The 237659-nt window shown below is 45.8% G+C and overlaps 5 protein-coding genes, 2 long non-coding RNA genes and 1 pseudogene across 47 annotated transcripts; 4 read left to right on the top strand and 4 right to left on the bottom strand.

Moving 5' to 3' along the window:
* Positions 1-4228: 4228 nt before the first annotated feature.
* LOC132652986 (uncharacterized) lies at positions 4229-7121 on the bottom strand. 2 transcript variants are annotated; one of them, XR_009590580.1, is made up of 4 exons: positions 6481-7121; positions 6212-6369; positions 5860-5997; positions 4229-4713 (listed from the first exon to the last, which is right to left on the bottom strand). It is a non-coding gene; the product is annotated as an uncharacterized LOC132652986 (long non-coding RNA). The 2 variants fall into 2 exon arrangements; XR_009590579.1 differs by having other exon boundaries at positions 6445-7121.
* A 1596-nt stretch (positions 7122-8717) lies between these two features.
* Epb41 (erythrocyte membrane protein band 4.1) lies at positions 8718-152528 on the top strand. Of its 36 annotated transcripts, none has more exons than XM_060379412.1 (23): positions 8802-8958; positions 69809-70269; positions 73181-73390; positions 76502-76606; positions 78918-78960; positions 83908-83983; positions 85274-85492; positions 93126-93213; positions 96961-97113; positions 100025-100122; positions 100811-100983; positions 108207-108394; positions 111823-111879; positions 112043-112084; positions 113046-113108; positions 117852-118028; positions 120179-120229; positions 121598-121705; positions 139845-139973; positions 147401-147502; positions 149116-149196; positions 151261-151365; positions 151947-152528. In XM_060379412.1, the coding sequence occupies exons 3-22, from the start codon at positions 73337-73339 to the stop codon at positions 151357-151359; spliced, it is 2106 nt and encodes a 701-aa protein (XP_060235395.1). In that variant the 5' UTR covers positions 8802-8958; positions 69809-70269; positions 73181-73336; the 3' UTR covers positions 151360-151365; positions 151947-152528. The 36 variants fall into 36 exon arrangements, with proteins under 36 accessions (XP_060235403.1, XP_060235412.1, XP_060235402.1 ...); XM_060379401.1 differs by lacking the exon at positions 121598-121705 and adding an exon at positions 138246-138695; XM_060379413.1 differs by having other exon boundaries at positions 120179-120214.
* LOC132652987 (small ribosomal subunit protein uS5-like) lies at positions 139982-147392 on the top strand (annotated as a pseudogene).
* Positions 152529-153928: 1400 nt separating the features above from the next.
* Positions 153929-156662, bottom strand: Tmem200b (transmembrane protein 200B). The gene is made up of 2 exons (XM_021658298.2): positions 156577-156662; positions 153929-156120 (listed from the first exon to the last, which is right to left on the bottom strand). The coding sequence occupies exon 2, from the start codon at positions 156098-156100 to the stop codon at positions 155246-155248; it is 855 nt and encodes a 284-aa protein (XP_021513973.1). The 5' UTR covers positions 156101-156120; positions 156577-156662; the 3' UTR covers positions 153929-155245.
* Positions 156663-157955: 1293 nt separating this feature from the next.
* On the top strand, positions 157956-163226 carry LOC132652988 (uncharacterized). The gene is made up of 2 exons (XM_060379438.1): positions 157956-158789; positions 160005-163226. Exon 2 carries the CDS (start codon positions 161382-161384, stop codon positions 161985-161987), a length of 606 nt encoding a protein of 201 aa, XP_060235421.1. The 5' UTR covers positions 157956-158789; positions 160005-161381; the 3' UTR covers positions 161988-163226.
* Positions 163227-164708: 1482 nt separating this feature from the next.
* On the top strand, positions 164709-174338 carry LOC132652989 (uncharacterized). The gene is made up of 3 exons (XR_009590581.1): positions 164709-165445; positions 172090-172176; positions 173918-174338. It is a non-coding gene; the product is annotated as an uncharacterized LOC132652989 (long non-coding RNA).
* A 115-nt stretch (positions 174339-174453) lies between these two features.
* Positions 174454-201743, bottom strand: Srsf4 (serine and arginine rich splicing factor 4). Of its 2 annotated transcripts, none has more exons than XM_021658301.2 (6): positions 201497-201743; positions 183431-183573; positions 182406-182518; positions 178126-178340; positions 176059-176148; positions 174454-175885 (listed from the first exon to the last, which is right to left on the bottom strand). In XM_021658301.2, the coding sequence occupies exons 1-6, from the start codon at positions 201601-201603 to the stop codon at positions 175090-175092; spliced, it is 1464 nt and encodes a 487-aa protein (XP_021513976.1). In that variant the 5' UTR covers positions 201604-201743; the 3' UTR covers positions 174454-175089. The 2 variants fall into 2 exon arrangements, with proteins under 2 accessions (XP_021513976.1, XP_060235422.1); XM_060379439.1 differs by lacking the exon at positions 201497-201743 and adding an exon at positions 187683-187787.
* A 6288-nt stretch (positions 201744-208031) lies between these two features.
* Mecr (mitochondrial trans-2-enoyl-CoA reductase) lies at positions 208032-233695 on the bottom strand. Of its 4 annotated transcripts, none has more exons than XM_021658303.2 (11): positions 233465-233605; positions 232929-232999; positions 221438-221535; positions 220550-220681; positions 218378-218521; positions 215549-215651; positions 214466-214568; positions 213286-213359; positions 210582-210642; positions 210367-210439; positions 208032-208364 (listed from the first exon to the last, which is right to left on the bottom strand). In XM_021658303.2, exons 2-11 carry the CDS (start codon positions 232964-232966, stop codon positions 208207-208209), a joined length of 984 nt encoding a protein of 327 aa, XP_021513978.1. In that variant the 5' UTR covers positions 232967-232999; positions 233465-233605; the 3' UTR covers positions 208032-208206. The 4 variants fall into 4 exon arrangements, with proteins under 4 accessions (XP_021513978.1, XP_060235423.1, XP_021513977.1 ...); XM_060379440.1 differs by having other exon boundaries at positions 233473-233589; XM_021658302.2 differs by lacking the exon at positions 232929-232999 and having other exon boundaries at positions 233465-233695.
* Between the last annotated feature and the right edge of the window lie 3964 nt (positions 233696-237659).

Consider the following 237659-nt stretch of genomic DNA (forward strand, 5'->3'; position numbering starts at 1 on the left):
ACTTATATAGGGAGAAGGCAGGAAAGGGGGAAGGTTAATTTACTGCTGCAGGAGATAGGAAGAGTGCTTTCATGGGTTAAATATTGCACCTGCAAGATACCATAAGGATGTTTTCTTAAGATATCTCACGGATGCTCTAAAACTAACAGATGGATGTCCTCACAGATCTATCACCCATGATTTAGGGTCTTAGATAACTCTTTCACTAAATAGCTTTAGGTCTCCACTAAATGACTTTGCTCACTATTTGGCTTTGGCTTCAGTAAATAGCGTTGGCTCCTGGCATATTTATTATTTATGCAGTGTTCTGCCTGCACGCCAGAAGAGGGCACCAGATCTCACTATAGATGTTTGTAAATCACCATGTGGTTTCTGGAAATTGAACTCAGGACCTCTGGAAGAACAGCCAGTGCTCTTAACCTCTCTCCAGCCCCCAGAGAGTTTTTTTTTTTATGCATATTTATATAACACATTTTTATTGTTTTTCTTTTTTTAGAATTTATTTATTTATTTTTATGTATGCATGTTCTATCTTCATGCACACCTGCATGCCAGAAGAGGGCATCAGATTCCAGAATAGATGGTTTTGAGCCACCATGTGGTTGCTGGGGAATTGAACTCAGGATCTCTTGAAGAGCAGCCAGTGCTCTTAACTGCTGAGCCATCTTTCCAGCCCTAACTAAATATTTTTTTTTTATGACTCTCTATCCTGCTTTTCTTTCTTACAAGTCTAAGCCCACTTAAATGTTTCTATTTGTTTCTACTTTTTATCTCTGTATTTAAGTTTCTAGACAATCTTTCTTTTGGGAACTCCTCTCTTTAGCGTACAGTACCAGTTCAGAAGTTTGGAACTTCGGCTTCTCAGCCACACAGTAGCTCCAGGAAAGTGTTCCTTCCGTGTGGGGTTCCTCCGATCGTGTGTGCTCCCACAGGCCGCAGCATGGGTGCTCCCGTTCCCACCCCCCACCCTAAGCGGGCTCCCTGCTCACAGAGCAATGTGCGGTCTCTAGGAAGCCGTCACTTCCTGCCTTCCACCCAGGACTTTTGGCCTAATGCCTGAATCTAGTGCAAAGCTTCGGTTTCTGCCCCACCTTGGACACCAGCTATAACAGGACTCATTGGACAGAGGCAGGTGGGTCTCTGCGAGTTTGAGGCCAGCCTTGTTTACACAGAGGGTTCCAGGACAAGCAAGGGTGTTACACAGAGAAACCTGTCTGGAAAAAAACAAAACAAAAATATATTATTGATACATTAATATCTATATATAAAAGCTTTTGCTGGGCACTCTTTCTCTCTGTTCCTGTCCATCTATCCATTCATCTCAGCATCCCACTGGTGAATCTCTCACCGCTGATTTCTTCTCCTCGTGTCCCTCCCTCTGCCCGAGAGCTCTGCCTTCCATGGACTGTCCAGCTATTGTCTGTCAGCTCTTTATTATAGCCAATAGGCAGGTGAGAGAGCATAAATATTTACAAAGCATAAGACTGGCAATGGACCATAGAAATAACAATACCAAGATCTGTCTAGTTTTGAGCTATCTGTTGGTACAGGATTAAGAATTCAATATACCGAGGCACAGCTTTACACAGTGTACCCCAACAGTGACGCATGGTAATATTCTCAGCACATGGGAGGTGGAAGCAGGAGGATCAGGAGTTCAAGGCCAGCCTAGGCTATAGGAGATTAAAACAAACAAACAAACAAGTGACTATTATCTCTTGGAATAGTCAGGGTCTGAGGCTTTTAGGTTTTGATTAGGATCTCATAATTAGCTCATGCTGACCTCAAACTTGAGCAATTCTCTTGCCCCAGTCTCTGAAGTGCTAGGTTTAGAGGTGTAAGGCACCATACTTGGCTTTTTTTTTTCTTAATATATTTTTTTTATTATTATTTATACAGTATTCTGCCTGCATGTGTGTCTGTAGACCAGAAGAGGGCACCAGGTCACATTATAGGTGGTTATGAGTCACCATGTGGTTGCTGGGAATTGAACTCAGAACCTTTGGGAAGAGCAGCCAGTGCTCTTAACCTCTGAGCCATCTCTCCAGCCCCATACTTGGCTTTTAAGTTCGTGTATGCATGTGTGTGTGTGTGTGTGTGTGTGGTGTAGATGTCTATGCCTGGGTGGGAGGGTCCACACATATATGGATGCATGTGCACGTGTGTATGATGCGTGCAGGGGCTGGAGGACAGCCTCCACGGACACTCTGTGACATGCGTGTGGCCTCCTTCCCCCACAACAAGTAACCAGTGCAACAACCAAAAAGGTGTGTCCATTTGTTCCGACCACAGAGAGATGACAACAGACTTCTAGTCCTGCAGGGACAGCTCTGTCACTACCTGGGGGGATGGAGCGGATGAGGAGGGCCTCCTGACCTGAAGAAAATAAAATAAAATGGCTGCAGGATAGGGCAGAGCATCCCCAAGAGCTACCTGGCCAGGAGCCGGGAGCTGGGTCCAGGGGAAAGCGCTGCCTCGGGGAGTGGCTGTGAAAGCCAGACCTCCATCCTGCTCTAGCTTCAGAACCCTCCCCCCCCTTGACCAGGGTGGCTGCACATTTCCACGGGCCCAGGAAGGACCTTGGCTTTGGGTTTATAAGATCTGGTGTCCAGTGTTTCCATAAAGCTTGTTAGTATGACACATGGGTTCCCCGCACCTGTGTCAGGCACCCCAAAACCCCTGTGATTCCAGCCACAGGGAAGTCTCTGGCTTTTACCAGTGCAGACATACAGAGAAATCAGAAGTCAAGTTCAGGTGTTGTTCCCTGGGAGCCATCCACCTTGTTGGGTTTTTTTAAATAATTATTTTTACATCTATTACCATTAATATGTGTGCACACTTGTGCCGTGATACACATGTAGAAGTCAGAGGCCAACCTCATGGAGCTGGTTCCCGCCTTCCATCTTTGCCTGAGTTCCAGAGACTAGGCCACCCAGCTTACACAGGCCATTTCACCGGCCCCATGTTGGTTTTTTTTTTTTTTTTTTTTTTTTTTTGAGACGGGTCTCTTTCTTGGACCTATGGCTTGCTGGTCCATTCTTAGTTGTAACAGTAACATCAATAACGGATTAATTTCCATGCATTATGAGCCATGGACGTTAAAGGCTTATATGTATCTTACAGGATCCTTATAATTTTAGAAGCATTCTTCGTTTTTTTAAAGATGTATTTATGTGTGCCCAGCGCCCTCAGAATTCAGAAGAGGGAGTTGGATTTTCTTCAGCTGGAGTTACAGATGGCTGTGAGGCACCAGGTGGGTGCAGAGAATCGAACCCAGGTCCTCTGCAAGAACAAGTGCTCTTAACCACGAAGCATCTCTCCAGCCCAATAAAAATAACTGTTAACAAAACATGTCAGGTCCCAAGCTTACAAGACAAGCACCCCGTTGATCGCCATCTCTCGGCCCTCCCCCCTTTAAATTTAGAATGGAATCTTACTCTGTGGCTCAGGCCGGCCTCACTGTTCTGAGTGCAAAGAAATACAGGTTTGTGCTGTGTTTCCAGCTGCATTCTTTCCTAGGGCGAGGAAGCACAGGGGCTCAGTGTGTAGTTTAGACTGATATTAACTTTATGTCAGCCTCCTGCCTCAGCACCCAGAGACGCTGAGATTGCAGGCACGAGACACTCTGCTTGGCTGTATTTTTTTCCCTCCTTTTTCTTAAAATATATTTACTTTATGTATATGAGTGCTCTATCTGTACATACACCTGCATGGTGGAAGAGGGCATCAGATGCCAGTTATAGATGGCTGCGAGCCACCATATGGCTGCTGGGAATTGAACTCAGGACCTCTGGAAGAGCAGACAGTGCTCTTTACCAAAGAGCCATCTCTCCAGCGCCCCCCATCCTCCTCGTCCTCCTCCTCTTCTTCTTCTTCTTTGAAACACAGTCTCACTGTAGTTCTGTCTGGCCTGGAACTCGCAGGGTAGACCAGGCTGGCTTTGAACTTGCAGCGATCCTCCTGCCTCTGCCCGATGAGTCCTGGGATCACAGGAGTGTGCCACTGTACCTGGCTGCGTTCTTCCTCCCGAACAGGCGCACACAAGCTGCCTCCCCTACAGTCTGGACCTTGCCTAAGCAGCCGTTCCCCCAGCCCGTCTCCTCCGGCCTCTACCTGTCTCATTAGTGTTGTGATGCTGGAAGAAGACCAAACTCAAAGCCTCTCGCTTGCCAGCCCTGTGCTGTCGCTGAGCTAAATCCACCAAGGGCACTTAGGGAGGAGCCTGAGGAGCAGGACAATGATCTTTATTTAGTGACTCTTAGCAAGTTGTGCAATCTGGCTATGCAACCCAGGACAGTCTCTCCTGAAAGCTCCTTCCCCACAACCCCTAATCCTTTTTTTATAGGGGTTATTAATCCCTGGCAGCCCTGATGGCTCCGAGCTGTGCCTCGGGTCCCCTCCGCTCTGTAACACTAGGTGGCGCCAAACACCGCCTTTTCCCTGGATTTTGCAGAGGCGGCAGCTCGGCTCTTTCCCGTCTTCAGCAAACCAGTGCTGCTGTCTTCCAGTCCTGCGCCAGCTGTTTGAAGCGTGTTGTTGATGAGCAGGTCACGTAGCTCCATTTCACTCATGGGAAAGGGTGCCTCTTGGGAATAGGGGACGAGACGCCAGGCATCTCCAGACACCCCAGGACTGCGTCAGCAGGAGGCGGCCTCTTCCTCTGGGCAAAGGTTCTCCTGGCCGGACTGCCGCCAACCCCACACTGCAACAAAACTTTTGGGCAGTGGGGCCTTTCAGAACTGTGGTGGTAGGGGGAGACACACCACTTCCTACTCCTCACCCCCCCCATCCCAACCCAAGGCTGGGGCAAAGGACACTTACATTCTCCTCTATTTATGACATCTCCCACCTGCTCACCTTGGACATTTGTCCTATGACCTCAGTGTGTCCTTCTGAGGAAGAGTTGGCCTCTTCCTTGCCACCCAGTCTCCTTCCTTCAGTGGCTGCCCCCTCCCCCCAGACTATGAGTGGGCCCACTCCCCAGCCATCCCCATATCTGTCTCTCTGAGCCTGGACCTGGCATCCGAGACCTTCTATCCTGGTCTCATGACTTGCTGTTTTAAAGCTGTGCTGTCTTTCCCCCCCTCTCCCCAACCCGTATCCATACTGTTGTCCTATCTTTGAGTCTCTGTGCTGGCTGCCCCTCCCTGGGCGATGTACCTTCCCATCCCTATGTAGTAAATTCATCCTCCAAAATCTGGCTGGAAGGTCACCTCCCCCAGAAAACATTCTTCTTGCTGCAGATGGAGCTGCCCCGCCTGCCTTCCCGGCTCGGCTCTGAGCACACATTTGTTCAGGGCCGTCCTCATAGGAGCCATGAATCACACATGGTGTGTTTTTCCCCACAGAGAGTAACTTAGCATGCTTTCTCTTCTAGTGGCTGGGGTGGGAAAGACGGACAGGCTTGTGAGAGCCATTACACCGTTTGATTCATGAACAGGCTAAGAGGAAACCTGATTCCTGAGAGTGGCAGAGGCAGGATTCCAACTGCGCCTGACTGGAGCGGCCTCGGGCCTGAGCTTCCTCTTTCCCTCCCTGCCTTTGACCTGCTTGTGTTCCTCTTTCTGTCCCTGACCTAGCAGGGGACTGGTCAATATTTCTGTTTATTGAGCTCACGGCTTTAGTTTTGTTTAGTTTTTTTTTCTTTCTTTAAGCCAGGCTTATTGATTATTATTATTATTATTATTATTATTATTATTGGAGGCTCCTCAGCTTCATCTTGAATTCAATGTGTAGCCAAAAATGACCTTGAATTCCTGGTCCTGTCATTCCTTCCTAACTGCAAGGATTTCGGGTTTGCACAGATGTGTACACCACATCTGGCGGGTTTTTAATTAAAAAATAATTTTTTTTTCCTACCTCTCCTTCCTCCCATATGTGTGGGTCAGCGGTCGGTTTGTGGAGGTTGATTTTCTCCTTCTGCCATGTAGGTCCTGGGGAATTTAACTCAGCCTTGGCAGCCGGAGCCTTTGCCAAAAGGCCATCTTGCCAGCCTACCTGGCAGATTAAAATTTTTGTTTATTTATTTAGTGTGAGGGTTTTTTTTTTTTTATTTGTTTTGAGACAGAGTAGCTAAGGCCATGACCTCCTCTTAAGCAATTTTCTTGCTTTAGCCTCCTGAGAGAGTATGACTGCAGATTCAGAACACTGAGGCTATTCGCCCTCTCTCTCTCTCCCTCTCTCTCTCTCTCTCTCAGGAGGAGGGATTAACCTTTTGTTTGCTGGCTTTGTTTTTGAGGCAGGATCTCATGTGCCCCAGGCTGGCCTTGAACAGTCTCCTGTCTCAAATCCCCGAGAGCTGGTGTTGTAGATTTGCCACCAGGCCTGTTTTCCGGGGGGCCAACTCCCAACCAAGTGCTCAAGGAAGTTCTGTTGAAGAAACAGATGTTCTTGTATATTTACAACCACATACCACCCCCACCCCACCCCCACCCGCACCCCCACCTTTCTATTCCCTGGCTACTTTATCACTCAGCTCACGCCCACTTGAAGCTGAGGACGGCTCCCAGGCTCTGACAGGATAAGGAGACTCGAACATTCTCAGAAGGGGAGGGCGGCTGACACCGAGGTTCTTTCTCCTCCCTCTCCGCAGCTTATCAGTCGCTCACAGGCCCCAGGCAAACGGAGCCTTCAGCCTCCCGAGGAGGAAAGCTGTGCCCTGCCTGTCACAGTTATTTCAAGCCTGTGTGACTGTTGCTGTCACTTCAGCTCTCTAGGCTTCAAGCACTTCTGACTGGAAGAATTCAAGGCTATAAAACAAGCAGCTGGACATAAAATACTAGTGATGAGTAAAATTGAGCTGTCTCAGCAGACTGGGAGGCGGAGGGAGGCAGAGGCAGGTGGATCTCTGTGAGTTCGAGGCTAGCCCGGTCTACAAAGCAAATCCAAGAGAGCCAAGGCTAAAAAAAAAAAAAAAAAGTGAGCTGTCCCTTCAGGAGGTCACTGTTCGCAGGAAGTCCTTCAGGTAGGGCCCGAGGAATTACTGAAAGGGCCTTGGTTGTCCATACAGCGCCTCAACAGGAAGCACACACAGATCATAGGGGCAGGACAACACTCCCTAGGTCCAGACAGCCCAGGCCCAGGCAACCTGGTTCTAGAACACAAAGAGTCATTCCCCGTACAGAAACTCACACCCACCCTCCCCCATCCCAACCCCAGCCCCAGTACACGGAGAGCCAGCACAGAAGTTCACAAACACATAGGCACACACACTTACTTATCAGGCAGGGCCAGGCGCTGGCCTTGCTGAGTCACCCACCAGCAGCAAAACCTCACTGAGCGGAGCCATTGGCCCAAGCTAAGAGCTGGAGCCACTTGCAGCCCTTTAGAATAACTCTGTGGGGGTTTTCCTCCCCTCAGCCCTTAGGTTTAGTCGGGGAGAGGAGGCAGTTGGCAGGACAGCCCTTGTTTACTGAGGCCAAATTAAAGAATTCCTAGCTCATGCTCTCTGGCATTCATGAATGAATACACGTGGGAGCAATTAAAAAAATAATACTGCATCCAGGATTGAGTATTTGCATATGTATTTTTCACTCTCACTTAATCAGCACCGTAATCCTTCAAAAGGCTGGAGCGAGTGTTACCCCTAGGTGAAGAGGCTTACCCCCGGGCTCAAACTGAGTTAAGCACAGTCTACGCCCAGCGGTCCCAGGTTCTAGCTCTGACCAGTGGCCAGCACTGCCGTGGACAGGCAGGAGAGAGGAGTTTGTGCCGTTTTAGGAGCCTGGAGGTTTATGTGTGTGGTTTATGTGCCCAGGTTTTTGTGTGTGGTCCGTCCAGCCAGTCCTGAAACGTCCGGATTTCTGGTCAAAGGAGTCCAAGAGGACTTCTCTGGTTACCCCTGAGGGACTCTCCTCCATGACAAATACGCAGGTGGCCAAAACTTAGGAAGTCATTTGCTGTCAGGGATCCTCAGTTTTCCCATTTGTCCGAACAAGAGACTAACTCTCCAGGGCTCCCTGATATAGTGAATATTCCGCGATTTTACGATTCTCTGATTCCCCTGCCTAAAAGGGGGATTATGCTTGTCCTCTGTAGGTGGGAATCCTAGGCAGATTTGGCCTTAATCTCATGTAGAGCTTTTGAAATCCTGGGGTGGTTTTACTTACGATGGGTCCACGCCAGCAACGACACAGCCTGACCTGACCTTGGCGCTCTGTGAGCAAGGGCAGGTCTGAGAGGAGACGAAGAGGAGGGGTCCCGGGCCAGTGACGCGTTAGAGCCCTTCCAGGGTTGATGGGGGCCGATCATTAGGAGAGAGGAAGTCACTGGGAAGAGGGACAGGGTGGGCACGAGAGAACCAGAACTCCAGTTAATGGACACCTTCTTGGGTCCCAGCCTTGGGACTGGGATTTAACAAACGTCACTCGTTCTCGAGAAAACAACCGGGGATTTCTAGCTGCGGGGAAACTCAGGTTCAGAGAAGCGGCCCGCTCAAGGTCACACACCTAAGTAGTGAGACAGGTGATCCAGGTAAGTCCTCGTCAAGGTCACTTTTCTAACTCCCCTAGGAACACCCCCCCACCGCAACCTAGAAGCCTTGGGGCCACGACCACGTGGCAGACGGCTTTATACTTTTTGCAACGTGACGTCAGGGGCCGCACCAGCCAATCCGGGAACTCCGTGCTTCCCCTCCCCTGACCGCTGTGGCTCTCTCGGGAGCTACCCTGGGCTGGTCGTCCCGGCCTGGCCACACCTGCAGCCCCCGCCCCTTCCCGGTTGCGACAGTCGGGCCGCCGGGCTGGGTCCGGCCCCGCCCCTCCATGATTGGCAGCCGCCTGCACCAATTAGAGGACCTCCCGGGGGGAGGGCGGGGCCTCGCGGCCGAGTTGCCCTGTCAGTGCAGGTGGAGGCCCCCGGTGGGGCAAAGTGGCAGGAACCTCTTAAAGGGAGAGAGCCGCGGAGAGCGAGGACGCGGCCCGGCCCGGCCCGGCCAGGTCCCTGCCCTGTGCAGCCCAGGTGAGCCTGGACCGCCTCGGGGGGGTGGCCCCCCAGCGCCCGGGAGGGACAAGATGTAGGACCCAGGAGCCGGCTCCCGAAGGCCCCCGGGGGCGGGCGCTCGGGGGAGCGGCGAGCCGAGGGTCGCGGGGGTGGCTGGAGGTCCCGGGCTGCGTGCTCCGAACTTGAGGTCCCCGGGGGTTCCGGAGTCTCGGAGTTGAGGGCGTGCGGAGTCCTGCCGTGGGTGTCCGCGCCGCGGCGCAGCGCCCCCCCCCACGCCGGCCAGCCCCACCCTGTGCGCCCGGCGGCCCAGAGGGCGGTGGCGGGGGGACCCCGGGAGCCCCGCTCGCGGCCTTACGTAACGGAGTTTCCGGACCCCGGGACCCGCGAGCTGCGGCCCTGGCTCCGCCGGCCGGGGTGGCCCTCGCTCGGGTCGCCTCCCGGACGCACGCGCGCCCTGGCGTCCAGGCTGGGACTTCCTCTGGCCTTAGGTCTCCCGGGTCTCGCTGGGGATCAGGCTCCTACTCTGTGGTCTCGAGGTTCCCCGTCTCGCTCATGTCCCCGGCTGCCCTCTGCGTCTCCCCCAAGAGTTGCCTCGGTCTTCCGCCGGCACTTTGCAGCAGGCCCCACCTCTCTGGGGGAGGAGAGGACCGGACCCCCGCAGCCCAGCAGGCTGGAGGAGGCAGGGACTGGAAGGCGGACCCCAGGCCCAGCCGGGCTGAGGAAGGCGGAGGGAGGGCTCTCCCTCAGGGGTTGTGAAATCCTCGGAGTCCCCCGGGAGGGAATGGCTGCGTTTAAATGACCCTCCGCATTCCTGCAACAGGGCAGAAGATAGCGCCCTGAGAATGGCTGCTTCCGGTGGGCTTTAGCGCAGCTGAGTTTTCCAGGGCTGGTTGCTTGAGTCAGGGTCGGGTCCTCAGCTACTGAAGGGGAGAGGCCAGAGCGCTGTCGCAGAACCCCTCCTCCCTCAGCACTTTAGTAAGTTCTCGTCCTCACGTCCCTACCCGGGTCACAGGTCTGGAGGTGGACACAGGCTGGGGTGGGGAAGGGAGGCCAGAAATACTTGCTTGGGGATGGAGGAAGAAGGGAGGCAGAAACAACAGACGTTATGTTTAAAAGGCGCCTACCGAGGTGACTCCTTGCCCTTAAGACCCTTCTAAGTGGGAGACAGACACCTCAGAAATAACTTTCCACGGCGGCCCGGGGTACCTGCTGCTGTTAGGTGCGCAGAAACAAGGCGTTAGCGCAGTTGTGAGGTGGGAGTTAACTGTGGGAGTCGGGGAGGAGGAGACGGCAGAAGAAAAGGCAAGGGCCCCCGAAGAGAGGGAACCAGAAACTACGGGGAACAGACGGGAAGGGCAGGGTCAGCAGAGCTAGGTTTGAGTCCCAGTCCAGCCCGTTACTGTGTGACCTTACGTAAATCACGTCATCTCTCCCAGCACCCTCCGTCTGGTAATCTAGACCTTATAGGCCTTAGCAGAATCAAATGAAACATTAAGTATTGCAGCGGGCCAGATTGGTGGCTGGTGTGAGAACACGCCAGTGTTGGGGGGTGTTTTGAGAAGAGAATGGAGTTGGGGAGCCCCAAGGTTTCCCTGTGTATATAGGAGATTCATCCTGGGCCTACCAGCTCCCAGCAACACGGGGCTTGGGCGGAGTGGCTGGACGTGTGGGTGGCACCCCGCACCCCACTGTCTCTTGATCAACACATCCTCCTGATCAACACGTCCTCGCACTGTCTAGACCAGGCTGGCTTCCCTCTGTAGGCTCTGGGTGCCAACAGAAGCTCCCGCGACTCCCACCTGCAGGCCAGTGGGGATGAGGCCGGGGCAGAGCCAGCACCCTCTCCGCAGGATGGACCCTGGCCAGGAGCCTGGCTGGCCTGCGTTGAACAGGAATATCCCAGGCTGGCTGGGAAAATGCTGACGTGGGGGCAGGCCTGGCTTTGTGAGCTGGACCCAGGCCTGCTGTTAGGACCTAGGTGCAGGGTGAGAGGGAGGCCAGGGTGGGAGTCAGGAGGCAAGATACAAAGAGAGAGGCCTAGAGGGAACCCTTGGACTGGAGCCAGAAAACCCCGCTTGGTTATATCCTAAGCCTCCTGAGCACCTACTGTGTGCTGTACAGGTTTCCCTGCAACAGAACTGGAGAGGATACTCACCTAGGCCTCCTTGTCAAGGCTGGGGTGGCTGAGGTCTGTTGGGTGTGTGGAGTTGTTTTCGTATAACAGGTGTGTGTGTGTGTGTTCAGAATTTCCCCAGGGCCTAAGGTTTATCCCAGGGCAGGATTCCATTCTTTTACAGTCTGGGGGCCAGGTACTTCTCTTCCTGGATCTCAACTTCCTCTGTCTGTGGGTCTTCTAGCAACCATTGCTACTGTTTCCTGTGCTGGTGACTTTTGACCGTAGAAAATGGTCATACCTCATGGTTGAGAACTTAGTCTCACCCTGTGTGAGGAGATAGGACGGGCTTAGATCAAGGTTGCCCACGGACAGACCATCTCTGTTTTTGTCCTTGTTAGTTGGGGCCATTGCCTATTTGCTGTTCTAAGTTCGTGTGTGGCATTAACTCAGTTAACCTTTAGCACTTGATGAAGCATCACCCCTTTTCACAAGGGCTCACGGGAGGGCAACTTAACCTGACCGAAGCCACCCATGGGGCTATGAAGTGGCTGACTGGGGATTGGAACTTAAGAGCCAACTCCGGAGCTCCATCTTCCCTAAGACAGGAAGCCTGCACTTCCCAGTACCCCCCCCCCCCCACCGAGGTGCTCATTCCGTAGTCCTGTTCTGTAGAAATGACTTCTGGATGGAGCTCTGACCTCTGGGATGTGTAACTGGGGGGCTGAAAACAGGCCGGAGAGAGAGAGAGGGGACACCCGCAGCTCCGGGCCCACTGATGCTTATTCAGTGGGTCCTACCTGCCCAATAACCCAGATGAAGGACCCGGGCATTAACAAGCAATCTTGGATCCATCTATAAAATGTGCATTTGAGTGAACATAGACACCCCTTGATGTCTGGGTGATGGTTAGTGGCTGAGGTCAGTTATAGGAATAGACCAGGGGTCATGGTGCCAATGACCCAGGAGAGGTGGTTTCAGGAGCAGCTTGTGTCCTAAGCTAGCTGCTTGACAATAATAGTTTCATATGAAAGCACTCACAGGCTTGTCTGGGCCGGTGCAGCTAGCACTGCAGAGACCAAGTGGGAGAAATGAAGGAAAAGCTAGAGAACACAATCCGAGTGGACATAAGCTCTGACCGTTTCACTAGGCCTAGATGACTCCACTAGACCCAAATGATGCCACCAAGGACACAGAGGGAGCCCCTTCACCCTCTGTCCTCATCTGTAAAATGGGAACAGTAACAATTTCACCTTCACAATGTTCCCGTGTGACTGTTTCAGAACAAACTGAAACATCAGTAGAGCCGTGAGAAGATGGCGGCTGGTCACTTCTCAGTCCCGAGCTGCGGCTCTGGGTGTGTTCGTGGGGAGGGGCCCTCACTACAGCCCCGTTGAGACGCTGAGTGGTGAGGATATGCTGGGGAAGATCACAGCAGCGCTTGCAGAGTCACCGCAGCGCCCAGGCGTTGTGTCGTGACTTCGCCTCTTATTACCTACCCCAGGCCCAACAGCAGCATCTTTCTCGATAAGATGGGGGGGTCTTACCCATGCTAGGTCCCTCCAAAGCCCTGGTCTGGTCCACAACCCCTATAGTCCTAGTAGCCACAAGTTATGAGCAGACTGCATGCCAAGCCTTGTTCAGAAAGTTTGCCCATGTAAACCCTGAGGCTCCCACCTAGCCCTAAGCGTTGGATCTGAGTGCTGCTCTCTGTGTTACAGGTAAGTAAAAGGAAGCACGGAGAAGCTGGGGAATGGCCCAGATGGCACCAGTGGAAGAGCTCTAAGTGGAGGCAGGATTTAAGCCCAGGTTCTTAAGGTCTCCCTGATGCATGTGTCACAGCAGTGATTGAGTGAATCTACGCTACGGCCTCCACGCCGCCCTGTAGGCTCACACGGGAAAGGCCCTATGTGACTTCAGACTGCATCCCAGTGCTTGGCACCTGGTGCAACTGTGGATACCCAGGGTGGCCTGAGGAGCTCAGGGTGGATTGTCAGGTGGTAGCTGCTTGGGCGGTATCTGGTTGTCAGAGTGCCAGAGGCACACCAGGGGGTGGGGTGTTGAGGGTGGGGGTGTGGGGTGTTGAGGGTGGGGATGTGGGGGTGTGGGGGCATGGGGGGTTGAGTGTGTGGATGGGTGGGGGTGGGGGTGGGGCAGGTTCCCCACTGAGGTCCAGCTGATTAGGACCCCAGAGTTTGTAGTTGTTCTGTGTCTCACTTCTGTCCTTTGCCTCCCTGTGCCAACCTGACGATGGCTCCGCTGTTTCTCTCCGAACGGCTGTGTGACCACAATGCCTACTTCTGGGTGAGTACTGCGTTGACATGACCGGTTATACTGTGCCGTTCTGATGGGTGTGTGTGCCTCTGAGGCCACTGGGAGGCACAAAGGGTCTGGGCGGAAGTGCTGAAGGAAGGTACCCTTTGGAGTTAAGATGTTAACTGTGTCAAGTGTTTTTCTTGAGATGTGACATCAGGGGGAGTGATTTGGGGGCGACTTGACAAAGACCCAAAGCTCTTTAGGGTAGATGGCTTGGGATGGAGCCCTCACCTGGCCACTTGCAAATGGGCTGCTCTTTGTGTCACGTGCTCACTTCTGCAAATTGAGAATGTTGATCCTTCTAGGTGTTTGTATCTGCTCCTATATACAGGCCCCACGGGGGCAAGGGTGTTTGCTCCTTTGTTCTCAGCTATGTCTCTAGCATCAAGGACAGAATGGCATGTGGTAGGTGCCCATATTAGGTGAACATTTCTGAGAAAAAAAAAAAAAAAAAAAAAAGACTTTTGTTGAGGATCTGCTAGGTCCCCAGCCGTGTGCTTTGTGCTGGACTAAATAAACAGTTAGTGGATACTCAGTAGCCACTATCCTTGAGCTCAGAAAATGCAAGATGGATACAAAGTGCGCACTATCTGTGAGGCTCAGAAAACGTAAGCCCAGTATCTCATCACCCCCCGCTGTGAATTTGTTAGAGGCTGTGAAAGTGATCTCTGGGTCCTATGACCTGGGAGGCGTCATCCATCATGCAGATAGGAAAGCTAGGCAACTGGACCTCCTGGGAAGGCCAGGCAGAGCCTTTAGCTGTCCTCTGATGGGAAACTTCCTAAGGGGCAGCTGGGAAGGTTTGGCCTGAAAGTGGGAGGGATGAGGAGGGATTCCACTGTGCTCCCAGTTATGGTCATTTTCCTAGGGGTGTGACCTTGGGCAAATGGTAAACTTCTCTGGACCCTGTGACCTTGCCTGTGACCTACACATCACAGGACCGTCTCCCCAGTCTATGTGGAAAGGAGCATCTAGAAGAAGCCCATCATGGGCCGGTCAGTAATATTTGGCTTCCTCCTGCCCTAGGCTCCTTCTGGAAGAGGGTTCAGGGAAGTATTCATCCTTTCTGCTCCTTACTCCTAGTTTTAACTGTTACTGTCTGAACTAGAATCCAGGGCCAGCACTGGAATATGGACTGGGGTCTGCCTAGTGTGATTTGTGAGTTGGCTCCGTCGCCCTTCTTAGCCTTGGTTGCCTGATTTGTGAAATAGGGTGACAAAAGGGGTCTTCCCATGGAGAGCTGTTTAACTCCAACAGGTAGGTAAGCATTAAGTTAGCTTGGCTTTAGCTGGGGGAAGGGTTCCTGGAGAATTTCGTCCTCCTAGGTGTAGGTGTCCTGAGAGTTCAGGTCACATGTATTACTGCCAGTGATCTTGTTTTCCATATTCTGGTTGTCTGCTGTTTTATCTGAATCCTTTCATTTTAACTTATTTTAAAATCTTTATTTCTAAATTTAAAATTGTATTATTTGTATTTATGTATGAGTGTGAGAGAGAGGGAGACAGAGAGAAAGAGAGGAAAGATTAGGTAGATTGGATGCTTTTGTACCACAGCACACATGGGAAATCAGAGGATACGTTTTGGGAGTTAATTCCCTGTGGATTAAACTAGGGTCCTCGAGCAGGCGCTTCATCCACTGAGCCATCTCTCTCACTGGCCCTGTCTTCTCTCTCTTCCTCCCAGTGAACTTCTGAGCAGTGAGACCCTGTTTTCTACACAAACTCTTTATTTTTACTTTATGTGTCGGTGTTTTGTCTGCATGTATGTCTATGCACAACACGTGTGCCTGCTGCCCTTGGAGGCCAGAAGAGGGTGTCAGATCCTCTGGAACCGGAGTTACAGACTGTTATGAGCCATCACATGGGTGCTGGGAATCAAACCCGGGTCCTCTGCAAGAGCAGCCCATGCTCTTAATGCCTGAGCCATTTCATCCCCCTACAAAAGCAGGGCAGTGTCAGCGTCCTCTCTGTCCAGCTTTGATGCCCAGCTCCAGGATGGTGGGCTCTGCCGCTCTAAGTCCTGAGAGGTGGGATTATAGGAAGCATGAGGTGGCCAGGCAGCAGGGTGGCTTGCGGGTCAGACAGACCTGGCTGTGACCCCAGCACTGATTGCTTACTAGTTGTGTGACCTTAGGCCAGATAGCTTCTTGGAGCCTCAGTTTCCTTATCTGTAAAATGAGGACAATAAAAAAATCTCCTTCCCTCCTAGGGTTCTTGTGAGGATTAAATAACTAGGCACACAATGAGTTCCTAATAAATGGTGGTAATTTTAGGTTGTCATTACTCTAATTATGATTGTGGGCATGGTTCTGGGAATGCAAAGATGTCCGTCTTGGGACACTAGGCCTCAGGTCTGGGAAGGCACTGCTGGGAGCAGGTGGATAACAATCTAACGTGACAGGTTCCAAAAGGTACTGGAAGGGTAGAGGGAGGGAGGTGGCTCCATGGAAGTCAGAATGGGACTCCATTTCCTAGCCACCTGCTTCGTCTGGTGCCCCACTTTGTGCCAGGCCCTATGTTGGCACGGAGCTAGAGCTGACCATGTGTGGGTCCTTTCTGCTGCCCCACCTGGGAAAGATCAGTACCTAATTGGGCTGAAGGGCCCTGAAACCACCGAGCCCAACACTGACTGAGATTGAAGTGAAGTGTGAATAGGTGTTCTTGGACAGAGACTAAGGAAAAGGACATTCCTCCTGGGAGGAACTATATGTGCCAAGATGTGGAGCCAGGGCCAGCACCTGGGGGGATGTCCCTGCAAAGACAGGCTTAGGAAAATGTGAGGCCTGACCCCAGGGCAGCAGGGGACCATCGGGTATTACACAGGGAGAGCAGAGGCAGGGCCACCTGTTTCCGGGAGGAATCCTGGGATACTGGGCTGGGAACTGTGCCATGCAGCACTGAGGGATGTTAGGTCTGTGTAGGAGGCAGGGCCAGGAGAATATGGCGATGGTCTGCAGCGGACGGGCAAGAAACGGCCGAGGTGAGAGCGAGGTCTGGGGTCTGGGGTGACTGGACGCGGTGGATGCTTTGGCTGAGGGCTGCAACTGTGGAGAGACAGCAGGGCTGGGGGAGGAGGCCACTTCTCTGTCTCACCACCTCCCCTCTTCAACTGCTCTGTCTGAGCCGGACATCAAGGCTCCCGGTTTACAGCCAGCGGGACTCCTCCTATCTTGCGATTCCTTTGTGTGACTCTGGCGGGTCTGGCCGGGCAAGACCTGGGGTCAGAGAAACCCTGGGTTCTAGGCCTGTCCACATCACCCCCTTCCTTGCCCTTCTTTTCCTTGAATACGGAGATATAAAGACCTCTTTTGCCTGTCTCTCGGATTCAGTGATGAAGCATGGGCTTGGGTTAGATTCTAGGGACACAAGATCCTAGGGATGCACATGACTCCCCCAGGTTTCTGTCCCTCAGGTGCACAGTGAGCCCAGAACAGCAGGCTTCTTCTAGGAGTCAGAGGAATGGACGGAGAGCCAGGCAATAAGAGTTCTCCTGGTGTGCAGTGGAGGCACCAACCTTTTAGGTGCTGTGCACAGCATGTATGTGAAAGGCCTCAGCCTGTATAATGGGCTCAGGGTGGATAAATGCTGTGGTGTGGCTGGGGCAGAAAGGGAGAGGTAGAGATGGGAGATGAAGCTGGCAAGGGAAGTGGAGGTCACACCACGTGGCGTTTGGGGGCTGACTTCTGACCCCCCCCCACCTCTCTGAACCCCAGCAGCTGTTTGTTGTGCTTCCTGAGGTGGCTTGGGTCTTTTTGACACTGCTCCTTCATTTCTCTGCCTTTCCCCTTCTCGTCCCCACCCCAGGCAACCCTTTCAGAGGCCAACAGTTTGGGTTTTCTGCTAGTCCTGTGAGGCCTTCAGGCACTGTTGCCCTCTCTGTGCCTTAGTTTTCACCTCAGGGGAATGAGGACACACCGGCCTTCCTCAGAGAGCAAGTCAGAGGCCTCAGTGAGGTGATCCCCGAAAACTGGCCCAGTGTCTACACTGTGTAACCACACACAAGAGCCCTATGAGATAATCATGAAACCTCTCCGCCTCCTCATCCCCGCCCATGTTTTCCCCTGCCTGTCCTGGCAGCCACACTAGTCACAAAGGAAGGAAAAGAAGAAACAAGCTTAAGTCTCCAGGAGGGTCCTGGCCCTCTGCCGAGCTGGCTCCCCTCCTGCCCTTTGACCCCCTTGGCCTCAGGCCCAAGGACTCTTAGTCCTGAGGCCTAGGCATCCTCTGTCTACCACCCTAGATGACCCTTCCTGGTTGGAGGCCAAGCCAGCAGTGGTCCGGAAACGCGGACAAACATTTAGGAAAGTTGTAGCTTTCTTTTTCCCTGGAAGTTGACGATCAGGTTCCCTTTCTTTTGGCGTGGAGACATGAGTTAGGCACGAAATGCCTGTGTGTCTGAAGGTCATGGCCAGTACAGACCTGGATCCCTGAGCTTCTGGATCCCCTTCCATGCAGAAACAAGACTGGTGTGGTGGTCAGTGTCCCAGTGTCCTGAACCCCTGAATGCGGATGTGTGCTCTGGCTTCACCTTTTGAGCCTCAGTTTCCCCTGCTGTGGACGGGGCTGGTCTCGCCGTGAGGACGTTGATGGTGAAGAGGAAGGTCCAGTAACTCCTCCAGCATGGCTGCTGCCATCCTAGACTGTAACCTCTGCTCTGTCTGTCTGATGTATGTTCTGACTATGTAGCCCAGGCTTCCCTTCAACCCACAGCAATCCTCCTCGGCTTTAATATGGCTCCTTTTTATTTTGGGGTTAGGTGTGTGCATATCTTGTATGTGTGTGTGTAATATGTATGTATGAGTAGAATATATGTGCGTGCCTGTATGTATGTGTGAAGGCCAGAGGTGGGTGCTGGGTATCCTGTATGACTCTCCACCTTATGCCTTTGAAGCAGGGTCTCTGTGAGTACGAAACTCCCGTTGTTTATCTAGGCTGACAACCAGCAAGCAAGCCCAGTGATCCTCCTGTCTCTGTCCCATGTTAGAAAGTTCTGGAGTTATAGGAGTAATCAGGCCACACCTACCTTATTATGTGAGTGCTGGATATGAACTCAGATCCTCATGATTGGGCAGAGAATGCTCTTAACCCTTGAGCCATCTCTCTGGTCTCTCTTTTTAGAATTTTTGAAATAGAGTCTCGATATATATTCCAGGCTGGTTTGGTACTCTCCACATAGCCCCGGCTATCCTTGAACTCACATTCTCCTGCCTCAACCTCCTGAGTGCTGAAATTACAGGTGTGTGCCACCATGCCTGTCTGATAGGTTTCTTATTGAAGAAACAAAACCTGATAAACCAGTTTCGAAGGCAGAGACTCAGCCTCTTAGCCCTCTCTTTCAGATGGCTGGGATATCATGGCCCTACCCGAAACAGTTTCCTTTCTGCAGCCTGCCCCGATTAGATGCCACTGTGAACACTCTCTGGAAAGGCAGAGAGTAGGGGGAGTCCTGCCCGACCCAGGTCTAGGTCAAAGGAACAGAGACAGACTGTGCATTCCTTGGAACTGACCTCCGGGAGCAAGGATGACGCAGACTTCTGTGGAGGGAGGCCAGAAGGGCCTCAGAGAGAAACTGCAGCAGTGTGGAAGTAGCACCAGCTTTTCCAGCTCTTCCTCTGCCAGGCTTCTGGGATCACCGGCCTCTCTGCTTCTGCTTTGATTTATAAAAGGAGGGTACGGCACAGTCACAGGTTCCTGTTAGGTTTAAAAGCAGAGTCTGGGGGCTAAGGGTATAAGCTCGGTTAGTAGGGTGCTTGCCTGGTGTGCCTGAGGCCTTGGGTTGGATTCCCAGCATCTCCAGCATCATATGAAGCCAGCAGGGCACAGTGACACAAGCCTGTAATCCCAGCACACAGGAGGTGGAGACAGGAGTGGCAGAAGTTCAAGGTTAACTTTAGCTATAAAGTTTGAGGTCAGCCTGGACTGTAGGAGACCTTGTTCAAATCCCAGTCTCAGGGCTGGAGTGATGTAGGGGATAACAGCTCTTGCTGCTCTTGTAGAGGATCTGAGTTCAAAATTCCCAGCACCCACATGGTGGCTCACAACCTTCTGTAACTCTAGTTCCAGGGGATGCAAAGCCCTCTTCTGGCCTCTGTGGGCACAAAGCACACATGCGGAGTACATACACACATCTACATCTAAAAACATGTAACATAGAGCAAAATGAATACATTTAATAATAATAATAATAATAATAATAATAATAATAGTAATAAATCTGAGCCCCTCCACTCACTGGTGTGGGGCCTCCAGCCATTGCTTGCCCTCAGGATTCCCTGTTATCAAGGGGAAAGCAGATTGGCGCCTCCCTATAGATGAACTGGGCACCACAGTGTACGATCTGTGTGAAGCGGCTGATCTAGAGTAATCACCGGGGTGATTACTGCGGGTGTTCTATGGACAGTAGATGCCAGGAGAAGAGGCTAGTCAAAAAATAGCTCATTGAGTTCAGGGAGCAACCCTTGATGGCATTTGTCCACTCATTTACCCAGTTCATATTTAGGATTTCCAGAGACAGAGCAGGGCAAGGAGGAGCAGGGAGAGAGAGGACTGGAGTCAGCCCTGCCCAAGCTGGGTACGGAGATGTCACCTCCACACTTGTAAACTTGGGGGAGTCTATGCCCACCCTGCTGATGGGTCTGTGTCTGCCCTCCTCCCCCAGCTCTGTTAATGAATGACTGGGCATATCAGGCAGATTCTACCCTGGGGCCTTTGCACTAGATGGTCCTGGAACATTAAACCTTCTCTAAATACCTTTCTGTCTTATTTTCTTACCGTAAAATTTTTGCTTCAATGTCTTCTTCTTCTTAAAATCTTATTTAAAATTAGAACAGTGAGGCAGACAGTTAAGAGTGTGTACTTCTCTTGCTGAGGACCCAAATTCAGTTCCCAGCACTCACACCAGGGGACCCGAAACTGCCTTAACTCCAGCTCCAACTGCCTTAACTTGGCCTCTGTGGGCACTGGCCTCCAATGTACATACCACTCCACCATCAATTACAATAATGTAAGTAATCTTTTTGAGACAAGTTTTCTCTGAATAGCCTTCACTGTCCTGGACTCACTTTGTAAACCAGGCTGGCCTCAAACTTGCAGAGATCCCTCTGTCTCTGTCTCCCAAGAGCTGGGATTAAAGGCTTGTACCACAATGCCCACTTAAACACTCTTCTTACTCTGAACGTTGGCACCACTTCATTTCCTTCCTTGCCTGTTTTTCTCTACATCACTTATCACCCTAATCTACTAACTTTCATGGATTATCTACTTATCGTCTGTTTTCCCTCATTGGAATGTAAGGTTGGTGATGTCTGTGGGTTTTGCCTACTCAGTGTTTTATCCCTTGTACCTAGAACAGCATGTATGGCATGTAGTAGGTGCTTACTAAGTGTCTGAGTGTATTGATGCGTAAGTGAAACCTTCTTTCTGTGTAGGTTTCAAAATGTGCTGTGTGTATAGCAGATTGTCGGTAAATGCCACGAGTGTTCATGACCTGAGAAAGTGAGGGCTCATTGCCCTGTCTATCTGCCAGATAATACTTTGGCTGGGTCAATTCCGAGGCCCTTGTGCTTCTGATATTTTCTGCCAGGGCATCAGTTTCAGTTGGAGTGCCCAAGGCTTTTGTTCCTAAGTGTGAGCTATGCAGAATTTCTAGTTGGGGCTGTTTGGCTGTTGGGCCCACAATGGTTATTATGTCATTATTGGTAATTAGCACGTAGGCCCACACGATGGGGTTTTTTGTTTTTTCAGCAGAAATCAGAGCAGACAGCTGCGCTAGTGAGTGGGCACCCAGCTCCCAGTTCTGAGCCAACAACCTCGGGAGAGGAAGATGGGGGTTTCCCAAGCTAGGGACTCGTGGGTCACCAGTATCCTGCAACATTTCTCCCCGCACTCTGATTTCCAGGCCTGGCCTGGCCTCTGCAGTGGCGGCTTTCACACTCTCAGGGTCTCGGCTATGGTGCTTTCAGACGTACATGCTCAGAAGCTCAGGATTCAGCAAGAATGAGTGCAGAGAATGACAACACTGGGTTTAAAAGCAAGAATGTGGGGCTAGTGGTGTAGCTTGGCATGTAGCTTGGAGCCCTTGTTTTGTATCCACGAGGCCCTGGGATGCGTCCCCAGCATTGTAAAAAAGACTGGCATATACTACTGATGGCTTGTGGTTGACAGTGCTTTCTAGTCTCACCACCCCTGTGACTCCAGCTTTAGTGGAGCTGGCATCCTCTTCTGGCCTCCAAAGGCTCCTGTGCGCCCACACACGACACACAAATCTAAAGAAACACAAAGATTAGAGGCCTAGGTCAAGTCCCTTCTTAGCTGTTGACTTGCTGGCCACCTTAGGCACAACAATGCTTCCCACTGGGCCTCTGTGCTCTCATCTGTCAAAGCAGGATAAGGAAGCTTGGCTTCACTAGGAAAGAGACAGGACAGTCTAATGGGCAAGAGGCTGGATAAGTCAGGCATGCAATTACACTCCTTCCTGCTGTGTGGCATTGGATAAACTACCTCTCTGATTTCAGTTCCTAAAGTTAGACAATGTGGTTATTTATGCCCTCTCTGTGGGGTGGGTGTGAACACAGCACCGCAGCTTGTCTGTCTTTGCTGGGATTATGATGGAGCCCATCATGGAGACGACGAGCAGCAGGGCTAGGTGGATGTGGTTTTACTAGCCCAGGGATCACGGGCAAATTTCCCACTCTCCTGAAATTCTGTCTCATCTGTAAATGGGAGGCGGCCCTGCCTTCCTCAGGAGGCTGCTGCTGAGGTTCGGTGACCTCGCACATAGACTCAGGCACTGAGGCTGACACATGCCATCCCCACTTTACAGATAAGGGGGTGGGGAGGTGACACAGCATGTTGGGGGGTGGAGCTCTGGTTGGAAGCCAGGTCTCCTTACCCCAGAACCCCACAATCTTTTTACCTCTTCCTGTGTCACTCTCATATGAAATGATGCTGGTGGCTGTGACTGTACTGACTCATCCTGGTCCTGCTGGTGCCCCCAGACCTGCACAGAAGAGGAGTTCAATGGATGCTCACTTCAGGGAGGCTCTTGCCCGTGACTGGAGGGTTCTTTCCATGTGGTCAAAAACAGATTTCAATTAAAAGTCAAGGTGGATTGTTCCCAGCACTCAGGACCCAGAGGCAGGAGGATCTCTGAGTTTGAGGCCAGACTGGTGATAGAGCAAGTCCCAGGCCAGACAAGGCTATATATAGACACCTTGTCTCAAAAAAAAAAAACAAAACAAAAAACTGACCCCCCTCAAACAAACAAAACAATAGTCCTGAGGCTGGAAAGATGGTTCAGGGGTTGAGACTGCTTACTTAGTGTTCTCGTGGTGAGCCAAAGGACACATCAGGTGGCCTAAAATTGTCTATAGTTCCAGTTAGAGGGGAGCTGACACCCTCTTCTGGTCTCTGTGGGCATCCATGTTCATGTGACATACATAAACTCATGCAGGCAGGCATACATACATACACACACGTACACATACACATAAATATATCTTAAAAATTATTTTCATTTTGCGAGTATGAGTATTTTGCCTGCATGCATGTTTGTACACTATGTGTATGCCTGGTGCCAACAGCAGAGTCCAGAAGGTGTTGGGTCCCCTGGAACTGGAGTTACAGATGGTTTTGAGTTACTACGTGGGTGCTGGGAACTGAGCCCAGGTCTTCAGTAAGAGCAACAAATGCTTTTCATTGCTAAGCCATCCTTCCAGCTCCCTTAAAAAAAATGTAAAAGTCTTACTTAGGGCAAAGTTATAGTATATACCTATAATCCTAGCCCTTGGGAGGTGGAGGTAGGCAGATCACAGTTTGAGGCCAGCAAGACCTTGTCTCAAAACAAAACAAACAAAAAAATCTGCTTTGATCTGCTTTGGCGCAGTGTGGTGCTTGGTAATCTGCAGAATTTCTGCGCACCTCATTTGATCCCTCTGGCCACCCAGTGAGACAGCCTGGTGAATGAGACCACCTCTGCCTGACTGGTGAGGGAGCCAGAGATCCAAGGAGTGTTACAGAATGAATGTTGTGTCTCCACAAAATTCTCAGTGGTGTTTGCAGATGGTAGGTAGGGCTGAAGATCATGAAGGTGGGGCCCTTATGACAGGGTAAGTTCCCATTTGAGAAAGACTATGAGAAAGGCTACTGCCACGTGGGGACAAAACTCCCTTTTTAATGCTTGTTGCTGAGGATTTAACCCAAGGCTGTGAATATGCCCAGCAAGTGCTCTGCCACCAAGAGACACTTTCAGCCCCATTCTTACTGCTTTTAATACCTTATATTTAAGGGTTTTGTTTGTTTGTTTGGTTTTTTATTTTTTGTCTTTGTTTAAGATTCTTCTAAACATTTATCTGTTTATTTACTCATGCTTGCTCCTATGGAGGCCAGAGGACATTCTGTGGGAGTTGGTTCTCAACTTCCACTATGTAGGTTCTGGGGTTCCAACTCAGGACACCAGGTTTGGCTGCAGGCATCTTTACCTCGCCAGCCTCCTCTCTAAGCCTCCTCCAGCTCAGGTATGTCTAGACTTCATAGTTCTGGAATTTAGCTTGTTTTCCAGCTCTGGAGAACAGATGTAGATGGACTTGGACAAAAGCAGTGAATAGAATAGGTAGTGAGGACCAGAAGAGGTTGTTTGAGTTCTGTCACCACAGTGTGGTGATTGCCAATCCTGCAGAAGTGACTTGCCTGGAGCCACACAGTCAGACATCAACAGACTGAAGGCTGTAGCTCATCTGTAGCCTTTCTTACTGTTTCCCTCTCCCTCACTGACACACCAGAGCCATACCATGGAACAGCTTGGAAAGTGAAGTTAGCTAGCTGAATGTTCTCTGGGTGGCTCAGGAACTGTCCTGCCCCTCAGCACTGGAAGCTGTTAGGGCAAGTCAAACAGCCATTTCTGGATACTCAATCAATCCCGTCTGTTCCCTCTGTCCTCTTCTCTATCTTGTTCTTTTCTCACTTGAGTGCTGGGCCAGGCCTATGTTACCAGAGAAGCCCCTGTGTGCGGGCATCATGCGGCCTCTCTCTGTTCCTGGCAAACCTTCTGTCAAGGGAATTCTCTGTTCTTGGGAGAGATATAGTGGGTTAAGCCTGAGTGAGCTGGAGGCTTTGCTGGATCAGGGTCACTGGGCTCATTCTGGCTTTGGGGGAAGAGGATTGGGGAGGGTCATGGGAGGTCAGATCTTGGCTTTTTTTTTTAGATGTCTCGGGGCTACAGTCAGAGGCAGCCCCAACAACCTTTCTGTAGGGTCTTGGACCGACGTGATTTCCCATTCATGTCATTTTAATTGCTTTCCCGAGAGCCATATGAGGATGATGGCATCAGATAGGACTGGTTTCAATTCTGTGGCGGTGGGCAAGGCACCCAACATTCTAAGCTGTGGCTTCTTCACAGGTAACTGATGCCACCACTACTACGACTATTTGTCTAAGTGTAAGAGCGCACACACCTTGATGAAAAATTAAAAAAAAAAAAGAATAATAATAAAAGAAAAAAAAAAAGAGCGCACACACCGCTTTTGACATGTACCTAATACATTCCAAATCCTTCATGAATTTAGCTGTTTCTATTTTTAGATTTGGGGGCCACAGAGGAGTTGAGGCAAGGTCTATATGGCACAGGCTGGCCTTGAACTCACTTTGTCCCCTCAGGCTTACAATCCTCTGTAAGCATGTGCCACTATGTTCCACTGTGTGTGTGTGAGGACATGTGTATTTGCGGTGTCGGGGACCATGCCCTTGTACATGCTAGACAAACATTCTGCCACTAAACTAACTACATCTCTTTGTCACTGTTTTTTCAATACTAAAACATTATGAGTATCATTTTCACTTCACTGAGTTATTGCCCTAGTGCTGTTTTTATATCTTGAGATAAGGTTTCATTAAGTTGCCCAGGCTGGTCTTGAACTCACTTTGTGGCCCAGGGAGAATCTTGAGATTTTGATTCTCGTGCCTTAGCCACCTGAGTAGCTGTGATTGTAGATCTGCACCACCAAAATTCTTACTTAAAAATAATTTATTCTTTCAAGGTCTCTTTCAGCTCAGAGATCCCTAACTTTTCTAGTTGCAGAATTTTTACTTATAAATGTTTTGAGACAGTTCTTACTGTACAGCTTATTACCCTCAAACTCTCAGCCCTGTAGTAAGGGTTGGAAAATGTGGTTTCAAGCTTTGTCTCTGTCATTAGTTATTGTGCTGTGTGACCTTGGGCAAGTGTCTTGCAGTCCTTGAATCCATTAGTCTGCTAAAAAGCTTGGGTTTAAAAAAAAAAAAAAAAAAAAAAAAGCTTGGGTTTGTTGGTCTCTAAAGGCCTAATCAGGTTAACGCTAGGTGAACCTAGAGCCCAGCTTTTCAAACTTGTATGTATGTATGTATGTATGTGTGCAGTGTGGAGGGAAGAGGGCAGCTTGTGGAGATTGTCTTCTTCCACCGTATGGGTCCTGGGGATCAAACTAAGGTCATCAGACCTGGTGGCAGGGTCTGAGCCATCTCATTGCCTCCTCCCCCTTTAACAGAGCTTCTTATTTTTATCTTATCTTATTTTATCTTGTCTATTCTTGAGACAGGGTTTCTCTGTGTAGACTTGGCTGTCCTGGTCTTATTTTTGTAGACCAGGCTGGCCTGGAATTCACATGATCCACCTGCCTTGCCTTCCTTAGCGCTGGGATTACGGGCATGTGCCACCATGCCTGGCTCTAACAGAGCTTCTTAAACTGTGGACTGCAACCCCATCTATGGTCGTGTAATTAAATAGGTGTCGTAAAAAATTTGCCAATGGTAGATTTCTGAACCCTTAACAACCAAAAATCAGCTTCAAAATCAGACGCCTCAGGGATTGGAATGTTTTCGGCATTACCTGCCTCGTTGCATTGTGGGACTTCTAGCCTTGGCTTTGAGCATTTAAACAGGTTCGCTTTGCCCAAGCGATGTCAGTGGGTGCTGCCTGAGACACCTGGGCTGAGACTCGAGCCTTCAGTGTGTGTTACACTGTAGTACTTTGAACTCTCTGTACCAAGTTTTCCCTTCTTACAGAAACATTCTGGTTTAGTTACAGAAAACAAAGGCTTTTACTATGTTCCCACACCAGTCCTCAGCTTATAAAGATCACATCAGTATCTACAGCTGAGGGTGTGGTGGCACTTGCTTGTAATTCCAGGACTCAGGAGGCAGAGGCAAGAGGATCCCCACAAGTTGGAGGCCAGCGTGATCCCCCAAGCTCCTCCAAATCAGTATTTGTTAGGACTGTATTATGTAATACGGTTTGATTTTCAAGATTGCCATTTAAGGGGTGGGAAAAAAAGAAGGCATCAGATTCCCTGGAACTAGAGTTTGTGAGCTGCCCTGTGCGTGCTGGGAACCGAACCCAAGTCCTCTGCCAGAGCAGCAAGTGCTCTTAAACACCGAATCATTTCTCTAGATTTATTTCATTTGTAAAATTATGTGTCTGTGTCTGTGTGTGAGTGTGTGCACATGAGTACGTGCAGGTACCTGCAGAAGAGGGCTTTGGATCCCTGGAGCTGGAGTTACAGGGGGTTGTGAGCCACCTGACACGGGTCCTAGAACCCGAATGCAGGTCTTCTGCAAGAACAGTAAGTTCTCTTAACCACTGAGCCAACTCTCCAGCCCCTTCAGAGATTTTTAAACAAGAAAATTACATTTAGTCAAAGAATTAAAAAGATGAAAGACAAAAGTGTACTTCATCTGCTAGCTTCTTTTGCCCTTGTTTCAGAAATGGTGGGAACAGGTAGCCTTGCATGCTTTAATTAGAAGAAACAACATGCTATGTTTAATGTACCCTTAAAAATAATCACAGGTACAATTTACATAAAGGGATAGTTGTTGAGTATCATTTATGGGAGAAGAAACAGAAACAGCCTAATGTTACCACAGGAGGGTTGAGCAAATTACAGAACATCTCTAGCATTGTTACAAAAATGATTTAAGGTTTGTAATCGCTTGTTAAGTGAAAAGTCATTTCCAAACAATAACTTTCAAAACAAACAAACTAAACAAACCCAACCCAACCATCCCTGCCCAGAACTTAGGGGACGGAGCAGATCTGTGAGTTCTAGGCCAGCCGGGGCTATATAGTGATGTCAACCACCACCACCACCACCACCACAAGCAAAAGTGCTTTAGGTTGAGGGACAGCGAAGACACTCGGTGGGTAAAGTGCTTGCTGTATGAGTATGTGGACTTGAATTTGCTCTCCAGCACCCGTGTAAAAGCTGGGGTATGGCGGGGGTGTGTATGTAATCTCAGTGCTAGGGGCCTGGGGATGGCAGAGGGCAGAGACAAGTGGATCTCAGTGGCTCACTGGCCAGTCAGTCTACGCACAACAGTGAGTTCCAGGTTCAGTGAGAGACTCAACAAAACCAAACAGAGGTGGCAATCAGGGGAAGACATCTGAAGTCAACCTTTGGCCTTCACAGGCACAAACAAGCTTACAGAGCACCACACACACACACACAACAAAAACTCATTAGGCTGGGGTGTGTGAAATTGGTGATACTGAATAATTTTTAACGTAAAAGAGCAGCAATTACCTATTATTTATGTAAGTGAAAACATGTGCATGTATAAATCTGTATGTGTGCCCCCATGTATGAAAAGCTATTCAAAGAGAAAGTTTTATATCAGAACCCTGCAATAGTTACATTTCCAATTGATGACTTTATGGTGCTTTATATTTTTACTTAACTACATTTGTTATTAACTGTTATGTCCTAAAATTCAAGTACTCCTAATTAAAAAAAAAAAAATTCTTCTCTTAGGAAGACATTCCTTCTGTATTAATTGCAATTTCCATCCCCACACAGTTTGCTTGATTTATCGTTTGTGTTGAAAAGGCCTAAAGTAGTTAAGCTTGTAGGCCTCGCTGCTCAGTAGGCTGAGGCAGGAATATTGATTGCTTTGAGTTACAGGCTAAGCTGGGTACAGAGTTAGACCCTATGTCAATGGCAGGACGGTTACCTAGCATGTGCGAGTCCCTAGTTACAAGTGAAATTATTTAATAAATAGTGTGGTGGTGGGGAGGATGAGAGGCTTGTTCTGCCCTCTTTGTGCAGTTAGTGCCAGGGCTGGATTTCTGTTCCATAGCGACTGTTCAGGACATTTTGCTGATATGCCCAGCTTTTCAAAGCCCGCCACAACAGATGAGCCTTCTCCATGAGCCCTGTCACTGGGGCTTGAGGCCAGCTGTGTCCCTAATCCATCCCCGTCCCAGATTTGAGCATGGGTCGGACTCCAGTTGTCCCCCCTCCCTCTTCCTTCCAATCTCATCTCTTCCAGGTCAGCGGTGGCCTCATCTCCTCTTCCCGACTCTCCCCACTGGTGGCCGCCTAATTTCGCTATCTCATTTCACCCTCTTTTATGCAGCTGGTGTTTGTGTTTGCTGGAGCTCAGTTTGGTCTTTTTTTTTTTTTTTTTGGAGCTCAGTTTGTAATGGGGAAGGATTAAGACCCTTTCATGCCTTTTTTTTTTTTTTTTTTTTTTTTTTTTTTTTTTTTTGTCTTAGAGCTCTTGACCGCTCCAGGGGCTAACAGACAGCTAGCGGGGTCTATATTCCCTAGGAAGGAACAGGAGAGCTGTAGTGGGGAGGTAGTGATGGGGCTCAGCTGGCAGATGGGATAGAGACGGTCCTGAGGGACCCTCTCCTCAGCCTTGGAGCATGGCGCCGTCACCACTCAGATGTAAGCATGGAGCCAAGTGTTTCTGCCTAGGAAATTAGCCTCAGAGGTGGTGCCTGGGACCTTTACCCTTGGTACCCAATGGGAGCTTCTGCAGGGTGAGCTGGGACTGGATGTCTGGCTCAGCAGATGGGCCCAGGAGTAAGGATAATTTCTTTGTCTTCTTAGTGGGTGTTATTTATATCCCTAGTCCTCGTTATTGGTTGAGCTCAGCCTTGCTCAGAGAGAAGACACATACCAGGCGATGGTGTACCCTAACAAGAAAATCTCCCATGTACACAAAGCGCTTCAATCTCCAGGCTAAGGATGAAAGGCCAGTGTTGGAACCCATGACTCTGAGATTTTAAAACTCAGACCAACAGATTTTGGTGTGGGGCTGCAGAACTCTTTCCATCTAGGAGTGATTTACACCCGCTTTTTCTGATGTCTTCTGCTAGCCTAAGACCTATGCTTCTTTTCAGGGTGACGGTTACTAAGTACTACAAACACTCCGAACATCCTTGAGGTGCCACTGGCTAGCAAACAGAGCATTTAGCTTTACAAGTCTGACTTTCCTGGATAACACGGTAGTGGAGGAAATAATCTGTCTGGTGATGGATTTTCAATATCCACCCTTCATGCTACCAGATTTCCCTGCCTGAGAGGGAGAGGAAGCCTCTGAGGCCCAGAAGAGTTAGCATTAGAACGTGCCAATCAAGGGCACTGCTGAACCCGAAGGCTCAAAGCAGGGAACCGGGGTATTTAAGAGCAGGCACTCCTTGGCTCCTTGAACTGTTTGAGTCCCTCAATAATAAAACAAGGACAGTCCACTCACTGGTTCAGTAAATATTTAATATGTCAGCATTACTCCGTGTGGTAAACAAAAAGGACAAGATCCTTGTCCTCTCCAGTTTGCAGTCTCCTGGATCCAGGCGGCAACAATCTGAGAGATTCAACCAGTCATCGCTAAATAGGAGGCAGGCAGGCAGGGGTAAACACTATGGAAGGTGCTGTGATTGAAACAGAGGAAGGCTGTGCGATGGGCTGTTTTCGCTAGTCAGTCAGGTAGTCCTCAAGGGGTTTTCTGACTCATGATATTATATAAATGTGCTCAGACCTGATGACAGTTGAGTGCTTCTCTGCCCGCCACATACTTCTGAGTCGATATTTCAGTCTCTCTAACTAGTAGAGAGACTATATATAATATAATTAAGACTTCACTGAGATCTATGTCCTAGGCATTTGTTCTAAGCCCTGTACATATTTTAATCAGTTAATCAGCAGATTACTTGTCGCAGTAACTCTATGAGGGGGACTGTTGTCTTCCCGCCTCTTTTTTTAAGACAGGGTCTCACGTAGCTCAGGCTGGCCTTGGATTTGTGTTACTTCTGCTGTCACTTCCCAAGTGCCAGGGTTCTAGGCATGTGCCACCACTCCCAGCCTTTATTCTATTTTTAAGGGTTCAGAAACCAGGCACAAAGAAGGTCAAACGATTAGGGAGGGCTGAGCCTGAGCACTGAACCTGAGCAGTCTGATTCCAGAGGCCGAGCTGAGACTGCGAAGCGGCTTTGATTTTACACCAGTAGGCCGTCCCGCTGGCATGTGCGGCTCTGATGTCACATTGCTTGGTTTCTGATCCTGGCAGGGCTGAGCCTCTCTGCTTTGGTTTCCTCATCTCTAAAATGAAATAGCAGAACCTGTCTTATCTTCTAAGCGCTTGTTTACAACAGAACCTTCTCTCTGCTCTGTGGGGAGGCAGCCAGTTCAGACGCCAGCCTGGCAGGAGGAAGTAGAAGGGTCAAGCGGCCTCAGCCACTTCTAGAGAGAAATGAACTCGTGTGCACTCCTCAGAGCAACCCTAAATTCATCTGGAGGCCGGATCCCGGAAGCTATACTTTTAAAATAATGTTGTGGATGCAGGGCAGAAAGAGGAGGATCTCAGTGGAAGACAGGAGACAGGTGAAATCTTGGCATGGTCTCAGCAATTAAGATTTCATTTCAGGTCTCACCTAGCCGCCAGGAGAGGTCAAGCCTTCCTGAATGTCAGGGCTGGAAGGGAGCCAAGTGATGGTCAAGCTAGTCGGTGGGTAAACTGAGGCTCGGAGAAGCGGAGTAATTTACCTGAGGTTACTAAAGGCTGCCTGGTCAGCAGCATCTACGTGAATTCCGCCTCCCCTGACGCCCCCAGACCACGGCCTCTTCCCGGGCCCTCTATGGGGAGAAGGTCTTACCTATGTTCCAGGCGCTGGTTGGCCCGTTCTCCACACGCGTGTTGCTAGAGCCCAGAACCGCGGGTCTCAAGCCCCTAGACCGGGTTCAACGTGCGCGTGCGCACGGCAGCCAGCCCCTGTCCGCCGGCCCCCCCCCCACCGCCCTTTTCCTTCCTCTCCCCTCTCCCCGCCACTCCAGGGGAGGGGGAGGCAGGACGCGGGGAGCGAACCGGTCCCCAGCCAATGCCCTGGCGGGCCGCGGGCCCGGCCCCCTCCCTCCCTCCCGCGCGGCCCAATAGGAATTTACTACAATGTTGTGGCGAGCCGCGGGGGAGGGGCGCGGGCGGGCCGCGGGCCGCGCCGGCCTCGTCGCGCGGAGGAGAGGCGGGAGGGCGCGCGCCGGGGCCGCTCGCCCGCTGTCCCCCCCGCTCCCGCCCTCCGCCAGCCGGTTCAGTCAGCCAGCCCGCAGCCCGCCAGCCCGCGAGCTGCCGAGGGCCGGAGCCGCGGACGCCGGCGCCGCCTCCTGCCATTGTTCTCCGGGCTGAAGCTGCGGCCGGCGCGGGAGCCCCGGCCCGGAAGCGCGGGTGAGCCGGGGGGGGGGGGGGCGGCGGGCGGCGCTGGCCCCGAGGGGACGGTCCGGGCGGCCGCGGCGCCGCCGCCGCAGCCTTTGTCTCCAGCCACCCCCCGCCCCTTGCAGGCCCGGGAGCCGGGGCCGGGGGCGGCCGGGGCACGGCGGAGGAGAGCGCGGGGGCCCGCGATGCAAAGTTCGGCTTCGGGAGGCTCCGGGGGCCTCAGCCCGCGCCGGCCTGTCAGTCACCGCGCGGGGGGCGGGTGGGCAGGTGGACAGCGGAGCGGCCGCGGAGCGCAGGGTCCCCCGCGGCGGGGGAGCCGGGCGCCCCGAGAAGTCGGGCGGAATCCGAGGGCGCGGGGCACTTCGCAGCGCTCCCAGGCCTTCCCGCCACAGACCCTGCCGCTCAGGGAGGGAAAAAAAAAATACCCCCAAAATGCAATCACGTCTCAGAGCCCTCCGGATCCCGAGCCTTTGCTCCGTAGTCTTCAGGGGCGCCAGCCAGCCAAGGGTTAAAGCGATCCTCTCAGCTCCCTGACCTCCTTTTTCAGTTCGCGCATCTGTCGGCTTGGAAATCTTTTCCCTGGCTCGCTGGGCTGCCTGTACCTGTGGAGATTCTGGAGCCAGGCTCAGCCTCATCTCATCACCAGGCGGAGCCGAGGGCCCGCGTGGAGGCAGCTTCTGCCCGCCCCGCGCTGGCTTTCTCTGGAGAGAAAGTGATCTCACGGAAAACAAATTGCTGACCCGCTGGTTTGGGGCCGCACGACAGCAATTGCCATCCCGTTGTTCCCTGAACTGTACCCTAACATAAATGACTAGTCCGTGGAGACTTCGGCTTGGTGTGTGTGTGTGTGTGTGTGTGTGTTTCAGAGATGTTGAAGGTTGGCTTTCTTTTTCTTTCTTTTATTTTAATTTTAGTAGTCTGGGTGATTTCACAGTTGCTATTTTGTTCCTTCTGTTTTTTAGGGAAAATTGCAAGAAATGGTTATGTTTGTGTCTTGAGTGTTATTATAGTGGGTTTATACACTCTTGGGATCTACTGTACTATTCCATGCATTGCTCAGTACTGTTTTTTTTTTCTTTCTATTTTTAGTCCTGGAAAAAAAAATAATTTAGTTGGTTTGATCCTTTTAGTGAAGCAGGATATACATATCCTTTACATAATTCTTCTAATCTTAAATTTTGCTCCTTTTTGAAGAAGTTTGCATTCTTTCCTTTTCCTCTCTCTCTCTCTCTCTCTCTGCTTTGTGTTTGTTTCTTTGAGACAGGGCCTCTGTAGCGCTGGCTGTCCTGGAAATCACTAGGTAGACCAGGCTGGCCTCGAATTTAGAGAGATTACCTGCCTTTTCCTCTGGGTGCTGGGATCAAATGTGAGTGACACCGCAGCTGACCCCTTTCCTATTTACCATCACACCTAGCTCAACTTTAACAAATTTGAAAATTGCATATCTGGCGTTCCACCATCTCGTTCTTTAGTTTACGGTTGGTCAGTGTGTATGCTGTCTGTTTTGAAACCGGGTATGCTTGCATAGTTGAGGCTGACTTCAAACTCAATTTTTTTTTGCCCATAGTGGCCTTGAACAGCTGATCCCTTGGCCTCAGCTTCTGAATGCTAGGATTATAGGCAGAGGCCACTACATCTATGAGTTTATAGTCTTAAAATTGATTTATTTTGTGACTATTTTGCCTGTATGTAAGTCTGTGTACCCTGTTTATTCTTGGTGCCTTTGGAGGTCAGAAGAGGGCTGTCAGATCCCTTGGAACTGGAGTTAGAGATGCAATTGTTAGCTATCATGTGGGTACTGGAACTCCTTAAGTTCTCTTTAAGAGCAACAAGTGCTTTTCTTTTCTCCCCGCCCTTTGAGACAGGGTTTCTCTGTGTTATAGTCCTGGCTGTCCTAGACTTGATTTGTAGGCCACACTGGCCTCAAACTCACAAAGATTGGACTGCCTCTGCCTCCTGAGTGGTGGGATTAAAGCAAAGGCTCTCAACAAGTGCCCCTAACTACTCTAGTCCCAGAGTTCATGGTCTGTATTTCAAACAAATTCATACTTGAGAGACAGTGCCCTTAAGATGCTATTTGTTTTCCTTCCATCCTGTTCCTAAGAAAGCTTCAGGGTTAAATTGTTTAGGACACTGTCTAAAAGCCACAAGATCATTGGCTATTCTGCTTTGAAATCAGATAGTGTATGCTTGGGGCCTTTGGAGGTCAGAAGACGGGTGTCATATTGTCATCAGATTCTGCTCTAAAATACACTGCCTGTAAATTTTGTTGGGCTGGGTAGAGTTTTCTGGTTATTTTTTGAATATATAAAATTGATGATTAGGGCTGGAGGGGTGGTTCAGCAGTTAAGAACACTGGCTGTTCTTCCAGAGGACCCAGGTTCAATTCCCGGCACCTACATGGCAGCTCACAACTGTCTGCTCCAGTTCTAGAGGATCTAGCATCCCCCAGACACACACATGCAGGCAAAACACCAATGTATATAAAATAAAAATAAATAAATCTTGAAAAGTAAGATACAGTTGGTGATCGTGACCTGATTTCATGACTTTAAAGCCTCCGTGGCTGTCAGGGCCCATGTGGTTCTAAAATTATGAGTAGCATATGTTTAGACCGCAGTCTGTGTCCTTCTTACCTGCGGAGCAGGCTGGTGCTCACTGTGAGTGTATTTTTCTGAGAGTGCTGGGTTCGGGATTAGCCAAATGCATAGTCAGATGCGGATTCACCACTACTTCTAGAAGGCGCCTTTTTCCTCCAGTTGCTTGGGATGACATCAGTCGCTTTATTTTGTGTGTGAGCTAAATAATCACACTTCCAACTACTCTTTTCTTATGGACAACTTTGCTTTTTCTCTGAGTAAAATCTGCAGAGATGAAATTTTTATAGTCTGGCATGGTAGCACATGCCTGTGATCCCAGCGCTCCGGGAGGCAGAGGCAGGTAGAGTTCTCTGGGTTCTCCAAAGTGAGTCCAGGACAGCCAAGGCTACACAGAGAAACCCTGTCTCAAACAAACAAACAAACAAACAAACAAACAAAACCCAAAACCCAAATGCAAATTTTTACAAAGATTCCCCCATATTACTGATCAGTTACAAACATTGTGAAATAATCCAGAATTACTGGAAGGCTTTGGTGTATTTTGATAGCTTTTAGCCAGAGGGAAAGCCAGATGCCAAACATGTGATATTTTTGTTGTCAGTTGTATTTCATTTATGTTTCTTGATGTGCCGCCTGCGCTCTGCTTTACTCTGTACTCTTTACGAGTGAGTTCATGGTGTGTTTGGTGAAGTGCAGTGCAGCGGATACTCTGGAGAGCACACTGCGTTAGATTAGTAGTTTGGTTGCCTCTGCTGCTGTTTAATGAATGCACAGGGAGAAGAATAGAGGGAAAACTAGCAGCGAGCACTGTTCAGAGTTTGGAGGCATTAGAAAGGGGAACATGAGTGATGACCTCATTTGGAACAATCTTGCTGATGCTTCAAATACCAGTTTTAGGAACGTGTAGTGGGAAAAATCAGATTATGATTAAAGTTTGTTTACACTTATTTTTCTGAATTATTTTCCTTTAAATAAGAATTCAAACACCTTAAAGTGTTTAAAAAAGGTATTTATTACAGAATAAGAAAAATACTCTGACCAGTATAATGAATGCTAAGAATGGCTTGAGAGGATTTTAATGTCTCTTATTTATTAATCGTCATCAATGTCCCCCAAAATAATTGAAAGTAAATATGCAAAAAAAGAAAGAAAGAAAGAAAGAAAGTAAATATGCAGCCTGAATAGAGAAACTGGGAACATGATGTGCAAATATTTCCTTTCTCTTTATAATCAAATTATTTTCTTTAATATCCTTTCATTTTAGAAATTCTAGCATGTTTACTTTATTTTAAATTTATTTTTATTTTATGTGTATGAGTATTTGCCTGCATGTAGGTATGTGTACCACATATGTGTCTGGTGCCCGCAGAAGAGGGCATTGGATCCCCTGGAACTGGAGTAACGGGTTTGTGAGTTGCCATGTGGGTGCTGGGAAGCAAGCCAGAGTCCTTTGTAAGAGCAGTCGGTACTTTTAACCACTGAGCCATTTCTCCAGCCCCTCATTCTCCTGTCTTTTATTTATTAAAATCAGTTCTGTTTCTTCAGTTGTCTCTTCATTATCTCCAAGATAAGTCCATATGGATTAAACTTTGCGTATTGAATTCATATTCTTCACTTTCCATGTCAATGTGTTCTTTGAGTCTCTTTCTTTCCAGTCATTCTTGATTCCCAGGGTGGTCTCTGTTTATAAAAGATTAGAATTGTTTTTTTTCAGCCATGTGACGTGGAGGTTAGGCAGGATTACAGGACTCTTGGCAGAGGGAATTGGAAGGGGAAAGATTGCCAGATGAAATGGCTAAGAACTATGACCGTGAGTTTATATTGATAAGATAGATTGGAAAATAATCAGTTGCTGCTTTATAATTAGTATTCTGTCTACTATGGCCACTCATTTTGTGTGGGCGCTGGGGATCCAAACTCAGGTCCTCACACTTATGGTGGGGGCTTTACCCAGGGTGCCGTATCCCCAGACTTGCAGCCTTTGCTTATTTACCCAATCTGCCGTATGAAACTGATACTCACCAGGAAGAAACTGATACTCACAATGAAGTCATAAGGGTGTGTTTGCGTATATCATTTTATAAAGACATGCTGTTTTAGCTTCTGTGTGAAATGTGTTTTCTGAGCTTATTTATTTATTTGTTGGTTTTCGAGGCAGGGTTTTCCTGTGTGTTTTAATTTGCCGGTTTGAAGTGCCGCATGTGTTCAGGTGAAGGGGATCTCATCTTGTTAAGGTCCTAGGCACATGTTGGAATTCGCCCTCTCCCACCCCCATTGTTTTTGGCCATATGGATACACAGCAGAACTGTCAAGGGCTTCAAGGATTTAAGCCTTCAGATTTGACCTGGCAACCATTTTAGCATGTAAGAGGGACACATGAAGGCAGCCTTAAAGTGAAGGCTTTCTCCTTCATTTTCCCATTTCTTTCCACTACCAGCTTGCTGTTTCTTGCTCATTTTCTCTTAAAAAAAAAAAAAAAAGATTCAGAGAATTGACACTGTTGCTAGCTTACTAGCTACAGATTCTTGCCAGTCCTAATAGTATTATGTAGTTACATAACCCTTTTTTCATGGTGTCATATGATATTGTATATATGTCCTCCCACACATGTGTCTAGAGTATTTCTTTCCATCTGGTATTGGAATGAGCTCTTTGTTAGGTTATTTTTAAATCTTCCAGCTTTCTTGGCCTCCTCAACACTCAAAATAACACAATTGCTCTGGGAGGCGAGAGCATCCACATAGTCTATTAGCAGCTTTTTCAGTGGAAATGGAAGCAGTATTTTATTTTTAAAATCATACCCTGTGTTCCTTACAGGCAAAACATGCATCTTATGTTTCCACAGTCTCCGCTAATTTTGTAAGGTGGAAAAAAGTCAGTTGTTACCAAGTAGATAAAGCTGAAGAAGGTATACTTAGGGCAGGGAAATAACTCTAAAGCTATCTTATTCTCTGAAGGTGTGTTGGTTTTCTTTTGAGCTCTTGCATCATTTGCTTTTTTTTTTTTTTTTTGGCCAGATATGTCATATGATACTGGTACTCACAGTGAGACTGTCAGCTTCTAGAAGGCAAAGGATTATTACTATTGTCCTCCCCCACATGCAGGTATGGTTGAGTGCATTAGCTAACCCTGTAGCATAGGGTGCATTCTGTGATGTGAATGTCAGGATAATTGAGATCTGTGTTAGAATTGTTTCTAGAGTCATATTTCCTTCCTTCCTTCCTTCCTTCCTTCCTTCCTTCCTTCCTTCCTCCCTCCCTCCCTCCCTCCCTCCCTCCCTCCCTCCTTCCTTCCTTCCTTCCTTTCTCTGTTCTTCTGTCTATCTTCTTAGAAAGCAAGTAGGAGAAGTCACAGCACTTTATACTCAAAGTGTTTTGAGAGTCTAAAGAAGAATAAAGTTAGCTAAGTGCAGCACACGGTTATATACCTAAGACAATAACGGTATTCCATAATATCGGCCCACCCAACCCAAAGATTGCCCCAGTTAGATTTAAAGTTTTTAATTTTTAGTGATGTGTAGTATGTTGTGTATGTGTGGGTACATGTATAGAGGTCAGAAGACAATTTTGTGGAGTTAGTTCTCTTCTTTTTCCACCTTTCTGGGTTTCTAGGGATTGAACTCACGTTGCCAGACTTGCGTGTGAGTGCCTTTATCCACTGAGCCTTCTTAGCATCCCTCATTAGATTTTTAAATGTAAACATTTGATCATATCTCCTTCATTTCTTTAATCTAGAACAGTATTTACCCTGCTACTTTGATAAGTCTTGGTGCCAGCTAATTGTAGAATGTTCTTTTCTGAATTTGCCTGATTGTTCCTTTCAGGCTTTGTTTAGTTTGTTCTTCTGTTTGCTTTGTTTCCTATAAACTGGAAATGTATCTCGATAGGTTTGATTAGACATAGGCTAAACGTTCTGCCAAAGGCTTCTGCGTGATGTTGTGTTCCCTGTTTTGAATCGCGTCAGGAAGTTCATAATGTCAGGCTGATCCACAGTAAGTGTTGCTGATTTTGGTCGCCTCGTTAAAGTGGCAACTGGCAGATTCCTGTGTAGTGGTGTACATTTTTAGTATTTTGTGGAGAAACTTCGATATTGTAAATATCCTGTTCCCAATTACCTTTTCCCATTGGCTTAAGCCATTTATGGGTCTTTGGGGGTTGCACATGTTGTTAGCTCTTGAAAATGAACCTGGACGATTTAAATTAGGAAAGAAAAGAAAGATAATGAGTTCCCTTTGCTGTTCTAGTGTGCAGGGTTTCCCCATTTGTGCTAAATCTGATTTCTTGGGCTCCCTCCTCCCCTGCCCATTTGTTCCTAAAATTACGCTTACAGAATTGTATTTTATTTGGAGTGGAACATAACCACTGGGGTTCCTAACAGAGTATGCCAAAGTGTTTTCAAGATGTGGCAAGAGACTGGGCTTCTTGGAAGGATTTTGAGAAGAATGGCATTCTCACTTACTACATATTAATTATCTATGATGAGCAGGGTCCTGTGATTATATGTGATCATAAAAGAATGTAGAAGACATGATCCTGCCCTAAAGGAGTTTAGTGATTTGGTATTAGTGGGAGTAATTAAGCTCATATACAGACATGAAAGCGTGTGTCTGTTGTGGACAGGCACATGCTTGTGTGAACACCCAGGCTTTTCTACTTGGTTCAGCATATCCCCAGCAGTATTTACTGGGGGCCCATTTAGTGTGCCAGGTAAACAATGTCAGTGCTCATTGGTTCCTTACTGTAGTTCAGGCTTTGCTGTACCTTTTGTAGATACGATGATGATTAAAGAATATCAGCTTTGGGTGGAATGCTTTGTTTTAAATTCTAGTTGTCACTTTTTAAGTAGTGGCCATGGGCATGTTAATTCACATCTGTAACATTTTATTCATTCTGTAATATAGGGATATTCTATACTTTTAATGTTGTGATTAAATGCGTTAAATATAGGAAGTTAAACATGAGTGTTTGCTCTTTTTTTTTTTTTTTCCTTTTTGAGGTGCTGGCACATGCTAGGCCGGCGCCCTACTGTGAGCCCCATCCTTAGTCAGCTGTGAAATATTTAGACCCATGCCAACACCGGATGCGTGGCCATCTTGATGATTTTCATAGTTAAGCCTCACCACAGCTCATTGGAGTGTTATTTATCTCACTTCACAGTTTAGATAACAAGTTAAAAGTTTAGTAACTTTTCCAAAATTACACAATTGAAAATTGGCTTCAAGAGGAAAGTCCTTACTGGGGCCCTTTTGCCTGCTCAACATGTTCATGAGCAAGTGGGAGATAGATTTGGATGTATACCTTCTCCTGTCAAAGCTGATGAGTTCTTAATAATTGTTGTCTTGTGAAAGTACTTTTCTAAGCCTGGATTTCATGTATAAAATGAGGTTAACATCCATATTTAAGTAGGTAATACATACATAGTATGTGCCTATCATACAGAGATATTAAATAAATGTTAATTCTCTTTTCCCTTTGATAAAATCTGACCTTGTGGATATGAAGGAGAATATCTTTTTTTTAGTGGCTGGCTGTCCTCTCTCTCTATCCCTTCCTCCCTCCTCTTCCCCCCCCTCTCTCTCTGTCTCTCTTCCTCTTTTTTTCTTCCTTCCTTGCAGAGTCGCATGTACCCCTAGGCTATATAGTTGAGGGTGACTTTGAACTTCTGACTTTCTTGCCTCCATCTCTGAAATGCTGGGATTGCAGGTGTTTGCCATCACTCTAGTCTCTAAAACACACACACACACAGACACACAGACATACATGTTTGCATGTGTGGAGGACAGAGTCAAACTTTGTGGCATCAGTTCTCTTTTCATTTTTATATGGATTGTGGGATTGAACTTGGTTGCCAGGCTTGTATAACACCTTTCTTTATTAACTGAGCCAGCTCATTTTTACATTTTTATTTGTACCCTTTTCTATTGAAATTGGCTATTTGTGTATCTGTATAATTATTGTGTGTAAATATGTAATACAATCATATAAAAATCATTCAGTTTTGTCTAGTTGGTCTTCGGATTTGATTCAGACTTGTACTGTAAAGTTTTTAAGCTTTTGAGTGTTAGTCTGTGCATGGGGATTTGAAAGACCCATTTCACAGCAAGTCTGGCTTTATAGCTTCATTTCTGGGTTGGTAGGACATGGTTATGTGGTTGGTGTCCCCATTGTTGCTCTTATCTTTTGAAGCAGATGTGAAAGTAAACATACACACTTGAAAAGCAGGAAGAGGTTTGTTTTGGGTGTCTTTCAAGGCAGCTTTTACACAAACTACCTGAGTCTTGAATCTTTTTTAAGAAGATCAGTACCATAGTTTTGTAAAGTAAATCTTTTTTAGAAATGCACTTAATGTTCTGAGTGTACATATGTTTATGCGTTTTACACATTTTGTGGAACAGTTATGTTCATCCTTTTATTTGGAACGGAGAACCGACGACTACTTCTCTTCATAATGCCGAGTACCAAACTTGGGGCCTCACTAAGTTTGATGCCTGGCTCTCTGCCCCTGAGCTCTCAGTAATTTTAGAGCCACCCTAATCCTTGGTTCTCTCTTCTGTTCGGTGGAACTTTCACAAGGAAATGTGGAATTTTTTTGGGGGGGGAGTCTTTAGGATATCTGTTCTAGCAGCATTGTACTTGAGCTTAAAAGACAGCATTTAAGATAACCTTCTTCTACTTTGGGTCTTTGTTCCAAAATAGGGAATAACCCATAAATGTTAGCTACAAATCCAGATCTCCTGGACTAATGAAATATTTTATCTTATTTTCTTTTTTTCTTTCCTGAGACAGGGCCTCACTGTGTAGCCCTGATTATCCTGCAACTTACTCTGTAGGCCAGGCTGGCCTCAAAATCTCAGAGATCACCTGCCTCTGCCTTCCCAGAGCTGGATCAAAGGTGCATGCTATCTACCACACTGAGCCAAATATTTTTCTTTGATATTAGGCTACAAAGAAGTTTTTGCATGTGTGTGTGGTGTGTGTACATGTGTATTCATGAGTGTGGGGCAGGTGTGTGTGTGTGTGTGTGTGTGTGTGTGTGTGTGTAGTCCCAAAGCTGACTTTGAATGTCTTCTTTGATCACTCTCTATTTGTTGAGGCAGAGTCTTTCTTTGAATCCAGAGCTAGCCAGTTCTGCATAGTCCAGCTAGCCCCCAAAGGGATTCCTTGTGCCTGCTACCAAAGTGCCCAAAGTATAGGTGGCTGTCACACCTGTGTTGTCTGCCTTTTACAAGGGCTCTAGGGATTTGAACTCAGGTACTCATTCTTGCATGGCTGGCACTTTGTCCACTGAGCCATCTCCCTAGCCCCACAAAGAATTTGTATTGCTTTGTTGAAAAATCTCCCTTCTGCTGCTTCTCCTTTATCCTCTGAGGATGACTCTTTGCTGTACTTTTAATAGTCCTTTGAGGATGCATTTGTTGTTGTCTTGTTTGTTGGGATAGGGTCTTGCTAGGTATCTCTGGCTATCCTGGAACTCTCACTGTATTGACCAGCCTGGCTTCAAAATCAAAGAGGTTGCCTCTGGCTCCAGGGTGCTGGGATTAAAGGCGTGTCCATCATGCCCAGCCAGTATTTTGAGGGCAATGTAATGTTGGAGCGTAACATCTTCAGCAATGTTATGTTTTTATAGAAAGACACAAAACAAAATGAAAGCCCATTTTCTATTGTAGTAAATAAAGAGAATCATCCACTTGGTTTAGAAAGGTTCTGTATGTGGGACAGAGTAATTGGAGATCATAGTAAGGACTATTGTTCTTCAGGGTTCTCCTTCCTCTGGGGAGTTCCTCGCTAACTTCAGGGAGTGCAGCTTTCTCTTTCATTTTCTGTCCCAAAGGAGAGCCTTCTCTTAATACTCTTGCAGTACACAGCTGAGACCAGCCTGGACATTCTGCTACCATTTTATAGGCTTAGACTTTAGAGATTTAATAGAGAAGGGCGTTCATTTCCTAGCATGTTTCTATGTAATGTGTTAGAAGGTACTGGCCACCCCACATCAAGATGTGGTCCTTTCTTGGTCTGCAACATATATCTGTTTTCTGGTGGGGAAACCATCTTCCCCTTCCGTCTCACATACACCCTTTTATCCTGTCTCTCCTCTCCTCCCCTGATGCTCTTGTCTCAACCTTCCACATGCTCTAATTACAGGCCAGTGGTGCCATACCTAACCAAGAGTTTTTTATATTCTGTAAAATAGATCTTTTTCAGACACACAATACAATTCTCTTACATTCTGTGGGCTTGTCTTTTCATTTTTTTTGTTGGGACCACCCCTCACCCTCAGCTACAGATCAAATTCAGAGTCTTAAACATGCTAGACTATCAATTTGCCACTGAGCTACATATCCTGCCAAGTCTATCTGCATATAAGGTCCTTTCTTAACATTTTTGCTGTTTCTTGTCACCTGTCCTTTTTTGTTGGTTTGTTTGCTAGTTTCTCTGTATGGCCAGTCTTTGTGTGCAGGAGCTTTTTTAAAGACCCTAAGGGTTTTCTGTTTTTGTACCACAAACCTTTATCAGTTATCTTTTGCTGTACAATCAATCACTTCCAGCTTAGTCACATACAACTTTTTCATGATCTGTTGTCAGTCATGACACAGCTTTGTGAGACAGCTCATTTCTCCTCTGTGTAGCGCAGGCAAGGCTATCTATTTCAGTGGCTGACCTGAAGCTGGTGCATCCACCATAGCCTGTTCTCATGGCTGGTGCCTCGCCTTGTGACTCCCAACACTAGATAGGCAGCTTCATTACATAGCTGTGATTAATTTTACCATTGGTCACTGGCAATTAACTCAGTCTTCAGCCTTTTTTCTCTCCCAGGAGGTTGAGGGATGAAAATAAAAAGCAGTCTCATCCCAGGCTTTTCCAGGAGCCCTGGCCATCCGTTACTTTTGTAGACTAGAAAAGGCACACACTGCTGGTGACTTCAAGAGTTTCAGGAGCCAGAACAGAGGGCAAATGTGTATTTCTTTTTACATCCCAACACCACATTAGGTAACACATAGCTTTATGGATTTCATTCTCTTAACCTTTCTTAGGTTCTTTCCACTGCAAATTCCTTTAAATGTCATAGGAATATCAGTGTGCTTGACTGGCAGAAAAATATCTCATAGGTTTCAACTCTGATGAATGGGACAAACAAATTAAGATGTTACTTTGGAACTGTCTCTTTATTTCAAGGAACAGTAATCTCTCTCTCTCCTGTTTTTTGACACAGGGTTTCTCTGTGTAGCCTTGGCTGTCCTGAAACTTGCTTTGTAGACCATATCGGGATGGCCTTGAACTCAGAGAGATCCACCTGTCCCTGCCTCCTAGTGCTAGGATTAAAGGCATGGGCCACCACTTGCCCAGCAAGTTGGTGGTTTTTAAAAGAGCTCTATCATGGATCCAAACACAGTGAACAAAAGGCTAGAGATGGAAAATTAGCTATTAAGAATTGAAGTAAGAAATTCTAATGAAGGGGTTTGAGGTCAGTGAAGTATATGAGTTTTAGGCATTTAATGTTTTGCTTTTATTTTTTTTTATTTAGAAAACAGTTTTTATGTTGAGTAATATTAGAATATAATGTATGTTGATAGTTTAGTTGTTTTGTAGGCTCCTTAACTAGATTTAGCATCAAAACTAGAAAATAAGTTTAGGTTCAGTGCTACAAAATCCTGTTGGCTTGTTGGATCAGATTGGCATATAATTAGTCAAGATTTACAAGAACCACTGGAGTTGTGCTGATAAGCACTGCCTAGGGCTGCTGCTAGATCTGTGAGTCAGTGGCCAGCTGTGGCAGGAGAACTGACATTATATGCTGAATAGTTCACCATTGAAGGAGATGTGTTTATTTCTTTAAAGTAGATATTGTGAATGACTCTGAGAATAAAAATGTCACCACACAGATTAGGATTTTTGTTAACTTATAAAATTTTATTCTTTTAATAACGTTTACTGATAGATGTAACATAATTGAAAAGAACCTTAAGGTTTGTCTATTTCAGCTTCTCATTCAAGACATGGATCTTGCTGTATGTTCGTCCACAGTGTGGACATAATTTAGGATAACTAGGCATATTATGACACTTTGGAGTATTTGACATTTTAGATTCTGACTTTTGGTCTGTTGCTGTTCAGTAGATCATATTTTGGAATTTCTAGAGTATAATTAATTGCAACTTGAATAGTATTTAATTGAAACTGAGTTTTTCATTTCTGTAGCAAGCACATTTTGTCTCATGCCTCTACTTCTCTCAATATGTAACTTTAATCAATAAAAAAATAAAAATATGAATATAGGTAATTCATTTAAATCTCACAGGACTGTTCTAAGGTTCATTGGCTTAAAACAGCATGTTTGACTTACTGAATACGTTTATAAAGCAAATAGAGTGTTCACAAATACTTCAGGCATTTATATTTTTAATGTGGAGTAAAACTCAGTGAAAGAGAAGTGATGAAAATACATCAGAGCTGAAAGACCCTGTACATAGAGCAAGCATGCAGAATGAGGCGGGGCTGCATACAGGGACAAGGGAGATGTCTCATTATCAGGAGTGGGAATGGAGCAGCTGCGGGAATGCAGAGGGGAGGCCACATTAATGGGTCAGTGTAACTTGAGATTCGTTGCTTAATTATGAATCTTAAGTAGGCCTCTTTAATCCCTTAAGGATGAATGGCTTTCTTCTTGGTAGAAGCAACTGGGGAATTCTAGTGTTTGAATGCCATTGAAAATAACAGTTACTGTAGATGCAGGCAGAATAGGTTGGGCATCTTAATGGTTAATTTAGGATATTTCATATTAATTTTTGCTAACTAGCTGATTTGTTTCAGTTTGTTAGTTCAAGGAGTAGAATGCATTTTGGTCGGCTCTAAATTAAAACATTGTTTATGTTTTACAAATGGAAATGTGTTTTTCATGTTTTTTTAGACAGTCCCAGATTCCGCATAAGACATACTTGTGGTAATTGTCACATGTACTATTCATACTTTAATAGAAATTGTATTTACTACGTCTCAAATTATGTGGGAATTTTGTTTCTCCAAGAAAATACATCATCAGAAAACAGTACAAATCAATAGTTCTTGGAAAGCTGCTCAGGACAGTACTGTCTGTCTTGTGCTAAGTGGTCAGAAACAGATTATTGACCCTCTAAAGCAGCCAACTGATGGTAGCAAGAATGAGATGTCATTTCTTAATGATTTAAGTTGACAATACCCGTTCATACTGTTTTATTTTTTTTTAATATCCTTATTATGTAACAGTTAATATATTGAAAAGGAAAGAAAACTGGGCATAGGTGCATGCTTATAATCACAGCACTCCAGAGGCTGCTGCGTAAGGACTGGAGTTCAAGACCAGCCTGGGCTGTGGATCTAAGCTTGTTTTAAACCAAGGACATATGGAACATAAGGCATAATTTCGGAAGTGCAGTAACAGAAGAGACCCCCAGAAACCCACATCCAACTTAAGAACTGGGACTTTCCTCAGCACTCAGCCCTACTCCTGTCCCCTCTCTTAATTGCTCTGGTGTTTCCCCATTAGACATAACTGCTGCAAACAAAGCACTATGTATTTTACATTCCTTTTTTTTTTTTTCCCTGAGGCAGTAGGGTCACTGGACTCCAAGACTTTAAAGCCATCATGGGAAATAAATAAATCCATCTTAAAATTGCTATGTATTATTACATAGCAATAAAATATCATAATAAATATTATATCATATATGACATATCATAATAGAACCTTAAAAACGTGTTCTCTAGGTGCCAATGCGATGGATTAGTAACTAAAAATGCTTGCTACCAAGCCTGGGGACCTAAGTAGAGAGACCCAGCCCCAACAAAGTGTTCTCTGACTTCCATATGCTCACCATGGTGCTTACACATGTACATGTGTATGCATTTACACACATACACACAAATAAATGTAAAAAAATGCTGTGTAGCTTTTCTTTAAAAAAAAAAGATTCATTCCTTTTATGTACGTATGTGTATGTCTGCAGAGCATGTTCATGGAGGGGCTCTCAGAGGCCAGAAGTGGTCATCAGATCTCCACAAACAGGCAGTTGTGAGTGGCCTGATAAAGGTGCTGAGCATCAAACCCAGCTCCTCTTGTTCCTCCAGTCCCCTGTATATGACTCTGCCTCTGTGTAATGTCCCCTTATAGACATGCTTGCATATGTGTGCATATGTGTTGCGAGTGTATGTTGGATTTCAAATTTCTCCAAGGTGATACTTAGACTAGTTTTGTCACAGAGTGCATCTTCAATCTTACTAGATCATCTCAAGAATGGTACTATGGGGCCTGGAGAGATGGCTCAGTGGTTAAGAACACTGGCTGCTCTTCCAGAGGTCCTGAGTTCAATTCCCAGCAACCACATGGTGGCTCACAACCATCTATAGTGGGATCTGATGTTCTCTTCTGTCATGCAGGTATACATTGCAGACAGAGCACTCACATACATAAATAAATAATAAAAAGAATGGTATTATATGTGTTAGTACTTTGGTAGTAAGAACAACTCATGCTACGAGCAGTTTAACAAAGCAGCTGGCTTAGAGATGTTATGTGTCCAAGGAACTACGTGAGTAGCAAATGGCTGAAGAAGTTCAGATCTGTGTTTCTTTTGCCTTTATAAGTATGTTTTGGCATTAGAGAAAAAGAGTAACTGGGTGCTTTTTACTGAGAATGTTTGGGTCATAGCTACTGTAGAGAGCAAAATCTATGTGAATATTAATAAGCAAAACACTTTCTTGGAAACATGAAGGCTCTAGTCTTCTAAATTTACACTTTTTGAACCTTAACATATGGCTTCACTTCTGAAGTTCCCAAGATGGATGCTCACATTCAGACAGCCATATGTGCTCTAAGCAAGAAGACCTTAGGGGATGGAATAGGAGGCCAAAGGGCAGCGACTTCCATTTATATCCTATTCACTGCCTCTGTCAGCAAGGACAGCCTTTTAGTTGGCAAGGTTCTGCCCTTAATTATATTAGAATTTTGTTAAGAAAGAAGGGAGTCTTGTCTTGGATAGGCATCTCATATTTTCTGCACAGTTATTGCAAGGCTAAGTGAAGAAATGACTGTTCGGTTTGTTCTGGATGGCATTAGAGTTATTGTGTGAATTATGGTTAGAGTTATGGGAATTATAGTTGTGTTGAACCTGATACTAGATTGAACATGAGGCTGACCCATATGAAATGTTAATTTATTACTGCCCCAGTGCTTAGATGAGACGCAGAGGTTGAGCAGGAGAGCTATCCCAGAGCGCAGTGGTTTGCCGCGCCTTGGGGGAGTGAAGTGTCAGGTTACACCGAGGAGCACAGTAACAGCAGAAGCAAACCGGCAGACTTGCAGGGTGGATGACCACTGTGTGATGTGGCTTGGTCAGGAGTAGGTTATTCAAGAAAAAAAATGCCATAGATGTGACATGAAAGTAGAGGTCCTTACAAAACTAGGAAATAGCTTAAGAATTATTGTTATCTACTTCAGTACCTTGCCTCCTCACGAGGAGAAGCAGGAAAAAGACATCTAGTTCATATGGGAGATCCGAGTTAGGATGTGATGAGAAGAAAAAGAAAACTAAATCCTGAATTCAGTTGGGTCCAACTGAATTATGTCATGAGACCTGTGTTTATATAGCAAAATAGGAATTCCCTTGGGCTGGCAAGATGGTTCAGTGGGTAAAGTTGCTTACCACTAAGACTAACAACCCAAGTTCTGTCTGCTTCCCCAATAGTCAAAGGAGAGAACTAACTGCCTCGTTATCTTCTGACCTACACACATGTAATAAAAATTATTAAAAATTCACTTCTCTGGAGTAGTATCTTTTTCAGTTACCAAAATAGTTTATGCTCATTGTTGTAAATCTGAAAAACACAGAAAGAGAGAAAAATGTCTTTCCACAAGAAGATAATCAGTGCTATCTTTGTGTATTTCTTTTTTTAAAAAATATTTATTTACTATTTATACAACATTCTGCCTGCACACCAGATCTTACTATAGATGGTTATGAGCCACCATGTGGTTGCTGGGAATTGAACTCAGGACCTTTGGAAGAAGAGTGAGTGTTCTTAACCTCTGAGCCATCGCTCCAGCCCCTTTGTGTAGTTCTTCAGTGCAGTATTTGCAAGGGTATGGGGTGCTGGGCACTGTCCTGGGGTGTTTTCATGTTAAGCATGCACTCTGCTACTGGGCTACATTTTTTTGAATGTACATGCTATATCCAGAGTGATGGTGTTGGGTAATGAATTACATTCATTAAGTACATTTGGAAGAAAGGTGTTTCCTAGTGAAGACTGTTAGTCTGGAAGTTTTTCTTGCTTTGTAAATTTGTAATGTGAACCAGGTAGTGGCAGCACCCAGGAGGCAGAGGCAGGCGGATCTCTGTGAGTTTGAGGCCAGCTGGTCTACAGAGCTACTTCTAGGACAGCCAGGGCTACACAGAGAAACCCTGTCTTGAAAAACAAACAGACAAATGATAAATTTCTCTTTTAAAATATTATAGACTTTTGATATGATGATAAATGGGCCAGACAACTAGGGATGTAGGAGGCAAAATAAAAATGCCAAATAACAAAGAGCTCTTGGCACCTGTACAGCCAATATTAATGTTCTTGTTTGTTGCAAAACATAACTGCTATTTTAAGATTATCAATTATTCCTAAAGGAAAATTAAAATTAGTTTAGTTTGAGGTTGCTTTTTCTCAAAGCAAAAAACCAAACCAAACCAAAACAATGAGAATTTGAACTTTCTTTGACCAGTCAGTTGGAGAACGAATTACATTTTAGCTGTCTATAGAGTAGAATCTTACAGATCTTACATAACAGTTGTGTGGTAAGTTTTAGAGTCTTAATACATGGTGGTGAGTGTCGAAAATCCCATCATTTTTGAGACTGGGGCAAAAGGACCCTGATTACTACAGGCTGGGTAATGTTTTCTGCCTCAGAAAACTTAAGAGCAAACCACTAAACCAACCAACCAGACAGAAAACAAAGTTTAAGGTTTTGAGTAACAGTTTCTAAGGAAAGGCTCTCACATCAATGTAACCTATTTTTAATACAACTTCTTCAACTTCCTGAGGCAAAGTCTTCCTCGGTAGCCCTGTTGGCCTGAGCTCACTGTGTAGATCAGGCTGGCCTGGAACTCCTCGAGTTTCTGTTTCTGACTCTTGGAATTAAAAACGTGCCCCGCCACACACCCAGCTAGAAACAGCCTCACTGCACTTATTTATGTAGTGAGCACGCATCGTGCACATGCTTAAGTCGGACGATAGCGTATGGGAGTTCCCTCCTACCGTGTGCATTTTACGGATTGGACTCAGATTGTCAGGATTAGAGGCAAGCACTTTTACCCCACTGAGCCATCTGGCAAGTCCCCTTATTAATACTTACACTTTATACTCTGTGCCTCCCAGTTTTAGAGTTTAAGAAGTTTTTTGCCAACGTTAACAAAACAAAACAAAACAAAACACAAAGGAATATATAGAGAAAGCTCTTCCATATATTAACAAATAAAAATTAATTTAAATAAAAGAAAGCTCTTCGGGGGCTGGAGAGATAGATGGCTCAGAGGATAAGAACACTGATTGCTCTTCCCAAAGGTCCTGAGTTCAATTCCCAGCAACCACATGGTGGCTCACAACCATCTAAACATGAAATCTGGTTCCCTCTTCTGGCGTGCAGGTGTACATGCTAACACACATTGCATAAATAAATAAATAAATCTTAAAAAAAAAAAAAGAAAGCTCTTCTATTAAGCAGCTTCTGTCACTGAATGAAAAGATGAATTAGACACTGCTTTAGTTGGGCCCAGTCTACTGAAGTGATTTCCAACTTTAATTAATAAGTGATAATTTTATAGATTGCTTTGTAAGGTAATATATTTTAGTAGGTCTTCATATAATACTTTTAGAAATTACTGATTAATAAAATTTATGATAGAACTAGTACACATCAGTAAATCTCGTAAGTATGTTTTGATTTTTTTTTAATGATTTACTTATTTATTTTATTTGCATCAGTATATTGCCTTCATGTCTGTGTGAGGGTGTCAGAGCTCCTGGAGCTGGAGTTATAGGCAGTTGTGAGCTGACATTTGGATGCTGGGAATTGAACCTGGGTCCTTTGGAAGAGTAGCCAGTCCTCTTAACTACTGAATCGTCTCTGCAGCCCCTATTTTGATTTTAGTAATCACAGCAGCATCTACATATATTTGAAAAATAGTTTTGTAGTTTGGGCAGTTCTAATCCAAAAATTAAAAAAAATCGGAAATGGGAGCCAGGCATAGTGGCACACGCCTGTAATCCCAGTACTCTGGGAGGCAGAGGCAGGCAGATCTCTGTGAGTTCAAGGCGAGCCTGGTCTACAAAGTGAGTCAGGACAGCCAAGGCTACACAGAGAAATTCTGTCTCAAAAAATCAGAAAACAAACAAACAAGCAAACAACAAAAAAAAAACCCCGAAAAACTGAAATGGTTTAAAATCTAAAATCTGTTGAATCATACACTTTGACAGGACACATGAAAAATCTACCCCAACTACACATGACACAGTACAGTCAAAATGTAGGCACACTAAAAATACTGTATAACATTACCTTTTGGCTGTGAGTACAAAGTTATATGTGAAATTAATTCCATGTTTAGACTTGGGTCCCATCCCAAGGTACTGTCTGTCTGTCTGTCCATTCATCTATCTGCAAATATCCCTACCCTTTCAATCTGAAAACTTACGGCCCTACACATTTTGGATAGTGGGTGCTCAATCAGCTGCAGATATTGAGGCTGCAGGCAGTATTAGTAAACATGGCCTTTCGAGCCCTCGGTTATAAACTGAAAAACCTCTGAGGGTCAGCAATCTTTGTGTGCAGTCAAGTAGATTGGTCACTAGTGTCCCTGGTGGTGCACTGCCACTAGACTTGCAGAGGGGGCGCCAGTGGGTATTGTATATGAGTGAAGGAAGGTTGATTCATACTTGTCTTGGGAAGGGGAAGCCTTCCCTTCCCATCGGAGTTCTTCCTGTACGTTAGACGCTTGACAACTAAGCTGTTGATTGTTTTTCCTTTATGGTCCGATTATTTTGCTAATTAACTGTTCACTGGTTACTGAATGAATATAGATTAGGACTTTACTAATGGCAAGCTGTGGGGAAGCTGGATGATGCTGGACGAGAGTCAGAAGAGCCTGGACAGAAAGGGGATGTGAGACAGGATCTGGGGCATGCATGTGCACACACATGCACACTCAGGCACACACATGGATTTTGTTTGTTTTTTGGTTTTGGCAGTATTGGGGATTGAACTCAGCTTTCCACCTCTGAGCTAAGTCCACAGCCTTGCTGCTTGTTTAACTATCTTTTGAACAACATTTTTAAAGTGTCTACTTTTCTCTTCTCTCTCTCTCTCTCTTTTTTAAACATTTACTAATTTGTTATCTGTGTGTGTGTGCCAGCATGGCACATGGCACCTGTGAAGGTCAGAGAACAACTTGGTGGGAGCCAGTTCTCCTCTTCCACCTGGGGGTTCTAGGAATTAAGCTATCTTACCAGCTCTGGAAGCACTTTTAATTGCCTATAAACAGTGAATTTGCAAAAACAATTTTTTTATAGTAAACTGTTATGAAACATGAGGTTTTGAACTAATTGGAGGAAATTTTTCCTTGACAAATGTGATTTACTTACTAAGGTTTGCTTTGGGCCTGAATTCTTAATTTTACTCAGTCTCAAATGAGTTGTTTCCCTTCTTGCAATTAGATGCATGTGCAATAAGAGAAAGGGATGAATCAACCCAGTAGTGCTATGAGCCAGTTGCAGCTGCTCTGTAAAGTGCCCCCATTAAGTTATTAAAGTCCTTTGAAGGCTTGCATGTGCAAAATATTCCTGATTTGTTAGGAACACACATGGCTGTGTGTGCACACATGTCATTGTTCAGTATACTGCTCTTTATTAGAAAAGTATAGATCCCTGTAGGGCACTAATTATAGCTTTGGCTAGGAAACTGCAGAGAGGCAGATAACAAAGGCAAGGGAAACTAGAGGAGAAAGGGAGCGATCCGGCCTCTGCTGCTTTACACCTCCAGCAGAAACGAGGCATGCTGTGAGTAAACACAGCTGTATGGAAAATTAGTCTTTAAGAACTGAAGTAAGGAACTGCCAGTTTGTTCAGAAGACCGGCACTCTCAAGTGTTCCCTGGAACTAGACAACTGTCAGAGGTCGACTTCTCTCCACGGAAGTTGCTTGACAAGTTATGGTTTTAAGTGATCAGCATTTTTTTCCTTTACAAAGATTATTGATTATTTTATCTGTGTGTGTGTTAGACTGCTTGTATGTCTGTGCAGCATATGCATGCTGTGCCTGTCAGTGTCAGAAGAGAGTGTCCCATCCCCCTGGAGCTGAGTTACAGCTGTGAACTGCCAGGTGGGTGCTGGAAATTGAACCCAGGTCTTCTGCAGGAGCAGCAAGCTCTCTTAACCTCTGAGCATCTCTTTTGTCTTCGAGTCTTAAGATTTTAAAATATCCTCTGTTTTAAAATTTGATGGTTTTGAAAAGCTGCCATATTTGAGAAAACCCTTTGGCATTTAGACAGTGGAATACCGCACAACTACTGAAAAAAAAATGAGGTGAATATTTATGAAAAGATGTTCACTTAAGTAAATAATGACTCAAGTAGAGAGATTCATTCTGACAGGAAAGATTATAGGTTTCCTAGAAAACGTGGCATTCTGGTTAAGCCTTGAAGGAGTTAGCATGCCTGTGAGGGAGATGCAAGGACGATTATCATAAGTACAGGGCAGAAGCAGGGACATCAGGCTCCTTAGGAAAACAAGTAGTTCTTGCGAGGGCCAGTGGCAAGTGAGACTGAGCTAGTCAAGTGAGGGGCACATTGCAGCAGCGAGAAAAGAATTGCAGTCTTAGCTGCACCACTACAAGGTCTTTAGTTTTTGATCTTTTAATACACATTGGTTAACCAGTGAGTAAAGGAGTAACACAGGGGGCTGGAAAGACGGTTCAGTGCGTAACAGTAATTCTCAGCCCCACCCTGGATGGCTCACACCCTCATGGAAATTCCCCTCCAGGGAATCTGAAGCCCTCTTCTGGCCTCTGTCTGTGACTGACACCCCCCCCCATTCACAATGCATGTTGATAAAAATAAAATCTTAATTATGATTATAATTTTTTTTGAGACAGAGTTTTAGTTTGAGCAGGACAACTCTTATAAAGGAAAACATTTAATTGGGGCTGGTTTACAGTTCAGAGTTTTAGTCCATTATCATCCTGACAGGAAGCATGGAGGCATGCAGACAGACATGGTGCTAGAGCAGGAGCTGAAGTTCTGGCTTTGAGTCTGATCTTTTTTGTTTGTTTTGTTTTGTTTTTTCAAGACAGGGTTTCTCTGTGTAGCATTGGCTGTCCTGGACTTGACTTTGTGACCAGGCTGGCCTCCAAGAGATCTGCCTGCCTCTGCCTCCCTGAGTGCTGGGATTAAAGGTGTGCAAGAGCTGAGAGTTCTACATCTTGATCCACAGGCAGCAGGAGACTGTGTCACCAGGTGTAGTTTGAGCATAGGAGACCTCAAAGCCAGCCCCCACAGTGACTCACTTCCTCCAACAAGGCTACACCTCCTGACAGTGCTACTCCCTATGGCCAGACATTCAAACACATGAATCCGTGGGGCCATTCCTATTCAGACCACCACACAGGGCCTCTACATAGCCCCAGCTACCCTGGAATTCCCTGTGTAGATCTGTAGACCAGGCTGGCCTTAAACTCACAGAAATCTTCCTGCCTTTGCCTCCTGAATACTGGGATTAAAGGTGTGTTCATCATGTCTGTCCAAAAATCTTAATTTAATTTTATCTTTTAAAGAAGTAATACAATTTTTTAAATTTAGAATTAAAAAACCTTTTCCCACTGCAGGGAATGGTGTCCATACTAAATAAGTACTCTACCACTGAGTAGCCTAATTCTTTTTTTTTAGCTGAAATAACAATTGTACATATGGGGTACAATGGGGGCCTTCTGTGGTAGTTAGGCACCTGTATACAATGTGTAATGGCAAAATTAAGGTAATTAGCCTTTCTGTTTTCTTATACAAAGTTTATTATGCTGGGAACATGTTGGGTGTGATAATGCACACCTGTAATCCAGCAGGCAGAAGCCAGAGGATTGGAAATTAAGGGCCAGCCTGAGCTACATAGTAAGCATCCAGGAAGGGGAACACTGCTTTAAGGTGGGAACCTTTGAATTCTAGTTCTTTTTAAGATGCACGATAAGTAAGTTGTAGTTCACTGTGCTGATTAAATATTTGTGGCAGGAAGGACTGGGAGCAGCAGCAGGTCATTTGGAGTTGTCTTGCGCCAATGAGAACAGGAAGTAAAAATGTGAACCAGTCATGTGTTGGGGGTGGCAATAGGATTCAGTCACTGGATTTAAATAGTTGGGGACAAAGGGGTAGAAGGCTGCAGGGCTGGGGAGTGGGGTTTTATTCTTCCTCACAGTTCTGAGTGAGACACACAGTCAAATTCTCCTTACTACATATGCTTATAAAGACCTGCACTATGTAGGTCTTTTCTTTTTCTTTTTTGAGACAGAGTTTCTCTGTGCAATAATAGTCCTGGCTGCCCTGAAAGCTATGTAGGTTTTTATTACCTCTGTAAGAAATGGTCATGATTGCTTACTTTTGGATTTCTGCATCTTTTTTTCCTTCTTTACACAGTGTGTAACTAATAGAAAACCATTTCTACTTAACATTTTTATTTTATGTGTATGGATGTTTTGTCTGCATGAGTGTCTGTGTACCATACAGACCTGTGGAGGCCAGAAGAGGGCATCAGATCTCCTGGAATTGAGTTATAGATGGTTGTGAGTCACCATGTGGGTGTTGGGAATTAGACCCATTTCTACTTTAAATTTATTTGCTAAGTTAGGCAAAAAGTCAACTGTGGTGGCATGTCTGTAATCCCAGCACTAAAGACTGTGCTTTAAAGAGGCAGGAGCGGAGCCAAATACGGAGTTTCAGCCAGCTTAGGTTACGGTGTTACCCCTGCCACTCCCCTTACTACACACACCGAAAAAACTGGGAGACTTAGGCATAAAATGAAGGTAAATGGAATGAGGCCAAAATTAATACTTACTGGAATTCCTACGACATTTGTTCTTTTCAGAGAAAGGACCTAGCACTTGAAGTACTCTCCATCTTTGGAGGGTATCCAGTTTGTGAAGAAGCTACATTTAAGTAAGAGTTAATAAGATCAAAATAGTTGTTTTTCTCTAAGCAATGTCTTAAGAAGCTGGAGGCAGGAGTGGAGCTACATACTGAGTTTCAGCCAGCGTAGGTTACCGTGTGGCTGTGAGCTAGAGAGATGGCCCAGAGGTTAAGAGCCCTGGCTGCTCTTCCAGAGGACCCAGGTTCAATTCCCAGCACTCAGGTGGTTTAAAAACTGTAACTCCAGCTGGGTGGAGTTATGCCTGTAGTCCCAGCCCTCAGGGAGGCAGAGGCAGGTGATCTCTGTGAGTTCAAGGCCATCCTGTTCTACAAAGTGAGTCCAGGGCAGCCAAGAATACACAGAGAAATCCTGTCTTGGGGGAAAAAAAAGATAAAAACTGTAACTCCAGTTCCAGAGAATGACACCCTTTTCTGGCACAGATATACATTTGGGCAGAACATCCATATACATAAAGAAAAATAAGTGTATCTTTAAAAAAAAAAGAGGTATTGAGTGGCAGAAATGTTGAATGGAGGAGAAAATGGTATACTAGAGAACATTGATTTAAAAACTTAGCTTTAGATTTTATTTCATGTGTATAAACGTTTTACCTGATGTATGCATGTGTACCACATGTGTGCCTGAAGAGGTCGGAAGAGGGTGTTGGATCCCTGAGAACTGGTTACTGATGGTTGTGAGCCACTGTGTGGGAGTCCTCTGTAGGACCAACCCGTGCTCTTAACTACCGAGCCAGCTGCCTGTGTCATCCTCCCAGCCCTGCGGCTCTGGGGCCTTGACTAGCTCATGTTCCTCCCTGCAGCGAATTGATAAATGGGACAATAGCTGCCTTTTCAGCAGTGAGGTAACCGGTGACCAAGCTACGGAATTCCGTCCTTCCTGTGAGCAGTAGTATGTAACACATTTCTCAGGGATACATAGTTTAACATGACTCTAATGCTTTCACAAAAGAAAAATTAAAAATCAACATGAGTGCAAATTAGTATCATCAGTCAAGTTGAGTCCTCCAGTCCAAATGCAAGAGCGCAATCAATCCTTTTTAGAGCTTTAGTGGAAACTTCGCTTTATTTTTTTCTTCTGTGAGGAAAACACACGGGCCTTCTCTATGTTTCTAAATCAGCACAGGTGTATAGCTTTTTAGCAAAGATGACCATAGTATACAGTTTTTTTTTTTTTGTTTTTGTTTTTGTTTTTGTTTTTTATTTATTGGAATGGGGTTGGGGTTTCTATGGAGACTTTACTGGCCTAGAACTCACCATGTTCAAGTTTCTTGTGCCTGTATTCAACTCTTGAGTACATCTGTAAGAGTAAAGGTTCTGGGTAATATAGTTACTCTGTGTTTAACTTTTTGAAAAATTAACATATATATATAGTTATTAATAATGGCTGTACCTTTATAGTCCTATCAGCATTGAGTATATGAGAGACCAGCCAACCCCATCAGCACTAAGTTTCTGATTGTTTATTTAAGTTATAGCCATCAATTACATTTCTCTAAGAACCAAAGATGTGTTCTCTCTTCCCCCTCCGTTGCTCCCTTTTTCCCAAAACAAAGTTTTACTGTGTTGCCTAGGCTAGCCTCAAACTCCTGGTGATCCTCCCGTCTCAGCCTTCTGGGTTCTGGGCTTAGAAGCATCATCCACCCTTCCTGACTTTTCTTGGTTACTTATGCTTGCATGTCGGGTCAACCTAAGAAACTGTTGCCTACATTAAAGTCATTAGGTTTGTGCTTCTGCTTGCATCTGAGAGGTTGTGCTTGTGTGGAGGGTGGTGAGCGTCTGTGTGTGCAGGTGTTGGGGTGCATATGTGTATCTTCAGGTATCAGCCTTGCCTTTCTACCTTGCTTGAAACAGGGTCTCTTCAGTGCTGCATAATCCAGGCTAGGTGGCAGCAAGAGTCTGGGGCGTCTCCTGCCTCCTCTCCTATTTCCTCTCGCCATCCTCAGATTGCAAACACTTGTGCTCTGGAGTCTGGCTTTTACATGGATTCTGGGGGTTCAAACTAGATTGTCAGGCTTGTATGACAAGTTGTTTGTTTGTTTGTTTTTAACCACGGAGTCGTCTCAAGCTCCTGAGTTTCATATAATGAGTTTTGCCATCTGTATTTAAGGTTTGTTCTATATTCAGGGTTTGGTGCTTTTTGAGTTAATGTCTGTATGGTTTGAAGTAGGATCCAGACTCCTTTTTATAAGTGATTATTAAAAAAAAAATTACGTGCATTGGTGTTTTGCCTACATGTATATCTGTGTGAGTGTTGGGTCCCCTTGATCTGGAATTATGGACAGTGTGAACTGCAAGTGGATGGTAGGAATTTACCTGGGTCCTCTGGAAGAGCTCTCAACCGCCAAGCCGTCTCTCCAGGCCCGGATCCGGACTCCTCTGCATGGAGGAGTCCTGATATTGTGGCAGCAGTTCTCTAAGTTTAGCCGTTCACTAAATGTGTCACACTTTAAATTCTAAGATTCTACTAGAAATGTGTGGATGGGAGATGTCAGTGCCTTCCGTGTGCTGCTACCCTTCGGTTTTCCCCTTTAGTAATAACGTGATTTTCTTTCGTAGATTGAGTTTGTTATTTATTTATACATACATGTCTCTCTGTGTGTATATGTGCTCACGAGTTCGGGTGCCCACAGACTCCAGAAGAGGGCATCTGGTCCCCAGGAGCTAGAGTTACAGGTAGTTGTGAGCTGCCCAGTATGAGTTCTGGATATGAACTCAGGTCCTCTACAAGAGGTCCTCTACAAGTGCGCGGAACTGCTGAGCCATTTCTCCAACCCCAGTAATGTGAAGATATTTTAAAGACAGAGGCTTTTATGGAACATAAATAATCAAAGGCAGATAGTTAGATTCTATTTTTGTATTCTCAGGAGGTGAGGGAGGGGATACAAAGTGAATACATTGACATAAATAAATAGATAAATAAACAAATAAATAAATAAATAGGGGGAAAGAGAGAGAGAAGACCAGCCACACTTGGCTGGTGGATCCCTATGAGTTTGAGGCCAGCCTGGTCTACAAAGAGAGTTCTAGGGCAGCCAAGGCTGTCTCACAGAGAAACCCTGTCTCAGAAAACAAACAGAACAAAACAGAGAGAGAGAGGAAGAAGAGCCAGGTGTGGTAGCTCATGCCTTTAATCCCAGCGCTCAGGAGACAGAAGCAGGCAGATTTCTGTGAGATCAAGACCACTGTGAGATACAGGCGACATTATCTCAAAACAAAAAATCTACTTTACTTTTTATCCAGTATTGAATATTTATATTTTGATATTAATCTGTCCAAGTTGTACTACAAATCTCAATTCTAAAGCAATGTATTTTAAAGAGAAAGTATATTTTTGCCAATACTGTCAGACTTGCTAAATATAGAAAATAGACAAACAAATATACTTTGGGGCAGAATGAATTTACTAGCTAAAACATACATGATAGCTCATTTACTCATGACAACAGTACTCTAAAGAACAACACTTTTTACTAAAAGTGTGGACAAGTTTAACGTACCCAAGTTTCCAGTTTAGAAGAAGCTAACTTGAACTTGAACTCAGGTCTGTCAATTAAAGGCAGAAAAGATTTATTTCAGCTTTATTTATTCGTAGCTTCGTTTATTCATCATTTATTCAGAGCTTTCAGGCCAGTGTGGCAGAGAGGGCACGGCAGAGGCAGAGCCGACCTGCTTACGTCACTGCAGCCAGCACGCAGGGTGGCAGAGGAGAGGAGGGAGAGAAGAGAGAATTTCTGTGGTAGCTGGCTTTTCCTCTCCTCTCTTTTATTCTGTCTAGACCCCAGTCTGTGGGATGGTCCGTCCACATTCAGGACAGATCTTCCCCACTTTGGTTACCTCTGTTTGGACTCATTCTTGAAGACCCACCCAGAGGCGAGCTTTACCAATCTCTCAATCCAACCAAAATACAATAAAAATTAACATCACCGGAGTTGTTTTGTTTGTTTTTCATCTGTCTTTTCTTCTGGCTCACCAACCTTGGTTCAGCCTCCGGTGATCTTTCATAGATTCTATTGTTTTGGTTTCCTTCCATTTCCTATATCCATTCAAAGGGGGGAAAAGAAGTCTCCACTGAATTTGTTGTGGTAATTCCATATTTCAATCTTTTCACAACCCACTATTTTATAGAACGTGAAATGTAAATTCTCGACCGTTCCAGAAGACAGCTTCCGGTAGTCTGTGTCCACTTAGCCTTGAACTTGTTGTCCTCTCTGTTTTCTGCTATCCTGTGTTTTCCTCCTGTGGTTGTGTTTGTCCCACCGGGGCGCTCAAGCTTCTTTCAAGGTGCTTACCCAAGTCATACCCTGCCCTGTCTTCTTTGCCCAGCCCACCTCACTGTTGACTATTTAACTGGGGGTGGGGGGCTGAAGAGATGGTTCAGCAGTTAAGAGCACTGTCTGCTCTTCCAGAGGTCCTGAGTTCAATTCCCGGCAACCACATGGTGGCTCACAACTATCTAGAATGAGATCTGGTGCCCTCTTCTGGCATGCAGGTGTACATGAAGATACAACACTCATATACATAAAATAAATAAATAAATCTTTAAGCAAAAGATTTAACTCGGGCTGTCTTTCAAAATTTTTTTTGGAGATTTTATTTCTAGTTGTGTGTATTTGTGGGTTTGTGCGTGTAGGTGGGGTGCCACAGAAGCAGCCTTGGAGTGTTGTCAGAGCTGATGCTGGAGGACGGTTGTGAGCTACCTCATATAGTTGTTGGTAAATGAACTTGGGTCCTCTGCAAGAATAGAACATAGTTTTAACCATTGTGCCATCTGTCCCGGCCTCTCAAAATTCTTTTACTTTAATTAATTAATTATATGTTTTTTGAGACAGAGTCTGTATAGCCCTGGCTGTACTGAACTCACATTGTAGACCAAGCTGGCCTTGAACTTACAGAGATCCGATAGCCTCCCAGAGTGCTGGGATTACAGGCGTGCACTATCATACCTGGCTTACAAAACTTTGTGTGTGTGTGTGTGTGTGTGTGTGTGTGTGTGTGTGTGATTGGCTCAAGTATTCTCTTACTTTCTGAACATATTATTACATAATTACTTGTTCTAGCCTCACTTTTTTTTTTTTTCAAGATAGGGTTTCTTTTTGCTTTGTCTGTGTTATGTGGAAGAGTTTTATAAGGCTGCAACATCTTCTAGAAATAACAGCATTAAAGACTTAATGTCTCTGTGTGCTCATTTGTTTTTGTTAACTTGACACAGGCTAAGAATCAGCTGGGAAGAGGGAGCCTCACCTGAGAAACTGCCTCCCTCAGACTGTTCTGCTGCATGTGTGTGTGTGTGTGAGGGGGGGTGCGTTTCCTAATGTTTGAAGTGGGCAGATGCAGCCCGCTGTGGGTGGGGTTACCTCTGGCCAGGTGGTCCCTGCTTGCCTGAGGAAGCTGGCTGAGCAAGCCAGTCTCCCAGTTGCCTTGGCTGCCCTTCATGATGGGCTATAACCTGTACGATGCAACAGGCCCCTTTTCAACCTCAAGCTGCTTTTGGTCATGGTGTTTACCAGGACAACAGAGAAGCAAACCAGAAGACTCTGGAAAGAAAGAGACTGGTCATTATATTGACGTGGTTTTCCTGAAGGTCGCTTATCTGATAGCCTCGTCCAAGCACCTTATAATAGAAACTTCAGTAGACGTAGGCGGTATTTGAGGAACTAAAATCAGTTTCATAAAAACCCACAGACTGGAGGCTTTCCAGTAAAGTGACTTAATCGCTCTGTTCTCAGGCTTTACTCTTAATTTGGACACGGTTTTAATGTGGTTGGCTATTTGACTTAGTGAGTGGTAGATTGGTGCATTAGAACAAGAGCTGCTGTAAGCTGCTCGATCACAGGCCTCGAGCAGCAGTGGGAGCTGACTGCTAGTGAACAGCATTGTCAAAGGCAGACTTCAAGACTGGAAGGGAGCCAGCCATTCCACGGACTTCATTCTCATGCTAGGACGTCAGATCTGCACAGCAATTGAAGCTCTTGGTGACGACCAAATCAATAAGGTTTAGTTATGTTCTGTAGATTTTTTTTTAAGTCTAAAAAGAAGCACATAACTCATTTTATAAAGATTTCTACAAAGAATGGCTGAAATAACACATTTTGAGACTTAACAGATGTAAAGGCATTCTAAAGAGAATGGCTTTGAGTGTTTGGGTTTTGTCTCGCTTCTTTCTTAGTTAACAGGCTAGGTATCCTGCTGGGAAAGCCAGAGATTAATGTATGCAGAATGTATGTAGACATTTTTTAAGTATATGCTCAAATTTTACAGAGAAATATGGAACTTTTTTTTTTGGTTCTTAGAAGGAGATGAGTAAGAATCTGTTTATTTAAAAAATAATCTTTGAATGAGTTGATCCAACGGTATTAGTCACCATAGAAATGACTTAAATTAAAATTATGTTGTTGAAAACAGCCTGTTCATGCTGAGTGTCACCCCTGATTCATACAGTATGGCAAATAAATTTTAAAGTGCCCTCTAAACTCAAAATAATTTCAAGAAGAGAAAGGGAGGATTGACTTTTTTATTTTGAAAACCACATTGATGGGTCTCTTATTTTTCTAGAAATGCTGTTTAGTGTCCTTAAGCTGAATTATAATGGAAAGACACTTTCCTGTGGTGTGGGGAGAATTGATTTTACTGGGAAACAAGCTGTTTTCTATCATATTCTTAAAACCTCTATGTATGAACTTTTGGTGTTTTGTTTTGTTCCCGTCTGAAAGAGTGTCCCAGGATTGCATTTTCTTCGTAGAGAAAAGAGCCTTTATCCTTTTTGTTCATTTCTTAATTCTCCGAATCCAATTGTTAACTCTGACTTTATAATGTAAACTTTTAAAATAACCCTTTGTGTTACTGCTCTAATGACCTTTTTCTTTCAGTTTCTACCGTCCTTTCTATTTGTAAAATGTTAGTGCTGGAAGAGAGCCTTGAGTTCAGTTAACATAAGGTCCCACTTGGCAGAATCCTTTCTCTGGCCTCCACTGACACATGGACATTTATCTTCTGCCTGAAGATGAATTTTGGTGATAGTCTGGTCTCCGTATCTGCTAGTTTTACAATTCAACCACCTCCGAAAACTGGAAGAAATCTCTCCCCCACTAAACTTTTTTCTTATTAATATTCTCTGATATAGCATAGCCCCTGTTACCATTCACATGTGTGAGATGCTGTAAGCTAAGTAGAGGTGATGTAAGGCATGCAGGGGGCCGGGGAGATGCTTCTGCACTTGCCTTGCTAGCCTGACAACCCGAATTCCATCCTCAGAGCCCGCAGTGGAAGGAGAGAACCAACTCCCCAAAGTTGTCCTCTGACCTTCACCCGTATACATTCTCTGACAGGTGCCTCTATAGTTGTCTGTCTGACTCTTGTGCTTGTATGCATGCACACACTCACATACGCGCACACACACTGTCTCTAAAAGTAATAACATAAAACATTAGGAGTATGTGTAGGTATCATTCATAAGTATGCTGTTTTGAATGAGAGATTTGAGCATCTGTGGATTTTGGTATAATTGGGGAGCCTAGATCTCATCTCTTATGGCTAACAAATGATGGTTATAATAAGCTGAGTTCCTAAGTAGACCATTTAATTATTAAATGTCTTTGATTATTGGAATGTATTATTATTGTTATTGGTTTTTATGTGAATGAACCTGTCTTTATAATTTCCAGGGGCTAGTGAATTCTTCTATTGTGTCAGCTTCAAATTCCATTATTTTGTCTTTGGTAAATGCATTCTCTTTGAACTACCAGAACTGAATGGAAATTTTAAGTCACAATATAATTGCTGTGAACTGAGGGATTCTTTCCAGAGTATTCTGGTTGGAGAGGGAAGTCCAGTCTTATTAGTGTAGCCTATTAGTTACCATGTGCCTGTAAAATTCTTTTTTTTTTTTTTAAGATTTATTTATTTTTATTATTTATACGGTACTCTGCCTTCATGTACTCCTGCATGCCAAAGAGGACACCAGATCGCATTACAGATGGTTATCCTCTATCATATGGTTGCTGGGATTTGAACTCAGAACCTATGGAAGAGCAGACAGTGCTCTTAACCTCTGAGCCATCTCTCCAGCCCTAAAATTCTTAAAATATATAGCGATTTGACAAGTGAGTGAGCTCTTTGGCTCTACCGCTTTAGAATTGGCAGCTAAAAATCTCTGTCTTAGAATTGTATTTCTTATCCGGGCAGTGGTGACAGAGGCAGGTGGATTTCAGTGAGTTCAAGGCCAACCTGGTCTACAGGGTGAGTTCCAGGATAGCCAGGCCTACACAGAGAAGCCCTTACTTGAAAAAACAAAACAAAACAAAAAAAAAAAAAAACAACACAACAAAACAAAAAAATTGTATTTTTCTTGTGGCCTGTTCAGTCAATACCTTAGATTTTTTTTTTCTTGTGAGCTGTTGTCATACCGGAGACTGGAGACTAGTGACTGGTGAGGTGGGCAACAGTCAGATCCTTTAAAGGGCTGTAGATTGGGCTAGAAGTGTAGACTTGACAGACACAATGGCAGCAGAGATGAGCCACTGACTCTGTGACCCAAGTGACTATACAAGTAATAGACTGAGCTAGGGAGGACAAGGGGAAGACTAGGGATGCGCTTATGTTTATGGTTTGATTAGGCGACTTCCTGAGCTAGGAAAAACAGGATTGAGTTGATTTCCACCATGTTTTTAGATGGCTGTGAGATACCTCTCTTCTGCTTTAGTTTTGAGTTTGGTCTGAGACAGGCTCTTTCATTATGTAGCCCACGCTGAATTTGAACCTCTGGTTCTTCTGCCTCAACCTCCTAATGCTCAGATTACAGGCCTGTACCACTGTGCATGGACATCACAGAATGCATTTGGGAATAGACTTGCAAGTGCTTGTGCTAAGGAGAAATACTGAAATGTAAATAGGCCAGGGAGACTAGGGCAGCAGTTATTCTTAAGGCTTGTTTCAACTTCACACATTCTCCACCCAGCATTAGTTTCAGTTTCCCTAGGGATTCCCATTACAGGTATTCAGTGATAACCTGAATTTACCCAGCCATTTGCGGAGTTTCTCTTTGTCTCCATTTCTTACTTACCTCCTATTTAGAAACCTTCAGTGACTTTCCTGCTTTCAGGACAAACGTTTTAGCATAATCAAGTCTTTCCAAACTGTCATCTCTTTCTCCTCCTGTTCCACTTCAAATAGACCTTATAAGAAGAGAGCGTTGTACAGGTGTGGCCCTTCAAACTGTAGGCAATGGGAGTGATGCTGGCTACCTGGAATAAACTGTCCCAACAGTCAGGGTCTCTTTAACAGAGTACATCTGTGGGACAAAATCATCCGAGCAGCCAGGTTCATTATAACAGACATTATTAGCCTGAGAATTTACAATAGAACTACCACTCCGCAGTTTATTAAAATTTTTATTAGAGTGCAGGTTGACTCTGAATTGAAGCATTTTATTTTTTAAACCTCTGAAGAGGCCGTTTTTCTGGGAAATGAGCATGTTTACAGGATGATATAAGATAACAGGTAAACATTAAGAATAATATGTGACATCAAGTAAGTACTTAATAAATGCTAGCTTCTGCTAGCATTTTGATTGAAATCTAATTTTAAAAGATAGCACTTCCTTCTTCTTCTCTATTGTGATCTTAATTCAGTCAGTCTGGGTTTTTTGCTGGTTGCCAAGTACCTATAATGTTCCTACTAATGCAATTCCCCTGCCTGGAATTCCATTTGTTCATGAACCTCAAGTTTCTATTGACATCTGTATTCATCCTTAACTTTAAAGCCAGCTTTTTAGGGTAGCTTTTCCTGATCACTCTAGTTGAATGCTCCTACTCTAGAGTGTTCTTTGACTTTATAGTTTGATTTCGCTCAGAACACCTTGTCAGATTAAATAGTAGGTTTTGCTTTTTAGCTTTAGTTACTTGTATATTTTGCATATACTTAAGAATTGTGTATTAGAGACCCAAGCTAAAACCTCACACCTGGTCAGCACTCAGTAACATGGATAGATACTCTGTGAGCTAACTGAAGAGTTAAACAAGTAATCATACCATTAAACTTTATTCTTAAATGTAGATGGTAAGGAACATTTTTAGAATGTTACCGAATTGTACTGTTCTCACAAAAACTTTGCACCTAAAAAGCATTAATGGAACACCAACTGTATTAATTTACAAAAGATTAAAAAAAAAAAAGATGAAAGACCTTATTTGGCCTTCTCAATCGGCTTAGTGTGGGGCCCTTAATGATCTTATTTGCCTGAAGATAACAGATGCACACTGTTAGGACAAATGTATCTTTGATTCCAAATGCTGTATAATTCTCAGGGTTTGGAGGATTAAGATTGAGTCTGAATGGGAGCTCATCACTTTGTCTTCATTGTTGTTCTGATTTTTTTTTTCTTGCAACAATCAAAAGAGCTCTTTGTGATGTTGAGTAAATAGACACTCTTTTTTTGGGCTTTGTGCCAGCTTGAGAATAGCATCATTCAGCAGCGAGCATCTGTCTGGAGAGGGTGTCCTGGTTCCACTGCTGGACTTTGTATCTTCCACCCTGTCATCTGTAACTTGAGGAACTTGATTGCGTGCATCACTGATTTGCCAAGACAAGTTTGAGCTACTAAAACAAATAATTACTGAGCTGAACTAGTGCGCACTGGTAGTCCCAGTATTCAGGAGGTTGAGGCAGGAGGATCAGGTCAGCCTTGGCTACATAGACAGTTTGACGTTAGCTTGGGCTATATGAAGCTTTGTCTCAAAAAGCCAAAACCAATTATTTTATTTATTTGTTTGTTCATTATTTTGTTTTTTGAGAGAGGTTTTCTTTGTGTAGCCCTGGCTGTCCTTGAACTCTCTCTGTATACCAGGCTGGCCTCAAATTCTTGTATGTCCTGTCTCAATACACTGAGTGCTGGGATTAAAGGTGTGTGGCACCACAACTGACTCTTTTAAAGAATAAATGTTCAGTTTCTGGCAACGTATTTTGATTCTTTTGATCATTGTTATCCTGTAATTCTATGTATATCTTAAACATCGTGTTCTAATTGTGGCAAAGAGATTTTTATGGAAGAAGGTATCTAGAACGCTGAATCTGGCTAGCTGTCATGTCTACATTGCCACAACTCTGTGGCTAGACAAATTCTAAGATCAGATTTTCAGTCCTTAAAAATGTAAGTGGTTCCTCTTGCACACTTAGTAACAATGGCTTTTTCTTCTTGCACTTATTTAGCAAGCATTTGTTGAGTAAAGTTTTCCCCACTGTTCATATTGCACTTTTTGGAAACAGCTCTTTGCTGTTTTTATTCTTAGGCATTTTGAAGTACCTTCCTGAAGTGACTGTGTTTGTGGTTTTCTGGGCTTTGTCAGTAGACCAGTGGCACTAGCAACAATCTTGATAGGAAGTCAAAATCTCATGCCCCGTTCCAAAAGGGTTGAACCCAGATCTATATTTTAACAGGATTACTGGGTGAGTCTGTGCAGGTTAAGGTTTAACAAGCACACAGATAGCACGTTGCCACCGTCTGTGTGTATGTAACAACCAAGAGTACCTATTCTGAGACTTTCCGATAGAGAAGACATCTTTTCCTATGCAGGCAGTTCCAGGAATATTCTTAGAAGATGCTTCTGTCTTTAAAACTAGAAGAAGAAAAACCCTAAAACGCAGGAATGAATACTGTATGTCTTCTAAAGCAGTAAGTTCAGGACTATAAGAGGCTAAGTTATTTTCATGCTAAAACTTTCATGTTAGGTTTTGAAATCTTCATGACGGAAGCTGGTGTGAGATCTTTTATGTCGGAAAGCTTTGGTACAGAGAGTTTCCGTTCCCTTCAGACAGATGTGAAGCTGTGCGCAGCCCACAGCCTGTCGTGTTCCACCCTCAGCTTGCCCTGCTCAGTTTTGGGAAGGGATTAATGTGGTGCTCTCGTTATTCTTGCACGCTCAGGGTAGTTCTTGAATTTAAATGTCCTCAATTACAAGATCAGGGCTCCCCCGCCCCCGTGCGGTTATTGAAAGGTTTAGTTGAGATAACATAGATTAGACCCCTAACATGGGGCCTGATGCAGAAAACAGTGCCCAGCGCAATTATTCTAGGTGTGGTTCCTGCTTAAGTAAGATCCCTGTTGCACTTTTCTTTCATTATATCAAAGCTGAATTAAAAGAGCAAACTTCTCTTTGATAGAGACCTTGTTATTTTGTTTACTATGGCATCATTGGCACTAAGCCTTGGACCTGTACTAAATGCTTGATAAGTATTTGATGGATGAATGAATTTGCTTGACTACATTTTGAGGGTGCCTTTGAGGTTTATAAGATACCAGATGTACTCAGGTGAAATTAAATCATTAATTTTTTTTTAATTTGTCTATTGAGATAGCTTAGTGGATAAAGACACCTGTTGCCAACCTGATCTGAGATTAACCCTCAGAACCCATAAAGTGAGAGGACTTGTGGTTTCCACAAGTCGCCTTCTGACCTTCACACTTCATAAAACAAAAGGCAAACTGGGTGTAGTGTCATACACTTTAATTCCAGCACTCAGGATGCAGAGGCAGGCGGAGCTCTGTGGGTTCCAGGCTACTCTGTTTTACAGAGTGAGTTCTAGGACAGCCAGGGCTACTTAATGAGACCCTGTCTTGAAAAAAAACAAAACAAAACAAAAAACATACAACTCCCCCCCCCTAAACTTTAATAAGGGACTGGGGAGGTGGGTCTTCCAGAAGAGTGCCTGCTACACGGCAAGTGCGGCGATCGGAGTTCAGATCCCCAGCATCCTGTGGAAAGCCGAGCTCCGGCAGAGTTAGATCCCTGGAACCCATTGAACAGCTTAGCCAACTCCAGGTCCAGTGAGAAACCCTGTCTGTAAAGTGGAGCATGATTAAGGAAGACACCCAGAGTTGACTTCTGGCATCTCCCATATACGTCCACACCTACACCTGTAGAACACACCTACACCTGTAGAACACACAAACACGTCCACAGGTAATATCTGTTACATGCAGGCTCTTTTCTAGGCATTGAGTATGCTGTGGCTGGAGAGTTGGCTCAGTGTTAAGAGTCCTTCATTTGCTTACAGAGCACCCAAGTTTGAGCCCTAGCACCCACACTGGGGCAGGGGGATTGGAGCTTATAACTGCCTGTGACTCCAGGAGATCTGATACCCTTCCTGGCCTCCTCAGGCCCCTGTTCACACATAATATACTGACACATACATAGATTAAAAATAAAATGAATCCTCTAAAAGAGCCTCAAGGTCTTATCCTCAGAAAACTTTGTATTTTAGATGGGGAGAGGGGTATGGAAGAAGGGCAGCAAACAAGGTAAGCCGACAAGGCTGTAAGTGTTGTAGGGCTGAGAGGGCGTCTGGGGAGCAGGGCCGCTGCTGTAGTTGGAGTGCTTGGGGGGCCCCTCAACGAGACATGACATCTGAGCCAAAGCAGTAGGCTTGCCCTTAATCCCCAGGCTTGAGTAATAAGACCGGAACATCGACATCAAGTTCCCAATATGTGAGGCTTGTAGCCTACCTTCTCCCCTGAAGTGAATCAGCATTGGCTTTCCTTACAGCATTTCTCTGGTTTCCATACCTAGCATAATGGTTTCACTTCCTACTTTCAAAAATGCGGAGCACTCAAAATCACAGTTTTCAGAAGAAAAATTGTTTTGAAGAACTTAAAATGGGATGCCTCTGAAAGAGGATGTACTTTGGTATTACATCATGAAACCTAAGGACATCTTTTGTGTGATTATTTTAAATGTATACTTGTCCTGGCTTTTGTCATTCAGAACTTTTAAGTTTAATAATCTGTAGGGTATGGACTTCTGCAAATCTAGCATTTTTGATTGATGCCTTGAAAGGACAGTACCAGATACCTTTGTTTTAGGAAGCATGAAGGTGTGTTTACTATGTAAAGTTTGGAGCCTTTAATTTAATTATGGTGTAGTTCATTACATGGCCTTGGTGGGTATTATTTTAAGCTAGTCACTCAATGTGCATATCTTTCATGACTTAAGGCATTAATAATTTATTCAGGATGTATAGGTAAGATATTTTTGTGCTTTAATGCAAGATCATCTATTTAACAGACTGGAATTTTGTTGGTGATTCAATCCATATGTATTAGTGTTTTGAGGTTTAGGGGTTTGGCCTGCAGCAATGTGTTTTGCTTATAATGGTTCCCCTTTTCGACTTCCTTGTCAGGAACATCATGACAACAGAGAAGAGTTTACTGGTTGAAGCTGAGAATTCTCAGCACCAACAACCGAAGGAAGAAGGGGAAGGAGCCACAAACTCAGGCCAACAGGAAACGCAGCTGGAAGAGGCTTCCCAAGTGGCAGCTGAGGGCGGTACTCAGTGTGAGCAGAAGCTGAAAGCATCCAATGGGGACACTCCAACACATGAAGACTTGACCAAGAACAGGGAGCGGACGTCAGAAGGCAGAGGCCTGTCACGATTGCTCTCCTCATTCCTCAAAAGGCCCAAGTCTCAGGTCTCTGAAGAAGAAGGCAAGGAAGTAGAGTCAGATAAAGAAAAAGGCGAAGGAGGTCAGAAGGAGGTAGATCTTGGAACCAGCCTTGATGAAGACATCATTTTAAAGGCCCCCATTGCAGCTCCTGAGCCTGAGCTCAAAACAGACCCATCTTTAGATCTTCATTCATTAAGCAGTATTGAAACACAGGTAAGGCGTGTGACTGTGGGGGAGAAAATAATGAAGATACATTATATGTTGTACTTTTTCATAGAAGAATATTTGGATTTATTTCTTAAGAGCCAGTTGACTTAGGCATTGATAATGATAAATAACATTAAGAGTCTCTGCTCTAAAGAAATTAATGTAATCACTTAAAACCTAACTTAAGAAATATACTCTATAAACCAAAGAAATGGAAGGAAACTATCAAATGAGTTTACTTAGTCCATATATCATCTTGCCATAACAACGGAACAAATTTGAATTTTATTGAGAGAGCAAGAAAGAAGTGAGGTATTTAGAGTTCATATTGGTATAGGGATAGGATCGTTATCAGCCAGCGTGGCCCTTCTATGGACATCTTCATTAATCCACGTGATGGATTCAGTCCTCCCAGGGTATGTGAGAGATCGGAGCCGTGCCTGTCTTACTATCCTCTGGGGAGCACATTACTGCAAGATATAGATAACAATGAATTCTATTCCTTATGTAATAGTTTTTTTTAAATTACATTTATTTATTTGTGTGCATATGTGTACATACACACGCATGTGTGCATGCATCACAATGTGCGTGTGGAGACCGGAGAACAGCTCTAGGGAATCGGTTCTCTTTTTCCCCCACCATGTGGCTTCAGGAATCAAATTCAGGTAACCAGGCCTGGCAGTAAGTGCCACTACCTGATGAGCCATCTCATTGGTCCCTTCTGGGCTTTAACTTTGTCACAGTATAATTAACACAAGTTGTTCCTTAGTCCTAAACACATGGGAAATCACTAGTAGTGTAACTCAAACTGCTTTCTAGGAATCTGACTTCTTTTCAGCCCTAGTGCTTAAAAAGTAAGAGTTGTTTTCAAAATTCACTTTGAGGCTTTGAACATCTGGATTGTAAAAGTTTAAGTCCTGTGTGTACTTCTGTGAAAGTTCTAAAGTTTGGGGTATATAGTTTCATTCAACCTTTCTAAAATTATTACATGTATTTCTTATTAACAAGCTTCTTAACTTGTGTATTCAGAGTAGCAAAGGCCGACTTTAGGATGAAATCATGATAGGCACTTGCTGTTAGAGAAACAATGTTGAAAACAAGATGTAGGGTGGACAGATGACTCAGTGGTAAAAAGACTTGCTGCAGAAGCCTGATGACCTGAAGTAAATCCCTAAAGCCTCCATGAAAGCCCAGTGTGGAAGCACAAAGCTGTAATCTCAGCATTCCTTGCAAGATGGGAAGTGGCTACAGGAGACGCACCCGGAAGCTTGTGGTCAGTTAGCTTAGAGGAAGTAGTGCAGTGGCGGAGACAAGAGAGACCTGGCCTCTAAGGTCAGTGTCAGAAGCCAACTCCTCACACATACACAACACACACAAACAGAAAACAAGATTCACTATGTAATAGTTATGAACAAGGTCTATGGAATCAATCTAGGGACGGCAGATCTCAGAAAAGTGACAGGCCCTTATGCTTGCGAGGCAAACACTTAACTGACTGATCCATCTTCCTAGTCCCATCTCTTAGGCTTTGTTTGTGTGTGTGTTTATTATTATTACTACTATTGTTGTTACCTTATTATTCTGAGAAAAGGTCATGCAATATAGGCTTGGCTGTCCTAGAACTTGCTATATAGACAAGGCTGGCCTCGAACTCACAGATCTGCCTGCCTCTGGAATTAAGGGGTACACCTATGCCCAGCACTTGATTTCTTACTTACTTTCTCATTAAAATATGATTATTGAAAACCTGCTGTATAAGCCAGGTTCTATCTAGGATAGAGGTACTTTGCTAAATTAAAAGCTATAAATGTCAGGCCACCAAGATGGCTCAGAGGGGAAAGTCCTTGCTGCTCTAAGCCTGATAACCCACATGTAGGTGGAAGGAGCAACCAACTGGGTGTTGACCGAAGAAATAGTCCTGTGGGACAGGACAAATATGGTAGCTCATGAAAGCCTCTCTGAGGCTGTGTGAGATGGTTGGGGAGGTCATTACAAGTCTGTTAGCCACTCCTGAATCTCATACAGTAGGCAAGCAATTCAATCTTTTTTTTTTTTTAATAAATGTCAATCATTTTTTTATTTTGGAAGAAAAAATTTCATAGAATTTAGTTAAATCTCTCAATAGATTTATTGTGTCAAAAGTAAGAAACTAGTCCAGTGTGGCCCCCTAATCCTAGCACTCAGTAGACTGAGGCAAGAGAGCTACAAGTTTGAGGCTACTTAGCCATCTTTAAAAAACAAACAAAATAAATAACAACAACGAAACCAACAGGAAAACATTTGTCCAAATGTTTTCTGACTTTGTGTGTTGCATTGGGACTTAATGGTTGCCAGAAGAGGCCAGCTTCAGTCTTTCTCTTCCTTCCCTCAGCCTTTTTTGGATGTAGCAAAGTAGAGAGGCGTTAAGGCAGAGTCACAGTTTTTAGCCTGGTACCTTCATTTGCTTAATGCAGATTTGTACAAGATGTGTAGGCCTCAAGAACTTCTTTTAGCTGTTTACAAAATGTACAGCCTGTGACAAATCCTTTTATTTTCAGTTCACAAAACGCGTTGCTCAAGCTGACGATCATGGACTAGAGAACAAGAATTTGATGAACATTAGCATCGGTTACAGTCGAGAAGAATATATTCTATAATGCTGACAGCAGGAAATTGGCATCCCACAGTTGCTTACCAATTTGATAGGATTCTACCTGAAAAAAATTAAGAACAGTGAAGTTGAACATCTTTGGGGAAAGCGTAGTATTGTTTAGGAAAAAACTAACTAGTTACTATAATTTAACTTACTGTGTTTTAATAGTTTTTTCTGATCGTATCTTTATCGGTCGGGGTACTGTCCTATTTCCTGTACATGGGAGTGTGTGTGGCTTGTTTTGTGAATGCCTTTTCACTGACTAGTGTCATGGATGTGCAGCCAGCTCAGGAAGAACACAGAGAGGACCCAGATTCTGAAACAAAGGAAGCAGAAGGGATTGAAGGGTGCTCTGGAGCAGAGGCGAGAGAGGACCCTGCATCAAGAGCAGAAAGAGAACCCGAGGTCCCCCAGAAGCCGGCTAGAAGACACGGAAACATGCACTGCAAGGTGTCCTTGCTGGACGACACGGTTTACGAGTGTGTTGTGGAGGTGAGTGCGTTTCAGTCCCAGAAGGCTGAGCCCTTACAGGCGCTGAAGACCAGACCCCTTCTGTGGATGGAAATGTTAACAGTGGCTTTCTGCAAATGAAGTGATGGGAAAATAACTCTTACAATAAAAATCATTTTGCTTTTCAAAAGATTATATATATATATATATATATATATATATATATATATATCCTCTCAAAATAGACTGAATTTCCAGCTATCTTGTAATTATGTTTGAAAAAAAAAATTGGTCGATATCTTGGGGGATATCAACAGAGCCTGCAACAGAGCCATGAGTTCAAATCCCCGGAACCCACACAAAACTGGCTGCATTAGCCTCTGTAATCCTGTCCTGTGGGGAGGGAGGTGCAGAGACAAGAGAGTTTGTCAGGTTTGTGGGCAGGTGGGCTGGCACAGGCAGTGGCAAAATGAGAGACTTTCAAGTAAGGTGCAAGATGAGGGACTGAGACTTGAGGTTCTCCTCTGACTCACAAGCATGTGGTACATCTTACACACTCACATGCATGGTGTGTGTACACACAAATACACACACACATAGACATCAAATGAATAATTAATTTTTCTGTTATTTGAGGGGGTCATTGGTTTTCGAGACAGGGTTTTTCTGTGTAGCCTTGGCTATCCTGAACTTGCTTTGTAGACCAGGCTGGCCTCGAAATCACAGAGATCCACCTGCCTCTGTCTCCTTGAGTGCTGGGTTCGTAGGCCTGTGCTCAGCATATGAATAATTAATTTAAAATGAAGTTATGAGGCTGGAGAGATGGTTCAGAGCCTTGGCTGCTCTTGCAGAGGACTGAGTTTGGTTCCAAGTACAGGCATGGCGGCCCACAACTGTCTGTAACTCCTGTTCCAGGGGATTAGACGTCCTCTTATAGTCTCCTGCAAACAGGTGGTGCACACAGATTCCTGTGGATACACACACACACACACACACACACACACACACATTCTGTTTCTAACATTTCTGTTCCCCCAGATCTAAGCCTCAGTCACTCATTTTATCTGATGTCTTTAGTCCCATGAGATAGAAAATACAAATTAGACAATGCCTTTTTTTTTCCAGTTGGAAGGAGACTGAAATATAATGCCACTTCTCAAAATCTCTTAATATTTGTGAAAGAATCAGGATTGAATAAACGTCAGTTACTTAGCTTCTCTGTTCCTTCAGGACAAGCTAAAACATCTGGTAACTGCTGCTTTAATTAGAACAGTAGTTGCCAATGATGCTTGTGGTTGCTGTATGTGCAGTTCTTGCAAGTACGACAGCCTTTATGAATGAGCCATGTGGTTCATGTTTTGTGTGAATGTAAATCTATCCAACCACAGACATCCTAAAATATTATATAGAGAATATATATTGTTTTTAATTTTGTAATTACGTTGTTGTTGAGATGGGACCTCATGCAGCTAAGGCTGGTCCTTAACTTGTTATATAGCCTAGGATGATCTTGAACTACTAACTCCTCTATCTCCTGCCTCTGTCACCCAAGTGCAAGGATTATAGGCATGTGCCACCATGCCTGACTCAAACATGTTATTTCTGTGGCAAAAAAAATAAAAATAAAAATTTGTTCTAAGATAGATAAATGAAGGTTACAAGTAGCCAGAAATTTTCGACAAATGAGCTTTAGTGATAAATTTTTGGAATCTTAGAACTTCTGGATTTGGGAATTATGAATAAAAGGGTTAGGGAATTTTACCTGAATTATCAAATTAGTGACCCTCATTTAGAATGAAATTAGAGGGGCTGGAGAGATGGCTCAGCGGTTAAGAGCACTCTCTGCTCTTCCAAAGGTCCTGAGTTCAATTCCCAGTGATCACATGGTGGCCTACACCATCTATAATGTGAGCTGATTCCCTCTTCTGGCATGCAGCTGTAAATGCAGATAAAACACTCAAACATAAAATAAATAAATCTAAAAAAAAAATCAGAAAACAAGAGGTGAAGAAAATGATATTACATAAATGAATAAACAATTATGCAAATTACTAGTAGTCATTTAAATTAATTCATTAAGAGGAGGCTGTGTCAAGTGTGTGTATTAAAAAGCTCTATACAGCTAGGACATAGCTCAGAAATAGTGTGTATTCGTAACACACACACACACACACACACACACACACACACACGGCTCTGGATTCAGTACCTAGTACAGGAAAAGAAAGATTTGGAATTTTTGAAGTATTTTTGCATAAATGTCTCCTGAGGCATTAACATGTTTCTGGTTTTGTTTTGTTTTTTCAGTAAGCTGCTATAAAATTTTTTATTTTACAGTTGAACAAGCTATTGTTAATTGCAATGACACAGTTGATTAGCTGGTAAATAGAGGAACCAGGCTGTTGTTTTAACTTTAATTCCCAGCCTGTAAATTAGGGCATTCTTTCTTCTAGTTAAGACTCCAAGTATCCCACTGTAGAAGTGGCTTGAATTGTGAAGAAATGATTTGTAACATTATGAGTAACTGTGACAGCTAGTGTCTATAGGCTGTCTATTTCCTACTTCTCAGAAAGAGATTGTAGGAAGTTTAGATATAGCTTATTCTCGTTGATATGTATTTTGCACATGATTTCCACAGCCACAATTCATCTGTTTTGACAGGTTGAGTCAGTGATTTAGTTGATCATGCTGACTGGGAGTGACCCATAGAATGGTTCAGGAAATACTGCGCAAAAAATTATGAGAGACAGGGGTGGGGTAGATCATGAATATGAGATTATGAATAAATGAATGTGCTTAGGTGGATACGGCAGTGTACGGCAAAGTCCTAGCACTTAAGAATCTGAGGCAGGAGGATCACATAGTGAGACCCTGGTTTGGGGATGTGATGTTTTGGATGGCGATGGAGAAAGAGGGGAGGTAGGATTTTACTTAACGTTGTCTCTATTTCCAAAATGCTATAATGTGTTGCGTTTATAAGCTGACGTACCAAGGAAGAGGGATTTTAGGAATCATGTTCTATTTGGACTGTAGCCACCTGAGAATATATTAGTTACCAAAGGTAAAAAAAGGAAATTGGGAAATAAGAATTTTTGAAAAGTTGGGTGAATACGAGAATAAGAACCCTTAACTAGCACTTGTATGTCTGCACAGAAACATGCCAAGGGACAGGACTTGCTCAAGCGCGTGTGCGAGCACCTCAACCTGTTGGAGGAGGACTACTTTGGTTTAGCTGTGTGGGACAGCGCGACCTCGAAGGTAAGGAGACCCACTGCACAGGATAAGCCGCTGACAACTTCCCTTCCCATGTGGGTAACCGTGCTTCTACCTGCCTCTCTAGGACACCTTTGCATGGAGTCTCTTGTTCTCAGATTTTTCCTTCTAGAATTCACTTTAAAGAGAGAGAGAGCATTACTAAAGTGTTCTTTTTATCATCACGAGATCCTTGGGATCCGTGCTCTGAGCTTCAGCATAGCACTGCTGTTGTCACACCCAGAGCGAGCAGATTGTTGCTTACCACTCATCGCTCTCGTTAGTGACTGCCCCTTAGGTGAGATTTTAGCCTTTTTGTCAGAACTGTGATGTCATTCACAAGGAATTATCCCTCAAACATTTGTTGGCTAAATAAAATACAGAGAATCAAATCTTTTAAATTAAGCAAAAAAGTCCACATACTGTTTTTATTATTACTAGGAGGTTTTGCTTTTGCTTTTGCTCTGTTTTTAACCTCGGCCTTTGATCTTGTTCAGGAAATTATAAACTGCATTAATGTATTTTGTGTGTGGGGATTTGGGGTTAGGGATGGCACATGTATGGAGGTCACAGAGCAACTTTTGGGAATTGGTTTTCTTCTACCACAAGGGGATTAGATGCAGCTTGGCAGTGGGTTCTTTTACCTGCTTAGCCATCTCACATCCTAGGCAATAACTGGTCCTGTAAGATAGCTTAGACTTTGACGCTCCCATGTGATTGACATAAATCTGGATTTGCCTTTTCAGTGTCAGCTTGGTGGGGATTTTAGCCCCAGAGTCTTAGAGTTGCTCATGGGATCTCTGGAATGAAGTGCTGGAAAGTCTCTTAGAACAGTGGAGGATGTGGAGTGCTCTGCTGGGGGTCAGACACCCTCTCCAACGTGACAGATGAGCACTTTGGGTTGCGTTTAAGCCACGGGTTTTCAGAGTTCCCACTGGACTTAGCATTTGTGAGACGCAAAGGAGACACACTCAGCTATTTCCTTTATGACAAAGCTCAAACAAGCATGTACTTAATTTTTATATGAGTGTGTGTATATGCATGGTGTGTGTGTGTGTGTGTATCTGTGTGAGTGCATATGAGTGTATGTGTGGGGTGTGTGTGTTCAGGATTAAGCCTGGGAACCTTGCACGTGTAAATATTCTGCCACTGAGTTTCACTCAAAATGTGTATGTATCTTGTAGTTTTAATTAGTTTAACATAGTTTAAAATCTAATTGTTGTTGGAAAAAAATAAAGGAAAAAAATCTAATGTTGTAAATAGCTGACCATGGTGGTACATGCCTTAATTCCAGCCCTTGGGAGACAGAGGCAGATAGATCTCTGTGAGTTCAAGGCTAGCCTTGTCTACATACAGAATTCTAGACCATCTAATATTCCATAATGAAAGCCCTATCTCAAAATGAAACAAACAAAAAGCTGTTTTAAGTATTAGAAACTTAGCAGTTTTTGTCTTTTAACATGTCTTAGAGGCCTGCTAAGGCTTGTTAGTAGTGAGGCGTTTTAAACTATCGTTGTGTTGCAGGGGTCATTGCAGGTTGAAGAGGCCTGCTCTAGGGATGTGTAGACTCCTAAGTGTGTGGAAGAGCATCGAAGGGAGAGATTGGGGGGGCCAGCATATATTCATTCAGAAAACATTAACTGGGTAATGAACTGTGTAGCAGAGCCTGTGTTGCACACAAAATCTGAGCAAGACCAGAGGCTAGAGGAGAAAATAGGATTTGGATGTTGTCAGTCGTTCCCAGTTCTAGGCTTTTGCTAATCTTTCCCCTATGCTTTAAATGGCACCCGCTTATTTCACACTTGCTGTTTGCAAGCAGACTGAGCTACATGAGCAGGTCTGTAAGATGGATTCTACACCAAAGTTCACATTTTAGACACGAGAGAACTTAGGAAAGTAGTTTTTTTTGTTTGTTTGTTTTTTGTTTTTTTGAGACAGGGTTTTTCTGTGTAGCCTTGGCTGTCCTGGATTCGATTTGTAGACCAGGCTGGTCTCGAACCCACAGAGATACCCCTGCCTCTGCCACCCTGAGTGCTGGGATTACAGGCATGGGCTACCGCACCCGGCTGAGATGAGAGAATTTAGGTACAGAGAGTTACTCAGCCAGGACAAACTGGAGGATGGATTCAAACCAACTCTGGCTTCCTTTTTTGCTGCTGAGAAACTACTGTGCTTTGTAAAATTAATGCAAAGGCTTCCAGGGGAAATGTAGGATCATCCGGAGGCATTTTTCCACAGTGTCCAGGGAGCTGCTTCCAATGCTGAATTGTGTGTGTGTCCTGGAGCTCTGTGTGAATGCCTTTTCTTCTTTTTACAGACATGGCTGGATTCTGCCAAAGAAATAAAAAAACAGGTCCGAGGTAAGTGGATACAGCCCTTTCATAGTTCTCTCTTTTTAATCGGGCCAGAGGATCACCAGCCATCACTGGCTGTGAGTCAGTCACTTGAGAGTCCTGACTGTTGCAGGCTACTTTGAAATAGAGATAAAGCTTTTCCCTGGAAGGGCCGGCTCCATAGTAGAAAATACAGTCGAGGATGATACTGTTGAGATGTAGGTCAGATTTGGACTTTAAAAAACAAGACAAAACAAAAACCAACTGGGCAAAGTCGGAACAAGTGGGTGTAACAGAAGGTTGGAACATAACAAAGATAAGAAAATGAAAATGAGTCAGTTCTCAAAATGGCAGGGACAGAAACTGCACTAACCACCAGCAGGAGGTTGCTGCTGGATCTCGTTCCTTTTAGTGTTCTAGGCTCTTGTGTTCTTTTTGCCTCTCAGTTTTTCTTTTTTCCTGCCTCTTTTTGGTGTTAGGGATTGAGCTCGGCCTCACACATGCGCTACAATGGCATTCCTGTGTTCTAGCTGTCTCCATGTTTTCCTCCTTTTTTGCAGTTTCATTTAACTGTGGTCTGGAAACCTCTAAGTTCTATGCTTTTCTGGGCGGTGATGAAACCTTGTGTGGCCCTGCACCACCATGTCTAGGCCATGAGTCACCCTTTGTCCAGCAAACACAGTCTCTCTGCTCTGCACCTACACCACTTGGTTATCTGATAGACCAGCACAGGCTTGCGTTAAGTAAACCTTTCTTTACTTAAGAATGGCTGCAAAATGCAAGAGTAGTGACGTTTGTTAGGCCAACATCAATTTAGTTAGCCGAAGAGATGTTACCAAGTATGTCCTTTATGAAAAGGTGAGCTCTCAACTTTGTGAGAAATATGTATATACAGGAGGGAAATAGTTATAGGGTTCAGTACTCTTCTAGAGTTCAGGCATCTGCGACAGCCCTGGAGCACATACCCTGAGATGAGGGAGGGTTTTATTTGTCTGCAGACCTTTTGCAAATATAAGGAAGAAAAAAAATGAAGGAGGACTTGTTTGCCACTGGCCCTCTGGCAATGGGGCTTCTTTTCCAGATCCAGCATATCTTACTGTTGCATGCCCTGCGAAGACTGCTATTCTAGGATGAAAAATGTGTAGCCCCAGACTCAATGCACTTATTAAGATAGCTTGTCTTGATTAAAGCCAGCTAGCTATCACCTTAATTTCATTTATTTTTGAAGAAACTTCCAGGAAATACAGTGCCTTTTACTCATCCTGATTAGCAGATTTTAATTGTCACCCAACCAGAATCGTTCACTTGTTTCTTGAAACATTTCTGTTATCATGAAATGTTTTTCTTTAAACCTTGTACATGACTGTTTTGGCATTCTTTTCTTTTGCTTTTGTTTTAGCATTCTTAAAATAGAGAAGCAAAACTTTCTTTTGGACTGCACCTTTCTACATTTGTTCTTTACTGATAAAAGCTTAAATTTATTATTTTATTATTACTATTTTTGTTTCTATTATTTTAAGACAGGGCTCACTAGCTTAAGCAAGCTACAAGTCTACATAGCAAGAGTCTATTAAATAAATAATAGTGATGATGAAGCTGGGCATGGTGGCACACCTTTAATGCCAGTACTCAGGAGGCAGAGGCAGGTGGATCTGTATGAAGGTCTACAAAGTAAGTCCAGGACAGCCAAGGCTACACAGAGAAGCCCTGTCTCAAAAAACCGATGATAATGATGAAGAAAACTTTCTTACAGCATGGGAGAAAAGTGCATGTTCCTAATGAAAAACTTTCTAGTGAATCAAATATATAATGTCAGGAAGTGATCTTTATGTGTTAAAAGTTGTTCTCTTTTTAAACTTTTTCATCATGTATTGGTGTATACTCATGGTAGTTTTATTTATTTTAAAAGTTTAAATTTAGTTTACAAGTTATTGTGGGTATTATATATGTGTGTACACGTGTGCATGTATGCAGAGCACATACATAGAGCTTTGTAGAGTCAGTGGTTTCCAGGGATCAGATTCAGGTAGCCAGGCTTGCGCTGCAAACACTTTTACATGCTCAGCTATTTTTGTAGCCCCATGAAAAATTTAAACATCATTAAATCAATTAAACTGGTATAATATGCAAGATATTTCTAGGCAGATACAAAATTTTCAAAATGTATGCAGGAGGGTACATATATGAAACCCCACATCCTTCATTTCAGTTACTGTGTCCTGTCTCAAATCAAACAAACTAAAAGCAGTTATGCTATACATTTTTTAAATCCAGTTTTAAAAATAGATGCTACAGATACATGGTATGAAATTAAAAGGTGCAAATGAAAATAGCACAAGGTGACTCTTCCTACCCTTGTCTTAGTCATGCAGTTTCTTTTTCTGGAAGCAACCATGGTAACTAATTTCTTGTCTTACTTCTAGACAAGTCTGAGTGTAAACACATAACCATGGTTGTGTCTATTTAAATATGCAATTCATCGTTTTTATATATCAGAGCACTGACTGTATCTTTTGCCTGCCTCTGTCCATCCGTCTATCCATCTGTCCATCCATCTGTTTATCCATCTGTCCATCCATCCATCCATCCATCTGTCCGTCCGTCCATCTATATCTGTAATCTGTTGATATCTCTGTCTATCATTTATCCATCAATCCATCCATCTATATTTCATTGACTTTTTAAAAAATATCACGTATACTATATATGTGAATATATATATATATATATATATATATATATATATATATATGCAATTGTGTTTCTGTGTGTTTTGAGTTACTCTTAGTTTCCTACTGCATTCATGTTTGCATTTGGGAATATATCTCTGTACTTGCTAAGTGTCTATAAATACATTATTTTGATATGTGTATGTAAGTGAGTGATTGTGTACAGGTATGTGCCTGTGTATGGAGGGCAGAGGGAAGCCTTGGGTCCCATTCCTTGGGTACTGTACACCTTGTTTTTTGGAATTCCTGAAGCTTGCTGGCCAGTGAGTTTCAGGGATGTGCTGTCTCCATCTCCCCAGCACTAGGATTACAGAAGCGTGCCGCCATACTTACTTGACCTTTTCCTGTGGTGGGTCTTTACAAGCAAGTCAAGGTTTTCAGGCTTAGAAGGAACTGCTTTAACAACTGAACTATCTCCAACCCAGATTCTTGAAAGTAGGATAAAGTAGCCAGGTGTGGTGTCTCACGCCTATAGTCCTGGCTGTTCTGGACTCACTCTGTAGACCAGGCTGGCCTCAAACTGAGAGATCCACCCACCTCTGCCTTCCAGAGTGCCGGGACTAAAGGTATGCACCACCACTGCCTGGCTTCCTTCTGTATTTTGTTGTTGTTTGTTTGCTTCGAGACAAGGTCTCTCTGTGTAGCCCTGGCTGTCCTGGACTTGCTTTGTAGACCAGGTTGGCCTCGAACTCACAGAGATCCACCTGCCTCTGCTTTTCTGAATGCTGGGATTATAGGTGTGCACCACTGCGTCCAGCTACTTCTGGGTTTTTATTATTTAAAAATATGGCTATATTGAAATCCTTTGAATGTTATATAAGTTATGTAACTTTTCTTAATATCGTTTTTGAAACTTACTCTGACCGGAAAGAAAATTTCAGCAAACAGTTCCTAACCCTTCCTGTGAATGGAAGCCTGATGTTTTCTTTTATATGTTTCATATTTTTAAGTGCTGATATTTCCTCCACCAAAATGTTTTACAATGGATTGTAACCTATAGTTAAAATAAACCAAAACCCTGACTTAGGATGTATGCCTGGAAATAACGTTTAGTAGAATATTTGGAAGTAGAATATGAGTTGTCTTTTTTCACCTTTGCAAGATCCTGGCATAGTGACTATTTAAATGAGTTGCAACCACTCAGAAGAAAGACATTTTAAAGTTTACTATGTGTGTGTATGTGGTACACATGCACGTGTGTGCTGGGGGTGGTGCTTGCTCGCAAAGGCCAGAGAAAAATTTTGGGTCTTGCTCTGTGACTCTCCATCTTGCTCAGTCTCTTCCTGAAGCTGTGACTAGGCTGGTGGCCAGCAAGCTCCAGGGATTCCCCCCCCCCCCCCCCAGTGCTGGGGTTATGGGCACACGCTATTAGGACCAGCTTTTTCGCATGGGTTCTGGAGCTTTAAATTTACCACCTCATCCTTGCTAAAGCCATCTTTTCAACCCCAGAAAGGCATGCTTAAAAGTCATTAACTAAGGGGAGATGGCTCAGCAGTTGAAGGCACTTGCTGCTCTTTCAGAGGACCTAAGTTTGGTTTGGATAGCACCCATGTCCAGAAGCTCACAGCCACCTGTAAGGTAGCTTCATGGGGTCCAATAACCTCTTCTGGCCTCTGTGAGCAGCTGTATACATGTGTGTGTGCACACATACATACACAGAAAAATAAATCCTTAAAGCTATTAATAAAAATGCTAAACATAATTTCAGACTTTTGGAAAATTTAAATGGGAATAGTATAAAAATTCATAGGCAGCCTTTACCCAGCTTCCTCAAACAATATTATTTTGCTGAACTTATTTTATCTTAAATTTGTTTCTTTTACATCCATTCAATTGTGTGCACATATGTGCAAATGAGCCTTTGTTTATTTCAGATAATGTTGACAAATCACATATAAATATTGTCAAAATTGCAAAAGAGTGCCCATTGACCTCTGATGTCTCTGAGCAGAATATAAATCACAGTTCTGAAACAAGCTCTGAACAGGTCAGCCTGCGGGATTGTTCTTGCCTCTGCTTTTGCCTGTGTGGTTCTGATCCATGACAGTAAAGACTGTGCTGAGGCTGAACAAAAAGTGAGACCTTCTAGCTTTCCCAGGTGCTAGCTAAGCTACTTAGACTTTTTTAACACACAAAAAAATGAATATGTGGAAAGATTTAAGAGAAAAAAAGAAAGAAAGAAAACTGAGTATTCCCAATCAGAAATTTAGACATAAAAACAAAATTCCTGTGTTTATTTTTATAGGCGTTCCTTGGAATTTTACATTTAATGTGAAGTTTTATCCACCTGACCCAGCACAATTAACAGAAGACATAACAAGGTAAATACTTGGTCAGCAGTTAAATAAATAACCGTAATTCTTGTTGTAAGTTCTGGGAATTTTCCCACTCAGGACAGAAGAAAAACGTTAAGTGGTTAGTCTAAAATACAGAGTTTCTGGTCTCTTCAAAGCAGGCTTGCAAAAACTTAAGTGAGCCTAAAAGCTTGAAGGTGACAGTGGCCAGCCCTGAGTATATCACATAGTGGGCGGGTCTTTTCTTAAGCCACCTCCGAGGGCAAGACCAAACTGTCCTGCATTCCTCAGAGGGTTGAAGAAAGCAAAATCCCAATCATAACTATCTTCCCTTTAAACTTCCGAAAGAACTGACCTGTCTTTTGAGCTCATTTAATTTATTGACCAAATCTTATATAAAAACAACTTACTAAATTTTTAATGAAAAATTTTTATTTGATTTTATAAAAAAATGAACAGAAAACAGGATGGCAAAGTACTGTATGGTGAACTGTACCACTGTGCACTTTCATGTCCGTGACGTCATCAAGGAGCCCTCTCCCTTGCCGACGCTCAGCAGTCTTCGTTAAATTGAGCTGAGGGGTTGCCAAGAGACTACTCCCTGAGCCTCCTTTTGCCACTGATGATCTGACTTCTGAGGAATTTACAATCTTGGGCATTCAGTTTTTCATCTCTCTGAAATGAGGGAAGGGCTGCAGCAATGGCCCAGTGGCTAAGAGTACAGGCCACTCTTCCAGAGGACCCAGGTTCAATTCCCAGCAACTACATGTCAGCTCAAAACTGTAACCTCAGTACCGGGGAATCCAACACCCTCCTCTGACCCCTACGGACAATGCATGCACATGGTACGTAGGCATACATGCAGGTAGAACACCCACATACAGAATAAAAATGTTGGAAAAAATTATGTATTTATATATAGCATATATAAATCATACATACACACATACATATATATATGTGTATATACACACACACACACTTAGTATTAGGTATGCAATAAGATACTAGTTTCTTTACCTCCTTCAGAGATTTCCTGCTTTTCCTCTTTTTTCTAAGCTGCTTTCCAACTCTTCAACATACAGTATTTTTGTTTTATGAAAGTATTTCAGATATTTTTGGAAGAAACAATATTACAATAAATAGCCACGTACTCAGTATCCTCTACTGAACTGTTATCATGTTGTCTTTCCTTAGCCTTTTCCTTCTCTCTTCCTCCCCCCAACTCCCACCCCGCCCTGTTCTTCTTTGTTGTCTGTTGATATTATACTCTTCCGTTGTTACTAAACCATCCACATCTTTTGTTTTTGGATGTAGATACTATCTGTGTCTTCAGCTTCGGCAGGACATCGTTGCTGGGCGGCTGCCGTGTTCCTTTGCCACCTTAGCCCTGCTGGGTTCTTACACCATCCAGTCTGAGCTGGGAGACTATGACCCAGAACTCCACGGCATTGATTATGTTAGTGACTTTAAACTGGCTCCAAATCAGACCAAGGAACTTGAGGAGAAGGTCATGGAATTGCATAAGTCATACAGGTGAACATGTCTTTAGATATTCTGTATTTATTTTGGCCATGAGTTTTAACCCTTGACTTGTTTATTGATTCAGTATTTGCCATAGGAAGAGTCACCCTGAATTCATTTCCCTTTATTGTTTGACTTTGGAAAAATTGTTCAAGCCCTCTGAACCTCAGGGTTTTTGTTGTTGTTGTTGTTTGTTTGTTTTAATCAGGATAATGGAAGTTTATTTTTGTTTCTGTGCCCAGGTTTACTGAAAATTTTTCTTGCTGTTTTTGTTAGTTATCAAAGTAACAGACATCCCATTGTAGGGTAAAAACTAAATGAGATAGTACAAATGGGGGAGGACACTGATCACAAGGCCTTGCACACAGTAGGTGCTCAATAATGGTAGCTTTTACTGTTATTGTCTTAACTTTTTTTTTTTAATTTTATTTTTCTTTTTAGTTACATTTTGTTAACTCTGTGTCCCAGCTGTATCCCGCTCCCTCATTCCCTCCCCAACCCCATACTCCCTCCCTGGTCTCCTCCCTGCCCTTTTCCAAGTCCACTGATAGGGGAGGACCTCCTCCCTTTCATTTGACCCTGTTTTATCAGGTATCTTCAGGGCTGGCTGCAAAGTCCTCCTCTGTGGCCTAACAGGACTGCTCCTCCCCTGGGGGGGTGGGGGGAGGAGGTCAAAGAGCCTGCCCTTGAGATCCTGTTAGAAATAGTCCTTGTTCCCCTTACTTTGGAAAACTACTTGGTTACTGAGCTACCACGGGCCACATCTGAGCAGAAGTTCTAGGTTATATCCATAGATGGTCCTTGGTTGAGTGTCAGTCTCAGAAAAGACCCTGTGCCCGGATATATTTGGTCCTTGTAGAGCTTCTATCCTTTCCATAGCATACTAACTCCCCTTCTTTTTTTTTTTTTTTAAATTTATTTATTACTTATGCAATGTGTGTTAGCATGTACACCTGCACGCCAGAAGAGGAAACCAGATTTCATGTTTAGATGGTTGTGAGCCACCATGTGGTTGCTGGGAATTGAACTCAGGACCTTTGGGAAGAGCAATCAGTGCTCTTATCCTCTGAGCCATTTCTCCAGCACCCCTAACTCCCCTTCTTTCATATGATTCCCTGCACTCTGCCGAGGGTTTGGTTATGAGTCTTAGTGTCTGTTTTGAAACACTGCTAGGTAGAGTCTTTCAGATGCCTTTTGCGGTAGACTCCTGTCATACGTTCAATGCACATCCCATTTATCTTTCTAAATGAGGATTGATCATCTTTGCCCGTGTCCACTTTCTTGATTGCCTTAACTTTTTAACTTCAGGTTTTAAACACATTCTATGTTAGGCGCCTTAAGATCCTTAGGCAGGAGCTTCTAACTGGGGTTCTGTGCACACTGTGTATTCAGGGCCTGTGGTACCTTGGAAAGTATTTTACAAAGTATTCATCAAATTCATGGACTCTGCTGCTTTTTATGAAAATAAAATTGGGTAGTGATGCATCATGGACAAGAGCAAGTCTTAACCTTGGTTTGAGGCAAGTTGCCTCTGTTTTGTCTTGGCCCTGTTATCTCAGTTGATACACTTAAAATTTCTCTGATCTGATTCCTTGACTGAGATTATTACATTGGAAGAAATGAGACGATGGGTAAGTTTAGAAAAGGAAATGTGTGTGTAACATAAAATACAATACTATTATGTCTTTCACATAGTAAAATTCCAGCGATTGTTACCTAATACTAAAGTGACCCCCCCCATTGTATTTCTTCCTCCAAACACACATTTTTTATTTGAATGACTTACTCTAACTAAATTTCACAAACTGCTTTAATCTAATCCTGGCATTGGTGTACATTGCATTGCCATAGCATCCTGAATAAGGTGTATTACAAAGATTTAAAAGTGGGTCTGGAAGCCCAGTTTTAAAGTCGTAGTGGTGCAGGCCTTTAATCCCAGTACTCAGGAGGCAGAGGCAGGTGGATCTCTGTGAGTTTGAGGCCAGCCTTGTCTACAAAAAGAGAGTCCAGGATAGCCAGGGCTACCCTTTCTTGAAAAAACAAAAACAAAAACAAGTTGGTCTTGAGAAATAGCTCAGAGGTTAAGATTTAAAAGCTTACATTGGTCAAAGAGCAATGGACAGTGTGGTCTCAGGAGTTTACTGTGCTAGCCACAAGTATTCTGCTTGGCTATTGAGTCGTCCTGTCCTCTTTGAGCTTGTTCTAATAGATGGACATGGACTGGGATGCTTCAAATAAGAGTCTTTTACCTGGTTCTGTTTTATTGCCCCTGAGGTCTTATTTCATGACCTCAGTCATGAAAACCATAATAAGTATTTTAATTAATTGATTGTGTGTGTGTGTGCACTCGTGTGTATATGCCACTGTGCTTGTGTGGAAATCAGAAGACAGCTTTCAGGAGTCAGATCAACCTCAGGTATTCAGGCCCAATGACAAGTGCCTTTACCCAGTAAGCCATCCCGCCTGACCTGTAATAAGGAATAAGGAGTTTAAAGTCTATAACCCATGTAGCAGCCTTCTTTTGAGTCTCCCAGCTCTTGTGGGATCACCGTGTGTTTAATGAGAACTATCAGAGGGTTTTTTTCCTCTGTCCTGGATTTGCTTTATAGACCAAGCTTGCCTCATACTCACAGCAATCCACCTTCCGTTTGTCTCCCAGAGTGCTGTGATTATAATCATGTACCACCGCACATGGCTTCATGTTTATTTTTAAAAGTTTTTTTAGATGTATTTATTTTATGTATGAATGTTTTGCTTGCATGTATGTGTATGTACTGTGTGCATGACTTGGGCCAATGGAGGTCAGAAAAGGGTGTTGATTCACCTTGAAGTGGAGTTCCAGAATGTTATAAACCACTGTTGGTGATGAGAATTGAACCCGGATCCTCTGCAAGAGCAACAAGCACTCTTAACTGCTGATCCAACTCTCTAGCTACCAAAATTTACTTACTACATTTGGGCCTATGTGTCCTAAGATACTAATGTCTGAGACCACTAAATATGCTTTAATTTATTAATGATTATAGTAATGATATTGCATTGTATTTGAGTAAATTTTTAGTGTTTACAAAAGAAAGCATTTAAATGGGACTAGCTTACAGTTTCAGAGGGTTAGTTTACTGTTATCATGGTGGGAAGCAGGCAGACATAGTGCTGGAGAAGGAGCTGAGAGCTTTACATCCTGATCTGCAGGAGGGGGTGGGGGGACTGGCATGGGCTTTTGAAACCTCAGTGCTCATTCCTAGTGACAGAACTTCTCCAACAATGCCACACCTCCTCATCCTTCCCAAACAGTTCAACTAACTGCTGACTAAGCATTCAAGTATGAGCCTGTGGAGCCATTCTCATTCCAACCACCACAAGGTCATGGGCACTGGGGATGGGATTCAGAGTACAAGCAGAAAAGGAAGGCATCCCGGTGGGGATAAGGCCTGGACAGAATGCAGGGGTCAGCTAAATGGGCGCTCAGAGTGAAGGAGTCCAAAGTGGTCTAACATGGTCTTAACTAGTCAAAACCCCAGTAAGGGAAGGAGGGCATCTGGATGTGGATCGCAGTGGAGAGTGGTGACTTCAAAGTCAAAATAGGATAAGAAGATGAGAAGGATATCTTGATGGGGAGAGTTTGGAGGCTGCAACGAGAGCTTGTTATTATACTGGGTGAAAGAAAGATTGATCGGGGCTGGAGAGATGGCTCAGGGGTTTAGAGCACTGTCTGCTCTTCCAAAGTTCATGAGTTCAATTCCCAGCACCCACATGGCTCACAACCATCTATAATGTGAACTGATTCCCTCTTCTGGCAGGTGTAAATGCAGATAGAACACTCATATACATAAAATAAATAAATCTTAAAAAAAAATAGATTGATCAAATTAGGTAAAATACTTAGGATAATTTGTAAGTAAAGGTTATACAAATTACGGAAAGGGAGAAAAGAGCCTGTTGGTATTGCATTAAAACTGGAGGTTTCAGTGCACAATCAAGATTTCAGTATATAGACAGATGGTTATAGACACAGATGTAAATAGGTACACACATAAATACTGGCATACTTTAATTCTGCACTGTGCTGGGAGGAGATTCGAAAAACATTGATGAAAAATGTTTAGAAGGACATAGATTGTCCTTGTAGAAGCTCCCACTGATCACATCTCAGGCAATTAGGCAGGAAAGTAGGTATGCAAGATAAGTGATTATATTGCATTGAGTAAAATAAGACTCTGGGTTGGGGATGTAGCTCAGTGGCACAGCACTTGCCTAGCATGAGGAGCACCAGAGCAAACAAGAAATCCAGCCTGGAGTCTGTGAATCCATAATGGTAAATAAATAAATAGTTTGATGGCAGGATACTCAAATATTTCTTGAAAAGAATGTCCATAAAATCCCTAATAGCTACAAAGAGATAACGAAGAATCTCAGAGAAGCCTGGCGATACCGTGGACATCGTCTGTGAAGGGAGAAATTGAAATGATGAACACATGATAGGATGCAGTGCAGGCACAGCTCCATTTCTGTGATATTCCTGTTAAAGACACATGGCCCCAGGACTGGGAATACAGCTCACTGTGGAGCACTTGCCTGAAGCCCGAGAGTCAGAATCCTACCAGATTAGACTAAAGACACATGCTCTGCAGCTGGATCATTCTGTAACAATTGGCGGAGCTTGGTCAATAGGGTTTGAGGGTTATGTGGCAGTAAGTGTCAGTGTTAATTTCCTGGTTTTGACACTATGTAGAAGGCTGTCCTTATTTGTAGGAAGTATATACAAAAGTATTAAGAAATCTTGGGGTCATTAGATTGGCAATTTACTATGGCTTGGGGGGAAATCATTTACATTATAGATGATGTAAGAATGGTAATTAAGGGTTGGAGAGATGGCTCAGAGGTTAAAAGCACTGGCATTAATCAAATGTCAAGTGTCAATAGTTTGAAGAATGAAGCCTCAAAGATCCCTTTTTACTCCTCCTCATACCACAGTGTTGAAGTACAGTTACCTAGATACGTAGTTTGAATATGTACATTCAAATTGATGTCCCTTACGGTTGAGAAATGAATATAGAAAAAATTGTTAACTGTGTATGTGTGCAGATAACATATGCATGTGTGAGCATGTGTGGAAGCCCGACAGCAGCATGGATGTTTTCCTCCATCACTCTCCACCTTTGTGTGTGTGTGTGTGTGTGTTTGTGTGTGTGTGTGTGTGTGTGTGTGTATGTGCTCATGAGTGGATGAGTGGGCCCCTGTGTGGGCATTGGTGCCCTCCTTCATCATCTTTCCCTTGGTTTCTTTGAGGTAGGGTCTCTCACGGAACGTGCAGCTCATGTTTTTTGTTGTTTTTCAGCTGGGCTGGCAGCCAGCAAGTGCCAACAATCCTCCTGCCTCTGCCCTGTTCAGTGCTGGGGTTATAGGTGTGCGTGGAATGACATCTTACTTTTATTTACATGGACACTATGATCTGAACTCTGGTCTTCATGCTTGCTCAGTAAACACTTCTAGCCACTGAACCTTGTCTGCACCAGTTCTCCAGCTCCTTCAACCTTAGTTTTTGAGTCAGGATGTCTCACTGGATCTGCAGCCCACTGGTTGGCTACAGTAACTGGCCAGGAAGACTGGGATCCTCCTGTATCTCTGCCTCTTCAGCACTGGGATTGCAGGCACACACTGCCAGGTGTGGCCTTGACTGTAGCTACAGGGAATTTGAGCTCAGGGCCTCATGTTTGCACAACATGCAATGAGTCATCTTCGTAGCTCTAGGGGAAGGCTTCTGTTGTGTGTTTTAGTTAACGTTTTAAAATTTGTGTATGAATTTAAGTGATCTAACCACCCCTCCACACCCTCATCTCTCTGGAGATGAAGTTTCGCTGTGTGGCTTTGCCTGGCTTGGAACTCGATATGTAGTAAACCAGGATGTCTTTGAAGTCATGGAGATCCTCCTGCCTTTGTTCGCTGAATGCTGGGATGCCACCATGCCTCGCTATTTCTCTCTTTAAGAAAAGAAGAGTTTTGGAGTGGGGGTAGGAGTTGACAGCTTCCCATGTAACCCGTGCTGACCTGAACACCTTGTCCTTCTGCTTCCGTATCCCAAGGGCTAGAATTACAGTTGTGTGCCACTGTATCTGCCTCCAGATTGTTTTTGTAATTTTGTTTTATGATCTGTAGGTAGATGGGCCACTGAACGATTAGGAAACTAAAGTTTCAATAAATGTTTACAGTTTACATCACAGTTTCACAACTAATTTGATCTTGATAATCACATATTATGTATTTACCAAAAAAATCATTGTTATCCTTATGATGTACAGACAGACATTATTATGATTCTGACCTTGTAGAGGAGGCTGAAAACATGTAGGCATGACTCTAAGGGCAGGAATCAGGATTCCAGTTCACAGGATGCGACTAGAACCCCCTGCCTCTTACTGATTTCTTAGTCTGCTGGTGATCTGGAACCTCTTTCTCGACATATGATAATAGGAACAACAACAACAAAACAAACAAAGTAACAGAAAATAACCCCAAGTGGAAGAGCATCTCACTTACATGGAAGGATATGTGCAGTTGTAAGAGCTGCTGAGATTTTTGAACAACTTTGCATATAGATCCCACCCCTTTGTTTTCACTTTCAATTGATAAATTCAGGTGTGATGCTTTAGAGCTTTTTAGCCGACATGATTTTTTTTTTCTCCTTTTGGTGGTTATTGTTCCAAGAAATCCTTTATTCTTTTTAATGAGGGTAAAGACAGATGGGCTTGGCTCCTTGTTAAGTGAAGAGACCCCTGCTGCTTCAATGGCTCCAGGCAGTCTTAGGGGAAAGTTGCTTGTCCCTGTGCTTTTCCTTGGGGAGCTGGCTGCCTTGTTGTTACTGTGAACTGTCGTAATTGGTCCAAATTGTGTAGCATTATGAGTGATGTCTTTGTCTTGAAAGCTAACAGAACGGCTCAAGAACATTCTTCAAAAGAGAAGAAAGTTATAAAGAAGAGATTGGCACAGTGCATGTTTAGACAGTGAGACTGAGTGTTTTCAAACAAGTCTAACTCATTATATGCCTGACAGTGAAGACATCTTAATAACAGAAAACAGCCCCATTATTAGTGCGCTTCTATTAGCCAGTTTATTTGCTGAGATCAGTGGGCAGGACACCATCTGTTACCAGAAAATTTCTTTTCATCAAATCTACCCCCACTAAGAGCTCCAGTTAAGTGTCATCAGCTGCCCTCCAGTTTAATTTCCATAATAACTCAATTCAGGGTATAGAGAAAAAGAGGCAGCTAAGAGGATCGTGTAAATTGTACTGAGGATTTAATTTGGTCATCTCTTTGGCAAGAAAATTAGTAGGAGGAGATCATGCGTGACACAGAAAAAGGCTAAAGAGAGGGTGCACAACTCCGAATGAGGTAGCTTGAAGGAGACAGTTGATTAAGAGTTTGCTTGAAATTTTGTTTTCTTAAAATTTTATTTTCTAAGGCATATTTCAATTATTTAGACTCATGTAGTGAGAAGATTCTCATTCCATAATTACTTTGAGGACTCAAAGATATGTACATGTTGGTGTGTGTGTGTGTGTTTATATAAAGTACGATGAATATTCAGTCGTTACCATAAATTTTTCTTCTCTAGCACTGAATTTTCTATTTTTATTCTGTCAAAGGTCCATGACTCCAGCTCAGGCTGACTTGGAATTTCTTGAGAATGCCAAAAAGTTGTCCATGTATGGAGTTGATCTTCATAAAGCAAAGGTAGTGATAATTTTGGTCTTTGCTAACATGTATGTATGTGCATATATTATAGACCTGTTAATATATATGGTATACTTGTTTATCTTATACCTCTTAACAACATGTATTTGTGATATTTTATTTATTCATTTAGGTGTTTTTGAGACAGGGTTTCTCTGGGTAGCCCCTTGCTATCCTGGAACTCCCTCTGTAGACCAGGCTGGCCATTTTTGTTTTGTTTTTGTTTGGTTTTTGGGTTTTCCAGATAGGGTTTCTCTTGGCTGTCCTGGACTCACTTTGTTGATCAGGCTGGCCGCACAGAGATCCAGCTGCCTCTGACTCCTGAAGTGCTGGAATAACCAGCGTGGACCACTGTGCCCGGTTTATTTATGGTATTTTAAAACATTCCTGAGAAACAGTTCTTGGTATGGTGGAACATGCCTGTAATCTCAGCACTAGATGACAAAAGGGAGGCAGTCGGATCTTGAGTTCAAAGCTAGTCTGGGAGCTGTAGAGCCAGTTCTGTGGTAAATGCATTGGCTGCCTTTCAGAAGACTGACTGGTGCTTCATTCTCACAGCAGCTTTCACCATCAGCCACTCTAGCTCCAGGGGATCAGATGCCCTCTTCTGGCTTCCCTGGGCACTGCAAGCATGTGGTACACAGACACACAGCAGGCAAAACACCCAGAGACATAAATAATTTTAAGAACTGAAAACTAGCTGGGGGCTACATAGTAAGACTCTCTCAATGGGAGAAGAAAGGAAAAGAAGGAAGAAGAAAGAAAGAGAAGAAGCAAAGGAGTGTGGGAGAGGAACAAGGGAAGGGAAGCTGGGTGTGATAGATCACAGCTGTGATACAGTTCTCTGGAGGCAAGAAGATTGTTAAGAGTGCACGACAAGCCTGGGCTACAGACAGAGCCTCACTATGTAGTCCTGGCCTGCCTAGAACTTGCTATGTAAACCAGGCTGGTCTTGAACTTAGAGAAATCCACCTGACTCTGACTCTGCCTCTGCCTCTGCTAGGTTTAAAGGCCTGTGCCATCGTGTCCAACTTGAATGGATAATTTTTATTTTATTCTTTTTAAAATTCTAGATATCAATCCAATTTCCCCTTACTACTTTCACCATAAAAATTTTGCAACCAAAACATTGTAAAGGTAAAAATATGAATATCTAGAGAAAATAACTTGCATTTTCTAAAATAAAGTTACATCTGAAAATCCAGAGAGGCAGCAGGGGATATTTCGGTTTCACAGGGAGCGTTATTCCCCTAAGAATCGCCTGGGTGTCTATTAAATATGCAGATTGCAGAGCTCTGCCCAGATTTATAGGCTGGCTCAGAAGCTCCAGATATAACGACCATTCCAAATAATGCTAACAAAGCCTGAATCAGAACCATTCCCCAGGGCCAATGATTCTAAGTGTGGCCTCTGAGTCAGTGGCATTTAGCATCATGTAGGAACTTGCTGGAATAAATGTTTCCGGTCCCTCCCAGAGTTAAGGATCTAAGTGGGGAGGAACTCAGCAGTGTGCATGAAAAACTGTCCGAGTGAGTTGCACACTTGATGCACCGTAGCTCTTTTGAGAACTATTGGGTTAGGAAAGTCAGAAGCTTAAGCTTTAATCACAGGCCTGCCTAAGTAATTCAAGTTGCTTGTCTACTGAGTGGCTACTAAAATGGCTAGGGGTGTTGCAAAGATTGCAAGAGAAAGGATTCAAGGGGTGATCCGGAGGTAATGTAGACAAAACCACGCCCAGTAAGGAATAAAGGAATAGAGGTATTTAGAGCTTAGCTGGTAGAGCGGTTGTCTAGCATGCATGAGGTCCTAGGTTCAATCCCCAGCACATAAACTTGGATGTATTGTTGCTCATGTGTGATTGTAGCCCTTCCTTGGGAAATAGAGGCAGGAGGATCAGAAGTTTGGTATTTTTCTTGGCTATATAGGAAATTTGAGGACAGCCTGAGATACATATGACCCTGTTTCAAATAAATGAAATTTCAGAACTGAAGAGATTGAACGATGGTGTCCAGGAATGAAGTACAAACTTGGGGCTGGAGAGATGACTCAGAGGTTAAGAGCACTGGCTGTTCTCCAAAGGTCCTGAGTTCAATTCCCAGCACCCACATGGTGGCTTGAAACCATCTATGATGTGGTCTGGTGCCCTCTGCTGGCATGTCAGCACACATGCAGGCAGAATACTGTATGTATAAATAAATACATCTTTAACCCCCCCCACACTTGCTATATATAATGTATCAATATGGAAACTACAAGAAAATCTACATTTTACCTCAGAATGACAAGTGGTTTAGCAGAACTCTTCAAAGATGTGATAGACTTATCTTAGAGAATAATGAACTAACTCTTTCACTCTATTTATTCCAGACTAAGCACAAAAAAATCACTTGGTAGAAATTTAGAAACAGACATTCAAGCATCTGGTCTCTCTTGGACCTGTGGATGATTTTTAGGATTCTCCTTCCCTGAATGTCTTATGATTCTATGTTTACATTCTGTTAAAATTTAGTAAAAATTTCATTCTAGTAAAATTTCATTGCACAGTCACATGGCTTTCTGGAGCCATCGCTATGCTCTAGGTCATTCTGCACTGGGTACTGGCTCCCATGAAGCCGTGTCGCGCTGTCAGGATCTCAGAGCATCAGCTCAGGAGCACTTCCAGGACAAGTGTGTTAGGTTTCCGTCTCATTTCTTGAGGAAGACTGGTGTCGGGCGTGGATGCAGCCACATAGCATGTGCACCTTCAAAATGTTGCAAAGCGAAGTGTTCCCCTAAATAATGTCATCAAAGAGAAAGCAAGCTCACAAGCTGGTTCAGCGGGTAAAGGGACCTGGCGCCAGGCCTGGCGGGGCTGTTCGATTCCGAGACCCGCGTGGTGGAAGGAGAGAACCAACTCCTGCAAGTTGTCCTCCGACCCCACAGAACTTAAGTTGTGGCGGGTGTGTGCCCGCCCATAATTAATTAACAATTAATTAATTTTTTAAACTTAAAAAAAAAGGATAGTTGTAACGTGTTGGCTTTAAAAGTGTAAGAGGGTGTCTCGTGGTAAACTCTCAGCTGTGTAGTCACTGAATTGAAGCTGAATGTGATTTATCTCTGTAATTCTTGTATATAACACAGTTAGGTAATAATTTTCTTTATAGTCATTCTTAGGAAAAAGTAGGAAGCATTTAACTTTGGAAGCATTTAACTGTGGGTTTGATTACTTCACTAGATAAATGATCACATGATCAGTTTGTATTTCTTGAATTATGTGATGGTTAATATTTTAATTTTTCTTAATAATTAGGTACATTAATATTGTATCCTTTCTAGGCTTAGGAATAGTGCTTAGAAGTTAATATACTTAACATCACTTTTTTACTGTCAGATCTCCTATGCTAACTTTATACAATAGTAACATGTACATGTCACAATGGGTGTGTGAGGATCAGAGGACAATGTGGGAGTTTTTTCACTCTACCTTGTAGATTCTGGGGCTTGAGCTCAGGTTGTCAGGCATGGCAGCAAATGCCTTTATCTGCTTGGCCATCTCACTGGCCTAATAGTGATAACTTACCATGCTGCCTGGCAGGATTACTAAGGTTGTCTCCTAATTTAGACAGAACACTCCAGTGGTTGGTGACTGCTTTAAGTTTTATCTTTCTTGTACACTTTGTAACTGGTTGTGGTTGTTGATCTCTTCAAACAGGCAATAACGTGTTAAACATTTCACTCAAGTGAAATGCCGGTGCTTCTCTTTTTCAGGACTTGGAGGGAGTGGATATCATCCTAGGAGTCTGCTCCAGTGGCCTTTTGGTTTACAAAGATAAATTGAGAATTAACCGCTTTCCTTGGCCCAAAGTGCTAAAGATTTCTTACAAACGTAGCAGCTTTTTCATCAAGATCCGGCCTGGAGAGGTATGCACATTTAAGTCTCTTTTCTCCCAAAGCAAACATAAAGTGAAACATCCTTTCTAGCTGGGCATGGTAGTAAATGCTCGCACTCCCTGTACTGGTCATCCACAAGGCTGAAGCAGGAGAATTAAAGTTCAGGGTGAGCCTGAGTTACATAGAAAAACCTTGTTGTAGAATGAATGAATGAAACATTCCTTCCTTCTTTACTGTTTATGTCATCTAAGAAGTACTCATGTAGCTAATCCTAGCACTTGCGAGATGGAGAAAGGGGGACCAGGACTTTCAAGCCTGGCCACATGAGAACGGTCTTTAACACCTGTAAAACAAAACAAAAACAGCTTAGTTATTGGTGGTCAAATTTCAGGATACACCCATCTAGTTTTAGCTTTTATTTTGAAAAGCTATCATGGTACAGCAGAAAATTAGTAGAAGTTAATTTTTAAAGTTTTGTTTTGCTTTTATTTTTCCAGACAGTTTCTCTGTGTAGCCCTGGCTGTCTTAGAACTCACTCTGTAGACCAGGCTGGCCTTGAACTCAGAAATGTGCCTGCCTCTGTCTCCTGGGTGCCATTTGGGTTATTGTTGTAGCTCTAGCTGCCCTGGAGATTTGAGAGAGAGAGTGACTGGGCATGTGTGCACGAGTGTGGTTGCGCAGGAGGCAAGAGACACCGAATCCCTGGAGCTGGAGGTGAGCCACCCGACATGGTGGTGAGAACCGAGGTTGGGCCCTGTGTAAGAGCAGTGTAAGAGCAGTGTGTGCCAATAGCCACCGAGTTCTCTCCAGCCCGGGACATTTTCTTACAAGCTCTAAGTTCTTCTCTGCCACTTCCTAGACAAGAGACTCTGGAAAGATCGGAAGCTAGGCATCCTTACATTCAAGAAGAAGGACTTTTCTGTCCCAGTCAGTTTGAAGATGGAATGAGAGAAGCCTCATGCCAATGGAAGGTGGCTTTGTGTGTGTCTATCACCATCTGCTGGTGAAAAGTGGTGCTGCCTCAGCCTGGCAATTCTGGATGTGCCTTGAAGCACTGTTTCATACCAAAATCATTTACCTGTGCAAGTGCCTATCCGTATCTTCTCTCAAAGTTTCAAACCCAGGACTCGTAAGAACAGAGAACTTTTCAGACAGGGTTTCACTGTGTAGCCCCAGCTGGCCTGGATCGCAAAGATCCACTTGCCCTGTCTGCTAGTGCTGACATTAGAAGGCATGCGCTACCATGCCCAGCTAACCAGGAAATGTTTATTAAATAGTTTCTTTGTGTCAGTGACTGTTCTAGGGACTAGAACTATAACAGTAAGTAAAAGGATGCCATTCTTCAACCAGCTTTCATTTTAATACAGGAAGGCATTAAAAAGCACATGCACAGAAATAGTAATAAATGATATGGGAAGCCCTTGGCCTTGAAGTCTCAACTTCCAGTATATAGTGAAAACACTTAATTCTTGCTCATATTGTTTGAGAACAGCAGGATTCCGAAGAGTGGCGTGCTATGGCTACAGGACAGTGTTGTGCCATTTTGTAGCTGAGTGAGCAGATAACTTCTCTGACCTCAGTTTCTTCATGTGTAAAATTATAATTGTAGTGTTTAGTCATACTGTTGCTGGCAGTAACAGCACTCAGAGCAAATCTGTTTCATTTTCCATCTTACAAGGTTTGCTTCAGGTGGAAACAGAGGCCAGACCAAAAGTATGTGTTTCAGTAACCCCAGCAGCACCAGGAAAAAAACACTTGTAATCATTCAAGAACAAGGAAATAAGTGCCAGAGACTTATTGTACTATGTGATGACTATAGGTTACAAAAGAATGTGTTCTTAAAAATGGCTGAGAGGTACACTCGTGTGTGCCAGCCTGGGTTTAACCTTCAGCCCTGACTTCCCCACAAAAATCTCTAAGAGGTTGACTTTTAAGCATTTTTCGCACGCACGCACGCACGCACGCACGCACGCACATGCACAGACTCATGAATTAGTCCAAAGCCAGTTAACTTCATTTGGTTATTCTACAATATGTGCATGCACCAAACATGTGAACACTGTCAATACTTGTAATTTTCACTTGCCAGTTTTAAGAAATGAAAGAATATGGGTTGGACAAGGAGACAGACACCTTTCATTCCAGAGCTCTGTGATTTACATAGCCAGGCTAGCCAGGGTAATGTAGTGAGACCCTGAAAGAAAGAAAGAGAGAAAGAGAAAGAAAAAAAAAAAGAAACAGAGACACAGAGAGAGAGAAAAAAAAGAGAGAGGAAGGAAGGAACGAAGGAAAGAAGGAAGGAAGGAAATTTGGTTAGAGACAAATGTTTAACTCTCATGCATAATTATGCAATAAGCATAATAATATTGGCTGGCTGGAGAAATTGCTGGATGTCTCATTCTCTGCTTCTTGAGTAATCTAAAGTTACAAATGCAGGTATGTGACTAAGGAAAAGCACTTCTAGACAGTTAAAAGTTGATGAAAGTATGCCTCAGAAGAATACCATGTATTATGTGTGCTCTAGAAAACAAAGACGATGCGTAAGTAATATAGGATTATTTTCCTGGCCTTATTGCCAAAGCCTCCCTTCGTGAGATTTCTTTTAGTAAGAAAAAAAAAATAATGTGACTTTTTGTTAATTAAAAAAATATTGTATGTCTGGATGTTTTGCCTGCATGTATGTCTGTGCACCACATGCATGCCTAGTGTCCACGGAGAAGAGGGTGTTGGATCCCCAAGGAATGGAGCAACAGATGGTTGTGAGCCACCGTGTGGATTCTAGGAATTGAACCCCAGTCCTCTGGAACCACTGAGCCATCTCTCCAACCCCTAGGCATTCTTTGTATTTAAAAACATTTCTTTAATGGTATCCTATTTCTATGGCTCTGTGTTACTATAATTGAATAATACTTACGTTTTATGTTTATTTGTATCTTTACAGCAAGAACAATATGAAAGTACCATTGGCTTCAAGCTTCCCAGTTACCGAGCAGCTAAGAAATTATGGAAAGTCTGTGTGGAACATCACACATTTTTCAGGTATTGTTCTCACTCAAGTATTTCTCAAAGGTACATTATTTGTTTCTATTTGAACCTGCTATTGAAAATCTCTTCTCTATAGGGCTGGCATTTTACTTAGCTCAGGTGAGAGCCACTTAATCAAGACAAAGTGAATCTAGTTCCGCCTACTTTTGGTTGGAAAGCATCCCTCAGCACTTCCAGACTGCCTTTCCCTGCTCTGTAACGGGACAACAGAAGAAAGGAGTGAGACCGGGTGCTTGCTAGAGGCTCTGGTTGCTTCCACAGCAGCTGAACTCGTCCTGGCCTTAGGTTGCTACTGCCCCACCTCCTAATAGCTTTGTAGCCTTAAGCAAGTGACTTCTTCTTGGGATGTCTCTACTTCCTGTATCTGTAAAACAATGAAAACATTTCAGGAATGTAATATAAATTCTGCAATGCTATCAGGCTTTTTGAAAACTATAAAACTTTATCTATAGAGACTTAACAATGTTTTCAATACAAGTCCCAACTAAATTAATTCTGGTTGCTTGAGATATGACATAGACTTACAATTAGGAATGCTTGACTAGAAATCTCTTAACTATTAAAATAAACCACAAAAATTTAGAAATGTTTTTATTTTTGGTTTGATTTTTAGTTTTATAGTCACAATAATAAAGTATTGCAATAAAACAGTAACACAACTATTATGGTCTTTCTCTCCCAGACTGACTTCTACAGACACCATCCCCAAAAGCAAATTTCTTGCCCTGGGATCCAAGTTTCGGTACAGTGGCCGGACTCAAGCACAGACCAGGCAAGCCAGTGCTCTGATTGACAGGCCTGCCCCACACTTTGAGCGGACAGCAAGCAAGCGGGCATCCCGGAGCCTCGATGGAGGTTTGTATTAGATATTACTAATATTATTGTTGTCTTTCGAGGATGGTCAAGGAAGAGTAAGGGTTTTTGTTTGTTTTGTTTTGTTTTCCATTGTTTTGAGGTAAGGGCTTACTATATCTCAGACTGGCCTCAAGCTCTTTAGTATCCTGTTCTGACCTCCTGAATGCTGGGTTTACAAACATGCCACCATACCCAAGTATGATTATTTGTAAGAATCCAACTATCCCCAATTTACGAAGAACCTCAGTGATAAAGTGAAAGGGATACTACTGTCTAATTCAGACTTAGGAAAATCAGGCTGGGAGAGGGGTGCATGCTTTTAATCCTAGCACGCCCAGCACTTGGGAGGCAGAGGCAGTTTAGGCTCTGTGGCAGCCTAGACAGGAGCTCCAGGCCGCCAGGGCCACATAGTGACACCCTGTCTCAAAAACACACAAACGAAAAACCCAAAAACATAGTTAAGAAAACTATCTTTAGAAAACGAGAAGTGAAGTTTCACTCAGGGGCAGTATTGTATAGATACCAGTAGATTTATATTAACTCATATTTAACTTACTTTTTGCTTTGTTCAGTTGTTTGTTTTACATTTCATATGTGCCTAGTGTTGTTCCCTGGAGCTACTGCTATGGGCATCAGACATGGCCTCCATCTTCATGGAGTTTCATCTCATAGGTGGAAACAGAAACAGACAAAATAACTTCAGGTTTCTGTGAGTGCTATGAAAATAAGATGAGAGAAAGAGGTGCAAAGTGTCCCTGGAAGGGGAGATGGAGGGACGGTTTCAGCTTAGGATCCAGTTAAATTCAGAAGGTTGAAAGCTGACCTATGAGAAGTAACTAGCCATCTTAAAGCCTAGATGAAACACTCCGGATGAAAGAGTAGCCAGTACATATTCCTGAAGGGAGGAGTGAGCTTTGCCTGTCCCATAGAACATTTTGTGCCAATGGAAATATATGTCGTGATGTTGACTCAGAATCAAGCAAGCTGCATGTGACAATGGCTGAACAGCCCAGATGTAGATTTTAGTGAGCAGGGGGGAGAGGAATACAAAGTGTGGTCAGAACAGCCCAAGGGGCCAGACTATGAAAGGGCCTGGAGGCCCATAGGAAGGCCGTTAGATTTCTCTTCGTTACAGTTGGAAACTATTGGGAGGAGTGAGGTGACCCTGACTGTTGCTACGTCTGGCCACTGGGCAGTAAAGGCTGCCCCTGCCCTGGGTTAAACCACAAGCAGGATGGAGGCTGACCCAGGGTGTGGGTGAGAGGTGATGACAGCTGGTGGTGGACAGTGGAAAGCAGTTACAGATTCATTTTGAAAGCAGGGCTGAAAGCATTGCTAATAAATTATTGGGACTGGCATGGAAAAGAAAAACTTTACTCCTGGGTTTGATCATTTAGGATAAGACTCCAGAGAGAGCAGAGTCTGGGATGTAGAGAAACAAGGTTTCTGTTTTGTCGTCATTCAGCCTTCATGCCTTTGCTGTGTTCATATGATACCTAGGTAGCTCATTCCTTATCCCATGAGTCACCTAACCTCCAGCTGAACTTCAGTGTGAGGAGTTTTTAAAGCTATTTTTCATATATGAAAATGGATGTTGTTTTCAGGATGTCTGTGACTTGCTCAGACACCTCACAAATAGTAACATGCAAAGAGTATGGACAAAACCCCGAGTCTGACACCACGTATCATGGCCTTGCCACCATGTGGGGTTTCAGAGCTCTGTGGACACTGTGCCTGATGTGCCATTGCTTTCCCAGAGTCATAGTTAAAAACCCAAATGTTTATGCTCTTTGGTAAGGTGAACAAATTAGAAAGCTTTATTTACAGAAATCACGTGTATTAATATTAATTGCCTAGATTTTTATGCAGTCAAATGCTCAACCATTTAACTAGATCCAACTTTAAATTTTTTTCCTGTTACACATTTTATTTTAAGCCATCCCAACTCATATTTTTTCTTTTTCTTTTTTTCTTGTTTTTTGAGACAGGATTTCTTTGTGTAGTCCTGGATGTCCTTGAACTTGTTTTGTAGACCAAGCAGGCCTTGAATCAGAAATCTGTCTGCCTCTGCCTCCTGAGTGCTGGGCTGTGCACCACCATGCCTGGCAGCTTCTCTTTGCACTTTTATTGAACCATTTTTTTTTTCTGATCTCTTCAGATAGTTGTCTACTGATAGCTATCATTCTTACCATTTTTTGAAATTTTTATGTGCTTTGGTATTTTGCCTGCATGTATATCTGTATGAGGGAGTCGGATCCCATGGAATAAGAGCCATAGACAGTGGTGAGCCATCATTTGGGTGCTGGGAATTGAAGCTGGGTTCTCTGGAAGAACAGCCAGGGCTCTTAATTGCTGAGTCTTCTCTCTACCCCCTAATCACTCTTAATTTTAGAATCTTAGCAATTTGCCAAAGTCAGAAAGCTAGTTAGAAGTAGAAACAAAAGCCAGGACTGTCCTCTGATATAAGTGCTTTATTTTATTTTTAATTACATGTATGTGTGTTTGTATGTGGGTGTGAGCACATGGGTGTGGGTGCTCTTGGAGTCATAAGATGGTGTTAGGTCCTCTGGATCTGGAGTTACAGGTAGTGGTGAGCTGACCAGTGTGGGTGCTGGGAACGCAACTGGGGTCCTCAGCAGAGCCAGTGTCTTAACTGCTGAGCTTTCTTCCCTCTAGATCTAGGTATGCTTTTCGCTCCTTTCCCTCCTTTTAGAAGGAAGAGAATCAAAGTTGCTGATAGTTTGGGGCTGGAGAGATGGCTCAGAGGTTACGAGCACAGGCTGTTCTTCCAAAGATCCTCAGTTCAATTCCCAGCCAACCACATGGTGGCTTGCAACCATCTATAGTAAGATCTGGTGTCCTCATCTAGCATGCAGGCAGAACACTGTATAAATAATAAGTAAATAAATCTTTAAAAAAAGAAAGTTGCTAATAGTTTATATTTATTAAGTACTTAGTATGTATTTTAGATATTACTCTAAGCCAGTGGTTCTCAGCTTTCCTAATACTGTGACCCTCATGCTGTGCTGACCCCCAACCATAAAATTATTTTTGTTGCTACTTCATAACTTTAATTTTGCTGCTGTTGTGAATCGTTATGTAAATATTTTCAGAAATCGAGGTTTGCCAAAGGGTTTGAGACCCACAGGCTGAGAGCCACTGGTCTAAGCGGCTGAAGACTTTCCCTAGTGGGTTCGCTCTCCTTTTATTTGTCTTTACTTGTATTATTACAAGTCATGCATGTGCATGTGTGGGGGTGGGCAGGTATGGATGTGCTTAGCAACAACATGCATGTGGGCAGCAGAAGGCCGTTGCTGTGTACACCAGGCTAGCTAGCTAGCTTCTGGGGATTCAGTCTCTGTTTTCAGGGAGCACGAAGGTGAGAGACGTACACTATTGTTCCAGCGTTGTGTGGATTCTCGGGATTTGAACTGAAGTCTTCACCTTTGCACGCCAAACTATTTTCCCAGCCCATCACTTTCCTTAGAAAATATAATTAGGGCTGGAGAGATGCTTGGTGGGTGAGAGCAGGCCCTGCTATTGCAGAGAATCAGCGTTCACTTTCCAGCACCCACATCAGGCAGCTCACCACTGCCTGCAACTCCAGCTCCAGGGGATTCCACACACCCCACCATACACACACACACACACACACACACACACACACGCACCAATACTCATAATTACAAAATAATGGCGCCTCATCCCAGTCTGTTTCTGGTCTTGTCAGCCAGCAGTGGCCTGATAAATGAAAACTGTGAGTGCCAGCACCAGCGCTCTGATCAGAACCTTCACAAATGGAGGCCATTGACTTTTTAAAGTTAAGTGTTCTATATAGACTGCAGAGTCTTGCAGTAGCTAGCAAATGAAGTGATAATGCTCAACGCCAGCTATCATTTCTCTTTTTCCTGGTGCAAAGGTTCAAGCCCCAGAACTTAGGCGTGCTAGGCAAGTGCTCTGCCCTGAATTAGAGCAGTGTGTGTGTGTGCGCACACGTGGGCTGAGCAGGTGTGTTGTACATACATGTTGATGTATGTATGTGCACATGGAAGCCAGAGGTTGACATCAAGTGTCTTCCTTGACTGCGTTCCACCTGCCTTTTGAGACAGTCACTCGCTGAACCTGGAGCTCACCAGTTTGCTGGGTTGGCTTGCCAGTGAGCTCCCGGGATCTGCTCTCCCACCCAGGGCGAAGCTTACAGAAGTGTCCTTAGGTAGTGCTGAGAACCTGCCCACAAGCACATCACCAGCTGAGTCCCCCCCCAGCCCAAGCCAAAACATCTCAAAACTAAATCACTAATGTACTAATAAACATTGAATTATACCTTAATTGAGCGAGTGGTACAATATGTAAATTACATCCCAATAAAGCTTAAAAAAATTAAAACCCCTATCATATTTATTGTGATCTATAGTTTTCTGTCTCCTTACTACAAAAATGAAAAAAAAAATTGCCTTTTTCCAGGGCTCCTGAGTGGTATCCTTCAGTTGAATTGTATGCCACTGTGTGCACAATTCGTTTTTCCCCAACATGTTCTTGAAATAATATTAGCTCATAACAAAATAAATGGAAGGACTGAAGTATGATGTCAGAAGTTATTGATAATCCTCTGTCTGTTGAGTATCCTCTCCCAGCTCGCCTACAGTTAGTGCCCTCCACATTCCGCATTCCGCAGGAAACCCAAGACTCTTTCCCCAGCACCGCTGTGGGTGACTCATGAGGTTCATGATTTGGGTCTTGCCAGTTTCTTGTTACTTTTCCTAGTGAGGGATGTTCACTATAACTGGTATTTTCCAGTTTCTGAACTATTACCAGCTCTATGTCTACAGTTTTCGTATCTGTATCTACTTTCCCATGCACAGTAGGAGTGCCGAAGACATAAGTCGTTTGGCTCTGCAGTATTAGTATTAAATTAGAACCAAATTCGTGCGGCAGAGTAACACATGGTGAAAGCAAGGGCTATGTTTCTCTGCTTTCAGGCAGCGTCGAATTAATTCTTTGAGAGGAGGTGTGAATGCACATGTAATGTGAGGCTTTAAAACAACTGTGAGAAAAATATTTTGTCATTTTGCTTGTTTTGTTAGGTCTGCTTTGCCGTCTGCCACTCTTGCATGGACTAGCTGAGAGCACCATTAGCAGCAGGGACTTGCAGGCGGCCACAAATCTGTTGTTGCAAGATGACATAGGCTCTCTATCCTTTTGCTAGGCGTGCTCTGAGAAATCTCTCCCTGGAGATCAGTACGGGATAATATGCATTTCTTTCTTGGTGTAATATGTATAAGATAGGTGTGACTTTCCAGTTTTCAGTCTGTTCTGGCTTTAAAAATTCCTTTGTTTTGCTTCACTTTTACAGTTTACAAATCTAAATGTATCAGAATAAATTATCTTCAGTAGTCTGAAGAGGAAGGAGAGTACACAATAAAATTGTGAAGTTTTCATAAGAGTATTAAAATCTAAAAGTCTCTGTTCAAGTAAGGATGATATGGTCTGTTATCTGAAATATTAAATCAGAGCCGTTGAGATGTGACTCAGTGGGTAAAACCTCTTGGCTTGCAGGCCTGACAGCTTGAGCTCAATCCCTGATTCCAAAGTGGAAGAAAAGAATCAGTTGCCCAGGGTTATCCTCTGACTTCACACACATGTTGTAGACCCTCCCCTCCGCACACACATCATGCACACAGACACACTGATGATAAAATTAAATAAAAACTTTTTAATTAAATAAAAATTTAAAATGAAATATTAAAGGTAGGTGTGAGGGCACATTCCTTTAATCCCAGCATTTAGGAGACAGAGGCAGGCAGATTTCTGAGAGTTTGAGGCCAGCCTGGTCTAAAGTTCCAGAACAGCCAGAGCTATAGAGAGAAGTTCCTCTTTCAAACAAAACAAAACAAGCCAGGGGTGGTGGCCTGTGACCCTAGCACTCAGAGAGGCAGAGATAGGTGATTGCTGTCAGTTCGAGGCCAGCCTGGTCTACAAAGTCAGTTCAAGACAGCCACCGACTACACAGAGAAATCTTGTCTTGAAAATAAATAAATAGCCAAAACAAAACAAAAAATAAAACAAAATAAACCAAAAACCCTACAAACTTACTGCAAAGGTTTACTAAAAAATGCATGGACATTTTCTTTTAAACGCTAAAAGAAAAGAATGAAGTTTAAAAACTAAAGATAATGGTTATTTCTTGTTTTACTTTGTGATGTTGGGGCCTCCTGCATGCAAGGCAAGCAGCCTATCACTGAGCTATAGCCCCAAGCCCTGTTATGACTGAAGTTACCTAAAGCAGATGCCAAATAGTTCGAACCCAAGCAGCAGTTAATTCTGTGCCGAGGTTCTTCTTGTCAGCCAGTATCGTTTATTCTCTCCGAGGTGGCCAGGCAGGCTTCTCCCCTAACGAGGCTTCCTCAGACTCCGCTCTCTGTCTGTGTGCACTAGATGTCAGCACCTCCTTTCTCTCTCCACCCCAGATGACTCCAAAAAGATCTCCAGACATTGTCAAAGGTGCCCTGCAGGAAAAAAGCAACCCTGGTTGAAAGCCAGTATGAGTACCTTAGAGAACAGGGCTGGTAAGGTGGTTAGGGGGCTCGATTAATTTATGCTTTGTTTTTGGGCAAAAGTTCAGAATTTTTTTAATTAATGTTAATCAAATGATTTATTAAAGGAGAACGTCTGGCTCAAAGACTTGCCTTCACACTTATCTACCAGTAGTCCCTGTCTTATCAGAAGAGCCATCTATCAAGCTGCTTTGTAATCACTCTGTATAGGCTCATAGAAAACAACAAAACAAAAAGAAAGCAGGCGTCATTTCCCCCACTAAATTAGATTCCTGAAGCCATCTAAAAATAAACAGATATTTATTTTTTTGAAATAAATAAAGGCTTATTGGGAAAGCCATCCTGAATCTACCCTTCACTTCATCTACCCTTTTTTTGTTTCTAAAAAACAAAACAAAACAGACTATATAAGTTAAATGGGTTTTGATTTCTTTTTTTGGCATTTATGAAACAGTCATTAAGATGTCCTGGTTTCTCTGTTGACGGCGCCTTTATCTTGTTGTCATCATCTACCTTGAAAAGCACTAATGGTTTGTGTTTTGCCTTCTGTATGATAGATACAGGGTACTGCAACATTCATGAGTGTTCTGGATTCACAGTTTCACCCTGTGACTTTAAGGTCTGGAGAGTGACACTTGCCTTCATCTCTTCCTTCTTTTCCTCACGTAGCAGCAGCTGCTGAATCTACAGACCGAAGTCCTCGGCCCACCTCTGCACCAGCCATTGCTCAGAGTCAGGTCACAGAAGGACCAGGGGCACCTGCCAAAAAAACGCCAAAGGAAGCTGGGAAGGTGGAGGTGAAGGGGGAAGAAAAGCCGTCGGAGCAGGTGGAGCCCGAGCCCACAGAAGCGTGGAAGGTATGTCTTAGAGACTTTAGATAGAACACACGACCTGCCTTACAGTTGTTTCAGAGCAGCTGACTCCTACTGACTCCTACAGGCTCCCAACGAAGTTGCTGTTTCTCATTGTTTCTTGAAAGGAATCATCTCTCATCAACCTCTTGTATATTTTTGTAGAGTTTGATTTTTAAAAAGCAGACATTGTATAAGGCACATTTATATGGCTATTTAAATCTTTTCTGAATTTTTTAAGATTATTTTTAATTTTATGCATATGAGTATTTTGCCTGGATTTATGTATGTGCACCGCATGCATCCCTGGTGCCTGCAGAGGTCAGAAGAGGGCATCAGATGCTCTGCAGCTGGAGTTACCGACTGTGAGCCACCATGTAGGTGCTGAGAATCAAACCCAGGTACCCTTCTTAACTGCTGAGCCGTCTCTCCGGCCCAGATATTTAGACAGTAAACAGCTAGATATGGAGAAGATTTATTATGCTTCTGAGTTGATCATCCTGAGTTGAGTAAACCCATAGTTACTGTACTGTGTTGAAAAACCACAGTATACCACCAGTTAATTAGCAAATCTCCAAGAGATCTTAACAGGGCTAATCTTTTATTTATGTTTAAGCTTTTAAATAACACTTACACAGTGCTAGTTCAGGCTTGTTAAAATAGATAAAGGTCTCACTGTTGTGAAGGGGCTACGAGGAATGGCCTTCATAAGAACAACACTTTAAGACCCCAGGAAGTGCCTTCTCTTTTGCGTAGTGATATCGTGCAGATCAGGCCCATTTTTATGGAGCCAGGCCAATATGTGAGTTAATGTAGAACAACGGACACTATTATTGTTTTTAACTCTTAAATATGACATACATGCTCTCTGTGTTTGAGTGTATTAGGAGGTGTTTGTATTTCTGTAACCAGCCTGGTGACCAAGATGTTGGCTTCAGGTTCATGTGGCCTTTGAAAACCTGTTTGGTTTTTAATGTTGGAATATGTCAGCTGGTACTTTTGACTGTCCTTTTTTTATGCTGATTAGAAAGTGTCAGGCTATTGGAGTTGTCAAGGGGTCTTCCTGAATGGCTGAGACACCTCTGGTCTTCTGCTATCTCACTAGTTTTCCTTTTACCCATAAAATATGCAAATATTTAAAAAATAGGTTCCTTTTACCCTTGAAGCTTTGGTAGAATGAAATGGGGTTTGCACATTTCCTAGGTTATGTTTGAATGCCTGCACTCAAGAAATTCTCTGCCTTATTCTTTCTAATAGTTAGGATATAGGTATGTATCACTGCTCCCTTCTTTTTGGAGTCAATTTTTTCTTTCTTTCTTTTTTTTTAATGTGCATTTGTGTTTGGTCTGTATTTCTGTCTGTGAGGGAGTTGGATCCCCCAGAACTTGAGTTACAGACAGTTGTGAGTCCATCTGGGTGCTGTGAATTAAACCCTGGTCCTCTGGAAGAGCAGACAATTTTCCCAGCTGCTGAGCCATTTCTCTAGCCTCGTGGCTCTCTCTCTCTTTCCTTTTTATTTATTCTTCTCTCATATACTACATTCCAGCTGCAGTTTCCCCTCCCCCCTCTACCCCAACCCTGTCCTCCAGATCCCTCCCTCCACCTCCCCTCAGAAAAAGCAGGCCTCCCAGGGACATCAACCAGCCATGGCATAACAAGCTCCAGTAAGACCAAGCACATGCTGTCATGTTGCAGCTGGACGATTGGCCTCAATTCTTAAATTGAAGTAGTGGCTCTCCATTTAATGCTACTCGATTACAAAGGACCCAAAAGGCATTATGGAACTTAAGCTTTGTGAAATAATTTAAAACTAGTATTTGGAGACTATACATAACATGAACATATTTAGTCTGTTTTAAGTTGGGCATGGTGGCACACGTCTGTAATTCCAGATCATGGGAAATGGATTTTGTAGGCTAGCCCAGGCTACGTAATGAAACTGTCTCAAACACAAACAAATAAGAATCTGGACACTGAGGCATTATCTCTATTTCAATCCTTAAGAAGAGTTAAGCTCAGAAAAGTGAACGAACTTGTTAATGGGCATCTAGAGCAGAGACGACCCAACTGTTAATTACTCCAGGCAGTTGAAAGCGTCACGGTTGGGTGTGCACGTTTGGCGGTATTGCAGAGTCTGGTACTAGCTAGTGAGTTTTATGTTCAGCCTAGAGAAAACAGCACAGCGACACTGTGAGCACACTAGAGCACTGCTCTGCTCTCCAGAGCAGTGCTGCTTTGGGCGAGGTAAAAGAATATGTCAAAACCACAATTTGATGAGGTTCTGTAAAAAATGAGTAATATAACAAAACTGATTTAACCCTTAGAGAAGACAACCCAGTTTCTGAATCTGAAGCACGCAGAGCTTCATGCAGCACTCACTCTACTGTGCTTCCTCATCACACTCAGGTTTTTAAATAATTACTCCAGGTTCTGAATATGAGATGGTTATTTCTAGCCGTATTCCAAAGATACACGGAAGTCCTTAGGATAGTACTTGTCTGCTGCTGCTAAGGATAAATTCTGCCTGCCTGCCAAGCATGTGGGCTCCTAGACAGGAGCCTGCAGTGTTGTATGCTGCAGCTGAGGCGGAAGTAGCTGCATGTGTTAGTTACACTTCCCATATAATTTATTTTGATGTTCTTTTCTGTGATAAACTGAAGAGTGAAACTGTCTCCTTAAATGTATTATTGCTCAACTAACAGAATTTTGTATTTACCTGTTTGATGTCTTATGTGCCTTATGACATGTGTTTTAACTATAGAAATTATTTATTTCCATCATTTATATCTTTATTTGTAAGTCTGTTCTTAACTATGATTTAAAGCACTTCTAGGGCCGGGAGAAAGATGACTCAGTGAATAAAGTGTTTGCCTGAATTCAGATCCTCAGGACCCTCGGTAGCCCTTGTGCCTGTAATCTCAGCACACTCCTACTGCGAGAAGGGAGGTACAATCAGGACAATACGACATACGCCTCAGAGGGTGGGGCACCCTGTCTTAAACAAGGTAGTTAGGCCGACACCTGAGAGTGTCTTCTAACCTCCACGGGAGCGCCATGAAGTATGCGCACACGTGCTCTCACACAAGCACACACTCATTCAAATACTTCCAGGTCATAAACAAGAACATACAGCTCAGTGTTAAGCCTAGATTATTGCTTTTGTGAGTACCTTTTTATAAATAAGAATTAAAATGTTTTTTTTTTCATTAATCGAATGATTAACTCAGTTTTCTTTTGCTAATTTGGCTATCCATGTTACCTCTTCAGCCTTGAAACTGTGATGAACTAACAGGTTGCACTGGGAGTAAAACCTCCCCTGTTGTGGTAATCATTTCTCAGTATCTTTCACCCCAAGCTCTATAAAGCAGCTTAACAGTTCATGGAAGCCTGCTGACCTAACTAAGTTGTTTCGCTATTTTATTTCTTAAATGTAGGTGGAACAAACCCACAGCGAGGTCACAGCACCTACCTCACATGGTGACCAAACACAGGTTTGTGCCAGCAGGCCACTTGTTCCCTCCCCCTTCCAGCCCTCAGTTTTTAACGTTCCCCCATTCCTCTTTCCTTAAAAATAAAGAAAGGTTCAGAAACTTCAGTGAGCCAATATTTTATCTTTTTTTTATTTTTATTTTTTATTGAACTGTGGCAAAACAGAAGCTTGCAGAAAAAACTGAAGATCTGATAAGAATGAGGAAGGTCAGCTACCTTTCACTTTCACACAACTATGCCACCATTTCACTCGTGCTCATACAGTGTGTTAAAAAGACAGTGGTCCAGACTTTGATTTTTCTTCAGCAGAAATTACTCTGAGAGAGCCAATATGTGGGAAACCTTCAAGTAGTATAGTTGTGATGTGTATTTACACACACACACATACATACACACACACACACACACACACACACACAAAGAAATTAGACTATTTATTGATAGATTTTATCCAAGTAAGCTTTCAGTGGAGAAGTATCTTAATGTAATTGTGAGAGCCAGACCGATCTTTCATGTTCAGACTTTACAAGAACTTTCCCAATGGCATCATATTATTAGACCTGTTAGCATTTTGTACACATTTATCACAAAAGCCATTGTGGCAGCTACTTCCAGCATTAACCATGTGAGTTTAAGTGCTGTGTGCATATTGCCCAGCCTCCGAATGGGATGAACCAGTTCTTTCTGGGTAATCTTGTTAGCTGATTGAATACAGGATACTGTAGAGATTCAGATATTGCAGTATTCGTAAGTATAAAACTCTCCAAAAAGCTAAGTGTTTTTATAGCATTTCTCCACTCTATGTTACATGGTGTTTAGAGTTAAATATCTTAGATTAATATCCAGATAGTTCAATTTCTAAAACAAATATAAAACAGTTTATTGTGTTAGAAGCTATGAAGCCAGGAGCACTGTCTATTTAAATAACATCATCACCGCTTTCCATCATTTGCAAACAAGGTCATCCATTCCCTTCTAGTAACCGTACTCTCTGCGTGTCCTTGTGGTTCTGTGATCATTTCATGTTGGCACATGCTGCATTGCAGACATTTAATTGTTTTTTCTTTTGTTTGTTTGTTTGTTTGTTTGCCAATTTGCAGTTTGTTCCCCTGCAAGAACAACATTTTAATTTTTTATGCTTCTGTTTTCCCCTCTTTCATTTTCACAGAAAAAGAGAGAGAGACTAGATGGTGAAAACATTTATATCAGACATAGCAATTTAATGTTGGAGGTTTGTATGAACTTGAAGCTTATTTCAGTTGGTTGCCTGGAACCTTCTGCATTCTTTGCTGATCCCTTTTTCTCTGTTCTGTGCTGCGTTTGGTTTTGCATGCCACTGCATGAGAGACTTTTAGGTTTCAAGTGCTTTTTGCATGTTGGTAAACATGGAGATAAGCAATCATCTCTCTGAACTTTTAGTTTCCATCTCTCATGCTATCTAGAAAAATATATGATTGGAGCTGTCTCTCCCATTCATGGTTCTGCTGTTTTACAGAACATTCAATCATCATTGCTAAACATTTCTTGAATTTTCTAAGAGTTTAAACTCTAAATATCCCAAGAAATAAATTTACACGTTTTTTCCCCCTGAACTGAGAAGAGTATCAAAAAAGAGGGAAAGTGATCACAATTCACTCCAGGGCTTATGCCCTGGAGATAGCAAAAGTTACTGAAGAAAGGTTGGGAGGAGAAGGAAGAAACAAGAAAGAATGGAGCCTAGCGTTTGAGGGGTTATTACTGTAGACTTAACCGTAAAAGCAAGCTTGTGAGTAGGATTTATATTTTTAAGATGAAAACTCCGAAGCTAGAGAATCTAAGGAATTCCTTACTGGCCACAGAGCTGGTAAACTGAAAAAGCTGGAATTTGATGTAGGAGTTTTATGAATTTTAAGGGCCGTTTTCTCAGAAAGCGTAATATATAGGAGTCCTAAGGTCCTTTTCATTACATTCAGTAGTGGCTAAATTTTTACCTCAGTTTATATACTTTATCTGGTCTGGAGCTCCACATTGGATATGAAATATAAAACCAATTTGGAGATTAAAGAAACCCTATTAGAGAAATTAAGGAAATTGGAATTAGTCTTTGTGGAAGAAAGTGAGACTAGCGTAGTTTGTACATCAGGAAAACCCCTTTACAGAAACTGAAGGCTACATTATATAACAGCTCAAGGCAGAACCAAAAGACATGAGTATAAACTCTTCTGTCAGCGAGCTAACTTTCCTGTGAAGGAAACAACCAACGTGGCTTCTGCTTGCAGGAAGCTTACAGCGTGAGGAACTGATGGGGAGAGAGGTGAAGATGAGTGAAGAGCGACTCCGTAGGTACAAGCTGTTAGAAGAGCCGTAGGAGACAGACACTGTGCTCTGCCGCAGGGGAACTCTGAGACAGGCAGGGTCGCTGGGAAGGCAGCATTTTCAGCAGTCTTCTTGCCTTGGCCTCCAGAACATGGGTATTGCAGCTGTGTGCCACTGTATCCAGTGCGATAGCCTTTAGCTGAGACCTGAGAAAAGCTCCGTGTATTAAATATCTCCAATGTGAAGGTTTTAGGAAACTTTAAAAAGTAGAGCTCTAGCTAGCCATAGTAGCACATCTTTAATCCCCACCCTTGGGAGGCTGAGACAGGAAAATCAGGGGGTTGAGATCATTCTATTTTTTAAGGCCAGTCTGGGGTACATGAGATCTAGTCTAAAAAAAATTTATATATATATATATATTCTCATTAATGTGTAGCCTATAATGATTATGTAATCTCATTTTATTTTTGTCAGTAACTACATTTTGAATATCTGCCAATATAAAGTACCTTAACACAAGTATTAAAAATTATGGATGACCTATATTAATTGTATGTACACTGAATGATGGCACAGTGCCAAGTACTTTACATACATTTGTCTCATGTAACATAAAATCCCTGAGGTCAGACTCTTCTCTGTCTTGGCCCAAATCTGAGACCTGAGTCCTTTTGTCTTTGGAGACTAGGAAGGACAAGACGTGTCCAGGGATCACCTCTTCTCAGGGTAACGTCTCCTCGCTCCAGATAGTCCCTGAACCCGCTGTGCCAATCATATATTTGTCATTTGTTCCACGAGGTGTGCTGTGGCTTCTGAGACTCACAAAATTCCCGTGTCATGCTGTGTTTTCTTCTGTGGCATTTCTCTGAGAGGGGATTTCTGAATAAGTGTGTGTGTTTGAAATTTAAAACTACTAACTGCCTTTTGAGAACATTTTACATTTAACCAAGTGTTTGGTTTTATTGCTGCTAAAATCATAAGATGACAGGCCTCAAAAATTATCTAACCTGAACATAACCTAATGTAATTTGACCATTAATTCCTTAGTTATTGTGAAAAGTGCCCCTACAAGGAAGTTGTTATCTGTTGCTCTGGCAGTTTTTTTTTGTTTTTTTTTTTTTTTTTTTAAGCACCCCTTCCTGCCTTCTCTTATCACACCCCCACTAATGCTTTGTTCTGGCACAAATAAGGTCGAGTTCATTTTTAGATCTACCGCCTCCTCCTCCATCTCCCAGAGAGAACCTGTAGCAAATGTCTATGACAAGTTCTATTTGGAACAGGTCCCTTTGAGATCTTAATTTTATTCTGTGCCCCCACAGGTTTCCAATAAAACCAGCTAAGAAGGATGGAGAAAGCTCCCTCAGAAGCAACCAGTTTTATTGAAAAATGTATTTTCTTAGGTTCCAAACCAATCAAAAGCCGGGCAAGAGGGAGACAAGTCAGTGGGCCCAGCTGCTTTTACCACAGCAGCTCTTAGCCATTTTTGTTTTGCCTTGTTTGCGCGTTTAATCATCCCAAACGTGTTAGGTTGTTCTTGGCCCAAACAGATTTCACATCAACTCAGGAGCTGGGTCACAGACTCTCCCATGCCTGACTCGTCTCAGTTGCTCAGCGCGAGACTGAGTCTTGAGCTTGTACACGCTTTCCTTCAGCCTATAGCAGCACCTTCCCTGCTTTCAGCTGTAACTCAGGTGTTCCCCACACCCCTGCCCAAGAAGCTCATGTTCCTAAAAGATGCTCACATCTCTTCTTAGTAAGCGAGAGATGCTCTTTATGGAGAGCTACAGTTACCTTTTGGAGTTAGTGTTCTCTTCGTTCTCAAAGCAAATACACACGCTCAGTCTTGCAAAAAAAAAAAAAGAAAAGCGAGTAAGTAGTTCTTGAGTTTCTGAAGGAACAGCCCTAGGGTCTAGATGTCACGCGAGTCCCTGAGTTTTTGTTGTTTTCTCCTTGGTAGCAATTTGGAGAAAGTTTTATTTAGTTAAGGACTTTCTTCCCTGCAAGGAAAAACAAAACAAGGAAACAAAAAACACATTTTGATCCCCAATTTTTTATTTTGTTTGGTTTTTATTTTTGTTTTCCAAAATGAAATTATTTCCCACAATGCCAAAAATAGATGAATCCCAAAGTGTACACAGCCTGCTGGGAGATCCTTTTAGTATCATGCTTTCCCTAGATACAGTGCTGTCCTGGTGGGAAATCGACACAGGGTCGTTTTAGAGCTGCAGGCTCCAGCAGCTGTGAACTGAAACCCAAACTTTTGAGGGTATCTTTTTGTGTGTGTGTGTGGATATGTGTATTATTAGACAAAGAGCATTTGAGTCTTTGTCTTTAAGTTTATCAGACCCTTTTTGGTCTGATTTCCTTGTAATAAAAAATTGTGCATTTCTTTTTAGTAAAAACAAATTTGATTTTGTCTTAGCCTATGTTTTATTACCTTAGTTTTGATCATCTCTCCCTAGATTATTACCTTGAAGAGCTTTTCATCTAACTCTGATTTCCCAATATTCAAACTGCTGGAACAACTGGATTATTTTACACTCTCAAGGAGAGAGCTGAGGCTCTGTTGACAGTTGCTGGAGCTCCTTTGTGGATGGTGCTGGCGATCAGAGCCAGAGCTGTGTGTGCTCACAGCACTCTGTCACTGAGCTGCAGTCCCAGCCCCAGCGAGACCCCACTCTGAATTGTATTAAGAGAAGTGAAACTGGGAGCCGTAAGGTTTTTATATTGTAGGGAAAAATACTAAAAATGGGGGGAGGGGCATTCTAGGGGTGAAGGAGGTAGCTCAGCTGAAAAGTGTGAGGAGCTGAATTTAGTCCCTAGAGCCCATTAAAGGTGCTGGGCATGGTGGTGCATGCTCGTAGTCCCAGAGCTTGAAAAGCAAACACAGGAGTCTCCCTAGAACTTGGTGGCCAGCCAGCATAGCTCGTGGAGCTCCAGGCCAGAGAGACCCCGCTTCAAAAGCAGTGGGCAGTGTTTCTGGCCTCCAAGGGATGCCTGAGTGTGTCCTCTGGCCTGACTTGGACATGCACACACATATACACATGAGTAATTTTTTAAAAACGTTTTAAAGTCATTTTTTAAGATGTAGTAACAATTGACTTTGGATCTTAGAAATAGGGATGCCAGTAATAAAATTTTGAATCAAAACAGGTCTTAATAATAGAGAAGCAAAAATATTACAGTGGCTAGAGAGGGTCTCTGCAGTGTGCAGCTCACCAAGGGCAGCAGCTTGAAGTCATTCGCCATGTTTGACAGTCATCAGTTTTCCTTTTGCTCTCTCCATCCTGCCTGAGCTGAGCCTAAATCAGTTCTCATCAAGCTGAGGCTGATGGAATTGTGGGGTTACCTGCTCGGGATGAGGAGGTGGAGATCTGGTTTTGCATCCTGTGGAAGAGGAGACACAATTAAGGAACAAGCTCTTCATGGGCACTTTAACTGCAGGAGTTATGGGACTGTGATGCTTCACTGCTTCCACGCATAGCACTTTGTTTAAAAAAAAAAAAGGCAAACAAATATACAGTGCTGTATATTTACAACTCAAATGCAAAATACAGGCCAGTAATGTCTGTCCTGGATGTGGTGTTTCTTATCAGTGCCCAGTCTCTGATGGGTTGCTCTTAGTGTGGTTTTTGTCCCAACTATTTATTGGTTTGCGTCTTTGTCCTTTCACCTGTAGGATTTAGACAAGAGTCAAGAAGAAATCAAAAAGCATCATGCCAGCATCAGCGAGCTGAAAAAGAACTTTATGGAATCGGTACCTGAACCACGGCCTAGTGAGTGGGACAAGCGCTTATCCACACACTCACCCTTCCGGACTCTTAACATCAACGGGCAAGTCCCTACTGGAGATGGAGTGAGTACTTTGTCCACATGACTGTGAGGCTGAATGCAAAAGAATTTTAATTATGTATGTTAATAGTCTATATATGAAAATTTAGAGCTGAGATTTGGCTTTGATGCCTTAACAGTTTGTTGCTGCTATAAAACATTAATAATCAAAAACTCCTAATCATTTACACAGCTCAGTTCAATTGCAGGAGCCCTCTAGGCTCTGAGAAATGTTCAAAGCTGCCTGCTTCTGTCTAGTTTGTCTTTATAAACTGACTTCATGCCCGTAAAGCTTTGTTTATATTTAAAGTGTGCCTTCCAGGGCCAGAGAGTTTGCTAAACTTAGTAAGGTCACAATTGGAAGGGAGTACATTTTTTTTTCCAAAACTTTATTTGAACATTTGTACCACTAAGAAATGTCTGGAATGGTCGCTCACAGTTATATAAGAAACAAAAGAGGCCCTGAAACCAGAGAATGTGCGCTGCTCAATTTCAGAAAAACAACTGATGATTTATCTTGCATAACATCAAACCTCCAACCAGTTGTTTTATGAGACAGTTACAATCAGAAGAGACCTGAGACACCTTTCAGAGTCTGTTCTATATTATTCTTACCATTTCCTACTTTGGAAACCCTATCCCAGAATAAATAGGCTGTTTAAAGATAGTATCTTGTCAGATTTACATCTAAAAGTCTTTATCTTTTGCTAGTTTGCCCTCTGTGTGAAGTCACCATAACTTAAATGACCCATCAGATACTTGGTGACTCTGTACTTATTCTGACACCCAAACAATAGCAGTTCTAGTTGAGAAAGGCAAAGCAATGTCCCCAGTAAAAATCTGAGGTTGTAGTCCTATTCCTGTGGGGCTGAGGCAGAGGCTTGCCTGAGGGCTGGAGACATGGCTCAGTGATTAAGAGTACTGTCGGCTCTTCCTGAGTTCAGTTTCCACCAACCACATGGTTGGTACATGTGATCTGGTGCCCTCTTCTGGCATGCAGGTATACATGCAGATAGAGCACTCATATACATAAAATAAATCAATAAATTAAAAAAAAAAGGATTGCCTGAGTATAGGATTTTTGAGGCAAAATATAGTGAGATTCTTTCTCAAAACAAAACAAAAATTGGGTTTAAATTTTTTTTTTAAGATTCTTGGTAAACTAGCCAGTATGTCATTTATAATTTAGATTCTGGAACTGTAGACATGGATAAAAATTCTTCTGAGGAAACCATTTGTATTTTTCAAATTTGGATTAAAATTAACTAGCAGTTTCACAAGTGAGGTGGAAGGATACGTCTGGAAGAGGCAGCTTGAGTAGTCACGGGGTGGTAGGAAAGATTCCGTTGTTCCCACACGTTGTCCTCTTAGACCCTGGTCCTGGACATACATGCACATTGGTGCTGTGTTCTAAGTCTACACTATGTGCTTTGAACTTGGAAAAATTAGAGAATTTCTGGGTGAGGCCATCACTCTGGAAGGCAGGTAATTCATTTTGATGTGTCCTCAGAAATAAGACTCATAAAGGTCCAATTTGTGGTTTGAATTGACTGAGAGGAAAATGCTGTGAACAAGCCTTTTGTCTTGTTAGGCCTGTCTATAGAGTAGATGGTCTTAGATATCCTTGCTTCCTCCGATGTTCTACATGTGAACGGCTTGTTGCCATCTCATCTAGTAACTCCTCCCTCTTATAAACTGTAACTGTATAGTTTCGAGAAGTTCTGTTTTGAACTCTGAAAGTAGCTTGAAGAAGTAACTTGATGCTGTCTTGGATGGCACTGGGTAAATTTGTATTGGTCTCTATTTTCAGAAAATAGCTTATGTCTTTGAATAGAAACCCTTTAGAAATCATCCTTGGGATGGTTTTTGGGCATGGCAGTACAATTCTTTGAACTTTAAAGAAATGACTTTTTATAAACTCAAATTGATCCATGAGAAGTACTCAAATAATTTTGCCTTTACACACACACACACACACACACACACACACACACACGCTCCCTCAGGATGAACGTTTGGATAAATAACTAGACTGTCTTAATCTTCGAACTGGGACAACCTTTTTTTATGGTTAGGCTAACACTTCTGTTCCCCGGGGAAACCTCTCCTACCTTTGGCAGCATTGCTTGTTGCATTGCAAGGCAACTGAATCTTATACAATTTGTGTATGACCAGGTGAAGAAAACTTCTACCCTCCCCTCGGAAAGAAAGGTTGGTGGGCCAGAGGTAAAGCTGCGCTATGACTGTGCTGCTCACTCAGAACTCGCTCCTGTCATGGCACTAAGCAGAGAACCCCCAGAACTCAACCACAGCGGCTGAATAATTGTTTTCTTTTGGCTATACTAGTACATCCACACCCACAGCCTTTTGGCCTAACATATCACATTCCCACTGCTGCAGCATCTGCAGTTTTCAATTTGCTTCTTTCGGCGCATGGCTGGTTGAAAAGCTGCATGAAGATGTTACTATATACTCGGAGAGAGAATTAATTTAATTATACCCTGTTCTTTTTATGTTGTCTTTCTTCTCCCACCTTATCTTCATTTAAAAATCATTATAATTTTGCATCCTGTCTTTTTCCTTTTATTCTTTTTGCTGATCAGTCCCCCAGCTACTTTCTCCCTGATACAGATGACTTAGGGGTGTGCAAAGAACCAGTACTCAGCTTCCAGACTGACCAGAGAAGACTGGCTCAGCTAAGAGAACTCAGAGCCAAGTTTTTCCTTTCCTAGACACCTTCTGCCTTGACTATGGGTAGCAGAGTACGGAGATGCAGGGGGGGAAGTCCAGGTTGGCCGACTGGGGGAGACTTTCCGTAAAAGTTATCAAAAGTTTACTATAACCCTCCATGGGGATCTTCACTGTCTCAGTCAGGGCCCAAGCTATGCCATTGCTGAGGTCTTGTGGGGGCTTTTCTTTTTTTTCCTTGTGTTTTTCTTTCTTTTCTTGTTTTTATTTGTCTCTGCCCCACTCCAGGGTATACCCTGGAGGCAAATTATACATTTTATAATTTTGCTCTAGTTTTTCAGTTTTTAGTACTTCTGTTCCCCTGAGAAAAATCTTTTACTGAGCTATTGCAATTAAGTCTTATTTTGGAAGAGATAAGAAAAGTGCTCTTTATATTCTGCCATTCTATTTGTTAATAAAAGTAACTTTATTCATGACAAGAAGAATGCTTCATTTTTGACATTGCCTGATCCGCTGATGATTGGCAGCATCAAAGAAATTAAAAATGACCTGGGATCGATATGTGAGGAAAAAAAAATCCGTTCATGAATAGGCGCATTGAGAAAATAAGTGATAGAATGAAGGGAAGCCAGTTATTGTTTGATTCTTCAAGTATTCCAATGCTCATTTATTTAAAAATGTTAAATTTTATTTTGGTTAAATAGTTAAACCTGCAGGGTTATAGAAACTGCTAGGTAAATTGCCAAAGTAAAGAGAAGCTAAAAAATAAAAAAATAAAAAAAATCAAGAGCATCCAAAAGATCTTTCCATGCCTTTGCACATCCCCAAGTATCACTTTCAAGCATTTTCCATCTGTCATTTTGTTCATCTTTCTCTGTCTTTCTTGATCCTCTACTGTGAAAGCAGACACAGGAACGTGCTCTGTTAGTACAGGGTGAAGAGAAAATTAAAAGGCCAGAGAGATCCACTGAAAGAACCTTGCCCCAGCAAGAAAACGAAGAGCTTCTTCCTAAGGTTTCTATTCCAATCCCCGAGGAACACAAGGCTCTCAAAAAGTGCCACCTCTACCCTAGTACTCTCCCGTCTCCTCGTATTCCTTTCATGATGTCTTTTCTCCTGGTCCTTGCGCTGGCTGTTTGGTGGTTGATCTTTCTGTGACTGGAAAACAGGGTGCTCATCTGACCTGTCAAGACTAAACCATTGAACTATGTGTACGGCTTCAGATGGGTAACTGCCTCTGTTATACCTCCAATCCTGATCATTTGCTGTCATAGGGACCTCTTGGGGTCATTTTTCCTGTCAATAGTCAAATATGAATTTTTGGAGAGTACATATTGTGAGGAAAAAGGAGTAGCAATGGATTGTCTAAGCCATCTTTCTTGCCCCAAAGTTAACACGTTTAGGCAAATCAGATTGAGGCGCATGGCAGGTGGTATTCACCCCAAAGCGACCCTGCATGCTTTTACTGTTGACCGTTGCTTTGTCCTCCTTTTCAATGTCTCACATAGACTGGGACACTCTGGAAACATTGGATGGGCAATTTTCCCAGTCCTCTGCAGCCATTTATGTGGCAGGGGCTCTGTAGTTTAAGAAGAAATTTAACTTCCCAACCTTTCACAAGCCTTAAAATGATAGTTTAATCCAAAAATCCATAACCACTCCTTTTCTTAGAGTGTCAAATCCGTACGTGCAAAGGCCTTTTCTGGAAGGGGCTTTGACACCTGTGGCCTTTTTGTGAGTGTTTATGAGCTGTATGGGATAGACAACTTTATCCTTTCTGGTATGTAGAAGAATTATGCAGACGTTAAATACTGTCTTTTCATATATAGAGAATTGATTTAGTTTAGGGAAATGGTGCTGGTGTCCCTTGGCCTCCAGCCAGGGCTGAAAATTTCAGACTACCTACCTTTAAAAGTCCTGAAGTACAGATTAACTCAAGATCTGTATATAAACACACTTTTCTCTAAATTCAAATGTTGTTATTTCTTTATGGCATAAATAATTATGCTAGAAGCAGTATTTACTGTTAAAATAAGCTTAAAAGATGCTTTGTTTCCTTGTAATTCAGACCTGTTCTCTTACTTGTGTTGAAATCAATTGTTTCTAATCATTAGCCTTGGAGCTCTGCTTTTATTGTGACATGTGTCCAGTTTGCATGTTGACTGTGAGGCTCCCTGTTGTAAGGCCAGCACACCCTCCTCAGAGCACCACCTGGATGCCTAAACTGGTGGGTTTTCACTTTCCAATATTAACCTTGCATGATGTCGCTTGCTTTCTACGGCATTTGAACGCATTGATCTGGATGAGTTGTTAACTTCTCAAGTACTGTTTTGGACTCTGAGTTAGTAGGATCATCACATTGAGACTATTATATTTTATATTACTTCTAAGTGATTTTCGGTCAATGAAATTTCAAAAGACGGTTTTTGCCTTTGAAAAGATGGAGGGGAGGGAGAAAGAGAGAGGGAAAAACAGAAAAAGCAAGATTTTTGTTGTTGTTCTTCAGTGTTCATCAGTATTGATCTGTTGTCTTGACAGATGTGGTTATCTGATATTACTGAAGACTGCTGTGGTATGCTCTGTCATTATTGGACTTAAAAAAAACAGGCTAGATTTAAAAAAAAATCTGGATATATATGGTTTGTGTTACAGGCTATGTCTATTTATAACAAATATTTTGTAAGTAAGCATATTTATTGATTCACTTGTAAGAAAATAGGGATTGCAAAGCCACCTGAAGTACTGCAGAAATGCTTTGCAAGACAGAACCTAAGAATCATAAATGTGCTCCTTTGTCTGCACAACAGATTTCCTTAATGAGTAACAAATGAAGCTAGCATTGGTTATGTTACTGTAAGTCTTTTTTTTTTTTTTTTTAGGAATTAAAAGGAAAATAATCTTACAATTTTATCAGTACTTTTGTAACTTCCAAATTATATTTCCTAACATTCTAGTTTTCATCGTTGTACATAACTTTTTATTAATTATTGTAAGCGTCACCCTGAATTTTGTTTCCTTTTATATTGGAATCATTTCAAACCCATTAAACGTTTAGTGGGAGCCAATGGCGCTGTGGAGTGTTCTGAAGTATGGCGAGGCTCTTCAGGGATCTTTGCTGACAGGAGGACGCCTTTATAGTGAACAAAGTTGATGAACGTGGGTTTAAAAGATCTGTGTCGTAGTTATCAGAGGACAGACATCGGCTGTCCCAGCCCTGTATGATCTTAAGTTAATGCTGCTAATATTTGTAACAAGAAGCTTCAAACAGCATTTCTTTCTTTCCCCCACTTCACTCCTTTCTCAGTGGCATGGACATTCCAGGGGCTGGGTCTCGCTTTACCCTGGGCCAGCTTCTAAGTGGCAGCTCCATAAGTAATTTGGACTAAGGATATTGATACAGGCCTGTATCATCTTGGATTTTAGTCTTGTTTTCCCGTGAATCATTTCCAGAGTGAATTGAGGAGGTCACTTATTTCTACTTAGTACCTTACAGACAAATCTACCTCGTGAGAATGAATCTGCACCATGTTTCAGGAAGTGATGATGGTTCAGTCCTCAGTCTCTGAGGGGCTGGGAAGATAGAACTCAAGGAAAAAGCAGACACACACAAACCTCTTGAAATTCTTTTTTCTGGAAGTAAGCAAACAGCCATGTTTATTTCTGTCTGATCCTGGTTGATATTTGACCAAGCATTTAAAACTAGTAAAGTTAAAAATGCCTTGCCAATTTTATCCCGCTCTTAATAAGTCCAGATGGTATTCTTTGAGCAGAGCACACTTGGAATGAGGCCAGCTTCTATATTTTAAATGGTTTTTTATTTTTATTTATTTTTAGCTGTTTGCTTATTGTTAGCATTTGTAGTATGAAGTAGATCGCATTTGCGAGTTTTACAACTTTCTTTACATAACATTAGTAAAAACTTTAACGAGGGGACTGACATTTGATCAAGAGTAAGACTGGGGTCCCCTCTGTATCTGTCCTGCTGTCATCAGAGAACCTAGGTTTTTTTGGTGTATGGGTTTTTTTTTTTTGTTTTTAGTTTTAAGGGCTTTTAATTTTTTTCAAGATTTTTTTTTTTAAATTGTAATTTATTCACTTTGTATCCCAGCTGTAGCCTTCTCCCTCATCCCTTCTCAGTCTTGCCCTCCCTCCCTCTTCTCCTCCCATGCCCCTCCCCAAGTCCACTGATAGGGGAGGTCCTCCTCCCCCTCCATTTGACCCTAGCCTATCAGGTCTCATCAGGACTGGCTGCATTGTCTTCCTCTGTGGCCTGGTAAGGCTGTTCCCCCAATCAGGGGAGGTGATCAAAGAGCCAGCCACTAAGTTCATGTCAGAGACAGCCCCTGTTCCCCTTACTAGGGTACCAATTGGAGACTGAGCTGCCATGGGTTACATCTGTGCAGGGTTCTAGGTTATCTCCATGAATGGTCCTTGGTTGGAGAATGGTCTCAGAAAAGACCCCTGTGCTCAGAGTTTTTGGTTCTGTTACTCTCCTTGTGGACCTCCTGTCCCCGCCAGATCTTTCTATCTCCCCTTTCTTTCATAAGATCCCCTGAACTCTGGCCAGAGGTTGGTGGTGAGTCTCAGCATCTGCTTCGATAACCTGCTGGATAGAGTCTTTCAGAGGCCCTCTGTGGTAGGCTCCTTAAGTCAGTTTTGTCGTGGCTTCTATGATTAAACCCACAGGATACTCCGCACTGTCAGGATTCAGTTGCTTTTAGAGGTTATCACCGATAAGAATATACGCTTACACTTCCCCTAGCGGTCATTTATTCAGAAAAGGCAAAACCAAAATGAATAACTGCCTCACTGCTGCTCCCTCAAGTAAAGATCCGAGGAACTCTGTAGGGCTGCCCTCCTTCCCTTTTACACTTGATGTAGATGATAAAATCCCGAACTTAACAGTGTTCTCTACATAGGACCGCGGCTTCTTTGTTACACCCTAACCGTCCACTCCCTGTGGTGGTGGTGACACCAGAGCTGGAGACAATCCCTCCTATTCTGCGTCGTCTGCTTTGCGGAATTCCTTCAGCAGCCTCTTCTACGCTGCTCTGTAGTGTCAGCCTGCTCTCCCGGCTGCCACTGTCACTTCAGGCCTTAGGAGAGACATCATCTCCCAAGGCTGGTGGCCAAGTGTTTTTCAACTCTTGAGAGTTTGTATAGGTCGCTCTCGGATTAAATCGGGGTATTTCTCCATTGCTGCTTTTCAGTCTTGAATGCAGGGATTGCAAAGAGGTTCTTTGAGCTAGGTGTGGTTGTGCAGAACTGGAAATACTGCCATTTGGGACAATGAGGCAGGATAGCCAGGTGAGGCCAGACTAGATCACATTGTGAGTCCTTGTTTCAAGAAAGAAAGAACTTTCTGGCCTCTGCAAGAACATGCCTGTTAAAGTTAAAGGCAGCTCTCTTGTGGCACTAATCTTAGTTCTTGCCCTTTGAAGACTGCTGTCTGTATCGAGGGTGAGCCTTGGTTTGTTCATCTTTGCTTGCCATCTGACACCTCTGTATCGTAGGGGCCACCTTGCCTTGTCTCTAACAATCAGTTTGTTAACTGAGTTACTAATAACAGATGGTAATGGGTAAACGCTAACCTTTACACGGGCTCTCTTGTACTGAGATCACCATATGCTTGATCAGTTCACGCACGCAGCCAAGAAAGCCTGTGCAGAGCCCAGAGGCCATGCCTTTTCTTGTTAATGGTCTGTAGTCCTGCTTTACTTAAAGGACCTCGAGTTAGATGCTACCATGGTAAACGTCAGCTTCTCTCGTTGACATCTTGTAATGTGGTTTATGCTGTCCTTTAACATAGATAATAATCAACTGTTTTCACTCCAGAATGTATTATCAAGACTGCTCTACGTGTTCATGTGTATAAACTCATCTGGAGTGTGATGTCTTTAGGGGAATGTTTGTGTTTATCTGAAATACATTGCTGACGTCAATTTGATACATTTTTCTTGTGTTTTATATGCTATAAAAACAAAAACTATCAAACTGTCACAAGTTTTGTACTTTAGGTAGATGAGTGGTTGGCACAGTAAGACGTCAGGCTTCTCCGGCCCTGTCATCTCACAACTGCTCAGCTCCGCGACGGCAGAGTGAAAGCTGCAAGAAAACAGAGACAGGAGTCAGTGTGACTGCATGGCAGTCACTTTATTGGACACTGAAATTTGATTTTCATACAGTCTTTATGCCACTAAATATTTTTCCCTACCCATTTAAAAACAATCTATTCTTAGCTCTTGGCCATATAAAAACAAAGATAGACTGGAATTTTTTCTGCAGGGACTAGTTTTTGGATTTCTCTCACAGATCAGAAAACTGCTTGGTTACTTTTTTTTTTTTTTAGCATTGGTACTGTTTTTTTATGTCTAGAAATTGGAAATTGGCATCAAGTTCATCTTCACTGGAACATGAAGTCCCATGATGCCACAGTGCCCTTGTCTTTGAAAGCACTTTCTCTTCCATAGTGCTCTGTGTTGGCTGCAGTCACATTTGCTGACTACCTAACTACCCACTTTGTTTTGGTTGGGTTTAAAGGATCTGTCTCAGTTTCCCCATACAGAATAAAGAAAGAGCAATTCCTAAACACACCTCTTTAACCAGATTCTAGAATTATGTAATAAGCATGGTTTAAAAAGGTGTGTGGGGGGGTGATGGAAAGAGGGTTCAGCACGTAACAATGCTGGCTGCTCTTCCAGAGGACCTGAGTTCAGTTCCCAGCACTCAGATGAAGTGGCTCACGCCTGCCTGTAACGCCAGCTGTAGGAGCATCCAGCGCCTCAGGATCGCACCACCGCTCGTGTGCCAGTTCCCCACACATACGTATATGACTAAAGTGAACCTTTCTTAAGTGAAATGGTTTTCTGTTGAGCATTTAGTGCGCATTTGTGTTTCAGTCGGTTGCATACATTTAAGATTAGGCATTTAAGGGACGTGTTTACTTTTCTAACTATGACCATCAAAATGAAAGGCTTCTTTGATGAGAAGTCCCTGATTCAGGCTACTGGGGCAGAAATTTTGATGGTAAGTTAGCAGAAAATAATGTCATTTTGAAAGCGTCTTTGCTCCCTGTATTTTGGCCTTATGTAACTGCTTCTTGGAAGTGTTTCCTCGTAAGCCCCAAACCCCTTTTCTTTTCAGGGTCCTTGTCCAGGAGCCTCTGGATCTCATATGTACTTAAATAAACGTTTATCCAGTAGCAGTTCAATATGTTATTAAGCCCTAAGAAACCTGAATTTCTCTTTGGGGACATTTTCTTTGATCTATTTCTCACATTAATTGCTTTGTTACTATGTAGATTTATGACAAATAGCTCTGAGTACAAGTCAGCTTCTAATTAGTAATTGTTCAGGAAGTTAGAGCTGGTGATACTTGATACCGGCAGACCCAACAGAGATGGGAGGAAGGAGGGAGGGAAGTGTGAGGGACGAGGGAACCTGTGTTTCAGCGGATCGGCTTGAGATGCTGGCCTAGAAAATACTGTCAGTGCCCATTAATTGCCTCTGCTTAGTCCTGATACAGAGGCATCTATTTGCATGTGTTCAATTCTCAAAATATTGTTTCAAATCAGCTTTGTATTCATTTGACTTACTCGTGTCAAGTTTTAAAAATAATTTTTCTAACTAATTTAACCAGTCACAGTAATGTGTAATTGTCACATTTTATTATGCTGATTTGCCTTTTGTGGTTTATTTTTAAGAACACTGAATAAATTAGTAGTTATTAAGCATCCAGCATTGCCACTCTGATCAGATTGAAGAGTGAAGAGTGGTGTGGGTGTGAGTATGTGGGTGTGAAGAGAGCTTGTTCCTATAATATGGAATTAAGAGGTATTGTCACTTACTTCACCTTGGATAAACCCTCTCCTAGTGTCACAGCACTAGATTTTGTTGTATTTTTCTGTTGACGACTTAAACCACCAAGCACTCCATACTTTGAAGTGGTCTGTTTACCAGCTCAAGATGTATACTGTGGTTAAGTCTGAGTAATACAAAAATGCCGTTGTGTTTATCTAAGCCATATTCCTTTTCAGAATTTGTTGAAAATGTTAGCACAGAAAGCCATTTTCATTACTACAGGATTTGTGTGTGTGTGTGTGAAGAGGAAGTACAGCTAGTTTGTTTCTAAAAATAATTTTGTGTTGCGTTTAGTCCTGTGGAATCAAAGTGCTAATTTCTAGATACCACGCTGAAGTATAATCTTTAAGTTTTTATTAAGACTTTAATCAAGCCAGGAGTGGTGGCACACACCTGTAACCCCAGCACCTGGAAGGTGGAGGCAGGAGGATAAAAATGCTAAGGCCAGCTTCGTCTACACAATGAGGTCAAGGCCTGTGTGAGCCCCTGTCTCTTAAAACTAAAGAGAGAGAGAGGCTTTACTATGTTTTGGAAATGAGATTTCTGTGGAGTTTTGCTAACAAATTTCATGTTGTTCCATCGCAAGTGACGGGAATGTTTGTGCGGGTTTGTGGCTCCTTCCTCTCCTTCATTGCTCTGCCTGACCCTTCCCAGTGGAATGGAGTAAACTGTGGAGAGGTTTCTGTTCTCTCAGCCATGTTCAGCATAACCTTTGACATTTGCTTAATTAAGCACTCGACTTCTGCAGATCTGCTCAGGGGAAGCCGCTCATGTGATCTGTGGAGTCCCTGCGGGTGAGTGCAGTGCAAAGGCAAAACTTTCTATTAGCTAATAGTTAAATTTCCTATTAGCTGATAGTTAAATTTTTGCATCAGGCATGGTTTTAAAAGCTGTTTCCTTTTACAGTCACCTATTCGGGGATAATCTAATAACAGTGCCATTTAGAAAACCATAAAGACTATGTTCTTAGGTAGCTCAGAATCGTGCCTAGCATGTGTGAGGTACAGGGTTTGAGTTCCAGCACTTAAAAAAAAAAACAAAAAAAAAAAACAGTCAAAACTGTTTGAAGGACTATTGTTATTGACAAGCTACTGCCTTTATTGGAAAGAAAAGCCGTGTTGTGTGTTCTTATTCTGAAAACGATTTTATCAAGTGTAGTGAAGTAACAGTATGATGAAATATTTGCCCAAATCAGCTCATTTACCTGAGATATAAGCTCTGTATACCAGAAAACAGCAGTGGGGACTGTAGTGAGCACCAGAGTTAAGTACAACATACAGACTTTAAAAAATAATGGGGAAGGTGCAGCTAAGGGAGAAATGATGAGGAGGAGAAGTGTATTGTGTGCTAAAGATGAAAGGGTTTAAATCAGCCCCGTCCAGGCACGTGTAACTCTGTTGTGAAAGGGTTTAAATCAGCCCCATCCAGGCACGTGTAACTCTGTTGTTCGTTTATCCCCGTGTGCAGGGACCCATTTGAAAGCTGCTAGCATTTTAAAGTCGTGGGAGCCATGGGTTACAAGCTTTTGGGGGTGGGGACCGGGGATGTTTTCCTTTTCGGTAATTTTTGTTCTTTCCTCATTTGTTTCCTTTTTTGGCTGAAGAATGGGCTACTGCTGCTTGCCTTGTCATCTTTACGTGCTGTTTACACATGGCTTTTACCAAAGAAGCCGTTGCCACATCTGATTTATCTTTTATTGCAAGTGCCCGTTTAAAAGTGATTTTGAAAGTAAATGTTATTTTGTTAATTACCAGGTTAATATTCCTACACTGATATTTATAGTTTCTCAAAATAGGAAAGAGATTACCAATATTTATCACGTTAATGTATAGTGACATATGTTGGATTTTTTTAAGCCTTTTTCTGAGGCAGTTAAAGCCACTCTTTCCTGAGACATGAAACCTTGCCATGTTTTTGTTAAAAGAGAAGAATAGAAACAGAGCACTCGCAGTTAACTGATGTTATCAGGGTTGGATTCTTCGTTTTTTTAGCTTGCATGTTGCAGACCTTCTGGGAGTGTTACAATGTTGATGATATATGTGACTGTAATGTTTACTGTTTACTTTAGTTCAGGACCAGGAGCTGAACTCTTCTGCTGGGTGTCTTCCTTCTGTGCTTAGCAAGCGAACCTCGATTCCTGCTGGTTCTGTGGGCCTTTGCAGTGCAGTGCAGTGCATTTCTTACTGGGTTTGCAAATCAAGGGTAACGTGCTTTTGGAGGTATTGTGTCTGTGTGAACCTTCCACCCCCAATCCTGCTGTCACCCTGTCACTCACTCTCTTATTAACCTTGTCTTCAGGGCTGGGGAGATGGCTCAGTGGTGAGATATTTGCTTGCAAGCGTGGAACCTGAGTTTGGAAACCCACCGCCCACATAAAAAGCACCTGGTAGTGTGCACCTGGAAGCCTGTGGCTTTGGGGTAGGCAGAAAAGGGAAGGGCCACAACAGCCAGCTGTAGGTTCAGTGAGAGACCCTGCCATGAGAGAAGATGGAGAGCAGCTGACTGAGACACTTAATCAACCTTTGGAGTCTGTGTGCACAAACAGGTCACTGTAACTGCACATGTACACACACACACAACTTTTCTTTTGTCTGTTTTTTTCAAGACAGGGTTTTTCTGTGTAGCCTTGGCTGTCCTGGACTCACTATGTAGACCAGGCTGGCCTTGAACTTCGAGAGATCCACTTGCCTCTGTCTTCCTGAGGGCCAGGACTAACAGGCATGAGCCACCGTGCCCTGATGCTACACTCACAACTTTAAGTCAGTATGCAACTTAAAAAAAAAAAAGAGAGAGAGAGAAACAAAAGCCTAATAAATCCCTTTCTTCTTAACATAGAGAAACACTGATTAGTTTAGTGTGTCAACCTTTCTTGAGATATCTGTGTTCCAGCTAGCCCCAAGTCACGGCAGGCAATATTATAGAATCGATTGTAACTACTAAGTAACTACTTGAAAAGCCAGTGGTAAGTCTTTTTTTTTTTTTAAATACAAACTACAAAACAAAATGAAGAAAACGTGAAAGCCCACAGTAGTTTCTTAATTACCATGGTGGGTTTTGTTGCAAGGTGCTAAATCCAAGGCACTCTTGGGGACTCTCAGCCTCAGGAAGTGAGCGTTTGGGTGATCACAACATAGAAAGATGTGCTTCAAGGCTGAGAAGCAGCAGTGAGGTGATATGCTTTAGAGTGGCAGTAGGTTTTGGGACGGACAGTATTACCCTTTTAAATATTGAATATTTATATAAGAAGTAGCCTTTTAAAATAGCCTATCGAGCTGGGGAGATGGCTCAGTGGGTAAAGTGCCTGCCTGAAGTGTGAGAACCTGGGCTTGAATCCCTAAGTAATTTACCCACACAGATAGGTGGGCATGGCAGAGAGCCTCAGCAACCCCACCCAGTGCTCCTGCAAGAAGATGAGAGGAGACAGAGCCTCCAGAAGCTTTGGGGACAGCTGGTCTGGCATACAGAGCAGCAAACAAACAAACAAAACAAAACAAAAGTAGTCTTCTGACATCCATCTCCCCCCGCCACACTCTGTGGAGTGCTCGGCATGCATGCATATGGACACACACAGTATACATGCACACACTCGAAGTAGCTTGTCCAGTGTGTTTCAGAACCTTGATTCATAACTTACCAACACACACATTCACACAAAACGCACACACCCTGCTGAAGACCTGTTTGAGAAATGTAGGGAGCATAGGTCTGTACTGCTCTCCACGCATCTTTGCCAAAAGTAATATTTTAAGGAATATAAATAGGGTTAAGAATGCAGCAGAGCCTCTGGGTTCAGTCCCAGGCACTCCTCCCGTCGAAGTCCAGATATAAAACATGCTACTAGTATGTCTCTTCAGTGTATATCACTAGGCAGAGTTATTTAGATGAATGTAGAGGACACTGTGATCTTTAATATTTTATTCCTAATTGTTATAATGACTTTGAGCTTTCACTGTTCTTTTCCCTCCGTTCCTGGAGAACAAACCCTGGGTTTGATGCATGCAAGGCAAATGTTCTGCCGCTGACCTGCACCCTTGGCCGCTGATGTGGCTTTGACAGGAGAGTGATCATTTCTGTTGCGTGTCTTCACTGTTCCAGAGGCAGATTTCTGGTGTGAAAATTTACTAGGGAATTAAATCAAGATATTATAAGATTTGTAATTTACATTCCTAAGAATATCCCTGACGCTTCTATATTATAACAAACATTAAACTAAATAGGAGACATAACTTAAATTTTAGCAATTACTTCTATATTGACTGTTCTGTCACTGTTGACTTTACAATTCTTATTTTTATTATTATTAGAGTGTTGGGGTGTGGTTGTACACATGTCAGAGGACGGCTCTGTGGGATCTTTTCTATCCTACTTACACATGGCTTATTAAGTTCACTGGGATTGAGTTGTTCACCTTCTTTCCTTCCTCCTTGTTTTGAAAAAGTCTCACTGTGTCACCAAACTAAGTAGCCCAGGCTGGTCTTGAACTCATGACCCTCCTCTCTCGGGCTCCCAAGAGCTAGGATTATAGGCATAAGCTGTACACGTAGCTGAAAACTATGGTTTTTAAGTGCATGAGAACCTGAAACAGCACGATTAAGAAGAGGGTAGTCTTTGAAGTGAGCGTCCTGCCTCCTTCCTCTTGGCAGCTTGAGGTGCGACTCTGGAATCTCCTGACAGGTTCCTGAGTGCTGCTCTGCTCTTCACTCATTCCTCTTCTGTCCACCCCGAGTTTTACCCTATAGAAAGATAAAACGATGCGAGGCGGATTTCTTCCTTTCATCTGAGACAGGCACTGGCTTTCTCTCACAGCCTGACAGCTCAAAGGCAACATTGACCTTCACCAGGAAGAGAACAAGCAACCAAATAAACGCGGGCGAAACTACTCCCTCAGTTCTTTAGGAAAATTTACGTGACTGACTCCTGCTTAAGTATAAAAATCCTAGAAAGGTTTTTTCCAACTGTTTTTACTGTGGTCTCTTATGTTAGATTCTAAGCACAGCTGTGGTTGTTTCCATAGTTCTTCAAATGTGTGAGCCCTCCAAAAGTAACCTGAAAAGAAAAGCCATTTCAGACTGAATGGATGGCAGCAGATACGTAACACAGCAAGCTCTCCGTGCTACCTGAGACCTACAAATCAGTGATTCATAATTTATCAACACACACACACACACACACACACACACACACACACTCACACACTATTTGAAGGTTTGGAGATACAATTCCATTAAACATGTAGAAAGCCTTTTGGGGGGGAAAATGTGTCTTCTTCCACAAAATATATTGACTTATCATACTTAGCGTGCTCAATGGACTTTTGTTGTGGGGAATTGTACTTTTAAACTAGAATCTCACGTATCCCAGGACCTCAAACTTAATTTATGACCAAAATTTGGTCTTGGACGCCTGATCTCTGTGTCTACCTCAGGAGCTATTAGCTTTTACAATGAGATTCAAATGATGTTCCTGTTCAACTAAGTATTGTCTAATGGACTTCTTTTCACACATACATTTTTTGAGACAGGGTCTCATTATGTAGTTCTGGATGGCCTGGAACTCACTGTGTAGACCAGGCTGACCTTGACTTGCTGAGATGAGCCTGTCTCTACCAAGTCCTGGGATCAGCAGTGTGTACCACTCTGCCTGGCCCTTCTCATGTGCTTGAAGGCAGCTGAGTATTGTAACCATGCCTTGTACAGGCGTCTGCTTTGTTGCTGAAGCCTGCTTCTTCCTGTGAGTCTCCCGACAGTCCGGAGAAGCAACAGCCAGACCAGCAAACACCTCAGAGTCACATGAAGCCTCAATTCTGCCTTTCACTGTGGATGGCTCAGACACAGCCATATGTCAGATCATATTTCTGGCAAGATCCCTTCATAGTTTCTAGGCTAATTTGGTTTCATGCAGTTGTGCAGTATTATATAACATAGTAGCCTGGTCATGGCCAAAGGCAACAGCATTGTCAGTTAGAATTCTCATTGACATTGAATGCCAGATTATGGGTTTCTCTTGTCATGAGACTTTATATCCCCTGGCCAGTCTTGTCTTCTGTCTTTTCAAATGTCTTATGTTTAAAATGTCAGCCACTAAAATAGCTCCTCCTATGGGGTCGTTGGACAGTCGTTGTGCTTCTCAAGATTGGACTGTGGTGATGGCCATTCTTTTGAGCATAGTCAAGCACATGTGTTGGTCCTACTAAGACCACTGCTGTGTAAAGAGAGGTGCCTCAGAAGCAGGGACGGAGCTGAATCTAAACACCAGGTCTAACTTGCTTAAGCTCTCCAGTTCCTTCATTTATAAAATAAGGACAGTGATTACCACAAAATGACATTGTAAAGAATTAAATGAGGGACCGCGGAGGTAGCCTAGTTGGTAAATACTCACTGTGCAAGCATGAGGGCCCGAGTTTGAGCCCCAGAAAGCAAGTAAAAATGCTAGGTGTGGTGGCACAGGATTAAAAGGTCAGCGCTGGAGTGGCGGTGACGGGAGGATGCTGGGCTCACTCACCGGCCAGTGACCAGCAAGCTGCACACCAGTGAGAGAACTTTGTCTCTTAGAAACCAGGTAGAGCCTAGGTGAAGCCGGCAGATGTAGAAACAGTTACCCAGGGTAAAGTGTTACAGAGGGGAAATGCTTGGGCTTGGTGAGACGGCTCCGAACAAAGGCGCCTGCTGCCGAGCCTGACTACCAGAGAGCCATCCCTGGGACCCACGTGGTGGAAGGAGAGAACTGGCTTCCACAAGTTGTCCCCTGACCTCCCCGTATGCGGGTGCACATCCACACACTTGTACACGAACACACAAACACACATTGAGTAAAATAAATGCAGTGGGGACAATAGTAGTATAAAGAAAGCGTGGACACCGACCTGGACTCTGGCCCGGCACACAAGGCAGCACCGCTGCCTAGTAGAAGCCAGGCAGCGCCTCCGAAAATTTAATCTGGAGGAGTTACAGGAGGCGGTGATGTCCAGTAAATGGTCGTCTGTATTGCCCATGAGATCAGACAGTGGCACCAACCGGAGAGGTTGATTTGGCCTCAGAGTGCGGCCCAGGGCCGATCAACCCAACTGCTGCCGGTCTTCCTTCTCTTTGTGACAGCTAACGCATGCGAGGTTCTCTCAGTGTTTACTGAGTTGACATTACTCTCACTACAGCTTGAACCTTTGATCTTTTCTGTATTTGCTTTAGAGGGAAAATTAATCTGTTTAATCTCACTCAGCAGCACACAACTTTGAGTCAAGAGGCCAGCCTAGAGACGGTCAGCAAGTAAAAGCACTTGCTGCCAAGCCTAGTGACCCGAGTTTAGTCCCCTGGACCTTCGGAGTGGAAAGAAAAGACCATCAGCCCTGCCCAGGGGCATACGAAATGATACAAAGCAATCAAAAAGAGGTGCTAGCCTAACAGTGTTTAATTAGCAAACTACTTCTTGATGAGACTGTCACATCATTTCTGCAGACGGACACAAAACTGGCCTGCCAGGCACGGTGTTACATGCCCGTAATCCCTGTACTTGGGAGGATTAATCACAGATCCAAGGCCAGCCAGGGATACATAGTGATACTGGTTAAAAGAAGAAGAAGAAGAAGAAAAAGCAAACAACAAAGTTAACTGTTGTTTGGTTGTCTTAATCAGCCAGCCTTCCAGTTTGCAGGGAAATTATATAGAGAAGTTTTGGTACTCCTCTGCATGTGAATGGGCTTGGTACTTCCCTGAGCTGGATGCATGTTGTGAGGAAGCCCATTTGGGAGCTATTTTTGGTCAACTTTTTTTTTTCCAAGACAGGGTTTCTCTGTGTATCCCTGGTTGTCCTGGACTCACTTTGTAGACCATCCTAGCCTTGAAATCACAGGGATCCGCCTGCCTCTGCCTCCTGAGTGCTGGGATTAAAGGTGTGTACCAACACTGCCCAACTTGGTTAACTCTTTATGGGGGTTGGAGGGAGAAAACCAACAACTTGTGAGATAAGGCTGCTAGAAAGTAGTCTAGTATGTTCATAGCAATGACAAATCAGTTCTTGTGCCCTCTAGGCCGAGCACAGTATAGCGGCCCTGCTGATTGGTTGAATTATGTGAAGGGGTTGGTACCTTGGAATTGCAGAGTGTTTTCATAGATGTTATTGTATTTGATCCTCAGACCTCTACAAGCCCAGCTAAATGTTAGTCTCATTTAAATATGAGGAAATTCATATGCTATTAGCCAAAGTATTTTATGTGTCTGGTCTAAAGACAGCTAGATCCCCAGCCTCTCAGTTCTCTTGCCCTGTGTAATAGTTATAACTGGCTAACGGAGGATGTCCTCATCTGATTCGGCATGTGCCTGTTCGAGATGCTCTTCACTTGCCTATTTGAAGGTGCTCAGGAGTTAAGTGGGATCTAGAGTTCAGGACTTTCCTTTATATCCATCACAACATGGGCTGGTTGGCAGGGGAAGAGCGGTGGTTTTTAAACATAATTAGATAGACATAGGGTAAGTAGGTAGGTAGATGATTGATTGACATGAAATGTGTCAGCTGGTCCAAGCTGTGTATTTTCTCCGGGAGCATCTTCCTAAAAGATCACCTTTCTGTTCTAAGTTCCCACATAGCGTGCAAAGTGGTAAAGTCATCTTTCTAAAGCCAGCCGTGGTGGCGCACGCCTGTAGTCCTAGCACTCTAGGAGGCAGAGGCAGACAGATCTCTCTGCGTTTGAAGCCAGCCTGATCTACAAAGTGAGTTCAGGACAGCCCAGGCCACATAAATATATCCTATCTCAAAAAACAAACAAACAAAAGATCTTTCTGAGATTTGAGGCCTGAGTGGATTTAACTCCCAGAGAAAGGAGCATCTCCTCCTAGCAGCTGGAATCAATAACGCTAAAGACTGCTGGAAAGTCAAGCTAAAAAGTGAAATGAATGGATGGTGTATTTTAAGTTCAATTAGTTTATGTATGTGAATACTTAACTTTTTATGATGAACTGCTTCAGAGCTACAAACTTAAAAAATGAGATAGTAAAAGCCAAATAAATATGTACATATATATATATGTCTGCATGTATGTGCGCACATACACACGTGTACATATCCATCCCGTGTCCCATGAAGAGAGGCATGTAGCCAGGAGGGACCTCTGTCTCCTGAACTTTTTCTCACCCTGTGGTTGGCATGTTGTGCCACTCATCTCTGGAGAAGCATGTCAACTGCTGGTCATTTCCCTTCCCTTGGTACCGGGCCTGACATCAGGCTCGAGATTGAAGCCAGTTATGCATCATGCACTGTCTCCCTGCTGACAAGATTTCTTAGGGACCAATATGATATAAACATACAGTTTTGAGATCTGAGAACTCATCAAGAATGTATTTTGATTAACTCCCAGGTTGCACGTCTTTTGCATGATTGAGCTGGTTGAGTAGGAGTGACAGAGTAACTCTTTAGGTATGAAAGCATAGGCTGTAGGCAGGTGAAGGTGCAGAGCGCTGTGAGGTGCATTGAAACTGTGCTCATATTGGCAGTGGTCCAGAAATAGGACCAAAGTTGAAACTGTTAAAGCTTGTGACCCGTGTATGAACAGCAGTTCTTTTGATCATCTTTGGAGCTAAGAGTCTTGGTGGTGAGAGCATTAACATGTTTGAGATTTCTTAAAAAGTCATTGCTGATTTTCGGTTTCACTCTTATTTCCACATTTACTCATAATCTCGCTTTTGTGTGTGTTCATTCATTTGTAGAGTATAAATGGCATTCGCACAGAGGAGGTGGCTATCGTGACAAAAGGGCCTCCCACCCACCCTGCCTCTGAATGGGAGTGCCCCAAGCAGTCAGTAGTTCCTAGTCAGAGCCTGATGACCACCCCACCAGCGTCTCCACAGAGCTTTGGTTCTGGCTCCCTCTCCATAAACAGCAAGGAGGCGGAAGAGAAGGAGCAGGAGGCAGCTGGCTATCTTGATGCTAGCGAGAAGCCAACAGGCCCAAGTGGGGAGTGTTTGGGAGTGGAGGAGCAGGCCAGTACCTTAAGTTTCTCAGTAACTCCAGCTTCCTGCCAGCTGCAGCTCGGTGAAAAAAAGGCAGACAGTAATGAAGAGCCAGTTGCACCAGCAGAGACCCTTGAGAGCCAGAGCGGATCCTTTCTTGACTCTTCTGTGGGTAACCAGTTCCCCACCCTCATTCGAAGTTTCCAGGTAGTAGCTGACGTGACAATGCAAGTTTACTGACACTCTTTGGGAGAGGGTCAGAATCTTGTCTGTGGAGGAGGTGGCAGTGGTGGTGGTATGGCCTCTGCCATTTTCAGGGTCAGAGTCAAAGTGAAGCCTTTGCCATCAGGAAACTCAGTCAGAGGAATTAGCTCTGGCTAGTCACCCTTTCTCTTCTGATGACTTGACAACACTCTCAGGAATAAACTCTCCAGTTGTTTACCTTCAAGGAGCTGGTGTAAGTTTGCTCTTCTTTCCTTCCTCAAGGACGAGCTTTGGCAAGAGACGAATTACAGAGACTCCTGTGGGGCGGGGCCTTCAGGGCTCTGAGACCATGCTCAAAAATTTTGCAGTACTCCTCACTAACATTTGGTTTTTAAGTGAGAATTCATTCTGCTATGTTATGCGGGCCACCACTGCCACTGCCCCCTCATGGGGTTTCTGTGATCATAGGCACTAACCTCTGTACTAAGGTGAGTGGCCACTTAACTCTCTCAATCAAGTGGTAGTTTTAGGGTGATTGATATCCTGGGAACGGTGACGAGATAGGCAAAAAGGCCCGTGCCATTCTACTAATGTTCATTCTTTTGGAATTCTGAAATTAATCACCAGGTGGTGGGAGAGCTGATTTTTTTTTCTTTCTGGTTTTCCAAATACTATTTCTTCCCTAAATCCAAAGTGAATGTCTGACATTGATTTGAAAGAAGTTAATGAATTCCAAGGAAATGTGTTCCAGGGCCATTGCTGCTTCGTGTACATTTGTACTGAGTGGGGAGATGTGTCTGGTTTTCTTAATTGCAATGTACAGTCACAAGGACGAATGAAAGTGATTTCTCTTTGGCAGATAATTTTATATTCAAATTCTGAAGGTCAGTTTGAAGTGTTTTATGTCACCAGTCATAAACTGGTGTTCTAATTTTCCATTAAGCTTATGAAAGTGACTACAGTAATGTCGCTTTTAATACCCTTCTCAAGATGTAGCACCTTGTCAGGGCCTCTTGGGAATTGTGTCCTTTGGCGAGTGACTCCAGCCTTTGCTTGATTCAAGCTAAGGCTTTGATCAGAACAGGGTCAGAAGGTTTAGCTCTCTACCACCTGCAGGAAGATGTGGCCAACTCTGTTTCTTACTGTCCACAGCCTCCTCTGGTAAAGACTCAGACTGTCACCATCTCAGATTCTGCCAATGCTGTGAAAAGTGAAATCCCAACCAAAGATGTCCCTATTGTCCACACTGAGACCAAGACCATCACCTACGAGGCTGCCCAGGTAAGCCACCATCTGATGCTTCAGAACAGAGTCCGGATGGAAGACAAGGAATGGTTTCTTTCTTCAGCGTTTACTCACTTACTGCCAGTAATGCCAGGATAGTTCTTTCTAGATCACTGACTTAAGGACATCCAAATAGTCTTCGCTCAGAGCAGACTGAGGGCCAGGAATCTGGACAGCTCAGTTGATGAGTGAGCATGCATGAAAATGTAGGTTCAGTCCCTGAATCACATAAAAACCAGGTCTGGTTTGGGCTGGGAAGATGGTTCAGTTGGCAAACATGTGCCTCACACCATGAGGGCCTGGCTTTAGACCGCTCCTCCCGCCCCGATTGTTGAGATGGAAGTTTGAGGGCCTACTAGTCTGACCTGTGTGTCAGTGAAAGACCCTGCCTCAAACAAAAGATGAAAAGCACGTGAGAACTGCTACCTGTAGCTGCCCTCTGACCTCTACATGTGTGGAGCTAAAAAAGGAAAAACTGGGTGTGGTTGTTGCACACTGTAATGCCAGCACTTTGGATGTGGAGGCAGATGGATCGGAAGTTCAGGGTCATTCTCAGTCACATAATGAGTCCGAGGCCAGCCTGGGCTACACGAGATCCTTTCTCAAAAATAATTTATCAGCCAGGTATGGTGGCCCATGCATGTAATCCCAGCACTCCAGGAGGCAGAGGCAGGAAGATCACTGTGAATTCAAGGCCAGCCAGGGATACAAAGTGAGTCCAGGACAGCTACACAGGGCTACACAGAGAAACCTTGTCTCAAAACAAACAAACAAACAAACAAACAAACCAAAAATACTAAAATAAAATGTCAGGGCTGAGGGTTTAACTCTTGAAGTGTGTGAGGCCCCAGTTCAGCACCAAAGAGCAAATGAAATTACCATAGATCTGTTCATGTCCATCCTCCTGAGTCATTTGAGCAAGTTATTCTAATGTGATGAAGAGCGTGGGCTTTGGGTCAGATAGACCTGACCTTGGACCCCTCTGTTTTCTAACTTAGGCAAGTCATTAAAACTTGGCCAGCCCTGCTAATGATGTTAGTGTCTGTGCCATGGAATTATTATGAAAGTTTAAAATTTTAAAGTTATTTTACTTCCTAATTACAGTGAAACTTCATCATTTTTGGTAATTTGAATGAGCTAGAGTTGTGTTCTGTTGAATTCTTTTTTTTTTTTTTGTCACAGAAGGCAAGAAGTTAGTCCTCTATAAGATGAGCTCTTAATTCACTTCTACAACAGATGTTTATTGAGCTTTTATGTATTAAGTCAAAGTGGTGTAAGGGTAGGCAATCCCTACCTTCTAGGGAACATTCTAGTAAGGAGAGAAGGGTAGGCAATAAAGCTCTGTAACAGCCAGACCCAGTGACCCACAGTGGAATCCTCGCACTTGAGGTAGAGGCAGGTGATTGGGAGTTTGGGGCTTTCCAACTGGCCTGAAAGACCTTGACTAGAAAAATTAACAACCAAAAATGAAAAACAACCACATAAATAAACATCAGACACTAGAAAGTTCTGTAAAGAAATTCAAATGGGCAAAGAGATAATCCAGGGAGCTGGGGCTGCCGCTTGGGTAGAGCACAGAGCAGCGGGACAACTGTGTAGCTCTGGCTGGACACTGAAGAGCTTTTCAGTCAGCCTTCCCGACACCTTGAGCTAGATGATGTTTCACCCTCAGGAAGCTTGTCCTTCCTCAGGGTAAAGCATGTGCTTTGCAATTAGGCACAGCATTGGATCCCCGAAAGGGGAGAGCTGCTTGCTAGATGATCGTAGGGAAATCACCAGCCTCTCCATTGCCTGGGCTAGAACCACCTATGGCTGCAAGATTTGCTGGAAGTTTAGGTGAAATGGTGTCTGTCGAGTGCTGGCATCTCCATGATGTTCAGTCAGTCTGTGTGTGCTCCTCTCTCGTGGTGTAGAGTGCGAGATTTCATTTGGTAAATGACAAGTTGCTTTGCATTTTTTGGTGGTGGGTGATAAAGTAGCATCATTAAAGCAGTGGCCTTTTAAAGGTGATTCCTAAAGCTCTGTATTGACTTTATTAAAGTAGGGGCAGGCCTGGAGACAAGGTTAAGACCAGAGCAGATCTGAGGAGATGGTTGTAAGAACAGAAGTAAGTGTCACCTTAGGAAATGAGAAGAGAAAGACCTGTCAGTCAAGAGAGACTGAAAAAAGCTATCAAGTAGGCCTTAGCATGGGAGGGACTGAAGAGGAAGAAAAGAAAAATTGCTTCATGATTATACACAATATTAGCCTGAGGATGCAGAAGGGAATTACTTGATATGCAAAGGAATAGATCCTTTAAATTGTCACTGCCATGGAAACAACCTAAATGGCCTTCAGTTGGGGTATTGGCTAAATAAACTTTGGAACATCCTATTGAGGTACTTCTGTGTGGCTTCTGCTGGGGAAGTCTACATGATAAATGAATGAATGAGTAATATGGCCAAACATGGGAATCACATCTTTTGTTCCTAGGCAGAAGTATGGGAGGGGGTATAGCCATGTATGTGAGAGCTATGTGTGATATGGCCTTGAGTAGCGATACATTCTCTCTGGGTGGATACCTAAAAATAAGGGGCTGAAGAGATGGCATAGTCAGTAAAGTCTTTGCTATACAAGTATTAAAACCTTAATTCAAATCCCAGCACCCATGGAAAAAGCCAGGGTCAGGGGGGCACCTGTCGGAGCCGGGGATCAGGGGTCAGGAGACAGGACGATCCCTAGAGCTCATTGGCCAGCCAGCGCTATAAATCGATGAGCTCTACTGTCAGTGAAAGAGCTCATTTCAAAAAACAAGATAGAAGCCAGGTGTGGTGGTGCACCCCTTTAATCCCCGCACTCAGAGGCTGAGGAAGGCCGACCTCTATGAGTTTGAGGCCAGCCTGGTTTATATAGGCCAACCAAGGCTGTATAGTGAGACCCTGCCTCAAAGAAGAAGCAAACAGCTTCTTCTTCGGGAAAACACCAAATGGCAGATGACGCTGGTGCAGCAGGAGGGACTGGAAGACCTGGGGGCTCAGGATTGGCGGTCTTAGGGGCCTAAGACCCGCAGTAGTGGTCGAGGCCATGGGCATGGCCAAGGCTGAGGGGCTCATGGAGGTTAAGCCGAAGGCAAGGAGTGGATCCCTGTCACCACGCTGTGCCATCTGGTTAAGGACATGAAGATAAAGTCCTTGGAGGAGATCTACCAGTTCTCCCTGCCCATTAAGGAATCTGAGATTATGGGCTTTTTCCTGGGTGCATCCCTAAAAGATGAGGTTCTAAAATTATGCCAGTGCAGAAGCAGACACTGGCTGGCCACCGGACTAGGTTCAAGGTTTTTGTCACTAATTGGGATATGATGGCCATGTTGGGCTTGGTGAGGTGCTCCAAGGAGGTAGCCACTGCCATCCGAGGAGCCATCATCTTGGCCAAGCTTTCCATCGTCCGTGTGTGGAGAGGCTATTGGGGCAACAAGATTGGAAAGCCCGACTGTTCCGTGCAAGGTGACAGGCCGCTGTGGCTGTTTTGATCCCTGTCTCATCCCTGTCCCCAGAGGCACTGGCATTGTCCTGTGCCCAAGAAGCTACTGATGACAGCCGGTATTGATGACTGCTACACATCAGCCAGGGGCTGCGCTGCCACCCTGGGCAACTTTGCCAAGGCCACCTTTGATGCCATCTCCAAGACCTACAGCAACCTGACCCCTGACCTCTGGGAAGAGACTGTTTTCACCAAGTCTCCTTATCAGGAATTCACTGATCAGCTTGTGAAAACCCACATCAGAGTCTCTGTTCAGCGGACGCAGGCTCTACCTGTGGCTACCACATAAGGGTTTTTATACAAGAAAAATAAAGTGAATTAAATCTGTTAAAAAAAACAACAACAAATGAATAAATAAGATGGAGAGCAGTTGAGGAAGATACCCTTTGTTAACCTCTGGTGTCTCCAGGCAAACACACCTCCATACACATATGTACACATTTATACACAAACACACTCAAGGAATGAAAAGAGAATAGAAAGTGTGAGCTAGGTATGTGGCTCACCTCTACTCCTAGAACTTGGGAAACTGAGGCAGTAGGACCATGAATCCAAGCCCAGCTTGGGCCCAGTGTAACAAAAACAAAAACAAAAAAACATGTAAAAGAAGTGTGGCTCTGCCAGAGAGTGGTGGTACACGACCTTGATCCCAGCGCTAAGGAGGCAGAGGCAGGCAAATCTCTGAGTTCGAGGCCAGCCTGGCCTACAAAGTGAGTTCCAGGATAGTCAAGAAGAAAGCGTGGCTTCAGCCTGGTGGTAGCGGTGGCACATACCTTTAATCCCAGCACATGGGAGGCAGAGGCAGACGGATCTTTGAGTTCTAGGACAGCCATGTCTCGAAAAAGAAAATAAGAAGGAAAAAAAAAAAAAAAAAAAGAAGTGTGACTCCAAGTGTGAGTGTGGAACTAAAGGCTGGGCATGGTGGCACACGCCTTCAACCCAAGCACTCAGGAGGCAGAGGCAGGTAGATCTCTGAGAGTTTGAGACTGGTCTAGAGAGTGAGTTCCAGGACAGCCAGAACTACACACAGAAACCCTGTCTCAAACAAACAGCGGCTGGAGAGATGGCTCAGCAGTTTAGACCACTGGCTGCTCTTCCAGAGGTCCTGAGTTCAATTCCTAGCAACCACGTGGTGTCTCACAGCCATCTGTAATGGAATCTGATGCCCTCTTCTGGTGTGTGTGTGAAGACAGAGCACTCATATTAAAACAAAACAAAAACACCAACTAACCAAGCAAACAAAAAAGACAGACCGCTTGGAAATAGGAGGGAGGCTGACGGCACACCATTTAAACTTCATGTTGAAATTTTAAATCTTTGTGGCAAGCCTGGTAGTGCAGACCTTTTTTTTTTTTTATCAATATTGTTTTTTTATTTTTATTAGTAGTTATATTTTATTAACTCTGTATCCCAGCTATATCTCACTCCCTCATTCCCTCCCAATCCCACCCTCCCTCCCTCATCTCCTCCCTGCCCCTTTCTAAGTCCACTGGTTGGGGAGGACCTCCTCCCCTTTCATCTGACCCTGTTTTATCAGGTATCTTCAGGACTGGCTGCAAAGTCCTCCTCTGTGGCCTAGCAGGACTGCTCCTCCCTTGGGGGGTAGAGAGGTCAAAGAGCCTGCCATTGAGTTCCTGTCAGAAATAGTCCCTGTTCCCTGGTGCAGACCTTTAATCTCAGCTATTCATGAGGTCTAAGGATTGTGAGTTCAAGGCCAACCTAGGCAACTGAATTTCCTATCTCAAGATTTTTTTTTTAATGCAGGGTAGTGGGACTCAGGCAATAGAGTACTTGCCCAGCCTGCATCTGACGCCCTGGGTTCCACCCTCAGAACCTTATAAAACGGCGCTTCTTATTCTGGTGATGTACACCAAGAGGAGGAAGTTATCTATGGCATGTCTGGCTGGTACCCTTTATGGAAACAGTTTTCGTTCTCTGAAACCCGTGCTCGATGTTTCTGGTCTGCTATCTAGACAGCACTCACTGTAGGTAAACGCCGCCGTTACCCCGCTTTCTTCTCTCTCGGTCATGGAGGCCTGTGCAGCTCTAGCTGCCCACATGCCTGCTGATGATGATTGTTCCTGGCCCCTGCCACCATCTCTTCAGCTTCTTGCTAATGCCGTTTCTTAGCTAGTCATAATAAGCAGCCTTGGTCCTTGTTTGCAAAGCCTGGCATTTAAAGCACTTGAGTGCCTCCCAGCAAGGAGGAGCCCCTACAGTAAAGCCTTTGGCGCATGTGCCCTGCTTTCTCATGGGTGGTCACTTCCTGCTTCCTTTGCTCAGTTCCTGGCTCAGCTGTCGTAGGTGAACGGTTCCCTCACCTGCTAGTGTGAGATTCCCTTTTCACTCTGTGGTGTAGCTCACTCACACCCTTGGATGTGTATAAAGAACATGAGGTCTGATGACAACACAGTGATCCCTCTCGGGTATTGTAGTAATTAAAAAAATAAATGAGTGTTAGGCTACATAATGTTTATTATTAGCCCTAACATCATGGTGGTATTATTTTACCCGCTATTACAAATAATAAGACACAGACACCTGTTAGATTTATAATTGCCTTGTTTACCTTGGGCCTGTCAGATATTTCACTTACACTGTCTCAATATCCTCACCATCCATCTCCCAGGCCCCCTCCAATGCCATCCACCTTAATCCTCATCTGGTCTCCCTTCCATCCATCATCCCATGGTACTTGCTTGTATTCTTCATCTGGACCTTTTCCACCATTATTGGAGTCTTTCCTCTTGGCCCTCATTGTTTTTCTCTCCACACTAACCCATCATGGGGTCCTTTTTCCTCTCTTCGTCCATTGGTCACCTGTGATTCTCTTGAACCCGATGCCTCAGAGCCCTAGCCACGCCAACCCCATCTTACCCTGCCCAGATATAGGCCATTTAATCAACCAGTCACGTCTTAGGCAGGTTTACAAAACAAGGATAGTATAACGAGATCTTGAGGGCCAGTATTAGATCAGCCCCTAACACTCAGGTTTTTTGGGTTTGTTTGTGTTTGGTTTGGTTTGGTTTGGTTTGGTTTGGTTTGGTTTGGTTTTTGTAGTCCTGGCTGTCCTAGAATCAATCTGTAGACCAGACTGACCTTGAACTCAGAGATCTGCCTGCCTCTCTGCTTCCCGAGTGCTAGGACTAAGGGTGTGTGCCACCACGCCCGTCTAGGTGTCAGTTTTCTGACCAGAGGGCGTGAACAGCCCCCTCCCTGCTGTGGCTCTCCTAGGATAGCTTTAATAAAGATGCTTCAGAGGCCGCCTGTGAACTGCAGGGTGTCCCCTGTGTATCTTGGAGTCACTCTTGAAGCTGTGCCCCACTTCTTCTGCCTCTTTCAGACCCACTCCAGTTCCTGACCTAGTGCTGAGGGACTTACACTCATCAACATTTGGGGGGGGGGGCGGCAGGACACTATGCAGCTCTGGATATCCTAGAAGTTATAGGCTGGCCTCAAACTCAGAGATCTGCCTGCCTCTGCCTCCCACATGCTGGGATCAAATGTGTGATTTCATTCAATTTTTTTGTTTGGTTGGGTTTTTTTGAGACAGGGTCTCACGATGTAGCTCTGGCTGTTCTAGGACATTGGATCTCTTGGAGTTGGAATTATAGATGGATATGAGCTGTCATGTGGGTGTTAGGAAGAAGGATCCTATCAAACCTAGGTCCTCTGGAAGAACAACCAGTGCTCCTTAGACACTGAGCCGTCTCTCCAGCCCTGTTCATCAACTCTTCAGAAGGAGCTTTGTTCCCAGGAGGCTGGTTCTGATCATTCTCAGATTTGAGAGTGAGGGAATTAGATTTTTTTTAAAAGAAGAATGTACAGCTGAAGAGCCATGTTGCGCCTGGGCCTTTGCCCCATGGTCTCCTGAGGGGCCTGATGACTTGTCCTTTCTTCTGCAGACTGAGGACAGCAATGGGGACTTAGACCCTGGAGTCTTGCTGACAGCTCAGACCATCACATCTGAGACCACAAGCAGCACAACCACAACACAGATCACCAAGGTAACGGAGCTCCCAGCGACCTGCTGAGCGCGGTGCCACCCTCCATAGAGTGGACCTCCATAAGCAACAGCTCTCGGCTCCGTCACTTTTGTGTTATGTTACTCAAAGTGTCCCAGGTGGAAAGACCCGACGCCTTCCCCAGCATGCACCTGGGAATGCCACACATTATTAGTCTCAGCGTATATCTGTCCACCTTGCTGGGGAGGAAGTCTCAACTCAGCTTGGGCCGGGCGTATATCTGTGGCAGAGCACCTGCCCACCTGCACAGGCTGGAGGGTCCAGCCTCAGGCACACAAACGTGCACGCATGGACAGTTAAGGACATGGATTGTTCATATGGTACAGTCATATTTTTTGAGCTAGCAAACAGATCCCTGACCTGATGAATCAGTTTGTCTTGCATCCTGAGGCCATGGAAACCATTGTTTGGAGCCGAGATGCTGAAATCATCAGACTGCTTTGTAGGAAACAATGGGGATGGAATGTCAGAAGCTGGAATTATCCTCAGAAAATCAGGCAGGCCCTGTTTTCTGTAGTCCTAGAAGAAATGCCCCTGCTCGCTTGCTTTCTTTCTCCTTCTTTCTTTCTTTCTTTCTTTCTTTCTTTCTTTCTTTCTTTCTTTCTTTCTTTCTTCCTTCCTTCCTTCCTTCCTTCCTTCCCTCTCTTTTTCTTTCCTTCCTTCTTTCTCTCTCTCTCTTTTTCTCTCTCTTTCCTTCTTTCTCTCTCTCTCTCTCTTTTTCTTTTGTCGAGGTATCTCATTCTGTAGCCCTAACTAGCTTGAAACTCACCCTGTAGCCCAGGCTGACCTGGAATGCACAAGTATTTACCTCAGGCTCGGAAGTGCTGGAGTTACAGGTGTGCTCCACCACACCTGGCCTGCAATTTCTTATAGGTAAGACATTTAGGAAAAGAAAAGAAAGAAAAAAAATTGGCCAGGCTTTGTCATAAGACACAGATGATAGCAAGCCATGTGTCTGAGTCTTGGCCTTCCTTGTTTGTCCCTACTTAAGATTATTTAGGCTCTTTTGACGTTAATAATGTGAAATGCTTTAAAATAGGAAGTCCCAGTTTGAAGCTGTGTTCTCATCCTAAACATAATCAAGTAAAAATATAGAACCAAAAGGGATGCCACTCTTCCTTGCTGAGTTTCTGTAGTATTTGGAAATTTGGAAAGAAGAAAAAGAAAGTAGGGCTGGAGAGATGGCTCTGGAAGAACTCTGGCTGCTCTTCCAGAGGACCCGGGTTCAATTCCCAGCAACCACATGGTGGCTCACAACCATCTGTGATGGAACCTGATTCCCTCTTCTGGTATGCATGAAAACTGAGTGTTAGTATTATTTAGAATAAATGAATCTTTTTTAAAAGAATAAAGAAAGTAAATAACAAACTGTTTATTTTGTTCATATACTAAAGAGTCTAGTAGCCCAAGGTTGGGGAGCAGGACACCCCTCCTGGGTAGTGCCAGCCTCACGGTGCTCAGCCTGGGCTGCATTCTCAAATAACAAACAAACAAATATACAAAACATACGGACGGGAGCCTTTAGAATCATCGGGCTGTCTTGCTTTTCTTTCCTGCTGTGTGTGGCACTCACCCGGCCTCTGCTTTGGTTACAGACTGTGAAAGGTGGGATTTCCGAGACCCGGATTGAGAAAAGAATTGTGATCACGGGAGATGCTGACATCGACCATGATCAGGTAGGGAGGCCATAGGGGGCCATGATGGGCACAGCAGCATCCCCAAACAGCTGTTTTCGCTCTCAAGAGAAACATGGAAGCCTGAGGGGGTGGAGCTGTTAGTGCTAGGCAGGCAGTGCTGGGCATGGTGGCCACCCACTCCTGTTGTGCCAGTGCTCAGGAGGCTGAGGCAGGAAGTTCACCACAGGCAACCTGAGCTACACAGTGAGACCCTGTCTCAAATAACAAGAAATAAGTGTGTGTGGAGGAGATGGCAAGTGCCTGTGGGCTTCAAGTCCTCGGAGTCCAGAGGGGAGGTGCTGGCCCTACCCACAAGGACTGCAGTAGCTGAGCAGACTGCACAGGGAAGAGCAGGAGACGGCTAAGACACCAGGAGGCGTGGAACCCGTTCTGTGGCCCAGGTCTCTCACTGTTTGCTGTGTAACCGTGCGTAGATCATTTCACATCTGATGTTTTCCTCTCTAAAAGATAGTGAGTTGATCCAGATAATTCCTGCGTCCTTTAGGGTGCTAAAAATTCTATGTTTTTATGTTAATTAGGTGCTAATTGTGTGGTACAAGCAATTAGCAAATAATAAGGTCAGAACTGATGTTCCCAATTCTCTGCTGGGTGCTGTTAGCACAGTGGAGCTGCCGAGGAGAGGGGGTGGAAGAGGCTGGAAGGGACAGGCCTGCCAGGGCAGGGCTGGCCTCTCTGCTGATGTACCCAAGAACAGCCGGGCGGAGCTGCAGGGTTGGAACTCACTGCTTTGGATACTGTGCCCAGGGTCCCAGAAAAAAGCCTGGAAACCCAAGTAGGGGCCTTGTGGCCTGTATGCTGAGCTCAGTGGGTCTCTCTTAACACCAGTCCGAAGTCTATGGCTTGAACCCTGCTGCGTGTTATCTGTGCTCTTGACAGCAAGAGCTGTGGGGCAGAAGGTATTTGGAGTAAAGGTCTGAACCCTAACTCTGCCCCTGATCTGTTGTGTACACCCCTGAGCAACTTGGAGCTGTGGCTTCACCCTGTAAAATGAAGATGAACGTGGGTCAGAGTCACTGTAATGATACTTGATGGCTCAGAGAGAGCTCAGGGTTCCTTGTTTTTGATCTAGGAACCGAAGGCTCCAGGAGGGAGGAGGCGTGGTTTGCTGGCTCGGGCTTGGGAGGAGGCACTTTAGGAAGGACTGTTGATGAAAGCTGCAAGCACACTGTGTAGGCTTTCTTAGAGGGAGGTGGAGCCTCCAGGGAGAGGGCTTGATTGAGCTAGGCCTAGAGTGTAGCAGCTGGGTCACTGAAGAGGAGCAGGGCCAGCAGAGATAGCAGGTTTTGTGGGAATCTAGAGGCCAGAAGCTGTCTCCTAGTCCGGGCTGGAGACTGTCCTTAGGAAGCATCGGGCAAACAGCTCTAGCTCTAATAGGCTTCCCTGCCAGGTGCCGCTGCCTGCCGTGACTGCCCCTCTGCGCTCTGCAGTAGCCTAGTAGTAATCTCTGTAGTTCCACAGTAATCTAGGCTCCTTCCGGGGCTCAGACTGACACCCCGGAACCTAAGGTTGACTGTGTGGCAAAGAAGAGACTCATATTCAAAGCCTGGTCATGCTCCTAGCTGTAAAGCAACTTGGCATGTGTGTTGCCTGCAGCTTCCTTGTTTATAGAGTGGAACCGTTGTGAAGATTAAGTAAATCAGTGTGCTTAGGCCAGCAACTAGTGTGCCACGGGGCAGCCCGCCTGCCTGTCTTCCTGCCTTCCTTCCACTCTTACCAAAGACACCTCTTCTTTCTTAAAAGCTGTGTGCTTCCTCACCTTCCTGACCTGGCTCTCCATGTTCCCATGTTGAACAGTTTGTGATCTAGATTCACCCCCCGAACGAATCTTCTCCTGAGGTTGCCTGTTTCTCTGCAGAAAACCTCTGCCCTTCCCTGCCTCTGTGGTCTTGGTCCAAGAGCTTCCTTCCACAAGACAGGAAAAGACACTGCTCCACCTGGGCTGTGCTGTGTGCTGCCTGCTCCCACCATCATTACAGAAATGCCCCAGGCTTCCTTCACCAGCTGGGTTGCTCTTTGCCTGACTGGCTTTGACTTTTTTCACAGGTCCTCGTACAAGCCATCAAGGAGGCCAAGGAACAGCACCCAGACATGTCAGTGACCAAGGTGGTTGTCCACCAGGAGACTGAGATCTCTGAGGAGTGAGCTCAGGTAGGGGTGTTCCTGCGGGGGTGGGGGAGCGCCACCATCTCAGCCAGAGGGTGTTCTAAGGAACTCTGGGTGCTTGGGGCCCCTGACCCCAAAAGACATCTACACTGGACTCGGTGAAGTTACGGCACAGCCAGCCTTAACTGTGTGACTCCAACCAGAGTGGCCAGGTCGTGTGTGTCCTGCCTTGGTGTTGCCAGCAGCTTTGAGTAGGAGATAGGTCACACCTGGGTCTGAACCGTCACCCACCTCTGAGTCCCCTGCTGCCTCCCCCCCCCCCCCCCCCCCCGCACTCACTGTTATTCTGCCCTTGGCAACTGCAGGAGCTGTTGGCCAGAGGCAAGGAGGGCTGAAGAACAGAGCTCAGAAGAGCAGGGCCAGACTTCTGGAGGAATGCATGGGTGCTGGGAAGTGTGGGCTCTGGGGCTGGCCAGGCGGCTGGGCACGCAGGGTCCAGATGAGTGCACGTGAAAAGAGGACAGCAGAGAGGGCAGCCAGTGCAGCTCCCCAGCCCGGAGAAGCTGGTGGTGCTGCTCAAAGCTTGTGCCTTCGGGCTTCAAACTTGTGCTCTTTCTTCCCTCTAGGGACTGCCCGCCCCCTCCCCCTCCCCCTCCAAGAGAAGCCAGCATGTGGTAAAGAAGCCAGCCTGCAGCAGCCAGACTTCATACTTTGAAGACTGTTCCGCACCACAGAAAACCAGCTTCATTTTCTATTCAGAATTTATACCAAGAGATGCCACGGATGTTCTCTATATTGTGATACAGAAATTGTCAACTTTTCGCTCTATGAACTGTTTTTAAGACATTTTGGTTTTTTATGGGGTGGTTGGTAACCCCTCACCTAGCCTTTCCTCACCCATTTTCAACTCAGACCCTGAGAGGATCCACAAACTTCTCCAGACCTCCAGAGACCCTGTCAGCCACTAGAGGCCAGAGCCAGCTCAGTGGGACCTCCTGCTCCTCCCCGAGCTCCATACCCTCTGATGACACAAAAACTTCATGTACCAGTGAATGTCAGGCAGGGCAAATGCCCTGGTCACAGACCCCAGAAACATGGCCTCCCATTGCAGGTGTCTGGTGAGGCAGAGACCTCCGCTGAGCACGTGATGTCACCCCTTCTGTTTGGAGCTTCTTTAAGTCAAAGAAATTAGTTGCTTCAGAGAGAGCCGATACTGTGAACATTTGAATGCTTCTGTGGCCTTCACCTCCCCAGCTGCCCTGGCCCTCACTGGAAACAGCAGCTTCATCAAGTGCTCCCCAGCTCCCATCTCTGGAGACTGGAACTCATGGAAAAATTAGGCACTTTTGGCCAAAAGTGCCAATGGAACATTTTTAGTTGTAGTTTGGGGAAGAAAAGTTAATGAGGTTTTAAAAAAATCAGGTCTTGTTCCGGGAGCGAGTTTCACCCAGGGGAGTGGTGCCCTTACCTCAGTTGGATCCTGTTAAGGAGTCTTTCCAGCCTCAGCCTGGGCCTCTTCCCACCTGGCGTGGTAAGGGATGTGGCTCAGGGAAGAGGGCGCTTTCTGTGACCTTTCTGTGACAGGCCTGAAGATGCCCTCTAGGAGAAAGGCTGTTTCCATCTCCTGGTGGCCATCCCAGTCAGGGTGGGTGTGATCAGCTCTGTGCATCCCCACTCATCGCCTGAGAAGTCTGTCTGTCAGGTTTTGAGGCTTGATTTTATGGTGGATTTTGGCTTTAGTTTTCTGTTTTTTTAATATTCATTTTGAAAAGGGAGCCTGATGTCCCCAGTTGGTGGTGAGAATTTGAGGTGGTTTTTTTTTTCATCCCAATCTGGGCCTCAGTAATCCTCCAGCTAACTTCCTACAAACATCTGCCTGGAAGATTAGTCAAATCCTAATTCTAGGCTGGAATGAACTTCATGAGGGTTGACAGCGGGTGCTTGGGGGCTGAAGGGTAGCGAGCAGGAGCAAAGTCAGAAGCCATGCAGTTTCTGCCCTCCTGGCCGAGTGCTGTATACAAATTCAGCCACTTTTGAACTGGTTTTGAGTGTGCAGTTTTCCTTTAGCTCCCGTGGGACTGTTACCAGTGGCAGCTTGCTCTAAGGAGGGGTAGCCCAGGTGGAGAGGAAGGCTTGGGTTCCACTTCCAGAAGCCAACTTGCAGTCTGGGGCTGAGCCAGAGAGCTGTGCTGCAGGGAGCGGCGTTAGCTTGGAGGAAACTCCCACCCGGCTCTGAAATGGAGGAGTGGGAGGACACCTGCCCGCTTGGCGCGAGGAGTGGGAGGACACCTGCCCGCTTGGCGCCGTGCTCCAGGCCAGCCTCATCAGGACCTCCGAGCTGGGCACCTGAGCTCTGCTCCTCTCTGCCGCCCTTGTCTGCAAATTGGACCAGAATTCTGATGTCCCTCCAGCCTCCTCCCCCTCCTTCGCTGGCTCTGGCAACAGATCTTGGGATATGGTAATTGTTTGGATTTTCTTCTTTCTTTCTGCAGTTGTGTGTAGAGAACAGACTCTGTCCAGGTAGAAGGCGTGAAGGGGGAGGGGAGTCCCATCTCCAGGGTCAGAGGCTTGGCAGGAGCTTTCCCAAAGTGACTCAGGCACACCACAGTAACAATCCCAACTGCAGTTTTATTTTTACTTCAGAAGTAGATTTCCTTCAAGCCACATGAGATCTCTGCCACCCACCCACAACGCCAGCCCTATATTCCTAAGCTGGGGCCCCAGGAGGCTACCTCCGGGGCCCCTCCCCCAGGCCAGCAGTGTATTCTGGGGTATGCTGAGCAGCTGGGGTTGGGGAGCCCTGGCCACCTTGAGAAATGGAGCTGAGCTCCGCGGCCAGCACCCCAGTGCTCATGGGAAATAGCCCCAGGCTGGTGGTTTTTACAAATCTCTCAGATGTATTATTTTGATGACAAAAAATGAAGGAGCTTTGTAAAATTTTTACAAAATTATGAATCATATCAAGTAGTTGTTTACATTTGACAAAATAGGAACTATGGCGGCAGAGTCCAACTTAAACCCTTAGGTGAGAGAGCAGTAGTGGGGCCTGCTGTCTGCGCCTTTCTTAGCGACAGATGTGGCTGTAGTGCGTAGGTAAGTGTTTGGTCTTGCTTCTTGTATGGCATTTTTCAATAAACTTAAAAAAAAAAAAAAAGCCTGACTGTGAGGACTGATGCACTCTTGAAATGCTCTTCTAACAAAAGCGGGCGAAAGTTAGACCTGGGCAGGGAGACGGGAAGGGAAGGCGCCGTGCAGTGAGCTGCCCACGCTGGCCAGCGCGCACTCTGCGCTGCGGAAAGGAACTGCTGAGAACTGGCGGGCGCCCACTGCCAACGGGTGCAGGCTTTGCGGCACCGGCCAGACTAAGGTCGATCCTGTCTCCCGGGGGCAGTCCGACCCCAGGTCAGGGCACTGGCAGTAGTTAGCCTGCCGGGACAGAGCCTGCATAGCTGAGGGGAGAGCGGACTTAAGGTGGTAACAGAGGTGCAGCCGCTGCCCCCGACGGCTGCAGAGGGTCGCCCTTACACCTCACTGCCCACCTTCCCCCGGTGCTCCCACCCCCAGTCACCACTGCCATCTTGGAGGCATCTGGGAGTTTGCCAAGGTCCCTGGTGCATCCCCGGATGCTCCTGGCCTAGCTGGCCTAGCCTGCAGCCCCTCAGGTCCCGGTCCCGGGCTAAGGCCACATGGGCTGAAGAAATTCCTGAGGCTGAATCATGCTGGTGTCCACATGAGCACACGTCCCCGGGCTCGCCCGCCGCAGCTGGCACCGCGCTACACATGCAGGTCGGGAGCCTCGGCGGCTGCTGCCACCGCACCATCCAGCCCAGCCTCGGGGGTCACCGGAGCAGCTTTTGGACACTGGACTTGTGTCCCAGTCCCACGGTCCATGCTGGTAGCCTCACAGCAGGTTAGCCCTTGCACCTCAGACCCGGGACCCCAAGTCCCCTCCTAACTTGGCGTAGCCCCCCAGGCTGAGTCGGTCCAGCCGTGGCCAGCTTCGGTGGGCACAGTCCCGAGACGCCGGGGCCCCCAGGAGGAGCTCCCCCAAGCCCAGGTCCAAAGACTTGGAGTGCTCGATACAGGAACCCGAGGGCTGCACCGTGATGATCACGTGGCCAGTCTGAGTCCGGGGACCCCAGGGTGGCGGCAGCCCCGGGCCCTTCAGTGGATAGCTGTGGAGTAGCGCGGGCAGACCCGAGCGGGGGTTGGCAGGTTCGGACCGCAGGCTGCGAACCGACGGGACGGGCGAGGGTCCCCGCCTCGGGGCCAGGTCCCAGGTCTCGGGCTCCGCGACGGCTCCCGGGGACCCGTTGGAGGAACTGGGCAGCAGCGCGTCCCAGCCGGGGCCGTCGGGCGGCCGCAGCGCCTGCGCCCGTAGCACCCCCCGGCGGAGCCGCCGCGTCTCCAGGTCTCGGTTCTCGTAGAGCAGCGTGTTGGCACAGATGAACACGAACAGGCCGACGCCCATGATCACCGGGCCCAGCAGCCGCAGGCGCTCGTGGGGCCCGTGCGCGCGGCCGCTCCTCGGGCCGTGGGCGTGGGCGGCGCGGCCGGGCCAGTAGCCCGCCACCGCGATGCCCATGCCCACCAGCACCACGAGCGCGCCCAGCGCCGCGAACGCCCCCGACGGCGAGCGCAGCCGCAGCCGCGCCCGCACCCGCAGCGGCTCCGGAGGGGAGCGCGGCCGCCGGCGCCGGCCCAGGCGGCGGCCCAGGCGCGAGACCCGGCCCTCGGGGCTCCTGCGCGCGCCGCCGTCCCCGGGGCTCCCGGCCGTCATCGCGCGCTCGTCCGGACGCCCTGCGGGGAGAGGCGGAGAGGCAGACGCTGACCCGACGGGCCGGGCTCCGCGGGGAGGGGGTGGGGTGGGGGCGCCGCCTCCGCCGGCCGCTTCGAGATCCCTGGCCGCCGCCCCCGGATTTTCCCGGGGCCCGCGAGGCGGGGAGCCGCCCCCGCTCGGGTTTTCCGCAGCGGAGCCGGGAGCCAGCGCGCAGGGAGGGGGCTGCGGGGCTCCTGCGGCCTGCGCGCGCCCCGCTCGCCCCCGCCTCCCCGCTGCAGCCGCGGCCGGGGTAAGTACCACCCGGGCCCGACCCCACCCCCGCACGTGGCCGCCCCGAGGTAACCGGGGGAGGGGGCGGGGCGCTCGGACCGCCCGGGGCCGCGGGGCGCGCGCGCGCGCGCGACCCACCTCTCCCCCCCAAACACACACACACACACACACACACACACATTCTCACACTACTGCGCTTCACATACCGCAGCGAGGGCCGCCGGGGGTGTCTCCGACTCCGGCTTCTGCTCGCTCGCCCACTCCTTGCAGACTTGCTCAGCCAGCGCCGGAGCTGCAGCAGGAGAGACTTGAGCTAGACTCTGGGAAAAACCGCCCCGGCCGACACCAGCCAGTCAGCGCCGAGGAGGCAGCGGCGGACTTTGTCCAGGATTCTTTTCCACTCCTCCGGGAGAGGCCTCCCCCTCCCCCCTCCCCGCGGCCGGGCTAGGGCCGGGGCTGGAGGCAGGGGACTGCCGGTGCCGGGCGCGGGGCCTCGCCGGACGGCCGGACTCTCCTCCCGGGTCTCTTGTCGGCCGGGGCAGGGCTGGTCCCAGACTGCGGTGTTTCCGATTCGGGCTCCCGGGGATGAATCATCCCCCTTTCCCGCCGCCTGGCCTCCTTTTCCAGCCTCCTCCGCCGAGGCCTCCGTGGGCTTCCGGGGTCGGGGCCGCACGCCGGAGCCGCTCCGGGAGGCCGTGCGCCCCGGCCCGGGACCGGGGCGTCCGCTCTCGGCCGGAGGCGGGCCCGGGCTCCCGGAGAGGAGCGGCGGCGCCCGGCCCGGGCCTAGCACCGAGCGACCCCCGCCGCGCCCCGCCCCGGGCCCGCCGAGCCGCCTCCGCCCGCGCGCGCCCTCGACGGAGAGGCGCCCGGCCCGGCCCCGCCGACGGCCCCGCTCGCTCCGCCGGGCGCGCGGCCAGTTTCCATGATGCGGACGCGGCCCGGGAGCCCCCGCCTGGGATTGATTAGCCCGCGGCCCGCGCTAATGAGAGCCGGCTGCGCGCGGCCCGCGCCCCCCTTCCCCCCGGACGCCGGCAGCCCCCGGCCGCAGGGCCCCTGCCCCGCCGACGCCGCTCTCCCCTCTGCTCTCGGAGGCCAAGGCCAGAGGCCTCTGCCTTCGCTAATCCCGCTCTCCGGGCCTCTGGGTGACAGCCCTGCCTCCCGGCGCTTCTGGCCAACAGTGTCCCTCCCCCAGCCTGGGCCACGAGCCCTGGGCACAAGCGACGCTCTCAGCTGTCTGGGCCTCCACATCAGTTCCTGAATCCCAACCTCTACGCCGCCGGGGGCCCCACTCACCACCAGAGCACATTCATGCTCTCGCTCCCCTGCGGTCGCCCCTTTTCCCTGTCCATCTAGAACCAGCCAGGAGCCACTTTCTTTTCCAGGCCACTCCATCTCTCCAGAGTCCCGGTGGTCTAGCCTCTTCCTGCCCCTGCTAACTGTCTGCACCCGAGCCGCGTTTCACTGGGAACTGCCCCAGCTTTCCAAAAGGTTCCCGGGCTCTTCTGGTTCGAGCCTGCCCCTGCCCCTGCCCCTCTCACCTGGCCGGTGTGGCTGAATCTCTCTAGGTCCCCAGCCCCGTCTGAGCTCCGGCGCCCGGCAGGGCTCACCAGTTTCTGGCTTTTCACCGATTTCCCTTTCCCAGCTCCTGCTCCTCCAGAGCTCTGGGCTCTTGCTGCAGCCCCTGGCCTGGGCTCCCCCTCTTCTGCACACAGCTGAGCCCAGAAGGCTCTTGGGGATCGCTCTCTTTCTGGGGCCCTGGCCGGCCTTGAGGTCTGAGGCGCAAGGCTGGTTCCGACCTGCTCCTTCCTGGAGTCTTGTGCTCAGGGGAATGTGTGTCCCAGCTGGCCCTCCAAGCCGGAGAAATGGGTGTGAGGCTGTGTCTTCTTTCACTCCTCTCCTACGCTCCACCCTGGGCCCTGGCTCAAGGGGAGGAGGGAGGGATGGAGAGAAAGAACGCCTAAGCTCCCTGTGGCTCAGTTTCCCCATCTTGACACGAACAGAGCGTTCTCAAAGTTGCTGTGAGAGCGCACGTGTTGAACACCTGGCGCAAAGTGCTTGCCAACAGCCTGCCTGGCCTCTCTCTGTGCGTGGCTTCAGGCGCGGCCGGAGCTGTGAAGGGGTTGGTGATGACAGGCCCCTTTCCCAGGTGTAACCCTGTGTCTGATTCTCCCTAAGAGCTGCCGAGGGGGTGAGTGAAACCAGGGCTGAAGAGGCAGGCATTCCAAGGCCTCCCCTGCAAAGGGACCTCCCAGCCTGGTGGTTCCATCCTGTCTCTGCAGATGTGTGGCTGGCCGGTGGCCTCCGAGTGGGGACAGCGATAATCCCCAGGAGGTCTGGATCTCACTCATTCCGCCCTGGCCTCTGTGTGACCTGGATGCCTGCCTTCCCTTCTGAACTGGGAGGAGCCTGCGTGGAGGAGGTACAAGCTGGAAATGTGACACCATCACCCCAGGCCAGCCTGCAAGAGGGCGCAGTGTGACACACACACACACACACACACACACACACACACACACACACACACATATGCAGGCACAGCCCCACCATGCCCAGGGCCTGGAATCTCTCATCCTCACTTGAGGTAAACCGGGAGGGTCTGCGCTGCCTGAGCCATCTCTAGAGGACACAGCTGGTGGCGTGTGAGCTGTACACTCTGTTCCTTGTGACTTTAATCCAGAGATGCATCAGCTCAGTCAGCTAAGACGTCAGAGTTCTGCGAAGGATGGAGCTTCTTTCTGTCCTATCTTTGCAGAATGATGGAGCTGGATTGGGAGCAGCTCAGTGAGCCACGGTTCACAAGGTGAACCCAGGCTCCGGCTCCTGAAGGCAGAGCCCCAGAGAGGCGGAATGCCAATGCCAGGCAAAGCTGGGCTCCAGGCTTTTGAGCCAGTCACATCCCGAGCACAGGCCCTTAGAGGGTGGTAGCCATGCTTTCTTAGTCCATGCCCACTCTGGAAGCTCTGCTCTGGCGACCCTGGGCTCCTAGGTGTCTGTCCTTAGGCTGCTGATGGAGTCTAGGGAAAAGGAGTGTGGATTCTGTGGGCCTCTGAGGCCCGGGGAAGGCAGAACTTGGTGACACAGGAACCACCCATATCCCCTCCCACCATAGTGAAGTGAGATGCTGGGGCCAGTCATTTTCTTTAGTTACTTCCCTGGGCTGGCTGTTGAGGGCCAAGCTCTGGGCCCTTCCAGGGGCTTCCCTCCCAGGACAACAGACCTGTCCACCTAAGGCTGTGGATACAGCAGCTGCCCCCAGGGGAGTCCCAGCTAGCCCCCCCCCCAAGAATTCAGGAGGCCTGGCAGAGCCATGCGGGGCTCAGCTCCTCCCCCCTCCCCCCAGGTTCAAACTGGGCCAGCTCAGAGCAGGCCTCTCTCCTCCTGGCCTGGTCAGCAGGGACTGGAAGGGGCAGGCCAAGAAGTCCAAAGGAGCAAGGGCTGGGAAGAGTCACAACCTGGGAGCCAGTGAAGGGGCTGGATCCACCCGGTTATGCCCTGCGAGGTCCATGTTTTAGAGGTGTTTTGGGCATGGGCTGCCTCAGGCTTCACAGGGGGGCCTTTAACTGTTGGGGTGACTGCGGAGGCTGCAGGCTTGTTGCTGGAAACCAGGCACAGTCCTCTTCTCCTGTGTCCCTAGGGCTGTCTTCCTCTCTCCTCCCTCCAAGTGCTCCCAGCTGGCGGGTCGCAGCAGGAGCCCCCAAAACAAAGCCAAGAGATAAGTGCCTATTTGGGGGAATATCTGCCTCTCTACCTCCCTGGGCAGGAAGGCTGGAGAATGGCATCTTTGTGCACGGAATAAGCCGTAGAGCGGGGCAGGGCCCAGGCCGCCCACCCACCCTGGTGTGGCAGCCTCTGCCTGCTGTGAACCTCCGGGTCACCCGGCAGCTTCTCCGGGGTTGCTTTGCGCACGGGGCTGTGAGAAGCAAGGCAGAGTGGCTGCCTCTTGGGCTTCCCAGCAGGGCCTTTAGGTGTTGGGGTGCGGGTCGCTGCTCCACCATCCCTAGGCTGGAACTCTCCTTATCCGGTGAAAACGCTTGCTGTTCCTTGACCCCAGAGAATGGGCAGAGGAGTTGGGGACCCCAGAGGACAGGCAGGATCTCATCGGGAAGCTGGGGAACGGGGCGGTGAAGCAGGACTCAGCCACTGCTACCGCGGGAACGTGGCAGCCCCTTTTGGTGACCAGCTACACTGCCAATGAGGCAGCAGGCGCCGTGTCCCACCGGGAGGGGCTCTGGATGGACCCTCTGGAGGGCAGGAGGGTCCCAGCCGAGGAGGGTGGGACGTGGAGACTGTGCGGGCGCCCCCTGGCGGCCGGGCCACCGCCGCGCCCCAGTGTGCCTGCTGCCCTCCTTGGTGCCCACGTGTCCTCGCCCCCAGCCTCACGCGTGAACTCCCTGCGAACCGCCCTGTTCCTCTGGGGAGGTCAGGGCAGACACCCACCCGGGCCCTGCCACGTGCAGTGAGTGCTCTGAGCGGCTGTCGAGGGCTGCTGGCTCCGACGCGCCGGGGAACCCTCGGGGACGCGGGGTCAAGAGGGGCAAAATCACTCCGGAACGACGGGGCCGCCATCCGCCCTGCACTGCGCGGGGCCGCGCACACTTCTGCCCCGGTCGGCTTGCGTGGACGCGGCCCTTCCTCGGGCCTTTCCTCAGGCCCAGCACGTTTGTGGTGACGTCCACCAGCACGGGGGACAGAGACCCCCTCACGAGTCCCCGTCGGCCCCGCGCGAGCCCCTGCGTGCACAGCCGCAGCGCTCATTTCAGGGGACAGGGCTGCGCCCCCCCCACACTGTCGCCTTCCTAACGTCCAGACGCTCAGTCCCGAGCGGGGGGGGGGTCCCGCGTGGGGGTGGCGGGGGAGGGAGGGAGGGAGGGCGCCTCCGTGTCCCGCCCGGAGCCGCTCCTGCAGGTGAGCCGGCGGGGGACCCCGCACCCAAAGGCCGCTAAGGCCGGGGTCCTCGTGGGTCCCGCGGAGCCGGCAGACGGTGCGGCGCACGCTCCCCCGGACCCCGTCCATGCACCGCCCCCGGCGTCTAAGGCTGTCAGGTCAAGACAGGAGCCACCGTCCCCCGAGACGCCAGGGCGGAAGCCTCGGGTCGCTGGTTCGAAGCTCCCCGGCCCGCGTTCGGGCCCGCGTCGTTGGCCCCCGTCCAGATTCCTGGTTTGGAAGGATCACCCGGGACGCTTCCCGAGCCTCCTCCGTGACTCTCGCCGAGAGATGCTGGAGGGCCAGAGACGACGATGAAGGAGTCGCCGGAAGTCCCGCGGTCCAGTCGGGTGGAGGCTCGCCCGAGCCCACCGGGCCCTGGAGTCCGAGGTCCGCGCAGCAGGGGGAGCTGGGCGCTCGGCCGCGGCCGCGGAACGCTCGCCTGGGTTCCCGGCGGCGGGGCTTGGCCTCCCTCCGCAGGTCGGTTACAGAGAACGCCGGCTCAGCCGCCCCCGGTATGGGGCCATCCCTCTCCCTCTCGGGATTAATGCCTGGAGGGGCCCCACCGCCCCGCTTCTGCCACTTCCGGCCCCCACCCGGTGGTTGGCGGTCCCAGCCGGCGGCAGTTCTCAGTCAGGTCCGCAGCCTGGTGGTAACTGCGCCAGGTGCAAGGCACGCCCCGCGGTGGCTGTAACTTGCATTGCTTCAGCAGAGTTTTTCAGGGGACCGGAGCAGCGGGGCTGCCTGGGGGGTGAGGACTGAGGAATTCCGACACAGCCCCCACGGTTACCCTTCTTGCAGGATGGGCGCCAGGCCTCATCCTCTTGGCTAAAGCTGAGGAAACCAGACCTTTTTTCTGGCTCCTACCGTGGCCTGAGCGAGTGCCTGCCTTCCTCCTGGCCTTCCGAATGCTCTCCATCTTGCCCACCTTCCAAGGAGCCCTTCAGAGGCTACAGGGAATAAAAAGTCTTGGAGGCTGAGGGAGAGAGCGCTTGCCTAGCCTCGAGGTTGGAAATCTCTCTTCTCTCCCCCACTGGCTGCAGATGCAGAAGACCCAGATCCGGGTTTGGTTCCCAGCACCCACGTGAAGGCTCACAACTGTCTGTAACTCTAGTTCCCTGATACCTCTGACTTCTTTGGACACTAGGCATACACATAAGTAGGAATAAATATATTTTTTTAATTAACTTCGTGGGCTGGTCAGAAGCTAAGAGCACTGGTTCTTCCAGAGGTCCTGAGTTCAGTTCCCAGCAACCACCTGGTGTGGCTCACGACCATCTATAATGAGATCTGGTGCCCTCTTCTGACAGGCAGGCGGAACAGTGTATACATAATAAATAAACACATCTTTACAAAACCCGGCCTCGTTGGGGCACCATCAGCTTACGACATGCGTTCCTGGGAGGGAGGATGAGGCGTGTCGCGGCCCGTGGCCGGTTGTAATAAGTGTTCTTTGCTGGGTGTGTCATCGTGTAAATTTCCCTATTTTAATTTTTTCCTTCTTCCCGATGATGCCCTCAGTGCGGTGCAGAGGCTGTGGCAACTAACCACACAACGCTGCCCGCTCTGCTCAGTAAATACTTCAGGCTTTGAGACCTTTCCAGCGGAGCCCTGCCGCCTCGGACAAGCCCGAAGCGGACAGGCCGGCCCGGAGCCGACACGATGTGATTGCAGATGGCTTTTCTTCTACCTCCAATCATTTGAAAATGCCGAAAGGCTTCTGAGCTCCCGGGCCGCGAGGGCCGACCGGTTGCGGCTTGCCAACACCTGATCTCCGACTGCGGAGTGTGAGTGTGGACTATGCCCTTCCTCTGCTCTGACAAAACGCCGGGCGGAAGCCCTTTAAGGCACGGTTTACTTCCTAACGCGAGGGAGCCGTCTGTCCGTCTGTCCGTCTGTGTGGCGGGAGTGTGAGGCAGCTGGCTGCACTGTGTCTGTCAGGCAGGAAGCCAGGAGAGATGATCGCCGGGGGACACGGCTCCCTTTCCCCGTTTCCTTCATTCCCAGAACCCCAAATTATGCAGTGGTGCCACACACATGGGGGGGGGCTCTTCCCTCTTCAGGAACTTTTCTAAAGTCCCCTTCCCCTCCCCCCCACACCCAGCGGTGTATTCCTACGTGACTGTCGATCCAGCTGACAAGAGCCGGACATGGCGGCTCACCTGTAATCCTGGCTGTCGCAACACTGGGGCAGGAGGTTGCCGGGGGTCAGAGGCCATCTGGCTTACACAGTGAATGCCGGGGCAGCCTGGGCTACAGAATGTGAAACTGTCTCTAAATAAGTAAACAAGTTTTGAATGTCAGGCTCCGCGGTGTACACCTTTAATCCCAGCACCCAAGAGGCCAGGCATGTGGATCTCTGTGGGTTCCTGGCCAGCCTGGTCTCTCCAGGCCAGGCTAGAAGAGGGAGCGCTCCACGCTTAGCCGGCTGGCACCTGGCACAGCCTGGCTTTGGGGTTAAGGTTTCCGCCCCCATCCTTACGGTCGAAGGAGATCCCTAAGTAGCGCAGCTCTGTCCCCCGTCCCCCGCACAAACAATTGCCATCTTGGGGCACCCGGCTCGTGCCCCCTCTGTGACCGACCATCCCGGCTGTGCCTGCTGACTGGCCTCCTCGTCGCTGCTGGGTGAAGACCGTCCAGGTGCTGCCTGTCGGGGACAGCTGCACACACACCCCCCATACACACACCTGGGCTCTTCGATGAGGCTCATCAACTCAACTGGCTCAGCACGGAGAACCTCAGCGGAGCAACGCTGGGGCTTCTCCCTGGGACCCCGGGAGAAGGGTAGACATTGCTATTCTCCCCCCCAAGAGACTTCAGTAACCTTTGGGGTCGTCATTAGCAAGTTTGGGGAGAGCAGTGGTGTGGTCCCTGATAAGGGGAACGGGAGAGATGGAGTGGGGTCGGGGAGGGGAGGAGGCGGGCGAACGCGGAGGACACTTTGGCGGTTCGTCCCTGCGGGGTCTGTGGCATGGTGGCGGGGCACGGGCAGTGCGGAGCCGTGCGGGGCCCCACCGGGGCTGGCGGTTTTCGTCCAGGTGGCGTGGGGTGGCGTCCCGGCCTGATGGGCGGGGTCTGCTCCGGAAGTGGAGTTGTTTATTTAAACAGCTCAAGGTCTGCAAGCGGCTATTGCAAGCCCTGGGAGCCCGGGCCCGTGCATGAGGAGCGGAGGTGCCGGGAACATCTCCGGGGGCAACTCGGATGCTGCTGTGGGCAGTTAGAGATCTAGGGAGGAGGCAGCCTGGACGTTTGCAGGTGGCAGGAAGGACTCGCAGCCAGAAAGGGACGCTAGACTGGCGCCCTCTGTACCGGGCTCCTACTAAGCTGGATGAAAGAGAAGGAGAAATGCAGGTGTTGGCCTGCTGGGTTTGTGTGTGGATGGGGGGGAGAGGGGGGGAGGAAACGACTAGGGGACCAAAAGGTGAAGAGGCTCCAAGAAGCCTAAGCCTGACCCTCACCCTTGGGTGTTTTCTCCACTTGGAGACTCAGTTAACAGACACGCGCACACACCCGAGGAGGCGCGCCTCAGGGAGCAGTTCTTCAAGGCTGCAAAGCTGAGTGTTGAGGGACTCTCGTAAGATTCACAGTTGGGTGATGCTCGACAAGGTGACTGGGGAGGTTGCAATAGCCTGCACCTGTAACTGTCAGTTTCCAGAAGGTGGCACAGGTGCCTCCCCCAACCCCCGAGGTCGTAAGGTCTTAACTGGGAATCTCAGTGCTAGGAGTGCGTTACCTCCCCTGGGGTTGTTGGCTACAGAAGCCCTACAGGCCACTGAAACACGGGCCATGGCCACTGTTGCTGGTTGCATTCGGAGCTGCTGGTGAGACCCTGTTGCTGAGGTTGACAGTGTGGCCGCTGGACTTGGAGAAATAAATCTAGGATGGGCCCGAAGCGTGCCCTGCCAGCGAGCTAACTCCTGTAAGTGTCAGCAGATGCTAGGAACTGTGCCGGGGAGGAATTAAGGGCTAAAGACGTATCCAGCTGTGGGTCCTGCAGTCTTCACAATGGAAGTGCCAGCTAGTGCAATAGCGGTGCCAGCGGTTATGATGGACCGAAGGCTCGCTCCACAGGAGGTTGCTCCTGGCAATCAGGCCAAACCCTGTGACCAGGGAGTCACCAGCTCCAGCAGGGAAGCAACTGCCCTGGATTGGGTAAGTGATGTACCAGCACCCACATGTTTACAGTTGTAGGTTAGTACCCACATCCTCAGGGCATTTTCCCATCTGTTTCTGTCCATTTCCTCGTTTGTGTTTGGAAATGGAGGGGGAGGGGGACCAACCCAGGACGTGCCAACAGCCGAGTTCTGGAAACAGGCGTGACGAAAGGACATGAGGGTTCGGTGTCCCTCTTGAGTTGGAGAACAGTCTGATGTCTCTGTCATCACTGCCGAGGCGGGGGAGTGGTCCTAGGGAAGGGGTGGAGAGTGTTGTTACTACTGTCCTCACAGACAAGCAGCTGCCATCTTGGGGCTTCCGCGCTGTGCCCCATCGCAGAGTATCATGCTGGCTGGGCTGGCCGTCGCCATCCTTTCTCAGAAGGCTGGGGAGGATCTTGGACGTCACCTGAGTATCTTCCCTATCACCTTTTGTGTCCATCTCTGTCCTAACTGTACAGGGCCTGGGGGAGGAGCTAGAGTATTTGGCCCGGAAGACTGGGGGAAGAAGGGGTGCTCCATTCGGTTCAATGCAGGAAGCCCTCAAGCCTGCTGGGTAAAGGCTTTCGAGGTGCAGCCTGTTGGGGCGGGGCACCCACACCCTGTGGGTAACCACCGTCTTACCCTCTGTAAGGAAGCCCAGTAAACCCTTTGGCTCCCCAGGGTGAACTTTGGTGGAGTCATGCCTGGGTCTGTCATTGGGACCTTAGGAGGGAAGAGGGTAGAAGCTATTTCTCCCTATGAAGGGCTTTTAGCACAAACCACTGTTGCCTGCTTGCTACAAAGTAACTTGTACCCCCCAGGAGGCCCTTGCTGGGCCTGGTGGCCTTCCATGACAAGCTGTATTTTCTTTCTTCTTTCTTTGAAGACAGGGTCTCGGGCAACCCAGTTGGCCTCCAATTCAATATTCTTTATGTAGACAAGGAAAACCTTGAACTCCAGATATTCAAGGTGCCTCCCGAGTGCTGGCATTACAGGTCTGACTGCTTCTGTCTTTGTGTGTGTGTGTGTGTGTGTGTGTGTGTGTGTCTGTTCGCAGAAGCCAGAGTCATCTGGGAAGGAGGAGCCTCAATTGAGAAGATTCCTCCATCAGACTGGCCTGTAGGCAAGTGTGTGGGGCATTTTCTTTCATTAATGTTTGACATGGGAGGGTCCAGCCTACTGTGGCTAATACCACTCCTGGGGCAGGTGGGCCTGGGCTGTAGAAAGCATGACTTTAATCCCAGCACTCAGGAGGCAGAGGCAGGCGGATCTCTGTGTGAGGCCAGCCTGGTGTACAGAGCAAGTACAGGCCAGCCAGGGGACAGATCAACAGTAAGCAGGGCTCTTTCCTGGTCCTGCTTCAGTTACTGTCCTCACGTTCTTGCCCTGGCAAGAGTCTGACCTGTAAGAGGTAATAATGAGCTCTTTCCTTCTCAAGCTGAGCAACAGACAATCATTCAGGACACCATCCATTCTGGTTCTTGGCTTATCGTTAAAGTGGATCGTTCTGTTGAGTTTTAAGGACTTTCTACATTTTGGATTCCAGTATGCATGTATGTGGGGTAGGTGTCTGCAGAGGGCTAACAGTGAGCATGTGGGCACCTGTGAGCCCTCTCACGAGGATGCTGGGAACTGAACTCAGAAGAGCAGCGAGCAGCAAGGGCTCTCCACTGCACAAGTGTGCGTTTTCATGTAGTTGGACTTTGCAAGTTCCCTTTTGTGAACTGCTACTTGTACTGTCTCTAAAACCCTCTCTCCAGGCCCAACATTACTTAACCGAGGTTTTTCTCCCGGGCATCTGCTAATAGTTTTTGTAAGTTTTGTGCTTTACTTGAGGGTGTGTCACCAAGTGTGTCACAGTGCAGGTGTGGAGATTGCAAGGGGTCAACTTTGGGAATCAGTCCTCTCCTTCCACTGTTCGGGCTCCTGCGGTTGAACTCAGGTCATCAGGCTTGGTGCAAGCACCAGGCTGAATCTCCTGTCTCAAATTGTTTTGTATTGACGTTGATGAGGTTTGAGTTGAATGGTTTTTGTTATTGTTGTTGGTTTTTGTTTGTTTTTGGGACAGGGTTTCTCTGTGTAACAGCCTTGCCTGTCCTGGAATTCACTTTATAGACCAGGCTTGTCTCGAACTCAGAGATCCGCCTGCCATCCTACCAGAGCTGAATTTATGAAAGCTGCAAATTCTGGCTTAGATTCATTATTCTGTGGTGAATGTCTAGTGTTTTCCAAATGATACATTGAAGGATTTCACTTATCCTGTCTTTGTTCCTTTGGCAAAGAGCAGTTGGCCTTTTGAGTTCATTTCTGTTTTCATTCTATCTCTCTGATCTAGTCTCTAGAATACAGATCTCACTTGGATCTCTAATATTGTGTTGAATGTTCTTGTTTTTTTTTGGGGGGCGGGGGATATTTAAAAGTTGGTTTGTTTAGCTGGGTAGTGGTGGTGCACACCTTCAATCTCAGCACTCAGGAGGCAGAGGCAGGCAGATCTCCGGAGTTTGAGAATAGCCTGATCTACATTGTGAGTTCCAGGACAGCCAGGACTACACAGAAACCCTGTCTCAAAAACAAAGATATGGAAGAAAAAAAAAGAATCATATACCAGTTGTGGTGGCTAGCTTTAATATCAACCTGACATAGGCTAAAGTCACTGAAAAGAGGGAACTTCAAATTGAGAAAGCAACCCCACTAGCTTGGCCTGTGGGCATCTTCTCAGGACACAGATGTGGGAGATGTGTTTACTGCTGGGCAGGGGGTCCTGGGTTCTGTAGCAGGATAGCAAGCCACGAGGAACAAGCCAGGAAGCAGCACTGCTTCATGGCCTCTGCGCGAGCTCCTGCCTCCAGGCTCCTGCCCTGGCGTCCTTCAGTGATGGACTAATGGGCTGTGAGTGGAAATAAACCCTTTCCTCCCCAAGCTGCTTCTGGTACGCTGTTTATCACAACAGCGGAGTCCCTCACTTAGATACCACACAATTTTTTAAAATGATTTCTTTTATTTTTTTTTTTTTTAAATGTGCGCTGGTGTTTTGCCTGCATGTCTGTCTGTGTAAAGGTGCTGGATCTCCTGGAACTAGAATTAGAGACAGGTGTGAGCCACCACGTGGGTGCTGGGAGTTGAACCCGGGTCCTCTGGAAGAGCAGTCTTAATTGCTGGACCATTTCTCCAGCATTTACTTGTCTGTGTGGGCACCCACCTGTCGCCTCTGGGACTTGAACTCAGGTCAGCAGCAGGCTCCACTGACCATCCTGCTGGCCTGACATGCCTGTTTTTAACCACTGAGTTTCACCACCTTATCTTTCTGAGCTTGAGGCCTGACCAGGCAACACCTGTCCACGCATCCCCTGTGGGTGTGTTTATGACTTGAGTAATTTCTCCTCCGTGACCACGTTGATGAGGAAGGGAGCATCACAGACCTGATGGTGTCGGGGCACCAGTCTTAACACCCTGCACAGTGCTCTGGAATGTGTGACGGCTGCCAGGTTTCATTTCCCACCAGCTCTCAACCCAGAGCCTCCTCTCTCCTTTTCCAGTCTGAGCTCTGACCCTGCAGTTCATGTTCCTCTGGGACCTTTCAGGGTGGTAACTGTATGTCCCTCCAAAGCCATGGCCACACTTTCTGGAATGTCTGCAGCCTGCTGAGAACGGTCTTCATTCTCACAATACAGTGAGGGAGAGGCGTGAAGAAGTTCTTAACAGTAAAGAGTAATTGGGCCCTGGGATAATGTACCTGGATTTACTCTGGAAGAAATACCTCTGCTCCTATGATCTCTAACAGATGGGAAGAACGGGTCTGGAGTTGTGGCTCATCAGGTAAGAGCAAGGGCTGCTCCTCTCCAGGACCTGGGTTCAATTCCCAGTGCCCACATGATGGCTCACAACTGTAGCTCCAGTCCCTGGGCTCTGATGCCCTCGTCTGGCCTCTGTGGGCACCGTACACATAAGATACCCAGACATATGTGGAGGCCAACAATGATACACAAAAATCTCAAAAAACAATTTTTTAAAAGAAGAAAAAAAATCTTGAGACAGCCTCAGGTATCCTAGGCTGACATCAAGCTTGCTAGGTAATTAGGCCTAACCCTGAATTCTGATCTCCTGCTTCCACCTCCCAGGACTGGGGCTGCAGGTGTGTGCCACCATGCTAGGCTTATGCAGTGCTGGGGCGGAAGCCCGGACTGAGCACACTAGGCTAGACAAGCCCTCTACCAAGGCCACACCCCTAGCCCGAGCTGAAGTGTCTGACGGATGGGGCTTACTAGCACAGCAGCTGTCCAAGCAGCTGAGTGCCTGGTTCAGGAAGTCCCCCGACTGAAGTTCTTGAATGTGTAGGGCCCCACTGGAACAAGTTAGTTGTTCTGGCAAACTTGTTTCAGTCCACTTCATCCAGGACATCAGACTGGGGGCCAGAAGTGCCTGCAGCCCTCGCAACTGTCCTTTCAAGTCTTCAGCCTTGACTCCAGTGACATACTTGTTCTCATTATCCTGGCTAGCTTATCAAATTTATCGATTCTTCTAAAAACCAAACCAAACCAAACCAAACCAAACCAACCCCCACACTGGTGGTGGCGGCAGCGGCTCACAACTTTAATCCTAGAACTCAGAAGGCAGGCTGAGGGTTCTCCAAAACACACCAGCCTGGGCCGTGAGTGTACGATGTTTTGCTTCCATGGATGTGTGTGTATCAGGTGTGTGCCTGGTGCCCATGAAGGTCAGAACTGTAACTCCTGGAACTGGAGTTACAGATGTTTGTGAGCCACCAAGTGGGAGCTGGGAATTGAACCTGGTCCTCTACAAGAGCAGCCTCTTAATTGCTAAGCCATCTCTCCAGTAACCTTCCCATGATTTCTATTAATGTGTTAAGGGCTATCTTATGGTCTATACTGATGACTGTTCTATTAAGTTGGGAGTATTATTTTTAGATCTTATTTTTATGTATGTGTGTTTTGTTGGGACATACATGTATACCAGTGACTTTCAACCTTCCTAATGCTGTGGCCCCAATAGTTCCTCATGTTGTGGTGACCATCAACCATAAATTTGTTGCTGGAATTTTGCCAGGTATGAATTGTAATGAACCACAGATGTATGCAGTGCCGACAGAGGCCAGAAGAGGGCAAAGGATACCTTGGAACTAGCTTTATCAATAGTGGTTAGTTGCTGTGTGGGTTTTGGCAATCAAGCCTGGGCCCCTTGAAAGAGCGGCCAAGGCACCTATCCTTTGGATGCTGAGAACCAAACACTCCTTTGCAAGAGCAGTAAGTACTCCTAACTGCCAAGCCCTTTCTTCCTCCCAGCGTGAAGTCTGCTCTAAGTGTCGGATCCAGCTGATGGCATGTCACTACTGATTTCCTGCTAGGTGATCTATGAATTACTGATCTGGGTAGGTGAGGTGTTTTGTTTTTGAGACAGGGTCTCACCATGTCACCCTGGCTGGAACCGACTTTGTAGACCAGGCTAGACTCAAATTCAGATGTGTTTGCTTCCACTTCCTCAGTGCTAGCATTTAAGGGATGCACCATGGAGCCCAGCCCCAGCTTGATTCACACTACTATAGCACTACCCTCCTCTACCCTGTAGTCAGTGCCCCCTGATTACCCATATATTATGGTAAAGGTGAACAAGCCTAGGGCCCACATGCGAGGCACTCTACCACAGAGCACACCCCAGCTTCTGCGCTACTGAATGTAGGTCTCCTATAGGTAACAAATAGCTGGGTTTTGCCACTTCAATCCATTCTAATCAGCTCCTTACACCATGGGACCTAGTGTCGGAACAGCTTGTCAGTGCTGTTTGCTGGCCATGTTCTTTGTTTCTATTTTGTCTTCCATCCTCTTAACCCCTCCCCCTGCCCTGCACTGGAGTGCTGGTTCAGTGGCCGGGCATGGAAAGAGGCATGTGTGAACTCAGAGCACACTGCAGTGACCTAGTTTCTTGGCAATCTTCCATTGAATATTTGAGGGGTTGGGGGAGTATGCATACACTTGTTTTCACTGTAGAGATGAAATGAGCCTCTCTTCTGTCATTGCCACCTGGGGTCACCTGGGCTTGGCCAGATGGGACTCCTAGGCAGGCTTTGGTTTTTTTTTTTTTTTTTTTTTGACCAAATGTTAGAGCAATTAAATTTTTCACAGCAGGGGCTGAGAGATGGCTCAGCTAAAGCACCTGCTATCAAGCTGCATGGCCTCAGTTCAGTCCATAGACTCTCATGGTGGAATGGTGGAGGGGAGAACTGATTTCCCGAGAACCCGCCACAGCATGCTCCATTCTCCTCACACAAAATTAGTAAATGTAGTAACTTCTTTTGAAACAAGGTCTTGGGGCTGCCTGCCTTTCTCAAGTGGTGGGATTAAAGGTGTGCCATGCTACCCAGTGACTTAGAACTTAGAAAACATTGGGAGTGGAGGAATACGCATGCAGCTTGGTGCATACTGGGTCAGAGCTCTTATGAGCTGGTTCTCATCTGCCACCTTGTGGTAATCTGAGGTTGAACAACGAAGCACGCAAACACTCTAGCCCCTGTGCCAGCTGGTCAGCCCAAGCCTTAGGAAGGAAAGCACACTCAGTCCTGTGGCAATCCTGCCGTCTGCTGGGGCTCGGACCTCAGCAATACTCTCACTTGATGTGACTTTCCATGTCTTCTTTTAACTGTCACAGATGAGGATTTTTCAAGAGGACCAGAGAAGCATGTGAGCCGTGCTGACTGAAGCCCTCCACCTCCACCTTTATCCCTGTCTAAAGTGGGTGAGTTCTTGACGTCCACGAGACACCCATCCCTTAGTCCTAGTGCTAGAAACCAGGCCCTCCTCTTTCAGTTGCTAGGGTCTTTCCTGAACTGGACCGTGAGTGGGCCAAGCAGCACGGGACCTTATCTAACCTCCGCCTCCATTGCTATTATCTTTGGGCCAGTATGTCTACCAACACTGCAGACATACCTCAAAGGGGAGGCAGACCAGGGACTTTTGCTTGACAGTAAATGATGACCAAATAGCATGTGGCCAAAAAGGGTCTGCAGCATCCATAATGGCCTGCCCTTAGGATCCCAGACAAGTAGCAGGTTATTCCACAAGAAGAGGCCCAGTCTTTCCTAATCTCCAAAGGTGATGCTAATTCGAGGCTGCAGGGCATGCTGCAAGCAGCTTCCTTGGCTGCAATAGGGGTCGACAAGACAGATTCTGAGAACAAAGTTATGATGCCCAGGAACATCCGAGTTTTCCCCTGCAGCCAGGGGAGGACACCTTACACCTTCCCTGGGTGTCTTTATTCAGAGTGTCATGTTATCGAACTGCCAGCGAAACCGACCACCAGGGACCTGGGTAGATGAAGAATCTTTAAGTGGTTGCATCTAAAGATCAATGTAAGAACTTCCCCATCACAAACTTACTGCAGAAACAACTCTGTTTAAAAGCCAAAGGAACAGAACAAAGCTTGCAATGTGAGATAGAAAAATGGTACCAGTGAAATATAGATAAAATTTAGGGGCTGGCTATAGAGACAGCTCAGGGTTAAAAGCGCTTGCTGCTCTTACAGAGGATCTGGATCCAGCACCCAGCACAGGAGCATCTCACAATCATCTGTAATTCCAGTCCCAGGGCATCTGACACCCTTTTCTGGCCTCAACAGACACTTGGCACACACATAGTGTGTACATACATACATGAAGGCACAACACTTAAAAAACATGCCAAAATGTCCCCATCCTTACTGGGTTGAGAGGACAACACATTCTCATCACCTCTTGGAAACCTGTATATTCTGAGGTGGATTCCTTACTTTGTCATGACAACATGACTAGCCCAGATAGAGACGGGAAGTTCAAGGGAGTCCTGGAGGTCTTTAGCTTGGCTGCCTAGATTGTCCTGGGGATCCCTCCCGTCCAAACTGAGCCAATTCACCTAGCTCATCTCCAGGAGCTCAAAATGGCTCCACCACCACAGCCACCCTTGCTGGCCTCACTACCTCGTTTCTGCCCTGACCACAATCCATCCCCAAAGACAGGGTTTCTCTGTGTAGCCCTGGCTGTCCTGGACTCGCTCTAGAGACCAGGCTGGCCTCCAACTCACAGAGATCCGCCTGCCTCTGCCTCCTGAGTGCTGGGGTCAAAGGTGTGCAGCACCACACCTGGTGTGACATCTTGTATTTTACAGGGAGAGGCGTTGCCTTTCAGCCTGTAGGCCCCAAGTACAGCTTTCTGAGCACTTTCTTGTTCAAACACTTTCAGTGCTTCCAGAATAGAAGCTGGCTTCTCCCTTCCCATGCCTTCATCTGGGCATCATCACTGCTAGGCTTGCCTACAGCTTATCAGAACCCACACTGCCCATACTTTTCACCACCACGGCTTTGCTCAGTAACTGTTCCCCTGGTGTGTCTCCTAACCTAAGCCTCAGCGGCTGCCTTCCCTGAATGCACACTTGCCCTCAGCATTGACCGTTAGTCAGGCTGCAAACTCCGGGAAGGGAAGAAAAGTCTGGTTTTGTATTTCCAGGGGCCCCCGGTAGGTCTCGTCTATGGACAGACAGCTTGAATTCTAGGGGCAGATCCCAACAGACTCCTGCGCAGCAGCTCTTTCCTCCCAGCTCGCCACCATACTAAGGTGCCCAGTGCCATCCTTGCTGCGCTGCCCTTTAACAGCAGACGGGAGCCATGGCCTCAGGCACCTCCTGTGCTATGTAACAATCAGTGTAAAAACAACCAGGACAAGGTAATCCAGCAGCTTCCCCGGGGTTTCAGTTCAGACTCTATGGTGAGAGAGGATCATGGTGGGGTAGACTCATGACAAGACCGACAAGCACTGAAGAACAAACTGTGAAGAACTCACGGTGATGCTGTTTCCAAATGGCCTCATTCTCCACAGCTTGAGCACAAGCTTCTCAAGAGAAGCCCCGAATCACAAACTCTGGGGACTTGCCTTCACTTTGCTGGGCGAGAAAGTCCTTGGGGAAGTATTGCTTCCCTCCAAAGGAAAAACATCAGGACGGATGACATGCCAGGAAATGCAGCTTAGACTCAAGCACGGCAAAATTTTGTCAAGCAAAAATAGTCTTTATTCAAATTTAATGGAAACAGGGGTCACTATACTTTGCAAGACGGGGAAAAATAAAATTAAAAAAAATTCTTTTCTTTTTTTTAATATAAAACAATATAATCACAATACCAGAATATGGAGCTCTACAGTTTACTTCCTATGGGCTATGCAGGTATCAATTTCTCTTGACTGTGCTATTCACAACGTTGTTAAGTCCAGAAATAGGAAACCAAAGTGGTGGGAGACTGAAGACTTGCACTTTCACTACGTGGCACACAAAGGGCATCGATTCAAGGGCAAAACGGTTGAACTCACCACACCTACCTATGCCATCATTCCAGCCTGAGAAGCCGTCCGGTGCCGAGCTCCCTTTAGCCGTGGCCAGGCCTGAAAGCCAAGGTGTCTGGATGTCCTACTGTGAGTAAAGGGAGGTTTGAGGAACTGCTTTTCAGTGGAGCGGGAAGGCCTGGCGCCGGAAGGCGGTACCGAGGAAGCACTGAGATTGAACAATTGGAGACACACCATTAGGGGAGTTAAATGTACAGCAGTGACGGGTGTTCTACTTCACTCTTGTGCTACGGCTACCAACATGTACAAAAGACTTCTCGGCAGTTCCAGTGTGGCATAGCCAGTTAGGACCTTGAGTGGGACCTGGATCTAGACCGGGAGGGCGACCTGGAAGCAGACCTGGATGGAGACTTGGACCGAGAGCGTGTTTTTGAAGCCGACTTTGACCTGGAGCGCGACTCTGCCGGGAGACTAGGTTTGGATTTGGAAGTGGATCTTGACCTGGCCCGAGGCTCTGGATTGGGGCCGACACTCTCATTTTCAGCCCGGCTTTCCCTCTGGCCAGACTCTGCCTTGGCATGTTCGCGCTCCTTTGATACTGAGCGGGACGGTGACCGGGAATGGTCGGTGTCCTCCTTCTTTTTCTTGCTGCTGCTGCTGACCTTGCTGTCGCGCTTGCTGCTATGTTTCCGGCTGCGTTCACTCTTGCTGCGGCTCCGGCTTCGACTTTCTTCCCTGCTTCTCTTCCTGCCCTTCCGCTTGTCCTTGCTTTTGCTGCGGCTCCGGCTCCGACTGCCCCCTTTGCTCCGGCTTCGGCTCCGGCTCTTGAGCAGGTTCTTCTCCTGACTGTGACTTCTGCTCACGCTCCTTCGCTTCTCCCCCTCTGCTCTCCTCTCCTGGCTCCTGCTCCGACTTTTACTGTCACGACGGCTGGGGCTGCGGCTCTTGCCTTTGCCAGCGCTGTCGTTATTCTGGAGCTTGTCTTCTGCGTGGTCTTTACTCTTACTTCGGCTCTTGTCCAGGCTACGGCTGCGGCTCTTGTTGTCTTTGCTGGGGCTCCGGCTTTTCTCCTTTTTGCTGCGGCTGCGACTCTGGCTCTGACTGCGGCTGCGGCTCTTGCTGCGGGAGTGGGAACCTGACCTAAAAGACACAGGTGCTGGGTGAGTGACAGGTTGACTGGACACTCTGCAAGTGAGGAAATAAAGAGGCACAGGGTATGTGGGACACAATATGCGTGGAAGAAGGGTAAGGACAGCTTTTTGGACCCTCAACTCCAGCATCGGGAGGATGAGTCTGGGAGGCCGCAGGCTCACCTGGATCGGGAGCGGCTCTTTGAATGGCTGCTTTTGCTGCTGCCACTTCGGCTTCTGCTCTTCCGGGAATGTCTGCTTCGAGAGCGAGACCTATGGAGAGAGAGAGAAACATCTAACTTTTTTGAGACAAGGTCTCATTAACCATGCTTGGCCCAGAACTTGCTAGGTAGACCAGGCTAGCCTGAACTCACAGAAATCCTCCTGTTTCTTTCTACCTCTTGAGTCCTGGGATTAAAGGTGTGTACAACCACACATTGGTTAGAAAAAAAAAATGCACACAAGGAGCTAGAGATTTGCTCAGTGGTTAATATCACTTGTTCTTGCAGGGGACCTAGGTCAAATTCCCAGCAACAACATGGTAGCTCACGGCTGTGTGTAACTCCAGCCCCAGGGAATCTGATGCCAAGGCCTCTTCTAGCCTTGGCAGGTACCAGGTATACACATAATACAGATATACATCCAGAAAAAACACTCCCACACACAAAATTTTAATTATGTAAAAGAGACTGTCTGGAGTCAACAAAGACATTCCTTTCATCAAAAAACATCTGTTCAAGTTGGGCATAGTGGTGCATGCTTGTAACCCCAGCACTAGAATCACTGACAACCTTCTGCTACATGACCGAGCTGGATCCTGGCTAGGAAACAATCCAGCATAAAGACAACCATGGAGCAATCAGCTAAATATGAATATGGCTTGGATATTTGGTGAAGACACAATTATGTTTTATTTTGGGGACATTTAGGTCAGTGCTATGACTTACTATGTCTTTTCTCGTACAACGTAAACATATAGCATGTGAGCTGGGCACGGTGGCGCACACCTGTGATCCCAGCACTTGGGAGGCAGAGGCAAGTGGATTGCTGTTAGTTCGAGGCCAGCCTGGTCTACAAATCGAGTCTAGGACAGCCAAGGCTACACACAGATAAACGTTGTCTCAGAAAACAAACGAACAAACAAACCCCCCTAAAACTTATAGTATGTAATACATACAAAGGAAAGAAACAAGGCAGAATAGTCCAGCAAACACATCCACAAACGGGTCTTTCAACTTTTAGATTTGAAAGTGACCACAAGGAAAGGTATGAGGAAGCAGTAAAGTGCTTTCACATGAAAAGCAAACAGAAAAGCCAGGAGACTGAAGACTCAGGGCTTCTGAGGATAGCTGTAGGAATCCACCTGAGTACTAAGACCCCCACCCCCCCATCCCAAGACCCCGAAGGATCACCACTGTTCCTTCTGGACACTCCTCAGCACAGTTAACGCTCACACAGATGCTACTTACGCTGTGACAGGAGTTAGGTACAGAGCACTAGTAATGCTAGAGCCTTGCTGAAATATGCCACCTGATGTTGTAAGCCTAGCCTTGAGTTCACAGGAAATAAGCAGGTACCACACACCATGCAATTTGTATATCTAAACTGTGAAAAAACTCAACACAAATGTGTGTCAAGTTGCAGTGTCTCTACCAACACTCATTCTCACCTCAGGTCTTTATGAAAGGTCTTTCTGCTAGAAAGACATAGCCCTGTTTCTCCAGCACCTCTAGCTTTATGAATTCTGCCGCTGTGGGGGTCCTTACTGGTGGTCTCTACTCCTCCTGCCTTTTCTTTTTTTCTGGTTTTTTGAGACAGGGTTTCTCTGTATAGCCCTGGCTGTTCTAGAACTCAGAGATCCACCTGCCTCTGCCCCCCGAGCACCGGGACTAAAGGCGTGTGCCACCACCACCCAGCTTCTACTCAGGGTTAGTGTTAAGCTGCTCATCAGGAAGAGTAAGTACAGGTGCCCTTGGCCACACCTGCTTCCAGCCCAGTTTATGACTCAGCTCTCCAGAAGAAAGGTGAGAGGCCACTGAGTCCTGTCTTGGAAAAAGGACTTTACTTCTATTTGTATTTGTGATCGAAGAGATCAAGGGTTTCACAAATAAACTGTTCGGTTCAAAGTTTTGAGTTACTGAAGCACATGGAATCATGCCATGAGAAGCTAACACAAGAGAACAGGAGTGGGCTGTGCACGCTGACAGGTGAATCACTGTAGCGTGCCCTGACTCACTATGTCAAGAGTACCTTGAGTGACTGCGGCTTCTGGAGTAAGACCGGCGCCGTCTAGAACCTGGCTTGTCTTCAACTAATCTGATTTTTCTGCCGTTGACTTCGGTTCCATCCAACTTCTCCAAAGCTCTTTTCATATCAGAGTAAGACACAAATTCAATCACCCCTTCATTTTTTCGTCCCTTGTGAGCATCTGCATACGTCACTTCTCCGGCCTGACGCATGTAATCCTAAAGAAAAAAATACAAGTTGAAGAACAGAAGGCAAGTAGCTCTGGTGCAAGTGGCAAAAACAATCCATGTCCCTTTCACAGCCACAGACCTCTGTCCCCATTCTCTCTCAGGAGTCAGTACGGTCTGGTCAAAGAGCAGAACCAGACTTGATGGGGAACAAAGGGAAGTTTGCTAAGCGATAAGAATGAATCTGGATAAAAGATATAAGGCCTGGGCTACTTCCCAGCATTAATACGTAAGATACACTTTTTATTTTTCAACACAAGAGTTTCCCTGTGTAGCCTTGGCTGTCCTAGAACTTGCTCTGTAGACCAGGCTGGCTTCAAAATCACAGATCTCCACCTGCCTCTGCCTCTGTGAGTGCTGGGATTAAAGGTGTGTGTCACCAACATCTGGCCATGGCTAATATTTTTTTACACCTAGGTCCCTTTAGACTTTTTTTTTTTAAGACTTATTTATTATTTATATAGCATTCTGCCTACATTCTGTGACTGGAGGCAAGAAGAGCACCAGATCTCATTATAGATGGTTGTGAGCCACCACGTAGTTCCTCGGAATTGAACTCAGGATCTTTAAGAAGAACAGCCAATGCTCTTAACCTCTGAGCCATCTCTCCAGGACCCCCGTTAGACTTTTAAAACAAAAATTTGTTAATAATTCTAACATGGCCTGGTGATGCAGGCCTGTGATTCTAGCTACTCAGGAGAGTCAGGTCCAAGGCCTGCATAAACTAAAGAGTTCAAGGCCAGCTTAAGAGTTAACTTCAAGAAAAAGAAAAGAACATTTAAGAACAGTGATGTAGGCCTTTAATCCCAGCACTCAGAAGGCAGAGGCAAGGGATGTCTAATGAGCTCAAGGCCAGCCTGGTCTACACAGTGAGACCCTGTCTAGACATTCTTCGTGCCCTGCACAAAAAGGGAAAGAGGGCTGGGCATATAGTTCTGAGGTCTATTGCTCAACATGTGCAAGGTTCAATTTCTAGTGAAAAAGAAACTTATTTTAAATAAGATTACATTAAAACTCCCATTTTGTAGCTGAGGAACCAAGACAGAGGTAAGGGACTTGCTAAAGTCACACAACTGGTAGGGAGTATGCGGCAGAGAAACCCAATCTTCAGTATCCATTATCCTCATTTCCCTAAGAGTGAAACTGCCCAGGCACAGAAGCAAAGCCAACTAAGGACTTTGCTAACATGACCAAAGAAAACACCAATACCTTCGAAACTCCACGTAGCCACATGCCAGAAGAGCTGGTTTCCCTTTTCTTTTCTGTGTGTTGAGTGTTTTGCCCTCATCTATGCTGGGGTACCATATGCATGTGGTGCCAGCAGAGGCCAGAGGGGAGCACTGGATGCCAGGGAACCGAGTCACAGGTGGCTGTGAGCAGCCACGTGGATGCTAGAACTGAACCTGTCCTGAGAGTAGCCAGTGCTCTGAACTCCAGCCCTATATTTTCATCTTTAAGCATGTGTACACGTGTGTTCTGTCAGTGGGAATGCACATGTGTTTATAGCTGCCCATGGAAGCTGTTCAGTCCCTAGAACGGAAGTAAGCCTCCAGGCTGGAGTGCTGGGAACTGAATTTAGATTTTCTGGAAGAAGAACAAGCATTTTTAACTGCTAAATTATCCTCCAGCCCCCCCCCCCCCCCAGTATAGGTTTATAATTGCTAAGATATCTCTCTAGTCCCATCTCTCCAGCCTTTTATGCCAGGCTGTTAACAACTCATGGAAATCTGTCTGCCTCAGCCTCTGACTCCCAAGTTCTGGGATTTAAGGTAGCACATACCATAAGCTTTTCTGTACCTCACTTTTGTTAATCTCAACGTTGTTGGGAGCAAATCTGAAACAGATCCTTTAGGATAAAATGGCCAGGCAGTGTCTTTAATCCCAGCACCGAGGAGGCAGAGGCAGAAGGATCTCTGAGTTCAAGGCTAGCCTGGTCTACAGAGTGAGTTCCAAGACAGCTAAATCTACAGATAAACACTTGTTTTTGAAAAACAAACAAATAAAAAAGAAAACATGAATGTAAAGAATTTGTCTTTAACTACTTTTCTCAACTCATTCATTTTGGTTTAAAAAGAAACAGAACAGACTGAAGAGGTGGCTCAGAGGTTAAGAGCACTGGCTGCTCTTCCAGAGGTCCTGAGTTCAATTCCCAGCACCTACATGGTGACTCACAACCATCTATAATGAGATCTTGTGCCCTCTTCTGGCATGCAGGTGTACACGCAGGCAGAACAATGTATAGATAATAAATACATTTTAAAAATAAAAATAAACAGAACGTGTCCTTCATTTGTTCAAAGACCATAGGCTCAAGGCACTACTCAGCAAGTTTTCTTCCCTATCAAGATTACCAATACTGTTTTCAAGAGCAAACTAAAGCATCCTGGATGGCCACAGCAGCACTAGAGAGAATATATCTTCTTCATTCTTGTGGTGCTGAGTTTCAGTCCAGAGCCTTATGTTTGTTAGCCTGATAAGTGCCCATGCCCACCACCAAGCTACAGCCCAACCCAACCCTGGGTCTTTTATTATTATTATTTAATGTGCATTGGTGTTTTGCCTGCATGCATGTTTGTACGAGTATGTCAGTTCCCTGCAACTGGAGTTACAGACAGCAATGAGCTGCCACCTGGGTGTTGGGAACTGAAGCTGGATCCTTTGGAAAGCTCTTCACCTGTCCTCCCCATCCGCACATATTCCAGGTCTTAGACTTTTGACACAAAAACTCTTTCAGAATAAAATTTTCTTTCCTTCCTTTCTTTTCTGAGCAAGGTCTCACTATGTAGTCATGGCTGGCCTGAAACTCATTATGTAGCTCAGGCTAGCCTCCAACTTAGAGCTCTGCTTGCCTCTGCCTCCTCCCAAGTGTTGGGATTAAAGATGTACACCACTAACCCATAATAAAAATGTTTTGAAAGATGGGACACTCCCAACCCCTTTCTGGTGTAATACAAGTTTTTTTAAAAACTCAGTTATGTTATGTAAATATGTTTTTGTTTTAATTCCAAGCGTGGGATTTGAGTTGGGCTTTAGTGTGCCCACAGCTGATAACTGTCACATGTGGGGTGTGGTCACTGCCAGCTGGTAAGGGCCGGCCTTGTGCAGCACAAAGAGGGGCATGGTCTAGGGCTCTGAGGATAGAAACTTGAGAGACCAGAGAGAAAAAGTGTGGCAAGTGGCAGTTTGAAGCAGACAGACAGAGAGAAATGCTCTGGGTACAGAGGATTGGAGGAGACTGATGGCTGCATTTTCTGTTGATGGAGATTGGTGTAGCCCTAAAAGAACTCATTGACCATAAACAGCCAGGAGAAGTAAAAGGGTCTGCGGCCCCTCTCCTTAATAACCTTTTCTCTCCTATGTAGGGCTGAGAGACTGGAAGGGAGGCAGAGGCCCAAACACCTCAAATAAAACAGTTTAAAATTGAGCTACATTTTTGAGATAAGGTTTCACCTCTGAAACTTACCATGTAGCCCTAGCTGGCCTCAAATTAATGATCTTCCCATCTCGACTGTAGTGATGTGCATCTATCTATGCACATCACTACTACCTGACTGAGAAACAAATCTTAGCCAGGCTCAGTGGTGCAGCACGCTGGGAGGCAGAGGCAGGCAGATCTCTTTGAGTTCAAGGCCAGCCTGGTCTACAAAGTGAGCCCAGGATAGCCAAGGCTACACAGAGAAACCCTGTCTTGAGACAATGAGGGGGGAGGAACAAATCTTACAAAAGAACACAGGCTAGACAGACTCACTGTGTGGATGGACACTGGAAGCTCAAAGTCTGTAACGCTCCAGCTCAGGTTTACAGAAATATGGCGAAGTGGAAAATTCCATCTAATACAAACAATTTCTGGGAGCAGCTGGTCTCCACATATGTAAAGCATGAGTGAAGTTTTGATGTCTCCTGCACTCCCTGTAGGAACTTTATCCGGAGAACTGGCTAATGCTCTGTTAGTTTTCAAGTATGTAATTCCTTACATGGTGAATGCCTCATAAATATACCTGTTTCCTACTCTCACCCATGCCCAGCCTTAGCTGAGAAAGTTAAGAAGGCTCAAACCTTTAGGTCTTGCCAGCTGCACCGACTTGACAAATTCTCCACAATAAGCCTGTATTCTGTGCGAGTAGGAGGACCATATTTATCTCGACCACTTCTTCGATAACCATATCCACCTTTAGGTCCAAACAGACAAGATTATATAGTGTTAGAAGTAATGACACAGCACTCTTACAATATGTAACCTAACCCCTCCTCTCCAAACAGCAGCATATGTATTTTCACTATAGCCTCACCTTTAATTCTAAAGTTTAAACAAGAAAATTCAGTAAGTTATAGGAGAACACATTCACCAATTAATATTTATATTTTAAATTAGCATGTGTAAATTAAGGAATGACAATTTTAACAATTTAGGAAAAGCAAAATTATTAAATCAGTCACTATTATTCCCCATGGTGATTTAAATTTGTGAATATTTTATATGAAAAAAAAAATGGGAGGGCTGGAGAGATGGCTCAGTGGTTAAGAGCACTGTCTGCTCTTCCAAAGGTCATGAGTTCAATTCCCAGCAACCACATGGTGGCTCACAACCATCTATAATATGATTCCCTCTTCTGGCAGGTGTATACATAAAATAAATAAATCTTAAAAAAAAAAAGACTTTATTAAAAAAAAATGTAGGCACCTTTTCAGTTAACCTCATCTGTATGTAAGAGATCCTCACCACCCAGGTCTAATGAAGTATGGTCACTGTGGTCACTGCATGGCTTCCTATTTTTGGTCATCCATGAAAAGGTAACCAAGGTCAGCAAATGGAACAGTCATCTTAGCCTCAAAAGACTTTTAATTAAAATTGAGGTCTCTGTTAAATATATGTCTAATTGCATTACAGAGGAAAACAAAAACATCATTAATCATTATAAACCATTAAATTCATGCCATCGAGAATTAAAATTTATTTGCACTTCCGTATTTTAAACGATATCTCATAGAAATAGACTAAATATCATTACCTTTAAATAAAACATAAAAATTAGCATTTTTAACAAAGGCATATTACTGATATATATCCTTCAAATGCTTACTGCGTCCAGAGCCGTAACTGCCATCCCGACGTGGGCCTCGGGCATGCTCAACAATGACTCGCTCACCACAGAGGTCTTTGCCATTCAGTTCATAAACAGCATCATCTGCATCACGCAGATCATCAAACTCCACAAAACCATACCTACAAGAGAGCAAACAAAACCTGGTTGGCACCACTGGCATCCAGCTTCACTAACGTGTCAGAAATCAACGAGGTTCATGCTTAGCACAGGCTGGGGGTTGCAAACTAAGGGCCAACTTTCTCTTTTCTGTAGCCCAAACCACCTTGTTTTGTGCCAACAGGCAACTGCAGGAGTCGGATGGCTGTGTAATGTTTAGCAGGGAGCAGCAGCAAATTCTTCCAAGGGCTGCTTGGTTTAAGGAATCAAAACTCTCAACTTCACGGGACTCGATCTGTGCCGTTTCAAAGACTACATGAACTCACCCACCCTCTTGCAGCTTTACAAGTGGTGTCCTAGGTGCAGCTGGGCCTCCACTGATGTACTGTTTTATTAACTGGTAAATCATGTTCAAAGTAAAGCAGCTAAGTCACAATATCTTAAGTCTCTTTTGTCAAAAGATTTTTTCCCCCAAAGTTCCTATTTTCCTACCTAAACAAATTAGTCACAAATGAATTAACTATTCTAGAAATTACTAGCAAAACAACATCTGGAGCTATTTACTTCCCTGTGGGATTCCAAGTTCATTCCTATGATGTCTGAATAGGCTGGCGTGATCTACACACAACTGTACAAGCTTCTTTGTATTGTATTACTAGGTATTTCAGAGCAGAGATATAGTGGTTCGATGCATGTGGGGGAAACCCTTTCCACCCCCAAATCCTTTTAATGCCTGCTACAGACTAGTTTCTTAAGCAAAGTGAAGAATCTGTAAAATACTTATAAGCAAGGTTAAACTCCCCTGAATGAACGTTTGGTCTATGAAAGGCCTGCTTTGTGAGCACTGTCTGTATTTTAAGACCATAATCATCCTTCGGAACCTGCCACACCACAAAGGAGTTGCAAGCCAATTCTTTAGACTCTTACAAGCCTGTGCACACAGGCAAATGGTGTTCCTCTGTGCTTAAACATACTGACACTGGACACTGGCCATAACACTTGCCAGGGACAACAGCAGCAAAAAATCCTCACAAGTATTTTTTTTGCAGGGATGGTAGTTAGGCAGAGGTTCACACTGCCTGGCACCCTGGCTGGCTTTGAACTTCCCACTCAACCCAGTTCAGCTTCTTGAATTTGTAATGTACTAGGTCAACATGTCAAGTGAGATTTCAGAATTGCCAAAATTCAGCTTTACTAAAGAGTTCTTTCCAAACAAATCTCTCAAGGTGATGGTGGCTGAGGACAGCTCATTTTTTAAACCACTTAAAAAAATTTTTTTTGTAGGTGTACATCATGTCTCCTGTGTGCAACTCGGAGCACAACTTGTGGGAGTTGGTTCTCTTCTTCTGCCATGTGGGTCCCAAGGTTGAGGTCAGGTGGTCAGCCTTGGCAGAAAGTGCCTATTCCCACGGAGCTATCTTGGTGGCCCTCCTTTTGTTTTAGTTATTATTTTTATGCTGAAATGTCTGAGTGGCATTCAGTCTTTAAGATGCACCGACTTTCCATTAAAAACAAAACAAAAAGTAACAAAAACCACAACAAAATAAAAGAGACACACCTAGTTACTTAACAGGAAGTGTTTTCAGAATACCTGCCCATGTAGCTCTATGGAGTCTTTTAAACAGGCTTCCACAGGGTGGAATTAGGAGCAGCTTAAGGATGATCTTGAGCAAGCATGCTGTTCCATTTGTCAAGGCAAATAAAGTAAAGCCTTCCTAACCACCCACTATGTTTAAATCTGCCTCAGTCACTAAAAACCTGAATGGATACTACACTGCTGCTGCCTTTTCCCTTCCTAGGTAAAATAAGTCACCAGGGAGGCGATCATTTAACAGAGATTATTACTGTTATTTTGCTTTGTTTTTTGAGACAAGGTCTCACTATATAGCCCTGGTTGGCCTTGGACTCATAGAGATCCACCTGCCTCCAGTGCTGGGATTAAAGGCATGAGCCACCAGACTTGGCAAGGTAGTTTTTTTAAAGCAGATTAAAAAGACAAAACAAAACAATCCCAACATTACTTTACTTTGGCTTTGTTTAGATCTATTTAGAGAGATCATAAAATACCAAAAAGAACAAAGTGTGGTTGGTTCTTTCTGTAACTGTGCAGACCAGTCCTGGACCTGCTCTGCTCACAGCATCGCTGCCCTTGGTACCAGGTGAGAAATAGACACCAAGCACAAGAAGGATGGGCAAGAGAACACTTGCCACGGGCCTGAGGAGATGCCTTTCTCTCTGAGTGGTACCCACTGGCTCAGTAGCAATGATGAGAAATGACTTAGTGTGAGGTCACAACAGTACCAACTCCTAAAGACAAATACATTACAAGAAAAAAAAATTCCCCATACAGTTAAGGTTTATAACCACAAATCACAAAATCAAGACTCTAAACTTTGCAGGGCAACTGAGGCAGGAAGCCCAGCTGCGGTGGGTTCAGTAAGGCGTCAGCTTAGACTACATATGATGCAGCTCTCCCGTGACCTCTCAGAGAAAGCCATGACAGCCTGTTCAGGAGAAGCACAGTCAAGAAGACCAGTAGTCTCTACAGCTGAGGCTGAAGCAAGATGAAACAATTTTGTGATGCCAGAAGACAATGGCTCCTGTAATCTTTCCTAATATTTCCTTCTAAAAACTCCCCAGGGGGTCATTTAGTAGCCATTATTTGACTAAGTTAAAGAGCTGACTTAAGGTCCAATTTATTTCACAGGAAAACGTCAGTGACTCCTCTGTGAAATGCTTAAAAATCCATCTAGAGCATGTTAACGGCAAAGTTCGGATTAAAGATCAAACCAGGCACTGGATTATCACTTTTCTCTGCCCTTGGCATGCTGAATAGAATTGAAACCACAATAATACCACAGAAAAAAGCAGAAATGCTGCGGAATTCCTGTTCTGAGATGGATCAGACACTGGGCTAGGTGTTTCTACTAAAACGCTCTCTACCCAGCTTTGCTTTCTGCAAGCAGGCCCAGAGAACTAGCTCTGAATAGGCAGCAGCCTGCGTAACAGTGATAAAAATGTCATCTAGTATTATTCATTAAACAGGCTCTTATTTTAAACAGTGTGACTTTATTTAATATTTATAGCACTCAAGAGCCAAGCACCAGTAACTGTTTCACAAATGAGAAACTGAGGCACAAAAATTAAAGAACTCTCATCAGGGCTGTAGTGCAGAGCCCTGACTCACATCTTCTTAGATGGTGAGTAAGCCCTAGGCTGGCTGCCAACTGCATATTTAATGTGTTTTTTTTTTTTTTCTGGTGCTTAATTGTCACGTAAGAGGGCATACTATTACAACTAAAGTTTGTCCCAACCTAAAAAAGTATGATAAATGTTAAAATCTGCACTCCTTTGGCATAAGGATAAATAATTTAAAACTTTCAAAATTGGGCAGGTGTAGACCAAGAGAGTATAGCATCAGAGGTCAGGGATAAATTTAAAGTTTTACTGTCTAGGATATCTGTGGGCCCCAAATTAGTTTTAAACATCTTAGCAGTTCCTCAGCTGAATTTTCTCATCTTCAAAAAGCAAATCTTTCTTGGTATCAGTGATTCTTAAAAACCAACCTGCACCCCTCTTCTTTAATAAATGGTTTTGTTTTGGTGTTGGTCACCCCCCCAACACACACACACATACATACACACACACTTTCTCTGTGTAGTCCCAGCTCCCACTCTGTAAATCAGGCTGGCCTTGAACTCAAGAGATCCCCCTGCTCTGCTTTCCAAGTGCTGGGATAAAAGATTATGCTACCACTGGATGGCTAATGTATTTTTAAATTTAAATATTAACTTGAACACTATCCCCTTTGTACTTTACAGCAAATGACACGAAACTGACCTATTCTCAAAAAACAAACCAACAACAAAGCTCTTTGGAAATTTTCTGTCCAGGTAGGGTGGATCTGAAACATGCATGTGACTTTATCACATGACATGGCACCTGGTGAGACCTGTAAGCCTCACAAAACACAGCTTGGACACACACATTTCTCTGATTTTACCTATATACCTGCTGCTGCTGTATTAAGAGAATTGTTAGGAGATTCCAGCATGGGAATGATGAGTGTGAGGGAACTGGGGAGGAGGAACTTAAGTGCAGGCCCTATGTAGCAGAGACTAAAAACTCATACCTCTGAGGGAGGCAGTATTCCATGCTTCCCTTCTGCTATGTGTAAGCACTCACTCACAAACAAAAACCCATTTCTTCAATGTTTCTTCTACTGTCTCTTCCCAAAGTGTTTTCCTCTGGTCTTGGTATATCCTGACAAATACAGTCAAAAGAGTGAGTGGGGAAAGGGAGAGCTAGGATCACTTTCTCCTTTAAAAAAGTGAACTTTCTGACTCTGAAACAAATCCAGTGGGTACCTGGACAGCAATAAAGCAAAGCCACATGGCGCCTATGGCGGCTCAGATCTTTGGTTCATTCTTAACCCTGTGCAATGCTCTAGTCTTCCTCATGCACAGTTCATCTTCTGCTCAGGTTATTGGTCAAACTGAAAAAGCACAACCGGAATGACATTTTCAATCCAAAGCCCCTTCAGATGTCCATTTTAGAAATGCTAATTACATTTCTTGCAAAAGAGTTACTCCCCAAGTTCACACTGACCCCAATACTTAGAAATATCAAAGGTCCTGAGCACCACCAGGCCTGCCTTGTCCTTTATGCCTTATCAAAGAGGATGCTGCTTATCTCATCCTCTTCACAATGGCTTAGGGCTGCCTGTCTTCCGAACACCCTCCTTCATCAAGGAGACTAAGAACAGGCCTAGGGAAAAATGATAAGCATGGCTGGCTTGGAGATGAGCTAGCTACTTAATTGGCTAACTGAGCAGGTGAGAGGGTGCTGCCGGGGAGTGGATACAAAGAGCAGGGAAAGCAAGCCTCCATGCGTAACTGTGGACACCCACCAACGCTGCTTACCGAGGAGCATGCCTCGGACGGTCTCTCAATAGGAAAATGTGCCCGTTTCCACAGTGGATCTCTGCTCACCTTTGTCCTAAAACTGTGCCACATGCTTTTCTTTGTATGTGGACATGACAGTCCTCAGCCAACCATCAGCAGGATGTGAGTTTTGCTTTCCCAATGTGGTGAGCCATTCCCACATTCACTCATTTTCCTTGTAAGAACCGAACCTCTCCATGGCTGGTCAGGATTAGGGATGTTGCTGTAGCCAAGGAAAAATTTTCATCTGTTGAAGTAAACCCATAGGGTGGCTTGAACCCTCAATCTAGAGCCAGTAGCACTGTATTTTGAGGGCAGAGCCCTTAAATCTGCCCTGAAAGAAATGGTATTCAGTGAACAGGAATCAAACAGCTTTCAACGCACTCAGTAGATCCTACGCTTCAACCAACTTGGGTCTTAAGAGGTGAAAAGGGCACATGACAGGATAGTAAAGAGTAATTCTTGCTAGCTGCCTCAAGCGCACAGAAACCTGTAACAACTCTCTGCTCGGGTGAGGCCAACTTGTGAGAAGCTTGTGAATGAGAACAGTGTAACTGCCCGATTCCACAGGTCTGCAGCATTCCAGGGCACCAGCAGCCAGGCCCTCACAGCACATTAACGAGTGTCACATTTACTGCTCAGCATCAGTGGTCATGGGTGTGAGCGGACTTCTGCAGTGACTGAGGGAGTTTACAACCCACAGTGGCAAGCTGCTGCTCCAGGAGCAGGTTCCTGAGACCCTTTCCTATTCTGAGACAGGAAGGAGGCTGCTCTTGGCTTTCTGCCCTCCCTTTCTTTAGTCTCAGAGGAGGGAGGGCCATCAAGGCCACCCAGAGAAGGTGGAAGACTTACCCGTGCTCACTCAGTAGCAGAGCTGGGGTGCGACTTCAGGGCTCACCATTACCCAGCCTGGGGCTCTTTCACGTCGGCAAACTGGCAGTCCCGCACACCAAGAGCTCTCTGATTAGAGCTGGTGTGGATTCCTGGTCTGCAGACGGTTGGCCACAGCTCAGTCTGCACTTGATCTTCCCCCACCTTCAAAGAAGAAGACCTACCTCATGATCGCTCTCCTCCAGAGCCCCTCACCTGATTCACTCCCCAACACCTTGCAATCATTTCTGACTACTCTCCTCTGGTTATCTACTGCATCTATTGTCAAGTTCAAGAATTTTCTCTTTGTGCTGGGTCCTTGGGACTGTTTCTGTCTGATCACATTCCAGACTACAGCTATTTTCACTCAGGCGACTTTTCTTTCCACTGTAGTGAGGAAAGCCAGCAGCTAAATTACTCTCTTGCTTAGAAGTCTAAGCCTCCTAACATCTTTATGTCCTTCTAAACACCTTGGCTACACAAGCCAAATCCTTTCAGCTCTCTTGCGGCTGAGAAGCACCTCCTTCAGGAAGCCTCAGCGCCTTGAGTGCCTGATGTTCACCCAGCCATTTCTCTAGCACTTCCGTCAGTTTTATGTCCTACAAGGCTATGCTTTTCTTTTCAAGCCTTGTCTCTTGTTTGTGCTTATCTTGCTACTTAGTTATGAGGGCTTTCATGTAACAAAGGCTAGCATCTGTTGGGTATTTAGCACAGCATTCGGCTCATAGTAAAGAAATATTTTTATTGTCTATAATATTTCCTTTGTTGCCCACAGTAAATGTAAAAAGTGAATGATTACTTTTCACTCAAAATGAGATAACTAAGGCTTGGAGAGGCTAGGTAGCTTTTTCAGTCAGGGAGCTTCTACAGGGAGGAGCTGGAGGTGAACCCAGGCTCCGAACTCTGGAATCCCAGCTTTAAGCCTCAGATCCCCAAGCCTTTGAAAGGCAGATGGCTTCTCCTGTTCTCCCACAGTCCCGAATAGAATCTTTTCTATTTAATAAGCACTGCTGCTTGACTTAACCATAATCTAACCTCAGAAAAGCCAGGTGGTAGCAGTTTTTGATACAGCAGGGTGAAGTCTCCAGAGAAAAAGGACACTGGTCTCAGGGTAGGGTGAAGCACTCTAAGCTGGGGCATGAGACAACCAGGTTACTTTCACTCGTCTTTTGGTTCCCATTAGCCAGTGTCAGCCATCTGGTCCTTCCGAAAACATGTGTGGGTTCAGAACATAACAGACTAGAAGAATAGAGGAAAAATAAGATTATTCTGTGCAATCTCCGTTCTGGAGGTCCCGCATCAACCCCTGTAGTCTATCTTTGCTTCTAAGGCTCAGCAAAAATTTTATCAGTATAAAGATACTTGGACCTAATTGTGGTGATATCAGTGATCACCAATGATAATACTTAAGGATACATTTAATTAGTTCTGTAAATGAATGGTGATTGGGACCAAAATATTTGTATTTATAGATGAATATTAAGAGAAAAAAATGGGACAGAAGTCAAATACTAGGTTTACAGACTTCCGAAGCAATGGATGATACCCAGCTGAGATCTGATTTAGCTGTGATTCAATCCAAGTTATTCCACCCACTACGACTCCTATCTTTCTGTCTTGCTATGTGTCCAGCATTACAGGAAGTATACATTACTTAGTCTTCCCAACTCTGAGGTCTATGGTCATCTCCAAAACAGAGAGTTAAGACTGGGAGCTGCCACCGCTGGGTCTCTGGCCAGATGCAAGATTCTTCAAACTCAGATCCTGACCTAGAGCCCACACCTCATCAGACTCAATGGGAAGGATTCCTTAACAAGAGAACCTGAGAAAACAGGGACTCCAGGGGTACAGGCATAAAAAGACAAATGCCCACATGCTGCCCACAGCTATGAGCACAATAAACGTAGAGACACCAATCCTGTAACTGGAGCATGTAAATACTACTAAGTTGCAAATATTTATTTTTTTACTAAGCCACTAGTGGAAAGAAAAATAACTATAAAATTTCAACAGTTCAAGGGCTCTGATCTCAATGGATTAATCTACCAGTGAGCTTATAATGTGATGGAATTATTAGGAAATAGTGTAAACTTTTGTGGGTGTGCCATAATTGGGAGGACACAGGTCACAGTGTTTTGGGGGAGATTTACAGGCCCTTTCTGGTTTCTCTGCCTGCATTTTGATCATCACAAGGTGAGCGGTCTTCACCACCAGACTCCAGTTGACAAGACAGTCTTCTTAACAAAGGTCCATAGAGAAACCAGCTGAGCATGGACCAAAACCTTTAAAATGGCAAGCCAAAACACACCTTTATTCTATTAAGTTCATTTGCTCAGGTATTCAGTCATAGCAATGAAAAAATGACTAACATGAAGTAAACCAATTGATGAAAACAAAACAAAACAAAAAACCCAAAACCTGATGATAAATATTAAGGTCAAGTCTCCAGGTTTGTTTTGTTTTAGCTGGAAACCGAACCCAGGGCCTTAAGGCTTGCTAGGCAGGTACTCCACCACTGAGTTAAATTTTCAACCTAAGCCCGGGGTCTTAAACCACACTGCAGATACCAGACCATCTCTGAGGGAATATTCACATACGGAGGTTTAAAAAAAAAAAAAAAAGGAACAATCATTATAAAAAAGAAAACTTACTCCAGAATAAGTACTTTTTAAGTATTACTTTGTAATTGTTGAAACTATCTACCAAGTCACTTCCATCTAAACTGTTTATAAAAAACAAACTCAGCACGCTCCTAGTGGTTTGGCTCAGTGGTGCAAGGCCCTGGGACTGTGTAGCCCTGGCTGTCCTGAAACTCTGCAGAACTGGCCTTGACTGCAGAGATTCACCTGCCTCAGCCTCCTGAGCATGCAGATTAAAGGCTAGTCCACACCCAGCCTTGAAACTACATTGTTATGGAGCTGAGTCTGCTAAACTGCTTTACTGGGCTCTTGCCATATTCTTAGTTTAGGAAATGGGACAACTAGAAAACAACACAAACCATTTAGTTTATGAACCAAACTATACTAACTCTAACCTCCCTATCACAACTAAACAGTTCTTTTAAAGTAAAGATTTTGCTTTTTCTTAGGAGAGTTGAGGCGGCTGGGGCCCGCAATTACACCTGTCTCTCTTTCAACCTTCTGACACTCAACCACAAACTAAAGCTCAAACCACAAACTAAAAACAAGTTTACAGAACTCATTATTACCAATTCAGAACACATCTCATGAGACACAAATTAACACACATCACCATGTCCACTATGCCCACTCACCAAAACAAATATCTATTCAGAGAACAGTGACAAGGATACACTCAATGAACAGTGTTACCCAAATCCACACTAAAGCCACACAAAGCTGTTTCACCTCTCTAAACAGCAGAGGAACCAGGACTGTCGGGTGCTAAGGTTCATAAAGCTCGTGCCTCTGGAACCACCTTGGCTGTTTACATGCTGTTCTTAACTGCCCCGAGTGGCAGACTATTCTTTTTCACCTCAGTTTTGTTAAAGATGCCAATGTCATGCTATTTCTTGGAGGTATAGTTCCCCCCACTGGCCATTTCATTATTTTCACAAAAATTTCAAGTTCTATTGCTTCACTGCACCAGATGATACATGTCCACTGGCCGGGCTACTTTCAAAGCTCCCTCAGTCCTCCTCTCTCCTCGAGTCCCTTTTGGCATTAGCTGTCTTCAGCTATCACCTCTAGCCTGGGACTTTCACCTCAGCCCAGAAAAGTTATCCAGGGCCTTGCCTTAAAATGTGGCTATGCAAATCCAGAGCCCACTCTGTCCCTTCACTTGAAGGATATTCTAAGATCAGAGGCTGGAGCATTGGTAAAACACAGAAAACGTCACACATCCTACCCCAGGCAGCCATGACAGCCCAAGGAGGGCTAACCACTCCCCACCCATTCTCTATCCAAGACCAACATTTAAAAAAGTACAACCTGTCCCACTTTAGGTTCGTCAGTTTATTAGAAGACTCTACAAAGACCAGAGGGTAAACAGGCCAGGGAGCCCAGATTCCTCTGCAGACAGGAAAGAGTCAACAGGAGAGAAGCCTGACTGTTACTGCAATGCTATGGCTGGTGTGTGAATAAAATGATCTGCAGTTTCCAGAGCTTCCAAAACTTCACCCTGTGCTCTTGGCTGGTCACATGCCTCAGTTTCCATATTAGCACAAACCAGGGATACCACTGCTTTGATATAGTCGGGTGAAATACAAACTATACAGCTAGTGAGATGGGACAGCAGACAAAGGTGTCTGTCACCAAGCCTGACAACCTGAGCTGAATCCTGGGAAACCACAAGGTAGAAAGAGAACTGACTCCAGCAAGTTTCCTGTGATTTCCACACCATGGCATGCCCCAACCCACAAATGGATTAAAAAACCAAACAAAACATACAAATGCAAGCAGTCGATATTTCCTAGTTTTTAGAGTTAAGTGTTAGCTCACACATTCATAAGTACTGCTCCCAATATTCTCAGCTATGCAGAGCACTCTTCTGAGAATGCAACATACAATTCTCTGTGTAAGTTACCTAGAAGCATACCAAATCTCCAAGAGCCCAAACCTCATGTACTATCCAATCAACATCCTATGTTTGTGGAGCCATCTCAAAGAGAAGAGGAGGAACAAGACACTAAATGAAATGTCTGAACGTTTATTCACAGGAGTATGGAACTCAAGAAGAGAACTTAAGCCAAGGTAATTTATGTAAGAAATATTTAGATATAATTTAAAGTATAGTCTTGCACTGATTTCTTAGAAAAGTTTAAATCTCCTATGTTTTGGGGGAAAAGTAACATAATAAAATCGATTGTATCTGTAATAGTTACACAAATACAAAAACAATGTCAGAACATTACTTCATCCAGGGTCCCGTCTTTTTCTTTTTGTTAAAGACAGGTCTCACATGGTTCCAGCTGTCCTCAAATTCCCTGACCAGCCAAAGATGAGTTTGTTTTATTTCTGATTCTGTTGCTTCCACCTCCCAAGTGCTGGGATTACAAGCGCATGCCACTACACCTGACTAACTTTGTGGTTTGGAGACAAGGTATCCCCCCACCCCCAACCCTTTTCTTTTCTTTCTTTCTGAGAAAGACTGGCCTTCAACTCCTGGGCTCAAGGGATCCCCAGAGTACCAGTAGACAACACCATGTCCAGCTTCAAGCAACAAAGCTGTTAAACAGTGCCATGGCTCAATGCCAGTGGGATGGAAATGATGTGTGTATTCTTGGTCACTGCTGGAGTTCTTGTAACTGGTATGGTTCTTTTTGTTTTTAAGACATGGTCTTATTATGTGGTGCTGTCTGTCCTGAAACCCAGATATCTGCTTGCTTCTACCCACTGGGATTAAAAGTGCATACCACCATACATTAAGAGCTTTGTGTATTCATTTCCTCTGAGACTAATGAATTTTGCTCCATGAAATATGTCAAATATGTCAAATCAAAGACAAAATGCAAAAAAAAAAAAAAAAAAAAAAAAGCTTTCATGCATATGACATCCAATACAGGGTTACTTGTTAACAGCCAGAATTCGGGGACAACCTGGGGGGATGGCCTAGGTAAAGCACAACGCAGCTAGACAAGGAATTTTAGGCAATCAACAATGGAGATTTCAATATAACAAGAGAAAGTACACATGACAAAGCAGAAAAAGTGGCACACAACACATGGAGATGTACCTCAGTTGGTGTTTGCTTAGCATGCATGGAGCTCTAGGTTTGATCCCAGCACTGTATAAAATGGATAAGGTGGAGTACATACAGAATCCCAGCACTTGGGAGAGGTAAGAATATCAGAAAATCAGGGTCATTCTTGGCTACATAGTGGGCTTGAGGCCAGCCCTGGCAACAAGGAACAGGTCCTAGCTGCAATATGTAGTCCAGACTGGCCTTGAACACACAATCACTTTGACTTAGCCCTCTAAATATTAGGATCACCATAACATATCACCAGAAAGCCTCAAAATGCCTGTTACACCTCCTTTCTAGTATTTACATTGTCTGAATTACCTAGTTGTACATATTCTCTAAGTCAGAAGTTGCTTTGTAAAGTTCTTAACTCTGGTAGATGAATGGGGAAAAAAAAACCCACAGTGCTTAAAACAGTGTAATAAAGTTTAGTTGACAATTCAGAAAACAGAGTTCTTAAACAAGAGTTAAAAATATCATTTGGGGGGAGGAGGGTGGGACCGGGAGGGGAGGTGGGAGGGGTTTATGGGGGGATACAAAATGAATAAAGTGTAATTAATAATAATAAAAAATATATATATATATCATTTGGGACTGGAGAAATGGCTCAGCAGTTACTAATACTGGCTGCTTTTCCAGACGACCTAGGTTCAATTCCCACACAACATAATGGCTCACAACCATCTGTAACACCATTTCTAGGAGATCTCACTGTTTCTTTTGGTACCAGACACCCATGTTGCAGACATACATGTAAGGAAAACACCCATAAGCATAAAATTGAACAAAACAAAACTTATCGGTATAGAAATCAAGGGCTACCAAAAAACAAAAAACATGGATTCTTTTTTTTTTTCAATGCAGTTTATTCAGGAACCTTGATGGATTCTTATTTTTACACCCAAATCCTTAAAAAGTGTAAAAAGTTTTACACAAAGAATATTTTCCATTGAGCGTGGTGGTGCACACTTACAATCCCAGCACCCAGGGTGGCAGATCTCTGTGAGTGCAAGACCAACTCCATCTACAAAGTGAGCCCAGGACAGCCAAGTCTTCTTGGAAACAAAACAAAACAAAACAAACAAACAAAAAAAAGCACCAACCAACCAAAAGAATAGTTTCCAGTGCTACATATGCATAAGACAGTGAAAACTAAAAAGTATCTTCTAACCTAGCTTTAATTACATACATTAAACACAATTTATATGTAGCAATTCTGTATAATCATTATAAAGTTAGATTACAGAGGTTGGAGGTGTAGCTCAGTGGTAGAGTGACTTGTCTACCATGCATGGAGCCTGAGGTTGGACCCCTAGCACAACACCATACAAAGCACGTTGCTGGAGTTAGAGAATATTCACAAAGACAGACAAGGCTTTTAGGCAAACAATGTGCCACCTAAACCCAAATTCATTGGAAGTGGAGGGTGGGAGGGAAGAGGGAAAAGACAAGAAACGTATGCCTGTATAGCTGGGCATGGGAGCACATGCCTTTAATCCTGGCTCTCAGACAGCAGAGATATGTGGGCCTGTGGGTACAAGGCCAGCCATGGAGATCCTGTCTCAAAAAAAACAATGAGTGAAAGGAAGAAAGGAATGTATGTGTGAAAGACGCAGATACGACAAAAAGTCAAACCATGTGCCCCAAATGCAGACAGAATCATCTCTGGAGGACCTTTGTCCTCCGTCCTCTATTAAAAAGTTAAACATGTTTAACTGTCAAAATGGGAAATACACTGTATTTAAGAAAAAGTATAATATGAATAAATCTTTTGCTTGCTTGTTTTACTTTTTTGAAACAGGGCGTCCAGGGCACCTCTGCATTCCAGGCTGTCTAGAGATCTGCCTGCCTGCCTGCCTCTGCCTCCCAAATGCTGGGATTAAAGGCATATGCCACCACCACATGACTTAAAAACAAAACAAAACAAAAACAAAAACAAACTTTTGTTAACATCATGTATAAAGCTGTTCAAGTATTCCTTAACAAAGTGATTCTTTTGGTAGGTAAGCATTAAGTCAACACAGAACCAAATTCCTAACCAGACTCAAATGCTTGAGAGATACAAGTTCAAGCAGAACACTACTTTTAAGGCTGGCAGATAGCCTATGAATGTAAGGAGAGGGGTACTGGGGCTTCGTTAAGGGAAAGAGTAGTCTTCTGTCATCATTAAATAGAAACATTTACCTGCCATTTGGCAGTGGCTCAACTCACCAGAAATCTGTAACCTGGAATATTGGCTCAACTAGACCTCTTTCACCCTCCCTCTAAAGAACAAGCTCCTGAGGCAGCTTCAGTCCACGGAGAAATGCCTGTGTAGTTCTGGGGGGTGGCAGAGAAAGTCCTTTCATCAAATAAGGCCTACTAGTAGGGATGAGGAAACACAATAAAGACTTAACTCACTGAAAGTTTTTAAAACTCACACACGCTGGGCTCCATACCAATTTCATTTTAAACAAAACCTATCCAGTAATACCGGAAATTAAAACACACACACACACAAAACCACCCCAACACCAGTAATCCTGGCACTCAGGAGGGAAAGGCAGGCATGGATCTCTGTGAGTTCGAGGCCAGCCTGTTATATAAAGCGAGTCCAAGACAGCCAAGGCTACACAGAGAGACACTGTCTCGAAAAACCAAAACCAAACCAACCAACCAACCAACCAACCACCACCACCAATTTAAAGTTTAATCAAACTCTAGCCATCTACCATTTCACTTCACATCAAATACAGGTGCTGACATTTACAGCTCACTATTACTTTACGACTTTAGTCAGCTAAAAAAAGTAAACCTCAATGATTTGAGAACTTACTCTTCTATTAAGAAGGTAAATGACCTAAGGATGTAGTAAGTTTTACTCAAAAAAATTGAAAGACCTGTGACTGAAATTACAACAAGTTTGTGGCAAGAGAGAATTTTTTGTACATAAAAACAAAAAGTCTACACATTACAACAAGTGATTTATTAATAAAAAGAAAATCTACACACTCCACATGTAATCGAAGTCAACAAAACCTACCATAAAGCTGACAGACTAGAAAAAGGCACTAGTAGTTTTGTCTTCTCAACAAAGTCTCAGAATTCCCCCGGTCCACTCTTGTCCACATTGGCAACAGATGGATTATCAGGCAGGTAGGAATGCAATCAAGAATGGTCAATGTGGCCCCAGGGAGATTTGCATCATCACACTTGTAGTCCCCAGAAGAACCACCTGTTCCCAAGTTCTTTAAAACAGAGGCAGGCAACGTAATGTTGAACAGCTTCTTCCCAAGATCCAAAGAGAAGCCACAAAATCCTTTCCTGGACATTTAATCTTTATTTTCCAAGTATAAAGTATGTTATTCCTTAACTAATTCTCAATTTTACCCATAACCATCTGCCAACACCTAAAACATCTCACCTTAACAAATGTGTACTCTCTAGTAGTTCTTTAAAGCCCCATTAATCCAAAATCTTTTCTAGAGTTTCAATCCAGAAGTGTTCAAAGACTCTTCCTGGTGGAAAATCTACCACCATCCCAGGCTGAAGATGAAAGACAGCCACAGCTATATTTGCCTCTTGCTCTCCTGCTTCCTTTCAGCCTCTATCTCTACCACCTTTCTTCTTCCCTGAGGTCACTTTCCTCCATAATGATTGAACGATGCTAGTTCATACTGTACAGAATTAATGTCTATCACATGTCTTTAAATCTCAGAAATGACTTTCCATTCCTTATTTCAACCCTGATCTACAATGATGGGTTTTATGCATATCACCCATTATTTGGCAACATAAGAATCAGATTCCTAAAAGACTCAGGCAGTTAAAGTTCTGAGCGTTGTCTCTCCTTTTAAGCACTCTCCTGAGTTGTTCTGTGCTTCCCTCAGAGCCTTTAAATTCTAGCCATGATTTAAAATTTAGTATAAAGCTTTTTTCTTTTAACTCTTTTTATATTAAATTTACTTTTCGTGTATGGGCGTTTTGCCTGCATGTATATAATTGCACCACATGCCTGCCTCGTACTCAAGGAGGCCAGAAGGTGTCAAATTCCCAGGGACTGAGTACAGCTGTGAGGTGCCTTGCAGGTGCTAAGATTTGAACCCAGGTCCTCTGGAAAAACAGACAGTGCTCCCAACCATAGAGTCATCTCTTCAGACCCTACTGTAAAACTCTTCTGTTCTTTGCTCCCCTGGCCCTGTCCTCCAGACAGTGTTTTCTGTGTTAACAGAACCCTGGCTGTGTTGGACTCGCTTTGTAGACCAGGCTGACCTTGAACCCAGAGATTCCCATGCCTCCTCCAGAGTGCTAAGGACTAAAGGCATGTGCCGCCTTGAATAGATGGCGTAAAACTCAATAGCTGTTTCTGCTTTGGTGTTAAATTTCTAGTTTGATCCAAGTTAGATTTTTTCTTATAATTTGTCCTTACTGAACCAAATCTTCAGCAATCCCAACATAATGTTTTTTCTGGACACTTCTCTATCTTCATTTCAAGTCCTAGTAAATCCACACTTTGAAACTCATTTAAGAAAAAAAAAAAAAAAACAAAACTATTCTCTTCCAAGACGTGGGTTCAATTCCCAACACCCACATGGCAGTTCACAACTGCCTGTAACTCTAGTTCCAGGGGATCTGACAGTCTCACACAGACATACACGCAGGCAAAACATCAATGCACATAAAATGATAAAAAAAGAAAACAAATTTTAGTAAACTATTCCACATTTCACCGTCTGAGTTTTAAGTGAGAACAAGCATCCCTTGATTCAAAATGCATGCCTTCATAACAGTTTAGTCAGGAACAGAACAGTTCTGTCTCCTCCTTCAATTCATGCAGTACAGCTGTGGGAATCCTGTTGGTGCTTTAGCAATATATCTGATCGAGTTACCTTTTTCAACTCTCACCAACATCCTGAGAAAAGAGACCTCATCAATATACTGCTATCAAACACTGACAGGCTAAGATGCTTCCTAATGACACTAGTGCAGCGGAGGGCAAAAGCTTTGTAATTATTCTGTCCTCTCTATTCCACGTGAATGAGAAAACAGATTCAGAGAAACCAAGTCACTTGCTCAAAGAAACTTAAATTGAGGGCCCAGGATTTGACTCAGACTTATCTGGCTTCCAAAATCCATGTTTTCCACTACAAAAGTTATTCTGTCAACTTACTTGGAGAGTCAGGGGCTGGGGGAAGCGGGAGTTTAATCTCTCACATGTAAGGTAAGTACCACAAAAAACAATCCTCTCTTACATCATCTGATACGTTCTGTAAGAACTATAAGTTCACCGAACAAAATGAGAAACTGTCTAAAACTTTTATGAGAATCCAGTATGCCAACATTTTATCGAAGCAAGGAGATTCTTCTAAGTGGCAATTCGAAGTCCAGACAATTTTGAGAACGTCCCAAAACTGATGGCTCACACACAACTCATACTAAGGTGTATTTCTTCTCAAATGTTAGTTAATAGCGGTCTCATTGGACCAACCACAAAAGACCAAACAAAACAAACAAGCAAGCAACAAAGACAACAAACCCAAGGCTTAGTGCCTCCAATGCCGCCCCGGTGCTTTTCGCCGTTCAAGACCTACCTACAATTCCTCAGCTGCCAAGCAAAAGATGCTCGTATTCTTCTCCAGGCCTAACAACTCATCGGTCTCCCCTGAACCTGGTAGCCTCCGCTAGCCCTGTTTCACCAAAGCAGATTAGGAATACAAGCCCAGACCATACGGGGGAAGCTGTTCAGTAGGCAATTTCGAGATGTGTCTCCACCTGCACCAGCGGTCACCCACTCAACAAATCCTACGACAGCAGTCATTTTCTGGCAAGCTGGAGAGCCGAAACCACAACGTGGAAACTCTATAAAGACTCCCCCAAGACAACGAGCTAGGGCTTTAATTTACTCTCGTAAAGGAGCGGGCAAAGCTTTCAGCGCCGCAAGACAATACTTTCGAAACTATCATCACTACACTACTCAAATTAGACTCTCCCGCCCAAAAGAGTGGGGCACACGGAAAAGCCAGGGCTCCTGTCCCGGGAAACCCGCGCCGGGAATCCTCTGGCGCGTCCGGCCGGGGACCACGGAGAAGGGAGCCGGAAACCTCGTCTGCTCCCAGCAGCCCCGGAGCGGGAAAGGCCCGTCTCTCCCCGGAGACGAAGCAGGGCCTCGCTTCGGAGGCGCAGCGAGGGAAACCCAGGCCTGCCCGGCGCCCGGAGCCCCAGCCCAACCCGGGCCGCCGTCCCCATTATCCCGCCACCACCCCCGCCCGCGCAGGCGCAGTGGGAGCCGGGCCTACCCGCGCCCCCGAGGCGCCGCCGCCATGGCGGAGCGGAGGAGGCCGGCGGCGGCTTAGCGCCCAGCGAGCGCCGCGCTCGCGTCCCCGCGGCCTCCCAGCCACCACCGCCGCCACCCCGTCAGCCCCCCGGCCGGCCCCTCCGCCGCCCTCCTCACCCGTTCTTCAGATCCACCTCCAGGATCTTCCCGTAGCCCTTAAAGAAGCGCTCCACATCGCGCTCCCGGGCCTGGTAGCTCAGGCGGCCGATGTACACCCGCGGCATCCCGGCGGCGGCTCCTGGCCCCGGGTCCCCTCAGGCGGCGGCCGGCGAAGGGAATGCGCGGCGGCGGCGGCGGTAACGGGCGGGCGGCGGGACGGACGCAGCCGAAGCCCGGCGACGTACGCGAGCACGCAGCTCGAGAACGCGCGCCCCCGCGGCGTTCCCTGCCCCCCCCCCCCCCGGGCGGAGAGGGAACGGGAGAGAGCGCGCGCCGGCTTCCCGCCCGGCCAGGGATTGGGGGTGGGCCTTCTCTGGAGGCGCGCCGGCGCGGGGCGGGGCCTGGCCGCGTGAGCGACAGCTGCAGCACGTCTTCTCGCGAGCTCAGCGTGGCGTCGGCATTTCCCCCGGAAGTGTCCGCGCGGGTGCGCGCCGAGCGGCTGTTCCCGCCTTTGTCCTTTGCTCCGGGAGTGTTTGTGCTTTGCAGTGGTTTGCGGTGAATGTTCCGGTTGGAAGTTGGTGGGTCAGTCACCTTGGGCCCGTTTCCTTTTCTCTCGGCTCTCTGACCCTCCTTTACTTTCAGGGTTGTCTTGACAATTATTATACTAGGTACGTAAAAGTGTTCAAATAAACGATTCCTTATTATTTTGCGGCGCTGTGGACCGAAACCAGGGCTACACGAATGGTAAGCAACTGCTTAAGCAGTTAAGCAACTGCTCTACCTCCGAGTTACAGCTCAGGCAATTTATTTATTTGCTTGTTTTTTTTTATTTAGGTACAAGGCCTCTTTATAGCTCTGGCTATCCTAGAACTCACTATGTTTACCAGGCTGGCCTCGAACTCAAGAGATATGCCTTTGAGTGCTGGGATAAAAGGCATTCGCCACCGTCATCAAAACATTTAATCCAAATGTTTAATAACATGTTGATAAATATTTGAGACACGACAGCTACCAAGTTTCACGGTGGTGCATGCCTGCATCCTCAGCACTCAAGAAGCTGAGGCAGGAGGGCTCCTATGAATTCAAGGCCAGCTTGGGGATACTGAGACTGTCCCAAAATAAAATGCTCATGCCCTTGAACTTAATGTTCCTACTTTCAAATTTTGTGTGTGTCTTGCTGAGGATCGGACCTAGGCTAGACTATTGTTCTGCCACAGATAAGTCCTTAATGATATTTCCATCTCCAGGAATAGATCCCATTTGAATATACACGGTCACCGATTGTGGCAATTCTAAAAAACCAGAGGTTGGACCCTGTATCAGTCCTTCACTAGAGTAGTGACTGTGTAAGTTACTGTGTATAAAAAAAGCGTTAGGAGACTAAAGTGGTCCTGAGTGCCTTTCATATGTTTCTGGAGTTATTTTCAAAATATAGTAAGCCAAAAATCAGCTGTGGTATATACACCACACTTGCAATCTCAGTGCTTAGAAGGCTTAAACAGAAGGTTTCTGGAGTTCAAAGCCATCAGACCTAGAAAGTTTTTGTCTTGAAAAGCCAAGGGTGCTGGAGAAATGGCTTAGAGCTTAGGGAACACTGGCTGCTCTCCCAGAGGTCTTGAGTTCAATTCCCAGCAACCACGTGGTGGCTCACAACCATCTATAATGAGATTTGGTGCCCAATTCTGGCGTGCAGGTGTGCATACAGACAGAACACTGCATACATAATATACAATAATATTGTATACATAATTTTGTTTTTTCTTTTTAAAAGCCAAGAGCTGGGCATGGTGGCACATGCCTGTAATCCCAGTACTCGAGGGAGGCAGAGGCAGGTGGATCAATGTAAGTTTGAGGCCAGTCTGGTCTACAAAGGGAAAGTGAATCCAGGGCAGCCAGGACTATACAGAGAAACCCTGTCTCGAAAAACCAAACAAGATGGAGAGATGGCTCAGAGGTTAAGAAGACTGACTTCTTCCAAAGGTCCTGAGTTCATTTCCCAGCAACCGAATGGTGGCTCATAACCATCTGTAATGAGATCTGGTGCCCTCTTATGGTGTACAGGCAGAATGCTGAATAAATAATAAATAAATCTTTAAAAAAAAAGAAAAAGCAAACAAACAAAAAAGAAAAGCCAAAAACTATATGGTGAGTTAACTTCTAAAGTACTACTTAAGAAACTCCCTCTAGAAAGGAAAGCTGAGGATGCAGATGAGAAAAACATGAAAACTATACTGCATGTCAGTTGAATTGGGAATGCAGTACAGAAACCCCCCCCCCCCCCCCCCCCCGTGACTCTTGGTAAAACTGAAAGGAACCAATATTACTGAGTTCCTACATGGCTCAGAACAAGCACTTCCATGCCATTTGGTTATTTTGCCATTACAGTAGATGTTTATAGATTATAATCTTGCAGGCTAATTTGTTTGAGCCAGGTGGTGGTGGCAAATCCCTTTAATCCCAACACTTGGGAGGCAGGCCAACCTGGTTTACAGAGTGACTTCCAGTATAGCCAATACTGCACAGAGGAAAAAAAATGTTTTTGAACTTTGTCAATCCAGTGAAAGTGGTATCCTCTAGGCCATTTAATTTTCAATTACCTGATTTTGAGGAAGTGAGCTTCTAGCCTTTCATGCCCTGTTCTAGCTTCAGGGCACCCATACACGTTTGGCATGCACACTTTGACACGGCTTCCTGTGTGTTTTAGTCTTTTTTTACTTGATTCATAGCTCACTATAGACTACAAAAATCAGCATCTTGCCAAATGAATTGCAGATATTTCACTAGCGTGTTGCCTTTGGGCATCGCCATGTTTTTTGTTGTGTGTGCATGTGTGTGGATGCATGGGCGGAGGTCAGGGGACAACTGAGGAAATGTTTCTCTCCTGCCTTTTATGGTATGATCCAGGGATTGAACTTATGACCTCAGACTTGTGTGAGACTTTTTAAAAAAAACCTGTTGAACTCACTGGCCCTATTGTATTCTGCCATACAAAAAATAAATAAGTAAATAAACAAACAAATTTATGGGTTTATTCCGCAACCCCAATTTTAGAATTCAAAGGCTTTCTCACTCTGAGGTCTTGTTTCTTTTGATGTTGAAGGTAGGGCCACACAGAACTTGTTGTGTAGCTGAGACTGGTTTTAAACTCATCCTCCTGCCTTTCCCAAATGCTAGAAGCACAGGTCTGAGCCAACATATTTAGTTTGATGTTTTAACTTTTTCCTTTTTTTAAAATATTAGTTGTGTGTATAGCTCTATGTATGTGCACGTGAGTACAGGCGCCTGTAGAGGCCAGGTATCAGGTCCTCCTGGAGCTGGAGTTACATTGGTTATAAGCCACCTGACTGATAATGGGTGCGGGAAACACAATTCTGGTCTTCTGCAAGAGCAGTCTATGCCCCTAAGTGCTGAGCCGGCTCTCTGTCTCTCTTTATAAGGTTAGTTTTGTGCATCAGCAGTTTATCCGCTGGGAAGTGGCTCAGTGATAGAGCACCTACCTACCATCTTCAAGCCCTCGAGTTTGATCCTCAGCACCATTTGCAGCTGCTCCAGCAGGTGCTGTGTTCTGTGCAGGGCACTGGGCTTGCCACGAAACACTGTGGGTATTGCTAAATCCTTCAAGACAAGAAGAATAGTGATGACTGGAATACACAGGTTTGTACAAGCACTTATCTCCTGGGCCTGTGTCCTCCTGAGGACACAGGTATTCATCAGTGTTGTGGCAGAGGCCGTGGAGCTGTAGGGCGGATGCTCCCAGAGGAGGTGGAGCCAAACGAGGCTGCAGGTGTGCTCCAGCCTTGTCTGCCGAGGTCATGGCTATTTGTCTTTTATCTTGGGAACCTAGGGCTCCATTTACAAAGGGTTCGGTTTACTCAGTGGGCCTGAAGGGCAACCCCAAGTTCCACATCCATGTCCTGCTTTCTATAGAAGGGATGAGAGGCAAAGGAAGTCATGATCTCTTTTTGTCTGTTTTCCCTCCAGTCTCTGAAGTGTTGGTACCATGAACTGGTCTTCAAAATTTGGCTGTCCAGGGGTTGGTGTGATGGGGGGGGGGGGGTTGCTTCTGAAATTCTGAAGCCCTTTATCATCCATCTTTAGTGCTTCTGTTCTTACAGTTCCCCAGTCCTGCCAGAGGAGCTGTCCAAAGCCTGTGCCTCTACTCAACTGTTTTGTCCCCTCAAATGGCTTGACTGAGAATTCTGACCTGTTACACCACCCTTTGCTGCAGCTTGGCTTAGTTCTGGCTACACACTTTTAAGATCAGGCTCAGTTAAATGCCAACACAAGGGGCTGAAATAAGTTGAGACTCTGAGGTAGGCCCCCCCCGGGGGGGTGTCTATGTGTATGTGTGTGTACATCCTAGGCTTCTCTGACCTTGTGTCATTCTTGCCAAGGTCAAACATGGCTGTGTACACTCAAGGAATCATGTTTGAAATCCAGTGGGAAGGTAGAAGGAGAGAAATATAGCAACTATAATTGAACAAGGTTCTAAGACACTTGACACCAAAACCTGTCATTGTATCACACTGGTCAACCTTGTTAGTTGCAAGGGAGGCAGGGAAGCACATTGGTTATGGCCTACTATGTACACCCCTAAAGGCTGAAGGCTTTAACAGAGTGGGTGTTTGGGGAAACCAAGATTCAGCCCTAAGTGCACAGCTCTAAGTTTGTTTACCTGGTCTGAGCATTGCTGTTTGCCTTCCTGAGTAGATTACAGAGACCAGGCTTCAGACATACCCTTACCGCATTCTTCCTGGGGGGTTTCCTATGCTTGGTGCAGGAACCCTCCTCCTTCGCACCTGTTATCTTGAAGTGGCTGAGGCTCAACTCCCAAATTTTGTGACTTCCTTAAGTACTACCTTTTATTCCTGCTGCCTCTGAGCTGCTTCCCTGTGCTCTTAGGCTTTTTCACTTGTCCACATGGAGCCTTGGTACAAAAACACGTGTCTCAACAAACTAGAGGCTCATGGGTCCCAGGAACGGGATGAAGCCGATCCTGAGCCCAGGTGCACGAGGCAGCACATTTTACATCTGCGACCTACCCCAGCCTCCGGCTGAAGCAGTCCTCTCCTCTAGAGAGCACCAACGTTCCCAAAAGAAGCTGAGTAAGTGGGTCCTGTGTATAGTGCGCACTCGTATCCTCCCAGCCAGTGACATCACCCTTGCTTTGAAACTGTGTGTTCAGGCAGGTTCCAACCTACAGGATCTCTGATCTGACCCCAGCTGCCTGTTCCCACCTCAGTGCTTAAGCTGCAGCTCCATCGGCAGTAGCTTCATGCTGGTTGCAATTTCCAAGGGCCTCTCACATTCAAAATCACACTAGCTGCCGACTTTGCTGGGTTGTTTTCCTCCTTGGACTTCAGGATTCTGCAGACAACACTGCCTCCGAGAACCCTCCCTTGACACAGATGGGCCTGTCTGCCCCTTCCTCGCAGCTTTGCCCTTAACACTGTAATGATCTCATACCAGGCTAAACCACCTGAGAGTTAGCATACCCTTCATTGCTAGTTCTGGGCACTCAATAAATGGTCCCTGAATGAGGCTCAGAGGAAGGTACAGAGGGTCAGCTAGCTGACAGAGGAGACAACCTCAAGTTGTGCTTTGCTTTGGACAAAGTGACCATGAAGCAAACACCAGAAAGTCACTTCTTACTTGGATGAAACCAACTTATTTTTCAGTCAACCTGTCAAGTGGCACCTCAAGCAAGCCTTGCCCAGCCCCCGGGCATGTTTGCAGCCCTGCATGCCTTCTGTTTAGCACTAGTCATGGTGGCTCCAATTGGGGGTTTAATGTAGGTGTTGTCAACAGCGACACGAGGAACCTTTTGGACAGGATGATTCCTTTTGGGAGTCATCCTGTGTGCTGTATTTGTTCTACAGTTACTGGGATGGAACCCAAGGCTGGATGTATGCTACATAAGCACTCTTATCACTCAGCTATCCCCCTAGTCCCCTCTGTAAGAAAAAAATTTGAGACACAATCTTGCTGTATAGCCTAAGCTGGCTTCCATCTTGTAGCAAGCCACCCTACTTAAGCTTCCCAATTGCTGGAATTGCAGGTGTGTGTTACACCTGGCTGTGAACTATTTAGCAGCCTGATCTCTGCCAGGTTGAGGCAAATAACAACTCCCTCCCCAAGTTGTGAGAGCCAAAAATGTCCCTCTGGGGTTAGAAATGGCCCCCGGCTGAGAACCACAGGTGTAATGTTGACTCCCTCAGTTAGGCTGAAGTTCCCTGAAGGTGGCCTGGACACCTGAGACCCTGTGTCTCTTAAGCTTTAATGATCTCAGCCTGGCACTCACCCTCTAGGCAGCAGATCCCCTTGCCCTGGACAGAGCGGCACAGCCTGGGGAAGTTAACCACCTTTCCCTTTCTGCCAGACTCTAGGGCTCACACAGCTGAGAGCACTTGGCAGGAATCACTTAACCTCTGCTTCAGGGTGGTCAGGCAATGACTATGGACAACAGGTGGGGAGGCAGGGCAGGGGCCCCTTAGGGTTGAGAAGCAGCAGGTGCACAGCATTCCTCCCTAGGGATGAGGGCTACCCTTCAATCTTTGCTCAGGAAGTTCAAGTTTTATTAGGGACCCTAGGACTGGCCTCCTACCCTCCTATTGGGAAGAGACAGTGAGTGGAAGGCAGCCTGGGGAAGAATGGGGTCCTCGTGGAGGGACCACAGCCAGCCAGTCTTGTTGGTCTGTCTTCTGTTTTCCTCTGGTCCTCTCCATTAATCACATGGTGAGAATCTGCTTCGAAGACACAAAGGGCTTCATGGAGGCTTCCAAGGCCTGCTGGTAGTCTTGCAGTGGAACCTTGGACCAGGCAGGAGCTGTGAGCTGTCCTTGGCGAATGAGTGTACAGAGAGTGAGAACCAGCTCCTTGAACTCATCTGCAGGAGGTGGAAGTCAGGCAAGGAACAACAGGTGAGGTTTAATGAGATGACCCTGAGCCAGTGTCCCCTCCAGGGTCTGAGATGAACATGAAGGCCAATACCAGACAGAGAAACATGGAGAGTGGTCCTAGAACTGTAGGGTGGGCAGTAACTACCCTTTTCAGTGATGACTAAGACCACAGATCCACAGGACAGGGCTGGTGAAGAGCGGGCCCTGAATGGCAGGTGGGGCAGCATAACTGAACTAGGGAAGCCAGAGGAGGCCCCGAAGACCTGGTCCACTGCTTAACAGCAACAGACTAGATGAGGAAAAGTTCTCTTTGACAGTCCTGGGCTTCCAATAGACTCTTCAACTAAGGCAACCACATCCCTTCCTGGGCCAGCCTGTGGCTGAGGGCCAGATGCAGTGCAGGAATCGAGTTGAAGGCTTTGGCTGAGAAGTGCTTTTCATAGAAACAAACTCAACCTTCAAATCTAATCCTACTTTCTAATAAAAACACTACATCCTGGTGGCATAATTGTGTATACCTTTACTCCTAGCTTTTGGGAGGCAGAGGCAGGTGGAGCTCTGAGTTCCAGGCTAGCCTGGTCTACACAGTGAGACCCTGTCTTGAAACACACACACACTCAAACCCCACAAAACAAACAAAATCTCTACCAAGCTGGCGCCCCAGTTATCTTCAGGCAAGAGTATGAACCGTTAAAAAAGTCTCATCAGGCATTTTGCAATCTGGTCAGAACCTGTCCTCTAACTTCTCAGTCCAAAATCAGACCTAACGCTACAGGTGCCCTGTGTGGTGGGTTCTACTCTCTTTTTAAATATTTACTTTGGGTGTAGTGTATGTACTTCTAAGTGTGTATGTGTGTAGGTGAGACCAACACACACTGAGGTGCTCTTAGTCACATTTCTTATAAATGTGACTAAGACAAGATCTCATGTAGCCTTGAGAGGCCTGGAACTCTGGATCATAGAGATCTATCCTCCTCTGATTCTCAAGTGCTGGGATTAAAGGTGGCACCATTATTCTCAGGACATCTTTATTTTTGAGACAGTCTCTCACCGATCCTGAAGCTCTTTGATGTAGCTAGGCAGGGTTACTCTACCCACTTCCCCTCTCCCTGTAGTCCTGGGGTACAGGCTTTTTACATGGATGTTGGGGATTTGAACTCAGGTTCTAAGCTTGCTCGACAAGCACTTTGCCAACTAAGTTACCTCCCAGCCCTTCCGATCACTCTCTTGAGCTTTTGCACATACTGTTTTTCTACACAAATCCCCTATGCATGCCACCACTTCCATCCCTTTCCTTTAGTCAGCTCCAAGTCTGTCATTCTTCTGTTCTCAGCTTTGGTTCCTAATCTGGGGAGCTAGGCCCAAGCAGTTGAGAGGGCCATCTGCTCACCCTGGCAACCCCATTCCTGAAATGGGATAGCTTTGGGTAATTGCCTTCATGGCTCTGAACCTCAATTTTCTCTTGTCAAATGGCTCAAAAGAGTTTAAACTCACAATGCTTAGGCCAAGGCAGAGATTCAGTAACTTACCCACAGCTCCCCAGCTAGGCCAGGCCCATCTAGATCTGCTCTGCTGATGCTGAAAGCACCATTTGAGCTGGTTTTTCTTTTGTTTTTCCCTCTTTCTTTTGAAACAGCATCTAGCTGAATAACCAACGATGACCTGAACTCAGAATCCTCCCACCCAAGCCTCGTGGGGGCTGTAATTACACGTGTATACCATTGCACCCCATATGCTCCCTTAACTTGACAGGCTTTCCCAGCACCTCAGTCAGCTCCTTAGAATGAGGGCTGGACCATCTTACTAGACTCTGTGCCCAAGGGCCAGCCAGCCCCATCTAGAAGTGATTTGCTGACTGACTATAGTCCCCTATCCTATTGTGAGGTTGAGGACTCAGTCACTCTGCTGGTTTTAGAGTAGCTGGTCACTTTGCAGCCAGATAGCTCTACCTTCCTTCTACCCTTGGTATCAAGGCCATCAGCCACTCACCTGGAGTGTGGTTCTTCTTCCACTGGGACAACCAAAATCCCCGAAGTTTGAGGTCCTTAAAAATGAGCAGGCTCTGTGGACACAGAAGGATGTGCTGGGGCCTTGAGTACTAGAACTTAGAGCATTGCTTCAGGCATTGGTCCCCCGAGTTTTAGACAACTGCAGTGTAAGGAAGGAGGTGTCTACGCTCTGGTCTGAAGGTATCCTCAGCTTACCACAGAGGCTGTTACAGGCTGCCTGGCCATTCCCCCATAGGTCACCATGGTTCCTCCAGGCCTGCAGAGTCCAGAGAGAATGAAGAGTGAGTGCAGGCAAAGACAACCTTCCATGGCCTAAGGTCCCCCAAGAGAAACCTGCTAAGGCACTTACAAGAACCAGTTCTGGATCTTAGAATCCCTGGGGAGCTTTAAGAAAATACAGCTTCTCAGTTCCTTTTTCTTTTCTTTCTTTTTTTTTTTTTAAGATTTATTTATTTATTATGTACACAATGTTCTGTCTGCACGTCAGAAGACAGCATTGATCTCATTATAGATGGTTGTGAGCCACCATGTGATTCCTGGGAATTGAACTCAGGACCTCTGGAAGAGCAGCCAGTGCTCTTAACTCCTGAGCCATCTCTCACTTAAAGAACTAGGAGGCGAGAACTTATATTGAATATATCACACATGCTGGGCATGGTGGCATGTGCTTTTAATCCCAATCTTGAGAAGCAGAGGCAGCCTGATCTGATTGGAGGCAAGCCTGGTCCACACAGCAAGTTCCTGGCCTGCCAGGGTTCCAGTGAGACTGTCTTAAACACAAGCAAGCAGGCAAATAAACAAATTTAGGCATGGGGGTTCAAGCCAACAATCTCAGTACTTGGGAGGCTGAGATAGGAGGATTAAGTTAAGTTCAAGGCCAACTTTAGCTTTACCCCCATCTCAAAACCAAATACAGGGACACATTCTCATGCTCCAGATAATCAAGGCTAGGTTCAGTCTGGGCTCTACGAAAGTATGACCTTGGTAATGAAAATGGTTCAGGCTTTGTCTCTTCATCTGTAAATGCTCACTGCTGAGATCAGTGCCATGAAGTAGCTCTTCAGCTAAGGAGTGATATGAACAGTGAAGGGGACAATGAAGGGGCTTTGTTGGTACCTGCAATCTGACACCCCTCTCAACTGGCAAATATGCGTGACACAAATGCAATTTTTTGTTTTGTTTTGTTTTTTTAGGCAGGGTCTTGTCATGTAGCCCAGGCTGGTATCTAAATTGTAATCCTCCTGTCTCAGCTGAGATTCCAGGCAGGTGCCAACATGCCCAGACCTAATGTAATTTCTTAGAGTTGCTAAGGATATATGCTAGATTTAACCTTTGCTGTCGTGCTTGCTCCTTGAATCTCTTAGGAGTTTTGTGATCAAACATGACCTGAGGCACATTTTGGAGCAACTGAGGAAACCTGAAAAGGACATAATGGAATCAACTGCTATATCTACCTACCTACCTACCTGTCAATCGAAGTGCTGGAGAGAAACCTGAATCTTCACATGTTAAGCACGTTATAAGCCGTATCCCCAGGCTCCACATTTGTTTCTCTCCGTGCCTCTCTTTGTGTATGTGCGTGTGTTTGACTATGTCTGTGGACCTTATGGTTCCCTCAAACTTGGCACATACCTCAGTCTGGCCTTGAACTCATGACAATCCTTTTCCTTAGCCTCCCAAGTGCTAAGATTACAGGGTGCCCTATAAGCCTCACTTAATTTAGCCTTAAATTCCCTCAAATGGTGCTCCTTCAGAAAGTTTCTAGGGAAAGTAAGCCTTCTGCCCTTGTACCAGACCTGGCTCTAAGCATGTTATCTGTACTGTCTCCATGAATTACCAGAGTAGCATCGGGGGAGACTGGTGTCTGTTCTGCAGGAGAGAGCTGAATTTCATCATTTCTGCATCACCCATGTTCCTTATTCTAACCAGCAGAGGCAGAGCCATATCTCTTACTCCCATTTTAAAGATGAAGAGACTGAGGCTTGGATCTTCACGTTTTGCCCAATATTTCACAGGTCCACATCTATTGAGTAGCAGAGCTGTGCTTTGAACCTAGTCCTTCTAATGTCTGCATCCGCACCAGGACCACTGCTTCCTTTATCATTAGCTTGGAGGATGCGGTCAGCCTCACAGGCTGCTTGTTGGCTAAATAAGGGTATTCTATAGCTATGAAAACTCAGAGGCCACCCTTGCCAACTACCCCTTGAATGAAGTGATTACCCTTTCCGGGTTTCATTTTTTTTTTTAAGTATAAAATGAAGATAGGGGCTGAGGCACAGCTCAGTGACAGAACATGTGTTTAGCATGCCCAAGGCCGATGTTCAATCCCCAGTACCAAAAGGAAAAGCAAAACAGGAATTTAGAATAGCAACGCCTGCCCATGGCTGTGGGATGGTGCAGCAGCCACTGCAGAGGCTTGACTCTCAGCACAGCTGTGGAGCTCATCTGCCCCAGTCTATGCTCTCCCGCAGCAGCTCAGCCGCCTCTATAGCCAGCAGCTCATGTGTAGGCTGAGTCGCTGTGGAGGGACTGGCTCAGCTGGTAAATGTTTCTTAGGTGTCCTCCAGTTAGAGCATAGAACACAGTGAATGGAGCTTCTCCCCAGTGGGTGGGCACTGATGAACCCCATCTCTCCCTTTCCCTCAGCATTTTCATAGGTTCCAAAATATTTTGTAAGAAGTGTAATGTTTCCTCCACATTAATTCTAGTTTTAAAAGACAGCTAATTTCAAAGTTACTTAGTTTAGACTGTATGACTTTTTAAGAAGCCCCTAGGTGATGACTCCTAGGCCCTTGGAGAGAAATGGCTGCCCAGACTTTTCATCCACAGAGGCTGGGAAAGGTAGGCCAGAGAGCAAGTGGTGGTGATGTGATGGAGGCCCGCAGGTTGAGAGACTTACGCTAGGTGCCGCAGCAGCTCTGTGGAACTCTTCCCACCAACACAGTTGAGAGCCAGTCGGGGCAGGGGCAGGTCCTGCAAAATAAGGAGCCTACAGTGAGGGGTTTGAAGCTGCCACAAGCAGCACTTTGAGGCCCAAGTGCTGTGTCAGAGAGAGAAGGAAATTGAGTGTGGATGACTTTGGGACTTATTATCTGCCTGGGAAGGGCTTTAGCAGCTCCATCCTGGTGTCCATCCCAGGATGCTGGGAAGCACAGACAAGGAGCATCTCTGTTCAGTGTGAAAGAACAGAAGTTTACAGGTGATGTGCTGACCTCCCACAGTGGCAGTGTTCTCCAGGGCCAATGTTCTCAACAGCGGGTATTTGGTCCTTCCATATGGTTTAGTGCAAACAGACTCGGACCGGGTCTGCTCACTTACTGGGTCTGCTGGGGTGGATGCTCTACAAAGGCACTGGCTTTGAGTTCCAAGCGACGTGGTCCAGCCTCACCACTTTGTGATGATGTGGTTCTGAGGCTGTGTCTCCTCCCTATGCAGCATCTATGTCAGCTATTTGGTAGAGCTTTTCTGTGGGATGGTCAGGTAAATGTGAGGCAGAGGCTTAGGAAATGGAGCTTCTCTCTGTTCTCTCTCCATGCTTTCATCCAGCTCTGACTCCCATCTGCCACGTAGGCCAATGGAGCACACTACAAATGTTTAAAACCTTGGCTTTCCTAAAGTCTGTGTGCTTCTGCCCCCTCCCAGAGTCTGGGCATTTACAGCGCTTACCAGCCTGGCACTGTCCCCAAGCTTTGGTTGGGGGCGGGGGGGGGCCTTTGTCCTTTCCAGAAGAGATAATGGTTGCAGTAAGGAGCCAGGGCACCTAGATTTTCCAGTTACAGGGAGATGGCATGGGATGGAGGTTGAGGGGAAGTGTTCTTAGCTGGGTTCGTTGGTTATTTTTAAAATTTTAAAGACTTATTTGTGCATGTAGATGGGAATGTTTTGCCTGCACATTTGTCTGTGTACCATGTGTGTGCTTGGTGCCCATGGAGCTCAGAAGAGGGTGTTGGATCCTTTAGAACTGGAGTTACAGATGGCTGTGAGCCACCATGTGGGTGCTGGGACTCAAACCTGGGTTCTTTGTAAAAGCAACAGTGCTCTTAAATGCTTAAGCATCTCTCTAGCCCCAAGCTGGGTACCTTGAAGACAGCTTTTGTCTCGGGCATCCTTAGCTCCTCCTCTGTGAGGACATAGTCAGCTCCTAGACCCTTTAGTCTGTCAGTCAGCTTCTGGATGTCAGGCCTGGAAACCAAACACAATCAAGGGCCTTAGTCATGCTGGCTGAGTCCCCTCCCTCAAGCTCCCTGAACCCCTATGCCACAGCCCTGGAACACATGTTTCTGTTTTGAGAACTGGGATTGAGGTTAAGCCAGACCTTAAGCAGGCGCCGTCTCCATAATTTAATCATGCTCCGCCAGCTCTTGCCTCATTTTCCCACTGGCCATTCCTCCCTGGACAGAGCCAGGCTGGGAGATAATCTGAAAACCCAGAGCACACATGCTAGCAATCTGTGCCCAGGGAAGAGCCATTTTACTTCCTAGTTCTGTTCAGATACCACTTTCTTTCCTCTTGCTCTCCAGAGAACTGCAGGGTATCATGCAAACACTCTAGTGCATAGCTGCCCTGATTCTTGGCCCAGGCACACAGAATCACTGCATCATCACTACTGCAGATGCAGGGGCCGTTTTCGGCCAACCCTAGAGAGAACGGATTCAAGTGACTGGGCCACACTGGAGCACACTGAGGCTTAAAGGGGCTGGAGGGGACAACGGAAAGAAGGTAGTCTGTTACTGACTTGCTGTGTCTTCCTGAGCAAGCTGCTTCCTTTCTCGGAAACTTCAGCTTTCTCATCTGTAAAAGAGAGATCACAAGCCTGCCCCACCTCCTTCACAGCTGGGTTCAGTGCACAAAGGTAAGTGGTAGGGCTAGAGAGTCAGAGAACAGTCCAACTCCAGGCCTTCCCAAATAGGAACTGTGGTTTTGAAAGCGGGGGTTATCCTAAGCCAAGTCTCCAACACTCCTGACTGTAGTAAGGGCTACCTCTGCCTCCTCCTGTCAACTTTGTTTCAGACTTCACAGGGACTTCATTTGCCCCGGGAATGCTTGTGCTTCAGCAGCCAGCCCAGTCATGCCCACGCAAGGGCGCCATCTGGTGGAGATGTAGGACGCACAGGGACATGAGGTGGAAAGGCCTTTCCAATAGGTTCGGCCTCCCCACATACCTGTCTCGGACCACGTTGATGGTCTTTAGGCGAAGGGCTGAGGCGATCTGGATGACTGCTTGCCCCACTCCACTGTTGGACGCATTCTGGATGACAGAGTCTCCTGTGTAAGAGACCTAAGTCAAGTGCTGCAAACCTGTGGCAGGTTGAGGGCTCCCAGCCTGGGATCCAGGGCCCAGCAGTGCAAGCTTTCTCACACCTTGAACTATCACTCACTGTTATCGCCATACTTTCCACATCCCACCACACCCACAATGCGTCACAGATCTTGGCCACTCTGTCCATGTTTGAGAGCCTGCTCTGAGACTGCCCTTGGTCATCTTTCCGGTTTTTAAGCCCTGTGCTCTCTGCTTGGGCCATTTCCTATCTCATTTACCTTTCTGTGTATGTGCACGTGTATGTGTAGCTCAGCGGGCAGGAGCGGGTGCAGGGACTGAACTCAGGTTGTCGGTCTGAGCGGTAAGCACCTCTGCCTGCTCCGTCATCTCACTGGCCCATGCTGAGGCCACATCTCTGGTTTGAAATGGTTTTCTGGTCTCTTCCTTTTTAAGCTCCACTTTACTGTGGCTTCATGAAGCCCTCCATGGCGTCTCATGTAACTGTGTCCTATACTCAGCTGTGCAAAGGTGCACATCTCTTAATTACCTTAGTACTTGGGGAGGTCATACCTTATTCCCTTATGTATTGTTTAGTAAAGGTGCCCTTGAAATGAGAGCCAGACTGGAGAAATGCCAAGCTCCAGGGCCCGACAGAATGTTTGCTTTTGTTTTGTGGTGCTTGGGATAGAATCTAGGGCCTTGAGCATGCCAGGCAAGTACTCTACAACTGAGCTATACCCTCACTCATACACAATGACTGTGGTCAAAGCCCAGGCTTAGCTTTGTAATTCACCAGTGGGAGAGGCAGTGTGGCGCACTAGGGAACATGATGGAGCTTCTCATGCATCTTGCTTCACCAATCACTGTAACCAACTGAGACAGGCCATAGCATGGCCTCTTTGAATTTCGGTTTGTCTTCCCTAGAAAACAGGAGGCCTGAGAGCGCCTATCAGAGTGTCTCTGTCTGACTGAAGCCAAGTAAGCAGGAAGATGCTCTGTTGGCTGGAAACGCTGTCTGGTTTTGAAAGGCAGCAGGAGTCAATGCAGAATAGGCTACAGCTAGTGGCAAGTACATCTCCTCAGTCAAGTTTGCTCACTTGCCGTGGCCAGGGCTCCAACCTATCAATCACTAGTGAATGCTGAACCTCCTGTGTAGGCTGACAGCAGCATTGATTTGTTTCCGTTGGAGCTGAGGAGTACAGCAATATGGAGCAGTAACAAAGACAGCAAAGGCAAGTATTGGGCTGCCAAACTTCAGTTTCCATTACCTGCGTTCATATATGCATAAGTTCTAGTGAACAATGTGACAGTTATTCTTACTTTGGGTCAGGTGATGAATTTGTTTGGCCTCATCGGCCCTGAGGCAGTGAGGCTGCAGGCATTTACACTGGGTGGTATTAGAAGGCCTGGCTCCATCAAGCACAGGGCTGCCCTAATCAGCAGTGACCTCAGGACCAGGACATGAGAAGAGGCGCCCAGTGCTGGCTGTACTAGGACTCCAACAAAAGTCTCTCACCATTCCTGGCTTTCGTGGCCAAAGGCACCTAAGATTCCTTGTCATGGCTGAGGGCCTTGGTCAGTGGCTATCTAATTTCATCACAGTCCAACAGCTCTTGGCCTCAGTTTTCTCACTGGCATGAGAGAAGGACGATAGCTGATTTCTCCATCCCTGCATGGCTACAGATATGCAGTGTGCAGTGAGCCCTCAAACAGTGGGAAGGTAGGGCTGGGGAGAGATGAGGAGTAGAGTGATTACCTGGCATGCTCCAGGCCCCTGATTCTATTCCTAGAACTGTAAACAAAAAACGAAACCCCCAAAAGCAACAAAAATAAGCTGGGCAGTCTTCTGACTTTTGGGGTTAACTCTGTAGTGTGTAAGGAACCTGAGGGGATCCCCAGTGACTGAGACCAAGCTGCTGACAGCTGCACCTGGCTCTAATGGGCTCTGCTTCTGTCCTGTCTTTCTCCGTCCCTCTCTCCTGCTTCTAGTGAACACTTCCCAAACAGAATGCTTGCCCAAGGCTTGCTCGGTTTCTGCTTTCAGAGGAACTCGAGTGACAGTCTGGCTGCTTACTTGCTGGGTGTCTTCCTATAACAGCTCACCTCTGTGGGTCTTTGTTCCTCACTGATGAAAAGGAGGACTAAACTTCAGACTCTAGTGACCTACATGTCTCTGGCACCCCTTACTTGCCATCGTATGGGTGAGCACTGATGTGAATGGTGAACTCACACCATTGGAGGTGGAGGTGAAGCCTGGTTCAGACTGTCTGCCTGGGGCTTGAGTTCTTAATCCCTAACAGGCCCTTCCACATGGCTCTGAAGATGCACTCCACAGGGAGGATGCCCGCAGAGGCGCTCATGCGAGTGGGAGTGCTGAGTGGAACTATTACCATTGAGTTCAGCATTTTACTGAAAACAGTGACTGTCCGTCCCCCTGGCTTTGTGTCCCCAAAGCTTAGCACAGCTCAACACATTTTTGCTGGGTGACAGCATTCCAGCCCCAGCTCTGGGGAATGTGACCAGCACTTCTCACAGTGTGTTTTCGAGGAACCAACTCATCAACATCTTTTTACTTAAGAACAGTACGACTTACTCAGGTTAGAGCCTGTCACTGACCCCAGGGCCCCTCCCTCTGCCATGTGTGCCAGCGAGTTCCTAAGTCCTTTGAGGCAGGATTTTGGTGTCCCCCGGTGGGAAGACCTGGGATTACTCCCGAGCTTCAGGATCCTACCTGGCTGCAGATGTTCAAAGTCCATCAACATCCTGTAGGCTGTGCAGGGGTTGACACCTAGGGTGGCGGCACTCTGGACAGGGATATCCTTAGGGACTCCGATCAGTGCTTCCTCACTGAACACGGCCTCAGTCCGCCAGGTCCCTGAGGCAGGATGGGGCAGGGTAGTGAGGAAGGAACCCCTGCACGCCCAACCCCAGCCTCCCCTTCTTGGTAAAAGGGCATCAAAGATGGCAGACTTGGAGGAAAGAGAAAAAGCTCGTGGTGTTGAGTCCTCATGAGAGTTACATGCACAGCGATGTACAGTAATAAGTTTTAGGCTTTGTGAGTCATAGACCAAAGAGTCCTGACAGAGGACAGTGGGAAACACAGCAGACAAGACTCCACTGGGCTCTCTCTCCCCTTGTGTTTGAGTCTGAGCAAACTTTGCTTCCCAAGCTTCAGCTCCTCATACATGGCTGGACTGGATGGACTCTCTGCCATGCTACTGGGCAAGGCATTAGGGAATCAGGGGAGCTGAACTCAAAAAGGTCAACTCAAGATTCGAACACTAAAATTTCCTCAACTGCATGTCATTACTTCGTAAAAATGAACAAAGAGGACTGGGGCCTCAAACTGATCTCAAAGCTAAAGGGTAAATTGATGACAATAAGTGTAGTTAGGGGTCCCTTTCTGGCCAAAAGCTAGAAGAAAATGGGCTAAATGGTAAACCTGAGCTAGTCGATTCAGTTGGCTATGTGTTACCTCAAATACCTACAGTTTGGGGCCACACAGAACAGCCTTTAGCCACCTTACAGTTAAAAACAAAACAACAACAACAAAAAACAGGCTGGAAAGATGGCTTCATGTTAAGAGCACAGGCTGTTCTTCCAGATTACCTGGGTTCACTTCCTAGCACGTGGCCCCCAACCCTTTTAAACTCCAGTTCCAAGTGATCTTCTGGCCTCCGAGGGCATCGCACACTTGAGGTACACAATTGTATATGCTGCCAAAATACACATACATATTAACTAAAACTTTAACAATCTTAGAAGGTGGGGTGTAGTGGCACATACTTTTAATCCTATCACTTGGGAGCTAGAGGCAGGTGGATTCAATTTGAATTCCTGTCTCAGGAAAAAAAAAATCCAACAGAAACCAAAAATATAGGTTAGTTATTTCTTCAGCTTGCCCGAGAAGATAAAGCTGTTTTGACATCCCAGGTTCATTTCATCCTAGGTAGAAAGCAATTCTCACACCCATCTTAACAAAGGCCTCAACAGACAAAGCCGAGAGGTGCCAATCCTCTTCTTTGGTGTGGTGTGCTGATATCTTCCTATCTATACTTTATTAAAGCTCTCTTATCCTTTCCTCTGGTCTCCACTTCATCCCCGCCACCTCACGAATCTCAGGGAACACATCCCTCTTGTGGCTACCATGAAGATCCCTTTGGATAATGGGCGTGCCTTGAAAACAAGGACTGGAAAGCAGAACACTCTAATGACTCTTTCCATATATACACTAAATGCTAGCCTCAGCTTGGCTCTTCAGGGCCTTGCCCTATGTGCCCCACTCTACCTCTGCAACCTTCTTTCTCATTATGTAACTTCTCCCATAGGCAAAGCCTCTGCTGGGGCTACACTGGATTTTCCATTTCTCACACTCACCCTGATGTTTGCTCATTTTACTCTTTCCATAGGAAATGCCTTCGGCTCAACTCTGCCTAAACAACTTCCACCAACATGTTCTAATGGACTCTCACAGTCTTGCCTGAAATATCCTCATTAACATCTCTGTCTGTCTCATGCACATGCATGCGGAGCAGCCACAATTACTCCTGCTCCCTTAGCCTTGGGGTACTCCCTTTTCTGAGATAGTTCCTGACACTTCAGTCAGATCCGAGTCTTCCGGACAGCAGGGCCAACCTTATTTGTAGTCTGCACCACACCTTATAGCAGAGACTCAAGGACATAAAGAATCAGATACTCATAGCTCTAATCAACATGGAGCCAAGTTGGTGTACACACAGGCATGTCCCTCCAGGGCACAGCAAACAGGACTCTGTGCTCTTGACTCCACACTGCTGGAGGCAGGCCTAACTTAACAGTGAATCTGGCACTGCTTAGCTACACTGAGGATACATGAACTAGGATCTGGAGGAATGCATGGCTGCTCACTGCTGGGGACACTCACCCAAACCAGCATTTGCTGGGATCACCCAATCTCCCGGCCTCAATCCAGACACACTGGGGCCCACTGCTACCACCTCTCCAACACCTTCGTTCCCTCCAACAGCAGGCAGCTTAGGAAGGAGGCCATAGTTTCCTGGGAGAGAAGAATTCAGAGGGTAAATGTGGTGGTTTGGATAACAGTGTCACCCAGAGACTTATCTATCTGAACAATTGATCCTGAACTGGTGGCACTTTTTAGGGAGGTCTAGGAGGTGTGGTCTTGGTGACAGTGTGTCACTGAAGGTGGGATTCAGTCTTCAAAGCCTTGTGCCATTCTTAGTCCTTACTCTGTGTTTTGGGTTCAAGATGTGAGTCCTCTGCTTCCTGCTGCCTGTGCCCCACCGTTGCAGACTCTAAACCCCAGAACCAAATGCCTTTAAGTGCTTTGGTTATGTGTTTTATCAAGGCAACGGAAAAGTAATGCAGTCACACTGCCAGGTTAGGCTGGGACTCTGGAGGGCCTAGACTTTGGGGTCAGTCACATTGGCATTCACCAGGGCCCTGCCCTCCCTAGCTGTCCACCTAACCAAACTCTGGCCTTCAGCTTTCTTGACTCTGCAGGGAGCTAATGCTCTTTGGGCACATGCTTACCACGAGGGTAAGCTCAAGTAAGAAAGGAGTCCAGCATGTCACAGGCTCTTCAGAGGGATGGTCTACCACTACTGCAATCCTTCCAGCTCACAGAGCCTCATGCTCAGAGGCTGGCCAGAGAGTAGCTAATACTGTGTGCAGAGAGCTCCTCTAGAGGACAGCCTCTGCCAGTCCTGAGAATTTCATATCTTATGTGAGGAGGAGCAGAAAGGAGGCAGCTGCTGAGCCAATTATCATAAGCTCCAGGGACCAAGGTTACCTTGGATCATATTTATGTCAGATGGATTGATAGGGGCTGCCAGCATCCTCACGTGGACGTCAGATCCTTCCACAGCAGAGAGCTCCAGGTTCTTCAGTCTAAGCACAAAGTCACAGGAAGAAATTGTCAGTAGCCAAGACCAAGTGTCTTCTGCTCAAACTATCTCCCCAAAGTAGGTCGGCAGCATGTCTCAGTTGCCACGCGAGCCCGGGGATCTGGTTCTGAGGGAAAAGGGGCGCTTCGAGGACCAGCAGAATGTAGGCTCACACCGACTGCAGTGCTCATTCTTGGGGGACCTTGATGTCACAAGGTGGCTGTGCACCATGAGCACATTCCTCCTCTGCGCTAGACTACTTTGTGATGAAGGTTTAAACCGCAACACTTCCAGCAGCTCTCAAGGTTTTCTGTGCAAGCATGAGGACTGGATTCCAGGTCCTCAGCACTCACATAAAAAGGCTGGCATGGCAGCACCTGTAACTCCAGCGCTGGAGGCAAAGCAGGGAAGGGCAGATCTTGGGCTCACGGTCAGTGAGTTTAGTGAATGTAAGCGCCAAGTCCAATGAGAGGCCTTGTCTCAAACATGAAGAAACACCGAGGAAGATGCCCCAGTGCCAGCCACTAGCTTCTATACATGCCTGCATGGACTAGCTCACCCACACACATGGAGACCCCACACATGTAAAAAGACCTGCCAGAGGGCTTTGAGGAAACTTTTGTTATTAAAAAAATTACAAAAAAAAAATACATAGCAAGCTATGGGCTACATAGTGAGGCCTTGTCTCAAAAAACCTAAGTGTTTTTTATTCTTAAATTTTTAATATGTATGTTCTCTTGCTTTTTTTTTTTTTTTTGGTTTTTCGAGACAGGGTTTCTCTTTGTAGCCTTGTCTGTCCTGGACTTGCTTTGTAGACCAGGCTGGCCTAGAACTCACAGAGATCTGCCTGCCTCTCCAACTCCCTGAGTACTGGAATTAAAGGTGTGCACCACCATGCCCAGCTATGTACGAGTGTTTTTAATGTTATGTGTGCGTACCACACATGTGCCTGCCTGTGGAGCCAGGAGAGGGCACTGGTTCCTCTCAAACTAGAGTTACAGACTTGTGAGCCACCATATGGGTCTTCTACAAGTGCAGCCAGTGCTGTTGGCTGCTGAGTCATCTCGCCAGCCCCAACATAAATGTTCTTTATTTTTCTTTTAAAACTCTCTGTATATTTGTCTGTGTACCTCAATACAGCTGTGCTGTACAGGGTGCTCAAACAAACCTGGGTCCTCTTGAGAGAGCCTGCACTCTTAGACACAGAGACATCGTCTCTGCAAAGGCCATGGAGGTGTGCTTACAGCCTGCTTTCTTATCGCACCCAGGGCCACCTGCCCAGGGGCAGCACTACCCATAATGGGCTGGGCCCTCCTACATCAATCACTAATTAAGGAAATGCTCTACAGGCTTGCCTGCCTATAGACTGAGCTTATGGTGACATTTTTTCAATTGAGGTTATCACCTCTCAGATGTCTAAAGCTTGTGTCAGCTTGACATATAACCAGCCACTGCACCTGCTGAATAGACACCACTTATCACTGCATTACACCAGAGAGTCCCTGCTGTTGGGAGATGGCTTTGTGCTCTGTGTATTCAAATGCTGATTTCTGTACCCAGAGATCTAGTTGCAGCCCAGACGTTGGCATTGTCATTTCGATGAAGCATCTCTTGTCTCAATATTGTGTAAAAATTGTTCTCCATCTTCTGAATGGTTAATAAAGAGCTGAACAGCCCATAGCAGGACAGGAGAGTTAGGGCTGAACTTCTGATTCCAGGGAGTGGGTCAGTCCCAGATGGGGACAGGAAAGAGGGAGTTGCCATTAAGACACAGATAAACAAGGAGCATCCAGAGCAAGACTAAGATGGCAAATAATGGGCCATGTGGCTGGGAGCAGGCCAGGCCAGCATCCTTGGGTTAGAATACATGAGTAAGTGCCCAGCTATAGTGCTTGAAGCTTTTTAATAAATATAGGTCTCCGTGTCATTATTTGGGAGCTAGAGCAGGCAGAGAAAGCCCTTAATTTTACACTCTGTGACTTTCAATGCCTGCAAACTCCTTTCCTGAAACATAACGCTTCAGGTCAGCAATACTTCTCTGCCCAAATGTATCTACAAAGTAATAATTTTCCTCATTTTTACTTAGCTGAATCATGTAACTGCCAGTCAGAGGCTCCTAGCATGGTGCCACAGTATCCCCACACTAAGCTGAAGTAATCCACCTGCCTCCTCCAGAATTTTAATTAGACCCAAGGTATGATCTTAGGCTAAAAGAGTGATTTTTTTTTCAAATAATGTTTTATACTAATAGCAACAATAGAGGCAGATCCTCCTGAGCTTTTCTCCCCACCAGGCTCTGTGCTGCGGGCTTTACGATGTAACACTTGTGTGAGGGATATATTAACAGGCCACGTCTAGAGGGCACAGTTCCTGGAGATTATGAAGTGCATACTGCTGAGTCAAAGCTGGCATTGGTTGCACACCAACATCTAGATGTGTGTTTGGAAATCCTGACAACCTGCAAGAATTTAGGGAACACAAGCTAGGAACTCTTGGACCGTTAGGATCCCATAAAGAAAAACCAGGTCTCACTATGAGTAAGAATCTGCTAAGAAACTAAACAAATAAACTCTCCCCAGAAAGTCATTAAGTAGGAAGAAGTGGGAAACCAGAAACAGAAGAAAAGGCTTTGCAAAAGAAAGGTAGTACTAAGGATTGTGTGTGTGCGCGCAAGCGCGTGTGTACCTAGCTGGAGGAGGGAGGGGTCCTCCCTCCACTGATAACTGCTGTGTGCTGAGTGTTCATCAGCCAGGCTCCCTGCCAAGTGCTTTATCTGCCAGCTTCCACCCTATTTCAATAGCTTGCAGACTATTGTTCTGCTTCTATAGCTGAAGAACAAAGGCACAGAAGAGGTAAATAACTCTCTCAGGCTGCTAACAGTGGTAGGTGGTTGATCTGGTCTGAACCCGGGCGCTCAGATGTTAAAAGAAGCCACCTGGTAAGCACCAGACTCCAAACCAAGCAGTGAAATGAGCCCTAGCCTGACCTGGCCGAGAGACTGAGCCTTGCTACATCGGCCTGAGGGGAGAGGAAAGGGTGGCTGCCAGGGCAGGGCCAGCCCAGCAGACCTTGTGGGGGAGGCCATCAGTGATATTTCTCTGGAACTCTATGTAGTAAATCTGCATCCCAAAGAAAAATTCCAGCCCTGAGCAAGCAGGCTTTTAGACTAGCTGCCTCTTCGAGTTATCCTCACTGCTTCTCCTGCATCCTGACAGATAATCAGACTTTTCCTGTAAGCTGACAAAGCCCAGGAGCTCAAGCTGCTTAGACACAGCTTTTCTTTTCTTTTCTTTTTTTTTCCTGCACATTTTTTCTCCATACTCCTCCCTCAGCCAAGAATTTCATTTCCACAGCTTCTCCATGAAATGAGAACTCAGCCTTCAAGAGCCAGCTCAAACTTTCTTCCCCTAAGATGTCCCTGGCCAGGGTCACTCTCTTAGCTCTTCTGGTGTGCAGCAGGGGTGACTCTACCACTTAAGAGCATCTCATGGGAGTTGACTGTGGTTTAGTTGATGAAATGAAGTCTTTCCATGCCTTTCTTGTTGTTGTTGTTTTTTGAGACAGGGTTTCTCTGTGTAGACCAGGCTGGCCTCAAACTCACAGAAATCTGCCTGCATCTGCCTCCCAAGTGCTGGGATTAAAGCTGAGCACCATCGCTGCCCATTTCCATCCATGTATTTTTTTAAAAAATATTTATTTCTTATTTATCATATATACAGTGTTCTGCCAGCATGTATATCTGCAGGCCAGAAGAGGGCACCAGATCTCATGATAGATGGTTGTAAGCCACCATGTGCTTGCTGGGAATTGAACTCAGGACCTTTGGGAGAGCAGTCAGTGTTCTTAACCTCTGAACCATCTCTCTAGTCTTTCCTGTGTTTTTTAAATGATTGAAGCATAGGTTCAAGATCTTTTTTTCTGGAGTTCTTGGACTCTGATGTCCTCCAGAGTTCAGAATCATGAGTTGTTTATACCCTGGAGGGCTGAGCAGCCCTGTTGTCAGGTGCTCCTGTCCACAGGCAGGAAGAGGCATGAATATTCACACCAGGTGAATGCACAGTAGCAAGCTGTCTTCCCTACACACCCTCAGTTTTCAGAGCTCCCTGGAACTATGGAAAGAAGTTTGGGTCTTGATCCGTCAGACTTGGGAGCCCAGAACTCTTTTTACTTATCATCTGGTGTGTGTGTGTGTGTGTGTGTGTGTGTGTGTGTGTGTGGTTGGTTGGTTTCTCCTCAGTCATCAACAGGTATCTAGGGCCAAACTCATCTCCAGTGAGAGAATGTGGCATAAAAGTGCCGTTACCTAGGAAGTCAAGGGAGGGAGAAGTCTGTGATGATTCCTGGCTGAGCAACCAGAGAGGAAGGATTAGGGGACTCGTTACATTTGAAGTCTGTTGCAGGCAACTTTTGGGAGGGGCAGCAGACATAAAGAACGGCCAGCCCACTGTGTGTTAAAACTTAATTCTGGCCACCAGGCTGTACCACAAAAGGACAGCTACCTGGGTCTTCCCAAGCTTGTCCCCTGGTATCTGAGGTTGCTTAGTCTCCCAAATACCTATGCTTCGGGCAGTACACCATGCTAATTAAAGAAGGGAGGAGCTGAGGCTCAGAGAAACTAAGCTGAATGGCTCAAAAAGCAAAGCAATAACAACAAAAAAGGTAGCAAGCCTTGCTCTGAAGCTAGACTGGCGATTCTCCTAGGAGACTAGCTTTTCCTGGGATTCGGTACATCTGAGGGACAATTGCCTGCCAATCCCCTCTTTAACAGTCAGCACACTGGCACCATCAAGGCTCTGAGAAGTCTTGCCACAGAGGAACCCAGGAGGCATGGTCCAGCTACCCTGACTGGAACATGATTTTCACAGACCAGCCTACCTCCGAATAGCAGATAGGACACTGGACTACAAACTGTCCCTGGTCTTGTTTGGCTCCTGGAAAGCCCCACAGAGTCACAGAGGAGGGCAGAAATGTGGGTAGGGACAGGTAGGGCAGAGCTTAGAGTCGGTGAAGTGGAAGCTGCACTGGGTGGTGGTGGGAGGCCTGATACTTGCTCCCCGCCTAGGGCGAGCTGTGTTGGTCCAGCTGCATCTCACCAGGGAGACCAGCCCCGGCCTGCCCCCATGGAATGTCATCAATACCACAGACACGGCTCTTCCTGCAGGCAGCTCTAACAGCGTCGTCAAGGATACCACTGCTGAGACAAGAAGGAATACAGGGCTGGGTCTGAATTCCAGGAGCTGGTCCTTCAGTGTAATTAGAGCAATTCTTGTCCCCCCCCCCTTTTTTTTTAAGTTCACCAAAGGCAACGATGCCTGTGTTGCAGAGCTCAAACGAGGCACCCAAACACAACCTGGCTAGATTGCAAGTCACCTCCCTAGCACTGTTTATATCGTTCCCCTGCGAGTCTGATGACGGCGCCAGGCCACTCCGAGGGCTGCCACTGTCTCAATTGACAGATCCCAGGCTGGATAAGGTCACAATGGCTCCTTTGAGGCTGAGGCTGTACACCTGTGATGCCATATGAAGTACAAGGGAAACAAAAGCAGGCAGAAGAAAGAGCCTTTTGAGAGGGGGAAAAAAAGCACCCAGTCCCCTGGGGACCGGCTCAGTTCTATCTGCTGGGTAAGGTAGACACTGGGCATCTCTGTGGAGTGCTTTCCTGCTTTCCATGTTTAATTAGCAACCATTTGTTCTTATCTTTCATCTTTCACTCCATCACTGCAAATAATTTCAGACAGACCCAACTGAGAGGGAATGTCACCGACTAGAGCCCTCTCCATCTGCTCAGCACGTGAGCCAGGAATGCATGGTCTCATGCAGCACTGGGCAAAAGTGACGGACACCTCCTGTGGCTTTCCTGAGTTTGTTTATGGTCCTCGTGATCAACAGGCTGCTTTCTGTGACTTCGAGAAGTGCCTGGCATGCTGGGTCTTTAGTAGTTAACAAGCTGGACACAAGTCACAAGCAGGAGGGAGATGGTTCCTCAGTTCCTGGCTTGTGACCCAGAGTAGGGAGGATGAGTGGTCTAAACCGAAGATCTAAAGGAGCCCTGGACTCTCAGGTCCCAGAGCTGTCACTCCCCTGCCTTGCTGGGCCTCTGCTGGCTTTCCTGCCTCATGGTGACTCTGCTCATCTTCCACTTGGGACTCAGCTTTTGGTTTACCAAACAAAATTTCTGCCATCCCCCAGGCATTTTTTGAGGGTCTTAGTATATTGCCCAGACTAACCTTTAACTCCTGGGCTCATGCAAGTCTCCTGCCTTAGCATCCCAACATGCTGGAGCAGGTGCTCCAGTGGTGCTTGACTTTCACAGAACTGTTAGAGGATGACCAGAGAAATGAGTTTCTCAGTGTCCATGGCTGCAGTGCTGTGCTGAGAGGGATCTGCTATAGTTCAGACCATAAATGTGCTAGAGGTTTGGTGGCCAGGGCACTGTAAGAGGTGAAGCCCAGGTAGATCTTCAGGTCATTGGGGTACCCAGTTTCTTCTTTTCTGGCTCACGCTAAGGTGCACAGTTTTGATGTACACCCCTACCCAGAAGCAATGGCACTAGTCATTGACTGCAACCTCCCAAATAAAGTCTCACCATTTCCTAAGCTGTCTCATGCATGTGTTTTGACAGGAAGCTACTTAACACAAGGCCTCATCTTGAAAGAGTGTTGTTTGTAGAGAATGGGCTATGTCTTAGTTAGGGTTTTATTGCTGTGAAGAGACACCATGACCAAGGCAACTCTTATAAAAGAAAACATTTAACTGGGGCTGGCTTACAGTTTCAGAGGTTTAGTCCATTACTATAATGGCAAGAAGCCTGGCAGCATGCAGGAAGACATGATGCTGGAGAAGGAGCCGAGAGTTCTACATATTGATTAGAAGGCAGCAGGAGATTGGGAGTAGCGTGAAGAAGACCTCAAAGCCTCCTTCCACAGTGACACACTTCCCCAAACAAGGCCACACCTATTCTCATAAGGCCACACCTCCTAATAGTGCCACTCCCTATAGGCCAAGCATTCAAACACTTGAGTCTATGGGGGCCATAAACCACCATAGGCTATAAAGGCACTGTAGATTTTGAGGTACACAGAAGAGGGAGCTGTGAGCACCTGTTACTGGCACAGAAGCTGGCTTAGTCCTTAGACCTTGGCTTAGTCTCCTCTGGGTCAGTTACTATACAGATCCCTCCCAGGCAGCACTAGGCCCTCAGGACTTCTGCACTTGTAGCCTTTGTTAGGACATTCCCCTTACATGGCATGACTCCGTCTACCATGGGGCTTAGATTTCTTGCTAATGTGACTTCCCAAGGGCAAAAGGGGATTAGGATACCCATTATGTTCTGAATTCACCACAGCACCTAGGCCACTGGGTGGCCCAGCTCCTGGATGAGACTAGGGAGCTTCCTGGGGGAAAGGTATTAATCACTTGCCTCTGAATCTTCAGGGCCCAGCACCTATCTGCCCCTCAGGGAACCAGTGCTGGCTAGTTTCCTGTATCAATGAACATTATTTCCACTTCCTTCATCTTTGACTATGAAAAAGAGCCTTCAACAGAACACCAAACCAAAATGCCAATTTAAAAAGTACTATAATTCTGGTTTAAGAAACAAGTTACTAGCTGGGCGTGGTGGTGCATGACTTTAATCTTGGCACTCAGGGAGGCAGAGGCAGGCAGATCTCTATGAGTTCGAGGCCAGCCTCATCTTGAAAAACAAACAAGAATCAAGTTACCTGCAGAGTTTTAGTTTTCAACACTGACATCAAGACTCTAAGAAAAAATAGCATCCTACAATGAGGATGCACTACCAACACAACTTGGTAAAGTAAAAGGTATTGTACCCAAAGGTTTTCCAGTGTGGGTTCATCTTGAGGCTGGCAGGTGAGAAGACACAGTTAAGGGGTTTCTTTTAGATTTTAACACTGTATCTCTGTATCTCATGTTGCCCAGGCTAGCTTCAAATTCTTGATGCTCCTGCCTCCACTTCCAGTGCTCAGATTACAGGTGTGAGCAACCACAGCAGCTGGATGCAGGAACAGAGAAGGAGAAGGAGGCAGAGACTGGAATCACCCTCGTTTCAGGGCAGGCCTGCCCTTCCCACAAAGAACAGAAAACTCGGAAAACTGAATGACCTGTAATTTCACTTTCTCTTCTAAGCTATCATAATCCCAATTTTAAACTCCATCTCTTCTTGGAAAAAAAACAACAACAACAACAAAAAAAACAAAAACAAAACAAAACAAAACAAAACAAAAAAACCTTTCAAATGATTGTAACTGCTTCAGTCTGGGTCTGTACTAGGGACTCCTCCAAGCCCCATGAAGTACTTTAAGAAGGAATTTTCTACGTGTCCTTTGGGCAAGAGCCTTTCAATCTTCTGAAGGCTCAGTTTCCTTATCTGTTAAATGGAAGAGTGAACCAAGCTGGACGATGCTGGTTTGTGATGCCCAGGAGGTAAGGACACTATACTGAGCCACCCCTGTCCTATTTGAATAACATAGTCTCTGCAGAGGACTTAGCTCACGCTTGCGGCTTGGTGGGTATACAATAAACAAGTTATTTCCGCATTGGCACTGAGAGAACAGCACAGTTCTGAGGGAATGCTGTGTGGGGTGGGGGAGGAATAAGAGGATGTGGGGAGGAGGAAAGAAACAGACCTTGTGGTTTCCAGACCTCTATGGTACAGAATCTAGAGCTCTGTACAGAGAACAACAGCTATGCCACCTCTGAAATTTCCAGAACACTGTAAAATTCTGCAGTCTGGTTTTATACTTTCCCCTAGTCTCCCCCCACCCCTCCCCAGCAACGGCCCACAGTACAGACACACCTGTCTGGGAACTGTTGTTTGGATTTTGGGTAGTTTCATGACCCTACTGGTCACCCAATTCAGAGATACCCAGTCATTAGGTTGCGAAAAGAACACTTGATTCTTCGGTGGCTGTGGCTACTCTAAATCTCACCCAGGACTACAAAGGGAATCTTGGTCACTGGCCTCAGCACACATGCAAACAAAATTGCCTGAATCTGGGTCAGAAGGGAAGGTCCAGACCAGGGACAATTCCGACTGCTTGGCTATCTATCCACAGGCATTGCTTCTCAACACTGGCTGGGAAGCAGTCACCTGAAGGCCTGCAGAGCGTAAATAAACGTAAAGCCTAGGTCGCCCCTGACCTACTAAGCACTTCAGTGGCGAAGCCCAGAAGTAGCTTCAGATGTAGCACAGCTGACTGAGCTGTGAAGCCGCAGCTGAAGAGAATGCCTGGTACAGGTGTCATTTTCTCAACTTGGGGGAAATGACTAGGAGTTTACACAGGAGACAAAAGCAGTTGTCTTTTTTTTTTTTTCCCCCGGGGCCATCTGCAGACAGACTGGTCTGTTCCAGTGTCCCTGGCTCTCTAACAGGAAACCAGTCAGGAGGCCCCTGCACACAGGTGAATACCCATCCCAGGCCTTCTTTATCACCTTGGGAGAACTTAATAAAAGGTCCACTTCTTAAGGAAATGAGCTTCAAGGTCAGCTAACAGGAAGGGAGCAGTTGTTTTGTGGCAGGCCTATGAGAGTCAGAAATGACAAGCCTCTGGGAGCAGCACCACACTGCTCTCATTTTGGGTCCATTTATGAGCCCTGCTCATGGGGCTTTATTTATCAGCTCATTGCAGCAAAATCTTCAGGGAAACGTCTTCCCTGACATGATTTATTGCTTATGAGCAAAATATAAATTGAGGCTGGTGGGATGACTCAGTGGCAGAGGTGCCAAGTACACAAAGCTGATAACCTGAGTTTGATCACCTGATCCCAAAAGAACTGACTCCTGAGAGCTGTCCTCTGACCCCTCCCCCCCCACATACACACATTTAGAACCAAATATGTTTGATCTTAGACAAGTCAGTCAACCTCTTGAGCACCCTGTGTCTATGGTAATATCCTCTTCTAAAATTCTGTTGGATCTTAGTCCACAATTTCTGCATGTGAATTGCCAACTAATAAATCTACACAAAACTTGCCAGTCAAAAGAGCTGTTAAGGTTACCGGGAGTAGGGCTAAGGTGAAAGCACCAATCTGGGAATTAGGGTACTTGGGAGTCAGCTCTTTGCCCTAACTTGGCTTAGCGGAGTGTTTGGCAAGTTCTCTGGGTTCTCTGGGCCGCTTCACAAACACAGCATACAGGGCTAAGAATGGGCTAATGTCCTCCACCACAAAGCACCTGCAGACTCCCCTGCAGTGCCCTTATAACTCCTTGAGTCACAGCAAACACAGAACCATTGTAATGGCTTAAGCACCGGCTAGGTGCTTTGACAGGCAGAGGGGAGCGTCAGATAAATTCAAGGTCCTGTACCACCTCTACCGTTAGAGCAATTTAAAAGAGCAGTAGCCAGTAATTTCAATTCCTTCAGAAGCTGAGGCAAGAGGGCCACAAGTTCCAGACCAGCCTGGGCAACACAGGGACACCTTTTCTTGGGGGGGAGAGAAAGAAAGAGGAGCAAGAGTAGTAAGAGCACACCTATAATCCCTGCTCTTGGGAGTTAAGAGCCTAGCCTCTCTTAAAAAGGGGGTGGGGGCTTGGAGTTGCATGCCTTTAATCTCCGTTTCTGGGAGGCAGAGCCAGGGCTACAAAGTAAGACACTGTCTCAGAAAACAAAAAAACCAAACCAAACCAAACAACAACAACAAAAAACAACCACCACCAAAACAAATCAACAACAACAACAACAACAAAAACCCCAACAATTATACATACACCCCAAGAATTAGAAGTAGGCAGCTTTGGTCCCAGTGCTTGGGGTTGGGGGATGGCAGAGGTAGGAGGATCACTATACATTTCAGGTCAGCCAAGTCTACTCGGCAAGTTCCAGGCTACACAGGGAGACATTAAGAAGGGAAGAGAAAATAATATTAAGAAGATGGATGTTGGTAAACCCAAATTGTTGTCTTTTTGTTTTGTTTTTGAGGCAGGGTCTCAATATGTAGTCCAGACTGGCCTTAAATTCACAATCTTCCTGCCTTAGCAAGTGCTGGGACTATAGTCACACACCATCATGTACAGCCCTTAAATTGTATTTGAATTTTAAAAATTTTTTAAAAATGTAGTTTATTGTGTGTGTGTGTATTTTGAGACAAAGGCTCATTATTGTAACCCATTGCTGGTCTCAAACTCATTACCCTCTTACTTAGAGAATGCTGGGATTGTGAAACAATTCCTTTTTGTTTGTTTTGAGACAGGGTCTCTCTCTATAGCTCTGGCTGTCCTGGAACTCACCATGTAGACTAGACTGGCCTTGAATTTAACAGAGATCCGACAGCCTCTGCCTCCCTAGTGCTAGGATTAAATACGTGTGCCACCAAGCCGGGTTTAAACAACTCTTTGTAACTAGTCCAAGATGCTTACTGGTGTGATGGAAGGAAACTCACATGAGAAAGTGGTGAATTCCAGCACCTATTCCAATCATTAGTCATATCACTTTGGACAAGTCCCTCGACCTCTGTGAAACGCAAACAAACAGGAGCAGAATTTAGGTAGGCTGTCAGACCATATGTTCAAATTCCTATTCTCAATGGCTGGGTGACTTTGGGCAAGTGTTAATTTTAACCTTCTTGTGCCTCGGTTTTTCTCATCTGCAAAATGGGAATACATCCAAAAACTACCACCCCCACTCCCAAACGTTGCCGTGACAAGTAATGGAAAGCATCCATTCAGACGAATGAGTGCCTGCCACAATCCTCGAACCAATACGAATCAATAAACTCCGGCCTTCATTCTTGAACCTGTGCTTCGCGGGTCTTCAGCCGCCGAGAAGCACCGGTCTCGAGTTAGCGGAGCGCCCTGGGGTTCGGTCGAATAGCAGAGTCCGCTTCCTCGGACCCTGCCCTCTCCTCGCAGTCCGCCGCCCGCCTTAAAACCCTCCAGGAACCCCAGTTCCCTCCCTGCTGTCGGCGCCGACTCTTACTGGACGACCTTGGCTGGATCCCCGTGGTTGCCATAGACCAGCGCCCGCACCCGGGACGGCTCAGAGAAAGCGGAGTAGGAGGAGGCTCTGTGGCCGTGGCGGCGCCAAGCCTCGGGGAGACTCTCAAGCAGAGGCGCCCGCGATCGCGCCCATGTCAGGCGCCCGCTGACCAACATGCTGCTTCCTGCACTGGCAGAACCCGGCACCTCGGTTACGTCATCCGCCCGCGACCGCCGGCCTGCGCCCCGCCTCGCTCGTGGCCACGCCCCTCCCTCTAAAAGAGGCGGAGCCCAGCTCTCCGTCCACGTAGCAGTGTGGGGAGAAATCGCTCATTGCGTGGCGTGAGGGACCTAGAGAAGAAGTTGCAGAACCAACCAAAGAAGCCTTCCCAACGAAGAGAGTCCAGGACTGGCCTAACGCTGCGACTGTTGCTTGCCGCGTGGTGTTTGTTTAGGGGGAAGTCATTTACATTCTGTCCTCAGTTTCCCCTTCCCACCCTCTATTGAACTATCATTGTGCCACGCTCTTTAAAGTATCATTTAATCTCCAGTTCCCGAGAACAACACTGGGACTTTTAGGCTGGCCTCAACCTCAGAGAGATCCGTCAGCTTCTGCCTCCAGAATGCTTGAATTAAAGGCATGCACCACTCACTACACGGAGACTTAGAAGCTACTTGTCTGCCCCCAGCTGACAAGGAAACAGGAATACCGGGCTCAAATCCTAGCCCTGCGCTTCCCTAGCTTGGGCAAGTGAGCACAACTCCGAGCCTGTTTCTCATCGGTGCCATGAAAATTATAGATTTCATTTCAGACCGCCGTGAGGCTTGACTGAAACATTAGAAGAATGTTATGGTGGACATTGTAAAAACGTCGAGTTGTTCAGGTATGAGAGGAATCACAAGGAGGAAGACGTCTTTTAAAATGTTCACAGCATAGGAGGAAGACGTCTTTTAAAATGTTCACAGCATACGAAGGGATTGTGTGGGAAAGTGGAAATTCTTTGTAAAGAGACTTGTAAGGATGCAGGGTCTTATTTTTGGTGGAGGGAGACATAAGCATAAACACTCCCGCCCCCTCCGTGGAATGTTAGTGCATGCAAGCGTGCACAATTGTGGTCTGAAGAAAGGGGGCACTACGTGATGAAGGCAGGCTGGGACTTTTGCAGGAGGTGCTGTTGGAGCCTTCGACTCCAGATCTGAGTGCACGGAACTCGTATGAGGTTCCATTTTAGGCCTACTGATTTTGAATCCTGGGAGAGGTACATGGTCCAAAAGTATATATCCTTACAAGCTCTCCAGAGTATGATGATGTGGTACCAGGAAAAGAAAATAAATAGAGCTTTTGAAAGACAAAGATGATTGATCCAAAGCTTGTCATGGGAAACAAACAAACTTTTCGCTGAGGATGAGAGCCCAAAAAAGCATGGAGATTAAGCATTTGGGAACTGGACTCAGGCAGATCTAGATTTGAGTCCTGTTTGATTTGATGTTTGGATTAGTCACGTGGTTTCTCTGTGTCTCTGTTTACCTCGTGGTTAAATTTAAGGGAACCAAATTAGGGCTGTAACTCAGTGGTAGAGCATACACTTAGCATGTGTGAGGTCCTGGGTTTCATCTCTAACAAGGCAAAGGAAAAAAACAACAACAAAAAACAACTAAGAGACTAGCAACTAAGAGACAACTAAGATAGTAGTCTCTTAGTTGTCTTGAAGTCTGAGGGAGATAGTACCGCTTGGCGCCTTTAGCACATTGCTTGGCCTATGGAACGTTCTAAAACCGTTCTGGGGATATGCTGTGCAAATGAAATGAGAAAGATCACAGATAAAACACAAAGGCTTGACACACATACATGCTCAATAACTGCATTTATTAGAGAAAACTGATGCCTGCCGGTGGGAGAAAAGCCTGGCCCCGCAGTTCCGTGTGTACGTGTGCACACAGGTGACAGTGACAGGATGTACTTGTGCCAGGAAGTTCATAAGGTTCCTCTGCTGTAGGAACCTCCAGATGACATTGAGATGTTCCTATTTATCTCTCTTTGCCCCTCACTGGCTCTTCCTCTTCCCTGGGAGGCCAACTAGGAATGCCTGGAGAATCGGCATTAGGCCGTCCTCCCTGAGGCTGGACTTCTTCCCCCTCCACATCCCTATGGCCTCTCACTTTTGGTCTAGATCACCTGGGTACACCCAGAGGCACACTTTGAGAATCACCGACGAAAGGGTTCAAGCCTAATAGTCTTAGCTTTGCATTTCAAGACCATGCGTACTTTGATGCCTACCCTGTCCTTCTGGCTTCATCTTTTGCCCTTACGCTGAACAGAGCAGTGACCCAACTATGCCTGATCCCGCCTTTGCCAGCTCTTCCTTGTCTCATGCTGTTCTTCAGGTTGCTACTGCCAGAGAGGAATTTTCCTGTCTAACCAGTGGAGTTCCAGGTCCAGATATTGTTTTATTGAGTCAACCCCAATGCCTTTATGTTTTCTCGGGGCTAAGCAGGGCTAATGTTCTGGCCTTTAGGATGCTGCCTCATAGTTGTTTATACGTTTGCTTCCTCCTCCAGGCAAGAGTGGGGCATCATTTAGTTCCTCTCCAGGACGCCAGCACCCAATATGGGGCCTAGCATGGGCTAGGCATCATACATATTCCATGAGCTGCAGGTAATTGAATTTCTTCCTGACCTGGCACTGCCTGCGGAACTCTATCCTTCTCCCTAGATTTGGGGCAGTCACTCCACACCAGGGCTTTTCCTCATATTTCGAGGATTGTTGACGTTTGCGGCCCTTTTTTAAAGGAAAGGGGAATAATGTTCTCCTATCCGTCCACCTGTTGCTAACACCGGCCATCTCCGTCTCCATTCAGCATAGTTTCTGAGGCTCTCTCTTCCCCAAGGAGTGAGGGAATGTGGAATCAATAAGATTTGGGTTCCAATCCTGGCACCTTCACGGACTGACTGTGTGGCCCTGGGCAAATACCTTATGCTTTCTGATTCTCAGTTTCCACACCTCAAAACTAGAGATTACCAAATAAAGTAAAACGAGAACAACAAAACAAGAACGATTTCAGTTCTCTTCCCCTAGCACCCGGTTGCCTGGTCTCTTTTCTGTTTCAGCATGTATCTCTATCTTGCTTATCACTTTCCCTCTCTCCATCTCTGTCTCCCTGTGACTCTCAATTTCATGCTCCGGTCCTTGCCAGCTTTGCATCTCTCTCCCCTTCCCCGTTTCAGCCTGGAATGGAGCAGCAGTTACGAGAGGAGCCAAGGAGCCCAGGCTCACCCAGTTCTTCCCTTTCTGGCTTCCGGGCGGCTCCTCAGTGGGCCAGCCTCACTGAAGGGAAGTGGGAGCCTGCTGAGGGAGGAGGCAGGACACAGGGAGAGCGTACACACACCAGGATGTGCACTTAAATGCATTCATTCAGTGTCTCAGGGGAATGGAAGCAATAAATGAGAACTCAAGACTCTTCCACTTATTGCTCCAGTGGCTTATCATTTTCGTAGGGTTTAACCTGAAATGTCTTCCTTATTCAGCTTCCTGTACCGTCTGCAGTCCCTGACAACCTCTCCAGCTGCCCCTGCCTTTCCTCTGCACCATTCCAGCAGCCCTACTCTCCTCAGACCCACCAGCCTGTCTTTGCCCAGGCTAGCCCTTCTAGCTGCAGGGCTACTTCCAACTGGTCTGCCCGAGGCTGGTTCCTCATACTTCAGAGTTCAGATCCCCGTGGCACCACACCACTTCCTCAGCAAAGGCCTCTTGGACCTCCCTCCCTCCGTCAGCGTTCCTTTTCCTCGTGGGTGCGCGTCTCAGATCGCAGTTACATATCTGTTTATGACGTCTTCGTGAAAGCAAGGGCCGTGTCTATACCTACTCATTTGTCAGTTACCCACTCATTCCTTACTCACTGAGCATGCCAGGGATACCAGGCCCTGGGGGGACAAAGCTTCCCTAGGGGAGCTCACATTCTAAAGATGGAGAGAAATGCCAAATCTATCAAACAGCAGGGAGTCTGTTCAGACCGGCAGCAAACCACTTCCCCTGTTGTTGGTTCCATTCACTTCTCTCCCCCACCATGTAAGCTTCATGAGGGTGATGATTTTTTTTTTTTAATTTATGTTTTAAGTTATATGTATGTCTATGTGCATGGGGGCCCAGTGCCATTCAAGGCCGGAAGTGCTGGGCGGATATCCCCGAGCTGCAGTTA

This window comes from Meriones unguiculatus, chromosome 3, assembly GCF_030254825.1.
Source record: "Meriones unguiculatus strain TT.TT164.6M chromosome 3, Bangor_MerUng_6.1, whole genome shotgun sequence".
NCBI lineage: Eukaryota > Metazoa > Chordata > Mammalia > Rodentia > Muridae > Meriones > Meriones unguiculatus.

What these genes read in the sequence shown, in the direction of transcription:
- Epb41 (XM_060379411.1), top strand. Translation starts at nt 69,799, where the DNA reads ATGACAACAGAGAAGAGTTTACTGGTTGAAGCTGAGAATTCTCAGCAC. An exon ending in GGGACAGCGCGACCTCGAAG is followed by an intron (nt 76,607 to 78,917) that starts GTAAGGAGACCC and finishes TTCTTTTTACAG; the next exon opens with ACATGGCTGGATTCTGCCAA. An exon ending in CACATGGTGACCAAACACAG is followed by an intron (nt 111,880 to 112,042) that starts GTTTGTGCCAGC and finishes GTGGCAAAACAG; the next exon opens with AAGCTTGCAGAAAAAACTGA.
- Tmem200b (XM_021658298.2), bottom strand. Translation starts at nt 156,100, where the DNA reads ATGACGGCCGGGAGCCCCGGGGACGGCGGCGCGCGCAGGAGCCCCGAG.
- LOC132652988 (XM_060379438.1), top strand. Translation starts at nt 161,382, where the DNA reads ATGCACCGCCCCCGGCGTCTAAGGCTGTCAGGTCAAGACAGGAGCCAC.
- Srsf4 (XM_021658301.2), bottom strand. Translation starts at nt 201,603, where the DNA reads ATGCCGCGGGTGTACATCGGCCGCCTGAGCTACCAGGCCCGGGAGCGC. An exon ending in GAGGTGGATCTGAAGAACGG is followed by an intron (nt 183,574 to 201,496) that starts GTGAGGAGGGCG and finishes GCTCTCTTGTAG; the next exon opens with GTATGGTTTTGTGGAGTTTG. An exon ending in AGAAGCCGCAGTCACTCAAG is followed by an intron (nt 176,149 to 178,125) that starts GTACTCTTGACA and finishes CTCTCTCCATAG; the next exon opens with GTCTCGCTCTCGAAGCAGAC.
- Mecr (XM_021658302.2), bottom strand. Translation starts at nt 233,640, where the DNA reads ATGTTGGTCAGCGGGCGCCTGACATGGGCGCGATCGCGGGCGCCTCTG. An exon ending in GATCCAGCCAAGGTCGTCCA is followed by an intron (nt 221,536 to 233,464) that starts GTAAGAGTCGGC and finishes CTTTGTGCTTAG; the next exon opens with ACTGAAGAACCTGGAGCTCT. An exon ending in GAGCTGCTGCGGCACCTAGC is followed by an intron (nt 210,643 to 213,285) that starts GTAAGTCTCTCA and finishes TGGACTCTGCAG; the next exon opens with GCCTGGAGGAACCATGGTGA.